Raw genomic sequence first — 282,404 nt, 5'->3', positions numbered from 1 at the left:
GTTATGTGTAGGCATCAGAAGGGAATTGGGTGAAATTTAAGTTCACCTCCAAGTGATAAAGCTTGAAATTCCATGAAATACAAGATCAGGGAAGTTAAGAGATGAATTCTAAGTCATCTGGTTTAGCAGCTATGGGGTTGTGACACTAAAAGTCTTCAAGTTTCTTTTGAAGAACCCAAAAGAAGCTTCCCTTTGCCTGCTTGTGCCTGCCTTTGGGATGATCACAGAGTACAATGCTGAGGTCTTAACATGGGAGAAATCCATCTGTAACAAGTTGTTTGACAAGTTTATGGCGTCCGGGTGTGGTGCAGGAGATCAGAGGCAGAGGGTTGGGCTCTGGGCTGCCTGGCTCAATTCCTGTAAGAGGCAGGGAGAACTTGCTTGCTCCAGGAGCAGCTGTCCATCCACGATGTGGCTCTGTGCTCTCTTTCTGGTTTTTCTTGCTGCTTCCACAAAGTCCTTCTGAAGCACAAATATTTGAGAGGGTACATTTGGAAATCTTCATCCTGGGCCAAGTTGAGTGGAGATGCACACAGGGCAAAGGCCTGACAGGTCTGGATCCTTAGCAGTGAGCACCCTCTGGACATGGGCTTTGACTTCAGTCGGGTGAGCATAGCAGCCTTGGCCATTCTAAACAGAGATGTAAGGGGGGAGAAAAAGCATGGGCCATGCACAGAATGGCAACCAGTGAAACTCAAGCTCCACACGGGGGGAATTAAGAGAGCACAGCTTACTTCCTCTTTGATTGTAAGCCTAGATGTGGACAAATAATACAGAGTGACTTGGAATATAAGAATTCCTGACAGAGCCAAGGGGTGAGCAGTGTGGATTTGAATCTAGTTCAGCACTTCATAGCTGGGTGTCCTTAGATAAGTACTTAACTGTCCTGAGCCTGTTACCCTAGTTCTAAAGCAGGGATGATGGCAGTCCCTACCTCACTGGGTGGTTGTGAGGATGGAATGGGGTGTTTCTAAAGCACTTAGGGTGGTGGTTGATATAGAGGAGAGAACAAGGGATGGAGAGAGAACAGGGCTGTTGTAAATGCATTGTGTTCATGCTAATAGAAACTTGGAGGTATGTTCAGGCCAACCAATCAAAAGCCCATCACTACTGAGAAGATAGTTTGTCATTCACAGATCTCAAGTGAAAGGGCTTACCACTGGGGCTGGGGTGACACATGGTAAATGGTGACCATCTTAGTCTGGAAAGACATAATTCTGAATCCATAGTCCTTAATATTGATATCTCCAAAGTCTAAAATCTCCCAACTCATAGTCCCAAAAGAATAAAATCCTGAAAACCAAAATTCTGAATATCATAATCCTCATTGAAATCAACAGCCATATATAAAGGATAAAAAGCAAATTGTGGTAAAGGGGTTAATGTTTTCCTGGTTGGGTACAGTAGTTGCATCATATTATGGAGAAGAAACCACTGGAGACCTTGAACAATGGTATTTTGGGTATGTTTAGAGGTGTCTAGAGATTAGTGTGTCAGTCTGAGTATACTAGGTTCTCTGAAGTTCTCTGAATTTGGAAAAGCACAGCTGTACATAGAAAATGAATGTCAATGTGTCCTCAAGGAGAGACAGTCCCAAAGGAAAGAGTGAAGTTGTTCACTACAGTGCAGGATTGAAATCAAAGTTAATGATGGAGGAAGTCAGCCAGCTCTTAGGCATTGCCTCTGTGCAGTAGCCATAATCTATCCCTGTAATTCCATATGTCAAAAATTGTTTTAAGATTTTTCCTTCTCAAAAGTTTTCTCACTATCTTAAACTGTCAGCATTATTATTATTTGCAATTCACTTTGTGTGCATATATTAATTTGCATCCTTCTCAACATAGAAGTTATACATTATGTAAAGATTTTGGGGGAGTATTGATTAATTTTATGAATTTTTTTTGCAAATTTGACTCCATTTAAGTGTTTTATCACAATGTCAAGCTTGTGTGTAAACACTTTGTGTGTATATAAAAACACTAAACTTTCTCAGTAAAATAAGAGATATCCTTTTAGTATATCTGCATTTGTGAAAGATAAAAGTTTTCTTGGCTGTTTGGGTGACTGTGAAGGTAGTGGTCATTCACTGTGGTTTTTGACCAATGGTGTCAAAAGACTTAGATTATCTGCCATGGTATTTCATATGAATATAGTTAAATAGTTGAGTGCACAAAATTGTCAACCATATACATTTTATTTTTGACCTATTTCTTTATGAATGCAGTTTATCTGCTCATAACTGTCATAGCTATGGGACTGCTGTTAGTATCCCTGAGTGTTTATGCTGGTAAAAATATGCAATATGCACATTGTTATTGCCTATTTTCTTTTTCTAAGATGGCTTATTAAATGTTTTGTTGTGTTCTTATATGTTGCTCAGATAAATCTCTTAAAAGTGTAAGTAAGCCAGCGCCATGGCTAATCCTCCGCCTAGCAGCGCTGGCACACCGGGTTCTAGTCCTGGTCAGGGTGCCAGATTCTGTCCCGGTTGCCCCCCTTCCAGGCCAGCTCTCTGCTGTGGCCAGGGAGTGCAGTGGAGGATGGCCCAAGTGCTTGGGCCCTGCACCCATGGGAGACCAGGAGAAGCACCTGGCTCCTGGCTTCGGATCAGCGCGCTGCGCCGGCCGCAGCGGCCATTGGAGGGTGAACCAACGGCAAAAGGAAGACCTTTCTCTCTGTCTCTCTCTCTCACTGTCCACTCTGCGTGTCAAAAAAAAAAAAAAAAACAACCCACACTCTCTCACTCTGGCTCTACAATTCTCTGTAACTCTTTCAAATAAATAAAATAATTCTTTTAAAAAAAGTGTAAGTAAATGTCTTTAAACTTGTTTATGCTATTTCTTTCAAAATTCTGTACTTGGGATTTTGATCATTCACAATTTTATACTTAGAGGATTTTGATCCTTTGGGATTTCATTTTTGGAGACTATAACATTTAGGATTGTGTCTTTTAGGATTATGGCCCAAACCCAAAGGAATAATCTAGGATAATCAAGAGGAAGAGGGAGGGTGTCATGGTGGGCAAGAGTCTTTATTGTGGTTTGATGGAAGGAAGTAGTAGGGCAGGGCAAGCAGACTAAGACTGGCCAGTGTGAGTCATTTCAGGGGAACCTTTTGCATGAGATCTGTCCCTAGTTTGCTGGTGGCTGGCTCTGGGGTGATTAGGACAGGGGACAGTGTGAGGGCCTGCTCCTTAAAGTGACTCTGTGAGTTAAGAAGGACAGCTACCCTCATTCCTCTATTGCACAAGGAGAAACTGAGGTCTGGAGGGGTTAGGTAACTTAGTCAAGGTCACCTGCTTATAACATGGAAAATTCCACCTGGAGTGCAGGTCAGACTTCCCTGCTTTGACGTGTCCGCTCTTCCTCTCCATGTCCATCAGGGCACCCGTCTACATCACCTGTGGTAGATACCATGCATGGCAAAGTCCTGGGGAAGTTCGTCAGCTTAGAAGGATTTGCACAGCCCGTGGCCGTCCTCCTGGGAATCCCCTTCGCCAAGCCCCCTCTTGGATCCCTGAGGTTTGCACCACCACAGCCTGCAGAGCCATGGAGCTATGTGAAGAACACCACCTCCTACCCTCCCATGTAAGCTGTGCACGGGGCTGGCGCTGGCATCTTTCAGGGGAGATGCTGTAGGAAGGAGTCAAGGCAACCCTCTGGTTGGCTTACACTTTGTTCTAGGGTCTCCAAGAACACTATAGAACATAAAAAAATCCAGAATTCCCACACATTCTAGATTTCTTCATCCAGTGCATATTTATCGGGCACCTACTGTGGGCCACATCTGTTCTCGATGCGCGGAATCAATTAGTGAATAGAACGAAGCTCCCTACCTTCATGGGGCTTGCATTCTAGCAGGGCTGGGGGAGAGAATAAACAACATGCAACTTAATGCATGATGTGCTAGTATGTAATTCCTCAGGCAAAACACTGAGCAGGTGAAGGAGATGAAAAGTAGTGATCGTGACTACTCTCCTTAGCATTGTTGGAGGAGTGAGGGTGTGAGGGTGTGTGCGGACATGACATGTGAGTTCTTACTTTGTACATTCAGACTCCCAGCTGTGTCTAAATTCCTAATCATAAGCAGTGAAGTGGTAAGTGCGCCCTCATGGCTGTGGTCAAGCTGGGCAAGGACCCAAAGGTTTCCCTTCCGTCAGAGCTGCTCCCAGTGACCGCCGACTCCTCCACTACAGCAATGCATGGCTGAGGTGTCCAGGATCCTGCCTCTGCTGGCTTCTTTCCTGTTCTTCCTTTTAGAAATAATATTCACTGTTTTCACTTCCTGAATGCAAAAATAATATACTTATTATTTTAATTTAGGAAATACAGATAAGTAAAGGTTAGAAAATTAAAATTATATACAATTCCACCAGGCAGAGAGAATTACTGTTATTATTTCAGATGACATTTTTCCAGTATTTCATATGTTTCATAATATTGCCTTTGAAAACGATATTATGGGGGCTGGCGCTGTGGCACGGTAGGTTAATCCTCTGCCTGTGGTGCCAGCATTCCATCTGGGCTCCGGTTCTTATCCCAAATGCTCTAACTCTCAAAATATTAAAAAAAATAAAATGATATTATGTATACTGGCATTGTGGCGTAGCCCATAAAGCTGCAACCTGTGATGGCGGCATTCCTTATGGGTGCCGGTTTGTTTCCTGGCTGCTCCACCTTTATTCAACTCCCTGCTAATGACCTGGGGAAAGCAGCAGAATATGACCCAAATGCTTGGACCCCTGCTACCCATATGGGAGATGTGGAAGAAGTTCCTGGCTCCTGGCTTCAGCCTGGCCCAGCTCTAGCTGTTGTAGCCATCTGGGAAGTGAACCAGTGGATGGAAGATTTATTTGTTTCTCTCTCTTTCTGCAACTTTGACTTTCAAATAAATGAATAAATCATTTTTAAAAAGAAAGATAATGATGAGAAATTCCTGTTAGCATTGCTCATGGGACAGGTCTGGTAACAATGAATTCCCTCACCTTTTGTTTGGGAAAATCTTTATCTCCCCTTCATTTCTTTTTTTTTTTTTCTTTTTCAGATTTATTTTATTTGTTTGAAAGGTAGACTTACAAAGAGATAGAAGCAGAGAGAGAGGTCTTTCATCTGCTGGTTCATTCCCCAAATGGCTGCAACAACTCGACTAGGCCAGGCCAAAGCCAGGACCCAGTCTTCCATGTTTCATTTGCCGGATTTCCTCTGGGTCTCCTACGTGGGTGCAGGGGCCTAAGGACTTGGGCCATCCTCAGCTGCCTTCCAAGGTGCACCAGCAGTAAGCTGGATCAGAAGTGGAGCAGCTGGGACTTGAACTGGCACCAATATGGGATGCCAGCACTTCAGACCTGGGCCTTAACCCGCTGTGCAACAGTGCCAGCCCCTATCTCTCCTTCATTTCTAAAGGTCAGCCTTGCCAAATACAGCGTTCATGAGTGACAGACTTTTCCTTTTGACATGTTGTTGCTTCTTTCTTTGCCAGTAATATTTCAGCACAGCTTTCTGATACCAGGCCTGTTGAATCTCCCTTATATGCTGTTTGCTCCCCCCCCCCCCATTGTTGTACTCAGAATCTTCTCTTTGTCATTAACAGTTCAGAGTTTGATTGTCACATATCCTGCAGTAGTCTTACTTGAGTTGTATCTTACTGGTGACAGTTGATCTTCCTATACCCAGCTATTTATATTAATCTACAGGTTTGGGGCATTTTCTTTTATTGTATATGTGTTTATGCCTTTTCCCTCTTTGCCTTTCTCAACTAACTCCCTCTTGAATTCCAGTACAATAAAAAGAGCTAGACTTTGTGCTACAGATCCCATGAACCTTTTGAGTTCCTTTTCACTATTTTTCCCTCTGTCTCTGTGTTTTCAAGTGGCCCCTCTTTGAGCTCACTGATTTGCTTTTCTGTTTGATCAATTCTTCTGTTGATAACCTTTATTGTTAACTTTCATTTGTTGTTTTGTTCAGGGTAAGGATTTCTGTTTGATTTTTTATTATTTCAATATCTCTGCTAAGTTCTCTTGAATAATTTCCATGTTTTTTGAAGTTATTGAGCTTCCTTAAAACAGCTAGTTTTAATTATTTGTCTGAGGGATCACACATCTCTATCACTTTAAGATCGATCTCTGGTGCCTATTTTTGTTTGTAACTTTGGCGAGGTCTTACTCCCCTGAGTGTTCTTGATGTTTGTGAATGTGACGGGCTTCGCAGTCTTCGCAGTCTTCTTTGTTTGAACTAGTCCTCCTTCACTGGCCCTCTAGAGACTTCACACAGGTGGCTGTTTCCTGACTGTGACTGCTGTAGTCATTCCAGCACTAGAGGGCACTCTACGCCCAGGTTTCCCATGAATTTCCCGAGTTAGGTATTTCTCTGGCCAAGGTGGACCTGGGGATTATCCCAGAGAGGAACACTGGCTGTGTAGGAAATCCGGCAAATTTCCCAAGCCTAGAATCATGTCCCAGTTCCCAGACAGGCACAGCCCTCAGGCATTCCCTCCAATAGAGGGTCCAACTCCTTAGTATGGCAAGAGTGCCTGGAGCTGAGAGTGGGCTCCTTCAAGGTTTGCTGTGAGACAGATGCATATCTCCCAGCAGGTCCATGCACAGGTGTGATAATTTCTTAGCTGCTGGTCACTGCTAAGATTTATGTTGGCTGACAGAGGAGCCTTTTTTTTTTTTTTTTTTTTTTACAGGCAGAGTTAGTGAGAGAGAGATAGAGACCGAGAGAAAGGTCTTCCTTCCATTGGTTCACCCCCCAAGTGGTCGCTATGGCTGGTGCGCTGCGCCGATCCGAAGCCAGGAGCCAGGTGCTTCCTCCTGGTCTCCCATACGGGTGCAGGGCCCAAGGACATGCACCATCCTCCACTGCACTCCCGGGCCACAGCAGAGAGCTGGACTGGAAGAGGGGCAACCGGGACAGAATCCGGCACCCCGACTGGGACTAGAACCCGGTGTGCCGGTGCCGCAGGTGGAGGATTAGCCTAGTGAGCCGCGGTGCCAGCCCTAGAGGAACCTCTTGATAGAGGCACTAGCGTGCACAATTCCTCCTAGACATCTTGGCAGATGGCTTTGGATGTAGGGGATGTGTGGAGCCTGAGCCAAGTCTCTTTGGGAAGGAGGCCATTTCTGGGCTTGTACCAAAGAGCATGATTAGTGTGTCTGCATTGTGAGTTGAGATCGACACTCAAAAGGGTCTTCTTGGGTCTCAGACCCCACTGGGAGTGCACAACCACCTGAAACCTGAAGCTTCCACTAGGAGACTCTTGTTGTGGGTTACTATAAGGATGTATCCTACCCTCACTCTTTTTTAAAAGATGTATTATTGGCCAGCGCCGCGGCTCATTAGGCTAATCCTCCACCTTGCGGTGCCGGCACACCGGGTTCTAGTCCCGGTCAGGGCGCCGGATTCTGTCCCGGTTGCCCCTCTTCCAGTCCAGCTCTCTGCTGTGGCCAGGGAGTTCAGTGGAGGATGGCCCAAGTACTTGGGCCCTGCACCCCAAGGGAGACCAGGATAAGTACCTGGCTCCTGCCATTGGATCAGCACGGTGCTCCGGCCGCAGCGCGAAGAAAAAAAAAAGATGTATTATTTATTTGAGAAGGGTAGACAGAGAAATCGGTCTTGTATCTGCTGGTTCACCCCTCAAATGGTTATAATGGCCACTACTGGGCCCGACCAAAGCCATACGCCCAGAACACCATCTGGATCTCTCATGTCAGGGGCAGGGTCCCGAGTGCTATTGCCATAATCTGCTGCTTTACCAGGCACATTAGAAGGGAGCTGGACGGGAAGCAGAGCAGCCAGTACTCAAGCAGGCACTTGGAAATTGAATGCCAGCATTGGAAGTGGTTGTTTTTCCTGCTGTGCCACAATGCCAACCCCTGTGCTATCTTTCAGATGTCCTATTTTAGTATAAATGCCAAGAAATAGCATCTCTGAGACAGAGCATATGCATTTTGTTAAATATTTCCCGATATATTTTCAACATTTCTCCTGTGCCTGTATCTATCTTGTATGTATATATATATACATATTTATTTGAGAGTTTATAGTATACATATATATTTATTTGATATATATGTATATATACATGTATATATATGCACACACACACACACTATACAGTCTTGGAGTTATTTTTAAATGATTTTTTTCAAGTTTATTTTGTGTCTTTCTGGCTCCTAGTGCCTCAGTTACCTCAGCTGCATTCTGGGGTTGGGGTGCCTGTCTTCTGGGCACCCTGAGATCTGGAAATAGTGCATAAAATGTACTTGGAGATGCAAATACTATGTAAGATGGATCTTCCTTGCTATATGATCCTGGGATGGTTCTCTGAAAATAGTGTCTGACTCCCTGAGAGGCCATGATAGATGTCACCAATTGTAATCTGTATTGATCTCTGAGATCTCTCATCAAGCAAGCTGCAGCACTTGCCTAGGATGGGTTGATGATAGTGTCCTAGCTTGTCTGGCCTGGAGATCCTTAAAGAAACCACTCCCTTCACTTAGACAAGGCAGATTCCTGCTCAGAGCATCGAAGGAACCCACTCAAGGTCACCAAGCAAATCAACAGCTGAGGCAGATTGGAATGCGGCTCCCTTGATGTTGAGCCACAAAGATGTCACCTCAAACTTATTATAGACCATGAATATCTGCCATTTTAGGACTTCTATGGTTTACGGATATTTTTCATGGACTAGAACATGTTTACCCAGTACAGGAACGTTGTCACCCTGTAGTCCACCTTAAGGAACCCAGCAGAACAGGAGCCCAGGTCAGGGGAGTGTAGGAAATGCCCAAGGCAGGGCAGCGCATGGGCAGCCTCCTCTCCTTGGCTTAGGGCATCCTAAAGCTCTTGGAAGAAGAGTGGCACCATGGCTTTCTCACCCCGCATGATCTTGGGTGAGCTTAGTGTGTCCATGTCGACTATCCAAAATCCCCGATATCCTGTCCATTCCAAAGTCTTGAGTCTGGCAATAGCAATTCTCATTTTCGCTTTAACCCCCCCAGTGCAAGGTCTAACCTCAGGAAACACCTTGGTCGGCTCTGGTTGAAGCTCAGTGATTCTGTCTCCCCCAGGTGTTCTCAAGTCACGGTGGATGATTCACTACTCCAGGTGCTCAATACCAACAGGGAGAATGTTTCTCTCGACATTTCGGAAGACTGCCTTTACCTGAATATCTACACTCCCGCTGACTTGATGAAGAAAAGCAGGCTGCCGGTAAGCATGGGGACCCCTATGTGTGCAAGTCCCAGCATCTGGGATCGTCTGGTGCAGACTGGAGGAGGATAAAGGCAGTGTGGGTTGGTGGCATCATGGGCTGTGTCTGTTTCAGGGATCCCAGGGTTCCTCTGAACACAGGAAGCACCAGTTTTCAATGTCTCAGTTGTGCCCAGAGACTCGGGGTCTCTGAGGGATTTGTAGTACCTCTTCATTTTTTCCTAGTCTTCTCGTGCTAATAAAAGAACAAGGATGTTTATTTTTAGTTGCTAGTTTAAGAACTTGACACTCGGAAGAGCTAGGACAAAATTTCTAATGATGGTAGGTCTGGACAGAATCTTAGTGAAAAGTCAACAACCCAGTCATTTCCTTTATAGAAACAGAAACTGAGTTCTGAATCGGGGTAGGGGAGCTCAGATGGTAGGGTCGACAGACCAACAGCTTGAGTCTTCTGATCTTCAAACCAGGGATTTGAGGCTCAAACTAGAGAATCCAGTCAGTGTATTGCCTTCTGCCTGCTCTGCCTGCACGCCAAGATCCACCCATGACAACCTTCACCTTCCCATGACAGAGGTATGGGCCACAGCACCTGGAACATTCTCACATGCACTTAACTTTGCACTTTGTAAACCATCAGGTGTTTGATTGCAGCTCATTTACTTCCCTAACTGTCTTTGGCACAGGCTATGACTCAGTGAGTCAGCATTTCCCAAATAAAAAAAAAAAAGAGCCAGAGATGGGCAGGCTGCCAGTTACAGACTGGAGAAGGCAGGGTGGAGAGCAGGGAGGTCTTAAGAAAAACGAGGCCATCCCTGGAGTAGAAGAGAGAGGGGTGCTGACACCCAGCCAGTCTCCCAGAGACACTCCTGGCTTGGTGCCCAGAGTGAGAGAGGAAGTCTGTGAACTTGAGACTAGAATGTGGCTCTTGGAGCTGTGGCAGAGGTTCATTCACTCATTCTATTCATTCATTTACACATCTATTGTGTAGTCAGTACACCCATGCACATAGTTAGACTTGTAGGATACCAGAAATAAAGAACAGAGAGCCGTTATGATGCAGACTCTGCCATCTGGGCTGCACAGAGACATGGTGATTTCTTCACCATATTATTGCTGACCAGCCCTGGGCTGTAACTCAGTTCCTGCCCTGGAGACAGGCAGGGATTATATGTGGAGGAGAAACTGATGATCTGGGAACCTGGAGGCAGGGAAATCTCTATCTAGTGGTGGAGGTTCTGGGACCAAAGGGTCTAGGATCAATCCTGGTTCTACCTTTGATGAATTATGAGATGTGGACCATTTCTCAACTTCTTTAGGCCTGTGTTTCTTCAGAATTGAATAACTGCTTATGAGCACTCAGTGACAGATATCAAGTTTTATCCCATTTCCAGGCTAAGATGAAAACAGGAACTCATGAAAGTTTAGTTAGAGTGGAAGGGAGAATCTTACTCCTGCCCTAACAGCCAACTAATTGCTGTGGCCATGGGCTGCTGTGAGCTGGGCTCAACAAAAGGACTCCGGAGCCTGACTGCCTGGTCCAAGTCCTGCTTCAAACACTTATTAGATCTGAGATCTCATGTGGGTGAAGTACCTCAGTTTTTGTTATCTGCTAAATGGAACAATATTTTTACTTCTTATAATATTTATCTTAAAGTTCTTGGAACAGTACTTCTACAAAGTTCACATGAGAGTTATTTTATTTTTACTAACAGTATTAATATCATGTTATTTTAGCAACTCTCATTTCTTTCCTACTACGTGAGCACATTACATGCAATCCAGGAATTGTGCTGTATCTATTTGCATCCTTTCTCATAGTCTGAGTTTTTCATAAACGTTCTAAAGAGCCCTAGTGCAAGGGCTGCCATATGCAAATGCTGAGCCAAATGAACGTTTCAGGCATAAGGATGAGGGGAGGGCTGGGGTGAACAGGAAACCTTGGCCTTTGCTGTTGCCACAGTGATGTTTGCAGTTTGAAGATCACTGGGTAGATGTGGCAGCTGGGGAGAAAGGCGGGGGAATCCTAGATGCATGGAGTAGGGTGGTAGCCTGGGTCCCAGTTCTCTAGGACTAGAGAGACCTTTCGCAGCCTCGCTGGTGGACGTTGGGAAACAGTCTTCTTATGTCTTGGCCAAGACGTAGGTGATCAAGCCAGACAACCTCTGAAGCCCCTCCCAGATTTGCTTCCTGTAAATGGTGTTTGCCTCCCTCCCTGCTCAGGTGATGGTGTGGATCCATGGAGGTGGCCTGGTTTTAGGTGCAGCATCCATCTATGATGGCCTGACCCTCTCTGTCCATGAGAATGTGGTGGTGGTGACCGTTCAATACCACCTGGGCATCTGGGGATTCTTCAGGTAAGAAATGAGACTCACCACACACTGCCTCCTAGGGAGATAGAGTCCAGCTCTGGTCATGTCAGCTTGCAAGGGGACCTTTGCTAAGCTCTTTAATAAGGAATCCAAGTGACTTGGCTGCATTTGCTTTCTCATTACCCAGAGACTCTCATCCACTTGTTTCTGAGGTTTCGCACAAGCTGCTCCTTCTTGGAATGCCTCCTGTACCTGATGAATGCCTATTTACCCTGCAAGGCCCAGCATCATGCTACCTCTTATGGAATACTCCTCCTTTTTACCTTGCTGCCCCAGCCCATGACATTCCTCTAGGATGGCAGTCAGCATGCAGCACGGTGGTTAACCAATGAAGGGGCAGACTCGCAGAGGAAAATCTGTGCATAAAGGAGTGGATGACTATAGAGGGGTGGAGAACAAGACACTCATAAACAAAGCTGGAGGAGTGTGGGGCCACCATTCCTTTCCTTCCTGGGATCCAGTGCATCCAGGAGTCAAAGCTGAGATTCTCCTTTAGGTCTGCAGATGGGTAGGAACCAGCTTAACTCTAGAACCCAATTCCTGTGCACCTTTCTGTGTGTACCCAGAATATCTGCCCCTGAGCTGGCTGGTGCCTGGGCTGGGGCAGGGGGTCTTTTCACCAAGGGGAAGACAACAAAGCTGGAGATGGGGTTCTGGCCTGCATGTCACTGCATGTCACCAACCCAGTCACACCCCACAAGTAACACCTTCACTGAGGCTCTACATCCCTTTCACCAACAAACTGATGTCTCTGCTCCACCGCTGCAAGAAAACTGCAATGAGATCTCTGCCCTCCTCCTTCCTCCCTATCTCCCCTCTACCCAGGTCAGACAGATTCTCAGCTGTCTATGTCACCACCTGGGTGTTTGTGTCCAAATCACCAGTGACTTCCATCAGCTCTCAGCCCAAACTTATACCTTCTTGGCCCAGATGCAAATATCCACTTGTGTCTCTCTAGGTCTCCTGGTCACCTCTACTTCCTAGACTGTTCCTTCCCAACCCCTTCACTGGCACCTCTATCACCTCCCCCATTCTCAGGCCTCTGTGAATCTCCCTGTCCCTCTCCACTAAGTCCTTGAGTGATCAGAGCTCCCTACTTTTAACATCCCCTCCTTTGAAACCCAGACACCCATCATAAATGACCTCCTTTCTCTTCCATTGAGATCTAAAGCACACCTCCCATATCACTTGGACAGAGTGGACCCCTGACTCCCACATTACGTTTCCCAACAAAAACCCTCTCTTATCCCCCAGGGCCTCCTGCATGCCTGCTGGCAGCTCCACCCTTTGGTTGCACAGAACAAATTCCAGTGAGCAGCCTAGACTCTTCTTCCAGCCACATCCAGTCAGCCAGCAAACACTCTTGGCTCCATTTTTCAAATATATTCAGAATCCAACCTCTTGTAGCCTCCTCCTTGCTCCCAGGCTATTCAGATTATGGGTATGACCACTTACTCTTATGACCCTCCTTTGACACTCTGGATGATCCACACCATAACCAGAGGGATCGTTTTAACATAGACTGAATTGTGTTATGTCTCTGTACGAAACCCTGCAGTGGGATTCTTCATATTTGCAACAACATTAAATCCCTCACCAAGGCCCACAGCGCTCTCCAGCTGTATCTGCTACTCACACACTTCCATTCACTGGGCCCAGGCCCTCTGCTCTTGTTGCTTCTCCTGCTTGCAGGTCCTTCTGCATGATCCTTGTGCTCATCGTATTCAGGTCCCTACTCAAACACCACTGCCCCAGAGATGCCTCCCCAGTCATGTGACCTCCTTTGTCTGCCTTTATGTTTTCTCAAAGCATTTTCACTACCTGTCATTATATCCTAGGTTCATGTTTGCGCTCTATAGTGTGAACTCAGCATCCTGAGTCTGCCTGTGCTGTTCTTATATGCTCTCAAGCTCTTAGTGCACTTCTGGGCACATGGCAGACACTCAGTTCATAGCTGTCAGATGCACGAATGCAGAGCTCTACACAAAACTGTGCTGTGGAAATGGGAGGAAGGGGAAGACTCTGTGTCAGGGATGTGGAAGGCCACCTGTTTCTGGAAGCCAGACTTGAGTACCTAGGATACTGTGGTCCTGAGAGCTCTGCCATGACATCTGTGCTCCCCACCCCACTCTTCTCACAGCACAGGAGATGAACACAGTCGAGGGAACTGGGGTCACTGGGACCAGGTGGCTGCACTGCGCTGGGTCCAGGTCAACATTGCCAACTTTGGAGGGAACCCAGGTTCTGTGACCATCTTTGGAGAGTCAGCAGGAGCTGAAAGTGTCTCTCTCCGTTCTTGTAAGTGTTCCTGGCACCAGGCTCCATCCCAGGCTTGGTGGAACTTCATGGGACCCCTTGGAGACAGGCTAATTGAGCCCTGAGCATCTTTGCTTTCATGTCCTGGATCCAGCCCCCAGTCTACTCGTGGTATGTCACCAGCATTGGAAAGCTAAGGATCAAACTATCTTTAGCCTACAGGAAGCTCTGATCTCAGCTTAATGTCCTAGGGTTATATGAATCTCCCTGAAGACTGCAACAGTGATGTTCCCCTTCTTGTCCCTTGGTTGAATTCTCTGCTTCCTTTCTAATCATTTCAACATTGCGACTTACCTCAGTTCTCTTGGGAAGCAGTTTTGAGTGTACATTACAGACTTGTGGAGTTAAGGACCAGATTTGGATAAAGTGTCATTGCTTGGCTTGAAGGCAGCTATATGAGTTTGAACAAACTGAACAGAAGAGGACCCAAAAGCTTCCTCTGTACAGTGACTTGTCCATGCCCCACAGGGAGCATCGCAATGTGTGGGACTGATGGATAAGGTGGTCTGGGAGAAGTGGGGAAGTGAGATCAGATACGAAGGCAGTACAGAGAGATAGGATGGGGTGTGGGCCACAAATGCTACTGTTAGGTGTCAGGTGCCTTGCTTTGTGGAGAACTGGGATGGGGAGACACTTGGGGGAGTTATAAAAGGTGCTGGGAGCTGTAGCAACTCTCCAGCTGCCTCAGTTTTGAGAGAGGGTCAGCTCTATTACTGTAGTTTTTGTACACGTCTTGATTTCAGAGTTGAATACTCACAGCAAAATGTTTCTTTACTTTTTAATGTAGAAAAAGGGAAAAATACAGGTAAATTCAAGTGCAGAAAGAGTCACCCACAACCCCAATACCAGGGATAATCACATAAATGTTTTTCCGTGGATTTCCCTGGTCTTTTTTCCACAGCTGACTTCTATCTACATGTCTCCATTTTTTCCCAAATTTCTTTCTCAAATATTGTAATATATTTTCCCTAAATAATAAACATGTTTACACTAGTTCATAGTCTTTTATTTCATATTTCTTGAAGCGTTTGTATCCAGGAGCAGCCTGGAAAGCAGGCCAAGCTGGATGAGGAGTTTGGCCCCCAGTATCTACAGGGAAATAGGCCGGAGGAGTGGCAGATGGAGAAAGCCTGGAAGAGAAACATGTCAGTGACCCTCTCCTCATTAACAAGACCTCTCTTCCTGTTCATTCTCATCCCAGGTTTTGTCGCCCCTGGTCAAGAACCTCTTCCATCGAGCCATTTCTGAGAGCGGCGTGGCCCTCAGTCCTGGTTTATTCAGGAAGGACGTCAAGCCCTTGGCTGAGGTGGGTCTCACCTTGGACAGCTCCTGCACCCTTGGCTTTGCACTCCTGAATTCTCAGGGCTCTTTCTTTCTGTGGGACCCAGATGAGATTCTCAAAGCATCTCTGTCAATGCATCACTGACATGAGAATGACAGAGCAGGAAGGGAAAGGAGAAACCTCACCCAACCAAATGTTTCTACAGCCACACAAACTAGAACAGAGCTCCACAGCTATTTCCCAGGGTCAGCAAGTGCACAGAGCAGGCATGCATGGAATTCTAGCTCAAAAGAGGGGCCATCTTTTACTGCTTTCCCAAGCCATAGCAGAAAGCCAGATCAGAAGTGGAGTATCGTCAGTGCAGCGGCTCAATAGGCTAATCCTCCGCCTGCAGCGATGGTGCCCCGGGGTTCTAGTCCCGGTCGGGGCACAGGATTCTGTCCCGGTTGCTCCTCTTCCAGTCCAGCTCTCTGCTGTGGCCAGGGAGTGCAGTGGAGGATGGCCCAAGTCCTTGGGGCCTGCACCTGCATGGGAGACCAGGAGAAGCACCTGGCTCCTGGCTTCGGATCAGTGCGGTGCGCCGGCTGCAGTGCGCCGGCTGCAGCGGCCATTGTGGGGTGAACCAACGGAAAAGGAAGACCTTCTCCCTGTCTCTCTCTCTCTCTCTCTCTCTCTCTCTCTCACTGTCCACTCTGCTTGTCAAAAAAAAAAAAGTGGAGTATCTTGGACTCGAACCAGTGCCCATATGGGATACCAGCGCTTCAGACCAGGGTGTTAACCTGCTGTGCCACAGTGCTGGCCCCAATACTATTAATTCTTCCAATATTTGTATACAGAATGTCTTTCCATTTGTATGTCTGTATGTTCTCTTCAATTTCTTTCACTAGTGTTTTGTAATGTTTTTGTTGTAAGCATTGATCACTTACTTCATCAAGTTTATTCATGAATAAAGATAAGTTTATTTTGGTGCAAAAAAAAAAAAAGAGAAATCCATGTGTAGATTTTTTCACAAATTTTTTGCACCAAAATAACTTTTTTTAAAGATTTCTTTTTTGATTTTTACTTGAAAGTCAGAGTTACACAGAGAGAGAAGAAGAGGCAGAGATAGAGAGAAAGGTCTTCCATCCTCTGGTTCATTCCCCAGTTGGCCACAAAGGCCGGAGCTATGACGATCCAAAGCCAGCAGCCAGGAGCTTCCTCCGGGTTTCCCATGTGGATATAGGAGCCCAAGGACTTGGGCCATTTCCATTGCTTTTCCAGGCCACAGCAGAGAGCTGAATCAGAAGTAGAATAGCCGGGACATGAACAAGCGCCCATATGGGATGCCGGCGCTGCTGGTGGCGGCTTTACCCACTAACCCACAGTGCCGGCCCCTGCACCGAAATAACTTTATCTTTTAATTCCTTTCATTTTAATGTCCTCCTTTCAATCCTTTGTAACCCTTTGAACAAATTAGTGCTAGTTCTTTAAAGGTTTGGTAAAACTGCAGTGGAGCTGTCTGGCCCTGGGCTTTTCTTTATTAGGAGACTTTTTGTTATGGGTTCAATCCTATCATTCAATATTGGTCTGTTTGGGCTTCTTTATTCTTGTAGCTCTATTTTGGAAGGTTATTTGTTTCCAGAAATTTTATCCACTTCTTCTAGGGTTTCCAATTTGTTGTGGTATGGTTGTTCCTAATAGTCTCTCAAATTATCCTTTGTTTTCTTTGATATTAGTTGTAATACTTTCTTTTTCATCTGTGATTTTGTTAATTTTGGTTTTCTGTCTTTATTTCTTTGTCAGTGATGAGTTTGTACTGGGAAGACCGACCCCCAGTAACTGAGACAGGATGAAGAAAGCATCTCTTCAACAGGGTTTCCATTTCACATGTTTTTAAGATGGAAAGAGATTCTGAGCTTGTGTCAGAGGTTCTCTATTCAGTAATCCATGGTCCTCAGTGACTTGCCCTAGCACAGGGGTGGACAAACTGTGCCTCATAGCCATATCTTGGCCTATATTTATGTGACTTTGGGGCTAAAAAGGACTTTATAAATAACTGAAAAATACAGATAAGGATAATATTTCATACATGACTTGTGAAAATGATATGAAATATGAATTTTAAGGGATAATTAAGGATTTATTCAAACATATTGACACTCATTCATTTATGTATTATCTATTGCTGCTTTTTATTATCACAGTAGAGTTGAGTGGTTGCAACAGAGACCACACAGCCCACAAAGCTTCAAACACATACTGTTTGATCTTTGGATAACCTTTTGCTGAGTCCTGCCCTAAGGAGTCATTATTATTACTTTATTAAATTTGCAAGTGGAAATTCTTTAGCTGTGTCGTAAATACCTCAGCTAATTGTGAAGGCTCAAGTATGCAATGAGATGGACAACAGGCTACCGCCTTTAAGGGTCACATTTTCATCACATCCTGTACTTTCTCAAATACCTTTGTGTGAACTACTTCTCTAGGCCTACTGATATTCCGAATATTTTAATGTGTAAAACATATAGTGTGCCCTCCTAGGTACTTGGTATGTACTAGTCTATCTTATAAGAAAGGTACAATCGTTTTCTCCACATCTATGGTAGAGAGACTGAAACACAGGAAATCTAGTGGTATACCTGAGGCCAAATAGCTAGTGAGTGGAGGGAGCAGGATTTGAAACCAGACAGTGGAATTTACAATTCCATATTCTTCCCTCCTTTTCCACACTGCGTCTCTTGAGACATCTGGTTTTGAGACCATTATGCCCGTTTTAACACAGATTAGGTAACAGAGACATAAACATTTGGTAATTGGCTCATATGACAATTCAAATTAGCAACAGAACCCACATCTGAGTATTTCGGCTACCCCCGCTGCCTTCAGAAGTTGGGTTTCAGATTGAAAAATCTATTTCTATATTGATGGGAAGAAAGGACATAACTCTTGAACTCTGCTATTACCTTTGGTCTCTGCAGCAAATTGCTATTGCAGCAGGATGTAAAACCACCACCTCGGCTGTCATGGTTCACTGCCTGCGCCAGAAGACAGGATGAGCTCTTGGAGACAGCACTGAAAATGGTAGGAGAATGTGTCCTGTGGAGCACACCCTGTGTGCTTCCCCCTAGGGCTCGTCCTTGCAGCTGTCCTCATGTCCCAGAAAAATCAACCAGGGATTCTTTCTCACCTCCTAGGATTACTGTCAGCTTCTATATCTGAGTGGGGGATTTCACTTTTCCTTTTTTTAAAATTGTGAAATGTCTTAAATGTCAAAAAGAAGGTCCAAAAGTAACATGGTGAAAACCACTCAGTAATGTCAAAACATATTTTGCTATTCTTGTTTTCAGGTATATTTTTATGAAACTAAATTTCCCCATTCCAGAAATAAGCGCCATCCTGAATTTGGGTGATGAGGATATTAGGTACAAAGATTTTAGAAAGTTGTCGCAATTTATCTTGATTGAGTAGATATCTAAATTATAACTATGGCTTGGATAGTATTTGTGTGTGTTCCCAAGGGCTCATGTATATGGAAGATTATCCTCAGGGTGGTGGTGTTGGGAGATGATGAAGAACCTCTCAGAGGTGGGGTCTAGGGGAAGTCCTTAGGTGATTGGGGCAGCGTCCCTCAGAAGGGGTTAAGATAGCTCTTGTGCCGGCGCCGCGGCTCACTAGGCTAATTCTCCGCCTTGCGGCGCCGGCACACCGGGTCCTAGTCCCGGTCGGGGCGCCGGATTCTGTCCCGGTTGCCCCTCTTCCAGGCCAGCTCTCTGCTGTGGCCAGGGAGTGCAGTGGAGGATGGCCCAAGTACTTGGGCCCTGCACCCCATGGGAGACCAGGATAAGCACCTGGCTCCTGGCTTCGGATCAGTGCGGTGCACCAGTTGCAGCGCGCTGGCCGCGGCGGCCATTGGAGGGTGAACCAACGGCAAAGGAAGACCTTTCTCTGTCTCTCTCTCTCACTGTCCACTCTGCCTGTCAAAAAAAAAAAAAAAGACAAATGTCCCTTCCTACATCTGGGACAGATGCCATTCAGCCATAAATCGGTACTCTGGAGTCATATTCAGGAATGTGCAGTGGGCAATGTGGCCTGTATTGGCAAGGTTGCTGGGGTCTACCTCTGCAGACCTGGGAGAAAGCTTTTGCACCTTCCCCTGTAGGTGAGAGACTTCTTTATTTTCAGGTAACAACAGTAGTCTGCTTCTGTTGTCATAATAAATTACTTGAGGTTGACTACTTCATAAAGAAAGAGCTTTGTTTAGCTCACTGGTCTGGCGATTGGAGAGGAGGAAGCCAGAATCTGCTCGGCTCTGTGAGGGTATCATGGTAGATGGCCTCAGAGTGGCGAGAATGTGTGCAGAAGAGATCATGTGAGGAGACAGGAAGCCACAGACCAGGCAGGGTCTGGGTTTGCTATTTTTATAAAAAAAGCATTTTCCAAAAAATAAGCTTGTCCTGGGAAAACACTATTATTCTATTCCCAAGGTGATACTCCTTAGGGCCTAATGATCTCTCACTGGATCCTATTACTTAAACGTTCCCCCAGCTGTCAACATTGTTATACTGGGACCACGCCTCCTGCACATGAACCTCAAGGGGAGACACTCAATCCATGTGCACACTAATCCACAGCAGCAATGATGTGAAAAGAGATGAGCTTGCCTCCCTCCGTTCTCTCTCTCTCTCTTTTTATTCACCTTTATAAAAGTGAAGCTCTATTTACCTACTTTACTGGGCTTTTTATTTATGTGCAGCAACTTATTCAATAACACTTTTGATGTATAAGTTTAAGTTGGATTTCTGATAGTACATACAATACAATCCTGATTGAAATAATTCCCATTATTTTTTGAAGATTTATTTATTGACTTGAGAGGCGGTATAAAGACAGAGCAAGAGAGAGATATCTTCCATCCACTGGCTCACTCCCCAAATGGCCACAATGGTGGAGCTTGGTTGATTTGAAGCCAGGAGCCAGGAACCAGGAACCAGGAACCAGGAGCTTCCTCCAGGTCTCCCATGTGGGTGCAGAGGCCCAAGTATGTGTGCCAGCCTACACTTCTTCCCCAGGCCATTAGCAGAAGTGGATCAGAAGTGGAGCAGCCAGGTCTTGAACTGATGCCCATATGGGATACCGGTGCCATAGGCAGAGGCTTAACCTACTACTCCATAACACTGGCCCCTAACTCCCATTATTTTTTATGTAAAATCATAATTTTCATAAAATTTCCATTTAAAATAGTTGATCATTGATATTCTTTCCTATAACTATCTGTATGAGTCTCATGCCTTCTATTACATAGAAGCTCTTAATGTTTAGTACACAACTTTATTTCATTTTGGTTTTATTTTACTTATTTGAAAGGCAGAGAGGCAGGGATGCAGTTGAGAGAGAGAGAAAAAAGGGAGAGAGAGAGAGAGAGAGAGAGAGAGAGAGAGAGAGAAACGTTGCCATCCACTGATTCACTTTCCAAAATGCTCCCAGTGGCCAGGGTTGGACCAGGCTGAAGCCGGGTGCTGAGATCTTAGTCCAGGTCTCTCATAAGGGTGGTAGGGAACCGATCACTTGAGCCATCGCTACTGCCTCTCATGGTCTTCATTAGTAGGAAGCTGGAGTCAGCAACTAAGACTTGACTCAAAACAAGGTCCCCTATGTGGGATGTGAGGGTTCTGACTGGTATCTTAACTCCCACACCAAAAGCCTGCCCAGCCTTTAAGTTTTTCAGTTGAAAGTGCATGGATATGCACACACACACACACACACACACGCAATAGATATGTTATGTTTTGATCAATTTTAAGTGGCAGGTAAATTTTCTGTAATCAGGACCCAAGATCAAGAAAGAGAATTTTATCCCCATCCAAGTGGCTTGTTGCACTTAATTTCAAACCCTGCCCACCATCCCTTCCTTGCCCATCTATGCATGATGGCAACTACCATCCTCACTCCTTGCAGCATATATGAGTTATTCTAGGTTCTGTGCTTTATGTCAAAAGAATGATCCCCTTGTACCTGTCTTGTAGCATGTGGCTGTAGAGTACTCATCATTGTTGCTGTGTAGTCACAGTGTGGATGTGCCGTGACTTAGCCATTCGTTTGTTGTTGGAGATCTTAGATAGTGTATTAGTCTGTTCAGGCTGTCATAACAGTACCATAGACTAGGTAGTGTAAACAACAGATAATGATCTTTGGACACTTCTAGAAGCTGGAAGTTCTGGTTTAAGGAGCTGACTGGCTGGATTCCTGCTAAGGGCTCACACTGCTCATTAGAGAGCTTCATTCTTACTGTGTTCTCACATGACCTCTCCACTGTGTGAAGTAGGAAAGGGAGAACTTTGTGTCTCTTCTTATAAGAACATCATGTCTAGCAGGGTGGAACACCACCATAGGACCTATTTCACTTTTAATACCCTTCTAAAGGCCTTATTTCTAAATACAATCAAATTGGGGGTTGAAACTTCAACACGGGATTTTGGAGAGAGGCAACATAATTCAGTTCATAAACAGATGGTATTTAGATTAAGATTATTATGGTGTTTCATGAATATTATAGAACATGTCTTTTTGCATACATTTTTATTGGCTGCATGCATGCAGCCAATATATTGGCTATATACTTATAAGTGGCTCTGCTGGGTCAAGGGGGTCCATATGTCAATCTCAGTGGACACTCGAAGTTTATCCCAATGTGATTGCACCCATGGGCACTCTTACCAGCAGAGTAAGAGTTACTCCTGTTGTTGTCAGTATTTGCCATTTTCAGAAGGACTGGTATACTTTGTTCTTATTCATGGCTGCACAATTGCTTGAGAGCTTTTCTGTGTATGACAATGAATTTATGAAATTGTATTCTTGAAAACAAGTCACTCAGTGGGGAAAAGGGGACAATTGGTGGTGATACAAGGGCAGGGACAATATATTCATCATTGTGAGCACTCCTTGGGTGACCAAGGATTAAGTTCTTTAAGATCCGTTATCACTACAGCCTTTCCTTTGAGCCTCAGACCTCCAGAGGGGCCACATGATGCTGACTCCTGCTGAGGCCCTTCTGGTGCTGGGATGTAATCAGGTGATCCAAGTCTATAGGATCATTCAGTTCTGGGATTGGAGAGCAAGAGAAATGGTGAGGAACTTTAATCCCAGGGGTAACCCTCAAAGTAGAGAGCTGCAATCCCCTTGGTGTCAGTGGGGGGCACCTGTACCCCCTTCCTGCAGGTACCAACTAGCTCTAACTCTGCAGAGTCCTTCCACTCTCCATGTTTGCATTTGCTTGGGAGAGTCCTCCTCTCACACCTTGACTTTCACTTTCTCTGCTCCACAGCAGTTCTCCTTTGTTGACTTCTGGCTTCCAAGATGCTGCTCTCTCCTCCCCCTATATGTGTCCATATGGGTTTGTCGTTTTAAAAACTTTATTTTAGTCCTTTCAAAAGAATCTTGGGAGAGAATAGAACTTGTCTGGTTCCTCTGCACTCACAAAAGTGGTGAACTGCTTTGTTACGTAAACATTTAAAAATGGCATTACTGACAGCTACAATGCACCCTATGGTATGAAAACCCAATAAATTATTTAGCCATTTATTATTGCTACTCATTCAACTTATTTCATACTTTGACTGTTGTCAACTTCAGTGAAATGAATATCTGATTATGTGATATTCCTAGTGAACAGTGCTTCAAAATACAGGTTTTATTATTATTTAGATATGGAAAGGTCAACAGATCAGGAGATGATGATGGAGATTCTAGGAGAAAGAGGCACTCCAGGCCAAGGCAGAGGGGAGAGCCTACAGAGAAGCACTGGGTTCAGTCAGAAGCGGGTGTAGGGAGAATTGAGGAAGAATCTTTACTTAGGTTTCTGTAGGAAGGAAGATGCAAGGCAGGGTAAGCAAGGTTAGGCTGGCATAGTCTGAATGATTTTCCTGGGCTCTGGTCTGTTCCATACAGAATCACCTGGCCCTGGGATGATTAGGGCAGGCGGTTCATGGTCCAGAGAGTGAGAGCCTGTTAAGAAGGGCTTGGGGGTTTTGGGCTCTGGATTGGTTGGGTTGCATATGAATCACAGACTCACAGAGAGTGGCTTACTATCTCTGGGAATCAGCTAACCCTGAAAGGCCAGCCCCTTCAGGGCTAGCAGGACCCCACATGTCAAAACATCAGAATGGAGAAAATAAAGAATGTGATCCTGCAAATAGCCAGGGCAGTGAAACATAGTGTTCAGGTAGGTTTTTTGCAAATTACCCCCAAAGAAAGCTGTTAGTAATTCATCTCTCCCATTGGTAATAGAAGTTCCTCATCTTCCATATCCTTTTTTTTTTTAAGATTTATTTTATTTGGGGAGGGCTCTGTGGTGCAGTGGGTTAAAGCCCCGGCCTGCTGCACTGGCATTCCATATGGGTGCTGGTTCAAGTCCCAGATGCCCCACTTCTGATCCAGCTCCTTGCTAATGCATGTGGGAAAGCAGCAGAGTATGGTCCAAGTCCTTGGGCCTCTGCACCCACATGGGAGACCCGGAAGAAGCTCCTGGCTCCTGGCTTCAGATTGGCTCAGCTCTGGCCATTGAAGTCATTTGGGGTGGATGACCTTTTCTTTAAAGATTTATTGTATGTATTTGAACAGCAGAGTTACAGAGAGAGGGAGAGAGAGGGAGAGAAAGGGAGAGAGAGGGGGAGAGAGAGAGAGAGAGGGAGGGAGGGAGGGAGAGAGAGGGGGAGAGAGAGAGAGAGAAAGATCTTCTATCAACTGACTCACTCCCCAAATGGATGCAATGGCCAGGGGTGAGCCACATTGGAGCCAGGAGGCAGGAGTTTCTTCCAGGTCTCCATTGTGGGTGCAGGAGCTCAAGTACTTGGGCTATCTTCTGCTGCTTTCCCAGGCACATCAGCAGGGAACAGGATCAGAACCAGAGCAGCTTGGACTTGAATCAGCACCCATATGGGATTCCAGCATCACAGGCAATGGTCTTACCCACTATACCACAATACTTGCTCCATCTCCCATATTCTTGACAAGACTTGGCACTGTCACTGATAAAAATCCTTGCCAATTCCATGAGATCAATGTGAGTATCTGCTGTGCATGCTATTGATCTGCTAAAACAACATTTTGTATGTTTGTAGCTTGAAGATTCCATGGGAGCTGGGATGGAGTGGACCATGAAATGACTCATTCCACCCTCACCCACAACTGTACCCATCCCTAATGTGCTCCTGGCCACTTCCACAGAAGGTCACATATAAACAGAAATATATTTCAGATTTAGGGATCTCAGAAGGGGCTACCAGCCAACCCATGAAGCATTATGGAGATTTAAATCCCACCATGACCTTCTGACATAAGAGCTGAAGGCCAGCATCAAAGCTGCTGGGATTTGGACAAACTTTTGTGCAGTCCAACTTTTTGGAGAAGCTCATGTCATGTATTCTGAGTCTTGTGTGAACCCTAAAGGCTACGCTTTCGCACACAGAGAACTTACCCATCTTTAAAAGTAGAGTTCCTCTTCCATCCTCTAGATGAGTGTGTAGCATGTTTTCTTTCAGAATAACCCTGCTGATCCCTCCTAATGGCTTGATTGTTTCTGCCAGATTCTGCCTTTGTAAATGCCCTTTTCATCCTGTCATTCACACGGTTAAAGCCTTCCACTGACTCCCCACTGTCTGGGGATAGAGCTCTTAGCTTGGCATTCAAGCCCTCCTTGCTCTGGCCATCCCAAGAGTCCCCAAGCCTGTCATGCATCATTGCCCTGTCCTCTCTTCTCTGCACCTCCAAATCCTGCCCATTGTTTAGTGCCCAGTTTAGGAGACACAACAGCCAAATTGGGGTCATTAACAGATGTAACAACTGAAAATTATCAGAAGAAAATACACAAATCAATTTTCTATGTTTCCCCGATGTTTGTAACATCACCCACAGTTGGAATTTGCTAAGCTCATCTGGATTATAATTCAATCTTAACTTCTGGATCGAAGTTTTTACCTATTTGTCTGAGTCGTTCTTTTTTCTTTTTCCTTGCTTAAAAGGCTGAAGGAAACCTTTACAGAGCAGTCCTAGCAAATAAAGCCTGGTTTTACAATTAGACTCTTGGGGACTGAATCAAAGAAATACAAAAGCTCACTGTTTATCAAGATGTTGTGTACTCATTCCTGGAGTTATGCAAGATCATTTTAGACGGTGCAAAAACAAACTTGAAAGCAGTTATGTAATGGTTATATATTTATTTGTAGAAAAATCAACCTCTTACATCAGCTTCATGATTTAGTGGATATTTCTTTTGGTATGGACTGATAGCTGTTTCCTAAATTCTATCCCCTTTGTTTGACACTAATCCAGACCACATTTGCCAGCCTTCCAATGACCCTGTGACCCTAGGACAACATTCTTGCCAATGGTGCATGAAGGGAAATGAAGCGCCACAGTCAGACCTGGTCCCTAAATCCACCACCCCACCCATGAGCACTCCTCTATGCTCCTCCCTCTTCCAGTTGACCGGCAGCATTACCCAAGGCAACTTTATTTATTTATTTTTTCACTGAGGAAATAATTTATTAGTATATTCCTGGTACAGAAGACAAATTCAGCATGTAGCTAATATAGATAATACGTGGAATCACAAATCAGACAAAATGACTCTGCATCTTGATATATGGACCCAACTCCATCAGTTGATTAAGCTATCCAGAACTATCCGGAACTGTTGATAATTGTCAGGAACAATTTCTTCTTTTTTCCATTTTTTAATTTGACTTTTAATTTGTTTTGACAGATTCAATGTGCTTTGTAGATACAATTCTAAGAACATGATGATATTCCCTTTCTCTCTTCCTCCCTCTCTCCCCCTCTCTTTTTCCCACTTTCTTTCCTTCTCCCTTTCTTTTTTTTAATTTTTCAGATAACATATTTTAAACTTACATTACAGCAAAAAGGCTTAATATTTCACCGAATAAGGAGCTTAACAAGTTAAAATAAAAAAAAAAAACAGTTTAGTGGGAACATTGTGATGTAGGTATCTTTTTGATACATTGTATTCAAGTATTTTGGGTATATATCCAATAATTGGATTTCTGGATCAAATGGCAAGTCTACTTCTAGCTTTTAAAGAAATCTCCACACTGTTTTTCACAGTGACTGCACTAATTTACATTCCCACCAAACATATAGAAGTGTTCCCCTTTGTCCACATCCTCATCAGCATTTGTTATTCTCTGTGTTTTGGATTTTAGCCTTTCTGAAGGGGTGAGGTGATATCTCATTTTGGTTTTGATTTGTACTTCCCTGATGGCTAGTGATGCTCAGTATTTTTTCGTATGTTTGTTGTCCATTTGTATTTCTTCTTTCAAGAACTCGCTATTGAAGCCCTTTGCCCATTTCTCAACTGTTTTTTGTTATTGTTGTTGAGGTTTTTTTAAAGTTTTTTTTTTCATTTATTTGAAAGGCAGTTATAGAAAGAAGGGGAAGAGATAAAGACAGAGATGTTCCATCCACTGGTTTACTCCCTAAATGGCCACAACAGCCAGAGCTGTACCAGGCTGAAGCCAGAAGCACTTGGACCATCTTCTGCTGCCTTTTCAGACACATTAACAGGGAGCTGAATTGGAAATATACCAGCTGGGACTTGAACCAGCACCCATATGGGGTTCTGGCATTGAAGGTGGCAATTTAACCAGCTACGCCACAATGCCAGCTCCTGTTGTTGAGTTTTCTTTTTTTTTTTTTTAACTTTTATTTAATGAATATAAATTTCCAAAGTACAGCTTTTGGATTACAATGGCTTCCCCCCACATAACTTCCCTCCCACCTGCAACCTTCCCCTTTCCCGCTCCCTCTCCCCTTCCATTCACATCAAGATTCATTTTCAATTCTCTTTATATACAGAAGATCAGTTTAGCATATATTAAGTAAAGATTTCAACAGTTTGCACCCACATAGAAACACAAAGTGAAAAATACTATTTGAGTACTAGTTATAGCATTAAATCACAATGTATAGCACATTAAGGACAGAGATCCTACATGAGGTATAAGTGCACAGTGACTCCTGTTGTTGACTTAACAAATTGACACTCTTGTTTATGGCATCAGTAATCATCCTAGGCTCTTGTCATGAGTTGCCAAGGCTATGGAAGCCTTTTGAGTTCACCGACTCTGATCATATTTAGACAAGGTCATAGTCAGAGTGGAAGTTCTAAGTTGCCGATATATTCAGGATACTAATCCTTTGTCAGACGGTTTGCAAATATTTTTCCCCATTTATGTTGGATGTCTCTTCACTTTGTTGATCATTTCCTTTTCTGTGCGAAAGCTTCTGGTTTGATATAATCCCATTTGTTTAATTTTGCTTTGGGGACCTTGTCCAAGAAGTCGTACCCTACACCAATGTTTTAGAGGTTTCCCTTCCATTTTCCTCCAACAGCTTCGTAGTCTCAAGTCTTAAATTTAGTTCTTTGATCCATCTTTTGTTGGTTTTTGTATTTGGTGAGAGGTATGGATCCAATTTCATTCTTCAACATATATAAATCCAGTTTTTCCAGCACCATTTGTTGAAAAGACTATCCTTACTCCACTGTATGGCTCAGACACTTTTGTCAAAAACCATTTGGCTGTATGTATGTGAGTTAATTTCTGTGCTCTCCGTTCTGTTCCACTGATGTATGTAGGGGTTTTTATGCCGGCACCAAGCTGTGTTAATTACTACAGCTTTGTAGTATGCTTTGAAGTCAGGTATTGTGATGCCTCCAGCTTGATTTTTCTTGTTCTGGATGCCTTTGGCTATTCTGTATCTTTTGTGATTCCATATGAATTTTAAGACTGGTTTTTCTAATTCTGTGAAGAATCACTGATATTTTGATAGAGATTGCATTGAATCTGTAGATGGCTCTAGGTATATATTATAATGCTATTGATTCCTCTGATCCATGAGCAAGGAATATCTTTCCATTTTTTTGTGTCTTTGATAATTTCTTTAATCAATGTTTGGTAATTTTCATTGTGGAGGTTTTTCACTTCTTTGGTTAAATTTATTTCTAAATATTTGTTTTTTTGTGGCAATTGTGAATGGAATTTCTTCATTTCTCTCTCTGTGAGTTCATCATTAGCACACAAAAAAGCTACTATTTTTGTGTATTTATTTTGTAACCTGCCACTTTACTGAATTGGTTTATCAATTCTAATAGTGTTTTGGCAGAGTGTTTAGGTTTTTCCACATACAACATCATGTCATCTGCAAAGATGGATAATTTGACTTCTTCTCTTCCAATGTTGATGCCCTTCACTTCTTTCTCCTCCTTAACTGCGTTGCTAAAACTTCCAGTACTTTATTGAATAAGAGTGGCAAAAGCGCACATCCTTGTCTCATTCCATATCTGAGGGGAAATACTTTCAGTTTTTCCCCATTCAGTATGATATTGGTTGTTGGCTTGTGACATATAGCCTTTATAATTTTGAGGGATGTTCCTCTATACCTAATTTGTGGAGGGTATTTATCATGAAGGGATGTTGAATCTTATCAAATGCTTTCTCTGCATCTATTGAGATAACCATATGTTTTTGTTCTTCATTCTGTTGATGCAATATATGATGTTTATTGATTTATGAATGTTGAAACACCCCTGCATGTCTGAGATAAATTCCACTTGATTGTGATGTCTGATCTTTTTGATGCGCTTTTGCTAGTATTTTGTTGAGAATCTTTGCATCTATATTGTTAATGATATACGTCTGTGGTTTTCTTTTCATGTCGTGTCTTTGGTTTCGGTATCAAAGTAGTGCTGGCCTCATAAAAGGAGTTTGGCAGAGTTCCATCTTGTTCAATATTTTGGAATAGTGTGAAAAATATTGGAGATACCTCCTCATTGAATCTTTTGTAGAATTCAGTAGTAAAGCTGTAAGATCCCAGACTCTCCTTGATGGAAGACTTTTGATTGCTGCTTCAGTCTCATTGCTTGTTTTGGGTCTGTTTAGGTTGTCTATGTTCTCTTGATTTAATCTTGCTAGGTTGTATGAATCCAGGGATCTATTTATTTCTTTGAAGTTTTCCAGTTTATTATCATGTGGTTCTTCATGATAGTTTCTTACGATCCTTTGTATTTCAGTTGTGATGTCTTTTTCATCTCTTTTTTTCCTTTGTTAGTCTGGCTAGAGGTTTGCTATTTTGTTTATCTTCTCAAAAAACCAACGTTTTGTTTTGTCAATCTTTTGTATTTTTTACATTTAAGTTTCATTGACGTATGCTCTGATCCTTATTTTTTCTCACCTCCTGATGATTTGGGTTTTGGTTTGTTCTTGTTTTTTAATTCTTCATGATGCATTGTCGCTCCCCCTCTTCATGGAGGAATGACACTAAACCCTGCCTAGGCTTCATATCCGAGTCACGGCACCATTATGTCGCTCCCCGTCTTCCTGGAGGAGCGACACAGGACCCTGCGCTGTTCTTCTGTCTGCTCGGCCCTCCCCGGGTTTGCTGCTGGTTCTTCCCGGGTTGGCTACTGTCCCTTCCACCTCCGTGGAAGGGCAGTTCCCCCTGGCCACTTTCCCCACTTCCGCAGGGGAGCGGCACACCGCCGGCCGGCTCTCTCGGGGGCTGCACAGGTGTTCCCCTTAGATGTTCCCCTTAGATGTTCCTTCTCCTCCTTTATAGTCCTCTTCCGCCAATCCCAACTCTGCTACCCACACGCCGAGTACGCTGCTCTCCTCCAATCAGGAGCAGGTCCTACAGTTTATTGGTTGAAGTGGAGGCAGCTGTGTAGAAGCTGTTTCCCTTCTCAGCGCCATATTGTGGGAAAGCAGATGCATAGAATAAGTCTTAATTCCAGTAACTTAGTCTAGTCCGAGTTGCTCCCAGTTGCTCCCCACAGATCCCCCTTTCTTTTTATTTTTGGCGTTGATACACACCTGTCTTCGGTGCCCCGTGGCACACACTCTGCTCTGCTTGCTAGAGTTGCCACAGGTTCTTACAAGTCCTATCAATCAGGCAAACCGAATCCGGGTCCTCTCTTCGCCATGTTGTGAGGAGGTTTTTAGGCGCTGATGCGTGCCTGTGTTCGGTGCCCTGCAGCGCATGCTCTGCTCTGCCTGCAGGGGCTTACAAGCCCTATCAGGCAAACCGAATCCAAGCCTTCTCATTGCCATATTGTGGGGAGGCTTATTGGTGTTGATTCGTGCCTATCTTCGGTGACCTGCAGCTCATACTCTGGTCGAGCTGCCTGCTGGTGCTTATCGCCCTAATCAGGCAGACCGAATCCAAGCTCTCTCATTGCTGTGTTGTGGGGAGGCCTTTCTCTATTTCTCTATCTCCGGGCATTCCTATTTCTCCCATTTTACTTCTATCTTCCAGCATTCCTATTTCTCTCATTTTACTTCTAAAACTTCTGTTTCTCTTATCCCTGCGGCTTCCCGGCGCCCGCCCCGAGGCTGCTTCTCGGCGCCTCACCGCCCCGCGGCAGCTTCACGGCTCTGCGCAGCTTCCCGGCGCCTCGCCCCGCCGGCGGGCTCCCAGCTCTGCGCGGCTCGGCTTCGCGCGCACACTCCGCAGTCTCCATGCCCTTCACGTCCGCACCACGACCTCGCGCCAGCCCCGCGTTCCCTATCCATTCATGCCCCATGCTCTCTCTGCACGCAGCGGCTTCCGCGAGTCACACAGCCCCAGCTCATGTTTCCGCCACCACCGGCATTCAGTCCAAGTTCCCCGGACTAACCTGGCGAATTCCAACCTGGCGGCCCACGTCTCTGCCTCTGGTTCCAGATCTTCGCCTCTTGCTCCCCGGGGTGACTTGAAGAATTCCAAGGTGGCTTATGTCTCCGCCTCGGCCTGCACTCGCGGCTTCATCCTCCCTAACATTTTTCTCTACCCGGTATGTTTCCTTAAGTTTTCTTCCAACAGTATTCCTCTCATTTCTCCTGGCTTCTCCCCACAGTCCGTATCCAAGTCTAAGTTTCTTATAGGTTTCACTTTCACTTTCAACCTGCAGTCCGTATCTGAGTCTAAGTTTCTTCTTGCTTTCACTTTAAATCCTAACTTCTTTCCCACAGTCCGTATCCGAGTCTATGCCTAGGCTTTCAATAGCTTCTTCTGGCACCTTTTTCGTCCGGCTTTTCCCTAGGCTGTTTGCTAGTCTCTCTCTCCGGTATTTTCCCGTTTCTTCCCTCCTAGGTTTCCTATCTGAGTCACGGCACCATTATGTTGCTCCCCCTCTTCATGGAGGAACGACACAGGACCCTGCGCTGTTCTTTCGTCTGCTCGGCCCTCCCCGGGTTTGCTGCTGGTTCTTCCTGGGTTGGCTACTGTCCCTTCCACCTCCGTGGAAGGGCAGTTCCCCCTGGCCACTTTCCCCACTTCCGCAGGGGAGCGGCACACCGCCGGCCGGCTCTCTCGGGGGCTGCACAGGTGTTCCCCTTAGATGTTCCTCTTAGATGTTCCTGGTGCATGCCGTCTCTCTCCTCCTATATAGTCCTCTTCCACCAATCCCAACTCGGCTGCCCACACGCCGAGCACGCTGCTCTCCTCCAATCAGGAGCAAGTCCTACAGTTTATTGGCTGAACTGGAGGCAGCTGTGTAGAAGCTGTTTTCTTCTCTCCCAGCGCCATATTGTGGGAGAGCAGATGCATAGAATAAGTCTTAATTCCAGTAACTCAGTCTAGTCCGAGTTGCTCCCCACAATGCATCATTAACTCTTTAATTTGAGACATTTCTCTATTTTTTAATGTAAACACTTAATTCCATAAACTTCCCTATTAACACTGCTTTTGCTGTATCCCACAGATTTTGATATGTTCTGTTTTCATTTTTATTTATTTCACAAATTGTTTATTTCCTTTTCAATTTTTTCCATGACCCATTAATCATTCAGTAGCATGTTGTTTAATTTCCAAGTATTTATGAGTATTCTATTATTCTTATTGATTTATAGTTTTATTCCCTGTGGCCTGAGATGATATATAGCATGATTTTAATCTTTGTAAATTTGCTGAGTCTTGATTTGTGGCCATATATGTGGTCTATCTTAGAAAACATTTCATGTGCTGATGACAAGTTGTGTATTCTGCAACTGTTGAATGAAGTGCCCTGTAACTGTCTATTAGGTCCATTTTTCAATGTTCAATGTTTCAACTCTTATGTATTTTTATTGATTTTATTTTGTCTGGATGATCTGTTCATTGAGGGGAGTGTGGTATTGAAGTCACCTACAATTATTGTATTGGAGTCTATCTCTCCTTTATGTCTAATAGTATATTCCGGATATATATCCGGATGGTCTTGTGTTGGGTACGTATATATTTACAATTGTTATGTATTCTTGCTGAATTGAACCTGCAATCAAAATATAATGTCCTTCTTTATCTCTTTTAACGTTTTTGACTTAAAGTCTGTTTTATCTGCTATCAGGATAGCTATGCCTGTTCGCTCTTGGTTTCCATTTGCCTAGTATATCTTTTCCCAACCCTTCACTTTCAGTCTGTGTGTACCTTTGTTTGTGAAGTGAATTTCTTGGAGGCAACATATAGTGGGTGGGGTCATGGTGTTTTGTCCATTCAGCTAACCTAAGTCTTTTAGTTGCTGAATTTAATTCATTTACATTCAATGTTAGTATTGATAGATAATAACTAAGACATTTTGTTGATTGGATAATGATTCTGCCTGCTCTGTTAGCGAATTTAGTGGTATCATGTGTTTTCATGATGTTTGTTTCTAATGCATAATTTCTTCCTTCCTTCCTTCCTTCCTTCCTTTCTTCCTTCCTTCCTTCCTTCCTTCCTTCCTTTCTTTCTTTCTTTCTTTCTTTCTCTTTCTTTCTCTTTCTTTCTCTTTCTTTCCCTTCCTTCCTTCCTTCCTTCCTTCCTTCCTTCCTTCCTTCCTTCCTTCCTTCCTTCCTTCCTTCCTGTTTTTGCTTATCTGGAAACTACTTTATTTCTCCTTCATTTAAAAAGTATAGCTTCACTGGATGTATATTCTTGATTGGAAGTTTTTTTTTTTTTAGACATTGAGTATATCATCCCACTCTCTTTTGGCCTGTAGTGTTTCTTCTGAGAAATCTGATGTTAATCTAATTTGTTTTCCTTAACTTTTGACAATTTGATGACAACATGCCTTGGAGAACACCTTTTATGGTTGAGACTACATGAGGTTCTTTGAACTTCTTAAATCTAGTTGTCAATGTCTCTTTTAAGACTTGGGAAATTTTCAACTATTATTTAATTTAGCATGTTCTCAATGCCTTTTTCCTTTTCTTTTCCTTCAGGAATGCCTATAATACAGATATTTGGCCATTTACTGGTATAACATATTTGCTCAGACTTTCTTCATTCTTTTAAAATTATTTTCTCTTTATTTTTATCTGATTGGATTATTTAAAAATTCTTGCCCTTGAGGACAGAAATTTTTTCCTACACTTGGTCAATTCTGCTGTTAAAGCTCAATTATGGTTTTTATTTCACTTATTGAAGATTTCATCTCCAATTTTTAATTTTAATTTTTAATTAAATTTTTCTTCATGAGTTCTATCTCCTTAGCAACATTCACTGATTTCCTCATTTCCTTAATCTATCTGAATTCTCTTGTATCTCATTGAGTTTCCTCACAATCGTTGTTTTTGAATTCTTTATCTGTCATTTCATAAATTTCCTTCAGCTCAGGATCTAATTCTGAAGGATTTTTTTTTTCCAGAGGCATCATGCCTCCTTGTGTTCCTGTGTTGATGTTTGCCCATCTGGTGTATCTGTCTCTTTTTTATGGAGTAGATTTATTGTAAAAGAGCTTATGGTTTAGCTGAAATACAGGCTATCACTTGGCTTGCTGCTTTGGCTTTGGTTCTAGTGAGCCCAGGAGTGTAGTCTCTGAGTGGGTTTATTTTATTTTTGTTTTAATAAGTGTCAGCTGTGTCTATAAGTGACACAGTGGACTAGTCCGCTGCAAAGTTCATAGGGATTGAAGTGTGGCTTTGAGATGAATATGAATTTTCTTGGGTGTGTGTCATTGGTCCACACCCAAGTTATTATTCAGTTTCAGTCTCCCTGATGAATGTGGTAGCCAAGGCCTTGTTCTTGATGCTGAGGGAGACAAGAGCAGCCCCCTTCCCCTACTAGTAAGCCTGAGTGATGCCAAGGTTTGAGGTACCAATTGCTGTGACTAGGACTGTGTGATATGGGTGGGCCCATCCTCAGATCCTGCTAGGAGAGTCCAACTGGTGCTGGGGCTTATAATGCAAACAGCCCTAGTCCTAGAGCTAGGAAATGTGAACTGAATGTGTCCCAGTGCTACAGGATGACTACAAGGTACAAGAGATTTTACTCTGGAGAGTACAAGTCCAGATAGGTGGAATGAAGGTAGGTTCTTCCCTTTAGGTCCACCAGGTAGATTCCATTGACACCGAGAAGTTTAGAACAGATGGTTACAGTCCTGGTGTTGCAGGGTATAGTGGGGTCATCACCCAGATCTCCCAGGGTGGGAGCAGGTGTTTTTCATGGGCTGCTTCTGATGTTAGCCCCCAGAAGCTAAGGTGACTCTCCCTGTTCATGTAGAGTATGTGAGTGTGGTTCTGGGCAAATGCACAAAAGCCCCCACAGCTGCAGGATGCAAGGGTATCTGTCCTTTGCCCCACACGTTGTCCTGACTCTGACTATGATGCTGCTAGGAGAAAAGAGATACACTGTGGGAGATTCACTGCCTAGGTATGGCTCTCTGCAGGAGTGGGGGAGAAGGAAGAAGGGTGACTTCTCTGCTCCCAGGCCAGTAGTTGCTCAGGCACCAGTCAGCTCTTCAGGCTTTGAAGTAAGTCAGTGATGGTGGAATTCCTTCACAGCTAAAACTGCGAGTGGTGGGGTTGAAGCTCAAGGAAATGACTGCGGGGACAAAGAAAACCAACGCCTTAACTGCTGAAATCTTTACTTAGTATAGAGTTGATCTTCTGTATGTAAAGATAATTAAAAATGAATCTTAATGAAGAATGGGATGGGAGAAGGAGTAAGAGGTAGGACTGGAGTGAGGGTGGGAGGGCGGGTATGGGGGGAAGAACTGCTATATTCCAAAGCTGTACCTATGAATTTTTTTAAAGATTTATTTATTTATTTGAAAGTCAGAGTTACACAGAGAGAGGAGAGGCAGAGAGAGAGAGAGAGAGAGAGAGAGGTCTTCCATCCAATGGTTCACTCCCCAATTGGCTGCAACGGTCAGAGCTGCGTTGATCCAAAGCCAGGAGCCAGGAGCTTCTTCCGGGTCTCCCACGAGGGTGCAGGGGCCCAAGGACTCTGGCCATCTTCTACTGCTTTCCCAGGCCATAGCAGAGAGCAGGATCGAAGTAGAGCAGCTGGGTCTCAAACCAGCACCCATATGGGATGCTGGCGCTTCAGGCCAGGGCATTAACCTGCTGTGCCACAGCGCCAGCCCCCTTATGAAATTTATATTTGATAAATAAAAACTTTGAAAAAAAGAAAAGAAAGCCAATGCCTTGATACCAATTTGTGATGGTCAAGGATGCCAGTTTTTGGATTACTAAATGCCCATCACTGGTTCACTTTTCCCATTGAGTGACTCATTTTGGGCTATACAACTATAAATCAGGTGTATTATTGCATATTTTAATTTACTTTTTATTTTTTTTAAAAAATGAAGTAACATATTTTTCATGATTACTTTTAAATTTTGATTAATTATACAAGGTTTTTGTTTATGGAAATGATGTAAAATATCCTTGATGAATCAATGTAATAAAATTTTAAAAAATGTAATCCCTTTAACCAGAGTACATGGGTTCTCTTGATATGGTGTCAGTGTTTGAGTAACAAGCAGAAAGAGAACCCTTCTAAAGAACAATATTTACTTAGAAATGAGCAGAGAGCATTGCAAAGCAGAACATGCATAGCATGAAAATCCTGGGTGTATTTGAAGGGGCAGGGTAAAGGGAAATTTAAGTCAAAATGAAGAGGATTGCATAAGTTATTTTGAAACAATAATGCTTGGCCGCAGGATTAGTAGCAGGAGTTACAAGGGTCAACGTCTTGGGTGGCAGCAATTTGTGCTGACTTTTGTGCAAGGTTGTGGTTGGGACTGAGTCCATGGTAATAGGTCTTTTTTTATAAAGATTTTATTTATTTATTTGAAAGTCAGAGTTACACAGAGAGAGGAGAGGTAGAGAGAGAAAGAGAGAGAGAGAGGTCTTTCATCTGATGGTTCACTCCCCAGTTGGCCACAACGAGTTGAGCCAATCAGAAGCCAGGAGCCAGGAGCTTCTTCCAGGTCTCCCATGCAGGTGCAGGGGCCCAAGGACTTGGGCCATCTTCCACTGCTATCCCAGGCCATAGCAGAGAGCTGGATCGAAAGTGGAGCAGCCTGGTCTCGAACCGGCGCCCATATGGCATGCCGGCGCTTCAGGCCAGCCCATTAACCCATTGTGCCACAGCGCTGGCCCCGGTAATAGGTCTTGATAGCAAGTATATGCACATGAGATCTTCCCCTTAATAGCCTCTTGCCTTTATTGTATTTTATAGTATTTCTGTGAGGACTTGACACAAGAAATTCTACATTGATTCTGGCATCATTTGCAAGGGCAATGGTTTGAAGTTTCAGAAATACCACCTATGATCTAAGCTGCATTGGTAAATGTCACAGAATTCTAGGTTCACAGAGTGTTGAGCTGAAGTGCCTGGTTCCTGAGACAGCACCTAATGCTGGGCAGCACCCAACCTCTTAGCTCCTATTTTCCAGAAAGGATTCCCAAATATTACCCAGTGGAATATGAGATTGCTGGTCTCTTGTGCAGTGTCCTCCACCACAGTCTGCATCTCACTAATCCCATGAATAATAGTCAAAGCTGAGTGATGTGCCTAATAGGGAACAAGCTTGATGTTGTCTAATGCCTTATAGATGCTCTCCATAAAGCTCTTGGGTAAATTGACAGATTTAAAGAGTTTGGGGGTATTCATTTGGAGCCCCCAGAGGAAAGTCTTGTCCAACTGCTTAGGAGTTAAGACTAGTTTCTAGGGTTTTACTCTCCAGATCACATAGTTCTACTTGGGAAACCCCAGGAAGTCCCCTAGGCGAAAATCAATAATCCCAATCACTTCCAGTTAAACAGGAGATGCATCACTTAGGGTTACAGCGACACGGGGAAGTCACATGTGTTAAGCACAGTTGGATGTGGTGTGAGGCTGGTGTCCAGCCTCATGCATCACTAGTTCAGTCATTGTAACCCAGGGGCAGTATTGGCTGCCCCTTTTGGCAGAATTGGCTGGTGTCACTATGCAATGACTAAACATTGCATTGGGGGAATAATTCACCCTTACATTTTATATTTTGCTAAAACCGCACTGTACAATCTCCATAGACTGCTAGTGTGAGCTGTTTGCCAGATTGCAAAAGCCATCTGGCTGAGGCAAAAGGCAGGATGGTTATGTATTAACATGTGTATATGTGTGTACTGTGCTAAGGGATTGGAAATAGCCTTGTTGTCTCCATAGGGGGACCACCCATACTGTCCCATGTAGATAGCAATAAGGAACTCTTTATGACCTGTGTTTCTCCCCTGGGTAAAAATAAAGGAGGGGCCCCAGCCCAGGTCAGCCCACGTAGAGTAAGTCTTCTCTGGGGACTGGTTCTACTGCTGTCACAACATCCCCGCCCTCAGCACATAGCTTTCACTCCCTAGCCTGCCAATGTGATGGGAATGAATGCTAACAAGCATTTCCCTTTGAATTTGCGTCTCTGGAAGCTTCCTTCCAGCCAAAACCTACGGCCTTGAACTAGGATACATGGACTGCTGTTAAATTTTTAATTATGTACTTTAACTTCTAGTTGCCCAATTCTTCCTGATATCAGCATTGATCTGACATTGGCAAAGGCAGGCATGCCAAGAGACACTGGGAAAAAGAACACATCGCCCCAGGTACCCACCTCGATCTCTGTCTTTTCCTGATCCTTCAGCCCTGTCTCCTAATCCTGGGCCAAGGAATACACAATACAGGTGTGTACAAAATCCAGATGACAAGGCCCACAATAGAATGCCTCCTTGATGTGTGTTAAAGGAAGAGAATGGGATGCTGCCCACAAAATGTTAGAAGTCAGGAGCCTGAGGTGCTGACCTTGCCACTGTGTTATATTGAAAGATTTTAGGCAACTTCTATTCATCTCAAGGCCTTAGTTTCTTCTGGACACAAAGAAAGGAACTGGGTTAAGACTCACTGTTGGTCTACCTGGGCTGTCATAAAAAAAAAAAATCACAAATCAGGTGGCCTGAATGGAAATTTCTTTTCTCATGGTCCTTGGAGCCTGAGAGTCTAACATGAAGGTTCTGACTGGATTCTCTCCTCCGAGGCCTTCCTCCTTGGCTGACAGAAGACTGCCCCTTGCTGCTTCTGCACAGGGTTATCCTTCTGTGTCCGTGTGCCCTCCAGCCTCTCTGTGTCCAAATATCCCCTTCTGCTGAGGACACCTCTCAGACTGGCTTGGGGTTCTCCCTGATGGCCTCATTTCTTTTTTTAAAGATGTATTTATTCATTTATGGGAAAGAATTACAGAGAGAGAGAGAGAGAGAGATGAAAGAAATCTGCCATCAGCTGGTTCACTCCCCAGATGGCTGAAATGGCCATGACTGGGCCAGGCCAAAGTCAGAAACCAGGAACTTCATCCGGGTCTCCCATGTGGATTCAGGGGACCAAACTCTTGGGCCATCACTAAGCCTTTAGTGGGGAGCTGGATCAAAAGTGGAGCACCAGGACATGAAGCAATACCTATATGGGATGCCAGTGTCACGGGGGTTGGATTTACCCACTGCAATGCCAGCCCCCCGACAGGCTCATTTTAATGTCATCAGCCCTTTCAAGGCCTCATCTCCAAATACATTCGTGGTCTGAGGTCCTGGGTGTTTGGACTTCAACATATGAATTTTGGTTGAATACAGTTAAATAGACTAGATGGATCATTTGGCTAAGATGTCAAGAAGCAGGCCTGAAACAAGGATTCATGTGCAAATACTGTATTTGGGAGGTGCAGAAAACAGTGACAGGAATGGGGGCATGGAATAGGGAAGGGAAAGCAGGCAACAGGGTCCATTATGAAGCCGGTGATACTCAGTGACCAGAGCTTAGACCTGGAAGGAAACTGAGGGGGAGAACTAAGTTTCAAAGCTCTACTACCAGAGGGGTGAGGTAGGTGGGGTGTATATGCACCCACTCCTTCCTGTCATTGATTGACAGCTACTCCAGGGATGGGAGAATTGTTGGATTCCTTAGACTTTCTGGCCTGCGTGCACTGCATGGTTTTTGTTGACTTCAGGAAAGCCCCTCAGTGGAGAGGGTTTCCTGGAAATTGGCAGTCATCAGGGAGCACTGACATGGTGAGGCCCAAGGGGAATGTCCAGCTCCCCACAGACCCACAGACCCACTACACGATTCTGGTGCTGACTTCTGTGACAGGCGCTGTGCAAAGGAGGGTGCACACACACTCAGGGGAGGAAATAGAGACCCAAACGACAAAGTCACTTATGTCACTGATTAGGAAGTATTTGCAATCTGCTTGTATTTGTCAGGGTCTGGTTACCCAAAAATATACAGTGGTTCACACATATAGAAACTTATGTTTTTGCTCATATCAAGCCCAGAATGTTGTAAATCAGACAGCAGCTGTCATTTGAGACAGAATCAGGAAGCAAGCTCCTGCCACTTTGGAATTTCAAAATCCCCTACACCTCAAGCCTTTGTCTCCAGCTGGTTGTAGGGGAAAGGGTGAGCATGGAGAGGGCACAGCTGCCTCTTCACTGCACTGGCCTGGCGTTAGCCCTGCTTCCAACTCCACTGGCAAGAACCAACTTCATGACTTCAGCTGAATTACAGAGGATTAGGTCACATGATTGCTCACTGGGCAGTGCTTTCTCAGCAATCGGGTTTCACCAGGGAAGGGGCAGCACCAAGTCCAAGTAGTCACCACCACCAAATGCTTTTTACCACCCAATCACTGTCTCTGCCAAGAATCTTAGCACTTGTGCTGCTAACTATGTGTCTCCCTCTGGATAGCTCCACTCAGAAGCCAGCTCCCCAGCCTGCATGGCAGCCTGCAGGACTCAGGAGGAATCCATAGACGACTTGGGCACTTTGAAGGGGTGGAGGTGGAGGAGATCCCAGAAGAAGGCGGTACATCAGATCACCCACAGGCCAATCAAGTGTGTGCCTAGGGTGCCAACAAAGGTCATTGTCTAAGATATGTTGACATCACAACAGTGGTTAAGAAAGAGGTAGAAGTTGGTGTTGTAGGGTGACAGGTAAAGCTGCTGCCTGTGACACTGACATTCCAAATGGGTACTAGTTCCTGTCCCAGCTGATCGAGATCCCTGCTAATGTGCCTGGAAAAGCAGTGGAAGATGGTCCAAGTGTTTGGGCCCCTGCTACCCACATGGGTGACCCAGATGAAGCTCCTAGTTCCTGGCTTTGGCCTAACCCAATCCTGGTTGTTGCAGCCATCTGGGGAACAAACCAGTGAATGGAAGATGTCTCTCTTAATTCTGGCTTTCAAATAAATAAACCTTTTTTGAAAAGAAAAGAAACAGACAGAGTATGGGCTGGAAGTCTTGCAGGTTTTCTCAGTTCTGCCTCTTACTTGATGCTATCTCGGGCAGGTCCTCAGCATCATGGGCCACTTGTCCCAATCTCACAGGGCTGTTTAGAACCCTGTGAGCTAGGCTAATCCTCTGCCTGTGGCACTGGCACACCGGGTTCTAGTCCCGGTCAGGGAACCGGATTCTGTTCCGGTTGCTCCTCTTCCAGGCCAGCTCTCTGCTGTGGCCTGGGAGTGCAGTGGAGGATGGCCCAGGTCCTTGGGCCCTGCACCCCACATGGGAGACCAGGATAAGTACCTGGCTCCTGGCTTCGGATCAGCGTGGTGTGCCAGCTGCATCGCAACGGCCGCAGCAGCCATTGGGGAGTGAACCAACAGCAAAAAGGAAGACCTTTCTCTCTGTCTCTCTCTCTCACTGTCCACTCTGCCTGTCAAAAAAAAACAAAAACAAAAACAAAAAAAAACCCTGGGAGTCTACGCACAAAACACTCAGGGCAGTGTTTGCTATACACCGAGCTGTCAGTAAGTACACGATAAATGAATGTGCCAAGGAATAAAAGCAGCAAAAGCAAATAAGTAAAACCACTCACAATATTACAGCCAGGAAATTGATGTTGTAATACCAATGAGATGTATAATATTCCAGAATTTTTCCTGTGCAAATACACAGATTATTGCCAAAATGGGATCACTTTACACAAAGTATTTATTTGTACTTAGATGCAAAATGTTTTTATTTTCAAAACTATAACTCATATACCATGGAATTATTTTTAAAAATGCACAATTCAGTGGTCCTTATTAGAACAACAAAGCTGTGCAAACATCACCTCCATCCAATCCCAGGATATTGACTTCAGCCCCAGAGAAACCTCATGCCCATTAGCAGTCTTGTCTCATCTGTCCTTCATTTGCCTCTTTGCCCCAGGTAATCACAAATTTACCATTTGCCTCTTTGGAGTTGTCTGTTAGGAAATTTCATACAAATACAATCACGTAGCCTTCCATGCCTGGTTTCATTCATTTAACATGATATTTTCAAGGTGCACCCACAATGGAGCATGCTTTTCTTATGCCTGAATGGTATTCCACCGTATTGGTGGAGCACATTAGATTTATCCACTCATCAGTTGATGGACATTTGGGTTGTTTCCATTTTTGTCTATTATGGATAATGCTGCTTTGTGCACAGTTTTTTTTTAATTGACAAGGCATTTATGTGTCATGTGATAACTGGATTTAAGCTTTCAAGGAATTGACAAGCTGTTTCCCAAAGCAGCCATAATAATTGTATACCCTATTTGCCTCTTCACTGTACATCGTGACCTTCTTTCCATGTCAATGAACAGACACGCACATTACTACTTTGAGTGAGTACCTCATATTTCCATAACCAGCTTTATCAGAGTGTTTTGAACAAACTCCCTAGTGTTAGACTTTCAATGATCCCATGAAAGAGGCTCTAAGCATCCTCCTTATGTCCCTGGAAGCTTGTAGGTTCCCAGGTGTACCCAGATTGCTTTGTACCCCACTAATTTGGTACTGTCAGACAGGATTGATTCCTCCTCCCACCCAACATCTATCCCATCTATTACATGATGAGCTCCTTGAGAAGAGAAAGGATGTCCTGATTCCATCTTTGTTTCATAATATCAAGCACCAGCCATTTTGGTAAATCTCTGAAGCAGGAATGGATAAACAAATGGTTGGGTGACTAGGACCGAGGAGGGTGGAGAGATGAAGTACGTTAACAGTAAGAACACTCTGTCCCAAATCTCTGAACGTAGTGAGTTCCCTGACCCTGGACATATGGGTCAGGAAGCTGGGTCACTCGGCAGGAATGTTGTTAAGTTAATGTAGGCATCAGAAAGGGGACTGGATGAAAATTAAGATAGTTTCCCTTGAGAGTCTAGAACTCTACTAAAATAAGCTCAGAGAAGCTAAGAACAGCATCCAAGTCCTAAGTCACTCAGCTGAGCAGTTTTGGGGCTGTGAGCAGCTCTAAAAATTTTTAAGCTTGTTCTGAGGACCCCAGATCCAAGTTTCCTCTTGCCTGTGTCTGTCTTTGGAAGCTCATGGTGTTCTGAGGTTAATGTCCCACAAGGGAGAAAGTTTTATGTAACAAGTTGTTCTACCAGTATGTGGCTCTGTAATCTGAGAAGTTGGTCTGAACTGTAGAGATAAAAGAGAACGGGTGTGGCTTAGAGGCCCCAACTGAAGCAGAGAAAGTTGTCTGAAAGGGGGAGAGGTTTTCTGTCATCTCATGATTATGCAATCATGAGCTGAGAGGGCGGAGGCTCAGGGCGGGGCTCTGCTTCTGGAGCTGGACTGGCACAACACCTAAACAGCAGCAGAACTAGCAGACCTCCGACGAGGCAGTCCTTCTGCCATGTGGCTCTGTGCATTGGCCCTGGCCTCTCTCGCCGCTTGCACGGCTTGGGGTGAGTCTTTCTGAAGTACAAATATCGGGGGGGACACATTTGGAATCCTTGTCCTGGTCAGAGGCAGGTGGAGAAGCAAAGTGGGCCATGCTCTGCACCTGGACTTGGAGCAGCACAGCCTTGCTGGCCCCAGCCATTCTGCATGCAGATGCAGGGCAGGATAAACTCCCTGAGCCCACAGCTGCAAGGGGCATGTGCAGGAGAACGGGTGGGATGAATGCAAGCCCCACCATGAGGAACTGAGAGAGTTCTGTTTATTTTCCTCTTGTTATAAATCAGATGCAGCCCAGAGCAGCAACCCTGAGACCAGAGGGTGTGGGTTTGAATTCAGTTGAGCACTTCCTAGCTGTGTGTCCTTAGACAAGACACTTAGCTTTTCTGAGTCATTACTCTAAAATAATGATGACTGCTGTCCTTACCTCCTGTGTAGATGGCTGTTTCTACACAGGAGAGTGCCTGTCTAGAGGAAGTGCGGGAAGAATGGATAAAGGGGTTGATTTACAAGGGAGTGACTTAAAAAGAGTACTAACTGGAAATTTCAGGTATGGTCAGGCCAGCATTTCAGGAGCTGATTGCCGTTGGAAAGATAATTTGTCTTTTACAGTTCTCATGAGAGGAGGTACATCAGTGAGGTGGGGTGAGGGGCACAGGAAAGGAGTAGGGTCGGTCAAGAGGAGCAGGGAGTGGGAAGTGTAAATGAATTGGGTTGTTGTGGAAGGTAAAGTGAGGCAGGGTCAGCAGGCTAAGCTTGACCAGTGTGAGTCACTTCAGGGGACTCCTGGGCATAGGATCTACCTCTATAGTCTAGAGGCTGGCTTTGGGGAGACCAGGTTGGGGGGGAAGGCAGAGGCCTGGAGTGTGGGAGTCTGCTTGGGGTGTGGACCCTGGATTGGTTGGTTCCTGGGACAAACAGTTTCTATAGGGTTGGAAAGGTCAAAGCATCCAACACAGAGCATGAAGATTTGACTCATACAGAGATGCAGCAAGGGTCATCAACATGCACCTGTGCCCTTCTACAGGCAGAGAAACTGAGATTCAGGGAGGGAAATGAACCTCCCCCAGGCCACCTGGAACACCATGCCCGGGGCTAGCTCTGGTTCCTGAACCCGGAGCCGGTGCTGCGGCCCTGAGTGCCCTCACAGCCCAGGCTTCGTATTTTGTCTTCTCTGGGGCAGTGAGAGACTGTGAGAGGCCTGGGTCTGAGTGTTAGGATGGAGCACATGTAAGGATCCAAATGTGAAGTGGAACTTTCCTTCAGTACTGGTTACCCCGGCAATGCTTCCACATTCCCATTTTAGAAATACAAATCAGCATTTTTTTCATTTCTTTGTTTCCTCATCTGTAAACTGGGCAGGTACCCTGCCAAGCAAGGCTTTAATGTAACAGAATTGGAATGCATAGTTAGCAGTCAGTGCTTACTATGTGCACGTACCTGAGTGGTAAGTGCTGCAGTTACCCCTGCTAATGTCGCCCATCTGTCGGTCCACTTTTTCCACACTTGGCAGTTTGGCTATTGTTCAGTACATCTGTATTGAAAGCTAACACTGAGCCAACCCAGGACATCCTGATAAACATTTTCCCCAGGAAGTTCACCTCAGTCCTATTTGTAGTAATTAGCAACTGTAAAGAAAAAAAAAAAAAAAAGAAAAGCTTCTGTGTCCAAAATGTGGGATTGGTTATTAATAACCTGAGACACGGATGCTTTTTTTTTTTTTTTTTTTTTTGACAGGCAGAGTGAACAGTGAGAGAGAGAGACAGAGAGAAAGGTCTTCCTTCTTGCCGTTGGCTCACCCTCCAATGGCTGCTGCGGCCAGCGCAATGCAGCCAGCGCACCACGCTGATCCGATGGCAGGAGCCAGGTGCTTCTCCTGGTCTCCCATGGGTGCAGGGCCCAAGCACTTGGGCCATCCTCCACTGCACTCCCTGGCCACAGCAGAGAGCTGGCCTGGAAGAGGGGCAACCGGGACAGAATCCGGCGCCCCGACCGGGACTAGAACCCGGTGTGCCGGCGCCGCTAGGTGGAGGATTAGCCTGGTGAGCCGCGGCGCCAGCCAACGGATGCTGTTTTTAACTTGAAGAGTTCCCAGTATCATTAACTATTCTTCTGTAAGGCCAAATTAGGATTATGCTTTGTGTGCTGGCCCCACAGTTAGGGAGAAATGTTGATATTTGCATCCCAAAGAGGGAAATTGGAAAGAAAAGGCTACAAATAACCTCCTCTGAGGGATGCCTAGTCAAATCAAAGTATGGAGGCCAGGCGGGAGATGACGCAAGGCGTGGACGTGATCCAGTGTCTGAAAGTGCACCTGGCTCATGAAGGGAAGAGCAGATGAGCTCAGTGTGGTCCCAGAGCAGGGGGAAGCAGCTCTGGTGTGGAGGCTGCCAGCAGAGCAATTGGTCCCAGTGGGTAAGCACAGTCCATTCCACAGAAAGGAGTGCTCAGGGGTCTGACCCCCATCTTCTGGATGACCTTGTTTAGAGTCACCAGAAGAATCTTCTTCAAGCTCATCCCATTCTTTACTCAGAATTGTTCCTGCCGTTGCCTTTCCCCTGATAAAACTTAAGGCCCTCCATGACATGCACTCTGATTCCAAGATTCCTTCTCACTCCCAGGGACTCCATCTGGTGCACTCGGGCCATTCTCCCTTCCTCCACAGACCTTGTGTCTTGCTGTCTCCAAGCCTCTGCATGTTGTCTTCTCAATGCTTTATGTCTCTACTTCTTTCTCCCATTTCTCAAGCCCCCCTCTGATGTAATCCCAGTTCCTCCACAAGGCCACACTCTTCCTCCTCACCCCGTAGCAGCTTCCTGGTGCCACTCCCAGTACAGGAGCACTTTCTTTTCAGCATTAGGGGCCAAGTATGTCTGTGGTTCATTCTCCCTACAAGGTTGAGCATCCCCACTCATCAAGCCTGCAGTTCAGTGCCAGGGTCCAGTGGGTAAAAGTCTCCAGAGGCTAAGAGGGAAACCAAGAGCCTTGTTCATTCCCAGCAGTTCTCATTCTGCGTTTGCTTTTGTGTGAATGCCTTATGCATGCAGTTCAAATGTGTTCCTCAAAGCAGTCCTATAATTAGGAAGGACAGTTCCCTGTGTCCCTGGGACATAAAGAGAAATGATACCTGGAGGGTTTCCTGCCTGCAATGTGGAAAAACCTACCTGGAGTCCAGGTCAACAAACCTTTCCTGTCTTCCTCTCCGTGTCCATCAGGGCACCCGTCTGCACCACCTGTGGTAGATACTGTGCATGGCAAAGTCCTGGGGAAGTTCGTCAGCTTAGAAGGATTTGCACAGCCCGTGGCCGTCTTCCTGGGAGTCCCCTTCGCCAAGCCCCCTCTTGGATCCCTGAGGTTTGCACCACCACAGCCTGCAGAATCATGGAGCCACGTGAAGAACACCACCTCCTACCCTCCCATGTAAGCTGTGCACGGGGCTGGCACTGGCATCTTTCAGTGGGGACCTCAAGGCAAACAAGAAGCAAACTTCTGATTAGCTTATGCATTTTTTCTAGGGTCCTCAAGAATGTTGTAGAAACTTAAAAGCATTCCATAAATTTCACCTATTCTAGAGTCTTTTATTCAACACTGTCTTTATTCAATATTGATTGAGCTGAACGCTGTACCATTAACTCTGTTGCCTCTTTGGCATTTGAATTGGGTTTTGGTATGAATGCTATGTCCCTTGCTCTTGGTGACCTGGAGAAACAGTTCCCAGGATGGAAAACAGATGTCATCTTTGCTGCTGTCATTCTGCCCCTGACAGCTGTGTCCTCCTGGCTCCTGTGGGCCTCAGTTACCCCAGCTGTGTTCTGGGGCAGTGGTGCCTGCCTATTGGGCACAGTGAGGTTAGAAAACGGTGCTTATAATGTACTTGAAAATGCTAATGTCTCATAGTGAGGCTCTTCCTGGATAGGAGACCTCAGGCAGGCTTTCTTTAGTTTCTGTACCTCAGTTTTTTCAACTGAGGTTTAAGTGTTTGTTTTTTTTTTTTTTTTTTTCCATAAGGAACTCTTAAATCAGTTCCTGGCTCACTGGAAAGACTCAATGCATGCATCAAGGCTAAGCTACGTCAACTCTGAGTCATCTCTCATCAGGGCAATCAATGGCCCTTGCCTGGAATGGGTTGATGATAGGGTCTTACCTTGTCAGGGTTGGGACCCTCAGAAAAATATCACATCCCTCACTTAGACGTGGAAATGCTGGCTCAGGGCAGGAAAGGGATCCACCCAACACCTCCCAACACATCCGTGGCTGAGGCAGGAGTGGAACGCTGTCCCCTGCAATGACCCATGAAGATGTATCCCTGACCTGTTGCAGGTTCTAAATGCTTTTAGGGGTTTCTCATGGGCTAATCATGCTTTCCATGGACTAGAACATGTTTATCTGGTAGAGGAACGTGGTCACTGAATTAGTCAGCTTTTTTTTCACTGCATTGAAACACCCAAGAGAACTAACTTGTAAAGAGAAGAGGTTTACTTTGGCTCACACTTCTGGAGGGTCCTACTCCAAAACTGGGTAGCTCGTTGGTTGGCCATCTTGGTAAGGATGTTCTTGGTAGAGTTCTGAGGTGACACAGAGCATCATGTGATATAAACAGCACCCTTTCTGCCCCTGCCTATTAACAAAGCAACCAGGATTCCACATAGGGGCTCCACCCAAAGCACCTAACCCAATCTAATCATGGTCTAAAGGTGCTACCCTCGGACATAATAATTAGATTACGCCTCTGCCCTGTTAGTATCCTTAACATGAGACTTGGGGACCAGTCTTTGGAGAACATTTAATTTCCAAACTAATATCCAAAGCATGGTAGAGACCGTGCAGTCCACTGTGTGGAGCCGAGCAGAGAACAGAGCCACATCCTGGGAGTGCTGGGAATGTCATCTCCCAAGGTGGGTCACCCTATGGGCCACCTCCTCTTGGCTCAAGGCATTCCAAAGGCTCTGGGAAAGGAAGACGTGCCAAGACGTTCTCACTGCATAGTCTCAGGATCCCTACCTGGACCCCTCACATAACTTCCTCCCCACTCCAGTATCTCTAGCATGGTATTAGCAACTCCATCTACAGCCTTCAACCTCCCATGCCAAGGCCTGGCCATAGGTGACTCCTCTTGCTTCCATCTGGCTGGCTCTCAGGGCTTCCTTCTCCCTTCCCCAGGTGCTCCCAGGACGCAGTATCAGGGCATATGCTCTCGGAGCTCTTCACCAACAGAAAAGAGAACATCCCTCTTAAGTTTTCTGAAGACTGCCTTTACCTGAATATTTACACCCCTGCTGACCTGACAAAGAGAGGCAGGCTGCCGGTAAGCAGTGGGGGCCACCTGGTCAAGGCATGCAAGTTCCAGCCTCTGAGACAGGCTGGAAAGGGGTTGGAGACGGCATGGAGTGGGGGTACCAAGGACCAGACCTGTGTCAGGGGCTTCAGTGTTTCCTTTCAGCACAAGAAACACAAGGATCCCACAGCTCAGTTTCCCCTAGTGGCACCGGGTGATCTGGGGGACTTTGCAGTAAACCTGTCGTGTGCAGCTTGATCTCTTCAAGCCTCTCATGCTAACAGAAGGACAAGGATGCTTACTCTTAGTTGCCATATTAAAGATCTGATATCCAGGCCTGCTAAGACGGTTTCCAATCAAGTTAGAGCTGGAAGGAATCTCAGAGGAAAAGCCAACATCTCAATCCTTCTGTTACAGACAGGGAAACTGAGGCCCAGGCAGAGGAAGAGAGCTTCATATATTAGGGTTGTCAAGACAAGAGATCTGATCTTCAAGCCAGGGGTCTTTGACACTGACCAGGGGAGGCAGCATGTGTGTGGTCTTTCCCACACACACCACAATCCATCTGTGACAATGTTCACTGTCTTGAGACGGAGATGTCTGGGGCAGAGCCAGGAGCACTTTCCTTTGCCTTTAGTCAATGATCTACAATTTTATTGTAGCTGATTTCCCTCCTTAGCAGTCTTGGCACAAGCTGATGAGCCAGTGAGTCAGCATTTCCCAAATAAATGAAGGACCAGAGACAGGGCAGGTTGCCAGTTACAAGATGGAGACTGGGATGAGAACAAGGTCTGCTGAGAGAGGTGGTATTCCTGGGCGTGTCAGCACCCAGCCAGTCCCCTGGGAGCACTCCTGGCTGGCTGTTGGAGTGAAGGGGAGGTGTGGGCACTTGGTATTAGAAGGTGTCTTGAGGAACTAGGGGCTGAAGTTTCACTCATTCACGTATTGCCTTGTTCACCCACTCATTCATTTACCCATTATTTCATTCCTCTATTATTTACTGAGTACCCTCATGTACTCGGTGGACTCACTGGTCTGGGGACAAAGAAAACCCAGAACCTTCACCCCCCAGCCTCTGCCTTTGTGCTGCACAGATACACAGCAACATTCCAGCATATTGTTGCTGACCAGCCCTCAGCTCAGCTTTCACTCAGCATGACTGATTCAGTCCCCGTGTGAAGGCAGGGATCAGAAGCATAGGAGAAAGGGGCACAGGGAACCTGGAGGCCAGAGGACCTCTAGCTAGGGATGCAGATTCTAGAACTACAAGGTCTAAATTTAATTCTGGGCTCTGCATTGGACTGGCTGGGAGATATGGACCAATTCTTACCTTCTCTAAGCCTTTCTGTCTTCAAAATGGAAATCCTTTTTTTTTTTTTTTTTTTTTTTTTTTTTTTTTTTTTTTTGACAAGGCAGAGTGGACAGTGAGAGAGAGAGAGACAGAGGGAAAGGTCTTCCTTTTTGCCGTTGGTTCACCCTCCAATGGCCGCCGTGGCTGGTGCGCTGTGGCCTGTGCATCGCGCTGATATGAAGCCAGGAGCCAGGTGCTTCTCCTGGTCTCCCATGCTGGTGCAGGGCCCAAGTGTTTGAGGATGGCTATCGAGCTCTGTCTTAGTTTTGGATGAGTCGTGAATGAAGCACTGATGGAATAATAGATAGAGTTGAAGGAGAAGCCTCACTCCTGCCCTAGCGGCCAAATGATTGTGCTGGGGCCGTGGGCTGCAAGCAGCCGGGAAGCTCATCATGTAGATTTGGGACCCAGACCAACTGGTCCAAGCTCTGCTTTGACCACCTATTAGCTACACTCCATCAGGCAGGCAAAGTGCCTCTGTTTTCCTATCTGTCAAATGGGACAATATTATTACTTAACTCTTGGATAAATTATCTTAAAGTATTTGCAACAATACTTGGTGCATAATTCATGCTAAGAGATTCCATTAGGGGCCTGTGTGCTCCTTAAGATAAACATCCATGCACAGTGAAGCTTAATTCACTCCAAAAAGTTTAAATGTGATGAAGCCGAAATGCAAGAGCTGTCCAATTGTATGTTGAGCTGAATGAATGGCAGGAGGATGGCAGAAATGTTGGGAAGAACACAGTGATCTTGACATTTTCTATTCCCACAGTGATGAAGAGCCTTGGGGGAGGTGGCACTTAGGGCTGAGGAGAAAGGCAGGGGTCGTCAGGGCACATGGAGTGGGGATGTGACCTTGGCTCTATATGGAAGATTTGGGGAGAAAACAGGTTGCTTTTTGCAACCTTGCTGGACTCAGTGGACTTTGGGCAATGGATGCTTTGAGTCATGGCCAAAAGGTAAATGATCAAACTAGGTGAGTGTTGAGGTCTTTCCTAGGTCACCTCCCTACAGCCTGTATGCTTGCCTCCTTCCTGTGCAGGTGATGGTGTGGATCCATGGAGGTGGTCTGATGGTGGGTGGAGCATCAACCTATGATGGCCTGGCTCTTTCTGCCCATGAGAACGTGGTGGTGGTGACCATTCAGTACCGCCTGGGCATCTGGGGATTCTTCAGGTAAGACTAGACTCTTCTTATTGCATGTTGGCCCCATAGTGAGATTGCTAGGCTCTAGCTCTGGCCATACTCAAAGGCCAGTGCCTCGTAGATAATTCCCTCAGTCACGTGACCCAAAATACCACCCACTGCCCACTCCTGTCTTTTCCTTTGTCCAGTTTTATGTGTCCTCAAAACACTTTCACCACCTGTCATAGTCTAGCTTCACCTGTGCTCTGTAGTGTGAGTTCAGTGCACTGTGAGGTTTTGCCTGTGTCCTCAGACACTTTTAGTTTAGAGCACTGTGGGCACATAGCATGTACTCAGTTCATAGGTGTCAGATGCATACAGGTAAGGCCTTGCGGAGAGCAATGCTGGAGGAATGGGAGGCAAGTGAAGACCCTGTGTCAGGGATGTGGAAGACAGTCTTATTCTGGAAGCCTGAATGGAGTCCCCAGGCCACTGTGGTTGAGAGCTCTGCCATGACACCTGTGCTCCCTACTCCCACCTGTTCTCTCACTCACAGCACAGGAGATGAGCACAGCCGAGGGAACTGGGGTCACTTGGACCAGGTGGCTGCGCTGCGGTGGGTCCAGGACAACATTGCCAACTTTGGAGGGGACCCAGGCTCTGTGACCATCTTTGGAGAGTCAGCAGGAGGTCAAAGTGTCTCTATCCTTGTAAGTGTCCCTGGCAGCAGGCACCACCCACAGGCATGATGGCTACTGCTTCCAAGTCCAGAATTCAAGGCTGACCCTATTTCCTGCACAGCATCAGGTGATGGAGAGCTAAGGACCCTATCTCCTTGGCTCCCAGGAAACTCAGAGCTCAGCTTAATTGCCTGAGACCATCAGAATCTCCCCAATGCACCCAATGCAGTGACATTCCTTCTCCTGCCCCTTTGTTGAATTCTCTCCACCCTAATCATTTTAACATTGGGACTCCCCTCATTTCTGCTGGGAAGTAGGGCTGAGTGTGAAGTGTGTATAAATGGAGGTGAGGACCACAGTTGGATAAAATGCCATTGTTTGGCTTGAAGACAGAGCTATAAGTTGAAGGGATGTGGCAGAAAAAGCAGGCCAGAGGCTTTCTCTGAGGTGGTCTAATGGCTTCTGTGTCCCAGAGGGAGGGCAGCAGTCTGTGGGGCTGATATGAGGTGGGCGGGGGAAGGTAGAGGAAGGCAGTACAGAGAGGGATGGCATAAGAGACAAGGATCACAGCATATGTATGTGATTCCTTGCTGGTGTGGGCAATAGGGCTGGAGAGACATGCGAGTAGGCACAGGTGATGCCTCACAGGCAGACAGAGGGGCAGCCTTGTTACTATGGCCCTCATGCATGTAATGTTTTCAGAGTTGAATACTCCAAGGAAAATAATTTTATATTTTCAAATTAGAGAATGAGAAAAATATCAATTATCTCTAAAAGAAAAATGTATTCCACAATTCCACTTCCCAGATTGGTTCCTGTGAACATTCTGATTTTATTACCCTAGTCTTTCTTCCATGGTACACTCTCTCTTGCTTTGACTCTCTCTCCCTTCTTTCAATTTTATCTTTTTACAAAAATATTTTCCCCAGTGTTTGTAACATATATATAATATTTACATTATAACATAAATATTTCTTTGAACATTAAACAGCATTCCATGTTTTATTTTATGATTACATAGTATTTCATGGCAAGAATGAAGAATTGTAATTTACCCAATTGCCCAGTATCAAAACCTTGGACTATTTTCTCTTTTTACTATTGTATACAGCATGAGTATTCTTAGAAATAGCATTCTTGGCTGGCACTGCGGCTCACTTGGCTAATCTTCCGCCTGCGGAGCCAGCACCCTGGGTTCTAGTCCCAGTTGGGGTGCCAGAATCTGTCCCGGTTGCTCCTCTTCCAGTCCAGCTCTCTGCTGTGGCCCAGGAGGGCAGTGGAGGATGGCCCAGGTCCTTGGGCCCTGCACCCACATGGGAGACCAGGAGGAAGCACCTGGCTCCCGGCTTCGGATCAGCACAACGCCCTGGCTGCAGTGCGCCAGCCGTGGTGGCCTTGTGAACCAATGGAAAACGGAGACCTTTCTCTCTGTCTCTCTCTCTCTCACTGTCTAACTCTGCCTGTCCAAAAAAAAAAAAAAAATGGCATTCTTAGAAATGGTCATTTATTTTAGTATAAATTCTAATAGTGAAACTGCTCAATAAGAACTTGTGATTGGGAATTACCAGGCTGTTTTGGGGGTAATTTTGATTGTCATGGTGTACACGTGCCTTGTGTTTCTTGCTGTGAAGTTCGCTCTGATCTGAGTCCGTCCTGAAGATTTCTTGGGGAAAATTGTGCTCATGGGTGGCCTGGGCACAGCCCCAGTGTCTCCAGGAGAATGGGCCAGGGCAGAGTGGCAGGTAAAGGAAATCTTGAAAAGCCAATGTGTCTCTGGTCCTCTGACTGCGATCATGACCTCTCCTCCTCTCCATTCCCCTCCCAGCTATTATCCCCCCTGACCAAGAATCTCTTCCATCGAGCAATTTCCGAGAGTGGCGTGGCCCTCCTTTCCAGTCTCTTCAGGAAGAACACCAAGTCCTTGGCTGAGGTAGGTCTCACCCTGGGCAGTCCCCACTTCCTGGGATCTGCTCTCTTGAATCCTCAGGAGCCTCCCTCACTGTGATATCTGGCTAAGAAAGAAGACTCACCGAGGTGAAAATGGCCAAGGGCTCCTTTAGGGCGCACGTGTAAAGCACATTCTGTACTTTCTCAAGTGCCCTTGTGGAATCAGTCACCCAGGCTGCTGCATATCCGCACATGTTGTAGTGTGTGGGAGACACATGCACTAAGCCGTCATATGAGACAGGTGCAACCATTACCTCCACCACCTATAGTGGAGACACTGAGACACTAAAAATCGAGTGGCATCCCTGAGGGCCAAGTAGCTATCAGAGAAGGAAGCAGAAGTTGAATCCAGATAGTGAATTTGGTGTTCAAGGCTCATAAGCTCACTTCACACTGCCTCTGTTGAGACCATTAGGCTCATTTTAACAGAGATCCAATAATAGAGATAAAAAGGTTGTGTAATTGGCTCGTGTTACAATTCAAACTAGTGGCAGAGGCAACACTCCCTGGAACCCAGAGCCCATACTAGCAGGTCTGGAGTGCTAACCCCTGCTGCCTTCAGAAGTTGGCTTGGGATAGAACACCTTTCTCTGCAGAGATGGAGGGAAGGGACATTGCTCTTCATCTCTACTGCTGCTTTTGATCTCTACAGAAAATTGCCATCGAAGCTGGGTGTAAAACCACCACCTCGGCTGTCATGGTTCACTGCCTGCGCCAGAAGACAGAGGAAGAACTCATGGAGGTGACATTGAAAATGGTAGGCCTGCCTATTCAAGTGTCCCAACCTGTATACTCAGCCCCAGGCTTCATCCTTTCAGCTGTCCCTTTTACCCTGGCAAAACTACCTGGCACAGTTCTCACCTCTCAGGAGCAATGGCAGCCTCGAGATGTGAGTGGGAAATTAATTTTTCCTTTTTCATTTGAAATATTTCAAATGTTAAGAAAAGTTAAAAAATAGCATAATGAATAAGTGCATACTAATCCCCCAGGAATATAAAAAATTAATATTTTACCATTCTTGTTTTTAGGTGTACTTTTAAGAAAATACACTTTCAGTATTTCAGAAGTATGGAAATATTAAGCACAAATATTTTCAGAAAGGTGTCATAATTTATCTTCGTTGGCTTAGAAGTTTTCAAAACTATAACCCATATATATATATATATATATAAAACCCATAGAGCCCCATATTATATGTTTTCAGAAATTCTACCTCCAGTGCTATTCTAAGATAGCAATATATCCACATATTCTTCCATCTGTTATCTATCCATTCATCAATCTATATATCCATTAATCCATTCTATCTATTAATTTCATTTAATCAGTCTAATATCATGACTTTCCATTTATCCATTTTCAATTGATCCATCATCCATGTATCATTAAATCAACATATATCTTCATTCTGTCAACCATTTATCCAAAATTAATGACCCATCCATCATCAATTGCTACTTATCAATCATCAGTGATCCATCCATCACCTGTCTGCTAGTTACTCATCCAATTCACCCAGACTCCATGTATTAAACAACTCCGTCCATCCACCTGTGCTAAGTATATACAGAAGGAGAATCGACTTATCTGTTGACTTCTCTATCAAGCACTTTTATGTCCTGCAGAGGTTACATACAGTATCACTTAGAACTATCTACTTAAAAACTCTCTTTGTCAATAATTCCAGCAAAAGTTTTGGCATAAATTATCTTGAAGTGACATAGGTGTATTCCCATCTCTGAAACAGCAGACTCTGTGTTCTGGGAGATAGAGAGCCTCTCTGTGATACAGATGCTGAACTTAGAGAGTCAGAGCAGGGAAGAGGAGGCCCTGAGAAGACAGATGGGGCATTGTTGCAGGGCGGGGGTGGGGTGGGGTGGGGGATTGACAGGGAAATGGATGGCAAGAAAGTGGGCACAAAGCAGGCGTCCTCTCCAGAGCTCCAGTGACCCTGGCACTGGCCCCAGGGCCTGTCCTTTTCTTGCTGGTGCCCGCCACTCCCCCATTTCATATCTCAGTGCCATGTGGAACTGTCTCCTGCCACTGCCTCTCAACCAGATGGGGAGGTAGTGGAAGGGAGACCCTGATACGTTGGGTGTGGGGCCCAGATGATCAGCCTTTCCCCAGGAAGCCTTCTCAACACTCCTCTGTGTTTGCTTTTCCAGAAATTTATGGCTCTAGATCTAGTTGGCGACCCCAAAGAGGTAAGGACTTTTTGTTTCTTTATTAAAGATATCGAGTCTTAAGATTTTTTTTTTTTTTGACAGGCAGAGTGGACAGTGAGAGAGAGAGACAGAGAGAAAGGTCTTCCTTTTTGCCGTTGATTCACCCCACAATGGCTGCCGTGGCTGGCGCACCGCGCTGATCCGTAGCCAGGAGCCAGGTGTTTCTCCTGGTTTCCCTTGCGGGTGCAGAGCCCAAGCACTTGGGCCATCCTCCACTGCACTCCTGGGCCATAGCAGAGAGCTGGACCGGAAGAGCAGCAACCGGGACAGAATCCGGCACTCCGACTGGGACTAGAATTTGGGGTGCTGGCGCCGCAGGTGGAGGATTAGCCTTTTGAGCTGCAGTGCCGACGGAGTCTTAAGATCTTTAAGCTCTGATTAACTGGATGTCAAATTCTCCTTGGTGGATTTATAGGCATCCTTTGTGTGTGTTTTGCTGAGGTCCACAGAAGGGCAGTGATTTGCCTGCATAACATGACCATGAAAACCAGAACCAAACTGGAGCCTGTCCTTTGACCCCTGTCCAGTGCTTCCAGGCAGCAACCTGGCATCCCCTGGACTCAGCCTACCCTCCTCCCCCATCATTTATATTTCCTGATCCCTAAGGTGTCTCTGTGGTGGATGTTAAACTGGAGCCTTCCACTGTGAGGAGGCAGAGACGCTGGGTAAGAGGTGTCTGCAGAGCCCTCATTGAGGAGGACTGGAGAGAGCCGAGGGTCTCAGTCCAGGACCCCACCCTCCTCTCAGCACCCAGGAGACTCCAACAGTATCTCCTCATCCCCATCCTCCTCTCCTCCCTGGCCCCAGTGGGCTTTCAGGTTTTGTGACATTAGCTCTGCAGCATCCTACAATCCTCCCGACGCACTCCCTCCCTGAAGATTGCAGCACCTCCCTGAGAAGGTCTTGTGAGGATTACAGGAGGCTCTTTGTTTATTGAGCAAGGGTGAACTAAGCACTTCCTATGTGTCAGGACCTAATGTAGGGGGTGGAGAAGTAGCGAAAGAAGCAAGATTTCCTGCCTGCTTCAAGCCTTCTGGGGAATTATCACAGGGCCAGGGGACTGCTCAGTAAGAAGGTGTCATTTGAGCCAAGCTATGGAGGAAGCTGGCTGTTGGGAAAACTGGAGAAGGAGTGTTCTAAGCAGAGCAAACAGCAGCTGCAAAAGCCTTGAGGCAGGAAGCCACTGTGTGCAGACTGGAGAGACTGGGCTGAGGCTAAGAGGTCATGGGTGGTGGGAGTGGGGTGGTCATGTAAGGGGGTCTGGGGAGTCCTCGGGGGTTTTTTTAACACAGAAGGGACAGGATTTTGGAATTTCCAAAGACTCTTTGCATGCACTGTGGAAACACTGCAGAGAGAGGGCAGGCCAGACACAGAGGGAACTGTGGGAGGCCCTTGCACAGCACTACTCCATTAATCAATTAACAGGGCGCTGCCAGCTTAGACCAGGCCAGAGCATTGGATGGTGAGTGGTCTTGGAACCAGGGCAGTCACTGCTGGGGTTTGCTGAGGGACAGGATGTAAGGTGAGAGAAAGAGAGAGAGGGAGAGAAAGAGGGAGAGAGAAAGGGTGGAGTGCCCTGAGTTCTCCAACCCAAGCAAGCCCATGCCCATGCCCGTGACTCAGGGCAGCCACTGAAACCGCTGAGTGGACAGCAGCCATGGCTGAGGTTCTCATTGTGCTGAGGTCACTCCTGCCTCACTGACGCCACCCCACTTGGCCCTCACTGTCTCCCTCCTGGGCTTCTGCTGTCTTTTCCCTCCATGTCCCTCCTCATTCCTATGCCCTGTGTGCTGCCAAACTTCCCCTCTAAACTCAACCCCTTTCCTAAAAGCCTGCCCCTCCTTGCCTCAGGACAAACACCCTTGTCTCCTTTGAGCTAGTGTTTCTGCAAGTGTCTGAGCACCTGCTGGGGGCCAGATGCAGTGTAGAAAACACACCCCACCCTCAGACCCTCCCTAGAACATGCCCCTTGCTATTCCTCCAAGTCCAGGACTTGGTGAAGTCCCTAGGATCAGTCCTGCATGGTGACCCCTCTGTCCTTTTGCTCCCGCTGCTCCTGCTGTTTGGAAAGTTCACTCGTTTCTTCACCTCCCAGTTCCTGTCATTCCCCAGAGCCCAGCACAAAGGAGAAGCACCTACTGCCTGTGGTCTGCACTACGTTGTCTTTCCACAACCACCCTTTCTGTCCTGCACAGCCTGTCTGGGGCAGCAGTGGTTGCACACTGTGCTGTCCTGCTTTGTCAGCCTGTTAGATTAGGAATTGCACACATCCTGATCTTGTCATCCAGGCATTTCTCTCTCACAGGGAATCAAGCCTGGGCTCGAGTGCTTTGCATGTGTAGAGCTCAGTGCCTGCTTGCAGCAAACCGTTTATCGCTAAGAGTCCTTGGTGAAATACAGACAGACAGATCCAGTCAACCTTCATTAATAGCAGACTCTGAATCCACCTACTTGTGAAAATGTACTTGTGTCCCTCAAATCAGCACAGTGACACTCTGGTGGTCATTTGGAGAATGGCACAGTTTGTGTCCCATGATGCATATATTCAATAAGATTCATTTGATCATTCAGCGATGCATATGTTTCCATCTGGGCAAAGCAGGTGACACTATCTTATTGTTTCCACCTCCATAGCAAGAAGTGTCCTGTACATGGGTACTTAGTGTTGCAGTGCTGTATTTTTGGTGTATTTTCAGTGATTTTATTGTATAAAATACCCCTCAGGGTCTAGCTGGAGCATGTCTAGAGTTCCTGAACACAAGATGTTATGCTGTGCCTTACAGAGAAATACATGCGTTAGACAAGTTTTATTCAGGCACCAGTTACAGTGCACAGGCTGTGAGCTCAATGCTAATGAGTCAACAATTCAGTCCTTCCAAAAAAAGAAGAGGGAATTTGCTTATCTGTACATGAGGCCATTCTGGAAATTGCCAAAGTAGCATCACATAGCATCATATGTGATGAAGCTGCAGAAAGGATGGAAACCCAGCTAATCTATGAATTCACGAGATGATAAAAAATACTGTAAAAACGAGTAGACAGCATTATTGTGAAACTGGAAGCTAAAGAAATTTGCAATCACAGTGTCAGGAAGATATTAATCCCTTCCCAACTTGTATTATAAATACAAGCTACATTTAATTCTTTTACAGAAATCTCTGTTACATAAAATGTATTTAAATAAGATTGCACACATAAAAGAAGATTGACAAAAATGTGACCAGAAACCTGTAACAAGCTAACCCTGGATTTGTCCTCAAAGCAATAGCTTGACCTGTATATTTTCTAATTTGGTGTTCACTGCCATGAATAACGAGAGCTGACTACAGACAGACAGGTCCATGTACTGTTCATATTTATGGTCTAATACTCACCTTCATTTGAGCGAACATTTGTTGCCCACTTCCCCTTAGCACCAGGAGTCATTCATTGAAGTTTTGACCTCTGGTGCTGTACCTGCCTTTGTTAGGACTATGAGCTTCTGTGGCCCCCACTCAAGTCCACACTGGTCCTTGGTGCTGGCCTCACTCTTGGGTGGAGGTGGGGAGGTGGGTGTTACTTGGGGAGGGGAATCACAGTCATCGAGTTGCTGTCTCTTCCCCAGAACACCGCCTTCCTGACCACTGTGATTGATGGGGTGCTGCTGCCAAAAGCACCTGCAGAGATTCTGGCAGAGAAGAAATACAACATGCTGCCCTACATGGTGGGAATCAACCAGCAAGAGTTTGGCTGGATTATCCCAATGGTGAGAATGTGCAGGCCGCTTAGACAGATACCCCCACCCACCTACCTGCCACCTCTGGTCGCAGAACTTCTTCTTTCTCCAAGCCCCCTTGAGTCCATGACAACTTTCCCCCCACTGCAGGAGTTGACATTTCCATGGAAATATTCTTTGGGATGGCCCAACTACCCCTTGGGTAGCTTATCCCTGGCAACCTCCTTCTCCAAACATTCTTTGATTGTCTTCCAGTTAAACAATACTGACACGTCAGGCCTGGGAGGGCCTGTAAAGATAATAAATCTGTAGATACAGAAACTGAGGATGCATAGAGTGGGGAAGCAGCCTGGGAATTACAGGGACTTAGTTCTGGGACCAAATCCTTCTCACCTGGACTGGTGTTCTCTGATTCCCAAAGGTCTACGCTCATGTTCTTACTCATTTTGTTGGAAAGATTCAGAAAGTGTTTTTCTTCTTGAGTTAAAGTTAGCTCTTAAATGTGAAGAAAAAGTTTCCTTCCAGCAAAAGATAGACAAAGATGGACACTAGTTCAGGCATTGGCCAGGATGTCTTGAGTAACATGGTAACAATATGGAAAAGACATGAGCATAACCTGCAAGGAGAGCCCTCTAACAAACAGCTGGGCATGTTTGAAGGGTGAAGTGTGCTAAGAGAAGGCAGAGTAAGATGATGAAGAGAAGGGACTTAGCCCATGTCACTGGGCCACGTGGATTTGTGACTTCATGTACGCTTCCAGGAGACACAATTCTCCTAGAGGGAGGACAGGAAGCAGTGGTGTAAGTTGGAGTCAGGAATCCGCTGAAGCTGGGACTTACCTTCCACAAAGACTGGGAGGGACATCAATCTTGTCTCCCAGAAAGTTTTCGTTTTGGGAAATTTTGAAAAATTATCCTTAAGGCCACAGGTACATTTACATTTCAAAGAACAGAGAAAAGATTTGTAATTGCACATTTTTACAGTAACTGCTCTAAAAGCTTTAGGAGCCTATCTGCATATCACCACCAGGTTTTTTCTGGGCCAAACAGTAAATTCCTCTGTCAGCATTCCCTTTCTGTCAGGCACCTTAAGGGAGGCTAAGGCCACCAGAGGACTGGGCTTTTTGCTACCAGAGGCTGTGCTGAAGTTGGGCGAAGTCTCTCAGTGCAGAGGTTTGGGAAGAGTCATTTTGTCCTGAGTTTTGCAGTTCTCACTTCAGAATTTCAGAGGTTATTCCAAAGCGCCAAGTCCACAGGGGTGGGATTTTTGGATGTGTGAGTCACCTGAGACAGGAAGTCTTGCATCTACCCCCAGAGTCCTCTATTCCTCTACTAGCCTGCCCTTTCTTCCTGGCTGACCATTGTGGGGTCCAAGGTCTGCCATAGCTGCAGCTGAACATTTTTTGAATTCTTTTTGCATTCCTCTAATTTCTGGATATATAAGTCCATTTGATTCATTGATTTGATCCAATTCATCAAAGATCCATTTCCATAAAGGATAAAGCAAGAGAACCTCAGTTTGCATTGGTTTGGTTGGCTGGTTGGCTTGGTTTTTCCTGTTAATTCTGGATGATTCACAAATGCTTTACTGTCTTATTAGCAAATGCTGGGCTATCCACTCTCTGAAGGCAAACTGGACCAGAAGACAGCTACAGAACTCTTGTGGAAGTCCTACCCCATTGTCGTAAGAGTCTAGGGGATCATGGGAGTTGATTGAGACCCAACAAAAGGCAGGGGGTTGCCCCACATTACAGACACATTCAATGACAGACTGGGACCTGGGCTACTACCCTTTCCCATTTCACCAACCCAGGGGGAGTTGCACTGGGCTCAAGAGGTTCACAGCTGACCCAAACCTTCCTTACTGGGTGGAGCAGCCATGTTGCTTGCCAGGGGATAACAGTCACTTTCTCGGTCCATTTCAGAATGTCTCTAAGGAGCTGACTCCAGTGGCCACTGAGAAGTATTTAGGAGGGACAGATGACCCTGTCAAAAAGAAAGACTTGTTCCTGGACATGCTTGCAGATTTGTTATTTGGTGTCCCATCTGTGAATGTGGCTCGTCACCACAGAGGTGAGTGCCAAGGCTTGTATGGGAGAGGGCCAGCAACTCCATCTGCTTAGTGTCTGCCTGCCCACCTCTTGACACAACAGAAGTGAAAACTGTGGAGAGTAGCCTTAAAAGCTGATTCCATATGGCTTGGAGTGGTGAGATGTCCTACCTTGTTTTCTCTTAGTAGCAGACTTTGAATAAATGATTCAAATATAAAACATTTATTTGGGAGGCATTCCCAGAAAGCACCACTAGGGAGATAGAGTGGTTACCCAGGAAACAGGTTGAAGCCAGCCATGATGCGTGTTCAAGCAGGTACCCACTGTGGACATCTGGAGCTGGGGACCCTTGGAAATGAACAGAAATAAGTCTCAGGGCTGCCCCATCTGAATGGCAAGGGGGCAGGGGTATTTACCCACCAACTCCCACTTGCCATCGATCGAAGACTATTCCAAAAGGTTGTTAATTCCCTGTTGCTTCGACCTGCTGCACACATGAACAGAGTAGTATCTAGTGGCCAGACAAGGGTCTCACAGGGAGCTGGATGCTAGAGGTAGAATTCTGAATGGCATGGCCAGAATAGGGCAGATTGGAGAGGCACCAACAGTGTCTGCTATAGGGAACCCTAAGCGGAAGTACCTTACATGGTAAATGGGGATAGAGGGCAAATGACAGAAGTTGGGTCTCAGAGCTTTTCTAAGGTAAGTGCAAGGTGCAAACTAGTTTGTTAATACTAGTAAGGCTTGGGGAAGGGTGGGAGCCAATAGGATCAGGAGGGCTGTCCAGGACCAAGAGGAAGGAGCCAAGAGGAAGGAGCGGAGGAGGTATAGGGAAGATCTAGAGAAGGCCAGTGTCTGTGGTCAGCTTTGTTTGCCCTTGTGTGTACAGGTGTGCACCAGCTGAGGGCCAGGGTGATGTCTAGTGCACCACCTTCCACTACTGACCCAGGTCTAGTCAGTGTAGTGTCAGGTTAGGGATGGGTGAACTCACCTGAAGGGAAGGGAACTTCTTCTGAGTGCCATGTGGGGAGTCTCACAAGATCCTTCTTTTCGGCCAGCTCTTTTGTCCTAGTCTGCAAGCCTAAAAAATGGTTTTCTGGCCCTGTTTCCAAACATGCTGGAAGACTTTTAAAATTCAAAACTTGACAATAATGGTAAACACTAACTACCACTGACCTAATATGTACCCTTGCACCCCTCCACACAGTGATGCACAGCTGCTAACTGCTGCTTTCTCCTCCTGAGGCTCTTGATGGGATCTAGCCAGAGCCACTTGCTCTTCCTTACGCTTGGTTCTACCTCCTGCTGCAATCTGATCAGTAGTGTTCCCACCTGCATTTCAGACTGGTCCTGATCATACTAATTTTGTGTTCTCCATATGATATTTCATGGATTGAGTTCTAATCCTGCAGGATTAGAAGCAAAGGCAGAACTCAATCCCAGATACTTTGGTATGGAAATGGGTGTCCAAGCAGTGGCTTGGACACTGTATCACAGTGTCTGCCCCAAATTGCTATTTTGATTCATGTATATATTGAGTAATAATCAAACTAAGATAACTAGCATATCCATTGCTTCATAAACCAATGATTTCTTTCTAGTGAAAACATTGAGAAATCTTTCTTCTAGATATTTTGAAATATACAACACAAGGGGGAAATGGACTTAAAAGATATGTTTATTTTGATGCAAAACATTTGAAATCCATGCAGTTTTTTGTAGTATGAATTTTCTATGAGCTTTTTGAAGACCACTTGTGCATTCTTATTAACTATAGTCAGCCTATGGTGCAATAGAACAACAGAATTTATCCCTCCTGTCTACCCATCCTCCTCCTTCCCTCCCTAGTCTCTGGTAACATTGTTCCACTCTCTACTTCTATAAGGTCATCTTTTACAGATTCCAAATATAACTCAGGTAATATGGTATTTGTCCTTCAATTGGATTGTTCCATTAACCATAGTGTCTTCTAGATTCAGTCATGTTGTCACGATTGACAAGATTTCATTATTTTGGCTGGGTAATGATCATATGTATGATATGTTATACGTGTGATATATATGGTAGAAATATCTCTGATATTTGAGTCCTCTTGAAGTTCATTCACCAATGTTGCATAGTTTTCAGTCACTGTTGAGGTCTTTCACCTTCTTGGTTAGATTTATCCAAGGAATTTTATTTTATTTTTGGTAGCTACTGTAAATGGAATTGCTTTTTGATTTCTTTTTCAGAAAGTTGGCAATTTGCCACATTGAAATGCCACTGATTTTTATATGTTAATTTTATATCCTGCTACTTTACTGAATTCATTTGTTGTTCTAACATTTTCGGTGGAATTCAGGGTCATCTACAAACAAAAACAGCGGAGCCTCCTCCTTTCCAGTCTGTACACCTTTTCTTTCTCTTACCTGACTACTCTGGCTGGGACTTCTGGTGCTACATTGAATTGTCTTGTTTCAGATTCAGAAAAAAAGTTTTTTGTTTCAATTTTCATAAAATGAGTTTTTAGAAGGCATTGCAAGACTGAACCATAGGTTTACTTAAACACTCTTGGTATCCTATTGCAGAATTGCTTTCCAGTACATAACATTGTGAATTTTGTAATTTTCTTTCTCCCTTGGTATACTAAGATTAAAAAATAAAAACCAATTTACCAATTTCATATGCCCTTCTCCATATAATCATCAAAAGATTGGCTTTTTAATTTGCATTTCTTCAATTATTAATACTCTCCTTCTCTATGCTTCTCTTGTTGACACTAACTGTTACTACTCAAACCTGCTCTACTGTCCTTGGAAGAGTTGTGTCATATTGTACACATTCAATAAATCTCAAAGCCTGGAGGCAAAAAGTTAAAGAAGTGTATCTTCTGCGCAGCATGGCTTATGAAATGAGTTCTCTAATTCACAAAGGATCCTTCCTCCTGGACTGGGCTCTGAGTTCACTGATGAGATGGTTGGCAGGGGCCTATCCCTCCTTTCAGCAGTCTCTGCTTGACCTAGAAGTAACTGTGTAACTGGTGGACTAGGGAGCCCTGGAAGGAAGCTGGTTCTAAACACCACTTCTGCTAAATCCAGGGCACAGTTCGAGGGTGTTTAAGTAAATTATTACACACGCTCATGGCCTTCTTGGGGTGGCAGAATTACGAGTGACTTTTTTCTTCAGTTTGCTTTCTTCTGCATTTTCCCAGTTTCTTACTCTTTCCAAAGGCTAAAAAGTTATTAAATTTCTACACCAGTTTGACTTGGGACTGACCTTTCCCTTTCAGAGTCTCGTCTCTGTGGGCATCATGACTAATGCAAAGCACTGAGCCACAACATGTGTTATCCATTTTGTGTTGTCCATTATAACTCGTGGGTTATCCATAACTCCATGAGTTATCCCTGGAGGAGCAGGGACTGGTGTCTCCAGTAATCCAGTGAGTGGGAAAACGGGGATCTTCCTGGGGCTTTAGCAATGAGGGAGGAAGGCTTTAGCAATGAGAGAGGAGGAGAGAGATGGCCAGAGGCATGTTCACCGTCACTGACCCCTTCTCTCTTCTGCCACTACTCTGGCAACTTCATGAAGGGCCAAACAGGAAGCCAGTTGCATGAAGTATCAGGAGTATGAAATGCTGAGCTTTGTGATTCCCTGAGAGAAGAGACAGATGGTTCTCCCTCTAGCCACATTTGTCTTTAAGTATCCTGGCTTTCCAACAAGGAGCTTGTACTGCTTTTCTCTTCTCAGAATGGGTGAGAAAAACACGGAAATGCTCAAAACTAGGATGAATATAAAGGCCCTGTCAGTTTGTTGAACATTTGTCTGTTATCAATGAAATACATCGAATGTGAGCTGAATATATATTTCTTTTTTTCCTTCTATTTATTTATTTATTTATTTATTGACAGGCAGAGTTAGAAAGTGAGAGAGAGAGAGACAGAGAGAGAAAGGTCTTCCTTCCATTGGTTCACCCTGCAAATGGCCACCATGGCTGGTGCGCCGTGGCCAGCGTGCTGCGCTGATCCGAAGCCAGGAGCCAGGTGCTTCCTCCTGGTCTCCCATGCGGGTGCAGGGCCCAAGCACTTGGGCCATCCTCCACTGCCTTCCCGGGCCTCAGCAGAGAGCTGGGCTGGAAGAGGAGCAACCAGGACAGAATCTGGCACCCCAACTGGGACTAGAACCCGGTGTGCCGGCGCCGCAGGCGGAGGATTAGCCTAGTGAGCCACAGCGCCGGCCTGAATATATATTTCTGGTATGTAATTGTATCAGGAGGCAAAGCGGTTTTTATGAACTGACCCAATTCCCTATAATGTTATCTTAAATATATTGACCCAGGGTTTGAAAATTCATTTGTTTAATCAACCATTATCAGGCTCAACCCCAGTTTGACCTCAAGCAGGAATGCAGCTCTAAGCAAGGATAAGCATTCTTGAAACTGTTTCTTACCTGTGCTGATAACCAGGGGTTTCCCCTAGGACACACCTTGATGTGATTGTATTATGCTGGTAACCAGAGATTTCCTGCAGAGCCTGAGATCTGAGACCAACCAGGTATGCATAACATGTCTAATAACAATGAACTGTGCATTAATCCATGTCTTTCAGATGCTGGAGCCCCCACCTATATGTATGAGTATCGGTATCGCCCAAGCTTCTCATCAGACATGAGACCCAAGACAGTGATAGGGGACCATGGAGATGAGATCTTCTCTGTCTTAGGAGCCCCGTTTTTAAAAGGTAATGACTTTGTGCTGGCTATAAGCTTGGAACATGAGATCTGGGCTCTGGTCTTGGTTTGGTGGGGTTGAGCAAATTTCTTCTCTCCTGGTTTTAGTTTCCCTATTCAGATAACAGGGTAGAATTACAGTGGGTGGTCCCCAGTGGTTCCCCTGCTCTAATATGCAGGAAATAGGCTGTGGGTTCATGTGACTCAGACAGAATCACTCAGAACCCTTGCCTGCAACATGAATATGATAGGTGGTTGGTCCCTGCAGGACCCTGCTCTAGGATGAGAATGCCACACTTAATTCCCCAGTCACAGGAATATATTAGAATGTGAGTCAGGGTAAGGCTAAAATTGGTGTTAACCTTGAATCGTGTCTAATGTATATCTATCTGCTATCTGTGTTCCTGTTTATATAGTACATATTTAAATATATCTGATAATATAATATTTTAAAGAAAATTTTTTACAGATGTCTTCAAAATCTTAATTCTCATCAGCTCTAGAAGACTTGCAAAATGGCACACCTGTATCTCCCTATTAGGTGACTCCTTAGGACAGTTGCAACTCTATGATTTTTCAGAGTTGGTGCAAATATAGGTGTACGTAGGATATGGAGAAAATACCAAAGGGAGAGCAGCCCTGGGAGCTGGATTTGCTGTAGAAGAAACCCTGGGGTGTAATGCTGTGACAAGCGGAGGGGCAGGTACTTGGGCACTGGAGACAAGGACAGCTAGGTTGTGCATTGACTGCATGGCCTTTTCTGGGTCCTAGGTTAGTCATTCTCAAACAAAAGTGCACACAAATTAACCAGGATCTTATGAAAATACAGGTAATGACTCAAAGTGTATGTGGTCAGGGCCAAGAAACCATACTTCTAACAAGCTCCCAAGGGGTGCTGATGCTGCTGGCCATAGACCACACTTCGAGTAGCAAAGGATTTCTTCTCCCCCACAGAGGGTGCCACAGAAGAGGAGATCAAACTGAGCAAGATGGTGATGAAATACTGGGCCAACTTTGCTAGGAATGGGTAAGGCTGGTGGCAAAGATGGAGTGGGGCTGGTGAGGAATGGGGCATATCTATTGGGAAGGGAAAGCTTCTGAAGACTGAGTGGTGAAACTCTGGGTCCTGTGACCATAGCACTCTGACAATGAGAGCTCTGTAAAGTGGACAGGCCACCCCAGGAGATGGTGGGCTCCTCCTGGCTGGTGCTATATGAACCTCTGGGCAGAGATAATCCAGGGGGTCCCTTTAAGTCTCAGAGGCTTGCTGGATCACACATCAGCTTTGATGAATTACCATCTGATTCTGTTCCCAGGAATCCCAATGGAGAAGGGCTTCCTCAATGGCCAGCATATGACTACAAGGAAGGTTACCTGCAGATTGGAGCCACCACCCAGGCAGCCCAGAAACTGAAAGACAAGGAAGTGGCTTTCTGGACTGAGCTCTGGGCCAAGGAGGCAGCAAGGCCACGTGAGACAGAGCACATTGAGCTGTGAATTGAAGACCCGACAAGCCTTGAAACCTGGAGGTTTCAAGACAAGAGTATTATAAAGAAAATATTTGAGGACAAAAGAGGCATCTTATTGTGGAAAATGAAGAATTGCCTGGTGGGGATGGCCAGAGATCAGGGAGGGAGAATTTTTGTGCTTGTGGCTTCAATTTGGGGAATAAATGTTCTTTTGGAGACCAAATCATTTGTATCTTGGGCAGCAGATTAATCATCCTACTCAGACCAGAGAGAGAGAGAGAGAGTGTGTAAACCATCAGTTAGTTGAACATGCCTTCCTTGGATACCACCTGCCAAATGATTGTCTAAAATCTAAGGAAAGATGGGCACTTCAGAGGATAGATAATATGTGAATATTGGCTCACATTCTACCTACAGGGGGAAGGCAGCGTCATCATACATTTAAGCAGAATTACTCTGAAAAGGTGAACCAACTCCTAAGAGCCAAGTGTGGGATAGTATAAGAATACAGACTCCCTGGAAACCACAAATCCATGGTGGTAATTTATACCCATAATAGTCTTCTCCATGTATCTTTATTAGGCGTTTATGAGAAAGACTGGCAGCAGGTAGTAAGAGCAGAGGAAGCCTGCATCAGGGGTGTAGGTACAAATGCTTCTCAGACTACTGTTCCAAGTATCAGAGTCCTTAAACTCTGTGGAAAAGGCAGCAAATGTTTCCGTCAGGGTACTGTTGAAAGAATAGAAAACTCTTATGCCCTAGGCTGTGGGATAGGAAACCCCCCTGAATCAAGATGAGTGGGAATATCATTTATAAATCCAAACCTGCAAGAATAGGGAATATGGGACCTCCATAAGCTTGAGGATTGACAGGATGGAGTGAAACCACTCCCAGATCACCAAGTTTGGCACCAAGTACCAGGTGCCAAACACCTACCATGGGGTAAAGATAAAAGTGTGTAGAAGCTGACCTCTGAATGGCAGGTGCACAGGACAAACCTATAGCTGAGAGTGTAACAAGACAGTAAGAATATATTTCAAAAGACTAACTGTCATAGATGCACACTAGAACAAACACAAGAAAAAGATGGCACGGGAATAATTGGAAGCAGGTAAAGCACTTCAGGTCAGTATAGCAACAGGAAAACCAAAGCTCTGTTCACCTCCTGACAAGATTGACTTGATTTCCCCAACACACACACACACACACACACACACAGCCTGTAAGATCAGCCTAAGAGAAGAAAAGGCATGGCCATTCCCAGTCATGGATACCATTTACATGAGTTTCTTTCCTAAACATGATGCCCAACATTGGATTCAAAATTTCAAACACAAAACAAAAGCAAGAAAACGTCTGTTAATAAAAGACAAAACAATCAATAGAACCAGATTCAGAGATAACCTAGGTGTTAGCACTAAAAACTTGAATTTAAAGCAACTCTATGGAAACCTGCATGAGCAGATATGTAATTTCAGCAGAGAAGTAGAAACTATCAGAGAGAAGCCAATGAGCATGATAAAAATTAGAAGTAAAAGATACGATGAATATCACGGAAAGGTTTGTCAGTGGATTAGACACAACTGAAGAAAGAATGGGTGAACTTGAAGACAGGTTGACATAAATTATCCAACCTGAATAGAAAAAAAGAATGAGGGATAAAAACAGGACAGAAGATATAAGAGCTGTGGGACAATACCTAACAAACCAATTTATGTACAACTAGTATCTAGTATCCAGAGAAAAGAAGAGACAAAGAATAGGCAGAAATAAGATTTTTTTTTGGAAAAAGATGATGGCTAGAATTTTCCAAAAATGATAGAAGATATTAAAGCACATATCCAAGAAGTTCAGATAACTACAAGCAGGACTAAATAACAACAAACACATCTAGACATTTCATAAGAAAATATTGAAAGCAGCCCATGAAAAAGGCTAATACATATATAAACACATATATGTATATATAATACATGTATATATGTATATATAGAGAGAGAGAAATGAAATAGTTACAGCAGAGCTCTTATTGGAAAACAATACAAGCCAGACAATGACCTCCTTAAAGCACTGAAAGAAAACTTTTAATTTGAAATTTAAATTCTGGAATTCTTTTTCTTTTTTTTTTAAGATTTATTTTTATTTATTTGCAAGTCAGTTACACAGAGAGAGGAGAGGCAGAGAGAGAGAGGTCTTCCATCTGCTGGTTCACTCCCTAATTGGCTGCAATGGCTGGAGCTGCGCTGATCTGAAGCCAGGAGCCAGGAGCTTCTTCCAGGTCTCCCACACGGGTGCAGGGGCCCAAGAACTTGGGCCATCTTCTACTGCTTTCCCAGGCCATAGCAGAGAGCTGGATCGGAAGTGAAGCAGCCGGGACTAGAACCAGCGCCCATATGGGATGCCGGTGCTTCAGGCCAGGGTGTTATCCCACTGCACCACAGCGCTGGCCCCTGGAATTCTTTTTCTAGCACATTATTTTTCTTAATATATTTTTAAAAATTTCAAGTATCAGGGACCAGCATTATGGTGTAGCAAGTTAAGCCTCTGCCTGTGACACCAGCACCCCATAGAGGTGCCAGTTAGAGACCCAGCTGCTCCACTTCTGATCCAAATTCCTGCTAATGTACCTGGGAAGGCAGCAGAAGATGGCCCAAGTACTTGGGCCCCTGCACTCATGTGGGAGACCTGGAAGAAGCACCAGGCTCTTAGCTCTGGCTGTTGTGGCCATTTGAGGAGTGAACCAACAGGTAGAAGATATCTCTCTCTCTCCTCCTCCTTCCTCTGTAACTCTGCTTTTCAAATAAATAAAAAATAAATCTTTAAAAAATCAAGTAACAGAATAATGGGATATATTTATGGAGTACATGCCTACAACGTGTAATTATATGATCAGGGTAATTGATATACCCATCATCTCAAACATTTATCATTTCTTGGTGCTATGAACACTCAAAATCTTCTCTACTGTTTTGAAAAAAATACTAATGATTGACAAGCATAGTTACCCTATTATGTTAGGGAACATTAGAAGCTATTTTCCTCTCCTGTTGCACCTGTGTACATTTACCCACCCACTCTATCCCTCATCCTTCCCCTTAAACCCCCAGTCTTACTAACCACAATTCTACTCTCTACTTTAATGAAATCAACTTTTTCTAGCATACACACATAAGTGAGAGTGTGTTGTATTTGTCTTTCTGTGGCTTACTTAATCACTTAACATACTATTTTCCAGTTCAATCCATGTTGTCGCAAATGACAGGATTTCATTCTTTTTTTATGGATGAATAATATGCCTGGGAAGGCAGTGAATGATGGCCCAACTACTTTCACCCCTGCCATCTATGTGGGAGACCAGGATGGAGTTCTCGATTCCTAGCTTCATGCTGGCCTAGACTTGCTTGTTGCTGCCATTTGGGATGGAAGATACCTATTTCTTCACCTATGGTTTTCACTCTCTATCTCTCTGTCTTTCAGATAAACAAACTGCCTTTCAAAAATTAACATATTGATTTATTTCTGGGTTGTCTAATCTGTTTCATTGGTATATGTCTGTGTGTTATGCCAATTTCATACTATTGTGACTATCATAGCTTTGGAGTACGTTTTAAAATTAAATATTGTGATGCTACAAGCTTCACTATTTTGCTCATGATTGCTTTGCCTACTTGTGATATTTTTGGCTTCACATGAATTTTGTTTTTTTTTTCCAATTCTGTCAAGGATGTCATTGATATTTTATAAGGATTGAATTGACTGCTGATGACTTTGGATAGTATGAAACCTTAACAATATTAATGCTTGCAATCTATGAACATAGGATATCTTTTCATTTATAGTGCCTTCTTCAATCAATATTTTATAATTTTCATTGTACATTTCTTTCTTCTCCTTGTTTGTCTATTCCTAGCTATTTTGCTTTTTTGGTAGCTATTGTAATTGGGATTGCTTTCTTTAATTTTTTCAGCTACTTTGTTATTGATGTATAGAAACACCACTGATTTTTGATATGTTGCTCTTATATTCTACATTTTAATTTAATTTAATATTATTTTATTTTATTTCTTTCTCTTCACTAACTGCTCTGTCCAGGACTTCCAGTAATATGCTGAGTAACAGGGATGAAAGTGGATGTCCTTGTGCTATTCCAGATCTTAGAGGAAATGCTTTTGACATTTCCACATTCTGTGCGATGTTAGCTGCAGGTTTATATGTGTTGTCTTAATTATGTTGAGGTACATTCTGTTTATACCTGACTTATTGAGGGTTTTTTTTTTTTTTTTTTTTTTTTTTTTTTTTTTTGTGATTTTTAAAGATTTATTTATATTTCTTTTTTTTTTTTTTTTTTTTTTTTTTTATTTTTTTATTTTTTTATTTTTATTTTTTTAACTTTTATTTAATGAATATACGTTTCCAAAGTACGAATAATGGATTACTATGGCTTCCCCCCCATACCGTCCCTCCCACCCACAACCCTCCCCTTTCCCACTCCCTCTCCCCTTCCATTCACATCAAGATTCATTTTCGATTCTCTTAATATACAGAAGATCAGCTTAGTATACATTAAGTAAGGATTTCAACAGTTTGCTCCCACACAGAAACATAAAGTGAAAAATAATAGATGATTTTTTTTTAATGATGATGAAATCAGATCAGACCTATTGTCATGTTTAATCCCAGTGAGAGTCAAGTTGGGAGTTGATAGTTTCTTTTCTTTTCTTTTTTTTTTTTTTTTTTTTTTTTACAGAGGATCAGTTTAGTATGCATTAAGTAAAGATTTCAACAGTTTGCACCCCCATAGAAACACAAAGTGAAATATATTGTTTGAGTACTCGTTATAGCATTAAATCTCAATGCACAGCACATTAAGGACAGAGATCCTACATGAGGAGTAAGTGCACAGTGACTCCTGTTGTTGACTTTACCAATTGACACTCCTGTCTATGGCATCAGTAATCTCCCTATGCTCCAGTCATGAGTTTCCAAGGCTATGGAAGCCCCTTGAGTTCTCCGACTCTTATCTTGTTTAGACAAGGTCATAGTCAAAGTGGAGGTTCTCTCCTCCCTTCAGAGAAAGGTACCTCCTTCTTTGAAGACCTGTTCTTTCCACTGAGATCTCACTCACAGAGATCTTTTGCCAGAGTGTCTTGGCTTTCCATGCCTGAAATACTCTCATGGGCTTTTCAGCCAGATCTGAATGCCTTTAGGGCTGATTCTGAGGCCAGAGTGCTATTTAGGGCATCTGCCATTCTATGAGTCTGCTGAGTATCTCACTTCCCATGTTGGATCACTCTCCCCTTTATTTATTCTATCGGTTAGTGTTAGCAGGTACTAGACTTGCTTATGTGCTCCCTTTGACTCTTAGTCCTTTCATTATGATCAATTGCGAACTGAAATTGATCACTTGGACTAGTGAGATGGCATTGGTACATGCCACCTTGATGGGATTAAATTGGAGTCCCCTGGTATGTTTCTAACTCTACCATTTGGGGCAAGTCAGCTTGAGCATGTCCCAAATTATATATCTCTTCCCTCTCTTATTCCTACTCTTATGTTTAACAGGGATCACATTATTGAGGGTTTTTATCATGAAACAATGGTGACTTGTCAAATGCTGCTTCTGCATCTATTGCGATATAATAGGATTCTGTCCTTCATTCTGTTGATGCAATAGATCACATACGTTGATTTGCTTATTTGAACCACCTTTGGCATAGATCCCACGTGATCATGGTGTATCATCTTCTTTATGTGCTGTCAGATGCAGTTTGCTAGTTATTCTGGTGTGGATTTTTGCAGCTGTGTTTATCAAGAATATTGGTATGAATTTTCTTTTGTGTGTGAGATTTTCTTTTGTCTGATTTTGGTTAAAGGAAAGTGATGTTGTTAGAATGAGTTTGGAAGAATTCTCTCCATTTCAAATTTTTGAAATCGTTTGTGGACTATAGTTTGTGACCTATTAGCAGTAGGTCTTTTTTAAGGTTCTGTAGAATTCAGCAGTGAAGCCCCCTAGTCTAGAGCTTTTTTTTTTTTTTTTTGTGGAAGACTTTTCTTTACTGATTCCATTTTTGTTGCTTATTACTGGTCTTTTTTTTTGACTTTCTGTTTATTTATGGTTTGACCTTGCTAGATTGTATGTGTTTAAGAATGTATCCATTTTTAGGCTGGCACCGTGGCTCACTAGGCTAATCCTCCGCCTTGCGGCACCGGCACACCGGGTTCTAGTCCCGGTCAGGGCACCAGATTCTTTCCCGGTTGCCCCTCTTCCAGCCCAGCTCTCTGCTGTGCCCCTGGAATGCAGTGGAGGATGGCCCAAGTGCTTGGGCCCTGCACCCCATGGGAGACCAGGAGAAGCACCTGGCTCCTGCCATCGGATCAGAGCAGTGCGCTGGCCGCAGTGCTCAGGCCGCGGCGGCCATTGGAGGGTGAACCAATGGCAAAAAGGAAGACCTTTGTCTCTTTCTCACTGTCCACTCTGCCTGTCAAAAAAAAAAAAAAAAAAAAAAAAAAGAATGAAAAGAATGTATCCATTTCTTCCAGGTTTTCCAGTTTGTTGGTATATGGTTGATTGTTCCTAATACTCCCAATATGATCTTTTGTGATTTCTATGGTATAAGTTGTGATCTCGTTTCCACCTCTGTTCATTTGGACCTTGTCTTTTTTAAATCTAGCAAAAAGTTTGTTGAGTATTTATCTTCACAGTGGTTACCACTTGTTGAATTCTTTATTTAGTGGAAGGTTAAGCTTGTGATTATAAAGAAAAGTGAAAGTATGTCATTGAGAAAATTAAAAGAAAAACAAAAAAAGGAAGGGGGAGAGTGGGAGTGAGGGAGTGAGGGAGAGTATTGTGGGAATATCATTATGCTCTTTAAACTGTATATAAGAAATATATGAAATTTGTTCTCTTTATATAAATTTTTAAAAATTTATTTATTTACTTGAGAGGTAGTTACAGATGGAGAGAGGAAGAGATAGAGAGGTCTTCCATCCACTAGTTCGCTCCCCAGTGAACTGGGCTGCAACGGCTGAAGCTGGGCCAATCTGAAGCCGGGAGCCAGGAGCCTCCTCTGGGTCTCTCATGTGGGTGCAGGGGCCCAAACACTTGGGCCATCTTCCACCGCTTTCCCAGGACATAGCAGAGAGCTGGATAGGAAGTGCAGCAGCTGGGACTTGAACACACACCCCATATGGGATGTCGGCACCACAGCACTGGTCCCTCTTCTATATATAAATTTTAAAAGTTTAAAAAAAGGGCATAGGATATAGGGAAGACTTTGCAAAATGAGTAATACAGCTTCTCAACGAAAGCATATCAAACTTGGTTCTGCCCGACAGGCCATCATTTTGCATCTCCATGGAATACAAGGTGTAGGTGTTCCCACTCAAAACAAAACAAAACAGAAACCAATCAACTTTGCTTTATTAATCTTGTGTATTATTTGTCTCAATTTATTTATTCTCTGATCTTTATTGTGTTTTTCACTCTACCAATTTTGGCTTTGGCTTGTCCTTGCTTTTCACTTCTTCAAGGTGCATCATTAGGTTGTCAATTTGAAATCTGGCTGGCACCACAGCTCACTAGGCTAATCCTCCGTCTGCAGTGCCAGCACACCGGGTTCTAGTCCCGGTTGGGGCGCTGGATTCTGTCCCGGTTGCTCCTCTTCCAGTCCAGCTCTTTGCTGTGGCCTGGGAGTGCAGTGAAGGATGGCCCAAGTGCTTGGGCCCTGCACCCGCGTGGGAGACCAGGAGGAAGCACCTGGCTCCTGGCTTCAGATTGGTGCAGCGCGCCGGCCGTAACAACCATTTGAGGGTGAACCGATGGAAAAAGGAAGACCTTTCTCTCTGTCTCTCTCTCACTGTCTAACTCTGCCTGTCAAGAAATAATAAATAAATAAATAAATAAATAAATAAATAAATAAATTTGAAATCTGTATTTTTTGATGTAGGTATTCATTTCTGTAAACTTCTCTCTGTGTACAGCTTATACTGTCATCCTTAGGTTTTAGTGTTTTGTTTTTCCATCTTGTTTCAAGAACTTTCTTATTTCTCTTTTCATTTCTTCATTGACAGTTTAGGAGTGTGCTGCTTAATTTTCATATATTTGTACCATTTCCAAAGCTCTTCAAAGAAATATCGGAGTTAAACTACACTATAGAGCATCTCATCCAACAGCTGCCATTGGCCTAAGTTGGGTGCTGAAATCTCCGACTCTTATTGTATTAAGGTGTACCTGTGTACCTCTCCCTTCAGGTCTGATAAGATTTGCTCATATATTTGGGTGGTCTGGTGCTGGGTGTCTATATGTTTACAACTGTCATATCCTCTAGCTGAATTGACTTCTTATCAATATACAGTGACCTCCTTTTCTGTTGTTTCATAAAATAATTATTTTAATGAAGTATTTGAAATAATTTTAAACATCTGATCAATATGATTATGCAGAAATATGAGAGTATGCTGTACTCTACAAAAAATAAAGCTAAGCATTTAAATTTAAATATACAAAACATAAGTATAGATCTCTTCTTCTTCTTTTTTTTACAGGCAGAGTGGACAGTGAGAGAGAGAGACAGAGAGAAAGGTCTTCCTTTTCCGTTGGTTCACCTCACAGTGGTCACAATGGCTGGCGCGCTGCAGCCAGCGCACCACGCTGATCCAAAGCCAGGAGCCAGATGCTTCTCCTGGTCTCCCATGGGGTGCAGGGCCCAAGCACTTGGGCCATCCTCCACTGCACTCCCTGGCCACAGCAGAGAGCTGGACTGGAAGAGGAGCAACTGGGACAGAATCCAGTGCCCCAACCAGGACTAGAACCTTGTGTGCCAGTGCCGCAGGCAGAGGATTAGCCTAGTGAGCCGTGGCGCCAGCCTAGATCTCTTCTTAGTCTTTAACATATAATAATTTATAGCATTTTACATAACTTGCTGAAACAACAAATGTGGCCAATTTAAAACTTACTATGGTGTAGAATATGGCCATAGCAGACCTGATTGGAAGAGCAGGATGAAAAGTAACATACTTGAGGTGTTTTCTCCCCTGAATGCTTTTCCTAAGAAGCACAGTGTTTCCCATTTTTAACCTTGATTCTTTTCTGTTTTGAAAATTTTTAACTCAAAGTCTGATTTATCTGATATGAATTGAGCTTCTCCTGGGTGTGAATGTGCTTGTCAGGTGTTGTGTGCTAACGTAGATTTTAGGTGGACCCCGTAGTGTGGTCTCCATAAAGTTTCTTCAGCTGTAACCCTCATCAGTGAAGTCTGGGGTCGCATTAGTGGCATAGGCTGCTGGTGTCTGACTGATGCGTCATGCCGTGTTTATGCTGGGCCTGGATGGCTGCCTCTATCAATACTGGGATGGGTGTGGACAGGCACAGGTGCTGCAGGCCAGCTGGCTGTGAAACAGGCTCGTCACAAGGAGGCCTTCACCCAGCTTCTGTCAGTCCAGGCTCAGGTGCACATGGGTGTTACAGGCCCTCCAGGTGTGAAGTGGGCTCACCTGGGGATGGGACCCGCATGGATGACTAATGGGCTGGGAGATCAGGTGTGTGAGAATGCTAACAGCTGGCTGTGCAGCAGGCTCTCCTGTAGGAAGGAGGACAACGTGTGTCTGGTTGTTGAGCCAGGCCCAGGTGTGGGGAGCAACTCAGACTAGACTGTTACTGCAATTAAGACTTATTCTATACATCTGCTCTCCCACAATATGGCGCTGGGAGAGGAGTAAACAGCTTCTACGCAGCTGCCTCTCACCAACTTGACAAGCTGCAGGAGCTGCTCCTGATTGGAGAGCAGAGTACTCGGCGTGTGGGTAGCAGAGTTGGGATTGGTGGAAGCAGACTATAAAGGAGGAGAGAGACAACATACACCAGGAACATCTAAGGGGAACACCTGAGGAACATCTGAGCAGCCCCCGAGAGAGCCGGCCGGCGGTGTGCCGCTCCCCCGCGGAAGTGGGGAAAGTGGCAGGGGGAACCGCCCTTCCACGGAGGTGGAAGGGTCGGTAGCCAACCCGGGAAGAACCAGCAGCAAACCCAGGGAGGGCCGAGCAGACAAAAGAACAGCGCAGGGTTTAGTGTCGTTCCTCCACGAAGAGGGGGAGCGACACCCAGGCACACAGGAGTTGCCAGCTGCGTCTGCTTCCTCTCAGTGTGAATCGCCTATTGCCTGGGAGATGGGGGTCATGTGTGTGTGGAAGCTAAGGTCTCAACCTTTCCGCCTGGCTGAGGCTTGAAGAGGCTAAGGTCATTTTTACTGCAGCTAAGGTCAGGGTGCTGCAGCCACTCCTGAGAGTGAGGTGGAATGACAGTGGGATCTAGCTTCCGGATAGTGCTGAGCTACCGGGCTTGGGAGTGTACCAGCAACAGAGCTACATAAACTTCGGAAACTCACCAAACTGGGTTTGGGACCTGAGAAGGCCGTGAGAGTCCCCTGTGAAATGGTATACAGCAGCGGTGGGAACTCTTGGAGGTCTCTGGCTTATCTCTCCCCATGAGTAAAGGTCTGTCCTGGTTCCGAGCCAATCTTGGCAGGGGAAGCAGGGGCAGGGGCAGGTGCCTCATTCTCCTCTCCACAGTGCTGTATTGACTTTTGCTCTCCACAGGGACTTCACCACTTGTCTGCTCTCTCTCATGTCCTTCCTCAGTCACTCCTGCCTGAATACAGTTGAGCATTCTTTAATGCGGTCCCATTTCGGGGGCAAGGTGGGGTAGGGATGTGAGTGACAGGTAACTATTCCATCATCTTGCTCAGAAAAGTATCTTTCAAAAATAGAAAGAACTTTCAAGCGAGCAATTGGGAAATTCTTTAATTTTTATTAATATATAAAGATAACCGATTTCATGTATTCCATAGATAGAATTCCAAGAAGATAACCATACTTGCCTCCCTTGAATGCCCCTCTTTCTTTCCTTTCTCTTTTTTTCCCCTTTAATTTCTTGCTTTTATAGGTATACCCACTCTGCGGGAAAGAAAGTTCTTCAAGAAGAAGAAATATGGTCCAAAGCAAAGCATTAATATCTATGGAAAGATGAAATGGAGATGAAATGGAGACCTATGGACATCTTTAAAATAAAGGTAAAGGTAAGATTTCAAAGTAAATTTTTCAATCACTGTCTAAAGTAAAAAAAAAAAAAAGCCAGTGAGTTGTAGTTAGAGCATAAATCACAACAAAATTTGTGACAAAAATTGAACAACAGGTGGAAGGCAGCCATTTAAAGCACACTAGGGTGAGGCCCATGTACTTCATGCAATAGGTGTTTATTGTTTTCAGGTGCCATGTGATTAATCAAAGATGTATATTGCATACCCAAAACAACCACTAAAGATTTTTTAAAGTGTTATAGGTAATAACCCAATAACAGAGATAAAGTGAGTCATGAAAAAAATCCCAAGTCCCAAAGCAAGCAAACCAACAGGAAAAAGATAACAAAAAACACACGAACACATGGAAAGTACTCCTAAAATGACAGAATTTAATCCGACCATATCGATAATTGCACGAGATTAAAATACTTTGAACACACCAGTTAAGAGATCATCAGATTCGCTGAAACAAATCAGGACTCAGTGCGGGATAATCCTTGCCCCTTCCTTGCCAACACTTGTCCCTTATCCGGAAAAGCTGATCAGAGAGCCTGGGGGGCTTCCTCCTTTGGTGCCTGTGGTCAATCATAATGGGGAGAAATCTACCATGGCCCATCCCTAAGCCTATTGAGAGCTCCCGGCCACTCTGCTTGTCTGTGCTCTCTCTAGCAATGTGCACCCACTTGAGACACCTTCCCAGCTCTTCCAGAAACCTCACTTATGTGTGTAACTGCTCATGCTTTCTCGGTCTGTGTGTGGGTATAATCATCAATCTTGACTTTTAAATCAACCTTGGGCAGAAATGCACTTTAAACATAAGGACGTAGATTAGTAGACATAAAAGTGAAAGGAAGGCAAATAACATAGGGTACTGAAAAAAGAAACTCGTATGGTTTTATTCATGTCAGATAAAGGGGGATATTAGAAGGAACAAAGAGAGGCATTGGAAGGAACAAAGACAGGATGGTCCTCAATGTACATGCATCTAGTGACAGAATCAGGGGTCCATTGTGATGTCTTGGGTTTGGCACCCCCCTCCAAAAGTGGTCCTTGAGACAGATTTGGCAGCAATCATTACTTTGGGGAGTGACCCCTGGAATCCCCAAAGAAAAGGGTGGAAGAGAGGCAAGGAAAGGAAAACAGCAAAAACAGACGTGCTACAAGTAGGTTTCCTAGTGGACACTGGCGTTTAGTCCCCAAGAGACCAATAGGAACTGACATAAAACAAACCCACTGTTGTTACTGAAGGGGAGTGAAGAAGCCTGGATATTTATACACCAACTTCCATTCATTATCAGCTGAGGTGTGCTTTATGGGTCTATAAGCAGAGACCAAGCCACGTGTCAGCAATTTGGAAATCCAATGACATCCGACGAAGACTAAGTTCTACAATGATATTTGGGAAAACTAGCAGCTACAAAGTACCATTCAACTCATTGTTAAAAAAAATACTACCAGATGAAATGACAAAACGGTATTGCATGTATTACTTATATACCACTCACGATCCAAGCTTTCTCCAATATGACTTCACTTTGGGCAAGTGTCTAGCCGTGGAGAACACATCTCTCAGTTCCCAGGTATCAGGTCCTCTTCCTTCCTTCTTCCTCACTAGACACCATCATCCGCTTTGGAGAGTGAAGTTGACATTCGGGTAAGAATGCCACCAATGCCACCTGGCATCTTCTTTTTTCTTTCTTCTTCTTTCTTTTCACTTCCTTCAGTGTTTTCTATCAGGATGTATGAAGAGTCGCCTGCAGGGTTTTCCCAAAGTTCCAACAGCCGGGCCACTCCCCAGGCCAGCTGAAGTGGGATTTTCATGATGGGACCTGGAATCCATGTCTCCAGTCTCCGTGTGACGCAAGCCTGTTTAGGGAGCACTGCATCTGAACGGTATGGCCTGTGTGCGTGCCAAGTTTCCAGGCGCTCTCCCTAACATCTGCTCCAATGTCTGCCTTGTGTGGCTGCGTCCGTTTCTTTAGTCATTAATCTGATGCTGAGCGTTTATGAGCAGAATTTGATGAGCAATTTGGAAAATTAGCGCTTTCTTTAGTATTATTTTTGGCATCCAGACTTTCAGAAGATGGGTGGGGTCAAAGTCCAGGGCTTTTGAAATGACTCCTCTTACATAATATACTTCCGTTTCCAGAAGAGCTGCATCAGTTCATATCAGCAATGAGACTGCATGTCAGATTTCAGGAGACCTCTGCTTGTTCATCATTGTGAATATATAAAATGAACAATTTACTTTGTCTACTTTATAAGCAATCTTATTTTATCTTTTTATTCTTTTTCTCAAACAATTGTGGATGTGATTCATTAAATCAAACCAAACATAACTTTGGGGACAAAGCCAGTCTTCACCTGTGGTTCTCCTACTGCTCAGCAGAGGGCCGCATCACAAAGGGGCAAAAGGCTTCCTCCACTCATGCCTGTGGGGAGCTGATGACGTGACAGTGTACAACGTGGATGGAAAAGAAAACCACACAAAATAGTTTAAAATTGGAGATGGGTAACATATGCCGTTGTCCTTTCCCGTGTGACCTTTTTAAAGGACAGAAGGCATAATCCACTGCTGAAAAAGCCACAGAGATGGTGGTGGAGATCTGCAGTGTTTTCTTTTCTCGTTTGCACACTCACCTGTCAAGGGCCAGGAATTTCGTTAAACATCTGACTGATGAATGGACAAACGGACGAATGATGAAGTCTGGGGACCATGGGAAGCTCTTCCCACAAAGCTGTCTGCTTTGAAAGGTTGTGGGCTCCTGGCACTGGAGGTGTGGGGCAGGAGACTGGGCCACTGGGCAGGAACTGGATGAAGTTTAAGATTGCTTCCGAACCTGAGAGCCTAGGATCCCGTGGAACACAAGCTCAGGGAGGCTAAGAGTAATGTGGCTGAGCACGGCAGGGCACTGAGTGGTCCTAGACTTTGTCAAGCTTGTTCTGGGGGTCCCTAAGCAAAAGGCACCTGCTCCCCTATGGGCGCCTTTGGGAAGCTTGTGGTGCACGAGGGTTAGGCTCCTGCAAGGCAGGCAGCCTTCTGCAGGAACTTGTTGTACCAGTTTGTGGCTTCTGTAACTTGAGAGTTTGAGCTGGACTCTTAAGATAAAAGAGGGTAAACCATGATTGAGCCTGGCTTTGATTCTCCACAGATGTCCCTGGAGATCTTCGGAAGGAGAGCTTTCCTGGCATCTCATGATCAGCCCGTGGAGCTGTGGTGGTGAGGATGTGGAGGCGAGGCCTCAGGCTCGGGGGCAGCACCTGCAAGGCCCCTCAAAGGGACAGAGAACTCCCAGGGCCTTCCAGCCTGGGGCTCTGTGCTCTGGTCCTGACCTCTCTGGCTACCTCTACGGCATGGGCATGTGGTGAGTTGTGAAATGCAAACATCAGGGGGCATGTTTGGAAATCTTTGTCCTGGGCCAAGGTGAGCAATGCCCTGACAGGTCCGTGAGTGCCCTCTGGACTTGGGGCCACCGAGCCAGGCAGCCTGGCCGTTCTGCCCAGATACCAGGAAGGAAGAGAGTGCAGGTTGTTTTCCCCCTGACCATTGGCCCACATCATAGCTGAATTCTGCTAAGTGACTCAGCAGAATAGGAAAGTCTGAAGTCTTGGATAAAGGTGACTTAGAATGTCATGTGTGAGTAGAAAATTTGAGAAACAGGCCAACAGAGTCATTGGAAGATAATCTGCTACTTGCAGACCCCAGTGGGGTGGGGGGAGGGTGGTCTCACCATGGAGGGAAGAGGAAGACCCAGGCAAGGTCAGGAGGAAGGTGGGGAGCATGGGCGAGAGCCTATGCCAGGGTTTCTGCTGGAAGGAAGAAGCAGGGAGGTCAAGCAGGCTAAGACTGGCCGGTGGCCATCATTTCTGGAGATTCGGGCACAGGGTCTGCCCTGGCGGTACGGTGCCTGGCTCCGGGGTGATCAGGCAGGGAATGGTGGCCTGTGTGTGAGAGCCTGGCAGGGAGGGAGTGCTGGGTCTGTTGGATCCTGGGCAACACAGTTCCACTAGGGTTGGCAAGGTCAGAGCATCAAACATACAATGGTTAATACAGGGGTGCAGCATGGGTCCTCGGAATACACTGGTGCCCTCCTATAGTCAGAGAAGCTGAGACTCGCAGAGGGACATGAACCTGCCCGACGCCTCCCGGAGCATCAGTCCCCGGTCTATCTCTGGTTCCTGAATCCAGAGCCAGCGTTCCAGCCCCCACTGCCCTGACAGCTCAGGCCTCAATTGATTTTGGATTTTTTTTATCTTCTTTTAGGTGGTGAGCCACTCTGAGAGGCCTGGGACTTGGCCTAAGGGAACAACAAGAAGGGACACAAATTTGGCGTAGAGCTTTTCTTTACTCCTGATTATCCCCAGGCAATGCCTTCTTGTCCCCATCTTTACAAAGTCTGCTGCCATGTTCTCAGTTTCCTCATCTGTAAAATTGATTTGATAATGCTTAGCTGGCAAGGCTTTTTCTTTTTCTTTTTTATTTGACAGGTAGAGTTATAGACAGTGAGAGAGAGAGAGAGAGAGAGAGAGAGAAAGAGAAAGGTCTTCCTTCCGTTGGTTCACTCCCCAAATGGCTGCCACGACTGGCGCTGTGCTGATCCGAAGCCAGGAGCCAGGTGCCTCTTCCTGGTCTCCCATGGGGGTGCAGGGACCCAAGCACTCGGACCATCTTCCACTGCCCTCCCAGGCTACAGCAGAGAGCTGGACTGGAAGAGGAGCAACTGGGACTAGAACCGGCACCAATATGGGATGCCAGTGCCACAGGCAGAGGATTAACCAAGTGAGCCATGGCGCCGGCCCCAGGCAAAGCTTTTTCAAGCAGTATTTAATGGACAGGAATGCACATCGGGCACATGATGTCTGTTCAGCAGGTGCACGTTCCCGTTGTTCCTATTGTTGCCTCCCACTGCGTCTGCCCACTTTTTCACTCTGGGCAGTCTGGCTCCTGCTGAAGGTGATCACCGGGCTCCTACAGGTCAGGCTCAGATGCCGCTCCCCACCCCGCCACTCCACTTTGATGCACTCAGCCCTCTGCCCAGCCTCCTCCCTCCTTGCTGGGCTTCCAGGGTGTGGTGACATTCTCCTCCTCCCTCCGATGGATTTTCTAGCCTCACCGTCGCTGTCCTTGAGTTTCCTCTTTCTCAGCTCTCACACTGGCATCCTCCATGGGGTCGCACACCAGGTTCAACATGCCTGCTCAACTGCACATCCAGCGTGTGGTTCAGAACTAGCGTCCTAGTGGGTCGATGTTTCTGGAAGCTTCTGTTCCTGCCAACAGCTCTTCCTGGCATTGACCTTAGGATGGATCTTTCATATGCTCAATTCTAGATTGCTCCTTAAAGCAGTCCTCATCCTTCAGTCGCACAAGGAGAAACTCGGGCCTGGAGGATTTAGCTGACTTAGTCAAGGTCATCTACCTACAATGTGGAAAAACCCAGCTGGAGTCCAGGTCAGACCTCCCCCCTCTGATGTGTCCTCTCTTCCTCTCCATATCCATCAGGGGAAGGGCACCAGTCTGCACCACCTGTGGTAGATACCGTGCATGGCAAAGTCCTGGGGAAGTTCGTCAGCTTAGAAGGAGTTGCACAGTCCGTGGCCGTCTTCCTGGGAATCCCCTTCGCCAAACCCCCTCTTGGATCCCTGAGGTTTGCACCACCACAGCCTGCAGAGCCATGGAGCCACGTGAAGAACACCACCTCCTACCCTCCCATGTAAGCTGTGCACGGGGCTGGCACTGGCATCTTTCAGGGGAGATGCTGTAGGAAGGAGTCAAGGCAACCCTCTGGTTGGCTTACACTTTGTTCTAGGGTCCCCAAGAGCATCCCAGAAACCTCACAGCATGCTAGAGCCCTTGGTTCAACATACTTTTATGGAGCACCTAATGTGCTAGACATGTGTAGGTTACTGGGATCCACTGGTGAATAGACCAAAGATCCTCCCTTCCTGGAGCCTGCATTCCAGCAGGGGGAGACAGATACCAAGCAATGCACAAATGGAATGAATCCTGTAAAACCTTAGACTGTGATGAGTGTGGGAATAAAAGCTTTGACCAGCTGAGGGCGCTGAGAAGTCATGGTCCTACTTTTCTCCTCTCTCGACCTCTGCAAGATTGTGCCGCGGGATGAGTGAAGGGGCGAGGCTTGATTTGAGTTCTCACTGCCGCGTGTGTCCAGCTACCCGGTCACAAGCAGAGCAGTGGTTGGTGTGCCACAGTCACCCTTATCTCCTGGGGATGAAAGCTCGAAGCTCCTCCCTCACCCCACCCCCACACACCCAGGATGCTGACACTTCATGCATCCATGTCAGCTTCACTCATCTCCTCGGCAAGGCCTTTCTGACCAGGATTCTTCCAATTGCCTTCTTTCTTCCATTTCTTTAAAAAATAATCTACTGTTGCTACCTCCTGATGGAGAGTATAATACATACTCATTACCAAAATGTAGGAAATGCAGAGGAAAAAGGTAGGGAAATTAAGACCATGTGCAATGCCATGACTCAGAGAGAATTGTTTGTAATATTTTACATCATGTTTCTCAGTAATTTTCTTGGCTGTTAATATTTTTTTTTTTTGACAGGCAGAGTGGACAGTGAGAGAGAGAGACAGAGAGAAAGGTCTTCCTTTTGCCATTGGTTCACCCTCCAATGGCCGCCGCGGCCGGTGCGCTGCGGCCGGTGCACCGCGCTGATCCGATGGCAGGAGCCAGGAGCCAGGTGCTTTTCCTGGTCTCTCATGGGGTGCAGGGCCCAAGCACCTGGGCCATCCTCCACTGCACTCCCTGGCCACAGCAGAGAGGCTGTTAATATTTTATGTAATTTTTAAAAGGTTTATTTATTTATTAGAAAGGCAGAGAGAGAGAGAGAGAGAGAGAGAGAGGTCTTCTACTTACTGGTTCACACCCTAAATGGCTGCAACAGCCAGGGCTGGGCCAGGCCAAGGCCAGGAGCCTAGAACTGTATCCGGACCTGGTATGTGGGTGTCAGGAGCCCAACTATGTGGACCATCTCCCACTGCTTTCCCAGGCCTGCTATCAAGGAGCTAGACTGGAGGTGGAACAGCTGGGACTGGAGCCAGTGCTCATGTGGGATGCCAGTATCACAGGTGGTGACATAACCTGCTTCACCATAACACCAGCCGCAGTTGTTGATATTTTAGGACTTTTTTTTTTCAGTCTCTACCTGTTTAATATTTTTTCTCTTTAAAATGGAAAAATATATACATATATATAATATTCACAGATAGTATAATGTAGGCTATATCTAATTGAGGTTTTTCTAAAGATTTTGTTTTATTTATTTGAAAAACATAGTTACAGAGAGATGAGGAGAGACAGAGCAAGAATGAGAAGGATATATATATATATTTTTTTTTTCCATCTGCTGGTTCACTCCCCAATGGCTGCAATGAAGCCAGCCGCCCAGACCCTCTTCTGGGTCCTCCCCGTGGGTTCAGGGGCCTAAGCACTTGGACCACCTTCCACTGCTTTCCCAGGCACATTAGCAGGGAGCTGGATCAGAAGCAGAGCAGCTGGGACTCGAACCAGCAACCTTACGGGATGCCAGCATTGCAGGCAGCAGCTTAACTTGATGTGCCACAGCAACAACCCCAAGTCGTCTCCTCCTCCCTCTTTTAAGATTTATTTATTCCAGAGAAGCAGAGCAATAAGGCGGGGGGGAGTAGAGGGAGAGGAAAGGAGAAGAGAGAGAGAGAAAGAGAGAGAGATCTTCTATCCGCTGATTCACTCCTCAGATGGCTGCAATAGCCAGGGCTGTGTAAGGCCAAAGTCAGGGGCCAGGATCTTCACCTGGGTCTCCCTCCTGGATCACAGGAACGCGAGTACCTGAGCCGTCCTCCACCACTTTCCCAGTGTAGCAGGGAGTTAGACTGGAAGCTGAGCGACTGGGACCCACACAGGGCTGCTGGCATTGCAAGGGGTTGCTTAACCAGCTGCACCACACACCAGCTCCAGTGTCTTGCTTTTTAATCCATCCTGTCACCTTGAGTCATTCATTCGGATAATTTACTTTGCATTCAAGGTAATCATTAACAGTCAAAGACTTACTCCTGCTATTTTGTTACATGTTTTCTATTTATCAAGCATTTTTTCTTCCTTGATAGTTGTATGGTTTTCTCTATAGTATGTTTTTATTTCTTCCTTTTACTTCTAGTGTATATATTATGACCTTTTGCTTGGTTGTTAGTTTGAGGTTTACAATAAACATTATAGTTACAATAAGTTATTTTAGAGAGTTTACAACTGAACTTCAGGAAGTAATGAAATGAACAAAATTCTACTATTTAACTCCAATTCTCCCTACATTTTTAATTTTTGATTTCATTTTTTCATCTTTTTATATTGCCTTTCATTAAAAAATTAACGCGGTTATTTTTATCTTAAATATTTTTATATGGCTGGGCCAAGTTGAAGCCAGAAGCCAGGAACTCCATCTGGGTCTCCCATGTGGGTGACAGGGACCCAAGTACTTGGGTCATCTTCTGCTGTGTTCCCTGGCACATTAGCAAGCAGCATGATCGTAAGTGGAGCAGTCAGGACTCAAACCTGTTCTCGCGTGGGATGCCAGCATCACAGGCGGCAGCTTAACCCGCTGTGCCACAATGCTGGCCCCCTCTATGTTCATCTTTATGCTAAAGATATAAGTGGTTTTCATAGCATGATTACAGTATTAGAGTGTTAGAGTAATTGTAGTTTCTATATTTTTACGGGCTCGTTTTATACCTTCAGATGTGTCCTCGTGACACTTCAGTGTTTGTTTTCTTCAGCTTGAAGAAATCGCTTGTAGCATTTCTTGCAGAGCAGGTCTGGTGAGACAAATCTTTCAGCTTTTGTTTTTCTGGGGAGTCTCTCTCCATTTCTGAAGGACAGCCTTGCTGTGCAGAAAGTGTCTTCCTTCAGTGCTCCGAGTCTATCGTCTCGCTCTTGCCGGCTGCAAGCTTTCTGCCAAGTCATATGAGAACTTCCTGACATGTTATTTGCTTTTTTTTTTTCTCGCTAGTTTTAGGTCCTCTCTTTGTTTTCTATATCTGAAGCTTTGATTATATATCTTGGGGTAGTCTTAGTGGGTTCAATCTGATGGGTCACCTTTCACCTCTTTGTACCTGGATATTTGCATCTCCAGGTTCTGAACATTCTCTGTTGCTACTTTGAATATACCTTCAACTTCCCTGTCTTTTTCAACTGCCTCTTGAACTTCAGCAGCCCAGATATTTCCAGATATTTTCTCTGTAGTTGTTGTTCAACAGGTCCTATGCATTTTCCTCATTCCTTTGTGTGTGTGTGTGTGTGTGTGTGTGTGTGTCTACTGCTCTGTGTGTTTTAAAATAGCTTGTCTTTGAATTCACTGATTCTTTTCTTTGGTCAACTTGGCTGTTAATGCTCCGGATTACATGTTTTATTCATTGTATTTTTTAGCGTGTAGATTTCCGTTTTTTAATATTTCAATCAATCAAAATTCTATAATGAATTTTGAATTATTTCTGGTTTTTTTTTGTTTTGTTTTTTTTGCTTTTCATGAAGTTCATTGAGCTTCCTGAAAGAGCTGGTTTGAACTGTTGTCTGATCATTCATCTCCATCACTCTGATGTCAGTCTCCAGCATCTTATTCTGTCTGTTTCATGAGGGCTGGTGTCCCTGAACATTCTTGATGCTGTGGGTGTGCTGATGTCTGCATGCTGAGAGATTAACTTGTCTCAGAGTTCCTAATCTGGTGTGTGCTCGTCCTTCATCAGTGGCATTTCAGATCTTCAGTGTGTCACATGACACGTCACAACTCACATGAGCCCACGACCACAGCAATCATCTTGGCACTGCAGTCTCTAATCCCAGGTTTCCCAAAAGCCTCACAAGGTCTTTAAGGTTGACAGCTCTCCAGCCCAGATGGACCTTGGGAAAGCTCAGGAACCTGGGCCATGCGGGCAAGTTTGTCGGAGACCTGAGTCCAGACTCAACTCACTGGCCAGGTGGGTGTGTCCCCAGCAGTTATGCACCATGGAGGACTGCTTCCTAAAGACAGAGAGAATCTGGAGCCGACACTGGGTTCTGCTGGGATAGAGGTGCTGGTGAAGCCATCGTGTTGGTTCAGACAGGTGCATGTTCCCCTGTGCTATCTCCTTGATTACAGAAAAAAGGACCAGCTCTAATGCTCTTTCAGAATCTGTTGTGCGACAGAGGTTGGTGAGCCCATCATATCGTCTCAAATAGGCATGTATCTCCCAAGAGGAGAGCGTTTGCAGACTGCAGTAAGTGGGGCCCATACTCAGCCTGGGTAGCCTTGGATCTGCTGCGAGCTGAAGTCCATCGTGGAGGCTTAGACTTCTGGGCCACAGGATGTAGATGAGGCTCTGGGTCCTAAAGATTAGGACTGTAAGCAGTCCACAGATGAGACCTTAGCTAAGGGGAACTGGAGTTGAGCCATGAGTCAACTTGTAAGCCTTCTGGAAAGGCCTTTGTTGGTGGGCTGTTAAGCCCCTCTGATCAAGCACTGGTGTGCACAATTCCTCCTAGACTCATTGGCAAGGGTCTTGTTGCATCTCAGGCCAAACAGAGCTGTAACAACCAAGTCTCTTGGAGAAGAGGGCCATTGCTGGGCTTGAACATGGGAGCGCAGTCAGCAGGTCTGCCAGCTGAGTGTGAATCTGCACTCTTGAAATTACCCTCCTGCGTCTTGGGTTCTGTTAGGTTTTAGAGAAATCCCCTCAATAAGATCTGGGACTGAATGTAGGAAAGGAGCTCATCTAAGGTCACCCAGTGAATTAGTGGCAGAGATGGGACTGGAATGAATCTCTCCTGAGGTTGTCCCATGGAGATGTCAGCCCTGACCTGCTGCTGCAGGCTGTATGTGTCTGCCACCTGGGTGACCCGCACGGTTTATAGAAGGCTAGCATGGACTATAACTCTTACAGCTAGGGGGAGCTGCACCCTGCAGTCCACCTTGAGGAGCTGAGAGGAGAGCGGGGCCCCATCCTGGAGGTGCAGGAAGTACATCTCCCAGGGAAGGTCAGTGTACGGGCATCCTCCTCTTCTTAGTCCAGAGTGTCCATAATGTCCTGGAGAGAATGGTGCCAAGGCCTTCTCATGGTGCAGGGTCTTTGGAGGCCTGTGTGAGTTGCAAAACCCCACCTGAACCACCCCAGATAACCTACTCATCCCCCTACCTCAAGTCTGGCGGTAGCAACTCCATTACAGCCTTCCACCTCCCAGTCCAGGCCTAGCCTGAACCAAGAAGTCGCCTTGCTCAGGTCTGGTTGTACCTCAGGGATTCTTTTTCCCCCTCAACAGGTGCTCCCAAATCACAGGGTCAGGGCCAGTGCTCTCAGAAGTCTTTGCTAACAGACTGGAGAACGTTTCTCTCGTGTATTCGGAAGACTGTCTTTACTTGAATATCTACACTCCTGCGGACTTGACAAAGAAAACCAGGCTGCCGGTAAGCATGGGGATCCCAGGTCCAGTGTGTGAAGTTCAGGTCTCAGGCTTCTTTCTACTGAAGACCAGAATGGGAAGAAGGAGATTTGAGGTGGGGGCATCACAGGCCAAGGCTCTCAGGATTTCTTCCAGCCACAGGGAACACAAATTTCCCATAGTTAAGTTTGCCTTAGTGACACAGGGTGAGTGCTGGTTCACGCCCTGGCTGCTCCACTTCTGATCCAGTTCCCTGCTAATGTGCCTGGGAAAGCAATGGAAGATGGCCTAAATGGTTGGGCCCCTGCACCTACGCAGGAGACTGGGATAAAGCTCCTGGCCCCTGGCTTCAGCCTGACCCAACCCTGGCTGTTGTGGTCATTTGGGGAATAAACCAGCAGATGGAAGACCTCTCTGTCTCTCCCTCTCTCTCTAGATAATTCTGACTTTCGAATAAATAAACAAAGCTTTTAAAAAAAAAAAGAACTAGATACCCAGGGTAGCTAAGACATGGTTTCCAACAAAGTCAAAGCCAAAAGGAATCAGAGCCAACATTTCAACTCTTTATTTACAGAGAAAGAAACTGAGGCCCAAGCAGGGGAGGGGAGCTCACACAATGGGTTGAAAAACTAGAAAGTCATTCTCTTCTGATCTCCAAACCAGGGCTCTCTAACAGACGGGAAGACAGCGTGTGTTGGCTTTCCCCCATACCCCAAGATCCATCCATGACAACGCCACTCTCTAGTGACAGAGGTGTGGGGGGCAGAGCTAGAAGGGCTTTCCTTTCTTTGTTCTCAGTCAACTATCTGGGATTTTTCAGGGCTCCTTTCCCTCTGTAAGTGTCTTTGGCACAAGCTGATGGGCCAATGAGTCAGTATCACCTAAATCAACAAAGGGACAGAGATAGGGCAGGTTGCCTGTTGCTGGGTGGAGAGAGTGGGAGATTAGGTCTGCTGGAAGCGGGCAGCTGTCAGCACCCAGCCGGTCTCCCAGGAACGCCCCTGGCTTGCTGCCCACAGTGAGCTACAAGCTGTTCCTGCACGTGCTTTATAAGGCCCTACAAGGAGGGGATAAAGGTTTGCACGCCCCTTCAATCCTTTATTCTTTTATTGTGTAGCTGGTGTCCCCATATGGGTGGGTGACTGTTCTGGTTGGGGGAGAAGGAGAAGCACAGAACTCTCAATCCACATCCCCTGCCTTTGTGGAGCTTGGATACACAGAGGAGGCAGAGAGGAGGCTTATTAGGGTGAGAAACTCTCAGGGGCCCGTGTGTTCCTGGAGACAATCACTGATGTGCAGAGAAGTTTAATTCACTCCAGAAAAGTTAAATGAGATGAAGTGCAAGGGCTGACCTAGTGTGTGTTGAGCTGGATGGATGGTCCAGCAAGGAGGATGACAGAAGCGTAGGGCAGAACCTGACATCCCGGACTTTTTCTATTTCTATCATGACACTGACAGCCTCGAGAGCCTTGGGAGGAGGTGGCATTTAGGGCTGGAGATTAAGGCAGAGGTTGCCAAGGTACTCTGAGTGGTGTGATGCCCTTGGCCCCAGCTGGGGGAGCTGCAGAGGAGGGAGACTGCTTGTTCAAGCTTTACTGGACTCTGGTGGATGTTGGGTAACAACCACCCTGAGTCAAAGCCAAGAGGTAGGTCATCAAACCGGTAACCTCTTAAGCTCTGTTTCCTGTAACCTGTGTGTCTTCTTCCTCCCCGACCAGGTGATGGTGTGGATCCATGGAGGTGGGTTACTGTCAGGTGGGGCATCCATCTATGATGGCCTGGCCCTCTCTGCCCATGAGAGTGTGGTGGTAGTGACCATTCAATACCGCTTGGGCATCTGGGGATTCCTCAGGTAAGATCCTGGACTCTCCTCATGTGTAGTGGTCCCACAGTGAGGGTGCTAGGACCCAGCTCAGGTCATGTTAGCCCTCCACAAGACCCTTCTTAAGTTCCTTGTTGAGGCATCCAAGTCCCTTCATAACTGGGCTCCACCCACCTTCTCATTGTGCACAAACACTGCTTCAGTTGCTTCTGAGTTTTAAATCTATTTTTACTACTGCCTGGAATGCCTAATCTACCCAACCCACTCCTATTCACCCTGCAAAGCCCACCACATGTTACCTCCTGTGAAACACTCATCTCTACCTATACGACCCTAGCATGTTGCATTCCTCTTTGATGACGGTTAGCAAGCAACATAGCAGTTAGGCATTTACACACTCCTCAAGGCAGGGAAAGGAAGGGGTAGACTCACAGAAGGAGCTTAGTGAACACTTGTGTACGAAGTAATGGGTGGGTGCAGGTGGGAAGTTGTCAGAGAATCTGACTCAGGGAGCAATGCTCCTGGAGAGGTAGTGGTGACCACTAAGCTCATTTCCTGTTGGGGTCCGATACACGCAGGAATCATGGCTAAAGCCTTCCTTCTCCTTCAGGTTCCCGTGGGGACAGGAACCAGTTCTTCTGCAGGCAGGTACTCGAGAATTTTCTGAGCGCATCTGACCCAGAACAGCTGCCCCTGAGACGGCTGCCGGGTGGGCATGTGTAGGAGTTCTACTCCCCAAGGGGAAAAACATAGAGCAGGAGGAGGGACTCAGGTCTGCCTTTCACTGGGTTGTGTTCCAGATTTGTTATCTCCACGGAGGTTCCACATCCCTTTCATCTGCAGCCCATGGTCTGCTCCTTGAGAATGTAAAACTGCTCTGAGATCTCCGTCCAGCTCATTCCTCCCTGTCCTCCTCTACCCAAGCCAGGCAGGTTCTCAGCTGGCCGTACCATCAGCCTCATCTTGTTAAGGTCACCAGTGAGCTTCACCAGCCCTTGGCCCAACCTTATGCCTTCTTGGCACAGACACAGATGACCACTCAGGTCTCTGAAACACTTCCTCTTCTGGTTCTTTGGCTACAGCTACCTCCTGGACTGCTTATTCTTAGCCACTTTGCTGGCCCCTTCTCCTTCACCCCCATCTTCGTGGATCTGGGTGTCCCCCATCCCTCTCCACAAACCCCTGCATTATCTCATTGGTGCTCTCAGAGCTCTCTGTTTATAACCTCCACCCTCCCTTGAAACTCAGGTGCCCATCATAAGCTACCTCCACCCCCCTCCACAGATGTCTAAAGGGAACTTCCCACGTCACCTAAACAGGCTGGACCTCGGCTCCCAAAAGTCCCTCCTCCAACAAAGACACCCCTCCCTTTCTCCAGGGCCTCTTGTGTGACTGCTGGCAGCTCCATCCTCCACGTGTGCAGGATAAAGGGCTGTGGGCAGCCTGGGCTCTTCTTTAGTTCTCACCCCACAGCAAGTTTACAGGCAAACCCTCTTGGCCCCACCTTCAAAACAGAATCAGAATCCAACCTCTTTTCATCTCTTTTTTTCCAGCCATATCCAAAGCCCTTGGTCTTGTGACTGGCTTTTTGTTATAACCACTTACTTTTAAACTCTTGCTAAATTGATACTCTGGCCAGTCTACACAATGTCCAGAGGGGTCCTGAAGACATGGAATGAGTCATGTCACATCTCTGCAGTGGTCTCCCATGTCGCCTGCAGTGGCATCCAAGTCCTTCCCAAGACACACAGCCCCCTCCAGCTGCGTCTTTTGTGCTCACACATCTGTTCACTGGACCCCAGGACCTTTGCAATTACTGTTTCTTCTTCCCAGAATTCCCTTCTTTGGAATTTGCAAGATGCCTGTCCTCATTGTACTCAGGCCTTACTGAAGCATGGCTGTCTCTAGGTATCTGCCCTCATATTGGGATCTGAAACAACACCCTACTCCCCATCCCTGCCTTTTCCTCAGCCTGGTTTGTTTTCTTGTGAAGAAGTTTCATGACCTGTCATTATATTCTGTATTTATCCATTGTTTTGTGGTCTGTAGTGTGAGCTCAGTGTATTGGGAGGTCTTTTCTGTTTTATTCTTAGACGTGTTCTAGCTCTGAGAACTCTGTTGGGCACATAGAAGATTTTTAATGTACAGTATCCAGGTGAATGAATGTGGAGCCCTGCACAGAAGTGCTGTGGAATTGGGAGGTGGGTGAAGACCCCTGTGTCAGGGGTGCTGGAGCCCAGCCTTATTCTTAAGGCTTCCCTACAGCTCACTAAGTAGTTCATTTTCCATTGCTGCAACAAAATACCTCAGGTTGGATAACTTCTAAAGCAAAAGGGTCTATTTAGCTCACAAGTTCAGAGGCTGCAGTTTCAAACAGCATAGTACTGGCTCTGGTGAGTGCTCCATTGATTATATCACATCACAACAGAGTGTACCTTGCTGGGCACCTGTGGGAAATCACACAGTGAGACAGGAAGCCAGGGCAGGGGTAGCTAACCAGGCTCCCATGAGAACTACTTTAAGCCTTTCTGAGGCCATGCCTCTAATGACCTCACAGATTGTCCCCACCTCTTAAAGGTCTGACCACCTCTGCATGTCACTCTGTTGGGAACCAAGCTTCCCACACATGAATGCTTGTTCTGCAAACTACATCGAAACCACAGCATTCTGCTCTTGGCTTCCAAGGTTCATTGTCATTCTGACAGTGCAAACTAGCCATTGCATCCTTAATAGTCCAAAAGCCTTAACTTGTTCCAGAAGTCCAAGTCCAAAGTCTCGTTTGAGGCTCAAGACCAACTCTTTCATCCATGAGACCCTGTAAAATAAAGAAGTTAGATCCTTCCAAGACAAAATGATGGCACAAGGAAATGATAAAAGCTTCTATTCTAAATGGGAGAAATAGGGAAGTCAAAATAGACTCATAGCAAGACCAGAAGTCAGCAGGTATATAAAAGCTCTGGCTCCAGCCTTTTGTGCATTCTGTGGTGGTGGTGGGGAGGGGTGCAGGGGCAGCTAAGGACTTCACTGGTTGCAGCTTAGTGGTTGATCTCTTGCACTGCCTGTTACTGTCTAAAGCTGTCCCACCAGTGTTGCACGTTGCCAATGTCTCTACCTTTCTGGGGTCCCAGCTGTGGCAACTTTCTAGTGACTCCCCTAGACATTCTAGTTGGAAATCTTTGTAGTCTATGGCATAATTCTGCTTTGCCTCTCAAGGTTTTCTTTGAAATCTTGGTGGAAGCTGCCATGACCTCATAACTCTTGCATAACCCACCTGCAAAACCAGCAAACCATGCCTGAGCCTCATTGAACTGTGGCTGAAGCAGCTTCAGAAAAACAGAATCCTGAGGTGGTCCCAGGCAGCCATCCCATGAGGTGCACCATGGGCCCTTTCCTTGACACCAATGAGCACTGACAGGCGTCTGGACCTGTGATGGGAGAGGCAACCTGGAAGATTTCTGAGACACTCTTAAGGCTTTTATCAATGGTTCCGGTGGTTGTCATTCATGGTAACTTCCACTCTGCTTCCCTTTGCTCTCACTGCAAATCTCACTGCAAGAGGCAAATAATACCCATGCTGCACCCTGAATGATTTGCTGTTCTGCCAAGCGATTGGTCCATCATTTTAAAATTTAATCTCCAATAAGATCCTAGAGCACAGAGTAGATTCAGCCAAGTTCTTCGCAGTGGTGTAATAGGGTCACTTTTACTCCCATTTCCAATCAGATATTCATTTCCATAAGAGCCCAGTTCCCCAAATGTCATCATCTTCTGAACCCATACCAAACCACCTCTCTCCCTCCCTCTACTTCATTCTAGGCTTCTTCTAGCCTGCTCCTCCCAGCTCTTCCAAGTTCTGTCCTGACCCACTTGAAAATGCTCTTCTGTGCTTTCACACATAGTTGTAGCAATGATTCCACTCCTTGGTACCAACTTTCTGTAATAACTTTTCTCTGTGGCTCTCGCAAAATGCTTGAGACCAAGTACTTTATAAAAAGAATGGTTTCTTTTTTTCTATTTTCTTATTTGAGTGGCACAGTTACAGAGAGGCAGAGAGAGAGAGAGAGAGAGAGAGAGAGAGAGAGAGAGAGAGATCAGTCTTCCATCCACTGGTACACTCCTCAGATGGCTGCAACATCCAGAGCTGTGCTAATCCAAATCCAGGAGCCTGGAGCTTCCTCCAGGTCCCTCACATGGGTGCAGAGGCCCAAGGACTTGGGTCATCTTCTACTGCTTTCCCAGGCCATAGCAGAGAGCTGGACGGGAAGTGGAGCAGCCAGGACTTGAACTGGCTCCCATATGGGTTGCCGGCACTGCAGGCGGAGGCTTTACCCACTACACCACAGTGCCAGCCCCGAAGAATGGTTTCTTTAGCTCATAGTTCTGGAGCCTGAAATGTCAAACAGCATTGCACTGGCTCTGGTGAGGGTTCCCTTGGCTAAATTACATCATGACAAACGGCATTGTAGCAGGGGATCACAAGATGAAATATGAAGCCAGAGAGTGGATAAGGGACAGTCTTGCTTGTCTAAAAGCCCTCTGATGACAACAAGTGTCTTGAAAGAACTATATTGGTTACTTCTAAGGACAGGACAACCCACTCACTTGGTTCCACTTATTAAAGGTTTTATGACGTTCCAATAGATTGTCACATTGAAGACTAAACCTCTAGCACAGGAACCCTTGGGGAAATAAACACATCTAAATCATGGCAAGCCCCTATTCCTTATGTGATCTGGTTTCTGGCCATGACTATTCTTCCTCTCATTCCCATCCTGTTGTTTTACAGCACAGGAGATGAGCACAGCCGAGGGAACTGGGGTCACTGGGACCAGGTGGCTGCGCTGCGCTGGGTCCAGAACAACATTGCCAACTTTGGAGGGAACCCAGGCTCTGTGACCATCTTTGGAGAGTCAGCAGGAGGTCAAAGTGTCTCTGTTCTTGTAAGTGTTCCTGGCAGCATCCCCCTCCTGGGCATGATGTGATTACTGATGGAGCCTCTTCAAGACCAGCAAGCCCATCCAAAGCAAACTTTGCTTACAAGATCTATAGTCAAGGCACACCATGCTCACTACACAGCATCAGATGATGGGGAGCTAAGTACCAAACTCTCCTTGGCCAACTGAAAGCTCAGCACACCCTTTCAGGCACTGGAGTTATGAGTCTCCACTTGAAGGCTGCAGCAGTGATGTTCCTCCACATCTAACTTGTTCTGCCAAGCGATTGAGAGCCTTCTCTCTCATTCCTAATCATTTAGACATTGAGACTCACCTCACTTCTGTTGGAAAGAAGAGTGGGCATAAATTATGAAAAACATGGGTCCAGGACAAGTGGTGGGCAGAAGATTATTGTTGGGCTGGAAGTCAGATCTATATGTTAAGGGGACTCAGCCACAAAGAGCAGGCAGGGGTCTTCCTCTGAAGTGGTCTGATGGCTTGTACACACCCAAGAGAGAACATAGCCAGTTCTGGGACTGGAAGATGAAGTGATCTGGAAGGCGAGAAGCAGATAAGAGAGATGGAATACAGGGCAGAGGGAAATGACGCAGGCCATGCGGGACACAGACACAGCCAGGGGGCGTGTGATATCTTGCTGGTGGGGCAAATGAGGCTGGGGAGATGCTGAGGGAAACAAGAAGGTGCTGGGAGCTGCAGGAGACCCTCTAAATGTCTCATACTCAAGATTGGGGTCAGTTCTATTACTGTGATTTTCAAACATGTGTTGGTTTCAGAGTTGCATACTCAGAGGGAAATACTTTTATATTTTTAGGGTGTAGGGAAAGAGACAATATGAGTAAACCCAAAGAAGAAAAAAGTCACCTACAATCCTACTGCCCAAGGAGAACCCCTGTGAATATTTGACACGCATTTTCCTAGTCTTTCTTCCATGACTGTTATCTATCTGTCCTCTATCAGCCTTTTTATCTATCATCTCTCTATCCATCTCTCTCTACTGATTTTGCATGTTAGCATTTATCTGTTTCCCCCTTCCTCTAACATCCATCTTCTTTATATAATATCTTCCCTAGATAATACATTATAACATAAATACTGCCACAAACATAAAACTCATGTATAATATTTCCTTTATGATTATATAGGATTTCATGGTAAGAATCCAAAAATACATTGATTAACTTAATGTCATAATATTGGAATCTTGGGTTATTTTCAATTTTTACCATTATAGACAACATGAATACTTTCAAGATGAATTCCTAGCATTGAATTCTTAGTATTTTAAGATGAATTCTTAGTCAGAATTTGTAACTAGGAATTCCCAAGTTGTCTTTTACGTACTTCCAATTGTCACAATGTGCAGGTACTACACACTCCTAGTGTGCAGAACTGACTCCAACTCTTAGTGTCTCTTGCTGTTTTCTCTGAATCCATCCTGCCAAGATTCTCTTGTGGAAGCTTGGCCCAAGGGAGCTAGGGAAACAGGCCAGGCCAGCTGAGGAGGTTTGGACCCCAGTGCCTTCAGGACAATGGGCCAACACAGGGCTGCAGGTAGAGGAAGCCTTGAAGAGCAAACATCACTCTGAATCTTCCCCTGAGTATGAACTCTCCCTTTCCCAGGTTTTATCTTCCCTGGCCAACAACCTCTTCCACCGGGCCATTTCTGAGAGTGGTGTGGCTCTCACTCCTTGTCTATTCAGGAAGGACATCAAGCCAGCTGCTAAGGTAGGTCTCACCCTGGACAGCTCCTGCCTTCTTTGCTCTGCTCTCCTACATCCTCAGGAATCTTTCTGAAATGAGAATGGCTGAGCAGGTAGGACAAGGAGACACCTCTCTCTACGTTCTAATTCTACAACAAAGCAAACTAGGCAAAAAGCGGGAAGTGGGAGTGATTTATTATCAAGGGTGAGCTGAGATTCATGTTCATGACTGGAACTGTCAGAGTGAGCTCCTCACAGTGAGCCAAGCTGCACAGTGGGCAGTGCCTGTGAGTAGTTCACAACTCCTCCAAGGCTCAGTCTCACTGGATGCACTTGCAGGCTGGGGGCCTGGAGAAGATCTTCACTGAGGGCCTGTGATGGGGGAATTCACTCACTGATTCATTCAGTCATTCAATGGTTGGTTTCGATAGGGCCACACATGCGATGACCTCATGAAATTCCACTCTATTGAATGAGATAGATTAATGACTACAAAGTCATGTAAATTATTAAATATTGTGGCTCCTGTTTACTAACTAAGTCCAATCTCATTCTAATCAATTCTCTTTCATTAAAAAGCCCTCCCTCTTCTGGGCTTACCCCTGGTCACATGGACACCCACTGGTAAGAGAAAAGACTTCTGAGACAATTTTCCCAAATCCTAGCCATTCCCTCCCTCCTGCTTATCAGTCCTGTGGTGAGGATGCTGTACTCACCACTCTACTAACACCAGCTATAATGCAGAGGTAGCCAGCTCCATGGCTCACTAGGCTAATCCTCCACCTGCGGTGCTGGCACCCCGAGTTCTAGTCCTGGCTGGGGAGCTGGATTCTGTCCTGGTTGCTCCTCTTCCAGTCCAACTATCTGCTGTGGTCCAGGAAGGCAGTGGAGGATGGCCCAAGTCCTTGGGCCCTGCACTGGCATGGGAGACCAGGAGAAGCACCTGGCTCCTGGCTTTGGATCGGTGCTGTGCAACAGCCGTAGCAGCAATTTGGGGGGTGAACCAACGGAAGGAAGACCTTTCTCTCTGCCTCTCTCTCTCTCACTGTCTAACTCTGCCTGTCCAAAAAAAAATATGCAGAGGTAATAGCAGAGTCAGATGTAACAACAGAATCTTAATTAAGGAGCATCTAGTCCAGGAGTTGGGAGAGGGCATTAGTAGAGTTTTGCTCTCAAAGTGACCAATGAGTCAGGATCAAAAGAGTGAGAGATATTCCATGTGGTGAGCCAAGAATATTCCAGGATTCCAGAGGGAAAAGCATATGCATACTTCCTGTGGCAGAAGGAAGTATCTTGCATGTAAGAGAGTGAGAGAAAGTTGATGAGGCCAGAGCAGAGGAAGCAAGGAGAAACTACAGTGAGCTGAGGGCGGAGTCATTGGCAGGAATCATGCTGAACAGGACCATGGAAAGGGTTTTGTCACCATCTGGAGAGTGGAAGGAAGCCAGAGGAATGGATGGTCACTGAACTGGCTCTGCTGAGGAGCAACTGTTAGAGCCAGAGCCACGGAGTATGTCAGTGGAGTTGTGAAATCTGGTGCTAGTGGAGGGTGAGTACAGCACCACAGGGACTGATAAGCAGGAGGGGAGGGAATGGCTAGGATTTGGGAAAATTGTCTCAGAAGTCTTTTCCCGTACCAGTGGGTGTCCATGTGACCAGGGATAAGCCAAGAAGAGGGAGTGCTTTTTAAGGAAAAAGAATTGATAAGGACAAGATTGGACTTTGTTAGTAAACAGAAACCAGAATTTGCAAACTTAAGGGGGTCCTGCACTTTCTCATTTCTTTCCCTCTGAGCATTGATTCTGGGTCACACCCTGGAACAGACTGCATGTTCACCATGACCCCGGCGCAATGGAGCCACATCCGGCCATCAACATCCTCCCCTCTGGTTGAACACTGGGATGCCTTAAGATGGCCAACATGTTGTTTTCTTAGTGCTCACACTGATATCACATTGTGTGCTTTCTTAAGTGCCTTTGTGTTAATAGTCTTGTCTAGGGTACTACAATTCTGCACTGCTCAGTATGCAGGTCACATGGTGCCCTAGATATTTCATCTTCTAGAATAAGTGCAATCATTATCCCCACCATTTTTTTATTTTTTAAAGATTTATTTATTTATTTGAAAATCAGAGTTACACAGAGAGGAGAGGCAGAGAGAGAGAGAGAGAGGTCTTCCATCCACTGGTTCACTATCCAATTGGCCGCAACAGCCGGAGCTGCGCTGATCTGAAGCCAGGAGCTAGGAGCTTCTTCCAGGTCTCCCATGCGAGTGCAGGGGCCCAAGGACTTGATCCATCTTCTACTGCTCTCCCAGGCCATTACAGAGAACTGGATCAGAAGTGGAGCAGCTGGGTCTCAAACTGGCACCCATTTGGGATGCCAGTGCTTCAAGACACGGCGTTAACCCACTGCATCACAGTGCCACCCCTCTCCCCCATTTATAGTTGAGAAATTAAGACACAAAGAAATGGAGTTGTCTGAAGCCTAATGGCTAGTAGAGTATACTCCTATACAGGGTTTGAAACCAAGGAGTGGAATTCCGGATTCCATCCTCTTCACCTCCAACCTGCACTGTTTCTGATTCAGCTTTGAGATTATCATGTCAATTTAACAGAGATTAGGTAATTGAGACATAGAGATTGTGTAATTGGCTCATGTCACAATGCAGATTCATAACAGAATCAAAACTCTGTGACCCCGAGCCCACACCTGCTGGTCTAGAGTATTTTCACTGCCTTCAGAAGTTGGACTTCGAATAGGATTACCTACTTGCTTATTAATGGATGGAAGGGACATCACACTTGAACTGTGCTCTCACCTCGATCTCTGTAGCAAATCGCTGTTGCAGCTGGTTGTAACACCACCACCTCGGCTGCCTTGGTTCACTGTCTGCGCCAGAAGACAGAGGGTGAGCTCTTGAATGCAACATGGAAAATGGTAGGCCTCCCCTCCCCATGTCCTTGGACTTAGGCTTCACTGTCTTCTTACTCTGGAAAAAGTACCTGGGACAGTGTCAGTGCCCAAATGTGAATAGAGAATTTCATTGTTTTTCTTTATCATTGTGAAATACTTCAAATGCCAAAAATTCCAAAAATAATAATATGAGGGAAAAGTACATAATAATTCTGCACCTTTTCAAGGTTAATATTTTTCCACTCTCATGTTCACATGTCTTGGTTAAAAATAAACATTCCATAGTCACCAAAGGAAACATCCTGAATTTTGTGTTTGGAGATATTAAGCGCAAAGATTTTCAGAAATGGGTTACAAATTATCTTTGTTGGTTTAGAAACTGCATAAATTATACCAAGTCGAGTAATAGCTCAGATGTCTAGAATTTCTGAGACTCTGCCTCAATTATCATTCTAGGATGCCCATCCATCCACTCATTCCTTTATCATCCATCCATCCCTCCACCCATCCACCCACCCATCCATTTTGTGATCCATCTATCCACTGATGAATCAACCCAATCCATTTATATCTTCTATCATTCTAATATCATTCCATCCACAATGTTTCATTAATCTATTTTCAATGTATAATCATACATGAATCATTTAGCCACAAAATATCTTCATCCATCATGCATTTGACCAAAAATAGTGATCCATCCATCACTTATCTTCTAGCTATCATCTATCTCTCCATGTATACATCTGATTGACTCACACTGCATGTATTTAAAAACCCCATCCATCCATCCCCCCATCCACCCCTCATCTGTTCATCCTAAGTGTCCAAAGCTAGGACACTTATAGCCAGCTAGGCTGCTTCCCAGGGAGGGTGGCATTTGAAGACTGATGGATATTCAGGAAGACAAATACCCAGAGAACACAGAGTCCAGAGCCAATGGGAACTGGTTCTTAGTGCAGGAAGGTCTGGCCAGGAGCTCAGAAGAAAACTGGGGTCCTGAGCAACTGAGAGTACTCCTGAGCCCCCAGGGCAGGCCCGCAGCTCTGGGCTCTGCCTGTATGACTATGGGTGGTGTCTAATGTAATGTAGGACATAGATTCTGGCTCATCAGCTCCGTCAGCTCCAACGAGGGGACTACAATTAATTCTAATGTCTAGAAAGATGCATCTATTTTCATTGTTCTACATGTGGCACAAGAGGACCAAGCTTATAGAGGACGGGAGACACAAACAGCAGATGACCTCTCCAGAGCCCCAGTGTCCCCGTGCTTGTTCCCAGGGACTGTCTTTCACTTGCTGGTGCCTGCCCCTCCCTTGTCCTTCCCCTCGACCTTTGCTCATGCCCAGTGGAGACTCACATCCTGCCAACCAGCCTGAGGGGCACTGCGAAGCGCCTGACTCTCAACTGTCCAGCCCACATGATCAGGTTCCCCCAGGAAACTCTCTCACCACATCCTCTCCAGCCTCTCTACCACACGCCTTTGTCTTCACAGAAGTTTTTCACTCTCGATTTACTTGGAGACCCCAGACAGGTAAGGATCTTTGATTTCTTTATCATAAGTTTCAAGTCTAAACACCTTCAAGCTCCAATTGACTTGAATGAAAGCTTCCCTACTGTGGAATCATTATCACTCCGTGTGAGCACCTTGCTGAGGTTCAGAGATGGGTAACTCAAGAGATGACTTGCCTGGGTAACAGCCAGGATGACCAGAAGCAAGACTGGAATTCACCCCTTGCCTGCTGGCTCCCAGGCAGAAACTGTACATCCTGAGGACTCAGTCTCTTGTTTATCTTTCCTAAGAAGTCCCTGTGGGAGGAGGCTGAGCTGGAGCCTCCCACTGTGAGGAGGCAGAGAACTGGATAAGTGGTTTCTTCAGGAGTTCTTGTTGAGGATGACAGGTCAGGAGGCACACGGTTGATGAGCTGTGCAGGGAGAGAGTAGAAAATCAGTCCTGAGGACCCCATGCTCCTCCCAGCGCCTAGGAAATTGCATGAGTATCCTTTCCATCTTGTCCCTCGTCCCAGTTGATTTCCAGGCTCTGGTGATGTCAGCTGTGCAGCACCTTACATCTTTCTTACAATGCTGATTTCCCTGATACCTCCCTAGAGATCAGAGCACTTCCCTTAAAAAGACTTGCAAGGATTAACCGAAATTCATTCACTCATCCAGCGAAGGTTAATCAGGCACTTACTATGTACCAGGATCTGATTTAGAAGTTGGGAAAATAGCAAAAAAAACAGGTAAGATTCTTGGAGATGTCCGTTCCAGCAGGGAGAGTACAAGAGAAACACAAATAAAATATGTGGTGTGTTTGATAATGGCCAGCATTAAGGAGGAGAAGAAAGTGGAAGTGGGACAGAGCTTGCCAGTGGTTTGGATTTAATCCATAGAGTCAAGGAATGAATGACTGAGAAGGTCACATTTGAGTCAAGCTGTAGGGGAAGGGGAGAAGCCAGGAAAACTGGAGGAAGACTATTCCAGGCAGAGGGAGGAGCAAGTGCAAAGGCCCTGTGGCACAAAGCCAAGATGCTAGGAATTGGAGTAATTAGTGGAGACGACAGACTTGAGGTTAAAGAGGTCATGGGAGGAGCAAGGTAGGAGGCGGTCATTTAAAGGATTTGGATTTCTACATAGAGCCAGATGGGAAGTCTGTAGGGGTTTTCAGCCAGGAGTGGATGATCTTAGAATTTCCAAGGTTCTTTCTGCCTACTCTGTGGAAACTGACCATGGGGAGTGAACAGAGCAGATGCGGAGACCATTGGGAGGCCCCTGTGCTGCACTTAGCCAGGCACAGTGCTGTTGGCTCAGACCAGGCTGTAGCCTTGATTGGAGAGCAGTTGTTGGAGTCTAGGCATTTTTGAATGAATTGCTGCTGGGGTTTGCTAATGGACAGAACATAAGGTGAGAGAGAGAGAGAGAGAGAGAGTGAGAGAGAGAGAGAGAGGTGCCCCGACTTCTCCAATCTAAGCAAGGCTATGTCAGTGGCCCAGTCAGGGCAGCCACTGCAAGCACTGAGTGGACAGTAGCCATTACTGTGGTTCTCCCTGTTGCTGAGGTCACTCTTCCCCCACTGGTGCTGCTACAGTCAGCCCTCACTGTCTTCCTCCCAGACTTTTACTGCGTTCCCTTCCTTCTCCTGTGCCCCATGTGGTGCCAGAGTTGCTCATTGAACACAGGTGAGAGCCTGTCACTCCTTTCTTAAAAGCCTGCCCTTTCTTGCCTCCATTACATTAGTCCTTCCCAGCATGTCTGAGTGTCTGCTGGGTGCCAGCCATAGAGCAGAAAACACACTCCACTCTCCGACTCTCTCTTGTCCCTGTCCCATGTTTAACCTTCAAGCCCAAGGTTCTTTGGAGTTTCTGGGACCACACTTGCACAGTGACACCTCTGCCCTTTGCTCACGTCACTTCCAGTGACTTGGAAAGTTCCACCTCTTTCTTCATCTGTTAATGCCCATCATTCCTCAGAGCTCACTACGCATGAGAAGCACCTGTTCCATGTGACCTGCACTGTGTCTGCCCTCCAGAGAAGTGCGTCTCTTGTCAGCTCCCATGGCTGTCCTTTAAGGCCTGCACAGCCTTTCTAAGGCAGCAGGAGTTGCCTCCAGATACCGTTCTCTACTGTCAGCCAGATTAGATTAGGATTTTTACATGTCCTCCTGGATCTAGTTCTCTTTCCAGGACTTCTGTGGGCAGCCAGAATGGACTCATTATTCATTGCTCTTTGCAGTACAGATATAAGTACAGGAAAACAAAGGGTCCCAAACACTGGAATTGTCCACTTCCATATGGTACGTAGGTATGGAAATGTGCTGATGAACCTTGGAGCTGGAGATGTGGGAATTAGGGATGGTGTCTGTGTGGGGCATCTGTCCTAACACTGCTAATGAGTGACATCTAACCCTTACTGAGTCCTTTCTGGGAGCTATGCTGAACGTTTACACGTGTTCAGTCATTTAATCTCCCCCACTACTGTATTAGTCTGTTTTTGTTACTGTAAGGAAATTCCTAGAGCTGGTAACGTAATGAAGAAAAGCAGGTTTTTAGCTCTCAGTGTTGGGCATTTAAGGTCATGGTGCTGTCATTAGCTCAGCTCTGGGGAGACCTGAGGTGGCACCACAATGGCAAGAGCACGTTCAGGAACAAGGGATCACACTGTTGACAGGAAGCCAGAGAGCAACTCTGACTGGGCCTTGCTGTTCTAACAGCTCCCTCTAGAGATGACTAACTCGGGGTCCAATGAGAACCATCTAGATCCCTTCCAAATTCAGCACCTAAGAACCTCCTGCTAGGCCCCACCTCTAAAAGAATCACCACCTCCCAACACCACCTCACTAAGGGTCAAGACTCCACCACATGGATCCTTGGAGGATGCACTCCAAACTGCATCTAAATCATAGCAGTTACCCATCCCATAGATGAGAAAACTGAGGCACAACCAGATAAAGTTACTTTTCCAAAGGAGGAGCTAGTGAGTAACAAAACCAGGCTTCATAGCTGGGTAGTCTGACTCCAAAATGCATGTTATTTACAACCACACTCTTACAAGTAAATATGAGCCACAGACACTACTCAGAACCAACTGCACAGATGGTGACATTTGATTGAAGCCGTATTCAATCTATGACCCAGGAAATAATGTTCTTCAAGGGGAAAACCTAAAATTAAGAATGATCCCTACGAGTCCATCTCTGATTCGTACTCATCGTATGCTCTCGGATAGGGAATCAAGTCTCAGGATAGGCACCTTGGATGATGCGGAGCTTGGACTTCCTGAAAACAAGCCATCTATCAGTAGGAGCTCCTGGTTAAACAGAGAAAATACAGTTGGCCCTCGTTCACTATGGATTCTGTACTTGTGAATTACTTGTTCAGATGTATTTGTTGTCCTGAAAGAGACACTTGTAGCAATGCGGAAGTCACAGGCTTGAGCAGGGCGGACGTTTGAGCCACGTGATGTGCCGTTCCCTTCTGAGGTCACATGAGGTGATGTTCTATCTTCCTTTACCTTCCATGCTGAGTGTCTTCTCTGTGATCTATGCAATGCCAAGTTTCTGCATCCTTTGATCCAAGTTTTTTAAAATGATTTCCCTGTTTAGCGTGGCTCCTAAGTGTTGTACTGAAGTGCTGAAGTGCTATCTGGTGTTCCGAAGCTTAGGAAGGCAGTGATGCACCTCATAGCGAAAATGCATGCCTTACGTACCCAGGATTCAGGCCTGAGTCACAGCGTGTCAGCTGTGAGTGCAGTGTCAGGGGGCCGACAGTGCAAGGCATCCAAAAAAGGAAAAGGAACCTCAACATGCATATGAGGCCTTTCTGGAAACTGCTGAAGCATCTCCTGTTTGTAAAGGATGAGAAAACAGCCAAAGTTATGGATTCATGAGATGGTGGGGAACATGTAGAAGCCTAGTGGGCAGTATCATTGTGAGACCGAACACCAAAGAAATGCGCAAGCACATTGCCCAGTCCTGGAAGTGGTAAGTCCTTGCCGCCTGGTGCTGGAAACTCTATCAGAAGTCTCCATTAAATACAGTCTTTAAAGTTAGGCCCATACATAAGATGTGAGACGAGGCTCTCAGTAACCTAAGGCTGGATTTTCCCTGGGAGCAATAACTCAGTGTTCACTGCTGCAGTGTCCCTAGCACTGCTGTGGAGCAGAACTACCGGAGATAATGAGAATCAGTGATAGCTAAGAAGGGAGATAGGTAGACTTCAAATTGATGTAAGTTTATATGGCTCTGTTCATATATTATACCGGGCGGGTTGAGCACCCCAATCCCTAATACAAAATCTAAAATGTTCAAAATGTGAAAACTTTGAACACTGACCTGATGTCAACAAGTGAAAAATTCCACATCTGAGCTCATATGATAGGTTGAAATCAAAACAAAAGTGCACTAAAAATATATATATAAAATTAACTAGGGCTATGTGGATGAAGTGTGCATAAAACCTAAGTGAATTTTGTGTTCCTTCTCCAAGATATTTCATTATTTATGTATGTGCAAATATTCCAAAATTTAAAAAATGCCAAATCAAGAACTCTTCTGGTCCCACATAATTTAAAGAATGTTCATCTTGTATATATAAAGTTTGGTGAAGGTTTGCACCCCACCACCACCCCTGTTACCTTACCCCTGCACACCATGGTTTAAGTTCTGCCTCCTGGGGCCATACAGATTAGCCCCCCTTTACTTGTAACTCTAAGCTTTCAAGAACACTGTCCATAGCCACATAGGTCTATGCTGCTAGCCTTGCCCTCAGATAGCAGAGTGGACAGTGTGGGTGTTACGCGGGGAAGGGCTCCACAGACATAATGCCCTTTCTGCCCTAGAGCTACCCGTTCCTGACCACTGTGGTTGATGGGGTGCTGCTGCCCAAGGCACCCGAGGAGATTCTGGCAGAGAAGAGATTCAACAGGGTCCCCTACATCGTGGGAATCAACAAGCAAGAGTTTGGCTGGTTTATTCCAACGGTGAGAATGTGCAGATCTTTTAGACAGACCTGCCCATGCACTCTCCAACCTCTGTTCCCAAGAGCTCTTCCTTTACCGGGTCCATTTGAGTCCACGGCAGCTGTTGCTGTTGGCAAGAGTTGACATTGCCATAGAAGCTTTCTCTGGGATGGCTGGATAGTCACACTGGGTGGTTTAGCCCTAGAAACACTTCTCACCAGCACTCTTATCATTTTTCATTAAAGATCTGAAACAGCAAGGCTTGGAAGCCCTAGGAGAGATATGACTTTTCACCCAGAAAAACCAAGAATGCCTAGAAATGCAGAGGAACTCTGAGAGTCCAGGAGAGGAAAGCCTGTGGCCCAGAGGTTTCTCACATGGGCTGCTACACATGTGTACCCATGAAACGGCACATGTGTTCCCTCTTGGTCACCTCAGTGGAAAGACTCAGAGAAAGTTGCTTCTTCTTGAGTTTAAATTGACTTCTAGAGGTGATGAGTGGCTTTTGGGCCAATGATAAGCAGAGCTGGACCCTAGTTGAAGCTGGACTGGTTTGATTGAGTGCTACAATTGCAATTGGGAAAAGATGAGGCATGAGCTGAACTCCAATTCTAGAACCAAAAAGCTGGAGGTTTTCCAAAGCAGGGGGTGTGCAAAGGGAAGGCCACGATAGTGAGTACTGAGGGGGTAGTCCATGTGGTTAGACCATCTGAATTTGTGTGTTCATGAATATCTTCAGGAGAAACAAGATTCTCTTACATGGAAGACAGAAAGCACTGGGATAAGGTGAATTGAGGACCCCGTTGAGTTAGGCATTCATCCTTTCACAAACACTGTGAAGAACATGAGCAGTTATCTCCATGAGTGTTCCCACTTCCAAGAGTTTTCGAAAAACTTAAATGAGAATCTGCTCTCAATTCCTGCAGGAAACAGTTTGGGTAGTAGATGTACGTCTCATAGGTCAGACAAAGGGTTTACAATGGTAAACTTTATAAAGTAAGTACAGTAAGAGAGGGTGCAGGGGCATATCTCCTATCACTGGGTATGGCTGGAGAAAACAATAGATTTTCCTGGCAGCACTGAGTTTTCTCGGGCAGCCATGTTACGGGAGGCTAAGTTCATCCTAGGACCATGGCCTTTAGCTTCTTAAAGCTGAAGTTGGGTCAAGTCTCTGAGTGTAGAGGTTTGGACAGAGCCACTGTGTGCCATGAGTTCTCATTTCAGAAGGATGCCCAAAGGATTGAAGCCATAACAGTAGGATTTGGGGTTTTCTCATCATCTGAGATAGGTGGAGGTATGGTCTGTGCCCTCTATCCAAGAGCCCTCAACATCAATACTGGCTTCTCCTCCACTTTCCCTCTGTGGCTGGCTGCTCATTCTGGGGATTCTTGTTGGATAAATATACAAGTATATATTTATATAGCAAAGGTCTCACTAGCTTCTGCTGGGCATTTTCAATCCTCTGTACTCCATGAGTTTCTGGATACATAAGGTATTTGATTCCTTGGTTCTGTCCAATTCATCAAAGTCACACATCCATCAAGGTCTGACAAAGAGGATCTTCCATCTGCATTGGCTTAGTTGGTTAGTCAGTGTGATTTTTCCTGTTAATTTCTGATGATTCACAAACACTTAACCCCTCCCTTTAACAGATGATGGGATATCCACTCTCTGAAGGCAAGCTGGACCAGAAGACAGCCACAGAACTCTTGTGGAAGTCCTATCCCATTGTTGTAAGAGTCTAGGGAATTATAAGAATTGGTGGGGACCCAACAAATGGTAGGAGGTTGCCCCAAATCACAGACTAATTAAATGGCATGAGAAAGACTGGATCTGGGGTTTTGCCCCATTTTTCTGCTTCTTCCACTTTACCAACCCAGGGGGGAGTTGCAGAGGGTTCAAGAGGTTTGCCACTGACTCAGGTATTCCTCACCAGCTGGGGCAACCTCCTTACTCACCAGGGGAAGGGGGTCACTTTCTTGGTCCATTTCAGAACATCTCTATGGAACTGACTGCTGTTGCCACTGAGAAGTATTTGGGAGAGACGAAATGCAATGCCCGAAAGTTAGACAAGTTCCTGGAATTGGTTGCAGATGTACTATTTGGTGTTCCATCTGTGATTGTAGCTCGTTACCACAGAGGTGAGTCCCAGGGGTTGGATAGGGGAGAGACACTGACCCTACTGGCTTCTAATTTTCCATCTGCTGGTTCACTCTCCAAATGACTCCAAGGCAGAATTGAGCCAGGCCAAAGCCAGGAGCCAAGAATCAGGAACTCCATATCGGTCTCCCACGTGGATGCTTGGAGGCCCAAGCATTTGGACCACCTTCCACTGCTTTCCCAAAGCATTAGCAGGGAGCTGGATCAGAAGTGGATCTACTGGGACTCAAACCAGCGCACACATGGGATGCCGATGTTGCTGGCGGTGGCTTAATCTGATGAGCCACAACACCAAACCTTAACAGGAGCATTGACTCACAGGATTGATTCCCAGGATAAGACTCTGCAAGCTGGGGACCCTGGGATCACAATGGCATGGCTCAGTCCCAGCATGGAGGCCTCACAGCCAAGGAAACCAATGGCACAGCTCCAAGTCTGAGACTGAAACATTGAAACCCCGGGGGCCCCTGCTGTGGATCTGAATTCAAATGGCAGAGAATCCGGGGTCCTGAGGCCCAAGGACAGGAGAAGAGTGTCCCTGCTCCAGGAGAGAAAGAACATCGCCTGTCCCAGCTGGGTGAATGCCTCCTGCCCATGTTGGCAGTCAGTCTTGTACCTCTTAGTCCCCTGACTCCCATGCCAATTTCCTTTGGAAATGTCCTCCCAGACAATGCAAAGAGAAGGCGTTGCCAGTTCTTAGGAATTCCATAATCTAGTCAAGTTGACCCATCACAGCTGGCTGAAACCTAGTTTGCTAAAGTTAACGGGAGTAGGGGAGGAGTGGGGGCCAATCCTGGGACCCAGAGTTTCTCCAGAACCAGGAAGGCCCAGAGGAGGGGCACTGAGGGTGGTGCCAGGATGGGGAGGAGCCAGTGTCTGTGGCCGGGTTTGCTCTGTGGTTTCCAGAACACAAGCTTCCACCACTCTTTGGCATTTGTCTCACTGTTTTTGATAAAAAGAACTTTTCTCAAAGAAAATTAATACATTACAATTGCAGAAAGCTTTGAAAATACAGGAAATATAAAGAAGAAGCTGCATGTCGCTCATAATGTTCACTGAGGCATCCACAATCTACTTTTTTGTCTATATTTCCAGCTAATAAATGTTCATACCTCACATATAGTTTAAAAATAAATTTTATATTATGTGTTTGTTTAGAGATAGTTTATTAAGGATATTTCTTAAAGCCCATTAAGAACATCCATTGGGGCAGTCATTGTAGCTCAGTGAATTAAACCAATGCCTGTGGTGCTGGCATCCCCCATCAGAGTGCCAGTTCCTGTCCCAGCTTCTCTGTTTTTGACCTAACTTCCTGCCAATGTGCCTGGGAGAGCAATGGATGATTTCCCAAGTGCTGGGCCCTGTCACCTACATGGCAGATCCAGATGGAGTTCCTGGCTCCTGGCTTTATTCTGTCTCAGCCTGGTTATTGTGACCTTTTGGGAAATGAACCAGCAGCTAGAAGTGCCTGTCTCTCTCTCTCTCTCTCTCTCTCTCTCTCTCTCTCTCTCTTCTCTCTCTCTCTCTTTCTCTCTCTCATGTATCTCTGCATCTATCTCTATCTCATCTTTCTTTCTCTCTCTGAATCTCTGCCTTTCAAATAAATAAACCTTTAAAAACATCCATTATCCCATGGAATGGGTACATTAATTCTTACCAGTCCTACCCTCGTGGATATTTAGACTGATTGCTCAGAGTCTGCTTATAGTCTGATGCTACAAATAACATTACTCTCACTTTGTGTACATAAATCATTAACCACATCTCTTTAAATTTTCTTAACATTGCTTATTGGTTTTCAGAAGAGAAGTTACTTGATTAGAACCTAAGAACATTTCAAGGCAAGTTGATACACATTGCAGAATTGCTATACAGATTATGAGTATAATTCCTTAACTGAACTTCTCACTTGGGATACTTAGATAAAAAATAAAAATAAAGCACACCACTTTACATGTTAATTTGCAGATATTTGATTACTAGTTCAATCCTTGTCTCTGCTTCTCTAGCTCCAGATTATTATGACAAAATTTGTGCCCTATGATCCACTTAAGGGTTGTTTTAGGATTGCAGGGATTTTATAAATTTAATATTTTAGGCAAAAAAAAATTACAAATAAAATTTTTGGGCAGAATTCTGTCTAAAATAAATTCTCACATTCACAAAAGATCTTTCTTTATTCTTAGGTTCTGAGTCCTTTCTGAAATCATTAAATGGTAGAGGCAAGGTTAAACCCTCCTGTCAGCAAGTTCTGCTTGATTGTAACCAGCTGTGTACCAAGGTGGTTGTTCCTTGGAAAGATCACTTGTTCCATACAGCAGTTCTTGCTAACTGGGGCACAGTGGTGGAGGCTGAGGGGGTGACTGTAAAGTTATTCCACATCTTCATGTTGATTTATACCTGTTGCTATTATCTCACCCACTTGTGCTCGAATATTTACTGATAGGAAGACATGGTTAGAGTATGTTACAAAATAACATATACACCACTATCCCCTTGTACATACATAATAGGAATATGTACTAAAACATCCAGGTGGTGTTCTCTGCATGGTGGAATTATAAATGAGCCTGTTCTTTTCTGTTGTCACATTTCTGAGTTCATTAATGTCCCCCAGGGGGGAACATAAAATTCCCCACCAGCCTGAATGAGGCTGATCCTTCTCTCCTAGGGGCTCTCCTGTGTGGGCAGCATGAGCAACGCAGAGCTCTGAGCTCCTCAGCTTGGGTGGTCCATGAGATGTGCCTGGAGCAGGGACTGGCAGCTCTGATGATCCAAACAGGGCAACTGACATAAGTGGATGTGGACAGAGGGATTGGGTGGTAAGAGAGGGAAGCAGAGAATAAGAGGAGAGGGGTCAGGAGAGAGACAGTGCAGCTTCTCTGGCCCCTTCTCTTTTCTGCCACCCACACATCACCTTATCCCAGAACATTCCCTGGGCCCAGCAGAAAGCAGCTCTGTGAGGTGACAGAAGTAGGAAGAGTCCAGTCTGTGGCTCCCGAAGTACAGGAGACAGGTTGTTCCCCTCTGCCTAGATCTGCATTTACAGATCTTAGTGTTCAGATCAGCAGTGAGCATTGCTTCGCTCCTTTCTGAATGCATGAGAAAAATACTGAAAAGTCTCAGCGGCAGCCCCAGAGAAGGCACCAGTGAGGTTGTAGATATTCTCAAAATGCATGAACACCAGTTTATCAATGAAACACACCCGGCATAACCTGGATGAATGTAGAGTTTCAGGTTTATGTATTCATCCTGAGTGAGAGGGGTTTATGAGAACTCACACAGTGTCCCTTTAATGATATTTATTTAAAGGATAAAACCAGGATCTCAACATTCATTCTTTCAATATTCATTCATTCAATGAATTCGGGTTCAAATCCCAGTTTCTGCTCAACCAGCTGGGCAGTCCAAGTGTTTCCCTGACCTTCAGTTTCTGTACTATGCTAATAACCAAGGACTTACTGTAGGGCCACACTTTGATGTGGCTGCACTGTTTATAATCCAAAGTTTCCTGAAAGCTAGAGACCTGGATACCATCCAGGTGTGTGTCTGCCAACATGAACTGTGTCTTCCAGATGCCGGAGCCCCCACCTACATGTATGAGTTTCAGTACCGCCCCAGCTTCTCATCGGACATGAAGCCCAAGACAGTGATAGCAGACCATGGCGATGAGGTTTACTCTGTCTTTGGGTTTCCCTTTTTAAAAGGTAACAGCTCTTTGCTCGCTATGAGTATGGAGTTAGGAAAGCTGGGTCCCAGGCTTGGTTTGGGGCCTTGGGCAAGTCTCTCCGTCTTCCCTGGTCTAACATGAAGAAGCCATCCTCACCCTCAGAATCCTGCTGCCACACCAATATGACAGGAGGTGGCTCTCCTGTGGGTCCCTGCTGCACAGTGAAAACATGTTCACTTGACTTCCAACTCCCAAGAGTATCAGAATGTGAGTGTGAGTGAGAGATGGTGAGAACTGGGGTTAATTTTGCATTCTGTCCAATGTGTATTCGTTGGTCTTTATTTCTGTGTATTATCCATCCATTCATCCATTCATTCATTCTCCCAATATCTGGCCCAAATTCCAGTCTGACCTCAATCAGCTTTACTATCTCTGAGCTTCTTTCTAACTACATATCATCTACATACCTGTCATCTAATCATCTAACTGGCATCTGTCTATCTAGCATCTAAGCATACCTAGCATCTTTCTACCTAGGATCTATCTACTTCTATCTCAAGTTCATATGTTCATCTAGAATATATTTAATCATAAAATATCTCAAAGAAAGGTTTTTACAGATGCCTTTCATATCTTAACTCTCAGCAATTGTCCATCACCTGCAACCTACCATACAGCTGCTTGTGGTACACAAGGTGCTTGGGCATCACCCAACAGGGAGATTATTTAGGGTGGTTGCAACTCTGCCATTTTTCAGACTGTGAAAACATGAGTGGGTAAGATATATACACTTTATACAAAATACACATTGACTGGGACAAAAGCCCCAAGAAGGAGCATCCCATAAGGATGAGTTGCTGGAGAACAGGGGTGGGGAACGACCAGCCTGTGCGCTCTATAATCTGAGAAAATCATTAGGTCTGGCTCTGCCAAGCAACCACAGGAAGAACTAGGAATTCAATAAATCTCTAGCAGGCTAGCTTGCAAGTTGATAATTGTGTTGTCCCACAAATGATGTTAAAACTATCCAAATGGCACTGGGCAGACAGAAGTTTCCCCACCCTTGCTGAGGAAGAAACACTAGGGTATGACATTGCCACCCTGGGGGTAAGTTGGGCAGGTGGGCACAGAACACTGAGGGAGATAGTTTGGCTACATGCTCATTGATGAGTGCTCAGACAGTGATTCTCAAAGTTCAGACCTATAAATGAAGATCTTGCTAAAATACAGGTGTTTGCTCACTAGGAGTGGAATAAGGGCTAAGAGTATATTTTTAACAAGCTCCCAAGTGGTGTGGATGCTGCTGGCTCATGGACTACATGTTCAATAGCAAAGACTTGTCTTTGATGTCCCCAGGGGGTGCTTCAGAAGAGGAGACCCAACTCAGCCAAATGGTGATGAAATTCTGGGCCAACTTTGCTCGGAATGGGTGAGGCTGGTGACCAAGATGGAGCAGGATGGGAGGGTTGGAAGCTCATACCTGTTGAGAGGGGTAGTGTCTAAGGTTTGGGTGATCAGATTCCTGACTCTGTTACAAGGGAATAACTCCAAAACGATAGGCATTCCACGATGGTGATCTCCTCATGTCTCGTAGATGTGAGAGTGAGGGGCCCCCTGAATGCCTCAGAGGGATTTTAGCACTGCAGAGCAGCTTTGAGAAATTTCTATTTTATTCTGTTCCCAGGAACCCCAATGGGGAGGGGCTGCCCCATTGGCCAGAATATGACCAGAAGGAAGGGTATCTGAAGATTGGTGCTATCACACATGCAGCCCAGAAGCTGAAAGACAAGGAAGTGACTTTCTGGACAGAACTACTGACCAAGCGGGTGTTGGAGAAGTCACCCTAGACAGAACACATGGAGTGGGAAGTGGAAGACCCAGTCAGCATCAAGATTCTAAAAAAACAAGCCATTCGGCCGGCGCCGTGGCTCACTAGGCTAATCCTCCGCCTTGCTGCGCCAGCACACCGGGTTCTAGTCCCGGTTGGGGCGCCGGATTCTGTCCCGGTCGCCCCTCTTCCAGGCCAGCTCTCTGCTGTGGCCAGGGAGTGCAGTGGAGGATGGCCCAAGTCCTTGGGCCCTGCACCCCATGGGAGACCAGGAGAAGCACCTGGCTCCTGCCTTTGGATCAGCGCGGTGCGCCGGCTGCCCCACGCCGGCCGCGGAGGCCATTGGAGGGTGAACCAACAGCAAAGGAAGACCTTTCTCTCTGTATCTTTCTCTCATTGTCCACTCTGCCTGTCAAAAAAATAAAATAAAATAAAAAAATAAAATAAAATAAAAATAAAAAAACCAGCCATTCTCATGATACTAAAGGAGCCAGGAATGGAGTTCTCTGCAGGCATTTGCAGGTCGAAGAGGCATCTGATTGTGGAGGCTGGAGATTGTTCTGGTGAAGAGAGGCAGAGGCCAGGGGAAGAAGTGTACTTGTGACATCAGTGGGGTGAATGAATGCTCTTGAGGGACCACATCAGTGTCTTTATCTTGAACCTCTGGAGGTTGGTCCATCATCCAAGAGAGTGAGGGGTAAATAGAGAGCCACCATCAATAGGAAAGTGGCTACATTTTTGTTGACGTGTTTGCTGGACTACCAGCATCCAGGAGGCAGGGCCCTTGAGGTATTAGGTAGACTTGGATATAAACCTGTAAATGCTGGACCACCAAAAATTTACAATAGGCAAAGGGCATTCTGCTCCTGTCTTCCAGAGTTACATGTATGAATCATCAGTGTGGAGTGCTTCTGTAAAGGAATGGGGCTGGTGACTGACAAACTATTCCGATGCTGCCGATGCCCACGTCCCATATTGGAGTGCCTGGGGTTCAAGTCCTAGCTGCTTGTTTCCAATCCTGCTTCCCGAGGATGGGCTACCAAGGAAGGGATGGTTCACACACGTGGGTCCCTGCCACCCTTGCTGTAAACACGGCGGGCCTTGTGGGCTTCTATGCCACGCCCAGCTCTGTGGGCACTCGGGGACTGACCCAGCTGATGAAGATCTCTCTCCATCTGTCCTCTCCTATCTCTCACTGCCTCTGCCTTTCAAATAAAAGAACCAAAACATCATGAAGGGAGAGGGGGACACCAGCATGTTTGCTGTCCATTGTGTTTTTTCTTTGAACAAATGTTTACTCAAGTCCTTTACCCATACAAAAATTTTGACTACAATTTTGTGCTTGAAAGGCAGAGACAGACAGACAGACAGAAACACACACACACGCAGAGTGGGTGGGGAGGGAGATCATCCCACGGTCACCATTTTTCCAGGTATTTTGTTTTGGACACAGGTGTTTTTTCTTGTCTACTGTTTTCTTTGCCCTGAGACAGGAGCTCGGCTGTTTAGGAAGCTGCACAAGTGAAATGGCCCCAAGGTTCAGCATGGAAGACCTGGGTCCTCAGGAGGGTGCTGCTGTATGTTTGTTTTCTGATAGCTCTCACTGCCACACTGGAAGGAGCAGGACGTGCCTCAACAAACTTACTGTGTCCCTGAGTGTGGCAGGGAGAGGAGGGGCCAGCGTTGTGGTGTAGTGTGTAAGGCCACTGCCTGCGATCCTGGTATCCCAAATGTTTATCTGTGTCTGGCTGCTCCACTTCTGATCCAGCTCCCTGTGATGACCTGGGATAGCAATGGAAGAGGCCCAAGTGCTTGCACTCCTGCCACCCACACAGGAGACCTGATGAAACTCCTGGCTCCTGGCTTTGCCCTGGCCCAGTCCTATGTGTTGTGGCCATTTGGGTAGTAACCAAAGTATGGAAGTTCTGTCGGTCTCTCTCACCGTCTATGCCTCTCCCTCTCTCTGTGTAACTTTGCCTTAAAAACAAAAACCAAAAAGTTAGTGAGAGTAGCCAGTCCCTCTGTCAAATTTGACTATCATACCTTTGCACTCTGGCTTTGGGGAAAGAGTGCCATCGATGGATCCCCGATTAAAGATTCTCTCACAGCCTGTGAAAGGCAGCCCAACCCCCAGCTGTAGTCCCACAGTTGATGTGGGCAGGAAGATTTTTGGTTTATGTTTTTAAAGATATATGTATTTGTTTGAAATGCAGAGTTAGAGAGAGGCACAGAGAGAAAGAGAAAGAGAAAGAAAGAGCGAAGTTTTCCATCTGCTGGTTCACTCTCCAGATGGCCCCAATACCTGGAATTGTGCAGATCGGGGCTAGGAGCCAGAGCTTCTTCCTGGTCTCCCACAGGTTGCAGGGGCCTAAGGACTTGTTCCATCTTGTACTGCTTTCCCAGGACACAGCAGAGAGCTGGATGGGAAGTTGAATAGCTGGGATTCGAACTGGGGTCCATTAGGGATGCAGGCAGTGTAGCGGTGGCTCCAGCCCCAGTGAGAGGTTTGAACGTCCATCCAACCCTCCCATCAGAGCAGCTACTTCCAGGTGATTGAATGAGAAGTGGAACCATTGAACCCCATGGCCATGAGACTCCTGCATCAGCTCTTTGGTTATGAAAGAGATTCCTTGATGAAGGAATTGTTCTCTGGGGTCTATGACCACCACTGGGTCTTCTGAAAGCATCACAGGAAGGAAGATAAACCTCTGTACCTGTAGCTGTAGCTGTGGCTGTGTCTGTATCCACATGTGTATCTGTATCTCTATCTAACCTGAATCTCTATATACACCTTTGTCTACCTGTGTATCTGTATCCATTTCTGTATCTAATATGTATCTCCATCTCTGTATATCTGTGTCTGTATACACATGTATATCTGTATTCCCGTCCATATCCACAGGTGTGTTTCCATGTCTACACCCGAAGGAGGCAGGGACGGGGACCCAGCAGGGCTTCACGTGCTCGCTGCTGCCAACAAGTCCTCGGTGAACATCCAACAAGACCATGAGCCGCCTGCTCACTCCTCACTGCAGTGTTGCTGGTTAGGATGCCAGTGCCCCACATGAGACTACAGAAGAATGGAGGCTGACCCCGACAGGAGTGTGCCTGCCTGACTGGGTTGCAAGTGTCTGCACATAGCCCCCAGGGTCAATGCCCACGGCTACACAGAGAGGCCACCACTTCCCACTGACTATCTCAGGTGACTGACCTGCTGTCCCTGGTCTCTGGGGCCAGTCCCAGTTTCAGGTCTGGAGGACTGGATTCATGGAGGAGGGGGAAGAAAGGCAGAGAGAAGACGAACCCACGGAGGGGAAGGAAAGCTGGACCTCACCAGCCCAGGTGGGGGCATGAGGTGACTCACACTTCACACAATGCTTGCACAGTGTCGAAGGCCATGTGACATTGGGACCCTCAGGAGTCACTGGATGGCCGGGAAACAGGCCTCTGGCTGAGATTGGGGACTGCAGTATCTGTTGCCTTGCACGAGTCCATTGGGAGCCTCTGCAGACAGTCTTTGGGGGCCACAAGAATGGACCAAACCCTTCAGAAACAAACTCTTTATTCTATTTCCATCAGCAAGGGGCAGGGGGAACCCTGGGGCATTCCTATGAGTTTGAGGGAAACCAGCAGCTCTGGTTTAGCCATCTCCACAATGTGTTGCCCGCACACTCTCGCTGCCTCCCCTGGCCACCAAATTGGTGATTCAAGTGCATGCCCAGACCCCAGGGAGTAAGAGAATGTTCTAAGAGGAGGGATGGGTGCTGGATGCAAGCCCGGCTCAGAGGACAGCAACCATGGACAGGATGGACTCGTCCTAACCTCGGCTACTGCGGGAACACAAAGCATTCCTGGGAGCCTGACTTTGGAGAACAGAAGAGGTCAGAGGAGGCTACTAAGTGTCAGGGACCCGTGCTATAAAGGACCCCTGTCAATAAGGGGGTCAGGGTGTAGGCAGGGTCCATTGACTTGCAGGGTGGTGAGGTGGTCCCATATTTCCCTGCAGTGGTCTAAGCATGCCAGCCTCACCATGGAGGAGCCACCAGGCTCTGCCAGCACTCGGGGCCATGAACCCACCAGGGGCCTAGCCCTAGGGATGCTCTGCCCACCACTGCCTGAGTGCATGGTCTGCAGGGGCCACAGGGCAGGGGTCCTCAGGCCTGTCTCAAGTTCTGGGGGACACAGGTGGGGCTGGTGTAACAGGGGCAAGGGCAGAGGGGCGGGGCTCACAGTCCTACTTGGTTTTGTTCTCTGGGGTTCCAGGGTCTCCAGCTGGCAAGGACTCCCTAGGCTTAGGAAAGCCAGCTCCTTGTGCCATGCGGAGGTCATCCCCTGAGATGTGGGCTGAGCACAGAGGCTCTGATGCCCCAAGGGACAGGTCTGGCTCCCAGGGCTCCAGGGAGCCCTCCTCATCACCCCACTCCTCATCGCTCGAGAATGGCCCCCAGCAGGAGTTTTCTGCACCACGGCTCCCTGGAGTGGAGACAGTGTCTTGGGGCTCCCCCAGGCCCTTGGTCCAGAGAGGAACCAGAGTGGCCTTGCAGGGGTCTAAGAGTGCCTGCAGGATGTCGCTATCCGGAGGCCAGCGGTCTGTGGCCAGCATGTAGACCACCAGGTCAGGGAGGGAGCCCCAGCCCGACAGCCCTTGCTGGTCCCCTGCTCGCTCCACAGGGCGGGAGAACTCGGAGGAGCCCAGGGAGAGGCTGGAGGCCCAGGCGTCGGGGGAGTCCTCTTCATGTTCCCAGTCTTCCAGCATGGAAACTTCTAGCACCTTCGTCGGGGGAGGGCAGGGAGGTTGTGTGGACCCACAGGGCTGGCCCTGTCCTCGGATTCCCAGGGAGGCCATGGTGGGCTTGCTGGGCTCTAAGAGCGCCTGGAGGATGTGGCGCTGTGGGGGCCAGCGGTCTGCAGCCAGCATGTACTCCACCAGGTCAGGCAGGGACGCCAGTGCTGACAGGCTCTGCTGCTTCCCAGGGTTGTGGGAGGTGGGAGTGACAGAGGCTGCATCCAGACACTCCAGGGACGCTTGCAGGAGGCCTGGGACCCAAGGCTCTGGGGAGGCCTCCTGTGTCTTCCATGTCTCCAGCTCCCACGTGGCCTCAGGGATGGAGCACTCGACTCCTCCCACGGCCTGGCTGCAGGGTGCTGAGCCACAGAGCTCCTGGGGCAGGGTGGAACCAGAAGGGCAATGCACTGCGGCCTCATCACCCAGCACCTCGGGCCTCCCTGGTGTGGGGAGCGGCCCTGGCTCCACGGCCTCCAGCGTCCGGCCAAGGGGACCACTGGGCAGCTCCTCTGGCAGTGCTGAAAGGCAAGGAGAGGCGGTCGGCTACTCGCAGAGGCCAGTGATGCCCAGGCTGGGCTGGAGCTGGGGCCCTGGGGCCCTCAAGGTACTGCCTGGCCCCTGGCCTGGTCCTGAGGACGCCTGGCTGCTGCTGCCCAGGGAAAGGTGTGGGCACCTGGGTGGGGGGAGTTCTGAGGGGACCCAGGAGGCTGGGATGGACCCCATGGCAGGGCTGGCTCTGGGCTCCGTGTCTGGCACGGTCATCCCAGAAACCTGGGTCTCGACAAACTCCCATGAGGTCATTCTGTCACCTGACCCACCTGTCACCTAAGAGTCCTGACACACACCACGGGCGCTGCTGTGGCAATGACAGGGACACGCTTGCCAGGTATTCGGGTTCCCAGTTTTGGGCACCCACCTTGAGGCTCCATCGGCCAGGATGTGTGAAAGCTGCTTGGAGCAGATGACATGCAGGAGGAAAGACCAGGGCAGGTCCTGGGTACCTGGCGCGCCCACTCCTGACTCCCAGGGGGGATGGGGAGCATGCACGGGGGCCCACCTGGAGGAGGCAGCAGGCAGCGGAGTTTGCGGAGCTTCGACTGGGAGGCCTGGAGCTGCCTCCCCACGACATGCTCGTCCAGGGCCCAGGCCTGGCTCAGCTGGTGCTGGAGGAACGCACTGAGGGTGTCCTGGGACAGCTGCAGGAGGCGGCCTACATGGGGTGGGGGGCAGTTGGGGTGTCTGGCTTGGAGGCGCCGAGGGCAGGAACAGCACACACAGACTCTCCACTCCCTGTCCTCACACCCAGGTATTCGCTGGATCTGCAAAGTCCCCACCTGGGGTAAGGCTGAGACTCACATGTGAGGTACCCTGTCCACCCAGCCAAGGGGCAGGGCCTTGCGAGGGCATTCCTGGGGTACACTAACACCAGGTTCAAGCACGGGGCCCAGGCAGCCACTCCTGCTCTCCCTCAGTCCATGCTCCGGGGCTGAGCAGGATCCCCCACCCCCCAGCCCAGCACCCCACCCTCCATGGCCCCAGGGGACTCACTCTTGTGGATCTTGAGAGCCACGTAGGACATGGCCGTCAGCACAGGCTCGCCCTCCAGAATGTAAATGTCCCAGAACCTGAGGGTCACTGGGAAGGGACTCTGTGGGGGCAGCAGGGGTGTGAGGATGCGGCCGTGCAGGCTGAGCAGGGAGCAGAGGGCAGCACAGGTACCCCTGCCCAGGGTGAGACCCGGGTGAGGGTGCCCCAGTTGAGGTCCTGCCACTGCTCAAGGGGTGGACTTTCCCAGTGGGGATGTGGGGCACAAGCCAGGGGGCTGCAGGCCCCTCGGGGACGCAGTGCACTGTGAAGAAGGGTGAGGAGGACTGACATCATAACCGCTGGCCTGCCACCCGGCCCTGTGGCACACCTTCCCGGGTGCAGGTGTCCCTGGGCACCTTACCCCGTCATTGAAGCAGCCTTTGAACCACTTGGGAATATAGGTCCTGGTGGCCACACCCTGGCTGTCCTACAGGAAGGGAGAGAGGGGCTCAGGGCCTGTCCAAGTCCTCCCCAGACATGATACTCCAATGGAGGGGTGGCTCTTCAACCAGCGCAGTGCTGGGTGTGTGGGCACAGGCGACACCTGCTGGCCCCTGGTGACTGTGCCCGGGGATGCTCGGTGTGAGCAGGAGGAGGACAAGGAGTCCTCACTGCAGAGCCCGCTGCAGAACCCTCCCACCAAGACGGCCCCTGGTCAGGCCTTGGCTCCACCCCCGTGCCACGGACAGCTCAGACCCTGCTCCAGGCCCCCGCTTGGAGGTGCCAGGGGCCACACCACTCACCAGGTGGCTCTTGAGTGTGGGGAGCGCCAGCTTCAGGATGGTCTCGTGATGCTGCTGCAGACGCGCCAGCTTGGGCTCCCCGGCTTTATAGAACCCTGAGAGGCCCAGACCCCCCTCGGGGAATCAGAGCCTGCAGGCAGCACTGGGGCTGTCAGGGGGCGGCATAGAGGGTGCAGGCTGGGGGGGGCATGTGAAGGCTGTGGCGTGGGCAGTAGAATCCCCCCTCTGTGGGGGGACAGGATGAGGTGGAAGAAGGCTACAGGTGGGTGGCCCTGGGGTCCAGTCTGGACTGAACAGAAGTGCACCCAGAATAATGGATGAGCAGCTGGTAGGGGCCTGGTCAAATCTTGGGTACAAGGATTAGGTCGAAGGGACCCCGTAAGGGAGGCCACCGTCTGGGCATCCTCCAGATGTGTTGAGTGAGGGCTGGGGGGTGGCCATGGTGCAATGCAGCAGGACCAGCTGCACCTGGACCAGGACCCACCCAAGGGCTGGGGTGCGGGATGCAGAGGCAGCCATGGAGAGGCTGTGGGGCCCCGGCAGATGGGGAGACCCAGGGCCTCAGGCTGTGTGGGGGCCCCCAACCCCACATGCAGACTCTCCAAAGGGAGATTGTTGTGGACACCCAGATGTGGGGGCAGCTGGTGAGCCGGCCGTGGTGGCAGCTCGCAGCCTGGCTGCTGGGGGCTGGTCCAGCCAGCACCTACCCTGCATCGCATGCCTGTCGTTGGCCATGAGCTGCGCCAGGGCCCAGAAGGCATCTTCTTCATCTAAGAAGATGAGGAGCAGGGCGGCCACCTGGTTCAGGCCCGGGCTGTAGCCCACCTCCTGCAAGAGCCCAAAGTCACCATGGAGCCGCACCGCCTGGCTGACCCGTGTCAGCTCTTGCTCCCAGAACTGGGCACCCCAGGGCAGCAGTCTCTGTGCCCCACCCCTTGCAGGCCCAGCTGACATCACACAGCCCCCTCACCCCCAGCACCCTGATTGCAGATTGCAGATACTCACAGGGTCATAAACGGAGTAGGCCAAGAGCAGGTGAAACAGGGCCTGCTGCCTGGGGACAAGAGGAGGGAGGGTTGGTGAGGTTCCTGAAGGCCGTGAGCTCAGCTCTGCATCCACACCCCTTCTCTGCAGCCCAGCCAGTGCCCTGCACACCTCTCACCCTGGTCACAGCCCAGGGCTCCTTCCTACCCACCCACCCCACACGCCCACAGCCAGCTCCAGGTCACCCTCAGCAATTGGCCTGCGGTGGAACTCAGGGGCTGGTCCCGACCCAGGCCACTCTGGCCTCCAGGGTCCTGGCTCCTGTCCCTGGGCTGTCTCTGCTGCTGTCCCTGTCCTCTGGAGCTTCCTGTGTTATGGCCCCACCTGCCCAGGTCTCCAACCAGCACCTCGCACCCAGCAGCTGCTCAAGGCCCGGTGCTGGCTGATCCTTCACGGGGCAGCCTCAGCACCTCCTGTGGGCCCCAAAACTTCCAGGAACCCACACTTGTGCTAGCGCCACACATCTCACCTAGGACACTCCCAATTCTCCACGGCACTGGTTCCCACAGAATCCCACCTCAGTCACAAACTACCCATGGCCTCACTTGACTCCAAATCGCTCCCGGAACATGACGTGTCCCCTGAAGGTCTTGCTCACGGCCACATCGATCTGCTGCACCCACTGTGACCGCAGCCGGCCCTGCGCCTTCAGCTTCTGGAGGGCGGGACCAGCCTCAGCACAGAGCCCCCCCTACACCACCCCAGTGCCCACAGACCCCAGGGTCCAGCAAGGGCCGAAGGAGAGTTTGGGGAGCAGGAGGCTTGGGTCCCTGAGTCCTTGACCAGGGAGGTCCCTGGTATCAGCTGACCATGGTGCCCGTGTCACCCATGAGATCCAGAGCCCTGCCGAGGGGTCCCCTGAGGACCACCCTCAGCTGATGGGCAGGCATGAGGTTCTGTGCTCCAGGGGACCAGTGTAAGCCATGGGCCCGCCCGGGACAAGCTGCATACAACCTCCCAATGGGGGCACTGCCAGGACATGGTGAGGGGACAGGGGCAGTCACAAGTGGAATATGCTGAACAAGGCCAGAGGGACCATCCAGAGAGGAACAAGAGCACACAGTGCCCAAAGGAGGCCTCTTCCCATCCCAGGCTATGCCAACCATGTGCTGAGCTCTGGACCCACCTGGCCCGGGAGTGGCATCTCTGGCCCCAAGCTCAGGGCCCTACCTGATAGGCCCCGGGGTTCTCTGCCTTCACCGCATCCACCCCGAGGAACAGGCCCCACACCTTCCCCCGCACCTGGGCAGGGACGCCCTTGTAAATCCGGCGGCGCAGCTGCAGGAAGGAGGGGCTCTGGTGAGCCAGGCACAGGGCACCCTGGGCAGGCTGGGGGCAGAGGCTGCAGCAGGATGGGGGCCTGGGTGCCTGCTGTCATGGGAGGGCTTGGGTCAATCCCCAGGGACAGAGGTGGTCTGGGCTTAGGGAACATGGATCTCAGCCATGGCCTCCCTTCCCTCGGCCAGGGCGTGGCCAATCCTGCCATCAGTTGTCTCCCAGCGGGGACCTTGAATGGGAGACAGGAGGCTGAGCCAAGGCCTGTGTCCTTGGAATTAGGGACAGTGGGCCGCCAGCAGATTTGGAGAAAACCGAGTGCTCCCACAAACGGGGGTGATGAACTCCCAAGGGGCAGAGAAGTTCCCCACAGCTCCTCAGCCGCCAAGCCACCTTCTGAGTGTTCTGATAATTCTGCCAATTCTTCAGAATTTTCAGCCATTTTTGGAGGCTTCGGTTCTGCCAATTCTGCAGGAAGAGAGCGACTTTGTTGTCAGCACAGATCTGGGTCTTGGAGAGCGGCCCTCGGAGGCAGCGCCCAGCCTGACCTCTCTGAACCGCATGGACCCACAGGGGGCCCAGATCTGGGCCCAGACGTTCTGAGTGGGTCAGAACCTGTGACCCGTGGCCGCCTCCACAGAAGCCACACTGAGGACGGACACCCCCACTGTCCAAACCTCCAGATGTCCCGTGGCTGTGGGCAGGGTCCCGTGGCTGCATGTCCTTTTAGGGCGGGAGGGTGTGCTGGGGTAGCCCTAGAGTTCCTGACTCTGGGTGACTTTGGGTTCTGCCCCTCAACACCACCCAAAACACCAGGCCCTGGGGGATCCTCCCAGCCCCACCCCTGCGGTCTCCACAGATAGCTTTCACCTTGGTGATCCAGGCGCTGTCCCGGGGCAACCGCTTCTCACTGGGAGGCAACGGAGGCACAGCTGTGAGGACCTGAGCCAGGCCCGAGCCTCTCCACCGCCCACGCCAGGCCAGGGAAGGGACAACCCAGGTCCAAGCCCCAAGACTTAGATCAAGAGTTCAAAGAGAAGGCACGAGGCAGCCGTCCTGCCCATGGACACCCCTGGGTGGATGGGACCTGGGAATGTGGGGAGCACTGGGCCCGCAAGGTCCCGGGTATCGCAATGCGGCTCTGCTATGGGAGCTCCCCCCTGGGCAGAGACCGGGCCCTGTGCAGGATCTGAGAATCCACAGTCCTGAGACAGGAAGGCTGCCTGGGAGCGGAGGACTGGGCACCCGTGGGAGCCAGTGTTAAGAAATGGCAGAACCACCGACCAGACCACGACCTGGCCTGAAATCTGCCCAGTGCTGGCAGGGCTGTCATAGTGCCTAGTCCCCGACACCCTACCCGGCCGTGGGCTTGCCCTCTGCCACCTGCCTCTCCTGATCTCAGCTGCTCAGGCCGCAACACAAACTCACCCCCTTCCCTGTCCCAAGACACCTGGGGCACAGGATGAAGGCCTAGTACCTCCTCCCCAGTCCCCAGCTCCCCGGCTCAGACTCAGGCCAGAGCGCCTTTGCTGAAAACCCTCCCTGCCCAGTCCCTTCCTCAGACGCCAGCCAGGGGCTCGGCCCTCAGCCCAGCTGCCCCTCGGACCCTGCCAAGGAGGCTGCTCTCCGGGGGCCCCGAGCCCCTGCAGCCCCGGTCTCTCGTCCTGTGCCCACACCCTCTCTGCCAGTGACAGGGCTCCTCCCCTCCCAGCTCCTGGGCAGCCCTGTCCCGCCCAGTATCTCCTGAGGCTCCTATCACAGGAGGAGAGCCCAGGCTGTAGAGACAGGTCCCTGCCTCCAGAGCAGGCGCTCTGAGAACAGAAGCTGTCCTGAGTGGCCATGGGGTGTGCCGACTCACTGCAGGATGCCCAGCTGATCCGGGAATGGGCGGGTGGCCTCGTCCTCCTCCTCCCAAGGCATCACCAGCACCCCTCCTCGGCGACCCTGCAGCCAGAAGGGCACCCAGGTGAGAAGCCAGGGGCACACGGACTGGGGAGAGCGGGAGGGCCCCCACCACCACCATGGCCCTTGGCAGCCCAGTCCACTGTTGCCATGGACACGGCCGAGGTCCTAGGGCCCTTCCTCCCATGGCAGCTGCCTGGCCTGTACCTGCTCATACTTGGTGATGGTCACGGCTCGCTGCCGAGCCTCCAGCAACTCCAGAGCCTCCATGTCTGAGCTGCAAGAACACACTGTAAACAGGACAGAGCCCAGAAGCACCACAGGGAGCTGCTTCCTACCACCCCACCCTGGGACTCAAGTCCATCCCATCTGAGCCACCGCCAGGCAGGTGGCACCTGACTCTCAGGAACCAGGAGGGTGTCAGTCCAGAGGTCGTGGACATGGATGACACACGAGGGAGAGGGAGGGTGCCCCTGACTTCTGCCCCAGACTGACTGAAGGAGCCTTCTCTCCCGTGTGGTGTGGGCTGCCCTCCATGTGCCCAAACACACCCCTAGAACAGAAGGTCTCCTCCAGCTCCCAGTTCAGAGCCCCAAGTCTCCGATGAGCCCACAACAGGTACCTGTGCCCCGTGGGGAGCTCAGTGCAGACTGGACGCCAACCCTGGGGACACCTGGGCTGGCACAGACCCATACTAAGGGCATCCTCACAGCCACCCCACTCCATCATGGGAGCACTGACAGGGACCACAGTAGCCGCACTCAGCACATAGCTGGCAACGCCCATGCTCGGCTCTCGTCACTCATCCGGGAGCCACTGTCCCTCCCCAAGACCCGTCCCTCTCACCTCTGTCCCAAATCCGTCCTCCTCTGCCGAGTCTGCTCCAGTCTAGGAAAGCACACCAGTCAGTCCCTCACAGACACGAGCAGCCTCTAACTGCCACCACCCACGCAGGAGGATTCCAGGAATGCTGACATCACGGGGTTCCACCAGCAGTGTCACAATGCCACCCTCCCGGGTCAGCAGGGCCTCGTCCCCTCAACTGTCAGATCCCTTGGAGGTGGGTCCTGTGCTGTCTCCACAGCTCTGGTCAGGAGGGCAGGCCCAGGACAGGTGTTCTGGAGCCAGGTGCACCTGTGCCTCTGGCCTCTGTCAGGCACTGAGACCAAACCCTGCTCTCTATAGAACAGCCTTTAAGCCTCTGCAGTTTGAATAAAGTTCCCGCAGTGAGCCCACTTCCTGACTGGGTAGCTTGTTTTGTCCTTGATGAGTTTCTCCTGTTCCTTATATACTCTGGGTGTTAACCCTTTATCGGATCGTAGTTCGTAAATATTTTCTCCCGTGTCGTTGGTTCTTCTTCACTTTGCTGGTTGTTTCCTTTGCTGTGCAGAAACTTCTTAGCTCAGGGTCATCCCATGTTCACTTTGCTTTCCTGTGCTTCTGGGGTCTTCTCCAAGTCATCTTTGCCCAGACCCTTGTCCTCCAGTGTTTCCCCTATCTTTTCCTTCAGGAGTTTCAGGGTTTCCGGTCTTAGGCTTAGATCATGGATCCACTGTGAGTTGATTTTTGTACAGGGTGCAAGATACGAGTCTTGTTTCAAACCTCTGCAGGTAGAAACCCAATATTCCCAACGTCGTCTGAAAAAGTGTCTTTTCGTGGAGGGATTTAGGTCTCTTGTCAAATATGAGTTGGTCAAAGATGAGTGGATTACTATCTGGGGATTCTCTTCTGTTCAATTAGACTGCACGTCTATTTTTGAGCCAATACTAGTTTGTTTAGTTTATAACAGCCCTGCAGTAGGTTTTGATATCTGGTACTGTGATGCCTCCAGCTTTGATTTTGTTATTAAAGATTGTTTTGTCTATTTGGGATCTTTGTGCTTCCATATGAATTTTTGGATTTCTTTTTACATATGTGATGTTTGTCCTTGGTATTTTCATTGAGATCACGTGGAATATGCAAATTGCCTTGAGTAATGTGATCCCTTGGATAGTTTAATTTTCCCAAATCAAAAACAAGGAAGATTTTTCCATTTTGGTGTGTTCTTGTATATCTTTCATTAATAATTTTTCATTTACATTGTAGAAGTCATTTCCATTCTTAGTGAAATTTATCTCAAGGTACTTGGTTTTTTTTTTTTTTTTATGGGTATTTTTAATGAGATTTCTTTCTCAGCCAGAGCTGTATGTGAGAATGCTGTAGATTTTTTTGTTCTATCCTGCAACTTTACAACTTCTTTGATGAGTTCCCAGAGTCTCTTAGTGGAGTCCTTCCGTGCCTGTGTGTAAGGAGCATGCCATCCCCAACAAGGTGGACCGCCTCCTTCCCACTTTGTATGCCTTTGATTCCTCTTCCTTGCCTAATGGCTCTGAGTAATATGTCTAGAACTATATAGAATAATTACGGTGAAACTGGGCACCCTTTTCTGGTCCAGTTCTTAATGGGAATACTTCCATCTTTTCCCCATTCAATATGATGATGGCTGTGTGTTTGCTCACTATTGCCTTGAGTGTGTTGCAGTGTATTCCTTCTATAGCCAATCAATCTTTATGGTGTCCACCATGACAGAATGCTCTATCTCATCAAATGCTTCCTCCTCATCTATCGAGATAATCTTTTTCTTTTATCCACCAATTTGTTGATGTGACATATCGTGTTACTGATTTGCATGTGTGGACCCCTCCCTACAATGGGCACTGGGAGCATGTGGCTGGCAGCTCTGTGTCTATTCTCTCTCCTCACTGCTCCATGGAGTCTGTGTTCTGTTCTGTCTGCTCCGTCCATTTGTTCGCCACTGACAATCTCTCTCAGTCAGTCCCTGGGAACATGGCCCTCCCTTTGTGTCTCTGGCATCTGTCTGTGCAGAGGTCAGTGCGGCCTCTCCCTGTTCAGGCATCCTGGACCCTCCCTGCCAGCCGTTCTTACTCTGCAGGCCACTCTAGCCTTGGGACTGTAGAGAGCCCAGCTAGAATGACCTCCAACTCTGGGGAGCCCAGAGGGCCACCAGCCACCGGGGATCTCAGCAGCTCTTCCATCTCTCATTTTTTCTCCCCTTCCCTCTGTCACTCTGAATTTCAAGTCTAGATAGATACAGAGAGAGAAAGAGAGAGAGAGAGAGAGAGAGAGAGATCTTTTCTAAAAACAAATGGCTCCATCAGTTGCCAAGACCTTGAAATGTTTCTGCACGAGTGGGGTTGGTATAAGGAGCTCCTGGTTCCCCACTTCCCAGGGTAACCACAGGGCTGGTGATGGTCCCTCCTCCCAGAGTGCAGTGGGAGCTGAGTGCCCTATTGTCTTCACTGCCCTTCTAGGGCCGCCCCCAGGAAAGATGGTGCCCTCAGGTGTGAGCTGATCCCCACATGCCCGGACCTCCCTCATCCCCACATGAGAAAGGCAGGTGTGGAACACATTGTTAGCCTCCCCACACCCACTGTGGGCACGCACGGGTAGCCACAAGTCCACATTGGACAGGTGACTTCATTATCATAATGGACACTGTTCTGTGTCCTGCAGCAAAACTGCTCCCAGGGAGCCCTGCCTCTACTGCCTCCATGAGACCCTGCTCCTCACCTGAGCCAAGCACAGGGAAGACAGCGATGGGTTTCACTACATCAGAGTTCATCTGTGGTGGCAGATGCTCCCCAGACACATGGGGACACATGTGAAGCCACCAAGAAGCTGTTTACAGTGGACCCAAAGTTGTCAAGAGTGAGCAACAACTAGCACAAATCAGCGCACAAATGGAGAACAGGTGGATGTAACCATAGGAATAATAAAGGGAGGGGGTTGACAGGAGCCAAGAGTTGGATCTGAAAGTCAAAGAGCCAGGGTATGTGGCAGCTTCCAGCAGCTGGGAGAGGCAGCGACAGATTCTCCATTGGATAATTGATTGTTTAACTGAGATGCAATGTGATAGAGAAAAAGAGAGAGAGAGAGAAATTCCATGTGCTGCCTCATCCCCAAAGGCAGACAGAGCTGGACCAGGCAGAGCCAGGATCTGGGAACTTGTCCAGCTCTCCCACAAGGGTGCAGGGGCCCTCGCCAAGGCTGTCAGCTGCTGCCTCCCAGGCTCTTTGGCAGGAAGCTGGATCGGAGCAGAGTGGCCAGGCCTGGAACTTACATCCTGACATGAGACGCAGACGCCCCAGGAGTCACCTTAACTCAGGGCCCCACTCCCCCCACCCAGGACACTGTTTAGGATTGCTCATCTAGGTTGTCCAGAGCACTAAATTCAGAGGCCTCATTTTGAGCAGGGAAGCCCCTGTGACTGACAGGTCTCTGCCGCCCTCCGGTGGGCAGTGCTGTCCAGCCACACCTGCTCTGCAGTGGTGCTGGCCTGTGCTGACAGCTTTGAGAGGGACCTCTGGCTCTCTCAGACTGGGCTCCTAGTCACTTGGGGCTGTTTGGGGGGAAGCTCCCACATCTTAGTCCTCTGTCCAACAAGATAAAATGACGCTGGCCCGGGGGCCTCCCCAGACACCAACAATGAATTCATCTTACTCCTGGCACCTAAGAAAGCCTTGGGAGACTCCTCCTACCCAGCACTGCTCTGTAAAAGGTCCGTCCTGTGCCTCCCTCCTGGGCTGCTCTAAGATTCCTGAGCAAGGAAAATCCACTGTTTGCCCCGCATCCTCACACTCACTCTCCTCACCACACTGACAGCGGGGTCAGGGTTCTTTCCCCAGGCAGCAGTGTTCCCAGTGGACACCAACGGAAGGTCCTACAACCTGACGCCTCCCCTATCTGCCTGGAGATGGCGTCAGAGGCCCCCAGACTGCCCCTCACGCCCGATGCCAGCGGCAGGGCCCAGGGGGTCACCTTTGAGCAGGTTCACGTTGTGTTGCACACCAACTTGTCTGTGTCTGGGGAGACGGCGCACACTCACGTGCAGTGAGGTACATGCAGCTGCTGTACACCTACAAGGCCTGCCCGGGACAGCAGAGCCCAGGATCTAGTGTGAGCCCGTCAAGCAAGGCTGTGGACAGCTGCCCAGGGCAATGCAGTCTCACGGGCACAAACTCCACTTGCACCACTGTGAGGGACCCAGAATGCAGGCTCTGCTGGGTGTGGACCCTGGGACATCAGGACACATTGGGTTTGATCATTGCTGGACTAACTGCAGCCCATGGGCTGAGGCCACCCTCCCAGCTCTGAACCCTGGACTCTAGCACGTTCTGAAGTTGTCCTGGAGAACCACAAGGAAGAAGGTGGGGGAACCAGGTCAGTCCAAGCCCCCCACCCCGGGAAGTGCCCTGCAGTGACCTGTGCTTCTGCCCACTCGGCTCGATACCCAGCGTCCCCGTGCCCTCCCTGCCTCAGGTCAGTCCAGTGTGAGAAGGGCTCACAGAACACAGGGCAGCACTTACCTGTCCAGCTTATGATGACGATCGCTCCAGAGAAAGAGGCGTCCACAGCCAAGCCTGCAGAGGGGAGAGGCGCGGGGCTTCTGCCCTCCCCGGGGAGCACCACCCAGTCAGCGCCTCCTGTGTCCAGCAGGTTCTCCAGGCTCTCCATGGAGGCTTCCTCGGGCAGCATGATGACCAGGTCATTGGCATTGTTGGGGACCTCAGCCCTCACCTCCCTACTCCCAACCCTGCCCGCTCTTGGAAAGAGGAGGAAAGTTCCAACCTCCGAACCACACGGCTGTTCCCCGAGCACCAAGCCCCATCCTGAGACTGACTGGGACTCCCTGCCTCCACCTGCCATCCGCTAGCATCCAAACCACACGTACTGGGGGAGTCATTGTCCTAGCAGTTACGCTGTCTCTGGGACCCCTTTGCTCCATATGGGAGAACCTGGGTTTAAATCTCAGCGTAACTCCTTGTCCAGCTCGAACTCCTGCACACGGTGGGATGCAGCAGGGAGGGCTGAAGTCACGGGTTCCCTTCTACCCACCTGGGAAAAGTGGATGGAGTCCTGGACTCTTGAACTCAATCTGGCCCAGTCCTGGCCATTGTGTACTGGCTAATGGGAGCGCTCTCTCTCTCTCTCTCTCTCTCTTTGTGTCTCTGTCTCTGTTTCTGTCTCTCTCTCTCTCTCCTGCTCTGAAATAAATGTTTTAAAAGACACTTATGCAAGACTTTTAAGGACAATGTGTCAATAAGAGTAAGAAGGGAAGAAACCACATCCATATTTCTATTTTAAAACTGATTTTAGGGGCTGGTGAGATTGCTCACTTGGTTAATACTCCGCCTGCAGAGCTGGCATCCCATATGGGCGATGAGTTCTAGTCCCGGTTTCTCCTCCTCCAGTCCAGCTCTCCACTGTGGCCCGGGAAGGCAGTGGAGGATGGCCCAGGTGCTTGGGCTCTGCACCCTCATGGGAGACCAGGAGAAGCACCTGGCTCCTGGCTTCGGATTGGTGTGGTGCGCCATCTGTGGCGGCCATTTTGGGTGTGAACCAACTGAAGGAAGACCTTTCTCTCTGTCTCTCTCTCTCACTGTCTAACTCTGCCTGTCAAATTAAAAAAACAGATTTTATTTATTTACCTGAGAGGTAGAATTAGAGGGGGGAGGAAAGTGTAGGAGAGAGAGAGATAGAGAAAGAGAGAGGGAGAGGGAGAGAAAGAGAGAGGTCTTCCACCTACTGGTTCACTCCCCCAGATGGCCACAATGGTTGGAGATGGACAGATCTGAAGTCAGGAACCAGGAGCTTATTCTAGGTCTCCTACACAGGTGCTGGGACCCAAGCACTTGGGCCATCTTCTAGTGCTTTCCCAGGCCATAGCAGAGAGCTGGGTCAGAAGAGGAGCAGCCGGGACACGAACCTGAGCCATATGGGATGTCAGTGTGCCTGGCAGAAGCTTAGCCCTCTACAGCACAGCACTGGCCTTGTACATTTCTTATTATTTCACACTTCATCCTTGGGGATGCAGTCTCCCTCTTTGTGTTTGCTAGTTCCTTCCTCGTACTTGGTGGTGCTAGGGTTTGGACGGATGACTCACCAAGATAAGACACAACCGTGACCTTTCCTTCCAGACAGGAAATTCTATCCAACCCTGGCTCAGGAGGGTCCACGGGCCCTGAGCAGTGTCCAGAGAGCAGAAACCCCAGTGCTCCCTGCTTCCTTCAGCCTCTGCTTGGCAGCAGGAGCGTGGTGCTGCCACCTGGTGGACAAGGACCGCATTCTATCTTAACCCGCTTCCTCCATGGATGCTGAGGTGCCCTCTTCTGCAGGGCAGAGAAGAGAGAGGTTGTAGAGGTGGATTCATTGGGATGCCTTCCCTTGTCCAATCTGGCAGGGGCCACCACCGAACGCAAACACACACACACACTCAGGATGCTGGGCTAACAAGGCTTAAGGCCAACGACGGGCTTCGGGTGGCCGTGCAGAAACCTAGGGGCTCCAACAGAGGAACTTGGGGATTGTGCCCAGAGAACTGGGCTGCCATGAACTTGCCTATCTCCAGTGCCGGGATCTCCGGTGTTCAGCAGAAGCCTCGTCTGTGTTCTGCTCTAAACTTCCTGATAGCTGCTGATGTGGACTTCTCCGAGCTGGCCCTCGGGCCATCACCCTCTCCCTTTCAGCCTTTAAACATACAAGGGTGTTAATTGCATTGATATTTAACAATACCTCCTGTCTATGGATGTAGCCATCTCTTTGCTGCCTTGTATTGAGAGTGTTTTTCTGAGGGTGTGTGTCTGGCCTGGGGGTTAAGGCATGTTTAGCACAGTGGGTAAAGCCACTGCCTGCAGTGCCAGCATCCTATATGGGTACCAGTTTGAGTCCCAACTGCTTCACTTCAGATCGAGCTCTCTGCTATGGCCAGGGAAAGCAGTATAAGGTTGCCCTAGACTTCTGGCCCCTGTGCTCTCATGGGAGACCCAAAAGAAGCTCCTGGTTCCCTGCTTCGAATTGTTGCATCTCTAGTCATGTGCCCTTGGGGAGTGAACCAGAAGATGGAGGATTTCTCTCTCTCTCTCCTCTCTTTCTCTCTCTCTCTCTCTCTCTCTCTGCCCCCCCCAGCCTCTAAACTAAATGTTTAAAAATAAATAAATAAAAATCAGGCCTGTGTCAGGTATGGAGCACCAGGCTTCAAGGCCCAGGTGCACTCCTGACTGCAGCTTCCTGCTAACACACATCCTAGAAGGATGATGATGCCCAAAGAGCTTGGTCCCTACCACTCACACGGAGACCTGAACTCAGCTCCCAGCTCTAGGCTTTGGTCTGTTGTAGGCATCTGGGGATGAAACAGTGGATAGGATCACTCTCTCTCAGAAACATAAATTTAAAAAAAAAATAAAGGAAGAATTCCAGGATGCGTGTCTCTTCCCCAAAGGGTGGCAGAGCTGAGGTCTCAGGGCCTCAGAGTGAGTGGTGTCCTTCCCTGAGGAGTCAGTCCGGGAGCCCCAGTCCCCTTGAAATTCAGCCCTAGAGAAGGGACGGGGGTGGAATACCACAGTGAAAGCAGACGGCCAAACCTGCCCTCACTTTCAGTGGATTTTATAAAATAAAAATACATCCAGATCTCAGGGACAGAATCCTCCCCAGTCTCTTGTCTGATAGGAGATACAAGTGTCGTAAAACGAGGTATGTGGGTGACAGGAGAACCATTCTGACCAGAATCTCTGTTTTGCACACAGCAGACTGGTCATAGGGAAACCGCTCACTTCAGAAAGCCTGCAGCATCTTACGGCTGCCCCAGACAGCACTCACTGTGCCATCACCAGGTGCTCGGCACGAGAGCCATCTTTATTGTTCTGCACACCTATTTCCTCCAAGAGGAGAACAACTTTGAAATAAAATGCAAAGCAGACGTAGGAATTGGCTGTGACACTGGGACAGTCCATGACACAGAGAGAACACGGCTGAAGCAGAGACGCAGGGGTGAGGGTGGGCACTTGGACGTGATTTTGCATCAAGGATGTTTGGGGTGGTGGCTTCTATGGTGGCGACATCACTTCTGCTTCCCACCTGGTGAGTGTGGCTCCTTGGACTTACAAGGTTGTGGCCCAGAGTCACCCTCCAATTCCTACAAAAACCTCAAGACACAAAGGATAGCCATTTTTAAAAATACAAGTACTTGTGGCACCAGCTGAGGAAGGATCTACAAAAGGGTGGGACTGGATGTCCAGAAAACTCCAAGTTCTGGGGACAGAAGGCTGGCATGGTCTGCTCCATAGCTCATTGGACAAAAGGTCGCTTGGGACAGTCCTGCTGGAAGCATCGTGCCACCTCCATGCAGAATCCAGCACAAGACAGGGCTGGATGGGACCTTTGATCATCTGACACAATCTCTGATGTTCCACAGACCCATGAGCTCAAGGAGATGAAGCCCCTTCCCCAAGGCACCCAGCTGGGCAGCCACAGACCCAGAGCTGTGCAGCTCCTGATGCTGTGCTGTTTGCACTACACCTCACACCCTCTGTTCCTCCTCATCCCTGACTTTCCAGGGAAATGAGCAAACAAATGAGATGAGTTCCATGGGCTTTTCTTTTTTATCTAAGAAATGACTTCTTCGGTAAGATGCTTCAGTCTCCCAATGCCAAGGTCAGAATACCCATATTAGGGCAAGAGATTGGCTCCATCCTGGGCGTGAAGGCAGCTCTGGGACTGTAGGTCAGCAGGGAATTTGACAAAAGCCAGCAGCTCCCCCCCCCTTTGTCTCATTTGCATGCAGAATGGAGGCAGGCAGGGTGGGTGCTGGACACCTAGATGGGGACTGCACACTGGCATGATGGTCTGAAACTGATACCGTACACTTCACAAAAATAACAGTTCTAGATCGAGGTCTCCCACATGGATGCTTGAGGTCCAAGCACTTGGGCCATCTTCCACTGCTTTCCCAGAGCATTAGTAGGGAACTGGATCAGAAGTGGATCTGCTGGGACACAAACCAGAGCTCACATGGGATGCAGATGTTGCCAGCAGTGGAATAACTGATGAGCCGCAGCACCAGACACTAATAGGAGCATTGACGCCAGGATTATGGAGGTTGAGAATTCCCAGGGTAAGACTCTGCAAGCTGGAGACCCTGGGTGTCGCTCCCCCTCTTCGTGGAGGAACGACACAGGACCCTGCGCTGTTCTTTCGTCTGCTCGGCCCTCCCCGGGTTTGCTACTGGTTCTTCCCGGGTTGGCTGCCGATCCTTCCACCTCCGTGGAAGGGCGGCTCCCCCTGCCACTTTCCCCACTTCCGCGGGGGAGCGGCACACCGCCGGCCAGCTCTCTCGGGGGCTGCTCAGATGTTATCCGGATGTTCCCTTAGATGTTCCTGATGCATGTTGTCTCTCTCCTCCTTTATAGTCCTCTTCCACCAATCCCAACTCTGCTACCCACACGCCGAGTACACTGCTCTCCTCCAATCAGGAGCAGGATCAGCTCCTGCAGGTTATTGGTCAAACTGGAGGCAGCTGCGTAGAAGCTGTTTACTCCTCTCCCAGCACCATATTGTGGGAGAGCAGATGCATAGAATAAGTCTTAATACCAGTAACTTAGTCTAGTCCGAGTTGCTCCCAACACTGGGATCACAATGGCATGGCTCAGTCCCAGCAGGGAGGACTCACAGCCAAGGAAACCAATGGCACAGCTCCAAGTCTGAGACTGAAACATTGAAACCCCGGGGGCCCCTGCTGTGGCTCTGAATTCAAATGGTAGAGAACCCTGGCTCTTGAGGCCCAAGGACAGGGGAGAGTGTCCCTGCTCCAGGAGAGAAAGCACATCGCCTGTCCCAGCTGGGTAATCGCCTCCTGCACACGTTGTCAGTCAGTCTTCTACCTCTTAGTCCACCTACTCCCATGCCAATTTCCTTTGGAAATGTCCTCCCAGACAATGCAGAGAGAAGGCGTTGCCAGTTCTTAGGGACTCCTTAATCTAGTCAAGTTGACCCATCACAGCTGGCTGAAACCTAGTTTACTAAAGTTAACAGGAGGAGGGGAGGAGTGGGGGCCAATCCTGGGACCCAGAGTTTCTCCAGGACCAGGAAGGCCCAGAGGAGGGGCCCTGAGGGTGGTGCCAGGATGGGGAGGAGCCAGTGTCTGTGGCTGGGATTGCTCTGTGGTTTCCAGGACGCAGGCTTCCACCACCTTTTGTCATTGCCTCACTCTTTTTGACAAAAAGAACTTTTCTCAAAGAAAATTAATACAATACAGTTGCAGAAAGCTTTGAAAATACAGGAAATATGAAGAAGAAGCTGCATGTACTCATAATGTTCACATTCATAATTTCACTGAGGCATCCACAATCTACTTTTTTTCTATATTTCCAGCTAATAAATGTTCATACCTCACATATAAATTAAAAATAAATTTTATATTACATATTTGTTTAGAGAATAATATGGCACAGCTCACTACGCTAATCCTCCACCTGCGGCTCCGGTACTCGGGTTCTAGTCCCTGTTGGGGCACCGGATTCTGTCCCGGTTGCTCCTCTTCCACTCCAGCTCTCTGCTGTGGCCCTGGAGGGCAGTGGAGGATGGCCAAATGTTTGGGCCCTGTACCCGCATGGGAGACCAGCAGGAAGCACCTGGCTCCTGGCTTCAGATTGGCGCAGTGCGCCAGCCATGGTGGCCACCTGAGGGGTGAACCAACCGAAGGTAGACCTTTTCTCTGTCTCTGTCTCTCTCTCTCTCTCTCTCACTGTCTAACTCTGCTTGTACAAAATAAAAAAAGGAAAGGATATTTATTTAAAATCCATCAAGAACAACCATTACGGGCAGTCATGGTAGCTCAGTGAACTAAACCATTGCTTGTGGTGCTAGCATCATGTATCAGTTTGCCGGTTCCTGTCCCAGCTGCTCTGTTTTTGATCTAGCTTCCTGCCACTGTGCCAGGGAGAGCAGTGGATGATTTCCCAAGTGCTTTGGCCCCTGCCACTTACATGGGAGATCCAGATGGAGTTCCAGGCTCCTGGCTTTAGGCTGACCAAGCCCTGGCTATTGTGGTTATTGTGGCCATTTGGGAAGTGAACCAGCAGCTAGAAGTTTCTCTCTCTTTCTCTCTTCTCTCTCTCTCCCTTGCTCTCTCTCTTTTTCTCTCATCTATCTCTGTGTCTATGTCTATCTCATCTGTCTTTCTCTCTCTGAATCTCTGCCTTTCAAATAAATAAACCTTTAAAAACATCCATTATTCCCTGGAATGGGTACATTAATTCTTACCAGTCCTACCCTCATGGATATTTAGACTGATTGCTCAGAGTCTGCTTATAGTCTGATGCTACAAATAACATTACTCTCACATTGTGTACATAAATCTTTAACCACATCTCTAGTAATTTTCTTAACATTGCTTATTGGTTTTCAGAAGAGAAGTTACTTGATTAGAACCTAAGAACATTTCAAGGCAGTTGATACACATTGCAGAATCGCTATACAGATTATCAGTATAATTCCTTAATTCAATTTCTCACCTGGAATACTTAGATGAAAAATAAAAATAAAGCACACAGCTTTACATGTTAATTTGCAGATATCTGATTACTAGTTCAACCCTGGTCTCTGCTTCTCTAGCTCCAGATGGGTATGACGAAATGTGTGCCCTGTGTTCCATTTAAGGGTTGTTTTAGGATTGCAGGGATTTTATAATTTTAATAATTTCAGGCAAAAAAATTTACAAATAAATAGTTTTGGCAGCATACTGCTAAAATAAGTCCTCACATTTGAAAAGGATCCTTTCTCTATGGTTAGGTTCCGAGTTCACTGATGAAACCATTAGTGGTAGAGGCAAGGTTAAGCCCTCCTTTCAGCAAGTTTCTCTGATCTTACCCTGCTGTGTACCAAGCTGGTGTGGACCTGGGAAAGCTCACTTGTTCCATTCAGCAGCTCTTGCTAACGTGGGGCAGAGTGGTGGAGGTGAGGAGGTGACTATAAAATTATTCCACACCTTCATGTTGATTTTAACCCTGTTGATGTTGTCACATCCATTTGCACAGGAATGTTTACTGATAGGAAGACATGGTTATAGTATGTAATAAAATAACATATACACCATCAGCCCCTTGTACATACAGAACAGAAATATGTACTAAAACTTCCAGGTGGTGTTCTCTGAGTGGTGGAATTATGAATGAGTCTCTGTTCTTTTCGGCTATCACAGTTCTGAGTTCATTACTGTCCCAGGGGGAACATAAATTCCCCACCAGCCTGACTGAGGCTGATCCTTCTCTCCTAGGGGCTCTCCCCTGAGCAATGAGTTGCTGGAGGACAGGGGTGGGGAACGACCACCCGGTGGGTCTATAATCTGAGGAAATCATTACGTCTGACTCTGCCAAGCAACCACAGGAAGAATTAGAATTTCGATAAATCTCTAGAAAAGGCTAGCTTGTGAGTTGATAATTGTGTTGTCCCACAAATGATGTTAAAACTATCCAAATGGCACTGGGCAGACAAAAATTTCCCCACCCTTGCTGAGGAAGAAACACTAGGGTATGACGTGGCAGCCCTGGGGGTGAGGCGGGCAGGTGGGCACAGAAGACTGAGCAAGGTAGGCTGGCTGCATGCTCACTGATGAGTGCTCAGACAGTGATGCTCCTAGTGCAGACCTATTCATGAGGATCTTGCTAAATACAGGTGTTGGCTCACTAGGTGTGGAATAAGGGCTAAGCGTACATTTTTTTTGACAGGCAAGGTTAGACATGAGAGAGAGACAGAGAGAAAGGTCTTCCTTTTTCTGTTGGTTCACCACCAAGTGGCCGCTATGGCCAGTGTGTTGTGGACGGTGCACTGCTGATCCGAAGCCAGGAGCTAGGTGCTTCCTCCCGGTCTGCCATGGGAGTGCAGGGCCCAAGGACCTGGGCCATCCTCCACTGCCTTCACGGGCCACGGGAGAGAGCTGGACTGGAAGAGGGGCAACCAGGACAGAATCCGGCGCCCCAACCGGGACAAGAATCTGGGGTGACGGCGCCGCAGGCAGAGGATTAGCCTAGTGAGCCACAGTGCTGGCCATAAGAGTGTATTTCTAACAAGCTCCCAAGTGGTGTCGATGCTGCTGGCTCATGGACTACATGTTCAATAGCAAAGACTTGTCTTTGATGTCCCCAGAGGGTGCTTCAGAAGAGGAGACCCAACTCAGCCAAATGGTGATGAAATTCTGGGCCAACTTTGCTCGGAATGGGTGAGGCTGGTGACCAGGATGGAGCAGGGTGGGAGGGTCGGAAGCTCATACCTATAGAGGGGTAGTGTCTAAGGTTTGGGTGATCAGATTCCTGACTCTGTTACAAGGGAATAACTCCAAAACGAAAGGCATTGAACGAGATGGTGAGCCCCTCATATCTTGCAGATGTGAGAGTGAGGGGGCCTCTAAGGGCCTCAGAGGGGTTTTGGTACTGCGGAGAAGCTTAAAGGAATTTCTATTTTTTTCTGTTCCCAGCAACCCCAATAGGGAGGGGCTGCCCCATTGGCCAAAATATGATCAGAAGGAAGGGTATCTGAAGACTGGTGCCATCACACAAGCAGCCCAGAGCTGAAAGACGAGGAGTGGCTTTCTGGACAGAACTACTGGCCAAGCAGGTGTTGGAGAAATCACCCTAGACAGAACACGTGGAGTGGGAAGTGTGAGACCCAGCCAGCCTCAGGAATATGAAGGAACCAGGAGGCATTTGCAGGTCAAAGAGGCATCTGATTGTGGAGGCTGGAGATTGTTCTGGTGCAAAGAGGCAGAGGCCAGGGGAAGAAATGTACTTGTGACGGCAGTGGGGTGAATAAATACTCACGGGGGACCGCATCAGTGTCTTTGTCTAGGACTGGAGGTTGGTCCATCATCCAAGAGACTGAGGGGTGAAGAGAGAGCCACTGTCAATAGGTAAGTGACTACGCTGTTGTTGATGTGTTCACTGGACTAGCAGCGTGCAGGAGGCAGGGCCCTTGAGGTATTAGGTAGACGCTGGACACAAACCAGTCTCTGGGCCACCGAGGATTTATGCAATAGGCAATGGGCATTCCTCTCCTGTCTTCCAGAGTGAGACGTGTGAATCATCAGTGTGGAGTGCTTCTGTAAGGATTGGGGCTGGTGACTGCCAAAGTGTTCCGATGCTGCTGATGCCCACGTCCCCTAATGTAGTGCCTATGGGTTCAAGTCCTGTCTTCCAACCCTGCTTCCTGGGGATGGGCACCCTGAGTGGTTATGGTTCACATACATGGGTCCCTGCCACCCTTGCCAGGAACACGGTGGGCTTTGTGGGCTTATATGCCACGCCCAGCTCTGTGGGCACTCGGGGACTGACCCAGCGGATGAAGATCTCTCTCCATCTGTCCTCTCCTATCTCTCACTGCCTCTGCCTTTCAAATAAAAGAACCAAAACATCATGAAGGCAGAGGGAGACACCAGCATGTTTGCTTTCCATTGTATTTTCTGTGAACAAATGTTTACTCAAGTCCTTAAGCCAAACAAAAATTTTGCCTGCAATTATGTACTTGAAAAACAGAGGCAGACAGTCACACACACACACACACACAAACACACACACACACGCAGAGTGGGTGGGGAGGGAGATCTTCCCATGGTCACCATTTTCCCAGGCATTTTGTTTTGGACACGGGTTTTTTTTCTTGTCTACTGTTTTCTTTGCCCTGAGACAGGAGCTCGGCTGTTTAGGAAGCAGCCCAAGTGAAATGGCCCCAAGGTTCAGCATGGAAGACCTGGGTCCTCAGGAGGGTGCTGCTGTATGTTTGTTTTCTGATAGCTCTCACTGCCACACTGGAAGGAGTAGGACGTGCCTCAACAAACTTACTGTGTCCCTGAGTGTGGCAGGGAGAGGAGGGTCCAGCGTTGTGGTGTAGTGTGTAAGGTTACCACCTGCAATGCTGGCATCCCATATGGGTATCTGTGTCTGGCTGCTTCACTTCTGATCCAGCTCCCTGCGATGGCCTGGGAAAGCAGTGGAAGAGGCCCAAGTGCTTGCACTCCTGCCACCCACACGGGAGACCTGGACGGAACTCCTGGCTCCTGGCTTTGGCCTGGTCAGTCCTGTGTGTTGTGGCCATTTGGGGAGTAAACCAGGGGAAGGAAAGTCTGTCTGTCTCTCCCTCTCTGTCTTTGCCTCTTCCTCTCTCTATGTAGCTCAGAATTTAAAAAAAAAAAAAAAAGAAAGAAAGGAAAAATAGATAGTGAGAGAAGCCAGTCCCTCTGTCACAACTGACAGTCAAACCTTTGCAGTCTGGCTTTGGGGAAAGAGTGCCATCGATGGATCCCTGAGTAATGATTCTCTCACAGCCTGTAAAAGGCAGCCCAGCCCCAGGCTGTTGTCCCACAGTTGATGTGGATGGGAAGTTTTTGGTTTTGTTTATGTTTTTAAAGATATATGGATTTGTTTGAAATGCAGAGTTACAGAGAGGCAGAGAGAGAAAGAAAAAGAAAGAGGGAAGTTTTCCATCTGCTGGTTCACTCTCCAGATGGCCCCAGTGCCTGGAATTGTGCAGATCGGAAGCCAGGAGTCAGAGCTTCTTCCAAGTCTCCCACAAGTTGCAGGGGCCTAAGGACTTGGGCCATCTTGTACTGCTTTCCCAGGCCACAGCAGAGAGCTGGATGGGAAGTGGAGCAGCCAGACTGGAACTATAGCCCATATGGGATGCAGGCAGTGCAGCGGTGGCTCCAGCCCCAGTGAGAGGTTCTGAACGTCCATCCAACCCTCCCATCAGAGCAGCTACTTCCAGGTGATTAATTGAGAAGTGGAACCATTGAACCCCATGGCCATAAGACTCCTGCTTCACCTCTTTCTTATGAAAGTGATTCCTTGATTAAGGAATTGTTCTCTGGGGTCTATGACCACCACTGGGTCTTCTGAAAGCATCACAGGAAGGAAAAGAAATCTCTGTACCTGGGAAGATGGCGGAATAGAGAGGGAGGGAGCACAGCGAATCTCCACTAAGGGAAGGTTCAAAGAGGGATGAAAATTTGTAGTTTTTAAGCCCTTCCTCAAACTGGGGTATTAGGGTGGACACGCGTGGAGGACGCGGACGCCTGAGACTCAGGACACCAGCAGGAGCGTGTACGCACCAGCGCTGGAAGCCGAGGTGAGACAGGGCACTAGCCCAGCACCGCGGCACAGCTGCCGCCGCCCCTCCCCCAACACACCCTGGGACGGACACTGAGACATGCACGACTGAGTGGGGGAGGAAATAGAAAAATGGAACAGAGTGAGTGGCGCTGGCGGAGAGAGTGCACGATTCAGGGACACTAACTGAGAGACTGAGTAAGCCAGTATCTCTTGGTGCCTCCCCGGAGCTCCAGCGGGCGGGAAGCAGCCATTTTGTTTGTTTACATTCGGGCTTAAAGGAGAGCTATCTTTGCCTCCACACTAACCTTCGGAGGCGGAGCCCAAAGGTGGAGCTGAGGGTGCTCGAGGGAGGGCAGCCCAAAGTCCTGAGACCCGACTACTCAAGTTACTGAATAGCGCCTCCTGGCGGGGAAAAAGCACAGGATCCAGAGCTGCAGTGGGCAGAGAGCAGCCACCCTGTCTGTTTACCTGCGGGCTGTGTAGAGCAGCCTGGTTACACTGGATATTGGTAGAGACTCACAGCAGCCTATAGTAGAGGGAAATCAACCCGAAAAATCACCCAGACGGAATGCCAAAAAACAAAACCAAAAACCAAAAAAATATAGAAGATAATATAAATTTGCCAATGGAGCAGGCTAAACCAACCATAACAGAGGCAGAAGAAGAAGTTGAAAACATGCCAGAAAAAGAATTCAGAAAATTAATAATCAGAATACTTAGAAATAATGAGAAACAGTGTCAAGAGCTGAATGAAAATCCCAAGGATTAGAGATCTTAAAGAGAAGCCAGAATGAGATACTAGAACTGAAAAACTCAATTGACCATATAAAAAACACCGTGGAATCCCTCGGAAATCGAACAGATGAAATAGAAGACCGAATATCAGAATTCGAAGACAAACTTCCAGAAATAATACAGTCAGTTCAATCGCAGGAAGAAGAAATTAAAAAATTAAAAAACACGGTCGGAGACCTACAAGATTCAATCAAACGGTGTAATGTTCGGATAATAGGAGTCCCTGAGGGGGTGGAAAGAGAGAATGGATTAGACGGTGTCTTCAACGAAATAATATCAGAAAACTTTAAACAAAGGCAGCTGGATAACAACACACAAATACAACAGATAGCCAGGACTCCGAACAGAGTAGACCAGAAGAGAAATTCACCACGACACATTGTGGCAACACTCAGTTCAGTGACACACAAAGAACAAATCCTAAAATGTGCCAGAGAAAAGCGACAAATCACATTCAGGGGTAAGTCAATCAGACTCACCCCAGACTTCTCATTGCAAACACTACAGGCAAGGAGACAATGGCATGATATATTTCAAGTTTTAAAAGACAAACAATGCCAACCTAGAATACTATATCCTGCAAAGCTATCATTTATGAATGAAGGGGAAATAAAGATCTTCCACGACAAACAGAAACTGAAAGAATTTGCATCCACGCGTCCAACCCTACAACACTTGCTCAAAGACGTGCTGCACACAGAAATACAAAAACAAGAACTTCACTGCAAAAAAAAAAAAAGCGAATGTAGAATAACCCACAAATAAAGTTCAAAATACATAAACAGCTCGTTTCAGGAAACATGAAGGGAAAAAGACAGTACTTAACAGTAATCACATTGAATGTGAATGGTCTTAATTCCACGACAAAGAGGCACAGACTAGCGGATTGGATAAAACAAGAGGATCCAACTATATGCTGCCTTCAGGAGACACACCTCATCAGCAAAGATGCACGCAGACTGAAAGTGAAAGGATGGAAAAAGATACTCCAAGCTAATGGAAATCAAAAAAGAGCTGGTGTGGCCATCCTAATATCAGACAAAATAGACTTTAACATAAAAACTATTGAAAGAGACAGAGAAGGGCACTATATAATGATTAAAGGATCTATCCAACAGGAAGACATTACTATTATAAATGTATACGCACCTAATTACAGGGCGCCTGGCTACCTGAAAGAATTACTAAAGGATTTAAAGGGAGATATAGACTCAAATACAATAGTAGCAGGGGACTTCAACACCCCACTCTCACCAATGGACAGATCAACCAGACAGAAATTCAACAAGGAAACAACTGAGCTAATTGACGCCATAGACCAAATAGACCTAATAGATATCTTCAGAACCCTCCACCCCACAGACACAGAGTTCACGTATTTCTCCCCAGTACATGGAACATTCTCTAGGATTGACCATATACTAGGCCATAAAGGGAGCCTCAACAAGTTCAAAAAAATTGAAACCATACCATGCAGCTTCTCAGACCATAGTGCAGTGAAACTTGAAATCAACAACCCAAGAATCTCTACACCATATGCAAATATATGGAGAATGGACAACATGATCCTAAATGAACAGTGGGTCATCGAAGAAATTAAAAGAGAAATCAAAAGATTTCTAGAAACAAATGAAAATGATAACACAACCTATCAAAACCTGTGGGACACAGCAAAAGCAGCGCTAAGAGGAAAGTTTATAGCAATTAGTGCCTACATCAAGAAGCTGGAAAGGAACCAAACAAATGAACTCTCCATGCACCTCAAGGAACTAGAAAAACAGCAGCAAATCAAGCCCAAATCCAAAAGGAGGAAAGAAATACTAAAGATCAGAGAAGAAATAAACAGAATTGAAACCAAAAAAACAATACAAAAGATCAACAAAACCAGGAGCTGGTTCTTTGAAAAAATAAACAAAATTGACACACCATTGGCCCAACTAACCAAAAAAAGGAGAGAGAAGACCCAAATCTGTAAAATCAAAGATAGTAATGGAAATGTAACAACTGACACAATAGAAATAAAAAGAATCATCAGAAACTACTACAAAGAGATGTATGCTAACAAATTGGGGAACCTGGAAGAAATGGATAGATTCCTGGACAAATGCAACCTTCCTAAACTGAGCCGTGAAGATATAGAAAATCTAAACAGACCCATAACCATGGAAGAAATTGAATCAGTAATAAACGCACTACCAAAAAAGAAGAGCCCAGGACCGGATGGCTTCACTGCCGAATTTTACCAGGCATTTAGAGAACAACTAACCCCAGTTCTTCTCAAATTATTTCAAACGATTGAAAGAGAGGGAATCCTCCCAAATTCCTTCTACGAAGCCAATATCACCTTAATTCCTAAGCCCAGAAAAGACACAACAGAGAAGAAAACTACAGACCTATCTCCCTGATGAACATAGATGCAAAAATACGCAATAAAATTCTGGCAAACCGAATCCAACTACACATCAGGAAGATCATTCACCCGGACCAAGTGGGATTTATCCCTGGTATGCAGGGATGGTTCAATATTCGAAAGTCAATCAACGTAATCCAGCACATTAACAAATTGAGAAACAAAAATCATATGGTTATCTCAATAGATGCAGAGAAAGCATTTGACAAAATACAACACCCCTTCATGATGAAAACCCTAAGCAAATTGGGGTTAGAAGGAACATTCCTCAACACAATTAAGGCAATCTATGATAAACCAAAGGCCAGCATCATATTGAATGGGGAAAAGTTGGAGGCATTTCCATTGAGAACTGGCACCAGACAGGGATGCCCACTCTCACCATTGCTATTCAATATAGTCCTAGAAGTCTTAGCCAGAGCCATCAGGCAAGAAAAAGAAATTAAAGGGATACAAATGGGAAAGGAGGAAGTCAAACTATCCCTGTTTGCAGATGACATGATACTATATATAGAGGACCCAATAAACTCCTATAAGAGGCTACTGAAACTCATAGAAGAGTTTGGTAAAGTAGCAGGATACAAAGTCAACGCTCAGAAATCAACAGCCTTTGTATACACAGACAATGCCAGGGCCGAGGAAGAACTACTAAGATCAATCCCATTCACAATAGCCACAAAAACAATAAAGTACCTTGGAATAAATTTAACCAAGGAGGTCAAAGACCTCTATGATGAAAATTACAAAACACTAAAGAAAGAAATAGAAGACGACACAAAAAAATGGAAAAACCTACCATGCTCATGGATTGGAAGAATCAATATCATCAAAATGTCCATTCTCCCAAAAGCAATTTACAAGTTCAATGCAATACCAATCAAAATACCAAAGTCATTCTTCAAAGACCTAGAAAAAACGATGCTGAAATTCATATGGAGAAACAGGAGACCCAGAATAGCTAAAGCAATCCTTTACAATAAAAACAAGGCCGGAGGCATCACAATTCCAGACTTCAAAGCATACTACAGGGCAGTTATAATCAAAACAGCCTGGTACTGGTACAAAAACAGATGGATAGACCAATGGAACAGAATAGAAACACCGGAGATCAATCCAAACATCTATAACCAACTCATATTTGACAAAGGACCTAAAACCAACCCCTGGAACAAGGACAGCCTCTTCAACAAATGGTGCTGGGAAAACTGGATGTCCACATGCCGCAGTATGAAGCAAGACCCCTACCTTACACCTTATACAAAAATCCACTCAACATGGATCAAAGAACTAGAGTTGCGCCACGACACCATGAAACTAATTGAGAGCATAGGGGAAACCCTCCAAGATATCGGAATAGGCGAAGAATTCCTGGAGAAGACCCCACAGGCACGGATAATCAAAGATAAAATAAACAAATGGGATTACCTAAAATTGAAGAGTTTCTTAACAGCAAAGGAAACAGTCAGGAAAGCGAAGAGGCAACCAACAGAATGGGAGATGTTATTTGCAAACTACACAACAGATAAAGGATTAACAACTAGAATCTACACAATGATCAAAAAACACCACAGAATCAAAACAAACAACCCAATAAAAAAATGGGCCAAGGACCTTAACAGGCATTTTTCAAAAGAGGAAATCCAAATGGCCAACAGGCACATGAAAAAATGCTCAGGATCCCTAGCCATCAGGGAAATGCAGATCAAAACCACAATGAGATACCACCTCACTCCGGTTAGATTGGCTTACATACAGAAATCAACCAACAACAGATGCTGGCGAGGATGTGGAGAAAAGGGGACACTAATCCACTGTTGGTGGGAATGCAAGCTGGTAAAGCCACTATGGAAGACAGTCTGGAGAGTTCTCAGAAACCTGAACATAGCACTACCACAGGACCCAGCCATCCCACTCCTTGGAATATACCCAAATGGAATTAAAGGGGTGAAAAAAGCCATTTGCACCTCAATATTTGTTGCAGCTCAATTCACAATAGCTAAGACATGGAATCAACCTAAATGTCCATCAACGGATGACTGGATAAAGAAACTATGGGATATGTACTCTATGGAACACTATACAGCAGTAAAAAACAACGAAATCCGGGCATTCACAACAAAATGGAGGAAGCTGGAAAACATCATGCTGAGTGAAATAAGCCAGTCCAAAAGGGATAAATATCACATGTTCTCCCTGATCGATGGCAACTAAACGAGCACCTAAAATGATACCCATTGAAGTGAAATGGACACTATGAGAGACAATGACATGAGCAGCCCTTGTCTAGACTGTTGAGGAAAAACTTACTATTTTGTTCCTTTAGTATTTTTGTTGTTGTTGTTGTTGTTGCTCGGTATGCTCTACACAAGACCACTGGTTGAACTCTGTAATCAATGCACAACCATTCTTAAGCGTTTAAAAATTCACAGAAAATTGATCTCTGTGGAACATGGGAGTGGGAATAAGAGAGGGAGGAGATATATAGGACGGCACATACTCACTCAGACCTACCTCCAATGGTGGATCTGGAAATGTGCCAGGGGATTTCAACTCAATCTTACCAAGGAGGCAGGTACCAATGCCAGCACACTTGGTAAAGAGACAAATATAAATACACAACTGATCCAAAAGACAGGGTAAGTGTCGAAGAGATTACACAAATAAGACCAGTGTAAGCAAATAATGAAAGATAGAATCAAAAGGGTTGAGAATGATCCTGCGGGGGAAGCAGGTCACACAGCAGACTCATAGAATGGCAAATGCCCAAAACAGCACTCCTGCCTCAGAATCAACCCTTGGGACATTCGGATCTGACTAAAAGGTCCATGAGAGTCTCGCAGGCATGGAAAGCCATGACATGGTGGCAAAAAACAATCTAAATGAAGGATCCTGGTGAACAACACTCCAGCAGAAGGATCAGGCCATCAAGGAGAGAGGTGCCTTTCTCTGAAGGGAGGAAGGAACCTCCACTGTGATATGGCCTTGACTAAACAAATTCAGAGTTGGTGAACTCAAGGGGCTTCCATAGCCTAGACAGCTCATAGCAAGAGTCTCGGGTGATTGCTGACGTCATAAATAAGAGTGCCAATTGTTAAATCAACAACGGGAGTCACTGGGTTCATGCTCCCCTCTCAGGATCTCTGTCCTTAATATGTTTATCTATGAAACTCAAATACAACACTACTAGTCGAACAATACCCTATACCTGGTTCGGTTGTGTGAGTGCAACCTGTTGAAATCCCTGCTTAGTATATACTAAATTGATCTTCGGTATATGAAGGTAACCGAAAATGAAACGTGATGAAGGGGGGGGAGGGGAGAGGAAGTGGGTGAGGGGAGGGCCACGGGAGGGAGGGAGGTCGGGGGGAAGCCACAACAATGCAAAAGATGCATTTTATATTCTACTTAAAACTATTGGTTGAGCTCTGTAATTAATACACAATTACTCTTAGGTGTTTAATTAATGCTATAACTAGTACTCAAATAGTATTTTGCACTTTATGTTTCTGTGTGGGAGCAAAATGTGGTAATCTTTACTTAACATACGCTAAATTGATCTTCTGTATATAAAGATAATTGAAAATTAATTCTGATGTGAAGGGGAAGGGGAAAGGGAGTGGGAGAGGGGAGCGTTGTGGATGGGAGGGAAGACACGGGGGTGGGGGGAGGAGGCTATTGTGGTCCAGAAGCTGTACTTTGGAAATTTATGCTCATTAAATAAATAAAAAAAAAAGAAATCTCTGTACCTGTACCTGTACCTGTCGCTGTGGCTGTGTCTGTATCCACATGTGTGTGTGTGTGTCTCTATCTAAGCTGAATCTCTCTATCTATACACCTTTGTCTACCTGTATATCTGTATCCATTTCTGTATCTAAATCTCTGTCTCTCTGTATATCTGTGTTTGTACACACACGTATATCTGTATTCCCGTCCAGATCCACAGTTGTGTATCCATGACCACACCCGTATCCTCAGCTGTCTGTAGATCTACCCAGAATCTATTCCCGTGAGGACTAATCGCTGCTGCTTCCATGATGCACACCAGCTTTCCAGCAAGCGGCCAGGGAGGGGCCCTGGAGGCAGAGCATCCACCAGCAGGCCCAGGGCCTGATCCCCCACCCAGGACAGAAGAACCCTGTGTCAGGGACCAGGATTGGGCATGAAGGGGTACAGGCAGGGGCTGGCTGCAAGAAGCCTCCATTCCAGGGGAGGGGGTGGCCCTGCGCTGTGCCGCACACAGGAGTCACAGCAGGGGCAGGGGATCATCTGGGGATCGGGACTGCTGACCACATGGACAGTGAGGGCCAGGGGGAGAAGGAGTCAGGGCACGGGGACCAGCAGGGCTTCAGGTGCTCGCTGCTGCCAACAAGTCCTCCTGAGCATCCAACAAGACCAGGAGCCGCCTGCTCCCTCCTCACTGCAGTGCTGCTGCTCAGGATCCCAGGGCTCACACAGGGCTGGGAGAGCAGCTGCTCCTGGAGCAGGCTCCCCACGCCCTCTGCCCACCCTGGATGCAGCCATCTGGCTCCCCCATTCCCCAGGCAGGGAGCAGATGAAATAGGTGCAGTCCAGGGTGTGCTCTGAGGGAACAGCGATGACAGGGCCATGGGCATTGGGAACTGGACTGACCCTTGCCCTCAATCATGGCCTACCCTAATATGGTAATATAGACAAGAAAGCTGGCTTCCCACACAGGGCCATGTTGGCCTCTGCTTTCATCTCCAGAGAGCACAAGTGAGCACTTGTGGCCCTGAGCCCTTTGTAGGACACCCAGTGACATGAGCCCAAGTCCAGGTTGGAGTTACACATGTAGTCCAGCCTTTCCCACACCTGGATCCTGGAAGGTCCCTGTACTTCCAGACACACACTTAGGAGTGAACCTGAACCACCAGGGTGGCGCTGTGGCCTTAAGGTGAGCTGGGTTCAGCTCCCTTTTGTGAGGCAGAGAGTTGAAGAAGGAGCTGGTGAAGTTGGGAGGTCAAGGGCCAGTGGGCAGCCGGAGCCCAGGCAGGGAGCCCACCCAGGGGATGGTCCCCCGGCTCATTCCTAGAGCACGAACGTGTGCCCTTACCCTGTTCCCTGTCTCAAGAGCACGCCCGTGCCCCAGATGAGGCTGCCGAAGAATGGAGGCTGACCCCAACAGGAGAGTGCCCACCTGGCTGCGCAGCAGGTGTCTGCACTTAGCCCCCAGGGTCGATGTCCAGGGCCACCCAGAGGGGACGCCAATGCTCCTTGACTTTCTCAGGAGACTGACCTACTGGTCCTAGGTCTGTGTTCTCTGAAGGCCTCTCTGGCCAGTCCCAGTTTCAGGTCTGGAGGACAGGATTCATGGAGGAGGGGTTAGAAAGGCAGGGAGGAGATGGACCCACGGAGGGGAAGGAACGCTGGACCTCACCAGACCAGGATGGGGGCCTGAGGTGACCTCACACCTCACACAATGCTGTGCACAATGTCATGGGACATGGGGACCCTCAGGTGTCACTGGATGGCAGGGAAACAGGCCTCTGGCTGAGATTGGGGCCTGCAGTATCTGTTGTCTTGCACGAAGTCCATTAGGAACCTCTGCAGACAGGACTTGAGGGCCACAAGAATGGACCAAACGCTTCAGAAACAAACTCTTTATTCTATTTCCATCAGCAAGGGCAGGGGGAACCCTGGGTCACTCCTACGAGTTTGAGGGAAACCAGCACCTCTGCTTTCGCCATCTCCACAATGTGTTGGCCTCACAGTCTCGCTGCCACCACAGGCCACCAAATTGGTGATTCAGTGCATGCCCAGACCCCAGGGAGTCAGAGAACGTTCTAAGAGGAGAGATGGGTGCCAGATGCAAGGCCGGCCCAGTGGACAGAAACAATGGACAGGATAGATTCCTCCTGACCTCAGCTACTGGGTAGGGGGCACAAAGCATACATGGGACCCTGACTTTGGACCCAGGTGAGGCCAGGGAGGCTGCTAAGGATCAGGGACCCGAGCTGTTAAGGACCACTGTCAATAAGATGGACATGGTGTAGGCAGGGTCCATTGACTTGCAGGGTGTTGAGGTGGTCCCATATTTCCCTGCATGGCCTCAGTGTGACAGCCTCACCATGGAGGAGCCACCAGGCTCTGCCAGCACTCGGGGTTGTGAACCCACCATGGGCCTGGCCCTAGGGATGCTCCACCCACCACTGCCTGAGTGCATGGTCTGCAGGGGCCACAGGGCAGGGGTCCTCGGGCGTGTCTCAGTTGCGGGACACAGATGGGGCTGGTGTAACAGGGGCCAGGGCAGAAGGGGCGGGGCTCACAGTTCTACTTGGTTTTGTTCTCTGGGGTTCCAGGGTCTCCAGCTGGCAAGGACTCCCTAGGCTTAGGAAAGCCAGCTCCTTGTGCCATGCGGAGGTCATCCCCTGAGATGTGGGCTGAGCACAGAGGCTCTGATGCCCCGAGGGACAGGTCTGGCTCCCAGGGCTCCAGGGAGCCCTCCTCGTCACCCCACTCCTCATCGCTCGAGAAGGGCCCGCAGCAGGAGTTTTCTGCATCAAAGCTCCCTGGAGTGGAGACAGTGTCTCGGGGCTCCCCCAGGCCCTTGGTCCAGAGGGGAACCAGAGTGGCCTTGCAGGGGTCTAAGAGTGCCTGCAGGATGTTGCTATCCGGAGGCCAGCGGTCTGCGGCCAGCATGTAGACCACCAGGTCAGGGAGGGAGCCCCAGCCCGACAGCCCTTGCTGGTCCCCTGCTCGCTGCGCAGGGCGGGAGAACTCGGAGGAGCCCAGGGAGAGGCTGGAGGCCCAGGCGTCAGGGGAGTCCTCTTCATATTCCCAGTCTTCCAGCATGGAAACTTGTAGCACTTTCGTCGGGGGAGGGCTAGGATGGTCCGTGAACCCACAGGGCTGGGCCTGTCCTCGGATTCCCAGGGAGGCCGTGGTGGGCTTGCCGGGCTCTAAGAGCGCCTGGAGGATATGGCGCTGTGGGGGCCAGCAGTCTGCAGCCAGCATGTACTCCACCAGGTCAGGCAGGGACGCCGGTGCTGACAGGCTCTGCTGCTTCCCAGGGTTGTGGGCGGTGGGAGTGACAGGGGCGGCACCCAGACACTCCAGGGACCCTAGCAGGAGGCCTGCGACCCCAAGCTCTGGGGAGGTCTCCTGTGTCTTCCATGTCTCCGGCTCCCACGTGGCCTCGGGGATGGAGCACTCGACTCCTCCCACAGCCTGACTGCAGGGTGCTGAACCCCGGAGCTCCTGGGGCAGGGTGGAACCAGCAGGGCGATGCACTGCGGCCTCATCACCCAGCACCTCGGGCCTCCCTGGTGTGGGGAGCGGCCCTGGTTCCGCGGCCTCCAGCGTCCAGCCAAGGGGACCACTGGGCAGCTCCTCTGGCAGTGCTGAAAGGCAAGGAGAGGCGGTCGGCTTCTCGCAGAGGCCAGTGATGCCCGGGCTGGGCTGGAGCTGGGGCCCTGGGGCCCTCAAGGGACTGCCTGGCCCCTGGCCTGGTCCTGAGGACACCTGGCTGCTGCTGCCCACGGAAAGGTGTGGGCACCTGGCTGGGGGGAGCTGTGAGGGGAACCCAGGATGCTGGGATGGACCCCTTGGCAAGGCTGGCTCTGGGCTCCGTGTCTGACACTGTCGTCCCAGAGACATGGTCTCAACAAACTCCCATGAGGTCATTTTGTCACCTGACCCACCTGTCACCTAAGAGCCCTGACACACACCACTGGGGCTGCTGTGGCAATGACAGGGACACGCCTGGCAGGTATTCGGGCGCCCGGGTTTGGGCACCCACCTTGAGGCTCCATCGGCCATGATGTGTGAAAGCCGCTTGGAGCAGATGACATGCAGGAGGAAAGCCCAGGGCAGGTCCTGGGTACCTGGCACGCCCACTCCTGACTCCCCAGGGGGGATGGGGAGCATGCACGGGGGCCCACCTGGAGGAGGCAGCAGGCAGCGGAGCTTGCGGAGCTTCGACTGGGAGGCCTGGAGCTGCCTCCCCACGACATGCTCATCCAGGGCCCAGGCCTGGCTCAGCTGGTCCTGGAGGAACGCACTGAGGGTGTCCTGGGACAGCTGCAGGAGGCGGCCTACATGGGGTGGGGGGCAGTTGGGGTGTCTGGCTTGGAGGCGCCCAGGACAGGAACAGCACCCACGGACTCTCCACTCCCTGTCCACACACCTAGGTAGCCACTGGATCTGCAAAGTCCCCACCTGGGGTAAGGCTGAGACTCACATGTGAGGTACCCTGTCCACCCAGCCAAGGGGCAGGGCCTTGCGAGGGGGTTCCTGGGGGTACACTAACACCAGGTTCAAGCACGGGGCCCAGGCAGCCACTCCTGCTCTCCCTCAGTCCATGCTCCAGGGCTGAGCAGGATCCCCCACCCCCAGCCCAGCACCCCACCCTCCATGGCCCCAGAGGACTCACGCTTGTGGATCTTGAGAGCCACGTAGGACATGGCCGTCAGCACGGGCTCGCCCTCCAGAATGTAAATGTCCCAGAACCTGAGGGTCACTGGGAAGGGACTCTGTGGGGGCAGCAGGGGTGTGAGGATGCGGCCGTGCAGGCTGAGCAGGGAGCAGAGGGCAGCACAGGTACCCCTGCCCAGGGTGAGACCCTGGTGAGGGGGCCCCAGTTGAGGTCCTGCCACTGCTCAAGGGGTGAACTTGTCTCAGTGGGGATGTGGGGCACCTGTCAGGGGGTTGCAGGCCCCTCAGGGACACAGTGCACTGGGGAGAAGGGGTGAGGAGGACTGGCAACATGACCGCTGGCCTGCCACCCGGCCCTGTGTGCACAGCTTCCCGGGTGCAGGTGTCCCTGGGCACCTTACCCCGTCAGTGAAGCAGCCTTTGAACCACTTGGGAATATAGGTCCTGGTGGCCACACCCTGGCTGTCCTACAGGAAGGGAGAGAGGGGCTCAGGGCCTGTCCGAGTCCTGCCCAGAGACGATACTCCAATGGAGGGGCGGCTCTTCAACCAGCGCAGTGCTGGGTGTGTGGGCACAGGCGACACCTGCTGGCCCCTGGTGACTGTGCCCCGGGATGCTGGGTGTGAGCAGGAGAAGGACAATGAGTCCTCCCTGTAGAGCCCGCTGCAGACCCCTCCCACCAAGACGGCCCCTGGTCAGGCCTTGGCTCCACCCCGGTGCCAGGGACAGCTCAGACCCTGCTCCAGAGCCCCCCCTTGGAGGTGCCAGGGGCCACACCACTCACCAGGTGGCTCTTGAGTGTGGGGAGCGCCAGCTTCAGGATGGTCTCATGGTGCTGCTGCAGACGCGCGAGCTTGGGCTCCCCGGCTTTATAGAACCCTGAGAGGCCCAGACCCCCCTCGGGGAATCAGAGCCTGCAGGCAGCCTTGGGGCTGTCAGGGGGCAGCATAGAGGGTGCAGGCTGGGGGGTGCATGTGAAGGCTCTGGCATGGACAGTAGAATCCCCCCTCTGTGGGGGTACAGGATGAAGGTGGAAGAAGGCTACAGGTGGATGGCCCCGGGGTCCAGTCTGGACTGAACAGAAGTGCACCCAGAATAATGGGTGAGCAGCTGGTAGGGGGCCTGGTCGAATCTTGGGTACAACGATTAGTTCCAGGGGACCCCGTAAGGAGGGCCACCATCTGGGCACCCTCCAGCTGTGTTGAGTGAGGGCGGGTGGCGGCCATGGTGCAAAGCAGCAGGACCAGCAGGCACCTGGACCAGGACGCACCCAAGGGCTGTGGTGCGGGATGCAGAGGCAGCCATGGAGAGGCTGTGGGGCCCCGGCTGATGGGGAGACCCAGGGTCTCAGGCTGTGTGGGGGACCCCCAGCCCCACATTCAGACTCTCCAAAGGGAGATGGTTGTGGACACCCAGATGTGGGGGCAGCTGTTGAGCCGACCGTGGTGGCAGCTCGCAGCCTGGCTGCTGGGGGCTAGTCCAGCCAGCACCTACCCTGCATTGCATGCCTGTCGTTGGCCATGAGCTGTGCCAGGGCCCAGAAGGCATCTTCTTCGTCTAAGAAGATGAGGAGCAGGGCGGCCACCTGGTTCAGGCCGGGGCTGTAGCCCACCTGCTGCAAGAGCCCAAAGTCACCATGGAGCCGCACCACCTGGCTGACCAGTGTCATTTCTCGCTCCCGGAACTGGGCACCCCAGGGCAGCAGTCTCTGTGCCCCACCCCTTGCAGACCCAGCTGACATCACACAGCCCCCTCACCCCCAGCCCCCTGATTGCACCTTGCAGATACTCACAGGGTCATAAACGGAGTAGGCCAAGAGCAGGTGAAACAGGGCCTGCTGCCTGGGGACGAGAGGAGGGAGGGTTGGCGAGGTTCCTGAAGGCCGTGGGCTCAGCTCTGCATCCACACCCCTTCTCTGCAGCCCAGCCAGCGCCGTGCACACCTCTCACCCTGGTCACAGCCCAGGGCTCCTTCCTACCCACTCACCCCACACGCCCACAGCCAGCTCCAGGTCACCCTCAGCAATTGGCCTGCGGTGGAACTCAGGGGCTGGTCCCGGCCCCAGGCCACTCTGGCCTCCAGGGTCCTGGCTCCTGTCCCTGGGCTGTCTCTGCTGCTGTCCCTGTCCTCTGGAGCTTCCTGTGTTATGGCCCCACCTGCCCAGGTCTCCAACCAGCACCTGGCACCCAGCAGCTGCTCAAGGCCCAGTGCTGGCTGATCCTTCACGGGGCACTCTGCACCTACTGTGGGCCCCAAAACTTCCAGGAACCCCACACTTGTGCTAGCACCACACATCTCACCTAGGACACTCCCAATTCTCCACGGCATTGGTTCCCACAGAATCCCTCCTCAGTCACAAACTGCCCATGGCCTCACTTGACTCCGAATCGCTCCCGGAACATGACGTGTCCCCTGAAGGTCTTGCTCACGGCCACATCGATCTGCTGCACCCACTGTGACCGCAGCCGGCCCTGTGCCTTCAGCTTCTGGAGGGCGGGAGGAGGGTGGGGCCAGCCTCAGCACAGAGCCCCCGCCTCCACCATCTCAGTGTCCACATACACAGGGTCCAGCAGGGGCCGAAGGAGAGTTTGGGGACCAGGAGGCTCAGGTCCCTGAGTCCTTGACCAGGGAGGTCCCTGGTGTCAGCTGACCATGGTGCCCGTGTCACCCATGAGATCCAGAGCCCTGCCGAGGGGTCCCCTGGGACCACCCTCTGCTGATGAGCAGGCATGAAGTACTATGCTCCAGGGGACCAGTGTAAGCCATGGGCCCGACCAGGACAAGCTGCATACAACCTCCCAAAGGGGGCACTGCCAGGACATGGTGAGGGGACAGGGGCAGTCACAAGTGGAATATGCTGAACAAGGCCAGAGGGACCATCCAGAGAGGAACAGGAGCACACAGTGCCCAAAGGAGGCCTCTTCCCATCCCAGGCTATGCCAACCATGCGCTAAGCTCTGGACCCACCTGGCTCGGATGGGGCATCTCTGGCCCCAAGCTCAGGGCCCTACCTGATAGGCCCCGGGGTTCTCCGCCTTCACCGCGTCCACCCCGAGGTGCAGGCCCCACACCTTCCCCCGCACCTGGGCAGGGACGCCCTTGTAAATCCGGCGGCGCAGCTGCAGGAAGGAAGGGCTCTGGTGAGCCAGGCACAGGGCACCCTGGGCAGGCTGGGGGCAGAGGCTGCTGCAGGATGGGGGCCTGGGTGCCTGCTGTCCTGGGAGGGCTCAGGTCAATCCCCAGGGACAGAGGTGGTCTGGGCTTAGGGAACATGGATCTCAGCCATGGCCTCCCTTCCCTTGGCCAGGGCATGCCCAAGCCTGCCATCAGTTGTCTCCCAGCGGGGACCTTGAATGGGAGACACGAGGCTGAGCCAAGGTCTGTGTTCTTGGAGATAGGGACCGTGGGCCACCAACGGACTTGGAGTTGACCCAGCACCCACAAAGATGTGGGTGATGAACTCCCAAGGGGCAGAGAGGTTCCCCACAGCTCCTCAGCTGCCAAGCCACCTTCTGAGTGTTCTGATAATTCTGCCAATTCTTCAGAATTTTCAGCCATTTTTGGAGGCTTCGGTTCTGCCGATTCTGCAGGAAGACAGCGACTTTGTTGTCAGCACAGATTGGGTCTTGGAGAGCGGCCCTCGGAGGCAGCGCCCAGCCTGACCTCACTGAACCGCATGGACCCGCAGTGGGCACAGATCTGGGCCCAGACCTTCTGAGTGGGTCAGAACCAGTGACCCGTGGCTGCCTCCCCAGGAGCCACACTGAGGATGAACACCCCCACTGTCCAACCCTCCGGGTGTCCCGTGGCTGTGGGCAGTGTCCCGTGGCTGCATATTCTTTTAGGGTGGGAGGATGTGGTGGGGTAGCCCTAGAGTTCCTGACTGGGTGACTTTGGCTTCTGCCCCTCACCACCACCCAAGACACCAGGCCCTGGGGGATCCTCCCACCCCCACCCTGGCGGTCTCCACAGACAGCGCTCACCTTGGTGCCCCAGGCGCTGTCCCGGGGCAGCTGCTTCTCACTGGGAGGCAACGGAGGCACAGCCATGAGGACCTGAGCCAGGCCCGAGCCTCTCCACCGCCCACGCCAGGCCAGGGAAGGGACAACCCAGGCCCAAGCCCCAAGACTTAGACCAAGAGATCAAAGAGAAGGCACGAGGCAGCCGTCCTGCCCATGGACACCCCTGGGAAGATGGGACCTGGGAATGCAGGGAGCATGGGGCCCGCAAGGTCCCGGGTGTCGCAATGGGTCTCTGCCATGGGAGCTCCCTCCTGGGCAGAGCCCGGGCCCTGGGCAGGATCTTAGAATCCACAGTCCTGAGACAGGAAGGCTGCCTAGAAGCAGAGGACTGGGCACCCTTGGGAGCCAGTGTCAAGAAATGGCAGAACCACCAACCAGAACACGACCTGGCCTGAAATCTGCCCAGTGCTGGCAGGGTTGTCATGGTGCCTGCTCCCGACACCCTACCCGGCCGTGGGCTTGCCCTCTGCCACCTGCCTCTCCTGATCTCAGGCTGCTCAGGCCCCAACACAAACTCACCCCCTTCCCTGTCCCAAGACACCTGGGGCACAGGACGAAGGCCTAGTACCTCCTCCCAAGTCCCCAGCTCCCCGGCTCAGACTCAGGCCAGAGCGCCTTTGCTGAAAACCCTCCCTGCCCGGTCCCTTCCTCAGGACCCCAGCCAGGGGCTCGGAACTCAGCCCAGCTACCCCTTGGGCCTTGCCAAGGAGGCTGCTCTCCGGGGGCCCCGAGCCCCTGCAGCCCCGGTCTCTCGTCCTGTGCCCACACCCTCTCTGCCAGTGAAAGGGTCCCTCCCCTCCCCGCTCCAGGGCAGCCCTGTCCTGCCCAGTGTCTCCTGAGGCTCCTATCACACAAGGAGAGCCCAGGCTGTAGAGACAGGTCCCTGCCTCCAGAACAGGCGCTCTGAGAACAGAAGCTGTCCTGAGTGGCCATGGGGTGTGCCGACTCACTGCAGGATGCCCAGCTGATCCGGGAATGGGCGGGTGGCCTCGTCCTCCTCCTCCCAAGGCATCACCAGCACCCCTCCTCGGCGACCCTGCAGCCAGAAGGGCACCCAGGTGAGAAGCCAGTGCCACAAGGGATGGGGAGAGCGGGAGGGCCCCAACAGCCGCCATGGCCCTTGGCAGCCCAGTCCACTGTTGCCATGGACATGGCCGAGGTCCTAGGGCCCTTCCTCCAAGGCAGCTGCCTGGCCTGTACCTGCTCATACTTGGTGATGGTCACAGCTCGCTGCCGGGCCTCCTGCAACTCCAGAGCCTCCATGTCTGACCTGCAAGAACAAACTGTAAACAGGACAGAGCCCAGAAGCACCACAGGGTGCTGCTTCCTACCACCCCACCCTGGGACTCAAGTCCATCCGATCTGAGCCACCGCCAGGCAGGTGGCACCTGACTCTCAGGAACCAGGAGGGTGTCAGTTCAGAGGTCGTGGACATGGATGACACACGAGGGAGAGGGGGGGTGCCCCTGACTTCTGCCCCAGACTGACTGAAGGAGCCTTCTCTCCCGTGTGGTGTGGGCTTCCCTCCACTGTGCCCAAACACACCCGAGAACAGAAGGTCTCCTCCGGCTCCCAGTTCAGAGCCCCAAGTCTCCGATGAGCCCACAACAGGTACCTCTGCCTTTTGGGGAGCTCAGTGCTGACCTGGATGCCCACCCTGGGGACACCTGGGCTGGCACAGACCCACACTAAGGGCATCCTCACAGCCACCCCACTCCATCATGGGAGCACTGACAGGGCACAGTAGCCGCACTCAGCACACAGCAGGCAACGCCCGTGCTCAGCTGGCGTCACTCATCTGGGAGCCACTGTCCCTCCGCAGGTACTGTCCCTCTCACCTCTGTCCCAAATCCACCCTCCTCTGCCGAGTCCGCTCCAGTCTAGGAAAGCACACGGAGTCAGTCCCTCACAGACACGAGCAGCCTCTAACTGCCACCACCCACGCAGGAGGATTCCAGGAATGCTGACATCACGGGGTTCCACCAGCAGTGTCACAATGCCACCCTCCCGGGTCAGCAGGGCCTCGTCCCCTCAACTGTCAGATCCCTTGGAGGTGGGTCCTGTGCTGTCTCCACAGCTCTGGTCAGGAGGGCAGGCCCAGGACAGGTGTTCTGGAGCCAGGTGCACCTGCGCCTCTGGCCCCTGTCGGGCCATGAGACTGAACCCTGCTCTCTATAGAACAGCCTTTAAGCATCATAAGTTTGAATAAAGTTCCTGCAGTGAGCCCACTTCCTGACTGGGTTGCTTGTTTTGTCCTTGATGAGTTTCTCCTGTTCCTTATATACTCTGGGTGTTAACCCTTCATCGGATGCGTAGTTTGTAAATATTTTCTCCCGTGTCGTTGGTTCTTCTTCACTTTGCTGGTTGTTTCCTTTGCTGTGCAGAAACTTCTTAGCTCAGGGTCATCCCATGTTCACTTTGCTTTCCTTTGCTTCTGGGGTCTTCTCCAAGTAGTCTTTGCCCAGACCCGTGTCCTGCAGTGTTTCCCCTATCTTTTCCTTCAGGAGTTTCAGGGTTTCAGGTCTTAGGCTTCGATCATGGATCCACTGTGAGTTGACTTTTGTACAGGGTGCAAGATACGAGTCTTGTTTAAACTTCTGCAGGTAGAAACCCAATATTCCCAATGTCGTCTGAAAAAGTGTCCTTTCTTGAGGGATTTAGGTCTTTTGTCAAATATGAGTTGGTCAAAGATGAGTGGATTACTATCTGGGGATTCTCTTCTGTTCAATTAGACTGCACGTCTATTTTTGAGCCAATACTAGTTTGTTTAGTTTATAACAGCCCTGCAGTAAATTTTGATATCTGGTACTGTGATGCCTCCAGCTTTGATTTTGTTATTAAAGATTGGTTTGTCTATTTGAGATATTTGTGCCTCCATATTAATTTTTGGATTTCTTTTTACATATGTGATGTTTGTCCTTGGTATTTTCATTGAGATCACGTGGAATATGCAAATTGCCTTGAGTAATGTGATCCCTTGGATAGTTTAATTTTCCCAAATCAAAAACAAGGAAGATTTTTCCATTTTGGTGTGTTCTTGTATATCTTTCATTAATAATTTTTCATTTACATTCTAGAGATCATTTCCATTCTTAGTGAAATTTATCTCAAGGTACTTGGGTTTTTTTTTAATGAGTATATTTAATGAGATTTCTTTCCCAGCCAGAGCTGTATGTGAGAATGCTGTAGATTTTTATGTTCTATCCTGCAACTTTACAACTTCTTTGATGAGTTCCCAGAGTCTCTCAGTGGAGTCTTTTTGTGCCTGTGTGTAAGGAGCATGCCATCCCCAACAAGGTGGACCGCCTCCTTCCCACTTCGTATGCCTTTGATTCCTCTTCCTTGCCTAGTGGCTCTGAGTAAAACGTCTAGAATTATATACAATAATTACGGTGAAACTGGGCACCCTTTTCTCGGTCTGGCTCTTAATGGAAATACTTCCATCTTATCCCCATTCAATATGATGATGGCTGCGTGTTTGCTCACTATTGCCTTGAGTGTGTTGCAGTGTATTCCTTCTATAGCCAATCAATCTTTATGGTGTCCACCATGAAAGAATGCTCTATCTAATCAAATGCTTCCCCTCATCTATTGAGATAATCTTATTTTTTATCCTCCATTTTGTTGATGTGACATATTGTGTTACTGATTTGCATGTGTGGACCCCTCCCTACAATGGGCACTGGGAGCATGTGGCTGGCAGCTCTGTGTCTGTTCTCTCTCCTCACTGCTCCATGGAGTCTGTGTTCTGTTCTGTCTGCTCTGTCCATTTGTTCACCACTGACAATCTCTCTCAGTCAGTCCCTGGGAACATGGTCCTCCCTCTGTGTCTCTGGCATCTGTCTGTGCAGAGGTCAGTGCGGCCTCTCCCTGTTCAGGCATCCTGGACCCTCCCTGCCGGCCGTTCTTACTCTGCAGGCCACTCTAGCCTTGGGACTCTGTAGAGAGCCCAGCTAGAATGACCTCCAGCTCTGGGGAGCCCAGAGGGCCACCAGACACTGGGATCTCAGCAGCTCTTCCATCTCTCATTTTTTCTCCCCTTCCCTCTGTCACTCTGCCTTTCAAGTGTAGATAGAGAGAGAGAGAGAGAGAGAGAGAGAGAGAAGAGAGAAAGAGAGATCTTTTCTAAAATTGAATGGCTCCATCAGTTGCCAAGACCTTGAAATGTTTCTGCACGAGTGGGGTTGGTATAAGGAGCTCCTGGTTCCCCACTTCCCAGGGTAACCACAGGGCTGGTGATGGTCCCTCCTCCCAGAGTACAGTGGGAGCTGAGTGCCCTGTTGTCTCCCACTGCCATTCTAGGGCCACCCCCAGGAAAGATGGTGCCCTCAGGTGTGAGGTGATCCCCACATGCCCGGACCTCCCTCATCCCCACACGAGCAAGGCAGGTGTGGAGCACATTGCTCCACGCTCGTGTAGCCACAAGTCCACATTGGACAGGTGACTTCATTATCATAATGGACACTGTTCTGTGTCCTGCAGCAAAACTGCTCCCAGGGAGCCCTGCCTCTACTGCCTCCATGAGACCCTGCTCCCCACCTGAGCCAAGCACAGGGAAGACGTTGATAGGTTTCGCTCCATCAGAGTTCATCTGTGGTGGCAGATGCTCCCCAGACACATGTGGACATATGTGAAGCCACCAAGAAGCTGTTTACAGTGGACCCAAAATTGTCAAGAGTGAGCAACAACTAGCACAAATCAACGCACAAATGGAGAACAGGAGGATGTAACCATAGGAATAATAAAGGGAGGGGGTTAACAGGAGCCAAGAGTTGGATCTGAAAGTCAAAGAGCCAGGGTATGTGGCAGCTTCCAGCAGCTGGGAGAGACAGTGACAGATTCTCCATTGGAGAATTCATTGACTGATTAATGAGATGCAATGTGATAGAGAAGAAGAGACACAGAGAGAGAGAGATTCCATGTGCTGCCTCAGTCCCCAAATGCAGACAGAGCTGGACCAGGCAGAGCCATGAGCTGGGAACTTGTCCAGCTCTCCCACAAGGGTGCAGGGGCCCTCGCCAAGGCTGTCAGCTGCTGCCTCCCAGGCTCTTTGGCAGGAAGCTGGATTGGAGCAGAGTGGCCAGGCCTGGAACTTACATCCTGACATGAGACGCAGACGCCCCAGGAGTCACCTTAACACAGGGCCCCTCACCCCCTTCCCCCAGGACACTGTTTAGGATTGCTCATCTAGGCTGTCCAGAGCACTAAATTCAGAGGTCTGATTTTGAGCAGGGAATCCCCTGTGACTGACAGGTCTCTGCTGCCCTCCTGTGGGCAGTGCTGTACAGCCACACCTGCTCTGCAGTGGTGCTGGCCTGTGCTGACAGCTTTGAGAGGGACCTCTTGGCTCTCTCAGACTGGGCTCCTAGTCACGTGGGGCTGTTTGGGGGGAAGCTCCCACATCTTAGTCCTCTGTCCAACTGAGACAAGTGACGCTGGCCCGGGGACCTCCCCAGACACCAACAAAGAATTCATCTTGCTCCTGGAACCCAAGAAGGCCTTGGGAAAGTCCTCCTACCGAGCTCTGCTCTGCAAAAGGTCCGTCCTGTGCCTCCCTCCTGGGCTGCTCTAAGATTCCTGAGCAAGGAAAATCCACTGTTTGCCCCGCATCCTCACACTCACTCTCCTCACCACACTGACAGCGGGGTCAGGGTTCTTTCCCCAGGCAGCAGTGTTCCCAGTGGACACCAACGGAAGGTCCTACAACCTGACGCCTCCCCTGTCTGCCTGGAGATGGCGTCAGAGGCCCCCAGACTGCCCCCCTGGCCCGATGCCAGCGGCAGGGCCCGGGGGGGTCACATTGAGCAGGTTCACGTTGTGCTGCACACCAACTTGTCTGTGTCTGGGGAGACGGCGCACACTCACGTGCAGTGAGGTACATGGAGCTGCTGATCGCCTACAAGGTCCGCCCGGGACAGCAGAGCCCAGGATCTAGTGTGAGCCCGTCAACCAAGGCTGTGGACAGCTGCCCAGGGCAATGCAGTCTCACGGGCACAAACTCCACTTGCACCACTGTGAGGGACGCAATATGTAAGCTGTGCTGGGTGTGGACCCTGGGACATCAGGACACATTGGGTTGATCATTTTCGGACAAACCCCAGCCCGGGTCTAAGGCCGCCCTCTCAGCTCATGACGCTGGACTCTCAGCACATTCTGAAGTTGTCCTGGAGAACCACAAGGAAGAAGGTGGGGGAAGCAGGTCAGTCCAAGCCCCCCACCCCCAGGGAAGTGTCCTGCAGTGACCTGTGTTTCTGACCACCCAGCTCCATACCCAGCGTCCCCGTGCCCTCCCCGCCTCAGGGTCAATCCTGTGTGAGAAGGGCTCACAAAACACAGGGCAGCACTTACCTGTCCAGTTTATGATGACAATCACTCCAGAGAAAGAGGTGTCCACAGCCGAGCCTGCAGAGGGGAGAGGCGCGGGGCTTCTGCCCTCCCCGGGGAGCACCACCCTCCCAGCGCCTCCTGTGTCCAGCAGGTTCTCCAGGCTCTGCATGGAGGCTTCCTCGGGCAGCATGATGACCAGGTCACTGGCACTGGTGAGGACCTCAGCCCTCACCTCCCTACTCCCAACCCTGCCCGCTCTTGGAAAGAAGCAGAAAGTTCCAACCTCCGAACCACACGGCTGTTCCCCGAGCACCAAGCCCCATCCTGAGACTGACCGGGACTCCCTGCCTCCACCTGCCATCCCCTAGCATCCAAACCACACGTACTGGGGAGTCATTGTCCTAGCAGTTACGCTGTCTCTGGGACCCCTTTGCTCCATATGGGAGAACCTGGGTTTAAATCTCAGTGTAACTCCTTGTCCAGCTCGAACTCCTGCACACGGTGGGATGCGGCAGTGAGGGCTGAAGTCACGGGTTCCCTTCTACCCACCTGGGAAAAATGGATGGAGTCCTGGACTCTTGAACTCAATCTGGCCCAGTCCTGGCCATTGTGTACTAGCTAATGGGAGCGCTCTCTCTCTCTCTCTCTCTCTGTCTCTCTCTCTGTGTCTCTGTCTCTCTCTCTCTCCTGCTCTGAAATAAATGTTTTAAAAGACACTTATGCAAGACTTTTAAGGACAATGTGTCAATAAGAGTAGGAAGGGAAGAAACCACATACACATTTCTTTTTTAAAACTGATTTTAGGGGCTGGCGCCGTTGCTCACTTGGTTAAATTTCTGCCTGCGGAGCTGGCATCCCATATGGGCGACGAGTTCTAGTCCCGGTTTCTCCTCCTCCAGTCCAGCTCTCCACTGTGGCCCGGGAAGGCAGTGGAGGATGGCCCAGGTGCTTGGGCTCTGCACCCTCATGGGAGACCAGGAGAAGCACCTGGCTCCTGGCTTTGGATCGGTGTGGTGGGCCATCTGTGGCGGCCATTTTGGGTGTGAACCAACTGAAGGAAGATCTTTCTCTCTGTCTCTCTCTCTCTCTGTCTAACTCTGCCTGTCAAATTAAAAAAACAGATTTTATTTATTTATCTGAGAGGTAGAATTAGAGGGGGGAGGAAAGTGTAGGAGAGAGAGAGATAGAGAAAGAGAGAGGGAGAGGGAGAGAAAGAGAGAGGTCTTCCACCTACTGGTTCACTCCCCCAGATGGCCACAATGGTTGGAGATGGACAGATCTGAAGTCAGGAACCAGGAGCTTATTCTAGGTCTCCTACACAGGTGCTGGGACCCAAGCACTTGGGCCATCTTCTAGTGCTTTCCCAGGCCATAGCAGAGAGCTGGGTCAGAAGAGGAGCAGCCGGGACGTGAACCTGAGCCATATGGGATGTCAGTGTGGCTGGAGAAGCTTAGCCCTCTACAGCACAGCACTGGCCTTGTACATTTCTTCTTATTTCACACTTCATCCTTGGGGATGCAGTCTCCCTGTTTGTGTTTGCTAGTTCCTTCCTCGTACTTGGTGGTGCTAGGGTTTGGACGGATGACTCACCAAGATAAGACACAACCGTGACCTTTCCTTCCAGACAGGAACTTCTATCCAACCCTGGCTCAGGAGGGTCCAAGGGCCCTGAGCAGTGTCCAGAGAGCAGAAACCCCAGTGCTCACTGCTTCCTTCAGCCTCTGCTTGGCAGCAGGAGCGTGGTGCTGCCACCTGGTGGACACGGACCGCGTTCTCTCTTAACCCGCTTCCTCCATGGATGCTGAGGTGCCCTCTTCTGCAGGGCAGAGAAGAGAGAGGTTGTAGAGGTGGATTCATTGGGATGCCTTCCCTTGTCCAATCTGGCAGGGACCACCACCGAACGCAAACACACACACACACTCAGGATGCTGGGCTAACAAGGCTTAAGGCCAATGATGGGCTTCGGGTGGCCGTGCAGAAACCCAGGGGCTCCAACAGAAGAGCTTCAGGATTGTGCCCAGAGAACTGGGCTGCCATGAACTTGCCTATCTCCAGTGCCGGGATCTCCGGTGTTCAGCAGAAGCCTCGTCTGTGTTCTGCTCTAAACTTCCTGATAGCTGCTGATGTGGACTTCTCCGAGCTGGCCCTCGGGCCATCACCCACTCCCTTTCAGCCTTTAAACATACAAGGGTGTTAACTGCATTGATATTTAACAATACCTCCTGTCTATGGATGTAGCCAGCTTTTTGCTGCCTTGTATTGAGAGTATTTGAGGGTGTGTGTCTGGCCTGGGTGTTAAGGCATGTTTGGCACAGTGGGTAAAGCACTGCCAGCAGTGCTGGCATCCTATATGGGTACCAGATTGAGTCCCAACTGCTGACTTCAGATCCAGCTCTCTGCTATGGCCAGGGAAAGCAGTATAAGGTTGCCCTAGTCTTCTGGCCCCTGTGCCCCTATGGGAGACCCAAAAGAAGCTCCTGGTTCCCTGCTTTGAATTGGTGCATCTCTGGTCATGTGCCCTTGGGGAGTGAACCAGAAGATGGAGGATATCTTCTCTCTTTCCTCTCACTCTCTCTTTCTGTCTCGCTCTCTGTCCCCCCCACCCCAGCCTCTAAAATAAATGTTTAAAAATAAATAAATAAAAATCAGGCCTGTGTCAGGTATGGAGCACCAGGCTTCAAGGCCCAGGTGCACTCCTGACTGCAACTTCCTGCTAACACACATCCTAGAAGGATGATGATGCCCAAAGAGCTTGGTCCCTACCACTCACACGGAGACCTGAACTCAGCTCCCAGCTCTAGGCTTTGGTCTGTGGTAGGCATCTGGGGAATGAAACAGTGGATAGGATCACTCTCTCTCAGAAACATAAATTTAAAAACAAAATAAAAGAAGAATTCCAGGATGCGTGTCTCTTCCCCAAAGGGTGGCAGTGCTGAGGTCTCAGGGCCTCAGAGTGAGTGGTGTCCTTCCCCGAGGAGTCAGTCCAGGAGCCCCAGTGCCCTTGAAATTCAGCCCTAGAGAAGGGACGGGGGCGGAATACCACAGTGAAAGCAGACGGCTAAACCTGCCCTCACTTTCAGTGGATTTTATGAAATAAAAATGCATTCCAATCTCAGGGACAGAATCCTCCCCAGTCTCTTGTCTGATAGGAGATACAAATGTTGTAAAACGAGGTATGTGGGTGACAGGTGAGCCCCTCTGACCAGAATCTCTGTTTTGCACAGCAGACTGGTCATAGGGAAACTGCTCTCGTCACAAAGCCCGCAGCATCTACGGCTGCCACAGACAGCACTCACTGCACCGTCACCAGGTGCTCGGCACGAGAGACAGCCTTCATTGTTCTGCACACATATTTCCTCCAAGAGGAGAACAACTTTGAAATAAAATGCAAAGCAGACGTAGGAATTGGCTGTGACACTGGGACAGTCCATGACACAGAGAGGAACGGCTGAAGCAGAGACGCAAGGGTGAGGGTGGGCACTTGGATGTGATTTTGCATCAAGGATGTGAGGGCTGGTGGCTTCTATGGTGGCGACATCAGTTCTGCTTCCCACCTGGCGAGTGTGGCTCCTTGGACTTACAAGGTTGTGGCCCAGAGTCACCCTCCAATTCCTGCAAAAACCTCAAGACACAAAGGATAGCCATTTTTAAAAATACAAGTACTTGTGGCACCAGCTGAGGAAGGATCTACAAAAGGGTGGGACTGGATGTCCAGAAAACTCCAAGTTCTGGGGACAGAAGGCTGGCGTGGTCTGCTCCATAGCTCGTTGGCCAAAAGGTCGCTTGGGACAGTCCTGCTGGAAGCATCGTGCCTCCTCCACGGTGAATCCAGCACAAGTCAGGACTGGATGGGACCTTTGATCATCTGACACAATCCCTGATGTTCCACAGACCCATGAGCTCAAGGAGATGAAGCCCCTTCCCCAGGGCACCCAGCTGGGCAGCCACAGACCCAGAGCTGTGCAGATCTAGATGCTGTGCTGTTTGCACTACACCTCACACCCTCTCTGTTCCTCCTCATCCCTAACTTTCCAGGGAAATGAGCAAACAAATGAGGTGAGTTCCATGGGCTTTACTTTTTTTAATCTAAGAAATGACTTCTTCAGTAAGATGCTTCAGTCTCCCATGGCCAAGGCCAGAATACCCATATTAGGGCAAGAGATTGGCTCCATCCTGGGCGTGAAGGCAGCTCAGGGACTGTTGGTCAGCAGGGAATTTGGCAAGCGCCAGCAGCTCCCTCCCCTTTGTCTCATTTGCATGCAGAACAGAGGCAGGCAGGGTGGGTGCTGGACACCTAGAAGGGGACTGCACGCTGGCATGATGGTCTGAAACTGATACCTTACACTTCACAAAAATAACAGTTCTAGATCGAGGTCTCCCACATGGATGCTTGAAGTCCAAGCACTTGGGCCATCTTCCACTGCTTTCCCAGAGCATTAGTAGGGAACTGGATCAGAAGTGGATCTGCTGGGACACAAACCAGAGCTCACATGGGATGCAGATGTTGCCGGCAGTGCATTAACTGATGAGCCACAGCACCAGACACTAAGAGGAGCATTGACGCCAGGATTATGGAGGTTGAGAATTCCCAGGGTAAGACTCTGCAAGCGGGAGACCCTGGGATCACCATGGCATGGCTCAGTCCCAGCAGGGAGGCCTCACAGCCAAGGAAACCAATGGCACAGCTCCAAGTCTGAGACTGAAACATTGAAACCCCGGGGGCCCCTGCTGTGGCTCTGAATTCAAATGGTAGAGAACCCTGGCTCTTGAGGCCCAAGGACAGGGGAGAGTGTCCCTGCTCCAGGAGAGAAAGCACATCGCCTGTCCCAGCTGGGTGATCGCCTCCTGCACACGTTGGCAGTCAGTCTTCTACCTCTTAGTCCACCTACTCCCATGCCAATTTCCTTTGGAAATGTCCTCCCAGACAATGCAGAGAGAAGGCATTGCCAGTTCTTAGGGATTCCTTAATCTAGTCAAGTTGACCCATCACAGCTGGCTGAAACCTAGTTTGCTAAAGTTAACAGGAGCAGGGGAGGAGTGGGGGCCAATCCTGGGACCCAGAGTTTCTCCAGGACCAGGAAGGCCCAGAGGAGGGGCACTGAGGGTGGTGCCAGGATGGGGAGGAGCCAAGTGTCTGTGGCTGGGTTTGCTCTGTGGTTTCCAAAACGCAGGCTTCCACCACTTTTGTCATTGCCTCACTCTTTTTTAACAAAAAGAACTTTCCTCAAAGCAAATTAATACATTACAATTGCAGAAAGCTTTGAAAATACAGGAAATATAAAGAAGAAGCTGCATGCACTCATAATGTTCACATTCATAATTTCCACTGAGGCATCCACAAATACTTTTTTGTCTGTATTTCCAGCTAATAAATGTTCATACCTCACATATAATTTAAAAATAAATTTTATATTACATGTTTGTTTAGAGAAGAATATGACGCAGCTCACTACGCTAATCCTCCATCTGCGGCTCCGGTACTCCGGGTTCTAATTCCTGTTGGGGCACCGGATTCTGTCCCGGTTGCTCCTCTTCCACTCCAGCTCTCTGCTGTGGCCCTGGAGGGCAGTGGAGGATGGCCAAGTGTTTGGGCCCTGCACCCGCATGGGAGACCAGCAGGAAGCACCTGGCTCCTGGCTTCAGATCGGCGCAGTGCGCCAGCCATGGTGGCCACCTGAGGGGTGAACCAACCGAAGGTAGACCTTTTCTCTGTCTCTCTCTCTCTCTCTCTCTCTCTCTCTCACTGTCTAACTCTGCTTGTACAAAATAAAAAAAGAAAAGGATATTTATTAAAAATCCATCAGAACAACCATTACGGGCAGTCATGGTAGCTCAGTGAACTAAACCATTGCTTGTGGTGCTAGCATCATATATCAGTTTGCCGGTTCCTGTCCCAGCTGCTCTGTTTTGGATCTAGCTTCCTGCCACTGTGCCAGGGAGAGCAGTGCATGATTTCCCAAGTGCTTTGACCCTGCCACCTACATGGGAGATCCAGATGGAGTTCCAGGCTCCTGGCTTTAGGCTGACCAAGCCCTGGCTATTGTGGTTATTGTGGCCATTTGGGAAGTGAACCAGCAGCTAGAAGTTTCTCTCTCTTTCTCTCTTCTCTCTCTCTCCCTTGCTCTCTCTCTTTTTCTCTCATCTATCTCTGTGTCTATGTCTATCTCATCTGTCTTTCTCTCTCTGAATCTCTGTCTTTCAAATAAATAAACCTTTAAAAACATCCATTATTCCATGGAATGGGTACATTAATTCTTACCAGTCCTACCCTCATGGATATTTAGACTGATTGCTCAGAGTCTGCTTATAGTCTGATGCTACAAATAACATTACTCTCACTTTGTGTACATAAATCTTTAACCACATCCCTAGTAATTTTCTTAACATTGCTTATTGGTTTTCAGAAGAGAAGTTATTTGATTAGAACCTAAGAACATTTCAAGGCAAGTTGATACACATTGCAGAATTGCTATACAGATTATCAGTATAATTCCTTAATTCAATTTCTAACCTGGAATACTTAGATTAAAAAATAAAAATAAAGCACACTGCTTTACATGTAAATTTGCAGATATCTGATTACTAGTTCAACCCTTGTATCTGCTTCTCCAGCTCCAGATGGGTATGACGAAATTTGTGCCCTGTGTTCCATTTAAGGGTTGTTTTAGGATTGCAGGGATTTTATAATTTTAATAATTTCAGGCAAAAAAATTTACAAATAAATAGTTTTGGCAGCATACTGCTAAAATAAGTCCTCACATTTGAAAAGGATCCTTTCTCTATGGTTAGGTTCCGAGTTCACTGATGAAACCATTAGTGGTAGAGGCAAGGTTAAGCCCTCCTTTCAGCAAGTTCTCTGATCTTACCCTGCTGTGTACCAAGCTGTTATGGACCTGAGAAAGCTCACTTGTTCCATACAGCAGCTCTTGCTAACGTGGGCCAGAGTGGTGGAGGTGAGGAGGTGACTATTAAATTATTCCACACCTTCATGTTGATTTTAACCCTGTTGATGTTGTCACATCCATTTGCATAGGAATATTTACTGATAGGAAGACATGGTTATAGTATGTAATAAAATAACATATACACCATCAGACCCTTGTACATACAGAACAGAAATATGTACTAAAACATCCAGGTGGTGTTCTCGGAGTGGTGGAATTATGAATGAGTCTCTGTTCTTTTCGGCTATCACAGTTCTGAGTTCATCACTGTCCCAGGGGGAACATAAATTCCCCACCAGCCTGACTGAGGCTGGTCCTTCTCTCCTAGGGGCTCTCCCCTGAGGAATGAGTTGCTGGAGGACAGGGGTGGGGAACAACCACCCGGTGGGTCTATAATCTGAGGAAATCATTACGTCTGGCTCTGCCAAGCAACCACAGGAAGAACTAGAATTTCGATAAATCTCTAGCAGGCTAGCGTGTAAGTTGATAATTGTGTTGTCCCACAAATGATGTTAAAACTATCCAAATGGCACTGGACAGACAACAGTTCCCCCTCCCTTGCTGAGGAAGAAACACTAGGGTATGACGTTGCAGCCCTGGGGGTGAGGCGGGCAGGTGGGCACAGAAGACTGAGGGAGGTAGGCTGGCTGCATGCTCACTGATGAGTGCTCAGCCAGTGATGCTCCAAGTGCAGACCTATTCATGAGGATCTTGCTAAATACAGGTGTTTGCTCACTAGGTGTGGAATGAGGGCTAAGAGTCCTTTTTTTTTTTTTTTTTTGACAGGCAATGTTAGACATGAGAGAGAGATAGAGAGACAGAAAGGTCTTCCTTTTTCCGTTGGTTCAGCCCCAAGTGGCCGTTATGGCTGGTGTGTTTTGGACAGTGCACTGCGCCAATCCGTAGCCAGGAGTCAGGTGCTTCCTCCCTGTCTGCCATGGGAGTGCAGGGCCCAAGGACCTGGTCCATCCTCCACTGCCTTCCCGGGCCACAGCAGAGAGCTGGACTGGAAGAGGAGCAACCAGGACAGAATCCGGCACACTGACCGGGACAAGATCCGGGGTGCCGGCGCCACAGACAGAGGATTAGCCTAGTGAGCCACAGTGCTGGCCATAAGAGTGTATGTCTAACAAGCTCCCAAGTGGTGTGGATGCTGCTGGCTCATGGACTACATGTTCAATAGCAAAGACTTGTCTATGATGTCCCCAGGGGGTGCTTCAGAAGAAGAGACCCAACTCAGCCAAATGGTGATGAAATTCTGGGCCAACATTGCTCGGAATGGGTGAGGCTGGTGACCAAGAAGGAGCAGGGTGGGAGGGTCGGAAGCTCATACCTATTGAGAGGGGTAGCATCTAAGGTTTGGGTGATCAGATCCCTGACTGTGTTACAAGGGAATAACTCCAAAACGTTAGTTATTCAATGAGACGGTGAGCTCCTCATATCTTGCAGATGTGAGAGTGAGGGGGCCTCTAAGTGCCTCAGAGGGGTTTTGGTACTGCGGAGCAGCTTAGAGGAATTTCTATTTTTTCTGTTCTCAGGAACCCCAATAGGGAGGGGCTGTCCCACTGGCCAAAGTATGATCAGAAGGAAGGGTATCTGAAGACTGGTGCCATCACACAGCAGCCCAGAGCTGAAAGACAAGGAGTGGCTTTCTGGACAGAACTACTGGCCAAGCAGGTGGTGGAGAAATCACCCTAGACAGAACACGTGGAGTGGGAAGTGTGAGACCCAGCCAGCCTCAGGAATATGAAGGAACCAGGAGTGGGGTATTCCACAGGCATTTGCAGGTCAAAGAGGCATCTGATTGTGGAGGCTGGAGATTGTTCTGGTGGAAAGAGGCAGAGGCCAGGGGAAGAAATGTACTTGTGACGGCAGTGGGGTGAATAAATACTCACGGGGGACCGCATCAGTGTCTTTGTCTAGGACTGGAGGTTGGTCCATCATCCAAGAGAGTGAGGGGTGAAGTGAGAGCCACCGTCAATAGGTAAGTGACTACGCTGCTGTTGATGTGTTCACTGGACTAGCAGCGTGCAGGAGGCAGGGCCCTTGGAGGTATTAGGTAGGTGCTGGACATAAACCAGTCTCTGGGCCACCGAGGATTTACGCAATAGGCACTGGGCATTCCTCTCCTGTCTTCCAGAGTTAGACGTGTGAATCATCAGTGTGGAGTGCTTCTGTAAAGGAACAGGGCTGGTGACTGCCAAAGTGTTCCGATGCTGCTGATGCCCACGTCCCCTAATGTAGTGCCTATGGGTTCAAGTCCTGTCTTCCAACCCTGCTTCCTGGGGATGGGCACCCTGAGTGGTGATGGTTCACATACGTGGGTCCCTGCCACCCTTGCCAGGAACACGGTGGGCATTGTGGGCTTCTATGCCACGCCCAGCTCTGTGGGCACTCGGGGACTGACCCAGCTGATGAAGCTCTCTCTCCATCTGCCCTCTCCTATCTCTCACTGCCTCTGCCTTTCAAATAAAAGAACCAAAACATCATGAAGGCAGAGGGAGACACCAGCATGTTTGCTGTCCATTGTATTTCTTCTGTGAACAAATGTTTACTCAAGTCCTTAAGCCAAACAAAAATTTTGCCTGCAATTATGTACTTGAAAAACAGAGGCAGACAGTCACACATACACACAAACACACACACACACGCAGAGTGGGTGGGGAGGGAGATCTTCCCATGGTCACCATTTTCCCAGGTATTTTGTTTTGGACACAGGTGTTTTTCTTGTCTACTGTTTTCTTTGCCCTGAGACAGGAGCTCGGCTGCTTAGGAAGCTACGCAAGTGAAATGGCCCCAAGGTTCATCATGGAAGATCTGGGTCCTCAGGAGGGTGCTGCTGTATGTTTGTTTTCTGATAGCTCTCACTGCCACACTGGAAGGAGTAGGACGTGCCTCAACAAACTTACTGTGTCCCTGAGTGTGGCAGGGAGAGGAGGGGCCAGTGTTGTGGTGTAGTGTGTAAGGTTACCACCTGCAATGCTGGCATCCCATATGGGTATCTGTGTCTGGCTGCTTCACTTCTGATCCAGTTCCCTGCGATGGCCTGGGAAAGCAGTGGAAGAGGCCCAAGTGCTTGCACTCCTGCCACCCACACGGGAGACCTGGACGGAACTCCTGGCTCCTGGCTTTGGCCTGGCCCAGTCCTGTGTGTTGTGGCCATTTGGGGAGTAAACCAGGGGAAGGAAAGTCTGTCTGTCTCTCCCTCTCTGTCTTTGCCTCTTCCTCTCTCTATGTAGCTCAGAATTTAAAAAAAAAAAAAAGAAAGAAAGGAAAAATAGATAGTGAGAGAAGCCAGTCCCTCTGTCACAACTGACAGTCAAACCTTTGCAGTCTGGCTTTGGGGAAAGAGTGCCATCGATGGATCCCTGAGTAACGATTCCTCACAGCCTGTAAAAGGCAGCCCAGCCCCAGGCTGTTGTCCCACAGTTGATGTGGGCAGGAAGATTTTGGTTTTGTTTATGTTTTTAAAGATATATGTATTTGTTTGAAATGCAGAGTTACAGAGAGGCAGAGAGAGAAAGAAAAAGAAAGAGGGAAGTTTTCCATCTGCTGGTTCACTCTCCAGATGGCCCCAATGCCTGGAATTGTGCAGATCGGGAGCCAGGAGTCAGAGCTTCTTCCAAGTCTCCCACAAGTTGCAGGGGCCTAAGGACTTGGGCCATCTTGTACTGCTTTCCCAGGCCACGGCAGAGAGCTGGATGGGAAGTGGAGCAGCCAGACTGGAACTATTGCACATATGGGATGCAGGCAGTGCAGCGGTTGCTCCAGCCCCAGTGAGAGGTTCTGAACGTCCATCCAACCCTCCCATCAGAGCAGCTACTTCCAGGTGATTAATTGAGAAGTGGAACCATTGAACCCCATGGCCATAAGACTCCTGCTTCACCTCTTTCTTATGAAAGTGATTCCTTGATTAAGGAATTGTTCTCTGGGGTCTATGACCACCACTGGGTCTTCTGAAAGCATCACAGGAAGGAAAAGAAATCTCTGTACCTGGGAAGATGGCGGAATAGAGAGGGAGGGAGCACAGCGAATCTCCACTAAGGGAAGGTTCAAAGAGGGATGAAAATTTGTAGTTTTTAAGCCCTTCCTCAAACTGGGGTATTAGGGTGGACACGCGTGGAGGACGCGGACGCCTGAGACTCAGGACACCAGCAGGAGCGTGTACGCACCAGCGCTGGAAGCCGAGGTGAGACAGGGCACTAGCCCAGCACCGCGGCACAGCTGCCGCCGCCCCTCCCCCAACACACCCTGGGACGGACACTGAGACATGCACGACTGAGTGGGGGAGGAAATAGAAAAACGGAACAGAGTGAGTGGCGCTGGCGGAGAGAGTGCACGATTCAGGGACACTAACTGAGAGACTGAGTAAGCCAGTATCTCTTGGTGCCTCCCCGGAGCTCCAGCGGGCGGGAAGCAGCCATTTTGTTTGTTTACATTCGGGCTTAAAGGAGAACTATCTTTGCCTCCACACTAACCTTCAGAGGCGGAGCCCAAAGGTGGAGCTGAGGGTGCTCGAGGGAGGGCAGCCCAAAGTCCTGAGACCCGACTACTCAAGTTACTGAATAGCGCCTCCTGGCGGGGAAAAAGCACAGGATCCAGAGCTGCAGTGGGCAGAGAGCAGCCACCCTGTCTGTTTACCTGCGGGCTGTGTAGAGCAGCCTGGTTACACTGGATATTGGTAGAGACTCACAGCAGCCTATAGTAGAGGGAAATCAACCCGAAAAATCACCCAGACGGAATGCCAAAAAACAAAACCAAAAACCAAAAAAATATAGAAGATAATATAAATTTGCCAATGGAGCAGGCTAAACCAACCATAACAGAGGCAGAAGAAGAAGTTGAAAACATGCCAGAAAAAGAATTCAGAAAATTAATAATCAGAATACTTAGAAATAATGAGAAACAGTGTCAAGAGCTGAATGAAAAACAAGCCCAAGGATTAGAGATCTTAAAGAGAAGCCAGAATGAGATACTAGAACTGAAAAACTCAATTGACCATATAAAAAACACCGTGGAATCCCTCGGAAATCGAACAGATGAAATAGAAGACCGAATATCAGAATTCGAAGACAAACTTCCAGAAATAATACAGTCAGTTCAATCGCAGGAAGAAGAAATTAAAAAATTAAAAAACACGGTCGGAGACCTACAAGATTCAATCAAACGGTGTAATGTTCGGATAATAGGAGTCCCTGAGTGGGTGGAAAGAGAGAATGGATTAGACGGTGTCTTCAATGAAATAATATCAGAAAACTTTAAACAAAGGCAGCTGGATAACAACACACAAATACAACAGATAGCCAGGACTCCGAACAGAGTAGACCAGAAGAGAAATTCACCACGACACATTGTGGCAACACTCAGTTCAGTGACACACAAAGAACAAATCCTAAAATGTGCCAGAGAAAAGCGACAAATCACATTCAGGGGTAAGTCAATCAGACTCACCCCAGACTTCTCATCGCAAACACTACAGGCAAGGAGACAATGGCATGATATATTTCAAGTTTTAAAAGACAAACAATGCCAACCTAGAATACTATATCCTGCAAAGCTATCATTTATGAATGAAGGGGAAATAAAGATCTTCCACGACAAACAGAAACTGAAAGAATTTGCATCCACGCGTCCAACCCTACAACACTTGCTCAAAGACGTGCTGCACACAGAAATACAAAAACAAGAACTTCACTGCAAAAAAAAAAAAGCGAATGTAGAATAACCCACAAATAAAGTTCAAAATACATAAACAGCTCGTTTCAGGAAACATGAAGGGAAAAAGACAGTACTTAACAGTAATCACATTGAATGTGAATGGTCTTAATTCCACGACAAAGAGGCACAGACTAGCGGATTGGATAAAACAAGAGGATCCAACTATATGCTGCCTTCAGGAGACACACCTCATCAGCAAAGATGCACGCAGACTGAAAGTGAAAGGATGGAAAAAGATACTCCAAGCTAATGGAAATCAAAAAAGAGCTGGTGTGGCCATCCTAATATCAGACAAAATAGACTTTAACATAAAAACTATTGAAAGAGACAGAGAAGGGCACTATATAATGATTAAAGGATCTATCCAACAGGAAGACATTACTATTATAAATGTATACGCACCTAATTACAGGGCGCCTGGCTACCTGAAAGAATTACTAAAGGATTTAAAGGGAGATATAGACTCAAATACAATAGTAGCAGGGGACTTCAACACCCCACTCTCACCAATGGACAGATCAACCAGACAGAAATTCAACAAGGAAACAACTGAGCTAATTGACGCCATAGACCAAATAGACCTAATAGATATCTTCAGAACCCTCCACCCCACAGACACAGAGTTCACGTATTTCTCCCCAGTACATGGAACATTCTCTAGGATTGACCATATACTAGGCCATAAAGGGAGCCTCAACAAGTTCAAAAAAATTGAAACCATACCATGCAGCTTCTCAGACCATAGTGCAGTGAAACTTGAAATCAACAACCCAAGAATCTCTACACCATATGCAAATATATGGAGAATGGACAACATGATCCTAAATGAACAGTGGGTCATCGAAGAAATTAAAAGAGAAATCAAAAGATTTCTAGAAACAAATGAAAATGATAACACAACCTATCAAAACCTGTGGGACACAGCAAAAGCAGTGCTAAGAGGAAAGTTTATAGCAATTAGTGCCTACATCAAGAAGCTGGAAAGGAACCAAACAAATGAACTCTCCATGCACCTCAAGGAACTAGAAAAACAGCAGCAAATCAAGCCCAAATCCAAAAGGAGGAAAGAAATACTAAAGATCAGAGAAGAAATAAACAGAATTGAAACCAAAAAACAATACAAAAGATCAACAAAACCAGGAGCTGGTTCTTTGAAAAAATAAACAAAATTGACACACCATTGGCCCAACTAACCAAAAAAAGGAGAGAGAAGACCCAAATCTGTAAAATCAAAGATAGTAATGGAAATGTAACAACTGACACAATAGAAATAGAAATAGAAAGAATCATCAGAAACTACTACAAAGAGATGTATGCTAACAAATTGGGGAACCTGGAAGAAATGGATAGATTCCTGGACAAATGCAACCTTCCTAAACTGAGCCGTGAAGATATAGAAAATCTAAACAGACCCATAACCATGGAAGAAATTGAATCAGTAATAAACGCACTACCAAAAAAGAAGAGCCCAGGACCGGATGGCTTCACTGCCGAATTTTACCAGGCATTTAGAGAACAACTAACCCCAGTTCTTCTCAAATTATTTCAAACGATTGAAAGAGAGGGAATCCTCCCAAATTCCTTCTACGAAGCCAATATCACCTTAATTCCTAAGCCCAGAAAAGACACAACAGAGAAGAAAACTACAGACCTATCTCCCTGATGAACATAGATGCAAAAATACGCAATAAAATTCTGGCAAACCGAATCCAACTACACATCAGAAAGATCATTCACCCGGACCAAGTGGGATTTATCCCTGGTATGCAGGGATGGTTCAATATTCGAAAGTCAATCAACGTAATCCAGCACATTAACAAATTGAGAAACAAAAATCATATGGTTATCTCAATAGATGCAGAGAAAGCATTTGACAAAATACAACACCCCTTCATGATGAAAACCCTAAGCAAATTGGGGTTAGAAGGAACATTCCTCAACACAATTAAGGCAATCTATGATAAACCAAAGGCCAGCATCATATTGAATGGGGAAAAGTTGGAGGCATTTCCATTGAGAACTGGCACCAGACAGGGATGCCCACTCTCACCATTGCTATTCAATATAGTCCTAGAAGTCTTAGCCAGAGCCATCAGGCAAGAAAAAGAAATTAAAGGGATACAAATGGGAAAGGAGGAAGTCAAACTATCCCTGTTTGCAGATGACATGATACTATATATAGAGGACCCAATAAACTCCTATAAGAGGCTACTGAAACTCATAGAAGAGTTTGGTAAAGTAGCAGGATACAAAGTCAACGCTCAGAAATCAACAGCCTTTGTATACACAGACAATGCCAGGGCCGAGGAAGAACTACTAAGATCAATCCCATTCACAATAGCCACAAAAACAATAAAGTACCTTGGAATAAATTTAACCAAGGAGGTCAAAGACCTCTATGATGAAAATTACAAAACACTAAAGAAAGAAATAGAAGACGACACAAAAAAATGGAAAAACCTACCATGCTCATGGATTGGAAGAATCAATATCATCAAAATGTCCATTCTCCCAAAAGCAATTTACAAGTTCAATGCAATACCAATCAAAATACCAAAGTCATTCTTCAAAGACCTAGAAAAAACGATGCTGAAATTCATATGGAGAAACAGGAGACCCAGAATAGCTAAAGCAATCCTTTACAATAAAAACAAGGCCGGAGGCATCACAATTCCAGACTTCAAAGCATACTACAGGGCAGTTATAATCAAAACAGCCTGGTACTGGTACAAAAACAGATGGATAGACCAATGGAACAGAATAGAAACACCGGAGATCAATCCAAACATCTATAACCAACTCATATTTGACAAAGGACCTAAAACCAACCCCTGGAACAAGGACAGCCTCTTCAACAAATGGTGCTGGGAAAACTGGATGTCCACATGCCGCAGTATGAAGCAAGACCCCTACCTTACACCTTATACAAAAATCCACTCAACATGGATCAAAGAACTAGAGTTGCGCCACGACACCATGAAACTAATTGAGAGCATAGGGGAAACCCTCCAAGATATCGGAATAGGCGAAGAATTCCTGGAGAAGACCCCACAGGCACGGATAATCAAAGATAAAATAAACAAATGGGATTACCTAAAATTGAAGAGTTTCTTAACAGCAAAGGAAACAGTCAGGAAAGCGAAGAGGCAACCAACAGAATGGGAGATGTTATTTGCAAACTACACAACAGATAAAGGATTAACAACTAGAATCTACACAATGATCAAAAAACACCACAGAATCAAAACAAACAACCCAATAAAAAAAATGGGCCAAGGACCTTAACAGGCATTTTTCAAAAGAGGAAATCCAAATGGCCAACAGGCACATGAAAAAATGCTCAGGATCCCTAGCCATCAGGGAAATGCAGATCAAAACCACAATGAGATACCACCTCACTCCGGTTAGATTGGCTTACATACAGAAATCAACCAACAACAGATGCTGGCGAGGATGTGGAGAAAAGGGGACACTAATCCACTGTTGGTGGGAATGCAAGCTGGTAAAGCCACTATGGAAGACAGTCTGGAGAGTTCTCAGAAACCTGAACATAGCACTACCACAGGACCCAGCCATCCCACTCCTTGGAATATACCCAAATGGAATTAAAGGGGTGAAAAAAGCCATTTGCACCTCAATATTTGTTGCAGCTCAATTCACAATAGCTAAGACATGGAATCAACCTAAATGTCCATCAACGGATGACTGGATAAAGAAACTATGGGATATGTACTCTATGGAACACTATACAGCAGTAAAAAACAACGAAATCTGGGCATTCACAACAAAATGGAGGAAGCTGGAAAACATCATGCTGAGTGAAATAAGCCAGTCCAAAAGGGATAAATATCACATGTTCTCCCTGATCGATGGCAACTAAACGAGCACCTAAAATGATACCCATTGAAGTGAAATGGACACTATGAGAGACAATGACATGAGCAGCCCTTGTCTAGACTGTTGAGGAAAAACTTACTATTTTGTTCCTTTAGTATTTTTGTTGTTGTTGTTGTTGTTGCTCGGTATGCTCTACACAAGACCACTGGTTGAACTCTGTAATCAATGCACAACCATTCTTAAGCGTTTAAAAATTCACAGAAAATTGATCTCTGTGGAACATGGGAGTGGGAATAAGAGAGGGAGGAGATATATAGGACGGCACATACTCACTCAGACCTACCTCCAATGGTGGATCTGGAAATGTGCCAGGGGATTTCAACTCAATCTTACCAAGGAGGCAGGTACCAATGCCAGCACACTTGGTAAAGAGACAAATATAAATACACAACTGATCCAAAAGACAGGGTAAGTGTCCAAGAGATTACACAAATAAGACCAGTGTAAGCAAATAATGAAAGATAGAATCAAAAGGGTTGAGAATGATCCTGCGGGGGAAGCAGGTCACACAGCAGACTCATAGAATGGCAAATGCCCAAAACAGCACTCCTGCCTCAGAATCAACCCTTGGGACATTCGGATCTGACTAAAAGGTCCATGAGAGTCTCGCAGGCATGGAAAGCCATGACATGGTGGCAAAAAACAATCTAAATGAAGGATCCTGGTGAACAACACTCCAGCAGAAGGATCAGGCCATCAAGGAGAGAGGTGCCTTTCTCTGAAGGGAGGAAGGAACCTCCACTGTGATATGGCCTTGACTAAACAAATTCAGAGTTGGTGAACTCAAGGGGCTTCCATAGCCTAGACAGCTCATAGCAAGAGTCTCGGGTGATTGCTGACGTCATAAATAAGAGTGCCAATTGTTAAATCAACAACGGGAGTCACTGGGTTCATGCTCCCCTCTCAGGATCTCTGTCCTTAATATGTTTATCTATGAAACTCAAATACAACACTACTAGTCGAACAATACCCTATACCTGGTTCGGTTGTGTGAGTGCAACCTGTTGAAATCCCTGCTTAGTATATACTAAATTGATCTTCGGTATATGAAGGTAACCGAAAATGAAACGTGATGAAGGGGGGGGAGGGGAGAGGAAGTGGGTGAGGGGAGGGCCACGGGAGGGAGGGAGGTCGGGGGGAAGCCACAACAATGCAAAAGATGCATTTTATATTCTACTTAAAACTATTGGTTGAGCTCTGTAATTAATACACAATTACTCTTAGGTGTTTAATTAATGCTATAACTAGTACTCAAATAGTATTTTGCACTTTATGTTTCTGTGTGGGAGCAAAATGTGGTAATCTTTACTTAACATACGCTAAATTGATCTTCTGTATATAAAGATAATTGAAAATTAATTCTGATGTGAAGGGGAAGGGGAAAGGGAGTGGGAGAGGGGAGCGTTGTGGATGGGAGGGAAGACACGGGGGTGGGGGGAGGAGGCTATTGTGGTCCAGAAGCTGTACTTTGGAAATTTATGCTCATTAAATAAATAAAAAAAAAAGAAATCTCTGTACCTGTACCTGTACCTGTCGCTGTGGCTGTGTCTGTATCCACATGTGTGTGTGTGTGTCTCTATCTAAGCTGAATCTCTCTATCTATACACCTTTGTCTACCTGTATATCTGTATCCATTTCTGTATCTAAATCTCTGTCTCTCTGTATATCTGTGTTTGTACACACACGTATATCTGTATTCCCGTCCAGATCCACAGTTGTGTATCCATGACCACACCCGTATCCTCAGCTGTCTGTAGATCTACCCAGAATCTATTCCCGTGAGGACTAATCGCTGCTGCTTCCATGATGCACACCAGCTTTCCAGCAAGCGGCCAGGGAGGGGCCCTGGAGGCAGAGCATCCACCAGCAGGCCCAGGGCCTGATCCCCCACCCAGGACAGAAGAACCCTGTGTCAGGGACCAGGATTGGGCATGAAGGGGTACAGGCAGGGGCTGTCTGGCTGCAAGAAGCCTCCATTCCAGGGGAGGGGGTGGCCCTGCGCTGTGCCGCACACAGGAGTCACAGCAGGGGCAGGGGATCATCTGGGGATCGGGACTGCTGACCACATGGACAGTGAGGGCCAGGGGGAGAAGGAGTCAGGGCACGGGGACCAGCAGGGCTTCAGGTGCTCGCTGCTGCCAACAAGTCCTCCTGAGCATCCAACAAGACCAGGAGCCGCCTGCTCCCTCCTCACTGCAGTGCTGCTGCTCAGGATCCCAGGGCTCACACAGGGCTGGGAGAGCAGCTGCTCCTGGAGCAGGCTCCCCACGCCCTCTGCCCACCCTGGATGCAGCCATCTGGCTCCCCCATTCCCCAGGCAGGGAGCAGATGAAATAGGTGCAGTCCAGGGTGTGCTCTGAGGGAACAGCGATGACAGGGCCATGGGCATTGGGAACTGGACTGACCCTTGCCCTCAATCATGGCCTACCCTAATATGGTAATATAGACAAGAAAGCTGGCTTCCCACACAGGGCCATGTTGGCCTCTGCTTTCATCTCCAGAGAGCACAAGTGAGCACTTGTGGCCCTGAGCCCTTTGTAGGACACCCAGTGACATGAGCCCAAGTCCAGGTTGGAGTTACACATGTAGTCCAGCCTTTCCCACACCTGGATCCTGGAAGGTCCCTGTACTTCCAGACACACACTTAGGAGTGAACCTGAACCACCAGGGTGGCGCTGTGGCCTTAAGGTGAGCTGGGTTCAGCTCCCTTTTGTGAGGCAGAGAGTTGAAGAAGGAGCTGGTGAAGTTGGGAGGTCAAGGGCCAGTGGGCAGCCGGAGCCCAGGCAGGGAGCCCACCCAGGGGATGGTCCCCCGGCTCATTCCTAGAGCACGAACGTGTGCCCTTACCCTGTTCCCTGTCTCAAGAGCACGCCCGTGCCCCAGATGAGGCTGCCGAAGAATGGAGGCTGACCCCAACAGGAGAGTGCCCACCTGGCTGCGCAGCAGGTGTCTGCACTTAGCCCCCAGGGTCGATGTCCAGGGCCACCCAGAGGGGACGCCAATGCTCCTTGACTTTCTCAGGAGACTGACCTACTGGTCCTAGGTCTGTGTTCTCTGAAGGCCTCTCTGGCCAGTCCCAGTTTCAGGTCTGGAGGACAGGATTCATGGAGGAGGGGTTAGAAAGGCAGGGAGGAGATGGACCCACGGAGGGGAAGGAACGCTGGACCTCACCAGCCCAGGATGGGGGCCTGAGGTGACCTCACACCTCACACAATGCTGTGCACAATGTCATGGGACATGGGGACCCTCAGGTGTCACTGGATGGCAGGGAAACAGGCCTCTGGCTGAGATTGCGGACTACAGTTTCTGTTGTCTTGCACGAAGTCCATTAGGAACCTCTGCAGACAGGACTTGAGGGCCACAAGAATGGACCAAATGCTTCAGAAACAAACTCTTTATTCTATTTCCATCAGCAAGGGCAGGGGGAACCCTGGGTCACTCCTACGAGTTTGAGGGAAACCAGCACCTCTGCTTTCGCCATCTCCACAATGTGTTGGCCTCACAGTCTCGCTGCCACCACAGGCCACCAATTGGTGATTCAGTGCATGCCCAGACCCCAGGGAGTCAGAGAACATTCTAAGAGGAGAGATGGGTGCCAGATGCAAGGCCGGCCCAGTGGACAGAAACAATGGACAGGATAGATTCCTCCTGACCTCAGCTACTGGGTAGGGGGCACAAAGCATACATGGGACCCTGACTTTGGACCCAGGTGAGGCCAGGGAGGCTGCTAAGGATCAGGGACCCGAGCTGTTAAGGACCACTGTCAATAAGATGGACATGGTGTAGGCAGGGTCCATTGACTTGCAGGGTGTTGAGGTGGTCCCATATTTCCCTGCATGGCCTCAGTGTGACAGCCTCACCATGGAGGAGCCACCAGGCTCTGCCAGCACTCGGGGTTGTGAACCCACCATGGGCCTGGCCCTAGGGATGCTCCGCCCACCACTGCCTGAGTGCATGGTCTGCAGGGGCCACAGGGCAGGGGTCCTCGGGCCTGTCTCAAGTTGCGGGACACAGATGGGGCTGGTGTAACAGGGGCCAGGGCAGAAGGGGCGGGGCTCACAGTTCTACTTGGTTTTGTTCTCTGGGGTTCCAGGGTCTCCAGCTGGCAAGGACTCCCTAGGCTTAGGAAAGCCAGCTCCTTGTGCCATGCGGAGGTCATCCCCTGAGATGTGGGCTGAGCACAGAGGCTCTGATGCCCCGAGGGACAGGTCTGGCTCCCAGGGCTCCAGGGAGCCCTCCTCGTCACCCCACTCCTCATCGCTCGAGAAGGGCCCGCAGCAGGAGGCTTCTGCATCAAAGCTCCCTGGAGTGGAGACAGTGTCTCGGGGCTCCCCCAGGCCCTTGGTCCAGAGGGGAACCAGAGTGGCCTTGCAGGGGTCTAAGAGTGCCTGCAGGATGTTGCTATCTGGAGGCCAGCAGTCTGCGGCCAGCATGTAGACCACCAGGTCAGGGAGGGAGCCCCAGCCCGACAGCCCTTGCTGGTCCCCTGCTCGCTCCACAGGGCGGGAGAACTCGGAGGAGCCCAGGGAGAGTCTGGAGGCCCAGGCGTCGGGGGAGTCCTCTTCATGTTCCCAGTCTTCCAGCATGGAAACTTCTAGCACCTTCGTCGGTTGAGGGCAGGGAGGCTCCGTGGACCCACAGGTCTCTGCCTGTCCTCGGATTCCCAGGGAGGCCGTGGTGGGCTTGCCGGGCTCTAAGAGCGCCTGGAGGATGTGGCGCTGTGGGGGCCAGCGGTCTGCAGCCAGCATGTACTCCACCAGGTCAGGCAGGGACGCCGGTGCTGACAGGCTCTGCTGCTTCCCAGGGTTGTGGGAGGTGGGAGTGACAGAGGCGGCACCCAGACACTCCAGGGACCCTTGCAGGAGGCCTGGGACCCAAGGCTCTGGGGAGGCCTCCTGTGTCTTCCATGTCTCCAGCTCCCACGTGGCCTCAGGGATGGAGCACTCGACTCCTCCCACAGCCTGGCTGCAGGGTGCTGAGCCCCGGAGCTCCTGGGGCAGGGTGGAACCAGAAGGGCAATGCACTGCGGCCTCATCACCCAGCACCTCGGGCCTCCCTGGTGTGGGGAGCGGCCCTGGCTCCGCGGCCTCCAGCGTCCGGCCAAGGGGACACTGGGCAGCTCCTCTGGCAGTGCTGAAAGGCAAGGAGAGGTGGTCGGCTACTCGCAGAGGCCAGTGATGCCCAGGCTGGGCTGGAGCTGGGGACCTGGGGCTCTCAAGGTACAGTCTGGCCCCTGGCCTGGTGCTGAGGACGCCTCGCTGCTGCTGCCCAGGGAAAGGTGTGGGCACCTGGGTGGGGGAGATGTGAGGGGACCCAGGATGCTGGGATGGACCCCACGGCAGGGCTGGCTCTGGGCTCCGTGTCTGACACGGTCATCCCAGACACATGGTCTCAATAAACTCCCATGAGGTCATTCTGTCACCTGACCCACCTGTCACCTAAGAGCCCTGACACACACCACGGGCGCTGCTGTGGCAATGACAGGGACACGCCTGGCAGGTATTCGGGCACCCGGGTTTGGGCACCCACCTTGAGGTTCCATTGGCCAGGATGTGTGAAAGCCGCTTGGAGCAGATGACATGCAGGAGGAAAGCCCAGGGCAGGTCCTGGGTACCTGGCGCGCCCACTCCTGACTCCCAGGGGGGATGGGGAGCATGCAAGGGGGCCCACCTGGAGGAGGCAGCAGGCAGCGGAGCTTGCGGAGCTTCGACTGGGAGGCCTGGAGCTGCCTCCCCACGACATGCTCGTCCAGGGCCCAGGCCTGGCTCAGCTGGTGCTGGAGGAACGCACTGAGGGTGTCCTGGGACAGCTGCAGGAGGCGGCCTACATGGGGTGGGGGGCAGTGGGGTGTCTGTCTGGCTCGGAGGCGTCCAGGGCCGGAACAGCACCCACGGACTCTCCACTCCCTGTCCACACACCCAGGTATCCGCTGGATCTGCAAAGTCCCCCACTGTGGTAAGGCTGAGACTCACATGTGAGGTACCCTGTCCACCCAGCCAAGGGACAGGGCCTTGCGAGGGGGTTCCTGGGGTACACTAACACCAGGTTCAAGCACGGGGCCCAGGCAGCCGCTCCTGCTCTCCCTCAGTCCATGCTCCAGGGGCTGAGCAGGATCCCCCACCCCCAGCCCAGCACCCCACCCTCCATGGCCCCAGGGGACTCACGCTTGTGGATCTTGAGAGCCACGTAGGACATGGCCGTCAGCACGGGCTCGCCCTCCAGAATGTAAATGTCCCAGAACCTGAGGGTCACTGGGAAGGGACTCTGTGGGGGCAGCAGGGGTGTGAGGATGCGGCCGTGCAGGCTGAGCAGGGAGCAGAGGGCAGCACAGGTACCCCTGCCCAGGGTGAGACCCCGCTGAGGCTGCCCCAGTTGAGGTCCTGCCACTGCTCAAGGGCTGGACTTGTCCCAGTGGGGATGTGGGGCACCTGCCAGGGGGCTGCATGTCCCTCAGGGACGCAGTGGACTGGGGAGAAGGGGTGAGGAGGACTGGCAACATGACCGCTGGCCTGCCACCCGGCCCTGTGGCACACCTTCCCGGGTGCAGGTGTCCCTGGGCACCTTACCCCATCAGTGAAGCAGCCTTTGAACCACTTGGGAATATAGGTCCTGGTGGCCACACCCTGGCTGTCCTACAGGAAGGGAGAGAGGGGCTCAGGGCCTGTCCGAGTCCTGCCCAGAGACGATACTCCAATGGAGGGGCGGCTCTTCAACCAGCGCAGTGCTGGGTGTGTGGGCACAGGCGACACCTGCTGGCCCCTGGTGACTGTGCCCCGGGATGCTGGGTGTGAGCAGGAGAAGGACAATGAGTCCTCCCTGTAGAGCCCGCTGCAGACCCCTCCCACCAAGACGGCCCCTGGTCAGGCCTTGGCTCCACCCCGGTGCCAGGGACAGCTCAGACCCTGCTCCAGAGCCCCCCCTTGGAGGTGCCAGGGGCCACACCACTCACCAGGTGGCTCTTGAGTGTGGGGAGTGCCAGCTTCAGGATGGTCTCATGGTGCTGCTGCAGACGCTCCAGCTTGGGCTGCCCGGCTTTATAGAACCCTGAGAGGCCCAGACCCCCCTCGGGGAATCAGAGCCTGCAGGCAGCACTGGGGCTGTCAGGGGGCGGCATAGTGGGTGCAGGCTGGGGGGTGGGGCACGTGAAGGCTCTGGCATGGACAGTAGAATCCCCTCTGTGGGGGGACAGGATGAAGGTGGAAGAAGGCTACAGGTGGGTGGCCCCGGGGTCCAGTCTGGACTGAACAGAAGTGCACCCAGAATATTGGGTGAGCAGCTGGTGGGAGCCTGGTCGAATCTTGGGTACAACGATTAGGTCGAAGGGACCCTGTAAGGGAGGCCACCATCTGGGCATCCTCCAGCTGTGTTGAGTGAGGGCTCGGGGGCGGCCATGGTGCAAAGCAGCAGGACCAGCAGGCACCTGGACCAGGACGCACCCAAGGGCTGGGGTGCGGGATGCAGAGGCAGCCATGGAGAGGCTGTGGGGCCCGGCTGGTGGGGAGACCCAGGGTCTCAGGCTGTGTGGGGGGCCCTCAGCCCCACATTCAGACTCTCCAAAGGGAGATGGTTGTGGACACCCAGATGTGGGGGCAGCTGGTGAGCCGGCCGTGGTGGCAGCTCGCAGCCTGGCTGCTGGGGGCTGGTCCAGCCAGCACCTACCCTGCATGGCATGCCTGTCGTTGGCCATGAGCTGCGCCAGGGCCCAGAAGGCATCTTCTTCATCTAAGAAGATGAGGAGCAGGGCGGCCACCTGGTTCAGGCCCGTGCTATAGCCCACCTCCTGCAAGAGCCCAAAGTCACCATGGAGCCGCACCACCTGTCTGACCCGTGTCAGTTCTTGCTCCCGGGACTTGGCACCCCAGGGCAGCAGTCTCTGTGCCCCACCCCTTGCAGGCCCAGCTGACATCACACAGCCCCCTCACACCCAGCCCCCTGATTGCACCTTGCAGATACTCACAGGGTCATAAACAGAGTAGGCCAAGAGCAGGTGAAACAGGGCCTGCTGCCTGGGGACGAGAGGAGGGAGGGTTGGCGAGGATCCTGAGAAGCCGTGAGCTCAGCTCTGTGTCCACACCCCTTCTCTGCAGCCCAGCCAGCGCCGTGCACACCTCTCACCCTGGTCACACCCTAGGGCTCCTTCCTACCCAACCACCCCACACGCCCACAGCCAGCTCCAGGTCACCCTCAGCAATTGGCCTGCAGTGGAACTCAGGGGCTGGTCCTGGCCCCAGGCCACTCTGGCCTCCAGGGTCCTGGCTCCTGTCCCTGGGCTGTCTCTGCTGCTGTCCCTGTCCTCTGGAGCTTCCTGTGTTATGGCCCCACCTGCCCAGGTCTCCAACCAGCACCTCGCACCCAGCAGCTGCTCAAGGCCCAGTGCTGGCTCATCCTTCACGAGTCAGCCTCAGCACCTCCTGTGGGCCCCAAAACTTCCAGGAACCCACACTTGTGCTAGCGCCACACATCTCACCTAGGACACTCCCAATTCTCCACGGCACTGGTTCCCACAGAATCCCTCCTCAGTCACAAACTGCCCATGGCCTCACTTGACTCCGAATCGCTCCCGGAACATGACGTGTCCCCTGAAGGTCTTGCTCACGGCCACATCGATCTGCTGCACCCACTGTGACCGCAGCCGGCCCTGCGCTTCAGCTTCTGGAGGGTGGGAGGAGGGCGGCACGAGCCTCAGCACAGAGCCCCCGCCTCCACCACCCCAGTGCCCACAGACCCCAGGGTCCAGCAGGGGCCGAAGGAGAGTTTGGGGACCAGGAGGCTCAGGTCCCTGAGTTCTTGACCAGGGAGGTCCCTGGTGTCAGCTAACCACGGTGCCCGTGTCACCCATGAGATCCAGAGCCCTGCCGAGGGGTCCCCTGAGGACCACACTCTGCTGATGGGCAGGCATGAGGTTCTGTGCTCCAGGGGACCAGTGTAAGCCATGGGCCCGCCCAGGACAAGCTGCATACAACCTCCCAGTGGGGACACTGGCAGGACATGGTGAGGAGACAGGGGCAATCACAAGTGGACAATGCTGAACAAAGCCAGAGGGACCATCCAGAGAGGAACAGGAGCACACAGTGCCCAAAGGAGGCCTCTTCCCATCCCAGGCTATGCCAAACATGCACTGAGCTCTGGACCCACCTGGCCCAGGAGTGGCATCTCTGGCCCCAAGCTCAGGGCCCTACCTGATAGGCCCCGGGGTTCTCCGCCTTCACCGCATCCACCCCGAGGAGCAGGCCCCACACCTTCCCCCGCACCTGGGCAGGGACGCCCTTGTAAATCCGGCGGCGCAGCTGCAGGAAGGAGGGGCTCTGGTGAGCCAGGCACAGGGCACCCTGGGCAGGCTGGGGGCAGAGGCTGCAGCAGGATGGGGGCCTGGGTGCCTGCTGTCCTGGGAGGGCTCGGGTCAATCCCCAGGGACAGAGGTGGTCTGGGCTTAGGGAACATGGATCTCAGCCATGGCCTCCCTTCCCTCGGCCGGGGCATGCCCAAGCCTGCCATCAGTTGTCTCCCAGCAGGACACTAAATGGGAGACAGGAGGCTGAGCCAAGGCCCATGTCCTTGGAAATAGGGACCGTGGGCCGCCAGCAGACTTGGAGAGAACCCAGCGCCCCCACAGACGTGGGTGATGAACTCCAAAGGGTCAGAGAAGGTCCCCACAGCTCCTCAGCCGCCACGCCACCTTCTGAGTGTTCTGATAATTCCGCCAATTCTTCAGAATTTTCAGCCATTTTTGGAGGCTTCGGTTCTGCCGATTCTGCAGGAAGACAGCGACTTTGTTGTCAGCACAGATCTGGGTCTTGGAGAGCAGCCCTCGGAGGCAGCGCCCAGCCTGACCTCACTGAACCGATGGACCCACAGGGGGCCCAGATCTGGGCCCAGTCCTTCTGAGTGGGTCAGAACCTGTGACCCGTGGTCGCCTCCACAGGAGCCACACTGAGGACGGACACCCCCACTGTCCAACCCTCCAGGTGTCCCGTGGCTGTGGGCAGTGTCCCGTGGCTGCATGTCCTTTTAGGGTGGGAGGGTGTGGTGGGGTAGCCCTAGAGTTCCTGACTGGGTGACTTTAGGTTCTGCCCCTCACCACCACCCAAGACACCAGGCCCTGGGGGATCCTCCCACCCCCACCCCGGCAGTCTCCAGGTGCCCCAGGCGCTGTCCCGGGGCAGCTGCTTCTCACTGGGAGGCAACGGAGGCACAGCCATGAGGACCTGAGCCAGGCCTGAGCCTCTCCACCGCCCACGCCAGGCTGGGAAGGGACAACCCAGGCCCAAGCCCCAAGACTTAGACCAAGAGTTCAAAGAGAAGGCACGAGGCAGCCGTCCTGCCCGTGGACACCCCTGGGAGGATGGGACCTGGGAATGTGGGGAGCACGGGGCCCGCAAGGTCCCAGGTATCGCAATGCGGCTCTGCTATGGGAGCTCCCTCCTGGGCAGAGACCGGGCCCTGTGCAGGATCTGAGAATCCACAGTCCTGAGACAGGAAGGCTGCCTGGGAGCGAAGGACTGGGCACCCGTGGGAGCCAGTGTCAAGAAATGGCAGAACCACCGACCAGACCACGACCTGGCCTGAAATCTGCCCAGTGCTGGCAGGGCTGTCATGGTGCCTGCTCCCCGACACCCTACCCGGCCGTGGGCTTGCCCTCTGCCACCTGCCTCTCCTGATCTCAGCTGCTCAGGCCGCAACACAAACTCACCCTCTTCCATGTCCCAGGACACCTGGGGCACAGGACGAAGGCCTAGTACCTCATTCCCAGTCCTCAGCTCCCCGGCTCAGACTCAGGCCAGAGCATCTTTGCTGAGAACCCTCCCTGCGCAGTCCCTTCCTCAGGACCCCAGCCAGGGGCTCGGCCCTCAGCCCAGCTGCCCCTCGGCCCTGCCAAGGAGGCTGCTCTCTGGGGGCCCCGAGCCCCTGCAGCCCCGGTCTCTCGTCCTGTGCCCACACCCTCTCTGCCAGTGACAGGGCCCCTCCCCTCCCAGCTCCCGGGCAGCCCTGTCCTGCCCAGTGTCTCCTGAGGCCCCTATCACACAAGGAGAGCCCAGGCTGTAGAGACAGGTCCCTCCTCCAGAGCAGGAGCTCTGAGAACAGAAGCTGCCCTGAGTGGCCATGGGGTGTGCCGACTCACTGCAGGATGCCCAGCTGATCCGGGAATGGGCGGGTGGCCTTGTCCTCCTCCTCCCAAGGCATCACCAGCACCCCTCCTCGGCGACCCTGCAGCCAGAAGGGCACCCAGGTGAGAAGCCAGGGGCACAAGGGCTGGGGAGAGCGGGAGGGCCCCAACAGCCGTCATGGCCCTTGGCAGCCCAGTCCGCTGTTGCCATGGACATGGCCGAGGTCCTAGGGCTCTTCCTCCCGTGGTAGCTGCCTGGCCTGTACCTGCTCATACTTGGTGATGGTCACGGCTCGCTGCCGGGCCTCCAGCAACTCCAGAGCCTCCATGTCTGAGCTGCAAGAACACACTGTAAACAGGACAGAGCCCAGAAGCACCACAGGGAGCTGCTTCCTACCACCCCACCCTGGGACTCAAGTCCATCCGATCTGAGCCACCGCCAGGCAGGTGGCACCTGACTCTCAGAAACCAGGAGGGTGTCAGTCCAGAGGTCGTGGACATGGATGACACACGAGGGAGAGGGAGTGCACCTGACTTCTGCCCCAGACTTACTGAAGGAGCCTTCTCTCCCGTGTGGTGTGGGTTGCCCTCCACTGTGCCCAAACACACCCCAAGAACAGAAGGTCTCCTCCGGCTCCCAGTTCAGAGCCCCAAGTCTCCGATGAGCCCACAACAGGTACCTCTGCCCCGTGGGGAGCTCAGTGCTGACCTGGATGCCCACCCTGGGGACACCTGGGCTGGCACAGACCCACACTAAGGGCATCCTCACAGCCACCCCACTCCATCATGGGAGCACTGACAGGGACCACAGTAGCCCCAGTCAGCACACAGCAGGCAACGCCCGCACTCAGCCGGCTCACTCATCAGGGAGCCACTGTCCCTCCGTATGTACTGTCCCTCTCACCTCTGTCCCAAATCCACCCTCCTCTGCCGAGACCGCTCCAGTCTAGGAAAGCACACGAGTCAGTCCCTCACAGACACGAGCAGCCTCTAACTGCCACCACCCACGCAGGAGGATTCCAGAAATGCTGACATCACGGGGTTCCACCAGCAGTGTCACAATGCCACCTTCCCGGGTCAGCAGGGCCTCATCCCCTCAACTGTCAGATCCCCTGGAGGTGGGTCCTGTGCTGTCTCCACAGCTCTGGTCAGGAGGGCAGGCCCAGGACAGGTGTTCTGGAGCCAGGTGCACCTGCGCCTCTGGCCCCTGTCGGGCCCTAAGACCAAACCCTGCTCTCTATAGAACAGCCTTTAAGCCTCTTCAGTTTGAATAAAGTTCCCGCAGTGAGCCCACTTCCTGACTGGGTTGCTTGTTTTGTCCTTGATGAGTGTCTCCTGTTCCTTATGTACTCTGGGTGTTAACCCTTTATCGGATGCGTAGTTTGTAAATATTCTCTCCCGTGTCGTTGGTTTCTTCTTCACTTTGCTGGCTGTTTCTTTGCTGTGCAGAAACTTCTTAGCTCAGGGTCATCCCCTGTTCACTTTGCTTTCCTGTGCTTCTGGGGTCTTCTCCAAGTAGTCTTTGCCCAGACCCGTGTCCTGCAGTGTTTCCCCTATCATTTCCTTCAGGAATTTCAGGGTTTCAGGTCTTAGGCTTAGATCATGGATCCACTGTGAGTTGACTTTTGTACAGGGTGCAAGATACGAGTCTTGTTTCAAACTTCTGAAGGCAGAAACCCAATATTCCCAACGTCTTCTGAAAAAGTGTCATTTCTTGAGGGATTTAGGTCTCTTGTCAAATATGAGTTGGTCAAAGATGAGTGGATTACTATCTGGGGATTCTCTTCTGTTCAATTAGACTACACGTCTATTTTGAGCCAATACCAGGTTGTTTAGTTTATAACAGCCCTGCAGTAGGTTTTGATATCTGGTACTGTGATGCCTCCAGCTTTGATTTTGTTATTAAAGATTGTTTTGTCTATTTGGGAACTTTGTGCTTCCATATGAATTTTTGGATTTCTTTTTACATATGTGAAGTATGTCCTTGGTATTTTCATTCAGATCACTTTGAATATGTAAATTTCCTTGAGTAGTATGAACCTTTGGCTATATTAATTTTCCCAAATCAAAAACAAGAAAGATTTTTCCATTTTGATGTGTTCTTGTATATCTTTCATTAATAATTTTTAATTTACATTCTAGAGATCATTTCCATTCTTAGTGAAATTTATCTAAAGGTACTTGGTGTTTTTTATGGGCATTTTTAATGAGATTTCTTTCTCAGCCAGAGCTGTATGTGAGAATGCTGTAGATTTTTATGTTCAATCCTGCAACTTTACAACTTCTTTGATGAGTTCCCAGAGTCTCTCAGTGGAGTCTTTTTGTGGCTGTGTGTAAGGAGCATGCCATCCCCAACAAGGTGGACCTCCTCCTTCCCACTTCCTATGCCTTTGATTCCTCTTCCTTGCCTAATGGCTCTGAGTAAAACGTCTAGAACTATATAGAATAATTACGGTGAAACTGGGCACCCTTTTCTGGTCTGGCTCTTAATGAGAATACTTCCATCTTTTCCCCATTCAATGTGATGATGGCTGTGTGTTTGCTCACTATTGCCTTGAGTGTGTTGCAGTGTGTTCCTTCTATAGCCAATCAATCTTTATGGTGTCCACCATGACAGAAAGTTCTATCTCATCAAATGATTCCTCCTCATCCATCGAGATAATCTTATTTATTTATCCTCCATTTTGTTGATGTGACATATCGTGTTACTGATTTGCATGTGTGGACCCCTCCCTACAATGGGCACTGGGAGCATGTGGCTGGCAGCTCTGTGTCTGTTCTCTCTCCTCACTGCTCCATGGAGTCTGTGTTCTGTTCTGTCTGCTCCGTCCATTTGTTCGCCACTGACAATCTCTCTCAGTCAGTCCCTGGGAATGTGGTCCTCCCTTTGTGTCTCTGGCATCTGTCTGTGCAGAGGTCAGTGCGGCCTCTCCCTGTTCAGGCATCCTGGGTCCTCCCTGCCAGCCATTCTTATTCTGCAGGCCACTCTAGCCTTGGGACTCTGTAGAGAGCCCAGCTAGAATGACCTCTAGCTCTGGGGAGCCCAGAGGGCCACCAGCCACCGGGGATCTCAGCAGCTCTTCCATCTCTCATTTTTTCTCCCCTTCCCTCTGTCACTCTGCTTTTGAACTCTAGAGAGAGAGAGAGAGAGAGAGAGAGAGAGAGAGATCTTTTTTAAAAATGAATGGCTCCATCAGTTGCCAAGACCTTGAAATGTTTCTCCACATGTGGGGTTGGTATAAGGAGCTCCTGGATCCCCACTTCCCAGGGTAACCACAGGGCTGGTGATGGTCCCTCCTCCCAGAGTACAGTGGGAGCTGAGTGCCCTGTTGTCTCCCACCGCCCTTCTAGGGCCGCCCCCAGGAAAGATGGTGCCATCAGGGGTGAGCTGATCACCACATGCCCGGACCTCCCTCATCCCCACAGGAGCAAGGCAGGTGTGGAGCACATTGCTCGCCTCCTGGCACCCACCGTGGACACGCTAGGGTAGCCACAAGTCCACATTGGACTGGTGACTACATTATCATAATGGATACTCTTCTGTGTCCTGCAGCAAAACTGCTCCCAGGGAGCCCTGCCTCTACTGCCTCCATGAGACCCTGCTCCCCACCTGAGCCAAGCACAGGGAAGACAGCGATGGGTTTCGCTCCATCAGAGTTCATCTGTGGGGGCAGGTGCTCCCCAGACACATGGGGACACATGTGAAGCCACCAAGAAGCTGTTTACAGTGGACCCAAAATTGTCAAGAGTGAGCAACAACTAGCACAAATCAATGCACCAATGGAGAACAGATGGATGTAACCATAGGAATAATAAAGGGAGCGGGTTGACAGGAGCCAAGAGTTGGATCTGAAAGTCAAAGAGCTCGGGTATGTGGCAGCTTCCAGCAGCTGGGAGAGGCAGCGACAGATTCTCCAGTGGAGAATTCATTGACTGATTAATGAGATGCAATGTGATAGAGAAGGAGAGACAGAGAGAGAGAAATTCCATGTGCTGCTTCAGTCCCCAAATGCAGACAGAGCTGGACCAGGCAGAGCCATGAGCTGGGAACTTGTCCAGCTCTCCCACAAGGGTGCAGGGGCCCTAACCAGGGCTGTCAGCTGCTGTCTCCCAGGCTCTTTGGCAGGAAGCTGGATCAGAGCAGAGTGGCCAGGCCTGGAACTTACATTCTGACATGAGACGCAGACTCCCCAGGAGTCACCTTAACTCAGGGCCCCACTCCCCCTCCCCCCCAGGACACTGTTTAGGCTTGCTCATCTAGGTTGTCCAGAGCACTAAATTCAGAGGCCTGATTTTGAGCAGGGACACCCCTGTGACTGACAGGTCTCTGCCGCCCTGCTGTGGGCAGTGCTGTCCAGCCACACCTGCTCTGCAGTGGTGCTGGCCTGTGCTGACAGCTTTGAGAGGGACCTCTTGGCTGTCTCAGACTGGACTCCTAGTCACTTGGGGCTGTTTGGGGGGAAGCTCCCACATCTTAGTCCTCTGTCCAACAAGATCAAGTGACGCTGGCCCAGGGGCCTCCCCAGACACCAACAATGAATCCATCGTGCTCCTGGCACACAAGAAAGCCTTGGGAAAATCCTCCTACCCAGCACTGCTCTGTAGAAGGTCCATCCTGTGCCTCCCTCCTGGGCTGCTCTAAGATTCCTGAGCAAGGAAAATCCACTGTTTGCCCCGCATCCTCACACTCACTCTCCTCACCACACTGACAGTGGGGTCAGGGTTCTTTGCCCAGGCAGCAGTGTTCCCAGTGGACACCAATGGAAGGTCCTACAACCTGATGCCTCCCCTGTCTCCCTGGAGATGGGGTCAGAGGCCCCCAGACTGCCCCTCATGCCCGATGACAGCAGCAGGGCCCGGGGGTCACCACTGAGCAGGTTCACGTTGTGCTGCACACCAACTTGTCTGTGTCTGGGGAGACGGCGCACACTCACGTGCAGTGAGGTACATGCAGCTGCTGATCACCTACAAGGCCCGCCCGGGACAGCAGAGCCCAGGATCTAGTGTGAGCCCGTCAACCAAGGCTGTGGACAGCTGCCCAGGGCAATGCAGTCTCACGGGCACAAACTCCACTTGCACCACTGTGAGGGACCGAGAATGCAGGCTCTGCTGGGTGTGGACCCTGGGACATCAGGATACAATGGGTTGATCATTTCCAGAAAAACTCTCTGTCTCTGTCTCTCTCTCTGTCTCTCTTTGTGTCTCTGTCTCTCTCTCTCTCTCTCTCTCTCTCTCCCTCCCTCCTGTTCTGAAATAAATGTTTTAAAAGACACTTATGCAAGACTTTTAAGGACAATGTGTCATGTCAATGACATTTTCCAAGTCCAGGTTGGAGTTACACACATGTCGTCCAGCCTTTGCCACACCTGGATCCTGGAAGGTCCTGGTCCTTCCAGACACACGCTTAGGAGTGAACCTGAACCACCAGGGTGGCGCTGTGGCCTTCAGATGAGCTGGGTTCACTCCCTTTTGTGAGGCAGAGAGTTGAAGAAGGAGCTGGTGAATTTGGGAGGTCAAGGGCCAGTAGGCAGCCGGAGCCCAGGCAGGGACCCCACCCAGGGGATGGTCCCCCGGCTCATTCCTAGAGCTAAACATGTGCCCTAACCCTGTTCCCCTGTCTCAAGAGCACGCCCGTGCCCCAGATGAGGCTGCCGAAGAATGGAGGCTGACCCCAACAGGAGAGTGCCCACCTGACTGAGCAGCAGGTGTCAGACCATAGCCCCCAGGGTCGATGTCCAGGGCCACCCAGAGGGGACCCCAATGCTCCTTGACTTTCTCAGGTGACTGACCTACTGGTCCTAGGTCTGTGTTCTCGGGAGGCCTCTCTGGCCAGTCCCAGTTTCAGGTCTGGAGGACTGGATTCATGGAGGAGGGAGAAGAAAGGCAGGGTGAAGATGGACCCACGGAGGGGAAGGAACGCTGGACCTCACCAGCACAGGATGGGGGCCTGAGGTGATCTCACACCTGACACTATGCTGTGCACAATGTCAAAGGCCATGGGACATGGGGACCCTCAGGTGTCACTGGATGGCCAGGAAACAGGCCTCTGGCTGAGATTGGGGCCTGCAGTATCGGTTGCCTTGCATGAAGTCCATCGGGAAGCTCTGCAGACAGGCCTTGGGGGCCACAAGAATAGACCAAATGCTTCAGAAACAAACTCTTTATTCTATTTCCATCACAAGGGCAGGGGGAACCCTGGGTCACTCCTATGAGTTTGAGGGCAACCAGCACCTCTGCTTTTGCCATCTCCACAATGTGTTGGCCGCACAGTCTGTCTGCCTCCACAAGCCACCAAATTGGTGATTCAGTGCATGCCCAGACCCCAGGGAGTCAGAGAATGTTCTAAGAGGAGGGATGGGTGCTGGATGCAAGCCCGGCTCAGTGGACAGCAACCAAGGAAGGGTGGACTTGTCCTGACCTCAGCTACTGGGTAGGGGGCACAAAGCATACATGGGACCCTGACTTTGGGACCCAGGTGAGGCCAGGGGAGGCTGCTAAGGATCAGGGACCCGAGCTGTTAAGGACCACTGTCAATAAGAAGGACATGGTGTAGGCAGGGTCCATTGAATTTTAGGGTGGTGATGTGGTCCCATATTTCCCTGCATGGCCTCAGTGTGACAGCCTCACCATGGAGGAGGCCGCCAGGCTCTGCCAGCACTCGGGGTCGTGAACCCACCATGGGCCTGGCCCTAGGGATGCTCCGCCCACCACTGCCTGAGTGCATGGTCTGCAGGGGCCACAGGGCAGGGGTCCTCAGGCCTGTCTCAAGTTTTGGGGGACACAGATGGGGCTGGAGTAACAGGGGCCAGGGCAGAAGGGGCGGGGATCTCAGTTCTACTTGGTTTTGTTCTCTGGGGTTCCAGGGTCTCCAGCTGGCAAGGACTCCCTAGGTTTAGGAAAGCCAGCTCCTTGTGCCATGCGGAGGTCATCCCCTGAGATGTGGGCTGAGCACAGAGGCTCTGATGCCCCGAGGGACAGGTCTGGCTCCCAGGGCTCCAGGGAGCCCTCCTCGTCACCCCACTCCTGCCCCCAGCAGGAGGTTTCTGCATCACGGCTCCCTGGTGTGGAGACAGTATCTCGGGGCGCCCCCAGGCCCTTAGTCCAGAGGGGAACCAGAGTGGCCTTGCAGGGGTCTAAGAGTGCCTGCAGGATGTCGCTATCCGGAGGCCAGCGGTCTGCGGCCAGCATGTAGACCACCAGGTCAGGGAGGGAGCCCCAGCCCGACAGCCCTTGCTGGTCCCCTGCTCGCTCTGCAGGGCGGGAGAACTCGGAGGAGCCCAGGGAGAGGCTGGAGGCCCAGGTGTCGGGGGAGTCCTCTTCATTTTCCCAGTCTTCCAGCATGGAAACTTCTAGCACCTTCGTCGGGGGAGGGCAGGGAGGCTGTGTGGACCCACAGGGCTGGGCCTGTCCTCGGATTCCCAGGGAGGCCGTGGTGGGCTTGGTGGGCTCTAAGAGCGCCTGGAGGATGTGGCGCTGTGGGGGCCAGCGGTCTGCAGCCAGCATGTACTCCACCAGGTCAGGCAGGGATGCCGGTGCTGACAGGCTCTGCTGCTTCCCAGGGTTGTGGGCGGTGGGAGTGACAGAGGCGGGAGGTCCCAGACATTCCAAGGACTCTTGCAGGAGGCCTGGGACCCCAAGCTCTGGGGAGGCCTCCTGTGTCTTCCATGTCTCCAGTTCCCATGTGGCCTCAGGGATGGAGCACTCGACTCCTCCCACGGCCTAGCTGCAGGGTGCTGAGCACCAGAACTCCTGGGGCAGGGTGGGATCAGCAGGGAGACCCACTGCGGCCTCATCGACCAGCACCTCAGGCCTCCCTGGTGTGGGGAGCGGCCCTGGCTCTGCGGCCTCCAGCGTCCGGCCAAGGGGACCAGTGGGCAGCTCCTCTGGCAGTGCTGAAAGGAAAGGAGAGGCAGTCGGCTTCTCGCAGAGGCCAGTGATGCCCGGGCTGGGCTGGAGCTGGGTCCCTGGGGCCCTCAAGGTACTGCCTGGCCCCCTGGACTGGTCCTGAGGACACCTGGCTGCTGCTGCCCAGGGAAAGGTGTGGGCACCTGGGTGGGGGAGCTGTGAGGGGGACCAAGGATGCTGGGATGGACCCCACGGCAGGGCTGGCTCTGGGCTCCATGTTTGACACGGTCATCCCAGAGACCTGGGTCTCAACAAACTCCCATGAGGTCATTCTGTCACCTGACCCACCTGTCACCTAAGAGTCCTGACACACACCACGGGGGCTGCTGTGGCAATGACAGGGACTCGCCTGCCAGGTATTCGGGCACCCGGGTTTGGGCACCCACCTTGAGGCTCCATCAGCCAGGATGTGTGATAGCCGCTTGGAGCAGATGACATGCAGGAGGAAAGACCAGGGCAGGTCCTGGGTACCTGGCGTGCCCACTCCTGACTCCCCAGGGGCGATGGGGAGCATGCACGGGGGCCCACCTGGAGGAGGCAGCAGGCAGCGGAGCTTGCGGAGCTTCGACTGGGAGGCCTGGAGCTGCCTCCCCACGACATGCTCGTCCAGGGCCCAGGCCTGGCTCAGCTGGTCCTGGAGGAACGCACTGAGGGTGTCCTGGGACAGCTGCAGGAGGCGGCCTACATGGGATGGGGGCAGTGGGGGTGTCTGGCTTGGAGGTGCCCAGGGCAGGAACAGCACCCACAGACACTCCACTCCCTGTCCACACACCCACGTAGCCGCTGGATCTGCAAAGTCCCCACCTGGGGTACGGCTGAGACTCACATGTGAGGTACCCTGTCCACCCAGCCAAGGGGCAGGGCCTTGCGAGGGGGTTCCTGGGGTACACTAACAACAGGTTCAAGCACGGGGCCCAGGCAGCCACTCCTGCTCTCCCTCAGTCCAAGTTTCAGGGACTGAGCAGGATCCCCCACTCCCCAGCCCAGCACCCCACCCTCCATGGCCCCAGGGGACTCACTCTTGTGGATCTTGAGAGCCACGTAGGACATGGCCGTCAGCACGGGCTCGCACTCCAGAATGTAAATGTCCCAGAACCTGAGGGTCACTGGGAAGGGACTCTGTGGGGGCAGCAGGGGTGTGAGGATGCGGCCGTGCAGGCTGAGCAGGGAGCAGAGGGCAGCACAGGTACCCCTGCCCAGGGTGAGACCCCGCTGAGGCTGCCCCAGTTGAGGTCCTGCCACTGCTCAAGGGGTGGATTTGTCCCAGTGGGGATGTGGGGCACCTGCCAGGGGGTTGCAGGCCCCTCAGGGACACAGTGGACGGGGGAGAAGGGGTGAGGAGGACTGGCAGCATGACCGCTGGCCTGCCACCTGGCCCTGTGGGCACAGCTTCCCGGGTGCAGGTGTCCCTGGCACCTTACCCCGTCAGTGAAGCAGCCTTTGAACCACTTGGGAATATAGGTCCTGGTGGCCACACCCTGGCTGTCCTACAGGAAGGGAGAGAGGGGCTCAGGGCCTGTCCGAGTCCTGCCCAGAGACGATACTCCAATGGAGGGGCGGCTCTTTAACCAGCGCAGTGCTGGGTGTGTGGGCACAGGCGACACCTGCTGGCCCCTGGTGACTGTGCCCCGGGATGCTGGGTGTGAGCAGGAGAAGGACAATGAGTCCTCCCTGCAGAGCCCGCTGCAGACCCCTCCCACCAAGACGGCCCCTGGTCAGGCCTTGGCTCCACCCCGTGCCAGGGACAGCTCAGACCCTGCTCCAGAGCCCCCCCTTGGAGGATGCCAGGGGCCACACCACTCACCAGGTGGCTCTTGAGTGTGGGGAGCGCCAGCTTCAGGATGGTCTCATGGTGCTGCTGCAGACGCGCCAGCTTGGGCTCCCCGGCTTTATAGAACCCTGAGAGGCCCAGACCCCCCTCGGGGAATCAGAGCCTGCAGGCAGCACTGGGGCTGTCAGGGGGCAGCATAGAGGGTGCAGGCTGGGGGTGGGCATTGAAGGCTCTGGCATGGGCAGTGGAATCCCCCCTGTGGGGCGACAGGATGAAGGTGGAAGAAGGCTACAGGTGGGCGGCCCTGGGGTCCAGTCTGGACTGAACAGACATGTAACCATAATAATGGGTGAGCAGATGGTGGGGGCCTGGTCGAATCTTGGGTAGAACGATTAGGTCGAGGGGATCCTGTAAGGGAGGCCACCGTCTGGACACCTCCAGCTTTTTTGAATGAGGGCTGGGAGGAAGCCACTGTGCAAAGCAGCAGGACCAGCAGGCACCTGGACCAGGATGCACCCAAGGGCTGGGGTGCGGGATGCAGAGGCAGCCATGGAGAGGCTGTGGGGCCCCGGCTGATGGGGAGACCCAGGGTCTCAGGCTGTGTGGGGACCCCCAGCCCCACATTCAGATTCTCCAAAGGGAGATTGTTGTGGACACCCAGATGTGGGGGCAGCTGGTGAGCCGGCCGTGGTGGCAGCTCGCAGCCTGGCTGCTGGGGGCTGGTCCAGCCAGCACCTACCCTGCATTGTATGCCTGTTGTCTGCCATGAGCTGTGCCAGGGCCCAGAAGGCATCTTCTTCATCTAAGAAGATGAGGAGCAGGGCGGCCACCTGGTTCAGGCCCGGGCTATAGCCCACCTCCTGCAAGAGCCCAAAGTCACCATGGAGCCGCACCACCTGTCTGACCCGTGTCAGTTCTTGCTCCCGGAACTGGGCACCCCAGGGCAGCAGTCTCTGTGCCCCACCCCTTGCAGGCCCAGCTGACATCACACAGCCCCCTCACCCCCAGCCCCCTGATTGCACCTTGCAGATACTCACAGGGTCATAAACAGAGTAGGCCAAGAGCAGGTGAAACAGGGCCTGCTGCCTGGGGACGAGAGGAGGGAGGGTTGGTGAGGTTCCTGAAGGCCGTGAGCTCAGCTCTGCATCCCCACCCCTTCTCTGCAGCCCAGCCAGCACTGTGCACACCTCTCACCCTGGTCACAGCCCAGGGCTCCTTCCTACCCACCCACCCCACACGCCCACAGCCAGTTCCAGGTCACCCTCAGCAATTGGCCTGCAGTGGAACTCAGGGGCTGGTCCTGGCCCCTGGCCACTCTGGCCTCCAGGGTCCTGGCTCCTGTCCCTGGGCTGTCTCTGCTGCTGTCCCTGTCCTCTGGAGCTTCCTGTGTTATGGCCCCACCTGCCCAGGTCTCCAACCAGCACCTCGCACCCAGCAGCTGCTCAAGGCCCAGTGCTGGCTGATCCTTCACGAGTCAGCCTCAGCACCTACTGAGGGCCCCAAAACTTCCAGGAACCCACACTTGTGCTAGCGCCACACATCTCACCTAGGACACTCCCAATTCTCCACGGCACTGGTTCCCACAGAATCCCACCTCAGTCACAAACTGCCCATGGCCTCACTTGACTCCGAATCGCTCCCGGAACATGACGTGTCCCCTGAAGGTCTTGCTCACGGCCACATCGATCTGCTGCACCCACTGTGACTGCAGCCGGCCCTGCGCCTTCAGCTTCTGGAGGGCGGGAGGAGGGCGGGACCAGCCTCAGCACAGAGCCCCCCCTACACCACCCCAGTGCCCACAGACCCCAGGGTCCAGCAGGGGCCGAAGGAGAGTTTGGGGACCAGGAGGCTCGGGTCCCTGAGTCCTTGACCAGGGAGGTCCCTGGTGTCAGCTGACCATGGTGCCCGTGTCACCCATGAGATCCAGAGCCCTGCCGAGGGGTCCCCTGAGGACCACCCTCAGCTGATGGGCAGGCATGAGGTTCTGTGCTCCAGGGGACCAGTGTAAGCCATGGGCCCGCCCAGGACAAGCTGCATACAACCTCCCAATGGGGACACTGCCAGGACATGGTGAGGGGACAGGGGCAGTCACAAGTGGAATATGCTGAACAAGGCCAGAGGGACCATCCAGAGAGGAACAAGAGCACACAGTGCCCAAAGGAGGCCTCTTCCCATCCCAGGCTATGCCAACCATGTGCTGAACTCTGGACCCACCTGGCCCGGGAGTGGCATCTCTGGCCCCAAGCTCAGGGCCCTACCTGATAGGCCCCGGGGTTCTCCGCCTTCACCGCGTCCACCCCGAGGAGCAGGCCCCACACCTTCCCCCGCACCTGGGCAGGGACGCCCTTGTAAATCCAGTGGCGCAGCTGCAGGAAGGAGGGGCTCCGGTGAGCCAGGCACAGGGCACCCTGGGCAGGCTGGGGGCAGAGGCTGCAGCAGGATGGCAGCCTGGGTGCCTGCTGTCCTGGGAGGGCTTGGGTCAATCCCCAGGGACAGAGGTGGTCTGGGCTTAGGGAACATGGATCTCAGACATGGCCTCCCTTCCCTCGGCCAGGGCGTGGCCAATCCTGCCATCAGTTGTCTCCCAGCGGGGACCTTGAATGGGAGACAGGAGGCTGAGCCAAGGCCTGTGTCCTTGGAATTAGGGACAGTGGGCCGCCAGCAGATTTGGAGAAAACCAAGTGCTCCCACAAACGGGGGTGATGAACTCCCAAGGGGCAGAGAAGTTCTCCACAGCTCCTCAGCCGCCACGCCACCTTCTGAGTGTTCTGATAATTCTGCCAATTCTTCAGAATTTTCAGCCATTTTTGGAGGCTTCGGTTCTGCCGATTCTGCAGGAAGAGAGCAACTTTGTTGTCAGCACAGATCTGGGTCTTGGAGAGCGGCCCTCGGAGGCAGCGCCCAGCCTGACCTCTCTGAACCGCATGGACCCGCAGTGGGCCCAGACCTGGGCCCAGACCTTCTGAGTGGGTCAGAACCTGTGACCCGTGGCCGCCTCCACAGAAGCCACACTGAGGACGGACACCCCCACTGTCCAAACCTCCAGATGTCCCGTGGCTGTGGGCAGGGTCCCGTGGCTGCATGTCCTTTTAGGGCGGGAGGATGTGGTGGGGTAGCCCTAGAGTTCCTGACTCTTGGTGACTTTGGGTTCTGCCCCTCAACACCACCCAAAACACCAGGCCCTGGGGGATCCTCCCAGCCCCACCCCTGCAGTCTCCACAGATAGCTTTCACCTTGGTGATCCAGGCGCTGTCCCGGGGCAGCCGCTTCTCACTGGGAGGCAACGGAGGCACAGCTGTGAGGACCTGAGCCAGGCCCGAGCCTCTCCACCGCCCACGCCAGGCCAGGGAAGGGACAACCCAGGCCCAAGCCCCAAGACTTAGATCAAGAGTTCAAAGAGAAGGCACGAGGCAGCCGTCCTGCCCATGGACACCCCTGGGTGGATGGGACCTGGGAATGTGGAGAGCACTGGGCCCGCAAGGTCCCGGGTATCGCAATGCGGCTCTGCTATGGGAGCTCCCTCCTGGGCAGAGACCGGGCCCTGTGCAGGATCTGAGAATCCACAGTCCTGAGACAGGAAGGCTGCCTGGGAGCGGAGGACTGGGCACCCGTGGGAGCCAGTGTCAAGAAATGGCAGAACCACCAACCAGCCCACGACCTGGCCTGAAATCTGCCCAGTGCTGGCAGGGCTGTCATGGTGCCTACTCCCCGACACCCTACCCGGCCGAGGGCTTGCCCTCTGCCACCTGCCTCTCCTAATCTCAGCTGCTCAGGCCGCAATGCAAACTCACCCTCTTCCATGTCCCTGGACACCTGGGGCACAGGACGAAGGCCTAGTACCTCCTCCCCAGTCCCCAGCTCCCCGGCTCAGACTCAGGCCAGAGCGCCTTTGCTGAGAACCCTCCCTGCCCGGTCCCTTCCTCAGGACCCCAGCCAGGGGCTCCGCCCTCAGCTCAGCTGCCCCTCGGACCCTGCCAAGGAGGCTGCTCTCCGGGGGCCCCGAGCCCCTGCAGCCCTGGTCACTCGTCCTGTGCCCACACCCTCTCTGCCAGTGACAGGGCTCCTCCCCTCCCAGCTCCCGGGCAGCCCTGTCCCGCCCAGTATCTCCTGAGGCTCCTATCACAGGAGGAGAGCCCAGGCTGTAGAGACAGGTCCCTGCCTCCAGAGCAGGCGCTCTGAGAACAGAAGCTGCCCTGAGTGGCCATGGGGTGTGCCGACTCACTGCAGGATGCCCAGCTGATCCGGGAATGGGCGGGTGGCCTCGTCCTCCTCCTCCCAAGGCATCACCAGCACCCCTCCTCGGCGACCCTGCAGCCAGAAGGGCACCCAGGTGAGAAGCCAGGGGCACATGGGCTGGGGAGAGCGGGACGGCCCCCACCACCACCATGGCCCTTGGCAGCCCAGTCCACTGTTGCCATGGACACGGCCGAGGTCCTAGGGCCCTTCCTCCCATGGCAGCTGCCTGGCCTGTACCTGCTCATACTTGGTGATGGTCACGGCTCGCTGCCGGGCCTCCAGCAACTCCAGAGCCTCCATGTCTGAGCTGCAAGAACACACTGTAAACAGGACAGAGCCCAGAAGCACCACAGGGAGCTGCTTCCTACCACCCCACCCTGGGACTCAAGTCCATCCCATCTGAGCCACCACCAGGCAGGTGGCACCTGACTCTCAGGAACCAGGAAGGTGTCAGTCCAGAGGTCGTGGACATGGATGACACACGAGGGAGAGGGGGGGTGCCCCTGACTTCTGCCCCAGACTGACTGAAGGAGCCTTCTCCCCGTGTGGTGTGGGCTACCCTCCACTGTGCCCAGACACACCCCTAGAACAGAAGGTCTCCTCCAGCTCCCAGTTCAGAGCCCCAAGTCTCCTATGAGCCCACAACAGGTACCTGTGCCCCGTGGGGACCTCAGTGCAGACTGGACGCCAACCCTGGGGACACCTGGGCTGGCGCAGACCCACACTAAGGGCATCCTCACAGCCACCCTACTCCATCATGGGAGCACTGACAGGGACCACAGTAGCCGCACTCAGCACATAGCAGGCAACGCCCGTGCTCGGCTCTCGTCACTCATCCGGGAGCCACTGTCCCTCCCCAAGACCCGTCCCTCTCACCTCTGTCCCAAATCCGTCCTCCTCTGCCGAGTCCGCTCCAGTCTAGGAAAGCACACGAGTCAGTCCCTCACAGACACGAGCAGCCTCTAACTGCCACCACCCACGCAGGAGGATTCCAGGAATGCTGACATCACGGGGTTCCACCAGCAGTGTCACAATGCCACCCTCCCGGGTCAGCAGGGCCTCGTCCCCTCAACTGTCAGATCCCTTGGAGGTGGGTCCTGTGCTGTCTCCACAGCTCTGGTCAGGAGGGCAGGCCCAGGACAGGTGTTCTGGAGCCAGGTGCACCTGTGCCTCTGGCCTCTGTCGGGCCCTGAGACCAAACCCTGCTCTCTATAGAACAGCCTTTAAGCCTCTGCAGTTTGAATAAAGTTCCCGCAGTGAGCCCACTTCCTGACTGGGTAGCTTGTTTTGTCCTTGATGAGTTTCTCCTGTTCCTTATATACTCTGGGTGTTAACCCTTTATCGGATGCGTAGTTTCTAAATATTCTCTCCCGTGTCGTTGGTTCTTCTTCACTTTGCTGGTTGTTTCCTTTGCTGTGCAGAAACTTCTTAGCTCAGGGTCATCCCATGTTCACTTTGCTTTCCTGTGCTTCTGGGGTCTTCTCCAAGTCATCTTTGCCCAGACCCTTGTCCTCCAGTGTTTCCCCTATCTTTTCCTTCAGGAGTTTCAGGGATTCAGGTCTTAGGCTTAGATCATGGATCCACTGTGAGTTGACTTTTGTACAGGGTGTAAGATACGAGTCTTGTTTCAAACCTCTGCAGGTAGAAACCCAATATTCCCAACGTCGTCTGAAAAAGTGTCTTTTCGTGGAGGGATTTAGGTCTCTTGTCAAATATGAGTTGGTCAAAGATGAGTGGATTACTATCTGGGGATTCTCTTCTGTTCAATTAGACTACACGTCTATTTTTGAGCCAATACTAGTTTGTTTAGTTTATAACAGCCCTGCAGTAGGTTTTGATATCTGGTACTGTGATGCCTCCAGCTTTGATTTTGTTATTAAAGATTGTTTTGTCTATTTGGGATCTTTGTGCTTCCATATTAATTTTTGGATTTCTTTTTACATATGTGATGTATGTCCTTGGTATTTTCATTGAGATCATGTTGAATATGCAAATTGCCTTGATTAATGTGATCCCTTGGATAGTTTAATTTTCCCAAATCAAAAACAAGGAAGATTTTTCCATTTTGGTGTGTTCTTGTATATCTTTCATTAATAATTTTTAATTTACATTCTAGAGATCATTTCCATTCTTAGTGAAATTTATCTCAAGGTACTTGGTTTGTTTTTTTTTTTTATGGGTATTTTTAATGAGATTTCTTTCTCAGCCAGAGCTGTATGTGAGAATGCTGTAGATTTTTATTTTCTATCCTGCAACTTTACAACTTCTTTGATGAGTTCCCAGAGTCTCTTAGTGGAGTCCTTCCATGCCTGTGTGTAAGGAGCATGCCATCCCCAACAAGGTGGACCGCCTCCTTCCCACTTTGTATGCCTTTGATTCCTCTTCCTTGCCTAATGGCTCTGAGTAATATGTCTAGAACTATATAGAATAATTACGGTGAAACTGGGCACCCTTTTCTGGTCCAGTTCTTAATGGGAATACTTCCATCTTATCCCTATTCAATATGATGATGGCTGTGTGTTTGCTCACTATTGCCTTGAGTGTGTTGCAGTGTATTCCTTCTATAGTCAATCAATCTTTATGGTGTCCACCATGAAAGAATGCTCTATCTCATCAAATGCTTCCTCCTCATCTAGCGAGATAATCTTTTTCTTTTATCCACCAATTTGTTGATGTGACATATCGTGTTACTGATTTGCATGTGTGGACCCCTCCCTAAAATGGGCACTGGGAGCATGTGGCTGGCAGCTCTGTGTCTGTTCTCTCTCCTCACTGCTCCATGGACTCCATGGAGTCCCTGGGAACATGGTCCTCCCTTTGTGTCTCTGGCATCTGTCTGTGCAGAGGTCAGTGCGGCCTCTCCCTGTTCAGGCATCCTGGACCCTCCCTGCCGGCCGTTCTTACTCTGCAAGCCACTCTAGCCTTGGGACTCTGTAGAGAGCCCAGCTAGAATGACCTCCAGCTCTGGGGAGCCCAGAGGGCCACCAACACTGGGATCTCAGCAGCTCTTCCATCTCTCAGTTTTTCTCCCCTTCCCTCTGTCACTCTGCCTTTCAAGTGTAGATAGATACAGAGAAAGAGAGGGAGAGAGAAGAGAGAGAGAGAGATCTTTTCTAAAATTGAATGGCTCCATCAGTTGGCAAGACCTTGAAATGTTTCTGCACGAGTGGGGTTGGTATAAGGAGCTCCTGGTTCCCCACTTCCCAGGGTAACCACAGGGCTGGTGATGGTCCCTCCTCCCAGAGTGCAGTGGGAGCTGAGTGCCCTGTTGTCTTCACTGCCCTTCTAGGGCCACCCCAGGAAAGATGGTGCCCTCAGGGGTGAGCTGATCCCCACATGCCCGGACCTCCCTCATCCCCACACGAGAAAGGCAGGTGTGGAACACATTGTTAGCCTCCCCACACCCACTGTGGGCACGCACGGGTAGCCGCAAGTCCACATTGGACAGGTGACTTCATTATCATAATGGACGCTGTTCTGTGTCCTGCAGCAAAACTGCTCCCAGGGAACCCTGCCTCTACTGCCTCCATGAGACCCTGCTCCCCACCTGAGCCAAGCACAGGGAAGATGGCGATGGGTTTCACTACATCAGAGTTCATCTGTGGTGGCAGACACTCCCCAGACACATGGGGACACATGTGAAGCCACCAAGAAGCTGTTTACAGTGGACCCAAAATGGACAAGAGTGAGCAACAACTAGCACAAATCAACGCACAAATGGAGAACAGGTGGGTGTAACCATAGGAATAATAAAGGGAGGGGGTAGACAGGAGCCAAGAGTTGGATCTGAAAGTCAAAGAGCCAGGGCATGTGGCAGCTTCCAGCAGTTGGGAGAGGCAGCGACAGATTCTCCAGTGGAGAATTGATTGTTTAACTGACATGCAACGTGATAGAGAAAAAGAGAGAGAGAGAGAGAAATTCCATGTGCTGCCTCATCCCCAAAGGCAGACAGAGCTGGACCAGGCAGAGCCAGGATCTGGGAACTTGTCCAGCTCTCCCACAAGGGTGCAGGGGCCCTCACCAAGGCTGTCAGCTGCTGCCTCCCAGGCTCTTTGGCAGGAAGCTGGATCGGAGCAGAGTGGCCAGGCCTGGAACTCACATCCTGACATGAGACACAGACGCCCCAGGAGTCGCCTTAACTCAGGGCCCCTCTCCCCCTTCCCCCAGGACACTGTTTAGGCTTGCTCATCTAGGCTGTCCAGAGCACTAAATTCAGAGGCCTCATTTTGAGCAGGGAATCACCTGTGACTGACAGGTCTCTGCTGCCCTCCTGTGGGCAGTGCTGTCCAGCCACACCTGCTCTGCAGTGGTGCTGGCCTGTGCTGACAGCTTTGAGAGGGACCTCTGGCTCTCTCAGACTGGGCTCCTAGTCACTTGGGGCTGTTTGGGGGGAAGCTCCCACATCTTAGTCCTCTGTCCAACAAGATAAAATGACGCTGGCCCGGGGGCCTCCCCAGACACCAACAAAGAATTCATCTTGCTCCTGGCACCTAAGAAAGCCTTGGGAAACTCCTCCTACCCAGCACTGCTGTGTAAAAGGTCTGTCCTGTGCCTCCCTCCTGGGCTGCTCTAAGATTTCTGAGCAAGGAAAATCCACTGTTTGCCCCGCATCCTCACACTCACTCTCCTCACCACACTGACAGCGGGGTCAGGGTTCTTTCCCCAGGCAGCAGTGTTCCCAGTGGACACCAACGGAAGGTCCTACAACCTGACACCTCCCCTGTCTACCTGGAGATGGCGTCAGAGGCCCCCAGACTGCCCCTCACGCCCGATGCCAGCGGCAGGGCCCAGGGGGTCACCGTTGAGCAGGTTCACGTTGTGCTGCACACCAACTTGTCTGTGTCTGGGGAGACGGCGCACACTCACGTGCAGTGAGGTACATGCAGCTGCTGATCCCCTACAAGGCCCGCCCGGGACAGCAGAGCCCAGGATCTAGTGTGAGCCCATCAACCAAGGCTGTGGACAGCTGCCCAGGGCAATGCAGTCTCACGGGCACAAACTCCACTTGCACCACTGTGAGGGACCCAGAATGCAGGCTCTGCTGGGTGTGGACCCTGGGACATCAGGACACATTGGGTTTGATCATTGCTGGACTAACTGCAGCCCATGGGCTGAGGCCACCCTCCCAGCTCTGAACCCTGGACTCTAGCACGTTCTGAAGTTGTCCTGGAGAACCACATGGAAGAAGGTGGGGGAACCAGGTCAGTCCAAGCCCCCCACCCCGGGAAGTGCCCTGCAGTGACCTGTGCTTCTGCCCACTCGGCTCGATACCCAGCGTCCCCGTGCCCTCCCTGCCTCAGGTCAGTCCTGTGTGAGAAGGGCTCACAGAACACAGGGCAGCACTTACCTGTCCAGCTTATGATGACGATCGCTCCAGAGAAAGAGGCGTCCACAGCCAAGCCTGCAGAGGGGAGAGGCGCGGGGCTTCTGCCCTCCCCGGGGAGCACCACCCAGTCAGTGCCTCCTGTGTCCAGCAGGTTCTCCAGGCTCTCCATGGAGGCTTCCTTGGGCAGCATGATGACCAGGTCACTGGCACTGGTGGGGACCTCAGCCCTCACCTCCCTACTCCCAACCCTGCCCGCTCTTGGAAAGAGGCAGAAAGTTCCAACCTCCGAACCACACGGCTGTTCCCCGAGCACCAAGCCCCATCCTGAGACTGCCCGGGACTCCCTGCCTCCACCTGCCAACCGCTAGCATCCAAACCACACGTGCTGGGGGAGTAATTGTCCTAGCAGTTACGCTGTCTCTGGGACCCCTTTGCTCCATATGCGAGAACCTGGGTTTAAATCTCAGTGTAACTCCTTGTCCAGCTCGAACTCCTGCACATGGTGGGATGCAGCAGTGAGGGCTGAAGTCACGGGTTCCCTTCTACCCACCTGGGAAAATTGGATGGAGTCCTGGACTCTTGAACTCAATCTGGCCCAGTCTTGGCCATTGTGTACTGGCTAATGGGAGCGCTCTCTCTCTCTCTCTCTCTCTCTCTCTCTCTCTCTTTGTGTCTCTGTCTCTGTTTCTGTCTCTCTCTCCTGCTCTGAAATAAATGTTTTAAAAGACACTTATGCAAGACTTTTAAGGACAATGTGTCAATAAGAGTAAGAAGGGAAGAAACCACATCCATATTTCTATTTTAAAACTGATTTTAGGGGCTGGAGAGATTGCTCACTTGGTTAATCCTCCGCCTGCAGAGCTGGCATCCCATATGGGCGATGAGTTCTAGTCCCGGTTTCTCCTCCTCCAGTCCAGCTCTCCACTGTGGCCCGGGAAGGCAGTGGAGGATGGCCCAGGTGCTTGGGCTCTGCACCCTCATGGGAGACCAGGAGAAGCACCTGGCTCCTGGCTTCGGATCGGTGTGGTGCGCCATCTGTAGCGGCCATTTTGGGTGTGAAAGAACTGAAGGAAGACCTTTCTCTCTGTCTCTCTCTCTCTCTGTCTAACTCTGCCTGTCAAATTAAAAAAACAGATTTTATTTATTTATCTGAGAGGTAGAATTAGAGGGGGGAGGAAAGTGTAGGAGAGAGAGAGATAGAGAAAGAGAGAGGGAGAGGGAGAGAAAGGAGAGGTCTTCCACCTACTGGTTCACTCCCCCAGATGGCCACAATGGTTGGAGATGGACAGATCTGAAGTCAGGAACCAGGAGCTTATTCTAGGTCTCCTACACAGGTGCTGGGACCCAAGCACTTGTGCTATCTTCTAGTGCTTTCCCAGGCCATAGCAGAGAGCTGGGTCAGAAAAGGAGCAGCCGGGACACAAACCTGAGCCATATGGGATGTCAGTGTGCCTGGCAGAAGCTTAGCCCTCTACAGCACAGCACTGGCCTTGTACATTTCTTCTTATTTCACACTTCATCCTTGGGGATGCAGTCTCCCTCTTTGTGTTTGCTAGTTCCTTCCTAGTACTTGGTGGTGCTAGGGTTTGGACGGATGACTCACCAAGATAAGACACAACCGTGACCTTTCCTTCCAGACAGGAACTTCTATCCAACCCTGGCTCAGGAGGGTCCACGGGCCCTGAGCAGTGTCCAGAGAGCAGAAACCCTAGTGCTCACTGCTTCCTTCAGCCTCTGCTTGGCAGCAGGAGCGTGGTGCTGCCACCTGGTGGACACGGACCACGTTCTCTCTTAACCCGCTTCCTCCAAGGATGCTGAGGTGCCCTCTTCTGCAGGGCAGAGAACAGAGAGGTTGTAGAGGTGGATTCATTGGGATGCCTTCCCTTGTCCAATCTGGCAGGGGCCACCACCGAACGCAAACAAACACACACACTCAGGAAGCTGGGCTAACAAGGCTTAAGGCCAATGACGGGCTTCGGGTGGCCGTGCAGAAACCCAGGGGCTCCAACAGAAGAACTTCAGGATTGTGCCCAGAGAACTGGGCTGCCATGAACTTGCCTATCTCCAGTGCCGGGATCTCCGGTGTTCAGCAGAAGCCTCGTCTGTGTTCTGCTCTAAACTTCCTGAGAGCTGCTGATGTGGACTTCTCCGAGCTGGCCCTCGGGCCATCACCCACTCCCTTTCAGCCTTTAAACATACAAGGGTGTTAACTGCATTGATATTTAACAATACCTCCTGTCTATGGATGTAGCCATCTCTTTGCTGCCTTGTACTGAGAGTGTTTTTCTGAGGGTGTGTGTCTGGCCTGGGAGTTAAGGCATGTTCAGCACAGTGGGTAAAGCCACTGCCTGCAGTGCCAGCATCCTATATGGGTACCAGTTTGAGTCCCAACTGCTTCACTTCAGATCCAGCTCTCTGCTATGGCCAGGGAAAGCAGTATAAGGTTGCCCTAGACTTCTGGCCCCTGTGCCCCCATGGGAGACCAAAAAGTAGCTCCTGGTTCGCTGCTTCGAATTGTTGCATCTCTAGTCATGTGCCCTTGGGGAGTGAACCAGAAGATGGAGGATTTCTCTCTCTCTCTCCTCTCTTTCTCTCTCTCTCTCTCTGCCCCCACCCCAGCCTCTAAACTAAATGTTTAAAAATAAATAAATAAAAATCAGGCCTGTGTCAGGTATGGAGCACCAGGCTTCAAGGCCCAGGTGCACTCCTGACTGCAGCTTCCTGCTAACACACATCCTAGAAGGATGATGATGCCCAAAGAGCTTGGTCCCTACCACTCACACGGAGACCTGAACTCAGCTCCCAGCTCTAGGCTTTGGTCTGTTGTAGGCATCTGGGGATGAAACAGTGGATAGGATCACTCTCTCTCAGAAACATAAATTTAAAAACAAAATAAAAGAAGAATTCCAGGATGCGTGTCTCTTCACCAAAGGGTGGCAGAGCTGAGGTCTCAGGGCCTCAGGGTGAGTGGTGTCCTTCCCCGAGGAGTCAGTCCGGGAGCCCCAGTCCCCTTAAAATTCAGCCCTAGAGAAGGGACAGGGGCAGAATACCACAGTGAAAGCAGACGGCCAAACCTGCCCTCACTTTCAGTGGATTTTATAAAATAAAAATACATCCAGATCTCAGGGACAGAATCCTCCCCAGTCTCTTGTCTGATAGGAGATACAAGTGTCGTAAAACGAGGTATGTGGGTGACAGGTGAGCCCCTCTGACCAGAATCTCTGTTTTGCACACAGCAGACTGGTCATAGGGAAACCGCTCACTTCAGAAAGCCTGCAGCATCTTACGGCTGCCCCAGATAGCACTCACTGTGCCATCACCAGGTGCTCGGCACGAGAGCCATCTTTATTGTTCTGCACACCTATTTCCTCCAAGAGGAGAACAACTTTGAAATAAAATGCAAAGCAGACGTAGGAATTGGCTGTGACACTGGGACAGTCCATGACACAGAGAGAACACGGCTGAAGCAGAGATGCAGGGGTGAGGGTGGGCACTTGGACGTGATTTTGCATCAAGGATGTGAGGGGTGGTGGCTTCTATGGTGGTGGCATCAGTTCTGCTTCCCACCTGGTGAGTGTGGCTCCTTGGACTTACAAGGTTGTGGCCCAGAGTCACCCTCCAATTCCTGCAAAATCCTCAAGACACAAAGGATAGCCATTTTTAAAAATACAAGTACTTCTGGCACCAGCTGAGGAAGGATCTACAAAAGGGTGGGACTGGATGTCCAGAAAACTCCAAGTTCTGGGGACAGAAGGCTGGCATGGTCTGCTACATAGCTTATTGGCCAAAAGGTCGCTTGGGACAGTCCTGCTGGAAGCATGGTGCGTCCTCCACGGTGAATCCAGCACAAGTCAGGGCTGGATGGGACCTTTGATCACTGATACAATCCCTGATGTTCCACAGACCCATGAGCTCAAGGAGATGAAGCCCCTTCCCCAGGGCACCCAGCTGGGCAGCCACAGACCCAGAGCTGTGCAGATCTAGATGCTGTGCTGTTTGCACCACACCTCACACCCTCTCTGTTCCTCCTCATCCCTGACTTTCCAGGGAAATGAGCAAACAAATGAGGTGAGTTCCGTGGGCTTTTCTTTTTTTATCTAAGAAATGATTTCTTTGGTAAGATTCTTCAGTCTCCGGTGGTCAAGTCCAGAATACCCATATTAGGGCAAGAGATTGGCTCCGTCCTGGGTGTGAAGGCAGCTCTGGGGCTGTTGGTCAGCAGGGAATTTGGCAAGAGCCAGCAGCTCCCTCCCCTTTGTCTCATTTGCATGCAGAACGGAGGCAGGCAGGGTGGGTGCTGGACACCTAGAAGGGGACTGCACGCTGGGGTGATGGTCTGAACCTGATACCTTACACTTCACAGAAAATAACAGTTCTAGATCGAGGTCTCCCACATGGATGCTTGAGGTCCAAGCACTTGGGCCATCTTCCACTGCTTTCCCAGAGCATTAGTAGGGAACTGGATCAGAAGTGGATCTGCTGGGACACAAACCAGAGCTCACATGGATGCAGGTGTTGCCGGCAGTGCATTAACAGATGAGCCACAGCACCAGACACTAATAGGAGCATTGACACCAGGATTATGGAGGTTGAGAATTCCCAGGGTAAGACTGCAAGGTGGAGACCCTGGGATCACAATGGCATAGCTCAGTCCCAGCATGGAGGCTTCACAGCCAAGGAAACCAATTCACAGCTCCAAGTCTGAGACTGAAACATTGAAACCCCGGAGGCCCCTGCTGTGGATCTGAATTCAAATGGCAGAGAACCCGGGGTCCTGAGGCCCAAGGACAGGAGAAGAGTGTCCCTGCTCCAGGAGAGAAAGCACATCGCTTGTCCCAGCTGGGTGAACAACTCCTGCCATGTTGGGAGTCAGTCTTCTACCTCTTAGTCCACCTACTCCCATGCCAATTTCCTTTGGAAATGCCCTCCCAGACAATGCAGAGAGAAGGCGTTGCCAGTTCTTAGGGACTCCTTAATCTAGTCAAGTTGACCCATCACAGCTGGCTGAAACCTAGTTTGCTAAAGTTAACGGGAGCAGGGGAGGAGTGGGGGCCAATCCTGGGACCCAGAGTTTCTCCAGGACCAGGAAGGCCCAGAGGAGGGGCCCTGAGGGTGGTGCCAGGATGGGGAGGAGCCAGTGTCTGTGCCGGGTTTGCTCTGTGGTTTCCAGAACGCAGGCTTCCACCACTTTTGTCATTGCCTCACTCTTTTTTAACAAAAAGAACTTTCCTCAAAGCAAATTAATACATTACAATTGCAGAAAGCTTTGAAAATACAGGAAATATAAAGAAGAAGCTGCATGCACTCATAATGTTCACATTCATAATTTCACTGCGGCATCCACAACTACTTTTTTGTCTGTATTTCCAGCAAATAAATGTTCACACCTCACATATAAATTAAAAATAAATTTTGTATTACATGTTTGTTTAGAGAAGAATATGGCACAGCTCACTAGGCTAATCCTCCACCTGCGGCTCCGGTACTCCGGGTTCTAATTCCTGTTGGGGCACCAGATTCTGTCCCGGTTGCTCCTCTTCCAGTCCAGCTCTCTGCTGTGGCCCTGGAGGGCAGTGGAGGATGCCCAAGTGGCTTGACTCTGTACCTGCATGGGAGACCAGCAGGAAGCACCTGGCTCCTGGCTTTAGATCGGCCCAGTGCGCCAGCCATGGTGGCCATTTGGGGGGTGAACCAACCGAAGGAAGAACTTTTCTCTGTCTCTCTCTCTCTCTCTCTCTCTCTCTCTCTCACTGTCTAACTCTGCTTGTACAAAATAAAAAAAGAAAAGGATATTTATTAAAAATCCATCAGAACAACCATTACAGGCAGTCATGGTAGCTCAGTGAACTAAACCATTGCTTGTGGTGCTAGCATCATGTATCAGTTTGCCGGTTCCTGTCCCAGCTTCTCTGTTTTGGATCTAGCTTCCTGCCACTGTGCCAGGGACAGCAGTGGATGATTTCCCAAGTGCTTTGACCCTGTCACTTACATGGGAGATCCAGATGGAGTTCCTGACTCCTGGCTTTAGGCTGACCAAGCCCTGGTTATTGTGGTTATTGTGGCCATTTGGGAAGTGAACCAGCAGCTAGAAGTTTCTCTCTCTTTCTCTATTCTCTCTCTCTCCCTTGCTCTCTCTCTTTTTCTCTCATCTATCTCTGTGTCTATGTCTATCTCATCTGTCTTTCTCTCTGAATCTCTGCCTTTCAAATAAATAAACCTTTAAAAACATCCATTATTCCACAGAATGGGTACATTACTTTCACCAGTCCTACCCTCATGGATATTTAGACTGATTGCTCAGAGTCTGCTCATAGTCTGATGCTACAAATAACATTACTCTCACTTTGTGTACATAAATCTTTAACCACATCTCTAGTAATTTTCTTAACATTGCTTATTCGTTTTCAGAAGAGAAGTTACTTGATTAGAACCTAAGAACATTTCAAGGCAGTTGATACACATTGCAGAATTGCTATACGGATTATGAGTATAATTCCTTAATTCAATTTCTCACCTGGAATACTTAGATGAAAAATAAAAATAAAGCACACTGCTTTACATGTTAATTTGCAGATATTTGATTACTAGTTCAACCCTTGTCTCTGCTTCTCTAGCTCCAGATTGGTATGACGAAATTTGTGCCCTGTGTTCCATGTAAGGGTTGTTTCAGGATTGCAGGGATTTTATAATTTTAATAATTTCAGGCAAAAAAATTTACAAATAAATAGTTTGGGCAGCATACTGCTAAAATAAGTTCTCACATTTGAAAAGGATCCTTTCTCTGTGGTTAGGTTCCAAGTTCATTGATGAAACCATTAGTGGTAGAGGCAAGGTTAAGCCCTCCTTTCAGCAAGTTCTCTGATCTTACCCTGCTGTGTACCAAGGTGTTGTGGACCTGGGAAAGATCACTTGTTCCATTCAGCAGTTCTTGATAACATAGGGCAGAGTGGTGGAGGTGAGGAGGTGACTATAAAATTATTCCACACCTTCATGTTGATTTTAAACCTGTTATTGTTGTCACATCCATTTGTGCAGGAATATTTACTGAAAGGAAGGCATGGTTATAGTATGTAATAAAATAACATATACACCATCAGCCCCTTGTACATACCGAACAGAAATATGTACTAAAACATCCAGGTGGTGTTCTCTGAGTGGTGGAATTATGAAGGAGTCTCTGTTCTTTTCGGTTATCACAGTTCTGAGTTCATCACTGTCCCAGGGGGAACATAAATTCCCCACCAGCCTGACTGAGGCTGATCCTTCTCTCCTAGGGGCTCTCCCCTGAGGAATGAGTTGCTGGAGGACAGGGGTGGGGAACGACCACCCGGTGGGTCTATAATCTGAGGAAATCATTACGTCTGCCTCTGCCAAGCAACCACAGGAAGAACTAGAATTTCGATAAATCTCTAGCAGGCTAGCTTGTAAGTGGATAATTGTGTTGTCCCACAAATGATGTTAAAACTATCCAAATGGCACTGGGCAGACAAAAGTTCCCCCACCCTTGCTGAGGAAGAAACACTAGGGTATGACGTGGCAGCCCTGGGGGTGAGGCGGGCAGGTGGGCACAGAAGACTGAGGGAGGTAGGCTGGCTGCATGCTCACTGATGAGTGCTCAGCCAGTGATTCTCCAAGTGCAGACCTATTCATGAGGATCTTGCTAAATACAGGTGTTTGCTCACTAGGTGTGGAATAAGGACAAGAACATTTTTTTTGACAGGCAGAATTAGACATGCCTCTACCTCTCTCTATGTAACTCTGAATTAAAAAAAAAAAAAAGGAATAATAGATTTGAGAGAAGCCAGTCCCTCTGTCACAATTGCCAATCAAACCTTTGCAGTCTGGCTTTGGGGAAAGAGTGCCATCGATGGATCCCCGAGTAAAGATTCTCTCACAGCCTGTGAAAGGTAGCCCAGCCCCAGGCTGTTGTCCCACAGTTGATGAGGACAGGAAATTTTTGGTTTTGTTTGTTTTTAAAGATATATGGATTTGTTTGAAATGCAGAGTTACAGAGAGGCAGAGAGAGAAAGAGAAAGAAACAGGGAAGTTTTCCATCTGCTGGTCACTCTCCAGATGTCCCCAGTGCCTGGAATTGTGCAGATGGGAAGCCGGGAGCCAGAGCTTCTTCCTGGTCTCCCACATGTTGCAGGGGCCTAAGGACTTGTTCCGTCTTGTACTGCTTTCCCAGGACACAGCAGAGAGCTGGATGGGAAGTGGGGCAGCCGGACTGGAACTATTGCCCATGTGGGATGCAGGCAGTGCAGCGGTGGCTTCAGCCCCAGTGAGAGGTTCTGAACGTCCATCCAACCCTATATCAGAGCAGCTACTTCCAGATGATGAATGAGAAGTGGAACCATTGAACCCCATGGACATGAGACTCCTGCTTCACCTCTTTGGTTATGACAGAGATTCCTTGATTGAGGAATTGTTCTCTGGGGTCTATGACCACCACTGGGTCTTCTCAAAGCATCACAGGAAGGAAGAGAAATCTCTGTACCTGTACCTGTACCTGTCGCTGTGGCTGTGTCTGATCCATGTGTGTGTGTGTTTCTACCTAAGCTGAATCTCTCTATATATACACCTTTGTCTACCTGTGTATCTGTATCCATTTCTGTATCTAAATCTCTGTCTCTCTGTATATCCGTGTTTGTACACACACGTATATCTGTATTCCCGTCCATATCCACAGTTGTGTATCCATGTCCACACCCGTATCCACACCTGTCTGTAGATCTACCCAGAATCTATTCCCGTGAGGACAAATCGCTGCTGCTTCCATGATGCACACCAGCTTTCCAGCAAGTGGCCAGGGAGGGGCCCTGGAGGCAGAGCATCCACCAGCAGGGCCAGGGCCTGATCCCCCACCCAGGAGAGAAGAACCCTGTGTCAGGGACCAGGATTGGGCATGAAGGGGTACAGGCAGGGGCTGGCTGCAAGAAGCCTCCATTCCAGGGGAGGGGGTGGCCCTGTGCTGTGCCTCACACAGGAGTCACAGCAGGGGCAGGGGATCATCTGGGGATCGGGTCTGCTGACCACATGGACAGTGAGGGCCAGGGGGAGAAGGAGTCAGGGCACGGGGACCAGCAGGGCTTCAGGTGCTCGCTGCTGCCAACAAGTCCTCCTGAGCATCCAACAAGACCAGGAGCCGCCTGCTCCCTCCTCACTGCAGTGCTGCTGCTCAGGATCCCAGGGCTCACACAGGGCTGGGAGAGCAGCTGCTCCTGGAGCAGGCTCCCCACGGCCTCTGCCCACCCTGGATGCAGCCATCTGGCTCCCCATTCCCCATGCAGGGAGAGATGAAATAGGTGCAGTCCAGGGTGTGCTCTGAGGGACCAGGGATGACAGGGCCATGGGCATTGGGAACTGGACTGGCCCTTGCTCTCAATCGTGGCCTACCCTACATGGTAATATTGGCTAGACTAGACAAGAAAGCTCGCTACCCACAGAGGGCCATGTTGGCCTCTGCTTTCATCTCCAGAGAACATCAAGTGAGCACTTGTGGGCCTGAGCCCTTTGTAGGACACCCAGTGACATGAGCCCAAGTCCAGGTTGGAGTTACACATGTAGTCCAGCCTTTGCCACACCTGGATCCTGGAAGGTCCTGGTCCTTCCAGACACACGCTTATGAGTGAACCTGAACCACGAGGGTGGCGCTGAGGCCTTCAGATGAGCTGGGTTCAGCTCCCTTTTGTGAGGCAGAGAGTTGAAGAAGGAGCTGGTGAAGTTGGGAGGTCAAGGGCCAGTGGGCAGCCGGAGGCCAGGCAGGGAACCCACCCAGGGGATGGTCCCCCGGCTCATTCCTAGAGCACGAACGTGTGCCCTTACCCTGTTCCCCTGTCTCAAGAGCACGCTCTGCCCCAGATGAGGCTGCCGAAGAATGGAGGCTGACCACAACAGGAGAGTGCCCACCTGACTAGGCAGCAGGTGTCTGCACTTAGCCCCCAGGGTCGATGTCCAGGGCCACCCAGAGGGGACACCGATGCTCCTTGACTTTCTCAGGTGACTGACCTACTGGTCCTAGGTCTGTGTTCTCTGGAGGCCTCTCTGGCCAGTCCCAGTTTCAGGAGGTCTGGAGGACTGGATTCATGGAGGAGGGGGAAGAAAGGCAGGGAGGAGTTGGACCACGGAGGGGAAGGGACGCTGGACCTCGCCAGCCCAGGATGCGGGCCTGAGGTGACCTCACACCTCACACAATGCTGTGCACAATGTCAAAGGCCATGGGGCATGGGGACCCTCAGGAATCAATGGATGGCCGGGAACCAGGCCTCTGGCTGAGATTGGGGCCTGCAGTATCTGTTGCCTTGCATGAAGTCCATTGGGAACCTCTGCAGACAGGCCTTGAGGGACACAAGAATGGACCAAACGCTTCAGAAACAAACTCTTTATTCTATTTCCATCAGCAAGGTGCAGGGGGAACCCTGGGTCACTCCTATGAGTTTGAGGGCAACCAGCACCTCTGCTTTTGCCATCTCCACAATGTGTTGGCCACACAGTCTTGCTGCCTCCACAGGCCACCAAATTGGTGATTCAGTGCATGCCCAGACACCAGGGAGTAAGAGAATGTTCTAAGAGGAGGGATGGGTGCCAGATGCAAGCCCAGCTCAGTGGACAGCAACCATGGACTGGATGGACTCCTCCTGACCTCAGCTACTGGGTAGGGGGCACAAAGCATACATGGCACCCTGACTTTGGGACCCAGGTACAGGTGAGGCCAGGGGAGGCTGCTAAGGATCAGGGACCCGAGCTGATAAGGACCCTTGTCAATAAGAAGGACACGGTGTAGGCAGGGTCCATTGACTTGCAGGGTGATGATATTGGTCCCATATTTCCCTGCATGGCCTCAGTGTGACAGCCTCACCATGGAGGAGGCCACCAGGCTCTGCCAGCACTCGGGGTCCTGAACCCACCATGGGCCTGGCCCTAGGGATGCTCCGCCGACCACTGCCTGAGTGCATGGTCTGCAGGGGCCACAGGGCAGGGGTCCTCAGGCCTGTCTCAAGTTCTGGGGGACACAGGTGGGACTGGTGTAACAGGGGCCAGGACAGAAGGGGCGGGGCTCACAGTTCTACTTGGTTTTGTTCTCTAGGGTTCCAGGGTCTCCAGCTGGCAAGGACTCCCTAGGCTTAGGAAAGCCAGCTTCTTGTGCCACGCGGAGGTCGTCCCCTGAGATGTGGACTGAGCACAGAGGCTCTGATGCCCCGAGGGACAGGTCTGGCTCCCAGGGCTCCAGGGAGCCCTCCTCGTCACCCCACTCCTCATCGCTCAAGAAGGGCCCCCAGCAGGAGGCTTCTGCATCAAAGCTCCCTGGAGTGGAGACAGTGTCTCGGGGCTCCCCCAGGCCCTTGGTCCAGAGGGGAACCAGAGTGGCCTTGCAGGGGTCTAAGAGTGCCTGCAGGATGTTGCTATCCGGAGGCCAGCGGTCTGCGGCCAGCATGTAGACCACCAGGTCAGGGAGGGAGCCCCAGCCCGACAGCCCTTGCTGGTCCCCTGCTCGCTCTGCAGGGCGGGAGAACTCGGAGGAGCCCAGGGAGAGGCTGGAGGCCCAGGCGTCGGGGGAATCCTCTTCATGTTCCCAGTCTTCCAGCATGGAAACTTCTAACACCTTCGTCGGGGGAGGGCAGGGAGGCTCCGTGGACCCACAGGGCTCTGCCTGTCCTTGGATTCCCAGGGAGGCCGTGGTGGGTTTGCCAGGCTCTAAGAGTGCCTGGAGGATTTGGCGCTGTGGGGGCCAGCGGTCTGCAGCCAGCGTGTACTCCACCAGGTCAGGCAGGGACGCCGGTGCTGACAGGCTCTGCTGCTTCCCAGGGTTGTGGGCGGTGGGAGTGACAGAGGCGGCACCCAGACACTCCAGGGACCCTTGCAGGAGGCCTGGGACCCCAGGCTCTGGGGAGGCCTCCTGTGTCTTCCATGTCTCCGGCTCCCACGTGGCCTCAGGGATGAAGCACTCGACTCGTCCCACGGCCTGGCAGCAGGGTGCTGAGCCCCGGAGATCCTGGGGCAGGGTGGGATCAGCAGGGAGATCCACTTCAGCATCAGAACCCAGTACCTCGGGCCTCCCTGGTGTGGGGAGCGGCCCTGGCTCCGCGGCCTCCAGCATCCGGCCAAGGGGACCATTGGGCAGCTCCTCTGGCAGTGCTGAAAGACAAGGAGAAGCGGTCGGCTTCTCGCAGAGGCCAGTGATGCCCGGGCTGGGCTGGAGCTGGGGACCTGGGGCCCTCAAGGTACTGCATGGCCCCCTGGCCTGGTCCTGAGGACACCTGGCTGCTGCTGCCCAGGGAAAGGTGTGGGCACCTGGGTGTGAGGAACTGTGAGGGGGCCAGAGTATGCCAGTATGGACCCCATGGCAGGGCTGGCTCTGGGCTCCATGTCTGACACGGTCATCCCAGAAACCTGGGTCTCAACAAACTCCCAGGAGGTCATTCTGTCACCTGACCCACCTGTCACCTAAGAGCCCTGATACACACCACGGGGGCTGCTGTGGCAATGACAGGGACACGCCTGCCAGGTATTCGGACACCCAGGTTTAGGCACCCACCTCCATTGGCCAGGATGTGTGAAAGCCGCTTGGAGCAAATGACATGCAGGAGGAAAGGCCAGGGCAGGTCCTGGGTACCTGGCGCACCTACTCCTGACTCCCCAGGGGGGATGGGGAGCATGCACGGGGGCCCACCTGGAGGAGGCAGCAGGCAGCGGAGCTTGCGGAGCTTCCACTGGGAGGCCTGGAGCTGCCTCCCCACGACATGCTCGTCCAGGGCCCAGGCCTGGCTCAGCTGGTCCTGGAGGAACGCACTGAGGGTGTCCTGGGACAGCTGCAGGAGGCGGCCTACATGGGATGGGGGCAGTGGGGGTGTCTGGCTTGGAGGTGCCCAGGGCAGGAACAGCACCCACAGACACTCCACTCCCTGTCCACACACCCACGTAGCCGCTGGATCTGCAAAGTCCCCACCTGGGGTACGGCTGAGACTCACATGTGAGGTACCCTGTCCACCCAGCCAAGGGGCAGGGCCTTGCGAGGGGGTTCCTGGGGTACACTAACACCAGGTTCAAGCACGGGGCCCAGGCAGCCACTCCTGCTCTCCCTCAGTCCATGCTCCAGGGGCTGAGCAGGATCCCCCACCCCCCAGCCCAGCACCCCACCCTCCATGGCCCCAGGGGACTCACTCTTGTGGATCTTGAGAGCCATGTAGGACATGGCCGTCAGCACGGGCTCGCCCTCCAGAATGTAAATGTCCCAGAACCTGAGGGTCACTGCGAAGGGAATCTGTGGGGGCAGCAGGGGTGTGAGGATGCGGCCGTGCAGGCTGAGCAGGGAGCAGAGGGCAGCACAGGTACCCTTGCCCAGGGTGAGACCCCGCTGAGGCTGCCCCAGTTGAGGTCCTGCCACTGCTCAAGGGGTAGACTTGTCCCAGTGGGGATTTCGGGCACCTGCCAGGGGGCTGCAGGCCCCTCGGGGACGCAGTGGACTGGGCAGAAGGGGTGAGGAGGACTGGCAGCATGACCACTGGCCTGCCACCCGGCCCTGTGGCACAGCTTCCCGGGTGCAGGTGTCCCTGGGCACCTTACCCCGTCAGTGAAGCAGCCTTTGAACCACTTGGGAATATAGGTCCTGGTGGCCACACCCTGGCTGTCCTACAGGAAGGGAGAGAGGGGCTCAGGGCCTGTCCCAGTCCTTCCCAGAGAAGATACACCAATGGAGGGGCGGCTCTTCAACCAGCGCAGTGCTGGGTGTGTGGGCACAGGCGACACCTGCTGGCCCCTGGTGACTGTGCCCCGGGATGCTGGGTGTGAGCAGGAGAAGGACAATGAGTCCTCCCTGCAGAGCCCGCTGCAGACCCCTCCCACCAAGACGGCCCCTGGTCAGGCCTTGGCTCCACCCCGTGCCAGGGACAGCTCAGACCCTGCTCCAGAGCCCCCCCTTGGAGGTGCCAGGGGCCACCCCACTCACCAGGTGGCTCTTGAGTGTGGGGAGTGCCAGCTTCAGGATGGTCTCGTGATGCTGCTGCAGACGCGCCAGCTTGGGCTGCCCGGCTTTATAGAACCCTGAGAGGCCCAGACCCCCCTCGGGGAATCAGAACCCGCAGGCAGCACTGGGGCTGTCAGGGGGCGGCATAGAGGGTACAGGCTGGGTGGGGGCATGTGAAGGCTCTGGCGTGGGCAGTGGAATCCCCCCTCTGTGGGGGGACAGGATGAAGGTGGAAGAAGGCTACAGGTGGGTGGCCCTGGGGTCCAGTCTGGACTGAACAGAAGTGCAACCAGAAGAATGGGTGAGCAGCTGGTGGGGGCCTGGTTGAATCTTTGGTACAAGGATTAGGTCGAGGGGACCCCGTAAGGGAGGCCACTGTCTGGGCATCCTCCAGCTGTGTTGAGTGAGGGCTCGTGGGGGCCATGGTACAAAGCAGCAGGACCAGCAGGCACCTGGACCAGGATGCACCCAAGGCCTGTGGTGCGGGATGCAGAGGCAGCCATGGAGAGGCTGAGGGCCCCGGCTGATGGGGAGACCCAGGGACTCAGGCTGTGTGGGGGCCCCCAACACCACATTCAGACTCTCCAAAGGGAGATTGTTATGGATACCCAGATGTGGGGGCAGCTGGTGAGCCGGCCGTGGTGGCAGCTCGCAGCCTGGCTGCTGGGGGCTGGTCCAGCCAGCACCTACCCTGCATTGCATGCCTGTCATTGGCCATGAGCTGCGCCAGGGCCCAGAAGGCATCTTCTTCATCTAAGAAGATGAGGAGCAGGGCGGCCACCTGGTTCAGGCCCGGGCTATAGCCCACCTCCTGCAAGAGCCCAAAGTCACCATGGAGCCGCACCACCTGGCTGACCAGTGTCAGTTCTTGCTCCCGGAACTGGGCACCCCAGGGCAGCAGTCTCTGTGCCCCACCCCTTGCAGGCCCAGCTGACATCACACAGCCCCCTCACCCCCAGCCCCCTGATTGCACCTTGCAGATACTCACAGGGTCATAAACAGAGTAGGCCAAGAGCAGGTGAAAAAGGGCCTGCTGCCTGGGGACGAGAGGAGGGAGGGTTGGCGAGGTTCCTGAGAGGCCGTGAGCTCAGCTCGGCGTCTCCACCCCTTCTCTGCAGCCCAGCCAGCGCCGTGCACACCTCTCACCCTGGTCACGCCCTAGGGCTCCATCCTACCCACCCACCCCACACGCCCACAGCCAGCTCCAGGTCACCCTCAGCAATTAGCCTGCGGTGGAACTCAGGGGCTGGTCCCGGCCCCAGGCCACTCTGGCCTCCAGGGTCCTGGCTCCTGTCCCTGGGCTGTCTCTGCTGCTGTCCCTGTCCTCTGGAGCTTCCTGTGTTATGGCCCCACCTGCCCAGGTCTCCAACCAGCACCTCGCACCCAGCAGCTGCTCAAGGCCCGGTGCTGGCTAATCCTTCACGAGTCAGCCTCAGCACCTCCTGTGGGCCCCAAAACTTCCAGGAACCCACACTTGTGCTAGCGCCACACATCTCACCTAGGACACTCCCAATTCTCCACGGCACTGGTTCCCACAGAATCCCACCTCAGTCACAAACTGCCCATGGCCTCACTTGACTCCGAATCGCTCCCGGAACATGACATGTCCCCTGAAGGTCTTGCTCACGGCCACATCGATCTGCTGCACCCACTGTGACCGCAGCCGGCCCTGCGCCTTCAGCTTCTGGAGGGCAGGAGGAGGGCGGCACAAGCCTCAGCACGGAGCCCCCGCCTCCACCACCCCAGTGCCCACAGACCCCAAGATCCAGCAGGGGCCGAAGGAGAGTTTGGGGACCAGGAGGCTTGGGTCCCTGAGTCCTTGACCAGGGAGGTCCCTGGTGTCAGCTGACCACGGTGCCCGTGTCACCCATGAGATCCAGAGCCCTGCCGAGGGGTCCCCTGAGGACCACCCTCTGCTGATGGGCAGGCATGAGGTTCTGTGCTCCAGGGGACCAGTGTAAGCCATGGGCCCACCCAGGACAAGCTGCATACAACCTCCCAGTGGGGACACTGGCAGGACATGGTGAGGAGACAGGGGCAATCACAAGTGGACAATGCTGAACAAGGCCAGAGGGACCATCCAGAGAGGAACAGGAGCACACAGTGCCCAAAGGAGGCCTCTTCCCATCCCAGGCTATGCCAACCATGCACTGAGCTCTGGACCCACCTGGCCCAGGAGTGGCATCTCTGGCCCCAAGCTCAGGGCCCTACCTGATAGGCCCCGGGGTTCTCCGCCTTCACCACATCCACCCCGAGGAGCAGGCCCCACACCTTCCCCCGCACCTGGGCAGGGACGCCCTTGTAAATCCGGCGGCGCAGCTGCAGGAAGGAGGGGCTCTGGTGAGCATGGCACAGGGCACCCTGGGCAGGCTGGGGGCAGAGGCTGCAGCAGGATGGGGGCCTGGGTGCCTGCTGTCCTGGGAGGGCTCGGGTCAATCCCCAGGGACAGAGGTGGTCTGGGCTTAGGGAACATGGATCTCAGCCATGGCCTCCCTTCCCTCGGCCGGGGCGTGGCCAATCCTGCCATCAGTTGTCTCCCAGCAGGACACTGAATGGGAGACAGGAGGCTGAGCCAAGGCCCATGTCCTTGGAAATAGGGACCTTGGGCCGCCAGCAGACTTGGAGAGAACCCAGCGCCCCCACAGACGTGGGTGATGAACTCCGAAGGGGCAGAGAAGTTCCCCACAGCTCCTCAGCCGCCACGCCACCTTCTGAGTGTTCTGATAATTCTGCCAATTCTTCAGAATTTTCAGCCATTTTTGGAGGCTTCGGTTCTGCCGATTCTGCAGGAAGACAGCGACTTTGTTGTCAGCACAGATCTGGGTCTTGGAGAGCGGCCCTCGGAGGCAGCGCCCAGCCTGACCTCTCTGAACCGCATGGACCCGCAGTGGGCCCAGATCTGGGCCCAGACCTTCTGAGTGGGTCAGAACCTGTGACCCGTGGTCGCCTCCACAGGAGCCACACTGAGGACGGACACCCCCACTGTCCAACCCTCCAGGTGTCCCGTGGCTGTGGGCAGTGTCCCGTGGCTGCATGTCCTTTTAGGGTGGGAGGGTGTGGTGGGGTAGCCCTAGAGTTCCTGACTGGGTGACTTTGGGTTCTGCCCCTCACCACCACCCAAGACACCAGGCCCTGGGGGATCCTCCCAGCCCCACCCTGGCGGTCTCCACAGACAGCGCTCACCTTGGTGCCCCAGGCGCTGTCCCGGGGCAGCTGCTTCTCACTGGGAGGCAACGGAGGCACAGCCATGAGGACCTGAGCCAGGCCCGAGCCTCTCCACCGCCCACGCCAGGCCAGGGAAGGGACAACGCAGGCCCAAGCCCCAAGACGTAGACCAAGAGATCAAAGAGAAGGCACGAGGCAGCCGTCCTGCCCATGGACACCCCTGGGAGGATGGGACCTGGGAATGCGGGGAGCACAGGGCCCGCAAGGTCCCGGGTGTCGCAATGGGGCTCTGCCATGGGAGCTCCCTCCTGGGCAGAGACCGGTCCCTGTGCAGGATCTGAGAATCCACAGTCCTGAGACAGGAAGGCTGCCTGGAAACAGAGGACTGGGCACCCTTGGGAGCCAGTGTCAAGAAATGGCAGAACCACCAACCAGAACACGACCTGGCCTGAAATCTGCCCAGTGCTGGCAGGGCTGTCATGGTGCCTGCTCCCCGACACCCTACCCGGTCGTGGGCTTGCCCTCTGCCACCTTCCTCTCCTGATCTCAGGCTGCTCAGGCCGTAACACAAACTCACCCCCTTCCATGTCCCAAACACCTGGGGCACAGGACGAAGGCCTAGTACCTCGTCCCCAGACCCCAGCTCCCCGGCTCAGACTCAGGTCAGAGCGCCTTTGCTGAGAACCCTCCCTGCCCGGTCCCTTCCTCAGACCCCAGCCAGGGGCTCCGCCCTCAGCTCAGCTGCCCCTCGGGCCCTACCCAAGGAGGCTGCTCTCCAGGGGCCCCGAGCCCCTGCAGCCCCTCTCTCTTGTCCTGTGCTCACACCCTCTCTGCCAGTGACAGGGCCCCTCCCCTCCCTGCTCTCCTCCTGGGCAGCCCTGTCCCGCCCAGTGTCTCCTGAGGCTCCTATCACACAAGGAGAGCCCAGGCTGTAGAGACAGGTCCCTGTCTCCAGAGCAGGCGCTCTGAGAACAGAAGCTGCCCTGAGTGGCCATGGGGTGTGCCGACTCACTGCAGGATGCCCAGCTGATCCGGGAATGGGCGGGTGGCCTCGTCCTCCTCCTCCCAAGGCATCACCAGCACCCCTCCTCGGCGACCCTGCAGCCAGAAGGGCACCCAGGTGAGAAGCCAGGGGCACACGGGCTGGGGAGAGCGGGAGGGCCCCAACAGCCGTCATGGCCCTTGGCAGCCCAGTCCACTGTTGCCATGCACATGGCCGAGGTCCTAGGGCCCTTCCTCCAAGGCAGCTGCCTGGCCTGTACCTGCTCATACTTGGTGATGGTCACGGCTCGCTGCCGGGCCTCCAGCAACTCCAGAGCCTCCATGTCTGAGCTGCAAGAACAAACTGTAAACAGGACAGAGCCCAGAAGCACCACAGGGAGCTGCTTCCTACCACCCCACCCTGGGACTCAAGTCCATCCCATCTGAGCCACCGCCAGGCAGGTGGCACCTGACTCTCAGGAACCAGGAGGGTGTCAGTCCAGAGGTCGTGGACATGGATGACACACATGGGAGAGGGACATGGATGACACACGTGGGAGAGGGGGGGTGCCCCTGACTTCTGCCGCAGACTGACTGAAGGAGCCTTCTCTCCCGTGTGGTGTGGGCTGCCCTCCACTGTGCCCAGACACACCCCTAGAACAGAAGGTCTCCTCCGGCTCCCAGTTCAGAGCCCCAAGTCTCCGATGAGCCCACAACAGGTACCTGTGCCCCGTGGGGAGCTCAGTGCTGACCTGGATGCCCACCCTGGGAACACCTGGGCTGGCACAGACCCACAAAAGAGCATCCTCACAGCCACCCCACTCCATCATGGGAGCACTGACAGGGACCACAGTAGCTGCACTCAGCACACAGCAGGCAACGCCCGTGCTCAGCTGGCGTCACTCATCAGGGAGCCACTGTCCCTCCCCAAGACCCGTCCCTCTCACCTCTGTCCCAAATTAGTCCTCCTCTGCCGAGTCTGCTCCAGTCTAGGAAAGCACACGAGTCAGTCCCTCACAGACACGAGCAGCCTCTAACTGCCTCCACCCATGCAGGAGGTTTCCAGGAATGCTGACATCACGGGGTTCCACCAGCAGTGTCACAATGCCACCCTCCCGGGTCAGCAGGGCCTCATCCCCTCAACTGTCAGATCCCTTGGAGGTGGGTCCTGTGCTGTCTCCACAGCTCTGGTCAGGAGGGCAGGCCCAGGACAGGTGTTCTGGAGCCAGGTGCACCTGTGCCTCTGGCCCCTGTCGGGCCCTGAGACTGAAACCTGCTCTCTATAGAACAGCCTTTAAGCCTCATAAGTTTGAATAAAGTTCCCGCAGTGAGCCCACTTCCTGACTGGGTTGCTTGTTTTGTCCTTGATGAGTGTCTCCTGTTCCTTATATACTCTGGGTGTTAACCCTTTATCGGATGCGTAGTTTGTAAATATTCTCTACCGTGTCGTTGGTTTCTTCTTCGCTTTGCTGGTTGTTTCCTTTGCTGTGCAGAAACTTCTTAGCTCAGGGTCATCCCATGTTCACTTTGCTTTCCTTTGCTTCTGGGGTCTTCTCCAAGTAGTCTTTGCCTAGACCTGTGTCCTCCAGTGTTTCTCCTATCTTTTCCTTCAGGAATTTCAGGGTTTCAGGTCTTATGCTTAGATCATGGATCCACCGTGAGTTGACTTTTGTACAGGGTGCAAGATACGAGTCTTGTTTCAAACTTCCACAGGTAGAAACCCAATATTCCCAACGTCGTCTGAAAAAGTGTCCTTTCTTGAGGGATTTAGGTCTTTTGTCAAATATGAGTTGGTCAAAAATGAGTGGATTACTATCTGGGGATTCTCTTCTGTTCAACTAGACTACACGTCTATTTTTGAGCCAATACCAGGTTGTTTAGTTTATAACAGCCCTGCAGTAGGTTTTGATATCTGGTACTGTGATGCCTCCAGCTTTGATTTTGTTATTAAAGATTGTTTTGTCTATTTGGGATCTTTGTGCTTCCATATTAATTTTTGGATTTCTTTTTACATATGTGATGTTTGTCCTTGGTATTTTCATTGAGATCACGTGGAATATGCAAATTGCCTTGAGTAATGTGATCCCTTGGATAGTTTAATTTTCCCAAATCAAAAACAAGGAAGATTTTTCCATTTTGGTGTGTTCTTGTATATCTTTCATTAATAATTTTTCATTTACATTCTAGAGATCATTTCCATTCTTAGTGAAATTTATATCAAGGTACTTGGGTTTTTTTGGGGGGGCATTTTTAATGAGATTTCTTTCTCAGCCAGAGCTGTATGTGAGAATGCTGTAGATTTTTATGTTCTATCCTGCAACTTTACAACTTCTTTGATGAGTTCCCAGAGTCTCTTAGTGGAGTCCTTCCGTGCCTGTGTGTAAGGAGCACGCCATCCACAACAAGGTGGACCTCCTCCTTCCCACTTCGTATGCCTTTGATTCCTCTTCCTTGCCTAGTGGCTCTGAGTAAAACGTCTAGAACTATATAGAATAATTACGGTGAAACTGGGCACCCTTTTCTGGTCCAGTTCTTAATGGGAATACTTCCATCTTTTCCCCATTCAATGTGATGATGGCTGCGTGTCTGCTCACTATTGCCTTGAGTGTGTTGCAGTGTGTACCTTCTATAGCCAGTCAATCTTTATGGTGTCCACCATGACAGAATGTTCTAATCAAATGCTTCCTCCTCATCTATCGAGATAATCTTATTTTTTTATCCTCGATTTTGTTGATGTGACATATCGTGTTACTGATTTGCATGTGTGGACCCCTCCCTACAATGGGCACTGGAAGCATGTGGCTGGCAGCTCTGTGTCTGTTCTCTCTCCTCACTGCTCCATGCAGTCTGTGTTCTGTTCTGTCTGCTCTGTCCATTTGTTCACCACTGACAATCTCTCTCAGTCAGTCCCTGGGAACATGGTCCTCCCTTTGTGTCTCTGGCATCTGTCTGTGCAGAGGTCAGTGTGGCCTCTCCCTGTTCAGGCATCCTGGACCCTTCCTGCCAGCCATTCTTATTCTGCAGGCCACTCTAGCCTTGGGACTCTGTAGAGAGCCCAGCTAGAGCGACCTCTAGCTCTGGGGAGCCCAGAGGGCCACCAGCCACCGGGGATCTCAGCAGCTCTTCCATCTCTCCTTTTTTATCCCCTTCCCTCTGTCACTCTGCCTTTCAAGTCTAGATAGATACAGAGAGAGAGAGAGAGGGAGAGAGAGAGAGAAAGAAGAGAGAGAGATCTTTTTTAAAAACGAATGGCTCCATCAGTTGCAAGACCTTGAAATGTTTCTGCATGAGTGGGGTTGGTATAAGGAGCTCCTGGTTCCCCACTTCCCAGGGTAACCACAGGGCTGGTGATGGTCCCTCCTCCCAGAGTACAGTGGGAGCTGAGTGCCCTGTTGTCTCCCACCACCCTTCTAGGGCCGCGCCCAGGAAAGATGGTGCCATCAGGGGTGAGCTGATCACCACATGCCCTGATCTCCCTCATCCCCACAGGAGCAAGGCAGGTGTGGAGCACATTGCTCGCATCGGAGCACCCACTATGGGCACGCTCGGGTAGCCACAAGTCCACATTGGACAGGTGACTTCATTATCATAATGGACGCTGTTCTGTGTCCTGCAGCAAAACTGCTCCCAGGGAACCCTGCCTCTACTGCCTCCATGAGATCTGCTCCCTACTTGAGCTAAGCACAGGGAAGACGGCGATAGGTTTCGCTCCATCAGAGTTCATCTGTGGTGGCAGACGCTCCCCACACACATGGGGACACATGTGAACCACCAAGAAGCTGTTTACAGTGGACCCGAAATTGTCAAGAGTGAGCCAACAACTAGCACAAATCAACGCACAAATGGAGATCAGGTGGATATAACCATAGGAATAATAAAGGGTGGGGTTGACAGGAGCCAAGAGTTGGATCTGAAAGTCAAAGAGCCAGGTATGTGGCAGCTTCCAGCAGTTGGGAGAGGCAGTGACAGATTCTCCAGTGGAGAATTCATTGACTGATTAATGAGATGCAATGTGATAGAGAAGGAGAGACAGAGAGAGAGAAATTCCATGTGCTGCCTCATCCCCAAAGGCAGACAGAGCTGGACCAGGCAGAGCCAGGATCTGGGAACTTGTCCAGCTCTCCCACAAGGGTGCAGGGGCCCTCGCCAAGGCTGTCAGCTGCTGCCTCCCAGGCTCTTTGGCAGGAAGCTGGATCAGAGCAGAGTGGCCAGGCCTGGAACTTACATCCTGACATGAGACGCAGACGCCCCAGGAGTCATCTTAACTCAGGGCCCCACTCCCCCCACCCAGGACACTGTTTAGGCTTGCTCATCTAGGCTGTCCAGAGCACTAAATTCAGAGGCCTCATTTTGAGCAGGGAAGCCCCTATGACTGACAGGTCTCTGTCGCCCTCTTGTGGGCAGTGCTGTCCAGCCACACCTGCTCTGCAGTGGTGCTGGCCTGTGCTGACAGCTTTGAGAGGGACCTCTTGGCTCTCTCAGACTGGGCTCCTAGTCACTTGGGGCTGTTTGGGGGGAAGCTCCCACATCTTAGTCCTCTGTCCAACTGAGACAAGTGACGCTGGCCCGGGGCCTCCCCAGACACCAACAATGAATTCATCTTGCTCCTGGAACCCAAGAAGGCCTTGGGAAACTCCTCCTACCCAGCACTGCTCCGTAAAAGGTCCATCCTGTGCCTCCCTCCTGGGCTGGTCTAAGATTCCTGAGCGAGGAAAATCCACTGTTTGCCCCGCACCCTCACACTCACTCTCCTCACCACACTGACAGCGGGGTCAGGGTTCTTTCCCCAGGCAGCAGTGTTCCCAGTGGACACCAACGGAAGGTCCTACAACCTGACGCCTCCCCTGTCTGCCTGGAGATGGTGTCAGAGGCCCCCAGACTGCCCCTCACGCCCGATGCCAGCGCCAGGGCCCGGGGGGGTCACCGTTGAGCAGGTTCACGTTGTGCTGCACACCAACTTGTCTGTGTCTGGGGAGACGGCGCACACTCACGTGCAGTGAGGTACATGCAGCTGCTGATCGCCTACAAGGCCCGCCCGGGACAGCAGAGCCCAGGATCTAGTGTGAGCCCATCAACCAAGGCTGTGGACAGCTGCCCAGGGCAATGCAGTCTCACGGGCACAAACTCCACTTGCACCACTGTGAGGGACCCAGAATGCAGGCTCTGCTGGGTGTGGACCCTGGGACATCAGGACACATTGGGTTGATCATTTTCGGACAAACCCCAGCCCGGGTCTAAGGCCGCCCTCCCAGCTCATGACGCTGGACTCCCAGCACATTCTGAAGTTGTCCTGGAGAACCACAGGAAGAAGGTGGGGGAAGCAGGTCGGTCCAAGCCCCCCACCCCCAGGAAATGTCCTGCAGTGACCTGTGCTTCTGACCACTCGGCTCGATACCCAGCGTCCCCGTGCCCTCCCCGCCTCAGGTCAGTCCAGTGTGAGAAGGGCTCACAGAACACAGGGCAGCACTTACCTGTCCAGCTTATGATGACGATCGCTCCAGAGAAAGAGGCGTCCACAGCCGAGCCTGCAGAGGGGAGAGGCGCGGGGCTTCTGCCCTCCCCGGGGAGCACCACCCTCCCAGCACCTCCTGTGTCCAGCAGGTTCTCCAGGCTCTCCATGGAGGCTTCCTCGGGCAGCATGATGACCAGGTCATTGGCACTGGTGGGGACCTCAGCCCTCACCTCCCTACTCCCAACCCTGCCCGCTCTTGGAAAGAGGCGGAAAGTTCCAACCTCCGAACCACACGGCTGTTCCCCGAGCACCAAGCCCCATCCTGAGACTGCCCGGGACTCCCTGCCTCCACCTGCCATCCCCTAGCATCCAAACCACACGTACTGGGGAGTCATTGTCCTAGCAGTTACGCTGTCTCTGGGACCCCTTTGCTCCATATGGGAGAACCTGGGTTTAACTCTCAGCGTAACTCCTTGTCCAGCTCGAACTCCTGCACACGGTGGGATGCAGCAGGGAGGGCTGAAGTCACGGGTTCCCTTCTACCCACCTGGGAAATTTGGATGGAGTCCTGGGCTCTTGAACTCAATCTGGCCCAATCCTGGCCATTGCGTACTGGCAAATTGTAGCTTGTTCGCTCTCTCTCTCTCTCTGTCTCTGTCTCTCTCTCTGTCTCTGTCTCTCTCTCTGTCTCTGTCTCTCTCTGTGTCTCTGTCTCTCTCTGTGTCTCTGTCTCTCTCTCTGTCTTTCTCTCTCTCTCTCCCTCCCTCCTGCTCTGAAATAAATGTTTTAAAAGATACTTATGCAAGACTTTTAAGGACAATGTGTCAATAAGAGTAAGAAGGGAAGAAACCACATACACATTTCTTTTTTAAAACTGATTTTTATGGCTGGCGCCATTGCTCACTTGGTTAAACCTCCACCTGGGGAGCTAACAACCCATATGGGCGAGGAGTTCTAGTCCCGGTTTCTCCTCCTCCAGTCCAACTCTCTCTGTGGCCCCGGGAAGGCAGTCAAGGATGGCCCAGGAGCTTGGGCCCTGAACCCTTATGGGAGACCAGGAGGAAGCACCTGGCTCCTGGCTTCGGATCGGTGTGGTACGCCATCTGTGGCGGCCATTTTGGGAGTGAACCAACGGAAGAAAGAACTTTCTCTCTGTCTCTCTCTCACTGTCTAACTCTGCCTGCCAAATTAACAAACCAGATTTTATTTATTTATCTGAGAGGTAGAATTAGAGTGGGGAGGAAAGAGTAGGACAGAGAGAGAGAGAGAGAGGGAGAGGGAGAGATAGAGAAAGAGAGAGGGAGAGGGAGAGAGAGAGAGAGGTCTTCCACCTACTGGTTCACTCCCCCAGATGGCCACAATGGTTGGAGATGGACAGATCTGAAGTCAGGAACCAGGAGCTTATTCTAGGTCTCCTACACAGGTGCTGGGACCCAAGCACTTGGGCCATCTTCTAGTGCTTTCCCAGGCCATAGCAGAGAGCTGGGTCAGAAGAGGAGCAGCCGGGACATGAACCTGAGCCATATGGGATGTCAGTGTGGCTGGAGAAGCTTAGCCCTCTACAGCACAGCACTGGCCTCGTACATTTCTTCTTATTTCACACTTCATCCTTGGGGATGCAGTCTCCCTGTTTGTGTTTGCTGGTTCCTTCCTCGTACTTGGTGGGGCTAGGGTTTGGACGGATGACTCACCAAGATAAGACACAACCGTGACCTTTCCTTCCAGACAGGAACTTCTTTCCAACCCTGGCTCAGGAGGGTCCACGGGCCCTGAGCAGTGTCCAGAGAGCAGAAACCCCAGTGCTCCCTGCTTCCTTCAGCCTCTGCTTAGCAGCAGGAGCGTGGTGCTGCCACCTGGTGGACACGGACAGCGTTCTATCTTAACCCGCTTCCTCCAAGGATGCTGAGGTGCCCTCTTCTGCAGGGCAGAGAAGAGAGAGGTTGTAGAGGTGGGTTGATTGGGATGCCTTCCATTGTCCAATCTGGCAGGGACCACCACCGAACGCAAACAAACACACACACTCAGGATGCTGAGCTACCGAGGCTTAGGGCCAATGATGGGCTTCGGGTGGCCGTGCAGAAACCCAGGGGCTCCAACAGAGGAACTTCGGGATTGTGCCCAGAGAACTGGGCTGCCATGAACTTGCCTATCTCCAGTGCCGGGATCTCCGGTTTTCAGCAGAAGCCTCGTCTGTGTTCTGCTCTAAACTTCCTGATAGCTGCTGATGTGGACTTCTCCGAGCTGGCCCTCGGGCCATCACCCACTCCCTTTCAGCCTTTAAACATACAAGGGTGTTAACTGCATTGATATTTAACAATACCTCCTGTCTATGGATGTAGCCATCTTTTTGCTGCCTTGTATTGAGAGTATCTCAGGGTGTGTGTCTGGCCTGGGTGTTAAGGCATGTTTGGCACAGTGGGTAAAGCACTGCCAGCACTGCTGGCATCCTATATGGGTACCAGATTGAGTCCCAACTGCTGACTTCAGATCCAGCTCTCTGCTATGGCCAGGGAAAGCAGTATAAGGTTGCCCTAGTCTTCTGGCCCCTGTGCCCCTATGGGAGACCCAAAAGAAGCTCCTGGTTCCCTGTTTCGAATTGTTGCATCTCTGGTCATGTGCCCTTGGGGAGTGAACCAGAAGATGGAGGATATCATCTCTCTTTCCTCTCACTCTCTCTTTCTGTCTCGCTCTCTGTCCCCCCCCCCAGGCTCTAAAATAAATGTTTAAAAATAAATAAAAAAAATCAGGCCTGTGTCAGGTATGGAGCACCAGGCTTCATGGCCCATCTGCACTCCTGACTGCAGCTTCCTGCTAACACACATCCTAGAAGGATGATGATGCCCAAAGAGCTTGGTCCCTACCACTCACACGGAGACCTGAACTCAGCTCCCAGCTCTAGGCTTTGGTCTGTTGTAGGCATCTGGGGATGAAACAGTGGATAGGATCACTCTCTCTCAGAAACATAAATTTAAAAACAAAATAAAAGAAGAATTCCAGGATGCGTGCCTCTTCCCCAAAGGGTGGCAGTGCTGAGGTCTCAGGGCCTCAGAGTGAGTGGTGTCCTTCCCCGAGGAGTCAGTCCGGGAGCCCCAGTCCCCTTAAAATTCAGCCCTAGAGAAAGGACGGGGGCGGAATACCACAGTGAAAGCAGACGGCTAAACCTGCCCTCACTTTCAGTGGATTTTATGAAATAAAAATGCATTCCAATCTCAGGGACAGAATCCTCCCCAGTCTCTTGTCTGATAGGAGATACAAGTGTCGTAAAACGAGGTATGTGGGTGACAGGTGAGCCACTCTGACCAGAATCTCTGTTTTGCACAGCAGACTGGTCATAGGGAAACCACTCTCGTCACAAAGCCCGCAGCATCTACGGCTGCCACAGACAGCACTCACTGCACCGTCACCAGGTGCTCGGCACGAGAGACAGCCTTCATTGTTCTGCACACCTATTTCCTCCAAGAGGAGAACAACTTTGAAATAAAATGCAAAGCAGACGTAGGAATTGGCAATGACGCTGGGACAGTCCATGACACAGAGAGGACACGGCTGAAGCAGAGACGCAAGGGTGAGGGTGGGCACTTGGACGTGATTTTGCATCAAGGATGTGAGGGCTGGTGGCTTCTATGGTGGCGACATCAGTTCTGCTTCCCACCTGGCGAGTGTGGCTCCTTGGACTTACAAGGTTGTGGCCCAGAGTCACCCTCCAATTCCTGCAAAAACCTCAAGACACAAAGGATAGCCATTTTTAAAAATACAAGTACTTCTGGCACCAGCTGAGGAAGGATCTACAAAAGGGTGGGACTGGATGTCCAGAAAACTCCAAGTTCTGGGGACAGAAGGCTGGCATGGTCTGCTCCATAGCTCATTGGCCAAAAGGTTGCTTGGGACAGTCCTGCTGGAAGCATCGTGCCTCCTCCATGCGGAATCCAGCACAAGACAGGGCAGGATGGGACCTTTGATCATCTGACACAATCCCTGATGTTCCACAGACCCATGAGCTCCAGGAGATGAAGCCCCTTCCCCAGGGCACCCAGCTGGGCAGCCACAGACCCAGAGCTGTGCAGATCTAGATGCTGTGCTGTTTGCACTACACCTCACACCCTCTCTGTTCCTCCTCATCCCTAACTTTCCAGAAAAAATGAGCAAACAAATGAGGTGAGTTCCATGGGCTTTACTTTTTTTATCTAAGAAATGACTTCTTCGGTAAGATGCTTCAGTCTCCCATGGCCAAGGCCAGAATACCCATATTAGGGCAAGAGATTGGCTCCATCCTGGACGTGAAGGCAGCTCTGGGACTGTAGGTCAGCAGGGAATTTGACAAAAGCCAGCAGCTCCCTCCCTTTGTCTCATTTGCATGCAGAATGGAGGCAGGCAGGGTGGGTGCTGGACACCTAGATGGGGACTGCACGCTGGCATGATGGTCTGAAACTGATACCTTACACTTCACAAAAATAACAGTTCTAGATCGAGGTCTCCCACATGGATGCTTGACGTCCAAGCACTTGGGCCATATCCACTGCTTTCCCAGAGCATTAGTAGGGAACTGGATCAGAAGTGGATCTGCTGGGACACAAACCAGAGCTCACATGGGATGCAGATGTTGCCGGCAGTGCATTAACTGATGAGCCACAGCACCAGACACTAATAGGAGCATTGACGCCAGGATTATGGAGGTTGAGAATTCCAAAGGTAAGACTCTGCAAGCTGGAGACCCTGGGTGTCGCTCCCCCTCTTCGTGGAGGAACGACACTAGACCCTGCGCTGTTTTTTCATCTGCTCGGCACTCCCCGGGTTTGCTGCTGGTTCTTCCCGGGTTGGCTGCCGATCCTTCCACCTCCGTGGAAGGGCGGCTCCCCCTGCCACTTTCCCCACTTCCGTGGGGGAGCAGCACACCGCCGGCCAGCTCTCTCGGGGGCTGCTCAGATGTTATCCGGATGTTCCCCTTAGATGTTCCTGGTGCATGTTGTCTCTCTCCTCCTTTATAGTCCTCTTCCACCAATCCCAACTCTGCTACCTACACGCCGAGTACGCTGCTCTCCTCCAATCAGGAGCAGGATCAGCTCCTGCAGGTTATTGGTCAAACTGGAGGCAGCTGCGTAGAAGCTGTTTACTCCTCTCCCAGCACCATATTGTGGGAGAGCAGATGCATAGAATAAGTCTTAATTCCAGTAACTTAGTCTAGTCCGAGTTGCTCCCCACAGTTCCTCCTTTCTTTTTATTTTTTGGCGTTGATACGCGCCTGTCTTCGGTGCCTCGCGGCACACACTCTGCTCTGCTTGCTAGAGTTGCCCACAGGTGCTTACAAGCCCTACCAATCAAGCAAACCGAATCCGGGTCCTCTCTTTGCCATGTTGTGAGGAGGTTTTTAGGTGCCGATGCGTGCCTGTGTTCGGTGCCCTGCAGTGCATGCTCTGCTCGAGCTGCCTGCAAGTGCTTGCAAGCCCTACCAATCAGGCAAACTGAATCCGAGCCTTCTCATTGCCGTATTGTGGGGAGAGTTATTGATATTGATACGTGCCTATCTTCGGTGACCTGCGGGGCATACTCTGCCTGCAGGTGCTTATCGCCTTACTAATCAGGCAGACCGAATCCAAGCCCTCATTACCGTGTTGTGGGAAGGCCTTATTTGTCTCTATTTCTCTATCTCCGGGCATTCCTATCTCTCCTATTTTACTTCTATCTGCCAGCATTCCTATTTCTCTCATTTTACTTCTATACTTCTGTTTCTCTTATCCCTGCGGCTTCCCAGCGCCCGCCCCGAGGCAGCTTCTCGGTGCCTCGCCCCGCGGCGGCTTCCCAGCTCTGCGCCACTTCAGCCCGCGCTTCTCTCATCTGCGCGGCTTCCCGGCTTCACGCGTGCTCCGTGGTCTCCGCGCCTTCTCGCGCCCGCCCCACGGACTCCGCGCTAGCCCCACACTTCCTATCTACTCGCGCCCTGTGTGCTCTCTCTGCTTGTGCCCTGTGTGCTCCCTCTGCGTTCGGTGGCTTCCGCAAATCATGGCCTAGGCTCACGTTTCCACTTCTCGGTTGGTTTAGTTTTCAGTCTAAGTTCCCCGGGCTAACCTGACGAAATCCAACCTAGCTTACATCTCCGCCTCTGGTTTTAGTTTTTCGCCTTTTGCTCCCTGGGCTGACTTGACGATCCCAACCTAGCTTACGTCTCCGCTTCGGCCTGCCCCCGCGGCTTCATTTTCCCTAACATATTTTTCTCTACCCGGTATGTTTCCTAACTTTTCTTCCAACAATATTTCTCTCTCATTTCTCCTGGCTTCTCCCCACAGTCCGTATCCGAGTCTAAGTTTCTTCTAGCTTTCACTTTCGCTTTCAACCATAGATTTCTCCTAACTTCCCCACCATAGTCCGTATCTGAGTCTATGTTTCTTCCAGCTTTCATTTTCGCTTTCAATCCTAACTTCTTCCGGCACTTTTTCCGTCCAGCTTTTCCCTAGGCTCTTCCTTAGTCTCTCTCTCTGGTATTTTCCAACTTCTTCCCACTTCTTCCCTCCTAGGTTTCCTATCCAAGTCACGGCACCATTATGTCGCTCCCCCTCTTCGTGGAGGAACGACACTAGACCCTGCGCTGTTCTTTCGTCTGCTCGGCCCTCCCCGGGTTTGCTGCTGGTTCTTCCCGGGTTGGCTGCCGATCCTTCCACCTCCGTGGAAGGGCGGCTCCCCCTGCCACTTTCCCCACTTCCGCGGGGGAGCGGCACACCGCCGGCCAGCTCTCTCGGGGGCTGCTCAGATGTTATCCGGATGTTCCCCTTAGATGTTCCTGGTGCATGTTGTCTCTCTCCTCCTTTATAGTCCTCTTCCACCAATCCCAACTCTGCTACCCACACGCCGAGTACGCTGCTCTCCTCCAATCAGGAGCAGGATCAGCTCCTGCAGGTTATTGGTCAAACTGGAGGCAGCTGCGTAGAAGCTGTTTACTCCTCTCCCAGCGCCATATTGTGGGAGAGCAGATGCATAGAATAAGTCTTAATTTCAGTAACTTAGTCTAGTCCGAGTTGCTCCCAACACTGGGATCACAATGGCATGGCTCAGTCCCAGCAGGGAGGACTCACAGCCAAGGAAACCAGTGGCACAGCTCCAAGTCTGAGACTGAAATATTGAAACCCTGGGGGCCAGTGCTGTGGCTCTGAATTCAAATGGTAGAGAACCCTGGTCTTGAGGCCCAAGGACAGGGGAGAGTGTCCCTGCTCCAGGAGAGAAAGCACATCGCCTGTCCCAGCTGGGTGATCGCCTCCTGCACACGTTGTCAGTCAGTCTTCTACCTCTTAGTCCACCTACTCCCATGCCAATTTCCTTTGGAAATGTCCTCCCAGACAATGCAGAGAGAAGGCATTGCCAGTTCTTAGGGATTTCTTAATCTAGTCAAGTTGACCCATCACAGCTGGCTGAAACCTAGTTTGCTAAAGTTAACAGGAGGAGGGGAGGAGTGGGGGCCAATCCTGGGACCCAGAGTTTCTCCAGGACCAGGAAGGCCCAGAGGAGGGGCACTGAGGGTGGTCCCAGGATGGGGAGGAGCCAGTGTCTGTGGCTGGGATTGCTCTGTGGTTTCCAGAACACAGGCTTCCACCAACTTTTGTCATTGCCTCACTCTTTTTGACAAAAAGAACTTTTCTCAAAGAAAATTAATACATTACAATTGCAGAAAGCTTTGAAAATACAGGAAATATAAAGAAGAAGCTGCATGCACTCGTAATGTTCACATTCATAATTTTCACTGAGGCATCCACAATCTACTTTTTTGTCTGTATTTCCGGCTAATAAATGTTGATACCTCACATATAATTGAAAAATAAATTTTATATTACATATTTGTTTAGAGAAGAATATGGCACAGCTCACTAGGCTAATCCTCCACCTGCGGCTCCGGTACTCGGGTTCTAGTCCCTATTGGGGTGCCGGATTCTGTCCCGGTTGCTCCTCTTCCACTCCAGCTCTCTGCTGTGGCCCTGGAGGGCAGTGGAGGATGCCCAAGTGTTTGGGCCCTATACCTGCATGGGAGACCAGCAGGAAGCACCTGGCTCCTGGCTTCAGATTGGCGCAGTGCGCCAGCCATTGTGGCCACCTGAGGGGTGAACCAACCGAAGGTAGACCTTTTGTCTGTCTCTGTCTCTCTCTCTCTCTCTCTCTCACTGTCTAACTCTGATTGTACAAAATAAAAAAGGAAAGGATATTTAGTTAAAATCCATCAAGAACATCCATTACGGGCAGTCATGGTAGCTCAGTGAACTAAACCATTGCTTGTGGTGCTAGCATCATGTATCAGTTTCCCGGTTCCTGTCCTAGCTGCTCTGTTTCTGATCTAGCTTCCTGCCACTGTGCCAGGGAGAGCAGTGGATGATTTCCCAAGTGCTTTGGCCCCTGCCACCTACATGGGAGATCCAGATGGAGTTCCTGGCTCCTGGCTTTAGGCTGACCAAGCCATGGCTATTGCGGTTATTGTGGCCATTTGGGAAGTGAACCAGCAGCTAGAAGTTTCTCTCTCTTTCTCTCTTCTTTCTCTCTCCCTTGCTCTCTCTCTTTTTCTCTCATCTATCTCTGTGACTATGTCTATCTCATCTGTCTTTCTCTCTCTGAATCTCTGCCTTTCAAATAAATAAACCTTTAAAAACATCCATTATTCCATGGAATGGGTACATTAATTTTTACCAGTCCTACCCTCGTGGATATTTAGACTGATTGCTCAGAGTCTGCTTATAGTCTGATGCTACAAATAACATTACTCTCACTTTGTGTACATAAATCTTTAACCACATCTCTTTAAATATTCTTTACATTGCTTATTGGTTTTCAGAAGAGAAGTTATTTGATTAGCACCTAAGAACATTTCAAGCAAGTTTATACACATTACAGAATTGCTATACAGATTATCAGTATAATTCCTTAATTCAATTTCTCACCTGGAATACTTAGCTTAAAAATAAAAATAAAGCACACAGCTTTACATGTAAATTTGCAGATATTTGATTACTAGTTCAACCCTTGTATCTGCTTCTCTTGCTCCAGATTTGTATGAGGAAATTTGTGCCCTGTGTTCCATTTAAGGGTTGTTTTAGGATTGCAGGGATTTTATAATTTTAAAAATTTCAGGCAAAAAATTTTACAAATAAATAGTTTTGGCAGCATACTGCTAAAATAAGTTCTCACATTTGAAAAGGATCCTTTCTCTCTGGTTAGGGTCCAAGTTCATTGATGAAACCATTAGTGGTAGAGGCAAGGTTAAGCCCTCCTTTCAGCAAGATCTCTGATCTTACCCTGCTGTGTACCAAGGTGTTGTAGACCTGGGAAAGCTCACTTGTTCCATACAGCAGCTCTTGCTAACGTAGGGCAGAGTGGTGGAGGTGAGGAGGTGACTATAAAATTATTCCACACACATGGCTCATGTTGATTTTAAACCTGTTGATGTTGTCACATCCATTAGTGCAGGAATACTTACTGATAGGAAGACATGGTTATAGTATGGAATAAAATAACATATACACCATCAGCCCCTTGTACATACAGAACAGAAATATGTACTAAAACTTCCAGGTGGTGTTCTCTGAGTGGTGGAATTATGAATGAGTCTCTGTTCTTTTCTGTTATCACAGTTCTGAGTTCATTACTGTCCCAGGGGGGAACATAAATTCCCCACCAGCCTGACTGAGGCTGATCCTTCTCTCCTAGGGGCTCTCCCCTGAGGAATGAGTTGCTGGAGAACAGGGGTGGGGAACGACCACCCGGTGAGTCTATAATCTGAGGAAATCATTACGTCTGGCTCTGCCAAGCAACCACAGGAAGAACTAGAATTTCGATAAATCTATAAGCAGGCTAGCTTATAATTTGATAATTGTGTTGTCCCACAAATGATGTTAAAACTATCCAAATGGCACTGGGCAGACAACAGTTCCCCCACGCTTGCTGAGGAAGAAACACTAGGGTATGACGTGGCAGCCCTGGGGGTGAGGCGGCAGGTGGGCACAGAAGACTGAGGGAGGTAGGCTGGCTGCATGCTCACTGATGAGTGCTCAGCCAGTGATGCTCCAAGTGCAGACCTATTCATGAGGATCTTGCTAAATACAGGTGTTTGCTCACTAGGTGTGGAATAAGGGCTAAGAGTACATTTCTTTTTTGACAGCCAGAGTTAGACATGAGAGAGAGACAGAAAGAGAGAGAAAGGTCTTCCTTTTTCCATTGGTTCACCCCCCAAGTGGCCGTTATGGCCGGTGTGTTGAGACGGTGCACTGTGCCAATCCAAAGCAGGGAGCCAGATGCTTCCTCCCAGTCTCCCATGGGAGTGCAGGGCCCAAGGACCTGGGTCATCCTCCACTGCCTTCCCGGGCCACAGCAGAGAGCTGGACTGGAAGAGGAGCAACCAGGACAGAATCCGGAGCACTGACCAGGACAAGAATCTGGGGTGCCGGCGAACAGGCGGAGGATTAGCTTAGTGAACCACAGTGCTGGCCATAAGAGTGTATTTTTAACAAGCTCCCAAGTGGTGTGGATGCTGCTGGCTCATGGACTACATGTTCAATAGCAAAGACTTGTCTTTGATGTCCCCAGACAGAGGGTGCTTCAGAAGAGGAGACCCAACTCAGCCAAATGGTGATGAAATTCTGGGCCAACTTTGCTCGGAATGGGTGAGGCTGGTGACCAAGATGGAGCAGGGTGGGAGGGTCGGAAGCTCATACCTATTGAGAGGGGTAGCGTCTAAGGTTTGGGTGATCAGATTCCTGACTCTGTTACAAGGGAATAACTCCAAAACGTTAGTTATTCAATGAGACGGTGAGCTCCTCATATCTTGCAGATGTGAGAGTGGGAGGCCTCTAGTGCCTCAGAGGGGTTTTGGTACTGCGGAGAAGCTTAAAAGAATTTATATTTTTTTCTGTTCCCGGGAACCCCAATAGGGAGGGGCTGCCCCATTGACCATAATATGATGAGAAGGAAGAGTATCTGAAGACTGGTGCCATCACACAAGCAGCCCAGAGCTGAAAGACAAGGAGTGGCTTTCTGGACAGAACTACTGGCCAAGCAGGTGGTGGAGAAATCACCCTAGACAGAACACGTGGAGTGGGAAGTGTGAGACCCAGCCAGCCTCAGGAATATGAAGGAACCAGGAGTGGGGTATTCCACAGGCATTTGCAGGTCAAAGAGGCATCTGATTGTGGAGGCTGGAGATTGTTCTGGTGCAAAGAGGCAGAGGCCAGGGGAAGAAATGTACTTGTGACGGCAATGGGGTGAATAAATATTCACGGGGGACCACATCATTGTCTTTGTCTAGGACTGGAGGTTGGTCCATCATCCAAGAGAGTGAGGGGTGAAGAGAGAGCCACCATCAATAGGTAAGTGACTACGCTGTTGTTGGTGTGTTCACTGGACTAGCAGCGTGCAGGAGGCAGGGCCCTTGGAGGTATTAGGTAGACGCTGGACATAAACCAGTCTCTGGGCCACGGAGGATTTACGCAATAGGCGATGGGCATTCCTCTCCTGTCTTCCAGAGTTAGACGTGTGAATCATCAGTGTGGAGTGCTTCTGTAAGGATTGGGGCTGGTGACTGCCAAAGTGTTCCGATGCTGCTGATGCCCACGTGCCCTATTGGAGTGCCTGGGGGTTCAAGTCCTGCATGCTTGTTTCCAATTCTGCGTCCCAAGGATGGCCACCCTGAGTGGTGATGGTTCACATATGTGGGTCCCTGCCACCCTTGGCAGGAACACGGTGGGCGTTGTGGGCTTCTATGCCATGCCCAGCTCTGTGGGCACTCGGGGACTGACCCAGCTGATGAAGATCTCTCTCCATCTGTCCTCTCCTATCTCTCACTGCCTCTGCCTTTCAAATAAAAGAACCAAAACATCATGAAGGGAGAGGGGGACACCAGCATGTTTGCTGTCCATTGTATTTCTTCTGTGAACAAATGTTTACTCAAGTTCTTAAGCCAAACAAAAATTTTGCCTGCAATTATGTACTTGAAAAACAGAGGCAGACAGACAGACAGACACACACACACACATGCAGAGTAGGTGGGGAGGGAGTTCTTCCATGGTCACTATTTTTCCAGGTATTTTGTTTTGGACACAGGTGTTTTTTCTTGTCTACTGTTCTCTTTGCCCTGAGACAGGAGCTCGGCTGCTTAGGAAGCAGCGCAAGTGAAATGGCCCCAAGGTTCAGCATGGAAGACCTGGGTCCTCAGGAGGGTGCTGCTGTATGTTTGTTTTCTGATAGCTCTCACTGCTTCACTGGAAGGAGCAGGAGACACCTCAATGAACTTACTGTGTCCCTGAGTGTGGCAGAGAGAGGAGGGTCCAGCGTTGTGGTGTAGTGGGTAAGGCCACCGCCTGCAATGCTGGCATCCCATATGGGTATCTGTGTCTGGCTGCTCCACTTCTGATCCAGCTCCCTGCGATGGCCTGGGAAAGCAGTGGAAGAGGCCCAAGTGCTTGCACTCCTGCCACCCACATGGGAGACCTGGATGGAACTCCTGGCTCCTGGCTTTGGCCTGGCCCAGTCCTGTGTGTTGTGGCCATTTGGGGAGTAAACCAGGGGAAGGAAAGTCTGTCTGTCTGTCTCTCCCTCTCTTTGTCTCTGCCTCTTCCTCTCTCTATGTAACTCTGAATTTAAAAAAAAAAAAAAAAGAAAGGAAAAATAGATAGTGAGAGAAGCCAGTCCCTCTGTCACAACTGACAATCAAACCTTTGCAGTCTGGCTTTGGGGAAAGAGTGCCATCGATGGATCCCCGAGTAAAGATTCTCTCACAGCCTGTAAAAGGCAGCCCAGCCCCAGGTTGTTGTCCCACAGCTGATGTGGATGGGAAGTTTTTGGTTTTGTTTATGTTTTTAAAGATACATGTATTTGTTTGAAATGCAGAGTTACAGAGAGGCAGAGAGAGAAAGAGAAAGAAAGAGAGAAGTTTTCCATCTGCTGGTTCACTCTCCAGATGGCCCCAATGCCTGGAGTTGTGCAGATGGGAAGCCAGGAGCCAGAGCTGCTTCCTGGTCTCCCACAAGTTGCAGGGGCCTAAGGACTTGGGCCGTCTTGTACTGCTTTCCCAGGCCACGGCAGAGAGCTGGATTGGAAGTGGAGCAGCCAGACTGGAACTATTGCCCATATGGGATGCAGGCAGTGCAGAGGTGGCTCCAGCCCCAGTGAGAGGTTCTGAAAATCCATCCAACCCTCCCATCAGAGCAGCTACTTCCAGGTGATGAATGAGAAGTGGAACCATTGAACCCCATGGACATAAGACTCCTGCTTCACCTCTTTGGTTATGAAAGAGATTCCTTGATTAAGGAATTGTTCTCAGGGGTCTATGACCACCACTGGGTCTTCTGAAAGCATCACAGGAAGGAAGATACACCTCTGTACCTGTACCTGTACCTGTCGCTGTGGCTGTGTCTGTATCCACATGTGTGTGTGTGTGTCTCTATCTAAGCTGAATCTCTCTATATATACACCTTTGTCTACCTGTGTATCTGTATCCATTTCTGTATCTAAATCTCTATCTCTCTGTATATCTGTGTTTGTACACACACGTATATCTGTATTCCCGTCCAGATCCACAGTTGTGTATCCATGTGCACACCCGTATCCACACCTGTCTGTAGATCTACCCAGAATCTATTCCCGTGAGGACAAATCGCTGCTGCTTCCATGATGCACACCAGCTTTCCAGCAAGTGGCCAGGGAGGGGCCCTGGAGGCAGAGCATCCACCAGCAGGGCCAGGGCCTGATCCCCCAGCCAGGACAGAAGAACCCTGTGTCAGGGACCAGGATTGGGCATGAAGGGGCACAGGCAGGGGCTGGCTGCAAGAAGCCTCCATTCCAGGGGAGGGGGTGGCCCTGCACTGTGCCGCATACAGGAGTCACAGCAGGGGCAGGGGATCATCTGGGGATCAGGTCTGCTGCCCACATGGATAGTGAGGGCCAGGGGGAGAAGGAGTCAGGGCACGGGGACCAGCAGGGCTTCAGGTGCTCGCTGCTGCCAACAAGTCCTCCTGAGCATCCAACAAGACCAGGAGCCGCCTGATCCCTCCTCACTGCAGTGCTGCTGCTCAGGATCCCAGGGCTCACACAGGGCTGGGAGAGCAGCTGCTCCTGGAGCAGGCTCCCCACGCCCTCTGCCCACCCTGGATGCAGCCATCTGGCTCCCCCATTCCCCAGGCAGGGAGCAGATGAAATAGGTGCAGTCCAGGGTGTGCTCTGAGGGACCAGCGATGACAGGGCCATGGGCATTGGGAACTGGACTGGCCCTTGCTCTCAATCGTGGCCTACCCTACATGGTAATATTGGCCAGACTAGACAAGAAAGCTCGCTACCCACAGAGGGCCATGTTGGCCTCTGCTTTCATCTCCAGAGAGCACCAAGTGAGCACTTGTGGCCCTGAGCCCTTTGTAGGACACCCAGTGACATGAGCCCAAGTCCAGGTTGGAGTTACACACATGTAGTCCAGCCTTTGCCACACCTGGATCCTGGAAGGTCCTGGTCCTTCCAGACACACGCTTATGAGTGAACCTGAACCACGAGGGTGGCGCTGAGGCCTTCAGATGAGCTGGGTTCAGCTCCCTTTTGTGAGGCAGAGAGTTGAAGAAGGAGCTGGTGAAGTTGGGAGGTCAAGGGCCAGTGGGCAGCCGGAGGCCAGGCAGGGACCCCACCCAGGGGATGGTCCCCCAGCTCATTCCTAGACCACGAACGTGTGCCCTTACCCTGTTCCCCTGTCTCAAGAGCACGCTCTGCCCCAGATGAGGCTGCCGAAGAATGGAGGCTGACCCCAACAGGAGAGTGCCCACCTGACTGGGCAGCAGGTGTCTGCACTTAGCCCCCAGGGTCGAAGTCCAGGGCCACCCAGAGGGGACACCGATGCTCCTTGACTTTCTCAGGTGACTGACCTACTGGTCCTAGGTCTGTGTTCTCTGGAGGCCTCTCTGGCCAGTCCCAGTTTCAGGAGGTCTGGAGGACTGGATTCATGGAGGAGGGGGAAGAAAGGCAGGGAGGAGTTGGACCCACGGAGGGGAAGGGACGCTGGACCTCGCCAGCCCAGGATGGGGGCCTGAGGTGACCTCACACCTCACACAATGCTGTGCACAATGTCAAAGGCCATGGGGCATGGGGACCCTCAGGAATCAATGGATGGCCGGGAACCAGGCCTCTAGCTGAGATTGGGCCTGCAGTATCTGTTGCCTTGCACGAAGTCCATTGGGAACCTCTGCAGACAGGCCTTGAGGGACACAAGAATGGACCAAACCCTTCAGAAACAAACTCTTTATTCTATTTCCATCAATAAGGGGCAGGGGGAACCCTGGGTCACTCCTATGAGTTTGAGGTCAACCAGCACCTCTGCTTTTGCCATCTCCACAATGTGTTGGTCACACAGTCTTGCTGCCACCACAGGCCACCAAATTGGTGATTCAGTGCATGCCCAGACCCCAGGGAGTAAGAGAATGTTCTAAGAGGAGGGATGGGTGCCAGATGCAAGCCCGGCTCAGTGGACAGCAACCATGGACTGGATGGACTCCTCCTGACCTCAGCTACTGGGTAGGGGGCACAAAACATACGTGGGACCCTGATTTTGGGACCCAGGTGCAGGTGAGGCCAGGGGAGGCTGCTAAGGATCAGGGACCCAAAAGTGAAGGACCCTTGTCAATAAGAAGGACACGGTGTAGGCAGGGTCCATTGACTTGCAGGGTGGTGATGTGGTCCCATATTTCCCTGCATGGCCTCAGCGTGACAGCCTCACCATGGAGGAGGCCACCAGGCTCTGCCAGCACTCGGGGTCATGAACCCACCATGGGCCTGGCCCTAGGGATGCTCCACCCACCACTGCCTGAGTGCATGGTCTGCAGGGGCCACAGGGCAGGGGTCCTCGGGCCTGTCCCAAGTTCTGGGGGACACAGATGGGGCTGGAGTAACAGGGGCCAGGGCAGAAGGGGCGGGGCTCACAGTCCTACTTGGTTTTGTTCTCTGGGGTTCCAGGGTCTCCAGCTGGCAAGGACTCCCTAGGCTTAGGAAAGCCAGCTCCTTGTGCCATGCGGAGGTCATCCCCTGAGATGTGGGCTGAGCACAGAGGCTCTGATGCCCCGAGGGACAGGTCTGGCTCCCAGGGCACCAGGGAGCACTCCTCGTCACCCCACTCCTCATCGCTCGAGAAGGGCCCCCAGCAGGAGGTTTCTTCATCACGGCTCCCTGGAGTAGAGACAGTGTCTCGGGGCTCCCCAAGGCCCTTGGTCCAGAGGGGAACCAGAGTGGCCTTGCAGGGGTCTAAGAGTGCCTGCAGGATGTCGCTATCCGGAGGCCAGCGGTTTGCGGCCAGCATGTAGACCACCAGGTCAGGGAGGGAGCCCCAGCCCGACAGCCCTTGCTGGTCCCCTGCTCGCTGCGCAGGGCGGGAGAACTCGGAGGAGCCCAGGGAGAGGCCGGAGGCCCAGGCGTCGGGGGAGTCCTCTTCATGTTCCCAGTCTTCCAGCATGGAAACTTCTAGCACCTTCGTCGGTTGAGGGCAGGGAGGTTCCGTGGATCCACAGGGCTGGCCCTGTCCTCGGATTCCCAGGGAGGCCGTGGTGGGCTTGGTGGGCTCTAAGAGCACCTGGAGGATGTGGCGCTGTGGGGGCCAGCGGTCTGCAGCCAGCATGTACTCCACCAGGTCAGGCAGGGACGCCGGTGCTGACAGGCTCTGATGCTTCCCAGGGTTGTGGGTGGTGGGAATGACAGAGGTGGCACCCAGACACTCCAGGGACCCTAGCAGGAGGCCTGCGACCCCAGGCTCTGGGGAGGCCTCCTGTGTCTTCCATGTCTCCGGCTCCCACGAGGCCTCAGGGTTGGAGCACTCGACTCCTCCCACGGCCTGGCTGCAGGGTGCTGAGCCCCGGAGCTCCTGTGGCAGGGTGGAACCAGCAGGGCGATGCACTGCGGCCTCATCACTCAGCACCTCGGGCTTCCCTGGTGTGGGGAGCGGCCCTGGCTCCGCGGCCTCCAACATCTGGCCAAGGGGACCAGTGGGCAGCTCCTCTGGCAGTGCTGAAAGGCAAGGAGAGGCGGTCGGCTTCTCGCAGAGGCCAGTGATGCCCGGGCTGGGCTGGAGCTGGGTCCCAGGGGCCCTCAAGGTACTGCCAGGCCCCCTGGCCTGGTCCTGAGGATGCCTGGCTGCTGCTGCCCTGGAAAAGGTGTGGGCACCTGGGTGGGGGGAGCTGTGAGGGGGACCCAGGATGCTGGGATAGGCCCCATTGCAAGGCAGGCTCTGGGCTCCATGTCTGACACTGTCGTCCCAGAGACATGGTCTCAACAAACTCCCATGAGGTCATTCTGTCACCTGACCCACCTGTCACCTAAGAGCCCTGACACACACCACGGGGGCTGCTGTGGAAATGACAGGGACTCGCCTGCCAGGTATTCGGGCACCCAGGTTTGGGCACCCACCTTGAGGCTCCATCAGCCAGGATGTGTGAAAGCCGCTTGGAGCAGATGACATGGAGGAGGAAAGGCCAGGGCAGGTCCTGGGTACCTGGCGCGCCCATTGCTGACACCCCAGGGGCGATGGGAAGCATTCACGGGGGCCCACCTGGAGGAGGCAGCAGGCAGCGGAGCTTGCGGAGCTTCCACTGGGAGGCCTGGAGCTGCCTCCCCACGACATGCTCGTCCAGGGCCCAGGCCTGGCTCAGCTGGTGCTGGAGGAACGCACTGAGGGTGTCCTGGGACAGCTGCAGGAGGCGGCCTACATGGGGTGGGGGGCAGTGGGGGTGTCTGGCTTGGAGGCGCCCAGGGCAGGAACAGCACCCACGGACTCTCCACTCCCTGTCCACACACCCAGGTAGCCACTGGATCTGCAAGTCCCCACCTGGGGTAAGGCTGAGACTCACATGTGAGGTACCCTGTCCACCCAGCCAAGGGACAGGGCCTTGCGAGGGGGTTCCTGGGGTACTCTAACACCAGGCTCAAGCAGGGGGCCCAGGCAGCCACTCCTGCTCTCCCTCAGTCCATGCTCCAGGGGCTGAGCAGGATCCCCCACGCCCCAGCCCAGCACCCCACCCTCCATGGCCCCAGGGGACTCACTCTTGTGGATCTTGAGAGCCATGTAGGACATGGCCGTCAGCACGGGCTCGCCCTCCAGAATGTAAATGTCCCAGAACCTGAGGGTCACTGGCAAGGGACTCTGTGGGGGCAGCAGGGGTGTGAGGATGCGGCCATGCAGGCTGAGCAGGGAGCAGAGGGCAGCACAGGTACCCCTGCCCAGGGTGAGACCCTGGTGAGGGTGCCCCAGTTGAGGTCCTGCCACTGCTCAAGGGCTGGACTTTCCCAGTGGGGATGTGGGGCACCTGCCAGGGGGCTGCAGGCCCCTCAGGGACACAGTGGACTGGGGAGAAGGGGTGAGGAGGACTGGCAGCATGACCACTGGCCTGCCACCCGGCCCTGTGGGCACAGCTTCCCGGGTGCAGGTGTCCCTGGCATCTTACCCCGTCAGTGAAGCAGCCTTTGAACCACTTGGGAATATAGGTCCTGGTGGCCACTCCCTGGCTGTCCTACAGGAAGGGAGAGAGGGGCTCAGGGCCTGTCCGAGTCCTGCCCAGAGACGATACTCCAATGGAGGGGCGGCTCTTCAACCAGCGCAGTGCTGGGTGTGTGGGCACAGGCGACACCTGCTGGCCCCTGGTGACTGTGCCCCGGGATGCTGGGTGTGAGCAGGAGAAGGACAATGAGTCCTCCCTGCAGAGCCTGCTGCAGACCCCTCCCACCAAGACGGCCCCTGGTCAGGCCTTGGCTCCACCCCCGTGCCACGGACAGCTCAGACCCTGCTCCAGAGCCCCCGCTTGGAGGTGCCAGAGGCCAAACCACTCACCAGGTGGCACTTTAGTCTGGGGAGCGCCAGCTTCAGGATGGTCTCATGGTGCTGCTGCAGACGCGCCAGCTTGGGCTGCCCGGCTTTATAGAACCCTGAGAAGCCCAGACCCCCCTCGGGGAATCAGAGCCTGCAGGCAGCACTGGGGCTGTCAGGGGGCGGCATAGAGGGTACAGGCTGGGTGGGGGCATGTGAAGGCTCTGGCGTGGGCAGTGGAATCCCCCCTGTGGGGGTACAGGATGAAGGTGGAAGAAGGCTACAGGTGGGTGGCCCTGGGGTCCAGTCTGGACTGAACAGAAGTGCAACCAGAATAATGGGTGAGCAGCTGGTAGGGGGCCTGTTCGGATCTTTGGTACAATGATTAGTTCCAGGGGACCCCGTAAGGGAGGACACCATCTGGGCACCCTCCAGCTGTGTTGAGTGAGGGCTGGTGGCGGACATGGTGCAAAGCAGCAGGACCAGCAGGCACCTGGACCAGGACGCACCCAAGGGCTGTGGTGCGGGATGCAGAGGCAGCCATGGAGAGGTTGTGGGGCCCCGGCTGATGGGGAGACCCAGGGTCTCAGGCTGTGTGGGGGACCCCCAGCCCCACATTCAGACTCTCCAAAGGGAGATTGTTGTGGACACCCAGGTGTGGGGGCAGCTGGTGAGCCGGCCGTGGTGGCAGCTCGCAGCCTGGCTGCTGGGGGCTGGTCCAGCCAGCACCTACCCTGCATCGCATGCCTGTCGTTGGCCATGAGCTGTGCCAGGGCCCAGAAGGCATCTTCTTCATCTAAGAAGATGAGGAGCAGGGCGGCCACCTGGTTCAGGCCCGGGCTGTAGCCCACCTCCTGCAAGAGCCCAAAGTCACCATGGAGACGCACCACCTGGCTGACCCGTGTCAGTTCTCGCTCCCGGAACTGCGCACCCCAGGGCAGCAGTCTCTGTGCCCCACCCCTTGCAGACCCAGCTGACATCACACAGCCCCCTCACCCCCAGCCCCCTGATTGCACCTTGCAGATACTCACAGGGTCATAAACGGAGTAGGCCAAGAGCAGGTGAAACAGGGCCTGCTGCCTGGGGACAAGAGGAGGGAGGGTTGGGGAGGTTCCTGAAGGCCGTGAGCTCAGCTCTGCATCCCCACCCCTTCTCTGCAGCCCAGCCAGCGCCGTGCACACCTCTCACCCTGGTCACAGCCCAGGGCTCCTTCCTACCCACCCACCCCACACGCCCACAGCCAGCTCCAGGTCACCCTCAGCAATTGGCCTGTGGTGGAACTCAGGGGCTGGTCCTGGCCCCAGGCCACTCTGGCCTCCAGGGTCCTGGCTCCTGTCCCTGGGCTGTCTCTGCTGCTGTCCCTGTCCTCTGGAGCTTCCTGTGTTATGGCCCCACCTGCCCCGGTCCCAACCAGCACCTGGCACCCAGCAGCTGCTCAAGGCCCGGTGCTGGCTGATCCTTCACGGGGCAGCATCAGCACCTACTGTGGGCCCCAAAACTTCCAGGAACCCCACACTTGTGCTAGCATCACACATCTCACCTAGGACACTCCCAATTCTCCACGGCACTGGTTCCCACAGAATCCCTCCTCAGTCACAAACTGCCCATGGCCTCACTTGACTCCGAATCGCTCCCGGAACATGACGTGTCCCCTGAAGGTCTTGCTCACGGCCACATCGATCTGCTGCACCCACTGTGACCGCAGTCGGCCCTGCGCCTTCAGCTTCTGGAGGGCAGGAGGAGGGCGGGGCCAGCCTCAGCACAGAGCCCCCGCCTCTACCACCCCAGTGCCCACAGACCCCAGGGTCCAGCAGGGGCTGAAGGAGAGTTTAGGGACCAGGAGGCTCAGGTCCCTGAGTCCTTGACCAGGGAGGTCCCTGGTGTCAGCTGACCATGGTGCCCGTGTCACACATGAGATCCAGAGCCCTGCCGAGGGGTCCCCTGAGGACCACCCTCAGCTGATGGGCAGGCATGAGGTTCTCTTCTCCAGGGGACCAGTGTAAGCCATGGGCCCGCCCAGGACAAGCTGCATACAACCTCCCAATGGGGACACTGCCAGGACATGGTGAGGGGGCAGGGGCAGTCACAAGTGGACAATGCTGAACAAGGCCAGAGCGACCATCCAGAGAGGAACAGGAGCACACAGTGCCCAAAGGAGGCCTCTTCCCATTCCAGGCTATGCCAACCATGCACTGAGCTCTGGACCCACCTGGCCCGGGAGTGGCATCTCTGGCCCCAAGCTATCGTCCTACCTGATAGGCCCCGGGGTTCTCCGCCTTCACCGCGTCCACCCCGAGGAGCAGGCCCCACACCTTCCCCCGCACCTGGGCAGGGACGCCCTTGTAAATCCGGCGGCGCAGCTGCAGGAAGGAGGGGCTCTGGTGAGCCAGACACAGGGCACCCTGGGCAGGCTGGGGGCTGAGGCTGCAGCAGGATGGGGGCCTGGGTGCCTGCTGTCCTGGGAGGGCTCGGGTCAATCCCCAGGGACAGAGGTGGTCTGGGCTTAGGGAACATGGATCTCAGCCATGGCCTCCCTTCCCTGGGCCGGGGCGTGGCCAATCCTGCCATCAGTTGTCTCCCAGCGGGGACCTTGAATGGGAGACAGGAGGCTGAGCCAAGGCCTGTGTCCTTGGAGTTAGGGACCGTGGGCAGCCAGCAGACTTGGAGAAAACCGAGTGCTCCCACAAACGGGGGTGATGAACTCCCAAGGGGCAGAGATGTTCCCCACAGCTCCTCAGCCGCCACACCACCTTCTGAGTGTTCTGATAATTCTGCCAATTCTTCAGAATTTTCAGCCATTTTTGGAGGCTTCTGTTATGCCGATTCTGCAGGAAGAGAGCGACTTTGTTGTCAGCACAGATCTGGGTCTTGGAGAGCGGCCCTCGGAGGCAGCGCCCAGCCTGACCTCACTGAACCGCATGGACCCACAGGGGGCCCAGACCTGGGCCCAGACCCTCTGAGTGGGTCAGAACCTGTGACCCGTGGCCGCCTCCACAGAATCCACACTGAGGATGGACACCCCCACTGTCCAACCCTCCAGATGTCCCGTGGCTGTGGGCAGGGTCCCGTGGCTGCATGTCCTTTTAGGGCGGGAGGATGTGGTGGGGTAGCCCTAGAGTTCCTGACTCTGGGTGACTTTGGGTTCTGCCCCTCACCAACACCCAAAACACCAGGCCCTGGGGGATCCTCCCAGCCCCACCCCTGCGGTCTCCACAGATAGCTTTCACCTTGGTGATCCAGGCGCTGTCCCGGGGCAACCGCTTCTCACTGGGAGGCAACGGAGGCACAGCTGTGAGGACCTGAGCCAGGCCCGGGCCTCTCCACCGCCCACGCCAGGCCAGGGAAGGGACAACCCAGGCCCAAGCCCCAAGACGTAGACCAATGGTTCAAAGAGAAGGCACAAGGCAGCCGTCCTGCCCATGGACACCCCTGGAGGATGGGACCTGGGAATGCAGGGAGCACAGGGCCCGCAAGGTCCTCCCGGGTATCGCAATGCGGTTCTGCTATGGGAGCTCCCTCCTGGGCAGAGACCGGGCCCTGTGCAGGATCTGAGAATCCACAGTCCTGAGACAGGAAGGCTGCCTGGAAGCAGAGGACTGGGCACCCTTGGGAGCCAGTGTCAAGAAATGGCAGAACCACCAACCAGCCCACGACCTGGCCTGAAATCTGCCCAGTGCTGGCAGGGCTGTCATGGTGCCTACTCCCCGACACCCTACCCGGCCGAGGGCTTGCCCTCTGCCACCTGCCTCTCCTGATCTCAGGCTGCTCAGGCTGCAACACAAACTCACCCTCTTCCATGTCCCAGGACACCTGGGGCACAGGATGAAGGCCTAGTACCTCCTCCCCAGTCCCCAGCTCCCTGGCTCAGACTCAGGCCAGAGCGCCTTTGCTGAGAACCCTCCCTGCCCGGTCCCTTCCTCAGGACCCCAGCCAGGGGCTCGGCCCTCAGCCCAGCTGCCCCTCGAGCCCTGCCAAGGAGGCTGCTCTCTGGGGGGCCCCGAGGCCCTGCAGGCCCGGTCTCTCATCCTGTGCCCACACCCTCTCTGCCAGTGACAGGGCCCCTCCCCTCCCAGCTCCCGGGCAGCCCTGTCCCACCCAGTGTCTCCTGAGGCTCCTATCACACAAGGAGAGCCCAGGCTGTAGAGACAGGTCCCTCCTCCAGAGCAGGCTCTCTGAGAACAGAAGCTGCCCTGAGTGGCCATGGGGTGGTCCAACTCACTGCAGGATGCCCAGGTGATCCGGGAATGGGCGGGTGGCCTCGTCCTCCTCCTCCCAAGGCATCACCAGCACCCCTCCTCGGCGACCCTGCAGCCAGAAGGGCACCCAGGTGAGATGCCAGGGGCACACGGGCTGGGGAGAGCGGGAGGGCCCCCACCACCACCATGGCCCTTGGCAGCCCAGTCCACTGTTGCCATGGACACGGCCGAGGTCCTAGGGCCCTTCCTCCAAGGCAGCTGCCTGGCCTGTACCTGCTCATACTTGGTGATGGTCACGGCTCGCTGCCGGGCCTCCCGCAACTCCAGAGCCTCCATGTCTGAGCTGCAAGAACACACTGTAAACAGGACAGAGCCCAGAAGCACCACAGGGAGCTGCTTCCTACCACCCAACCCTGGGACTCAAGTCCATCCGATCTGAGCCACCACCGGGCAGGTGGCACCTGACTCTCAGGAACCAGGAGGGTGTCAGTCCAGAGGTCGTGGACATGGATGACACACGAGGGAGAGGGGGGGTGTTCCTGACTTCTGCCCCAGACTGACTGAAGGAGCCTTCTCCCCGTGTGGTGTGGGCTTCCCTCCACTGTGCCCAGACACACCCCTAGAACAGAAGGTCTCCTCCGGCTCCCAGTTCAGAGCCCCAAGTCTCCTATGAGCCCACAACAGGTACCTGTGCCCCGTGGGGACCTCAGTGCAGACTGGACGCCAACCCTGGGGACACCTGGGCTGGCACAGACCCACACTAAGGGCATCCTCACAGCCACCCCACTCCATCATGGGAGCACTGACAGGGACCACAGTAGCCGCACTCAGCACACAGCAGGCAACGCCCGTGCTCGGCTCTCGTCACTCATCCGGGAGCCACTGTCCCTCCCCAAGACCCGTCCCTCTCACCTCTGTCCCAAATTAGTCCTCCTCTGCCGAGTCTGCTCCAGTCTAGGAAAGCACACGAGTCAGTCCCTCACAGACACGAGCAGCCTCTAACTGCCACCACCCACGCAGGAGGATTCCAGGAATGCTGACATCACGGGGTTCCACCAGCAGTGTCACAATGCCACCCTCCCGGGTCAGCAGGGCCTCGTCCCCTCAACTGTCAGATCCCTTGGAGGTGGGTCCTGTGCTGTCTCCACAGCTCGATCAGGAGGGCAGGCCCAAGACAGGTGTTCTGGAGCCAGGTGCACCTGTGCCTCTGTCCCCTGTGGGGCCCTGAGACCAAACCCTGCTCTCTATAGAACAGCCTTTAAGCCTCATAAGTTTGAATAAAGTTCCTGCAGTGAGCCCACTTCCTGACTGGGTAGCTTGTTTTGTCCTTGATGAGTTTCTCCTGTTCCTTATATACTCTGGGTGTTAACCCTTTATCGGATCGTAGTTTGTAAATATTTTCTCCCGTGTCGTTGGTTCTTCTTCACTTTGCTGGTTGTTTCCTTTGCTGTGCAGAAACTTCTTAGCTCAGGGTCATCCCATGTGCACTTTGCTTTCCTGTGCTTCTGGGGTCTTCTCCAAGTAGTCTTTGCCCAGACCCGTGTCCTGCAGTGTTTCCCCTATCTTTTCCTTCAGGAATTTCAGGGATTCAGGTCTTAGGCTTAGATCATGGATCCACTGTGAGTCGATTTTTGTACAGGGTGTAAGATACGAGTCTTATTTCAAACCTCTGCAGGTAGAAACCCAATATTCCCAACGTCGTCTGAAAAAGTGTCTTTTCGTGGAGGGATTTAGGTCTCTTGTCAAATATGAGTTGGTCAAAGATGAGTGGATTACTATCTTGGGATTCTCTTCTGTTCAACTAGACTACACGTCTATTTTTGAGCCAATGCTAGTTTGTTTAGTTTATAACAGCCCTGCAGTAGGTTTTGATATCTGGTACTGTGATGCCTCCAGCTTTGATTTTGTTATTAAAGATTGTTTTGTCTATTTGGGATCTTTGTGCTTCCATATTAATTTTTGGATTTCTTTTTACATATGTGATGTATGTCCTTAGTATTTTCATTGAGATCACGTTGAATATGCAAATTGCCTTGAGTAATGTGATCCCTTGGATAGTTTAATTTTCCCAAATCAAAAACAAGGAAGATTTTTCCATTTTGGTGTGTTCTTGTATATCTTTCATTAATAATTTTTCATTTACATTGTAGAAGTCATTTCCATTCTTAGTGAAATTTATCTCAAGGTATTTGGTTTTTTTTTTTTTATGGGTATTTTTAATGAGATTTCTTTCTCAGCCAGAGCTGTATGTGAGAATGCTGTAGATTTTTATTTTCTATCCTGCAACTTTACAACTTCTTTGATGAGTTCCCAGAGTCTCTTAGTGGAGTCCTTCCGTGCCTGTGTGTAAGGAGCATGCCATCCCCAACAAGGTGGACCTCCTCCTTCCCACTTTGTATGCCTTTGATTCCTCTTCCTTGCCTAGTGGCTCTGAGTAATATGTCTAGAACTATATAGAATAATTACGGTGAAACTGGGCACCCTTTTCTGGTCCAGTTCTTAATGGGAATACTTCCATCTTATCCACATTCAATGTGATGATGGCTGTGTGTTTGCTCACTATTGCCTTGAGTGTGTTGCAGTGTATTCCTTCTATAGTCAATCAATCTTTATGGTGTCCACCATGAAAGAATGCTCTATCTAATCAAATGCTTCCTCCTCATCTATCGAGATAATCTTTTTCTTTTATCCACCAATTTGTTGATGTGACATATCGTGTTACTGATTTGCATGTGTGGACCCCTCCCTACAATGGGCACTGGGAGCATGTGGCTGGCAGCTCTGTGTCTGTTCTCTCTCCTCACTGCTCCATGCAGTCTGTGTTCTGTTCTGCCTGCTCCGTCCATTTGTTCACCACTGACAATCTCTCTCAGTCAGTCCCTGGGAACATGGTCCTCCCTTTGTGTCTCTGGCATCTGTCTGTGCAGAGGTTAGTGCGGCCTCTCCCTGTTCAGGCATCCTGGACCCTCCCTGCCGGCTGTTCTTACTCTGCAGGCCACTCTAGCCTTGGGACTCTGTAGAGAGCCCAGCTAGAATGACCTCCAGCTCTGGGGAGCCCAGAGGGCCACCAGCCACCGGGGATCTCAGCAACTCTTCCATCTCTCATTTTTTCTCCCCTTCCCTCTGTCACTCTGAATTTCAAGTCTAGATAGATACAGAGAAAGAGAGAGAGAGAGAGAGAGAGAGAGAGAGAGAGAGAGATCTTTTCTAAAAACAAATGGCTCCATCAGTTGCCAAGACCTTGAAATGTTTCTGCACGAGTGGGGTTGGTATAAGGAGCTCCTGGTTCCCCACTTCCCAGGGTAACCACAGGGCTGGTGATGGTCCCTCCTCCCAGAGTGCAGTGGGAGCTGAGTGCCCTGTTGTCTTCACTACCCTTCTAGGGCCGCCCCCAGGAAAGATGGTGCCCTCAGGGGTGAGCTGATCCCCACATGCCCGGACCTCCCTCATCCCCACACGAGAAAGGCAGGTGTGGAACACATTGTTAGCCTCCCACACCCACTGTGGGCACGCACGGGTAGCCGCAAGTTCACATTGGACAGGTGACTTCATTATCATAATGGACGCTGTTCTGTGTCCTGCAGCAAAATTGCTCCCAGGGAGCCCTGCCTCTACTGCCTCCATGAGACCCTGCTCCCCACCTGAGCCAAGCACAGGGAAGACAGCGATGGGTTTCACTACATCAGAGTTCATCTGTGGTGGCAGACGCTCCCCAGACACATGGGGACACATGTGAAGCCACCAAGAAGCTGTTTACAGTGGACACGAAATTGTCAAGAGTGAGCAACAACTAGCACAAATCAACGCACAAATGGAGAACAGGTGGATGTAACCATAGGAATAATAAAGGGAGGGGGTTGACAGGAGCCAAGAGTTGGATCTGAAAGTCAAAGAGCCAGGGTATGTGGCAGCTTCCAGCAGTTGGGAGAGGCAACGACAGATTCTCCAGTGGAGAATTGATTGTTTAACTGACATGCAATGTGATAGAGAAAAAGAGAGAGAGAGAGAGAGAGAGAAATTCCATGTGCTGCCTCATCCCCAAAGGCAGACAGAGCTGGACCAGGCAGAGCCAGGATCTGGGAACTTGTCCAGCTCTCCCACAAGGGTGCAGGGGCCCTCGCCAAGGCTGTCAGCTGCTGCCTCCCAGGCTCTTTGGCAGGAAGCTGGATTGGAGCAGAGTGGCCTGGCCTGGAACTTACATTCTGACATGAGACGCAGACGCCCCAGGAGTCACCTTAACTCAGGGCCCCTCTCCCCCTTCCCCCAGGACACTGTTTAGGATTGCTCATCTAGGCTGTCCAGAGCACTAAATTCAGAGGCCTCATTTTGAGCAGGGAAGCCCCTGTGACTGACAGGTCTCTGCCGCCCTCCTGTGGGCAGTGCTGTCCAGCCACACCTGCTCTGCAGTGGTGCTGGCCTGTGCTGACAGCTTTGAGAGGGACCTCTGGCTCTCTCAGACTGGGCTCCTAGTCACTTGGGGCTGTTTGGGGGGAAGCTCCCACATCTTAGTCCTCTGTGCAACTGAGACAAGTGACACTGGCCCGGGGGCCTCCCCACACACCAACAATGAATTCATCTTGCTCCTGGCACCCAAGAAAGCCTTGGGAAACTCCTCCTACCCAGCACTGCTCTGTAAAAGGTCCATCCTGTGCCTCCCTCCTGGGCTGCTCTAAGATTCCTGAGCAAGGAAAATCCACTGTTTGCCCCGCACCCTCACACTCACTCTCCTCACCACACTGACAGCGGGGTCAGGGTTCTTTCCCCAGGCAGCAGTGTTCCCAGTGGACACCAACGGAAGGTCCTACAACCTGACGCCTCCCCTGTCTGCCTGGAGATGGCGTCAGAGGCCCCCAGACTGCCCCTCACGCCCGATGCCAGCAGCAGGGCCCGGGGGGGTCACATTGAGCAGGTTCACGTTGTGCTGCACACCAACTTGTCTGTGTCTGGGGAGACGGCGCACACTCACGTGCAGTGAGGTACATGCAGCTGCTGATCACCTACAAGGCCTGCCCGGGACAGCAGAGCCCAGGATCTAGTGTGAGCCCATCAAGCAAGGCTGTGGACAGCTGCCCAGGGCAATGCAGTCTCACGGGCACAAACTCCACTTGCACCACTGTGAGGGACCCAGAATGCAGGCTCTGCTGGGTGTGGACCCTGGGACATCAGGACACATTGGGTTGATCATTTTCGGACAAACCCCAGCCCGGGTCTAAGGCCGCCCTCCCAGCTCGTGACGCTGGACTCTAGCACATTCTGAAGTTGTCCTGCAGAACCACAGGAAGAAGGTGCGGGAACCAGGTCAGTCCAAGACCCCCACCCCCAGGAAATGTCCTGCAGTGACCTGTGCTTCTGACCACTCGGCTCAATACCCAGCGTCCCCGTGCCCTCCCCGCCTCAGGTCAGTCCTGTGTGAGAAGGGCTCACAGAACACAGGGCAGCACTTACCTGTCCAGTTCATGATGACGATCACTGCAGAGAAAGAGGCGTCCACAGCCGAGCCTGCAGAGGGGAGAGGCGCGGGGCTTCTGCCCTCCCCGGGGAGCACCACCCTCCCAGCGCCTCCTGTGTCCAGCAGGTTCTCCAGGCTCTCCATGGAGGCTTCCTCGGGCAGCATGATGACCAGGTCATTGGCACTGGTGGGGACCTCAGCCCTCACCTCCCTACTCCCAACCCTGCCCGCTCTTGGAAAGAGGAGGAAAGTTCCAACCTCCGAACCACACGGCTGTTCCCCGAGCACAAAGCCCCATCCTGAGACTGACCGGGACTCCCTGCCTCCACCTGCCATCCCCTAGCATCCAAACCACACGTACTGGGGGAGTCATTGTCCTAGCAGTTACGCTGTCTCTGGGACCCCTTTGCTCCATATGGGAGAACCTGGGTTTAACTCTCAGCGTAACTCCTTGTCCAGCTCGAACTCCTGCACACGGTGGGATGCAGCAGGGAGGGCTGAAGTCACGGGTTCCCTTCTACCCACCTGGGAAAATTGGATGGAGTCCTGGGCTCTTGAACTCAATCTGGCCCAATCCTGGCCATTGCGTACTGGCAAATTGGAGCTTGTTCGCTCTCTCTCTCTCTGTCTCTGTCTCTCTCTGTGTCTCTGTCTCTCTCTGTGTCTCTGTCTCTCTCTCTGTCTTTCTCTCTCTCTCTCCCTCCCTCCTGCTCTGAAATAAATGTTTTAAAAGATACTTATGCAAGACTTTTAAGGACAATGTGTCAATAAGAGTAAGAAGGGAAGAAACCACATACACATTTCTTTTTTAAAACTGATTTTTGGGGCTGGCGCCATTGCTCACTTGGTTAAACCTCCACCTGGGGAGCTAACAACCCATATGGGCGACGAGTTCTAGTCCCGGTTTCTCCTCCTCCAGTCCAGCTCTCCACTGTGGCCCGGGAAGGCAGTCAAGGATGGCCCAGGAGCTTGGGCCCTGAACCCTCATGGGAGACCAGGAGGAAGCACCTGGCTCCTGGCTTCGGATCGGTGTGGTACGCCATCTGTGGCGGCCATTTTGGGAGTGAACCAACGGAAGAAAGAACTTTCTCTCTGTCTCTCTCTCACTGTCTAACTCTGCCTGCCAAATTAACAAACCAGATTTTATTTATTTATCTGAGAGGTAGAATTAGAGTGGGGAGGAAAGAGTAGGACAGAGAGAGAGAGAGAGAGAGGGAGAGGGAGAGAGAGAAAGAGGGAGAGAGAGAGAGAGAGAGAGAGGTCTTCCACCTACTGGTTCACTCCCCCAGATGGCCACAATGGTTGGAGATGGACAGATCTGAAGTCAGGAACCAGGAGCTTATTCTAGGTCTCCTACACAGGTGCTGGGACCCAAGCACTTGGGCCATCTTCTAGTGCTTTCCCAGGCCATAGCAGAGAGCTGGGTCAGAAGAGGAGCAGCCGGGACACGAACCTGAGCCATATGGGATGTCAGTGTGCCTGGCAGAAGCTTAGCCCTCTACAGCACAGCACTGGCCTTGTACATTTCTTCTTATTTCACACTTCATCCTTGGGGATGCAGTCTCCCTGTTTGTGTTTGCTGGTTCCTTCCTAGTACTTGGTGGGGCTAGGGTTTGGACGGATGACTCACCAAGATAAGACACAACCATGACCTTTCCTTCCAGACAGGAATTTCTTTCCAACCCTGGCTCAGGAGGGTCCACGGGCCCTGAGCAGTGTCCAGAGAGCAGAAACCCCAGTGCTCCCTGCTTCCTTCAGCCTCTGCTTAGCAGCAGGAGCGTGGTGCTGCCACCTGGTGGACACGGACCGCGTTCTCTCTTAACCCGCTTCCTCCATGGATGCTGAGGTGCCCTCTTCTGCAGGGCAGAGAAGAGAGAGGTTGTAGAGGTGGGTTGACTGGGATGTCTTCCCTGGTCCAATCTGGCAGGTGCCACCACCGAACGCAAACACACACACACACTCAGGATGCTGGGCTACCAAGGCTTCGGGCCAATGATGGGCTTTGGTTGGCTGTGCAGAAACCCAGGGGCTCCAACAGAGGAACTTGGGGATTGTGCCCAGAGAACTGGGCTGCCATGAACTTGCCTATCTCCAGTGCCGGGATCTCCGGTGTTCATCAGAAGCCTCGTCTGTGTTCTGCTCTAAACTTCCTGATAGCTGCTGATGTGGACTTCTCCGAGCTGGCCCTCGGCCATCACCCACTCCCTTTCAGCCTTTAAACATACAAGGGTGTTAACTGCATTGATATTAACAATACCTCCTGTCTATGGATGTAGCCATCTCTTTGCTGCCTTGTATTGAGAGTGTTTTTCTGAGGGTGTGTGTCTGGCCTGGGAGTTAAGGCATGTTTGGCACAGTGGGTAAAGCCACTGCCTGCAGTGCCGGCATCCTATATGGGTACCAGTTTGAGTCCCAACTGCTGACTTCAGATCCAGCTCTCTGCTATGGCCAGGGAAAGCAGTATAAGGTTCCCCTAGACTTTTGGCCCCTGTGCCCCCATGGGAGACCCAAAAGAAGCTCCTGGTTCCCTGCTTCGAATTGTTGCATCTCTGGTCATTGTGCCCTTGGGGAGTGAACCAGAAGCTGGAGGATTTCTCTCTCTCTCTCCTCTCTCTCTCTTTCTCTCTCTCTCTCTCTCTCTCTCTCTCTCTCTCTCTCTACCCTTCAGGCTCTCTGTAGTTTAAATGTTTAAAAAATAAATTAAAAAAATCAGGCCTGTGTCAGGTATGGAGCACTAGGCTTCAAGGACAAGGTGCACTCCTGACTGCAGCTTCCTTCTAACGAACATCCTAGAAGGATGATGATGCCCAAAGAGCTTGGTCCCTACCACTCACACAGAGACCTGAACTCAGCTCCCAGCTCTAGGATTTGGCCCCTGGTAAGCATCTGGGGAATGAAACAGTGGATAGGATCACTCTCTCTCAGAAACATAAATTTAAAAACAAAATAAAAGAATTCCAGGATGCGTGTCTCTTCCCCAAAGGGTGGCAGTGCTGAGGTCTCAGGGCCTCAGAGTGAGTGGTGTCCTTCCCCGAGGAGTCAGTCCGGGAGCCCCAGTGCCCTTGAAATTCAGCCCTAGAGAAGGGGCAGGGGCGGAATACCACAGTGAAAGCAGATAGCTAAACCTGCCCTCACTTTCAGTGGATTTTATGAAATAAAAATGCATTTCGATCTCAGGGACAGAATCCTCCCCAGTCTCTTGTCTGATAGGAGATACAAGTGTCGTAGCACAAGGTATGTTGGTGACAGGTGAGCCACTCTGACCAGAATCGCTGTTTTGCCCAGCAGACTGGTCATAGGGAAACCGCTCTCGTCACAAAGCCCGCAGCATCTTACAGCTGCCACAGACAGCACTCACTGTGCCATCACCAGGTGCTCGGCACGAGATACAGCCTTCACTGTTCTATACACATATTTCCTCCAAGAGGAGAACAACTTTGAAATAAAATACAAAGCAGATGTAGGAATTGGCAATGACAGGAACCCCAATAGCCCCAATGGGCTGCCCCATTGGCCAAAATATGATCAGAAGGAAGGGTATCTGAAGACTGGTGCCATCACACAGCAGCCCAGAGCTGAAAGACAAGGAGTGGCTTTCTGGACAGAACTACTGGCCAAGCAGGTGGTGGAGAAATCACCCTAGACAGAACACGTGGAGTGGGAAGTGTGAGACCAGCCAGCCTCAGGAATATGAAGGAACCAGGTGTGGGGTATTCCACAGGCATTTGCAGGTCAAAGAGGCATCTGATTGTGGAGGCTGGAGATTGTTCTGGTGCAAAGAGGCAGAGGCCAGGGGAAGAAATGTACTTGTGACGGCAGTGAGGCTAGTAAATATTCACGGGGGACCACATCATTGTCTTTGTCTAGGACTGGAGGTTGGTCCATCATCCAAGAGAGTGAGGGGTGAAGAGAGAGCCACCATCAATAGGTAAGTGACTATGCTGGTGTTGATGTGTTCACTGGACTAGCAGCGTGCAGGAGGCAGGGCCCTTGGAGGTATTAGGTAGGTGCTGGACATAAACCAGTCTCTGGGCCACCGAGGATTAACACAATAGGCAATGGGCATTCCTCTCCTGTCTTCCAGAGTTAGACGTGTGAATCATCAGAGTGGAGCGCTTCTGTAAGGATTGGGGCTGGTGACTGCCAAAGTGTTCCGATGCTGCTGATGCCCACATCCCCTGTTGTAGTGCCTGGGGGTTCAAGTCCTGGCTGCTTGTTTCCAATCCTGCGTCCTAGGATGGGCACCCTGAGTGGTGATGGTTCACATACGTGGGTCCCTGCCACCCTTGCCAGGAACACGGTGGGTGTTGTGGGCTTCTATGCCACGCCCAGCTCTGTGGGCACTCGGGGACTGACCCAGCTGATGAAGATCTCTCTCCATCTGTCCTCTCCTATCTCTCACTGCCTCTGCCTTTCAAATAAAAGAACCAAAACATCATGAAGGGAGAGGGGGACACCAGCATGTTTGCTGTCCATTGTATTTCTTCTGTGAACAAATGTTTACTCAAGTTCTTAAGCCAAACAAAAATTTTGCCTGCAATTATATACTTGAAAAACAGATGCAGACAGACAGACAGACAGACACACACACACACACACACACAAGTGGAGTGGGTGGGGAGGGAGATCTTCCATGGTCACTATTTTTCCAGGTATTTTGTTTTGGACACGGGTGTTTTTTCTTGTCTACTGTTTTCTTTGCCCTGAGACAGGAGCTCGGCTGTTTAGGAAGCTGCACAATAAAATGGCCTCAAAGTTCAGCATGGAAGACCTGGGTCCTCAGGAGGGTGCTGCTGTATGTTTGTTTTCTGATAGCTCTCACTGCCACACTGGAAGGAGCAGGAGGCGCCTCAATGAACTTACTGTGTCCCTGAGTGTGGCAGAGAGAGGAGGGGACAGCGTTGTGGTGTAGTGTGTAAGGTTACCACCTGCAATGCTGGCATCCCATATGGGTATCTGTGTCTGGCTGCTCCACTTCTGATCCAGCTCCCTGCAATGGCCTGGGAAAGCAGTGGAAGAGGCCCAAGTGCTTGCACTCCTGCCACCCACACGGGAGACCTGGACGGAACTCCTGGCTCCTGGCTTTGGCCTGGCCCAGTCCTGTGTGTTGTGGCCATTTGGGGAGTAAACCGGGGGAAGGAAAGTCTGTCTATCTGTCTCTCCCTCTCTCTGTCACTGCCTCTTCCTCTCTATATGTAATTCTGAATTTTAAAAAAAAAAGAAAGGAAAAATAGATAGTGAGAGAAGCCAGTCCCTCTGTCACAACTGACAATCAAACCTTTGCAGTCTGGCTTTGGGGAAAGAGTGCCATCGATGGATCCCCGAGTAACGATTCTCTCACAGCCTGTGAAAGGCAGCCGAGCCCCAGGCTCTTGTCCCACAGTTGATGTGGACGGGAAGTTTTTGGTTTTGTTTATGTTTTTAAAGATATATGTATTTGTTTGAAATGCGGAGTTACAGAGAGGCAGATAGAGAAAGAGAAAGAAACAGGGGTTTTCCATCTGCTGGTTCACTCTCCAGAAGGCCCCAATGCCTGGAATTGTGCAGATCGGAAGCCAGGAGCCAGAGCTGCTTCCTGGTCTCCTACAAGTTGCAGGGGCCTAAGGACTTGGGTCGTATTGTACTGCTTTCCCAGGACACGGCAGAGAGCTGGATGGGAAGTGGAGCAGCCAGACTGGAACTATTGCCCATATGGGATGCAGGCAGTGCAGCGGTGGCTCCAGCCCCAGTGGGAGGTTGAATGTCCATCCAACCCTCCCATCAGAGCAGCTACTTCCAGGTGATTGAATGAGAAGTGGAACCATTGAACCCCATGGCCATGAGACTCCTGCTCCACCTCTTTCTTATGAAAGAGATTCCTTGATTAAGGAATTGTTCTCGGGGGTCTATGACCACCACTGGTTCTTCTGAAAGCATCACAGGAAGGAAGAGAAATCTCTGTACCTGTACCTGTACCTGTACCTGTCGCTGTGGCTGTGTCTGTATCCATGTGCGTGTGTGTCTCTATCTAAGCTGAATCTCTCTATCTATACACCTTTGTCTACCTGTGTATCTGTATCCATTTCTGTATCTAAATCTCTGTCTCTCTGTATATCTGTGTTTGTACACACACGTATGTCTGTATTCCCGTCCAGATCCACAGTTGTGTATCCATGTCCACACCCGTATCCTCAGCTGTCTGTAGATCTACCCAGAATCTATTCCCGTGAGGACAAATCGCTGCTGCTTCCATGATGCACACCAGCTTTCCAGCAAGTGGCCAGGGAGGGGCCCTGGAGGCAGAGCATCCACCAGCAGGGCCAGGGCCTGATCCCCCAGCCAGGACAGAAGAACCCTGTGTCAGGGACCAGGATTGGGCATGAAGGGGTACAGGCAGGGGCTGGATGCAAGAAGCCTCCATTCCAGGGGAGGGGGTGGCCCTGCGCTGTGCCGCACACAGGAGTCACAGCAGGGGCAGGGGATCATCTGGGGATCGGGTCTGCTGACCACATGGACAGTGAGGGCCAGGGGGAGAAGGAGTCAGGGCACGGGGACCAGCAGGGCTTCAGGTGCTCGCTGCTGCCAACAAGTCCTCCTGAGCATCCAACAAGACCAGGAGCCGCCTGCTCCCTCCTCACTGCAGTGCTGCTGCTCAGGATCCCAGGGCTCACACAGGGCTGGGAGAGCAGCTGCTCCTGGAGCAGGCTCCCCACGCCCTCTGCCCACCCTGGATGCAGCCATCTGGCTCCCCCATTCCCCATGCAGGGAGCTGATGAAATAGGAGCGGTCCAGGGTGTGCTCTGAGGGACCAGCGATGACAGGGCCATGGGCATTGGGAACTGGACTGATCCTTGCCCTCTATCATGGCCTACCCTACATGGTAATATTGGCCAGACTAGACAAGAAAGCTGGTTTCCCACACAGGGCCATGTTGGCCTCTGCTTTCATCTCCAGAGAACATCAATTGAGCACTTGTGGCCCTGAGCCCTTTGTAGGACACCCAGTGACATGAGCCCAAGTCCAGGTTGGAGTTACACACATGTAGTCCAGCCTTTGCCACACCTGGATCCTGGAAGGTTCTGGTCCTTCCAGACACACACTTAGGAGTGAACCTGAACCAGCAGGGTGGCGCTGAGGCCTTAAGGTGAGCTGGGTTCAGCTCCCTTTTGTGAGGCAGAGAGTTGAAGAAGGGGCTGGTGAAGTTGGGAGGTCAAGGGCCAGTAGGCAGCCGGTGCCCAGGCAGGGACCCCACCCAGGGGATGGTCCCCCAGCTCATTGCTAGAGCACGAATGTGTAACTTTACCCTGTTCCCCTGTCTGAAGAGCACGCCCTGCCCCAGATGAGGCTGCCAAAGAATGGAGGCTGACCCTAACAGGAGAGTGCCCACCTGGCTGGGCAGCAGGTGTCTGCACTTAGCCCCCAGGGTCGATGTCCAGGGCCACCCAGGGGGGACACCAATGCTCCTTGACTTTCGCAGGTGACTGACCTACTGGTGCAGGTCTGTGTTCTCTGGAGGCCTCTCAGGCCAGTCCAAGTTTCAGGTCTGGAGGACTGGATTCATGGAGGAGGGAGAAGAAAGGCAGGGAGGAGATGGACCCACGGAGAGGAAGGGACGCTGGACCTCGCCAGCACAGGATGGAGGCCTGAGGTGACCTCACACCTCACACAGTGCTGTGCACAATGTCAAAGGCCATGGGACATGGGGACCCTCAGGTGTCACTGGATGGCCGGGAAACAGGCCTCTAGCTGAGATTGGGGCCTGCAGTATCTGTTGTCTTGCACGAAGTCCATTGGGAACCTCTGCAGACAGGCCTTGAGGGACACAAGAATGGACCAAACGCTTCAGAAACAAACTCTTTATTCTATTTCCATCACAAGGGTAGGGGGAACCCTGGGTCACTCCTATGAGGTTGAGGGCAACCAGCACCTCTGCTTTTGGCATCTCCACAGTGTGTTGGCCGCACAGTCTCGCTGCCTCCACAGGCCACCAAATTGGTGATTCAGTGCATGCCCAGACCCCAGGGAGTCAGAGTATGTTCTAAGAGGAGGGATGGGTGCTGGATGCAAGCCCTGCTCAGTGGACAGCAACCAAGGACAGGATGGATTCCTCCTAACCTCAGGGACTGGGTAGGCGGCACAAAGCATACATGGGACCCAGGTGAGGCCAGGGGAGGCTGCTAAGGATCAGGGACCCGAGCTGTTAAGGACCCCTGTCAATAAGAAGGACACGGTGTAGGCAGGGTCCATCGACTTGCAGGGTGGTGATGTGGTCCCATATTTCCCTGCATGGCCTCAGCGTGACAGCCTCACCATGGAGGAGCCACCAGGCTCTGCCAGCACTCGGGGTGGTGAACCCACCATGGGCCTGGCCCTAGGGATGCTCCGCCCACCACTGCCTGAGTGCATGGTCTCCAAGGGCCACAGGGCAGGGGTCCTCGGGCCTGTCTCAAGTTCTGGGGGACACAGATGGGGCTGGAGTAACAGGGGCCAGGGCAGAAGGGGCGGGGCTCACAGTTCTACTTGGTTTTGTTCTCTGGGGTTCCAGGGTCTCCAGCTGGCAAGGACTCCCTAGGCTTAGGAAAGCCAGCTCCTTGTGCCATGCGGAGGTCATTCCCTGAGATGTGGGCTGAGCACAGAGGCTCTGATGCCCCGAGGGACAGGTCTGGCTCCCAGGGCTCCAGGGAGCCCTCCTCGTCACCCCACTCCTCATCGCTCGAGAAGGGCCCCCAGCAGGAGGTTTCTGCATCACGGCTCCCTGGAGTGGAGACAGTGTCTCGGGGCTCCCGCAGGCCCTTGGTCCAGAGGGGAACCAGAGTGGCCTTGCAGGGGTCTAAGAGAGCCTGCAGGATGTCGCTATCCGGAGGCCAGCGGTCTGCGGCCAGCATGTAGACCACCAGGTCAGGGAGGGAGCCCCAGCCCGACAGCCCTTGCTGGTCCCCTGCTCGCTGCGCAGGGCGGGAGAACTTGGAGGAGCCCAGGGAGAGGCTGGAGGCCCAGGCGTCGGGGGAGTCCTCTTCATGTTCCCAGTCTTCCAGCATGGAAACTTCTAGCACCTTCATCAGGTGAGGGCAGGGAGGTTCCGTGGACCCACAGGGCTGGCCCTGTCCTCGGATTCCCAGGGAGGCCGTGGTGGGCTTGCCGGGCTCTAAGAGCGCCTGGAGGATGTGGCGCTGTGGGGGCCAGCGGTCTGCAGCCAGCATGTACTCCACCAGGTCAGGCAGGGACGCCGGTGCTGACAGGCTCTGCTGCTTCCCAGGGTTGTGGGAGGTGGGAGTGACAGAGGCGGCACCCAGACACTCCAGGGACCCTTGCAGGAGGCCTGCGACCCCAGGCTCTGGGGAGGCCTCCTGATTCTTCCATGTCTCTGGCTCCCACGTGGCCTCAGGGATGGAGAAGTTGACTCCTCCCACAGCCTGGCTGCAGGGTGCTGAACCCCGGAGCTCCTGTGGCAGGGTGGAACCTACAAGGCGAGGCACTGTGGCCTCATCACCCAGCACCTCGGGCCTCCCTGGTGTGGGGAGCGGCCCTGGCTCCACGGCCTCCAGCGTCCGGCCAAGGGGACCACTGGGAAGCTCCTCTGGCAGTGCTGAAAGGCAAGGAGAGGTGGTCGGCTTCTCGCAGAGGACAGTGATGCCCGGGCTGGGCTGGAGCTGGGTCCCTGGGGCCCTCAAGGGACTGCCAGGCCCCCTGGCCTGGTCGTGAGGACCCCTGGCTGCTGCTGCCCAGGGAAAGTTGCGGGCACCTAGGTGGGGGAGATGCGAGGGGGCCCAGGATGCTGGGATGGACCCCACGGCAGGGCTGGCTCTGGGCTCCCTGTCTGACACGGTCGTCCCAGAGACATGGTCTCAACAAACTCCCAGGAGGTCATTCTGTCACCTGACCCACCTGTCACCTAAGAGCCCTGACACACACCACGGGGGCTGCTGTGGCAATGACAGGGTCTCGCCTGCCAGGGATTCGGGCACCCAGATTTGGGCACCCACCTTGGGTCTCCATCGGCCAGGATGTGTGAAAGCCGCTTGGAGCAGATGACATGCAGGAGGAAAGCCCAGGGCAGGTCTTAAGAACATGGCGCGCCCATTCCTGACTCCCCAGGGGGGATGGGGAGCATGCACGGGGGCCCACCTGGAGGAGGCAGCAGGCAGCGGAGCTTGCGGAGCTTTGACTGGGAGGCCTGGAGCTGCCTCCCCACGACATGCTCGTCCAGAGCCCAGGCCTGGCTCAGCTGGTCCTGGAGGAACGCACTGAGGGTGTCCTGGGACAGCTGCAGGAGGCGGCCTACATGGGGTGGGGGACAGTGGGGTGTCTGTCTGGATCGGAGGCGCCCAGGGCAGGAACAGCATCCACGGACTATCCACTCCCTGTCCACACACCCATGTAGCCGCTGGATCTGCAAAGTCCCCACCTGGGGTAAGGCTGAGACTCACATGTGAGGTACCCTGTCCACCCAGCCAAGGGACAGGGCCTTGCGAGGGGGTTCCTGGGGTACACTAACACCAGGTTCAAGCACGGGGCCCAGGCAGCCACTCCTGCTCTCCCTCAGTCCATGCTCCAGGGGCTGAGCAGGATCCCCCACGCCCCAGCCCAGCACCTCACCCTCCACGGCCCCAGGGGACTCACTCTTGTGGATCTTGAGAGCCACGTAGGACATGGCCGTCAGCACGGGCTCGCCCTCCAGAATGTAAATGTCCCAGAACCTGAGGGTCACTGGGAAGGGACTCTGTGGGGGCAGCAGGGGTGTGAGGATGCCGTGCAGGCTGAGCAGGGAGCAGAGGGCAGCACAGGTACCCCTGCCCAGGGTGAGACCCCGGTGAGGGTGCCCCAGTTGAGGTCCTGCCACTGCTCAAGGGCTGGACTTGTCCCAGTGGGGATGTGGGGCACCTGCCAGGGGGCTGCACGTCCCTCAGGGACGCAGTGGACTGGGGAGAAGGGGTGAGGAGGACTGGCAGCATGACCACTGGCCTCCATCCGGCCCTGTGGGCACACCTTCCCGGGTGCAGGTGTCCCTGGGAATCTTACCCCATCAGTGAAGCAGCCTTTGAACCACTTGGGAATATAGGTCCTGGTGGCCACACCCTGGCTGTCCTACAGGAAGGGAGGGAGGGGCTCAGGGCCTGTCCGAGTCCTGCCCAGAGACGATACTCCAATGGAGGGGCGGCTCTTCAACCAGCGCAGTGCTGGGTGTGTGGGCACAGGCGACACCTGCTGGCCCCTGGTGACTGTGCCCCGGGATGCTGGGTGTGAGCAGCAGAAGGACAAGGAGTCCTCCCTGCAGAGCCCGCTGCAGACCCCTCCCACCAAGACGGCCCCTGGTCAGGCCTTGCTCCACTCCCGTGCCAGGGACAGCTCAGACCCTGCTCCAGAGCCCCCCCCTTGGAGGTGCCAGGGGCCACACCACTCACCAGGTGGCTCTTGAGTGTGGGGAGCGCCAGCTTCAGGATTGTCTCGTGATGCTGCTGCAGACGCGCCAGCTTGGGCTGCCCAGCTTTATAGAACCCTGAGAGGCCCAGACCCCCCTCGGGGAATCAGAACCCGCAGGCAGCACTGGGGCTGTCAGGGGGCGGCATAGAGGGTACAGGCTGGGTGGGGGCATGTGAAGGCTCTGGCGTGGGCAGTGGAATCCCCCCTGTGGGGTGACAGGATGAAGGTGGAAGAAGGCTACAGGTGGGTGGCCCTGGGGTCCAGTCTGGACTGAACAGAAGTGCAACCAGAAGAATGGGTGAGCAGCTGGTGGGGGCCTGGTTGAATCTTTGGTACAAGGATTAGGTCGAGGGGACCCCGTAAGGGAGGCCACTGTCTGGGCACCCTCCAGCTGTGTTGAGTGAGGGCTCGGGGACGGCCATGGTGCAAAGCAGCAGGACCAGCAGGCACCTGGACCAGGACGCACCCCAAGGGCTGGGGTGCGGGATGCAGAGGCAGCCATGGAGAGGCTGTGGGGCCCCGGCTGATGGGGAGACCCAGGGTCTCAGGCTGTGTGGGGGCCCCCAACCCCACATTCAGACTCTCCAAAAGGGAGATTGTTGTGGACACCCAGATGTGGGGGCAGCTGGTGAGCCGGCCGTGGTGGCAGCTCCAGCCTGGCTGCTGGGGGCTGTCCAGCCTGCACCTACCCTGCATTGCATGCCTGTCGTTGGCCATGAGCTGTGCCAGGGCCCAGAAGGCATCTTCTTCATCTAAGAAGATGAGGAGCAGGGCGGCCACCTGGTTCAGGCCCGGGCTATAGCCCACCTCCTGCAAGAGCCCAAAGTCACCATGGAGCCGCACCGCCTGTCTGACCCGTGTCAGTTCTTGCTCCCGGGACTTGGCACCCCAGGGCAGCAGTCTCTGTGCCCCACCCCTTGCAGGCCCAGCTGACATCACACAGCCCCCTCACACCCAGCCCCCTGATTGCACCTTGCAGATACTCACAGGGTCATAAACGGAGTAGGCCAAGAGCAGGTGAAAAAGGGCCTGCTGCCTGGGGACGAGAGGAGAGAGGGTTGGCGAGGTTCCTGAGAGGCCGTGAGCTCAGCTCTGTGTCCACACCCCTTCTCTGCAGCCCAGCCAGCGCCGTGCACACCTCTCACCCTGGTCACACCCTAGGGCTCCTTCCTACCCAACCACCCCACACGCCCACAGCCAGCTCCAGGTCACCCTCAGCAATTGGCCTGCAGTGGAACTCAGGGGCTGGTCCCGGCCCAGGCCACTCTGGCCTCCAGGGTCCTGGCTCCTGTCCCTGGGCTGTCTCTGCTGCTGTCCCTGTCCTCTGGAGCTTCCTGTGTTATGGCCCCACCTGCCAGGTCTCCAACCAGCACCTGGCACCCAGCAGCTGCTCAAGGCCCGGTGCTGGCTGATCCTTCACGGGGCAGCCTCAGCACCTACTGTGGGCCCCAAAACTTCCAGGAACCCACACTTGTGCTAGCGCCACACATCTCACCTAGGACACTCCCAATTCTCCACGGCACTGGTTCCCACAGAATCCCTCCTCAGTCACAAACTGCCCATGGCCTCACTTGACTCCGAATCGCTCCCGGAACATGACGTGTCCCCTGAAGGTCTTGCTCACGGCCACATCGATCTGCTGCACCCACTGTGACCGCAGCCGGCCCTGCGCTTCAGCTTCTGGAGGGTGGGAGGAGGGCGGCACGAGCCTCAGCACAGAGCCCCCGCCTCCACCACCCCAGTGCCCACAGACCCCAGGGTCCAGCAGGGGCCGAAGGAGAGTTTGGGGACCAGGAGGCTCAGGTCCCTGAGTTCTTGACCAGGGAGGTCCCTGGTGTCAGCTGACCACGGTGCCCGTGTCACCCATGAGATCCAGAGCCCTGCCGAGGGGTCCCCTGAGGACCACCCTCTGCTGATGGGCAGGCATGAGGTTCTGTGCTCCAGGGGACCAGTGTAAGCCATGGGCCCGCCCAGGACAAGCTGCATACAACCTCCCAGTGGGGGCACTGCCAGGACATGGTGAGGGGACAGGGGCAGTCACAAGTGGACAATGCTGAACAAGGCCAGAGGGACCATCCAGAGAGGAACAGGAGCACACAGTGCCCAAAGGAGGCCTCTTCCCATCCCAGGCTATGACAAGCATGCACTGAGCTCCGGACCCACCTGGCCCAGGAGTGACATCTCTGGCCCCAAGCTCAGGGCCCTACCTGATATGCCCCGGGGTTCTCCGCCTTCACCGCGTCCACCCCGAGGAGCAGGCCCCACACCTTCCCCCGCACCTGGGCAGGGACGCCCTTGTAAATCCGGCGGCGCAGCTGCAGGAAGGAGGGGTTCTGGTGAGCCAGGCACAGGGCACCCTGGGCAGGCTGGGGGCAGAGGCTGCAGCAGGATGGGGGCCTGGGTGCCTGCTGTCCTGGGAGGGCTCGGGTCAATCCCCAGGGACAGAGGTGGTCTGGGCTTAGGGAACATGGATCTCAGCCATGGCCTCTCTTCCCTCGGCCAGTGCGTGGCCAATCCTGCCATCAGTTGTCTCCCATCAGGACACTGAATGGGAGACAGGAGGCTGAGCCAAGGCCCATGTCCTTGGAAATAGAGACCGTGGGCTGCCAGCAGACTTGGAGAGAACCCAGCGCCCCCACAGACGTGGGTGATGAACTCCGAAGGGGCAGAGAAGTTCCCCACAGCTCCTCAGCCGCCACGCCACCTTCTGAGTGTTCTGATAATTCTGCCAATTCTTCAGAATTTTCAGCCATTTTTGGAGGCTTCGGTTCTGCCGATTCTGCAGGAAGACAGCGACTTTGTTGTCAGCACAGATCTGGGTCTTGGAGAGCGGCCCTCGGAGGCAGCGCCCAGCCTGACCTCACTGAACCGATGGACCCACAGCGGGCCCAGATCTGGGCCCAGACCTTCTGAGTGGGTCAGAACCTGTGACCCGTTGTCGCTTCCACAGGAGCCACACTGAGGACGGACACCCCCACTGTCCAACCCTCCAGGTGTCCCGTGGCTGTGGGCAGTGTCCCGTGGCTGCATGTCCTTTTAGGGTGGGAGGGTGTGGTGGGGTAGCCCTAGAGTTCCTGACTCTGGGTGACTTTGGGTTCTGCCCCTCACCACCACCCAAGACACCAGGCCCTGGGGGATCCTCCCACCCCTACCCAGGCGGTCTCCACAGACAGCGCTCACCTTGGTGCCCCAGGCGCTGTCCCGGGGCAGCTGCTTCTCACTGGGAGTCAACAGAGGCACAGCCATGAGGACCTGAGCCAGGCCCGAGCCTCTCTACCGCCCACGCCAGGCCAGGGAAGGGACAACGCAGGCCCAAGCCCCAAGACGTAGACCAAGAGATCAAAGAGAAGGCACGAGGCAGCCGTCCTGCCCATGGACACCCCTGGGAAGATGGGACCTGGGAATGCGGGGAGCACAGGGCCCGCAAGGTCCCGGGTGTGGCAATGGGGCTGTGCCATGGGAGCTCCCTCCTGGGCAGAGACCGGTCCCTGTGCAGGATCTGAGAATCCACAGTCCTGAGACAGGAAGGCTGCCTGGAAACAGAGGACTGGGCACCCTTGGGAGCCAGTGTCAAGAAATGGCAGAACCACCAACCAGAACACGACCTGGCCTGAAATCTGCCCAGTGCTGGCAGGGCTGTCATGGTGCCTGCTCCCGAAACCTACCCGGCCGTGGGCTTGCTCTCTGCCACCTTCCTCTCCTGATCTCAGGCTGCTCAGGCCGCAACACAAACTCACCCCCTTCCATGTCCCAAACACCTGGGGCACAGGACGAAGGCCTAGTACCTCGTCCCCAGTCCCCAGCTCCCCGGCTCAGACTCAGGCCAGAGCGCCTTTGCTGAAAACCCTCCCTGCCCGGTCCCTTCCTCAGACCCCAGCCAGGGGCTCCGCCCTCAGCTCAGCTGCCCCTCGGGCCATACCCAAGGTGGCTGCTCTCCAGGGGCCCCAAGCCCCTGCAGCCCCGGTCTCTCGTCCTGTGCTCACACCTTCTCTGCCAGTGACAGGGCCCCTCCCCTCCCTGCTCTCCTCCTGGGCAGCCCTGTCCCACCCAGTGTCTCCTGAGGCTCCTATCACACAAGGAGAGCCCAGGCTGTAGAGACAGGTCCCTCCTCCAGAGCAGGTGCTCTGAGAACAGAAGCTGCCCTGAGTGGCCATGGGGTGTGCCGACTCACTGCAGGATGCCCAGGTGATCCGGGAATGGGCGGGTGGCCTCGTCCTCCTCCTCCCAAGGCATCACCAGCACCCCTCCTCGGCGACCCTGCAGCCAGAAGGGCACCCAGGTGAGAAGCCAGGGGCACACGGGCTGGGGAGAGCGGGAGGGCCCCAACCCCTCCATGACCCTTGGCAGCCCAGTCCGCTATTACCATGGACACGGCCGAGGTCCTAGGGCCCTTCCTCCCATGGCAGCTGCCTGGCCTGTACCTGCTCATACTTGGTGATGGTCACGGCTCGCTGCTGGGCCTCCAGCAACTCCAGAGCCTCCATGTCTGAGCTGCAAGAACAAACTGTAAACAGGACAGAGCCCAGAAGCACCATAGGGAGCTGCTTCCTACCACCCCACCCTGGGACTCAAGTCCATCCGATCTGAGCCACCACCGGGCAGGTGGCACCTGACTCTCAGGAACCAGGAGGGTGTCAGTCCAGAGGTCGTGGACATGGATGACACACGAGTGAGAGGGGGTGCACCTGACTTCTGCCCCAGACTGACTGAAGGAGCCTTCTCTCCCGTGTGGTGTGGGCTGCCCTCCACTGTGCCCAAACACACCCCTAGAACAGAAGGTCTCCTCCGGCTCCCAGTTCAGAGCCCCAAGTCTCCGATGAGCCCACAACAGGTACCTGTGCCCCGTGGGGAGCTCAGTGCTGACCTGGATGCCCACCCTGGGGACACCTGGGCTGGCACAGACCCACACTAAGGGCATCCTCACAGCCACCCTACTCCATCATGGGAGCACTGACAGGGACCACAGTAGCCGCACTCAGCACACAGCAGGCAACGCCCGTGCTCAGCTGGCGTCACTCATCTGGGAGCCACTGTCCCTCCACAGTTACTGTCCCTCTCACCTCTGTCCCAAATCCGTCCTCCTCTGCCGAGTCCGCTCCAGTCTAGGAAAGCACACGAGTCAGTCCCTCACAGACACGAGCAGCCTCTAACTGCCACCACCCACGCAGGAGGATTCCAGGAATGCTGACATCACGGGGTTCCACCAGCAGTGTCACAATGCCACCCTCCCGGGTCAGCAGGGCCTCGTCCCCTCAACTGTCAGATCCCTTGGAGGTGGGTCCTGTGCTGTCTCCACAGCTCTGGTCAGGAGGGCAGGCCCAGGACAGGTGTTCTGGAGCCAGGTGCACCTGTGCCTCTGGCCCCTGTCGGGCCCTGAGACTGAACCCTGCTCTCTATAGAACAGCCTTTAAGCCTCATAAGTTTGAATAAAGTTCCCGCAGTGAGCCCACTTCCTGACTGGGTTGCTTGTTTTGTCCTTGATGAGTTTCTCCTGTTCCTTATATACTCTGGGTGTTAACCCTTCATCGGATGCGTAGTTTGTAAATATTTTCTCCCGTGTCGTTGGTTTCTTCTTCACTTTGCTGGTTGTTTCCTTTGCTGTGCAGAAACTTCTTAGCTCAGGGTCATCCCATGTGCACTTTGCTTTCCTGTGCTTCTGGGGTCTTCTCCAAGTAGTCTTTGCCCAGACCCATGTCCTGCAGTGTTTCCCCTATCTTTTCCTTCAGGAGTTTCAGGGTTTCAGGTCTTAGGCTTAGATCATGGATCCACTGTGAGTTGACTTTTGTACAGGGTGCAAGATACGAGTCTTGTTTAAACTTCTGCAGGTAGAAACCCAATATTCCCAATGTCGTCTGAAAAAGTGTCCTTTCTTGAGGGATTTAGGTTTTTGTCAAATATGAGTTGGTCAAAGATGAGTGGATTACTATCTGGGGATTCTCTTCTGTTCAATTAGACTACACGTCTATTTTTGAGCCAATACTAGTTTGTTTAGTTTATAACAGCCCTGCAGTAGGTTTTGATATCTGGTACTGTGATGCCTCCAGCTTTGATTTTGTTATTAAAGATTGTTTTGTCTATTTGGGATCTTTGTGCTTCCATATGAATTTTTGGATTTCTTTTTACATATGTGATGTATGTCCTTGGTATTTTCATTGAGATCACGTGGAATATGCAAATTGCCTTGAGTAATGTGATCCCTTGGATAGTTTAATTTTCCCAAATCAAAAACAAGGAAGATTTTTCCA

At 51.1% G+C, this 282,404-nt stretch overlaps 9 protein-coding genes and 1 long non-coding RNA gene across 11 annotated transcripts; 3 read left to right on the top strand and 7 right to left on the bottom strand.

Moving 5' to 3' along the window:
* Positions 1-1,419: 1,419 nt before the first annotated feature.
* Positions 1,420-18,425, top strand: LOC138846534 (liver carboxylesterase 1-like). Its single transcript, XM_070062549.1, has 8 exons — positions 1,420-1,462; positions 3,383-3,587; positions 9,071-9,212; positions 11,433-11,566; positions 13,722-13,873; positions 15,011-15,012; positions 15,099-15,203; positions 18,137-18,425. The coding sequence occupies exons 1-8, from the start codon at positions 1,420-1,422 to the stop codon at positions 18,212-18,214; spliced, it is 861 nt and encodes a 286-aa protein (XP_069918650.1). The 3' UTR covers positions 18,215-18,425.
* A 24,643-nt stretch (positions 18,426-43,068) lies between these two features.
* CES1 (carboxylesterase 1) lies at positions 43,069-67,697 on the top strand. The gene is made up of 14 exons (NM_001082765.2): positions 43,069-43,127; positions 46,335-46,539; positions 48,280-48,424; positions 50,791-50,924; positions 51,430-51,583; positions 53,379-53,483; positions 54,153-54,257; positions 55,666-55,704; positions 59,330-59,470; positions 61,040-61,123; positions 61,365-61,512; positions 66,074-66,205; positions 67,149-67,221; positions 67,511-67,697. The coding sequence occupies exons 1-14, from the start codon at positions 43,076-43,078 to the stop codon at positions 67,689-67,691; spliced, it is 1,698 nt and encodes a 565-aa protein (NP_001076234.1). The 5' UTR covers positions 43,069-43,075; the 3' UTR covers positions 67,692-67,697.
* A 14,161-nt stretch (positions 67,698-81,858) lies between these two features.
* Positions 81,859-116,090, top strand: LOC100355283 (liver carboxylesterase 1). Of its 2 annotated transcripts, XM_070061932.1 has the most exons (15): positions 81,859-82,103; positions 84,239-84,449; positions 90,033-90,177; positions 91,871-92,004; positions 96,761-96,914; positions 98,550-98,654; positions 101,464-101,568; positions 103,040-103,078; positions 107,881-108,021; positions 109,653-109,733; positions 109,994-110,141; positions 113,736-113,867; positions 113,993-114,097; positions 115,187-115,259; positions 115,515-116,090. In XM_070061932.1, exons 1-15 carry the CDS (start codon positions 81,965-81,967, stop codon positions 115,675-115,677), a joined length of 1,875 nt encoding a protein of 624 aa, XP_069918033.1. In that variant the 5' UTR covers positions 81,859-81,964; the 3' UTR covers positions 115,678-116,090. The 2 variants fall into 2 exon arrangements, with proteins under 2 accessions (XP_069918033.1, XP_069918034.1); XM_070061933.1 differs by lacking the exons at positions 113,993-114,097; positions 115,187-115,259.
* A 3,108-nt stretch (positions 116,091-119,198) lies between these two features.
* Positions 119,199-155,735, bottom strand: LOC138846674 (uncharacterized). Its single transcript, XM_070063148.1, has 4 exons — positions 155,521-155,735; positions 155,030-155,182; positions 153,370-154,489; positions 119,199-119,843 (listed from the first exon to the last, which is right to left on the bottom strand). Exons 1-3 carry the CDS (start codon positions 155,549-155,551, stop codon positions 153,420-153,422), a joined length of 1,254 nt encoding a protein of 417 aa, XP_069919249.1. The 5' UTR covers positions 155,552-155,735; the 3' UTR covers positions 119,199-119,843; positions 153,370-153,419.
* Positions 119,840-132,530, bottom strand: LOC103348464 (TBC1 domain family member 3K). The gene is made up of 13 exons (XM_070062548.1): positions 132,362-132,530; positions 127,203-127,285; positions 126,952-127,037; positions 125,964-126,003; positions 124,989-125,189; positions 124,364-124,473; positions 123,780-123,828; positions 123,482-123,602; positions 122,775-122,869; positions 122,393-122,458; positions 121,993-122,092; positions 121,502-121,654; positions 119,840-120,962 (listed from the first exon to the last, which is right to left on the bottom strand). Exons 1-13 carry the CDS (start codon positions 132,528-132,530, stop codon positions 119,893-119,895), a joined length of 2,343 nt encoding a protein of 780 aa, XP_069918649.1. The 3' UTR covers positions 119,840-119,892.
* LOC138846675 (USP6 N-terminal-like protein) lies at positions 155,735-158,639 on the bottom strand. The gene is made up of 4 exons (XM_070063149.1): positions 157,899-158,639; positions 157,315-157,363; positions 157,017-157,137; positions 155,735-156,401 (listed from the first exon to the last, which is right to left on the bottom strand). The coding sequence occupies exons 1-4, from the start codon at positions 157,922-157,924 to the stop codon at positions 156,253-156,255; spliced, it is 345 nt and encodes a 114-aa protein (XP_069919250.1). The 5' UTR covers positions 157,925-158,639; the 3' UTR covers positions 155,735-156,252.
* A 31,709-nt stretch (positions 158,640-190,348) lies between these two features.
* On the bottom strand, positions 190,349-193,863 carry LOC138846533 (TBC1 domain family member 26-like). Its single transcript, XM_070062547.1, has 5 exons — positions 193,801-193,863; positions 193,550-193,635; positions 191,610-191,781; positions 190,974-191,050; positions 190,349-190,436 (listed from the first exon to the last, which is right to left on the bottom strand). The coding sequence occupies exons 1-5, from the start codon at positions 193,861-193,863 to the stop codon at positions 190,349-190,351; spliced, it is 486 nt and encodes a 161-aa protein (XP_069918648.1).
* Positions 193,864-207,233: 13,370 nt separating this feature from the next.
* On the bottom strand, positions 207,234-208,747 carry LOC138846414 (uncharacterized). Its single transcript, XR_011383888.1, has 3 exons — positions 208,323-208,747; positions 207,684-207,753; positions 207,234-207,518 (listed from the first exon to the last, which is right to left on the bottom strand). It is a non-coding gene; the product is annotated as an uncharacterized lncRNA (long non-coding RNA).
* A 15,090-nt stretch (positions 208,748-223,837) lies between these two features.
* Positions 223,838-226,422, bottom strand: LOC103348465 (uncharacterized). Its single transcript, XM_070062546.1, has 3 exons — positions 225,934-226,422; positions 225,443-225,595; positions 223,838-224,907 (listed from the first exon to the last, which is right to left on the bottom strand). Exons 1-3 carry the CDS (start codon positions 225,962-225,964, stop codon positions 223,838-223,840), a joined length of 1,254 nt encoding a protein of 417 aa, XP_069918647.1. The 5' UTR covers positions 225,965-226,422.
* Positions 226,423-272,912: 46,490 nt separating this feature from the next.
* On the bottom strand, positions 272,913-280,521 carry LOC138846532 (TBC1 domain family member 3K-like). Its single transcript, XM_070062545.1, has 12 exons — positions 280,331-280,521; positions 279,340-279,379; positions 278,864-278,938; positions 278,367-278,474; positions 277,731-277,807; positions 277,147-277,195; positions 276,849-276,969; positions 276,141-276,235; positions 275,758-275,823; positions 275,166-275,458; positions 274,864-275,048; positions 272,913-274,324 (listed from the first exon to the last, which is right to left on the bottom strand). Exons 1-12 carry the CDS (start codon positions 280,492-280,494, stop codon positions 273,255-273,257), a joined length of 2,343 nt encoding a protein of 780 aa, XP_069918646.1. The 5' UTR covers positions 280,495-280,521; the 3' UTR covers positions 272,913-273,254.
* Between the last annotated feature and the right edge of the window lie 1,883 nt (positions 280,522-282,404).

This window comes from Oryctolagus cuniculus, chromosome 18 (genome assembly GCF_964237555.1).
Source record: "Oryctolagus cuniculus chromosome 18, mOryCun1.1, whole genome shotgun sequence".
In the NCBI taxonomy this organism is placed as follows: domain Eukaryota; kingdom Metazoa; phylum Chordata; class Mammalia; order Lagomorpha; family Leporidae; genus Oryctolagus; species Oryctolagus cuniculus.
Note: the sequence above shows the minus strand (reverse complement) of the source record. Positions and strands in the feature narration are given on the sequence as shown.

Excerpts from the sequence above, each read along its gene's own strand:
- CES1 (NM_001082765.2), top strand. The coding sequence starts at position 43,076 with ATGTGGCTCTGTGCATTGGCCCTGGCCTCTCTCGCCGCTTGCACGGCT. Across the intron at positions 53,484-54,152 it reads ACACCAAGTCCTTGGCTGAG|AAAATTGCCATCGAAGCTGG; the intron begins GTAGGTCTCACC and ends TGATCTCTACAG. Across the intron at positions 67,222-67,510 it reads GCCAACTTTGCTAGGAATGG|GAATCCCAATGGAGAAGGGC; the intron begins GTAAGGCTGGTG and ends TTCTGTTCCCAG.
- LOC138846674 (XM_070063148.1), bottom strand. The coding sequence starts at position 155,551 with ATGTCCTACGTGGCTCTCAAGATCCACAAGC. Across the intron at positions 155,183-155,520 it reads GGCTCTCAAGATCCACAAGC|GCCGCCTCCTGCAGCTGTCC; the intron begins GTGAGTCCTCTG and ends CACCCCATGTAG. Across the intron at positions 154,490-155,029 it reads CTGCCTGCTGCCTCCTCCAG|CACTGCCAGAGGAGCTGCCC; the intron begins GTGGGCCCCCGT and ends CTTGCCTTTCAG.
- LOC138846675 (XM_070063149.1), bottom strand. The coding sequence starts at position 157,924 with ATGTTCCGGGAGCGATTCGGAGTCAA. Across the intron at positions 157,138-157,314 it reads CCTACTCCGTTTATGACCCT|CAGGTGGGCTACAGCCCCGG; the intron begins GTGAGTATCTGC and ends GGGCTCTTGCAG. Across the intron at positions 156,402-157,016 it reads CGACAGGCATGCAATGCAGG|GGTTCTATAAAGCCGGGGAG; the intron begins GTAGGTGCTGGC and ends TGGGCCTCTCAG.
- LOC138846533 (XM_070062547.1), bottom strand. The coding sequence starts at position 193,863 with ATGGAGGCTCTGGAGTTGCTGGAGGCCCGGCAGCGAGCCGTGACCATC. Across the intron at positions 193,636-193,800 it reads CCATCACCAAGTATGAGCAG|GGTCGCCGAGGAGGGGTGCT; the intron begins GTACAGGCCAGG and ends TTCTGGCTGCAG. Across the intron at positions 190,437-190,973 it reads CGGGAGCGATTCGGAGTCAA|GCAGCAGGCCCTGTTTCACC; the intron begins GTGAGGCCATGG and ends TCTCGTCCCCAG.
- LOC103348465 (XM_070062546.1), bottom strand. The coding sequence starts at position 225,964 with ATGTCCTACATGGCTCTCAAGATCCACAAGA. Across the intron at positions 225,596-225,933 it reads GGCTCTCAAGATCCACAAGA|GCCGCCTCCTGCAGCTGTCC; the intron begins GTGAGTCCCCTG and ends CATCCCATGTAG. Across the intron at positions 224,908-225,442 it reads CTGCCTGCTGCCTCCTCCAG|CACTGCCAGAGGAGCTGCCC; the intron begins GTGGGCCCCCGT and ends CTTGTCTTTCAG.
- LOC138846532 (XM_070062545.1), bottom strand. The coding sequence starts at position 280,494 with ATGGAGGGGTTGGGGCCCTCCCGCTCTCCCCAGCCCGTGTGCCCCTGG. Across the intron at positions 277,196-277,730 it reads CGGGAGCGATTCGGAGTCAA|GCAGCAGGCCCTTTTTCACC; the intron begins GTGAGGCCATGG and ends TCTCGTCCCCAG. Across the intron at positions 275,049-275,165 it reads GTGGACAGGGTACCTCACAT|ACAGACACCCCACTGTCCCC; the intron begins GTGAGTCTCAGC and ends CCTCCGATCCAG.
- LOC100355283 (XM_070061932.1), top strand. The coding sequence starts at position 81,965 with ATGTGGAGGCGAGGCCTCAGGCTCGGGGGCAGCACCTGCAAGGCCCCT. Across the intron at positions 101,569-103,039 it reads TGAATGCAACATGGAAAATG|AAGTTTTTCACTCTCGATTT; the intron begins GTAGGCCTCCCC and ends TTGTCTTCACAG. Across the intron at positions 113,868-113,992 it reads TGGGTTTCCCTTTTTAAAAG|AATCCTGCTGCCACACCAAT; the intron begins GTAACAGCTCTT and ends CCTCACCCTCAG.
- LOC138846534 (XM_070062549.1), top strand. The coding sequence starts at position 1,420 with ATGGAGAAGAAACCACTGGAGACCTTGAACAATGGTATTTTGG. Across the intron at positions 1,463-3,382 it reads CTTGAACAATGGTATTTTGG|GGCACCCGTCTACATCACCT; the intron begins GTATGTTTAGAG and ends CATGTCCATCAG. Across the intron at positions 9,213-11,432 it reads TGAAGAAAAGCAGGCTGCCG|GTGATGGTGTGGATCCATGG; the intron begins GTAAGCATGGGG and ends CTCCCTGCTCAG.
- LOC103348464 (XM_070062548.1), bottom strand. The coding sequence starts at position 132,530 with ATGCTGCCCGAGGAAGCCTCCATGGAGAGCCTGGAGAACCTGCTGGAC. Across the intron at positions 127,038-127,202 it reads CCATCACCAAGTATGAGCAG|GGTCGCCGAGGAGGGGTGCT; the intron begins GTACAGGCCAGG and ends TTCTGGCTGCAG. Across the intron at positions 122,870-123,481 it reads CGACAGGCATGCGATGCAGG|GGTTCTATAAAGCCGGGGAG; the intron begins GTAGGTGCTGGC and ends TGGGCCTCTCAG.